Raw genomic sequence first — 262,500 nt, forward strand, 5'->3', positions numbered from 1 at the left:
ATGAAGTGATCCCCAAGTGAACTTTCACTGAGCTACAGCACGCTGAGACAAAAAAGACCTGCGTTTACAAACACAGTCCATTTGGAGTGTCGCCCAGCTCAAACCTGGCCACTTTGCCTTCAGGCGAAGCACTTTATTGCTCGTGTCGCCATAACAACAGAGACAGCTGGGCATATTGAGAGACACACTTTGAATTCATGTTCTGGCAATTTAGCGTCATTGAATTTCTCGTAATGAGGAACTCAAAAACTAAATGATAGCAATTGTAGCAAAGGATTTTTCAGTGGCATGACATGGTCATTTAAAATGTGTGCTTATACAATGAATTCACTAAACAGTATTTCAACACTAAAACCTGCATCTTATTCACTAAGAGTTTTTAATGTTAATACTATATATATTATATATACAGTATATTAACATATACTGTATACACTATATATGTTATACATATAACACTATATATATATATATATACACACTACATATATATATATACTCAATGTTGTATTTATTTGATCCAAAATACAGTAAAAAACGTAACATTGCAAAATATTATTACAATAAAAAATAAATAAATGTAGTCCTGTGATGGTAAAACAGAATTTTTAGCATCATTACTCCCGGCTTCAGTGTCACACGATCCATCAGAAATCATTCTAATATGCTGATTTACTGCTTAAGAAACATTTCCTATTATTATCAATGTTGAAAATTGTTGTGCTGCTTAAAATGCTGTGAAATGGAAACTGTGACTTTTTTTTCAAAAGAACATGTTTCAATAAGCACATATTTTTATTTAACTTTATAAATGTCTTCACAGTCACTTTTGAATAATTGAATGCATCCTAATTGCTGACCCCAAACTTTTATTGGAAAATTATTATATATTGAGCCTTATTCACAAAACATGGGAAACATGTCGTAAATGGAATTAGAAAAACTTGGAACAGGAAGTGGAATTGACAAGACAATTACAACACAGCATTATGTAAACAAATTATAAATTTCTAGGTGGCATTTCAAACTTGGTGGGCACGTGGGCACAGTTATGTTTTACATAATTACATTAAACCAGCGCATAAGTTACACTACCAGAGGCTGGTCTATGAAATTCTAAATGTTTGTGGTCTTGATGTACACATTATCATTTTTACATTTATTTTGTTTTCCACTGATCAAAGAGAACAGGTTAGGGAAATATATTCTTTCCATGTATGATATTTTTTTTTATGAATGGGTGTCTTTTTGAAGCAGTGTTGTACTGATGTGAGATCATGTTCTTCTTGTCTCTGGTCTTTGAGGGCTTGCACAGTCTAGGCTCTGGGGGGCTGCTGTGATGCTCACACCTGAAACTCTGCTACAAGTACAAGAAACTTTGAACTCTTGAGAAGGAGCTCTCCTTGGACCAGATCAAAATCCTACAATGTGTTGTGCCTCTCTTTGAGGTATTTGATGTTCTATGCTTTCTGAAAGGTATACCTGGTGATCCATTTTTTTTTTTTTCAAATGTGAAGTCTAGATTATGATTTTCCTTTCAGAGGCAAAATACGAACATGGTTATGAGAACAACGAGCGACGAAAAAACACTGATGGTCCCATTATTTGCACCTAAAAAAAAAAAAGTTATGTCATCATGTACACACCCTCATGTTGTTCCTCCTACTGTACACTCCAATTCTTAAACAATTTGTTGTGTGAACCGGATCAACCAATCCATTGAAAAGATCTGACTCAAAAGAACAACTCGCATGAATTGAATAACTTATTTACTGTACATATTTTGGTCTGTTCGTCACACGAAGCTATTGTATGACTTCAGATGTCCTGAAATATAGTTTATGGTCCACATTCATGATTCATTTAAAAGTTTCAGTATCCTTTTATTGTAATTGCATGAAAAAGAGCGATCAAGGCATTTGTTCAAAATAATTCCTTTTGTGTTTGATAGAATACTAATTTTCAGACTATTCCAAGGACGTATGCTTTTTTACATTTTCATCTTTCTTTAGTGTGTAATGTGGCTGTTTGAGCATGAAAAAGGTCTGCAAAGTTACAAAGCACAAAGTCACTCAAAAGGCAGTTATTCTCTGTATCAGTGTCTCTGTTTCTGAACTCCCTGAAACACCTCCATTGTGGTCTTGAGTTTTCTTCTGGGAACATACACGTCACAATATTCCTAATTTAAATAAATCCCGCCCAACGCATATGCAAAAAAAGGGGCGAGGCCTGGTTGAGTTGAGTTAGTATGTTTTGAAACTCGCAGTTTATATGATAAGGGGTGCGACATTTACGAAACACGTTCAAAGCTTTCGACCAATCATAACACACTGGTAAAGCCAACCAATCAGAGCACATTGTGCTTTTCAGGAGGAGGGGATTCATAGAGACAGGAACTAAACAGGGGTGGGTTTCCCAAAACCATCGTAAGCCAACTATGGTCGCAAGTCCCGTCGTTATCAGCATAGTTCAACGAGTCGGTGTTTCCCGAAACCATCGTTCTAACCAACATTCGCAAACAGCATCGCAAAGTTGTGTGGTTGAAACGACAGCTCTCGAGCTGTGGTTAGAAGCATAGTTTCTTGTTTGCATGACATGTGGACTTAATAAATCCTTATTTTGAGCCAAATAAGCAAGCTGACTTTTGGTTCAATCTATATCTTTTATTTAGAAAACATACAAATGTAATTTACGTCTTTTAGTTTAAGAGATTTAAAGCACTTTTGAAGAGTGCACATGTGCGAACGTGTGCTAGTACGTAAGAACGAGCCTATGATTGAATCTGGAAATAAAGCAAAATAACTGAGAAAAATAAGAGATAGTCCTCAGATGCCGTGTCCTATTTATAGCAAAACATCTAGCATTCATTTACGGAAGCCCTGAACTGCAACGTAAAAAAAAAAAAAAAAAAAATCTAGCATTTCGAGATTAAAGTTGAAATATTTTAATATAAATATTAAATTAATATTAAAACACACACACACTGTGAAACACTCGCTATGCACCATAATGAATGCCTGTGCATAGAATGTGAACACAATGTGAAACACACACGCAACTTCTACGGAAGACTGTATTCTCGTACTCGCGAAATATTTCGACTTTAATCTCGAAATGTTTCGACTTTATTCTCGAAATTTTCCGACTTTAATTTCGAAATATTTTGACTCTAATCTCGAAATATTTCGACTTTAATCTCGAAATGCTAGATTATTATTTAGTTTTTTACTTTGCGGTTCTGGGGCCTCATTTATAAAACTGTGCGTAGGATCCTTACTAAAAGTGTACGTCCGCCCGAAAGCCAACAATGGCGTACGCAAAAAAATATTCAGATTTATAAAACCGTGCGTACGCCAGAACCGGCGCAGAATTCACTTTATAAATCCCGATAAATCTCAGTCAGCGGAAGATTGTGCGCACACGCGTCTCCTCCCCGAAATAACCATATATGGAGCTTACAACGCCTAGATTTACTATGCATATCCTCATCTGCATATCATTTGCATATGATTATTCATCCACGTGATAACATGTTTAACGGTACAAGACATTAGGAAAATATGAAATAGCCTAATACGGATGTGCCGTCACATTAGCCTACATTAATAAAAATAATTTAGTAGCCTATCCTTGCCTTGTTTTTGAATAAATAAATCAAATAGTGTAAAATACATTTCAGAGAAAGTTTTCACAATCTTTTCCACTGACCAAATAGTATTTTTTATTGATTTATATTTTTAATGGAAACAGATAGACTGTTGTGCATTATTTGCACGAAACTATTTTCTCAGACAATCTGCTATTAGCAATTATCTCTTTAGTTAAAACATTAAAACACAGCATGCCAGAGGAAAAGTGTTCGAAAGCATTGCATCCACAACAAATATTTATATTTATTGAATATAAAAAATGTTGTAACTTCTCAGTAATGATTTCATGTTTAAGTGTTTAACTCCATCAATGACAATGGCATATTTAATCTAAATGTTTATATCAGAAGTAAAACAGTTTAAATCATTATTTTATTTATTTAAACTGTTATTGTGAACATGCACTGTTTTTATGATTAGGACTCTGTCGTTAGATAGGCGTTAGTTTCACTAAACGGCACAACGCGCTCGCTGGCGCGGACATTTAAGAAGGGATGAATATTTGCCTCAAGTGATATGTTTGGTGAGTGAAATTATATTTGTATTATCTTTCTGTATAGCCTATGTATAATTTTCTTTAGATTTTCTGTCTAAAAGTGACCAAAAAGACATTTAACTCCAGCTCACCATCGGTGTCGCCAAACTGCTCCATCTCCAAAACGTTCGTACGCATGGGTCAGAGTTTGCGTGCAGGTGCGCGCATTTTTCCGTCAAGTTTGTTTTAATAAATCACAACTTATGCGTCGGAAGTGGCGTACGCCTCTTTCATGGCCTGTTTTGTGCGTACGCAACGGTTATAAATGAGGCCCCAGGGCTTCCGTATTAATTGGATCTCAAACAGATTCATTTAAAGAATGTATTACTCCACCACCTGCATGACATCATTAACTGACGTAGTTGAACTACCAATTTGCGACAGTCGTGACTCGCTAGTTGGTTTCTTCAACGATGCATCGTACTATCGGAGTTAAGCAGCGAGTTACGTCGTTGTACGGAAAACGCACCCCAGAGCGTTACTGACAGACTGGGAAGAGGGGTAGAATACTGCAACAAGTAATTTTTTGAACATTCAAGCATGAAAACCTATTCTAGTAGACCCCAAAACAAAATCAAGAAGACTTTGTAAAAGGGCATGATATGGGCTCTTTAAATTTACACCAAGGATTTCAAACCAACAAGAGCTTTATATATTGACTTTGCGCATTTAACCAAAAAGTAAACACTCTCATGTACTTGTTTACAACTTTGCTTCACACAGGACGTGTTAGTATTCAGCCCAAGTGGACGCATCGGTAAATAAATGTAAATGTCATCCCAGTCTTCAGGTCTGCTTCTCAGCAAATTCACAACCAAAATTTGAGATGGCGTCAGATTCCAGACTCCACACCGGGTCCCCAGTCACAATCAATAGAAAGACAGACGGATAAAAAAATACAGACTGACGGTTTATCGACTCCTATTTGTTGGGCGCATTGCTTTGACAAAGCAGTTCGAACTGGATTCCCTTTTTGTTTGCGGACGAGTAGGAAGGAGGTGTGATATGAGGAGAGGTAGAAATCAGCAGAGGGAATCAGGAGAGCAGGTTATGACTCAAGACAAAGTGCTTTAATCACACACCGCAGCTCCGGCTAGGTGACTGCGTTTATCGTCGGAAAACATCTGAAAAACACGTAGACTTGGATCGTGGAGGTACGATTTATCACAGTGTGCTAGAGATCTACGTGGCTTTTTTGAGTGGCTACATTGACCTTGAGGAACACTTTGCAGATACAGTACATCTTCCCCTGGAGTGACAGGGGATGTCACAGGTATCTCTCATTTTTACATCCTGCAGAAAACAAGCAGTGGATAGATAGAAAAAAAAACACACAAAGGACCTATGTGTTTCATACTCTTTTGGTCATTTAAAGGTGATGTTACAGTAAAATAGCTCTTTCTCAGCTTAATACAGAAGCAACTTTAATTCAAGATCAACCAGTCGGGAGTATTTGGCCTGGGTTTATGGTTTATCTGCTTGTAATGTTCTTCAGAAACCCATTTAAAATTGTAGCAATTCTGTTTGGTAACACTAACTGTGCAGAAATTACACACTTCAGCTTGAAGTGTGAATTGAACAGAAATTAATAACAGCAGCCTATGGCCCAAAAAACAGTATTATTTCAATAAGAAATAACTAAAAATGGACTTTTGGAATAAAAAACAAACATCTTGCAGTGAGTGAATGAATGAATGAATGACGTTTAAAATAAATAGGTAATTTATTGATTTAAATTTTCATTGCACAAAATTTTTTGTTTGGTTTGAGTTTTAAGCATACATATTTTTGCTATTATAACTATATACAACCATTCAAAAAGTTGGGGTATAGGTGCAATTTTGTTTTTAAAATAAGTCTCTTATGCTCATACAGGCCTGCATTTATTTGATCAAAATACAGTAAAAACAGTTTTTTTCTGTTTTTTTTTTTTATATTTTTATTTTTTTTATATTTTTTGTATTTTAATATATTATAAAATCTCCTGTGATGCAAAGCTGAGTTTCCAGCATCATTACCCTAGTCTTCATTCTCACAAGATTGTTCAGAATTTTTTTTTCTGCTGAATTGATTTGCTGCTCAAGAAACATTCCTAATTATTATCAATGTTGAAAACTATGGAAGACTGTTTCCGCCACAGAATAAAAAATAAAAAGGGTTATTGCGACTTTTTATCTAACAATTCAGATTTTTTTTTCTCACAATTTGCGTGCTATAAAGTCAGAATTGCGTGATATAAAGTTGCAATTGTATGTTATAAAGTCAGAATTGTGAGATATAAATTCACAATATATAAATAAACTTGCAATTCTGACTTTATAATATGCAATTGCAAATTTATATCATGCAATTCTGACTATATCTCGCAATTCTGAGAAATAAAGTCAGAATTGTGAGATAAAAAGTCGCAATTATCTTTTAAAATGTTTTTATTCTGTGGCGGAAACAAGCTTCCATAGAAAACAGTTGTTTGATGAATAGAAAGCTGACCTCGTCTGTGTATCGAAAAACGTGAAGTGTATTCTTTCATAAATATCAGGTCAGGGCAAGTTGTCACATTTAAAAATATTGTTATATTATACAGTTGATTCATTTCAATTTATACTTTACATTGGCAAAACTATGGGTATATTAACTACACTGACAACATTTTTCCACACGTCTCCCTCTAATATGCATGTTTGGGTTAATGCTACCAAGCAACACAAACCAAAAAAGTGACCCATGTAAAAGCACTTTCAGAACAAGTAAAAAAAAAAAATCCTCCAGACAGCCCTATAACCTTAAAGAGCAAGCGTGGGCAGCAAGCTCTCGTTGGAAACGCAAGCACCGTGAAGTACTCCATGCATATCTGAAAAGATCAGACATCAGCTATCGGTAAGGAACAATTCTGATGGACATTAAAGTGAATCAGAGAGCGTGAGTATTCTTAAGTGTCTATAATCCCGTGTGCTTCTATTTGAACAGCACTTCAAATAATTACTGCAGGCAGCTCATCCACTGTCGTTGTGTTGGCCTTTACCTCTTCCCTAGCTTCAATTTCCTGCCTGGCTGCAGATGCTGCGAGAGATAGCCTGAGATAGCTGGACAATACCGCTTCATAATCAAAAATGATCACATTAGCTCATTTTCTAGGCTATATTACGTACGTAGCAGAAGCGGTGGGATGCATGGAGGTGACTGAGGAATCAAGGGTCAATAAGTTCTTTGCATAAAATCAATACGCATATAAAAACAAAAGCCATTTTGTTTTTTAAAAAGACAATGAATTATGTATTTTTTTCTCTCTCCACGTGTAAAGCTCTTCATATAAAAGTGCATTTTTAGTGTATAATAACATTTTTAGTAGCAATAAACATTTTATTTTATAGTGCAGCCATAATGCTGGTAGCCCAGTGATTACGCTGATCGTCTAATGGCTTGCAGGGCTTAATAAAACAGAAGCTGATGCTCTCTAGATAGAATGCACCATTATATTTAAACCTATAAACTAGTATGCGCTAGAGAAACAAGCGTGCAGCCATCTTTAGAAGTTTGGGTTTGAACTTGAACTTGTATATTTCAATGGCATCTCTGTCGAAGAGTAATTATGCTGAAGTGGATTTACTTATTGTAGAGTTAACGAAGGTTACCATGAGCATTGTAATGTTTGAAGCGGATGTCATAATAAATGTCAGTAGACCGGGAAGATTTTAAAACGAGCGGTTCATTCATAAATCCGAAAGGGCTTACCTTCATGCTGTGGAAATACAAACCGGAAGACAAAGGGGCTGGGGGCTACACAAGGTCTATAATATTGCAGTGATTATAATGTACAATGTATCAGTATATCAGATATGTACAAAAGCTTACTGATACCCTGGTGTGTTTATGATGGTATTAAAAATGCAATAGAAAAAATCTAAATGTGAAGAGCCAAAATGAATAAAGTAAAATGACAAACAAATAAAATACGTATTTATTAATTGAATTAATAAACAAAATATTTTATTTAATTGAATTAAAATGACAATACCATTAAATAATTCAAATAAATTAATAAAAAAAAATTATGAAATCAAAATAACTCTGAACTTGAAATCGTCACCTTCCTAAAATAATTGCCCAAGTCATTTTTTTCAGGTTTCTCAGAAAACAGAAAAAACTGAACCAATAAATGAATATATGAAATATATATTGATAATGTCACTCAAAAAGGTTAAGGTTATGACAGAAGATGACTATTGACATAAAATTGCCTAAGTCTCATTGTCTTTTGACTTAGGCCAAATAAAACGGCCTAAGTCACACTCTTGATAGGCCATTATACAACAGGGGTAGAATTGCATGATCTGTTCAACTGAGGATGTGGGCGATTTTACCAGAGGTGGCCAGCATCATGAGGAGATGACTTATGCAAAACAATAATTTTTGTCAAAAAATGACTTAGGCAATTATTTTAGGAAGGTCACGCAATGTAACTTCACCAATTTTCAACCCACTTTGTATTCTTATAATGTCAGTAGTCTATGTAAGTGAACAATATTTACTCGTTCTCTGTGTTACCTGGACCAAGAAATTCACATTTCTTTGACAGCTCCAGGGCTTTTGTGAAAATTACAGATTATACTTTAGCATTTTTGTATCCCCGCCCACCGACAGTTGGATCAACAGAGGGTTATTAACAGAACAGTTATTGTAAGGCTAGGTTATCACTTAAAACTGTATCGTACTTTGTCTATACTTAAAAAAACGTAGAAGGTAATAAATCTGTTGGCATGGTGTTCCTTTTTAATTTTGGAGGGGTTGAGTGGAACTGCAGTTTCTTTCAGGTTTTACCCTTCATTTGGCTTTTAAGCAATCTGTTTCTACTCATCCAGTTTAAAATTTTGACTACAATTAAAATGTTTCGTCGTACCATTCTCCCCATATTCTCCAATTCTTGCAACCTTTAGCCACTGCCTACAACAGTGAAATCCTTCATTGGAAACTGAAACTCACTCCTGCTGACCGTTCACTCTTTAAATTCTTGCACCTTCTTGAACAATACACGTCGACACCATTATAAGTGAAAGTTTGTTAAGATGTATTTCCTACTACAGCCAGTCGTTTCTTTGACTCTGGTGGGAATGGCCTTGGACGGCAACATACCCAGTGCATTAAGTGTTGAAGGTGTTGAGGTGTTCCTGTTTGGCTAAAGGGAAGACAACAGCCCTTTTATTGGTTTTCTTTAGCACAGATTTCAAAATGTTTTTCTTTAGCTTTTCTACTGCACAGGCAGCCAAGTTTTATTAAAAGCCCATTTTCCCAGCAGTCAAGTACCCCTTTAATGGCCTTTGCAGGCAATTATTGATTTTATTATATTTATCAGTTTCTTAATGGATTTTTTTTTTAATCATTCTGTAGCATTAAGGTAAGAATCACACAAATGTTTAATGTTGGGTTGTAACATCTTACGAGTAATTTCAAGCTGTGAGATAGACTGTAATTACGTGGTTAAATGATTACAGGGACAAACCAGCATCCTTTTGCTATTTCTTTGTCAGTCACTGGTGGTGACGTCTGAAGAGGAAATGTGAGTGGTGGCAGAAACTCCATTACGAATGAAAGAAGGGGTTTAGGAAATATTCTGCATATAATGATTCAGTGAAGTTAATTTTGAACTCCATAAAATGTGAAGTGATGTTCTGGTAAGCGTGCATATTAAAAGCGGTAATCTCTGAATGAACTTTAATTAAAGCAGTAATGGTCCACAGCTTAAAGAAAAGCAAATAGGCAAATTGGTTAATCTGTTTAAATTACTGAATTTACTGATTAATAATTAATTGAATATTACACAATTCAGCCGTTCACTAAATGATTCAACAGAGAGACAGAAGCAAATTTGCAGAGGATGATGAAGGACCACAGGACATGGTTACTGCAAAATGGATGGCAAATTTTTTTTTTACCCCTGAATTCACAAATGTACCCCAAATCTACAAAACATAATCATTTAATCTGTTGTAATGGCACAATGCCTACATGCTGAAATAAGCACAATTTAAACAAGCCTCTAAAATATGTTCAATATTTCTGATTTATTGTGTTGCACTTGACTAGCAAAATGAACACTTCCTTGTACCATGGGCGATGAGAAACGTCCTATTTGTTTACACGATTTCAATTCAGAGTAATCCATGACACATTTAATTCAGCACGTAAATAGCACATTTGTCTTCAGGAAACACATGTTGTTCCATAAAATATATTGAAGGAGACATAAATGGATCTGAGTAATACCCATGGCATGGAAATAGGAACTAATTATGATGAAAAGTCATGATTACATGTTTCATAAATCCACAGAGGCAATTCTTTCGCCGTGGCACTTTGCACCCACACATAGCACACGATTACTTCACATTAGTGTTTGAGCAGGGCATGAATCAAATACAGTATCTTAAATCAAATTACACAGCAAAGATCATCCGATCAGTACTGAATGTGTAAGCAACAATGAGAACTTGTGCGCATATGCAATGAGCTCTTCTTGTCTGTGTGACAGTGCAAGTCTCATATTGTGAAGGCTAGATATACAATAGTTTAACTGAGGATATTTCAGTGCTGTAATCAAAACTATTACGCTTATCCGCATGTTATATTCAAAGGTTGTCAGCTGCTATAAGGAAAAGCATGTCGAGAAATATTATTTATTATACTTTTCATTTTTTTATTGTTTTGAATTGTAGATTTATCCTTTGTTTTTTACACTTTTTGGCACATTCTGCATACCCCGTATTTGTGCCTCTGCTTAATTACAGTATTGAAATGACATGGTTGAATGTTTCCATACAAATTATGGTTCAAAAGTTTGGGGTCAGTAAGATTAAAAAAAATAAATAATAATAATTTTATTCTGCAAGGATGCATTAAATTGTCCGAAAGTGACAGTAAAAACATTCATGATGTTACAGAATATTTATTTTCATATAAATGCTGTTCTTTTGAACCATATTTAACAAAGAATCCTGAAAAAAAAGTGTCATGCTATCCACAATTTTAACAAGCACAACTGTTTTCAACATTGACAATAAGAAATGTTTCTTGAGCATCAAATCAGCATAATAATAATGACTTCTGAAGGATCATGACACTAAAGACTGGAGTAATGATGCTGAAAATTCAGCTTTGCATCACAGGAATAAATTACATTTTAAAGTAGATTAAAACAGAAAACAGTTATTTTAAACTGTGATAATATTACACAACAATAATGTCATGTAGCAGGCAGATTCAGACAAGGGGAGTTTGATCGTGTTGCAATATGGAGAAAGGCCATAACAGCTTTTGCATTAAACACAACTTCTTGACTCGAACGAGCCATGAGGCTATATGTATTTTAGTCACGCCAAAATAAAAGTCAGAAAATCAGCTTCCTTTCACAGTGTTTTTGTTGGATGTACTTCCAAATTTCAATATAAAACATTTGTGCGGGGGTCCAGTATGTTGAATTTTGTTTGATTGCCTGAAATGACTTTCCTCTTTTCCAGTTATGTTGAGCTTTGAACTTGGCTTGAGTCAGCCCCTTATCACCTTAAAGCCAGAGCTGCCATGTGCCTCAGTGTGCAGACAATGCCCCAAAGCGCTGTCCTCAGCCGCCAAGAACAAGATTACTATGCCAACCATTACATTACCCTGACTGCAAAATAAATTAGTGTCCAACCTACAACCGCCAGAAAGACAGGTACTAAGTTTATTGATAAAAGCATCCATATGGAACTAGTTTCTGAGAGCCAAGATAGCATCCAGAAACATCATAACATAAAATCAGAGATAATGTCTTTAAAGGAAAATGGACAAAAAAGAGATTCGGTGATCTGACAAATATGAAGATATAGCTCCACATAACCGCAAGTTATTTGTTACATATAAGAAGATATAGGCTTTTTTTTTGGTCACAATGCCCTGCCTGGATCATAAAGTTAATAGGAAAGGCTATTTTAAAAATGGAATAAAATCCATAAATGTACATGGTGATGGTAGAATATGATTTTTACCTGAATATTTTTCGGTAACACTTTAGTTTAGGGTCCCATTTTCACTATTAACTAGTTGCTTATTAGCATGCATATTACTAGGATATTGGTTGTTTATTAGTACTCATAAAGCACATATTAATGCCTTACTCTGCAATACCATATTCTACATCCCTTATACCAATACCTAAACTTAACAACTATCTTACTAACTATTAATAAGCAGTAATTATGAGTTTATTGAGGAAAAAGTCGTAATAGTTATTTAATAGTGAGAATTGGACCCTAAACTATTAATAATAATAGCTGTTGTTATTGTTATTATTATTAAATAAATGTTACAATTTTGCAAGACACTGTTAAAACATACTGTACACAAAACTTGTTTACATCAACGCATAATGATAATACTTCTGTGTACGATTATATAAATCCCACCAAATCAGTGTGCCATAATTTATACATCAGATGAGCTTAGGAAAAATTATGATTAAAAAATGATTTGTTGGAACACGCATCATTTAATGCAAAAAAAAAGTACCCAGGGTGACTGCAAGCAAAGGGCAACCTTTGCAGATATCAGAGCCACAAAAATGACTCGTATTTTCCCCAAACTGCACAGAAAACAAACAATTACATTCATGACTGCCTTTATTTGCTCCATGAATGAGCAGTGCCAGCCGACAGGAGCAGGCAGATTAATTAACTTGCGCCTCAAAACCTGTATTCTTACAGCACTGTCACATTGACGGATGGCTGATTAAAGTCAATCAGATAGCTATCAGTACACAACGGCCAACAAGTCAAAAGAGGCGCTTGAAAACATACAGATGCGCACCAAAAAAAAAAAACATTCCCGATGCTTAAATGAGCACACGCTATTGGAGGGCCAGAACCACGTTCTGATGGAAATGAAGAAACATTCTGAAAGGATGCCTGGTGAAAAGAGGCGGAGAAAGGTAGAACATCACAGCGGTTCCAGCTCAAATTGCTTGCTTCTGCCGACTTCTGATGAGATTTTTCATTAGAGGCCTATACAGTGCAAGCTTTGGAAATATTACTGGATTAATTAAAATGATAGGAGTGGGAAGCTTCAGCTGCCAGTGGAGAGAGAGAACCGGGCAGGCGCAATCATTGTTCTGATCAGAGGGCCATTGTCTTCGTGTGAAAGCTGGTGTTGACGATGGCCACGGGCTCGCAAGTGTTTATCTCTAATCCCGGGCCTGTTGCGTGTTTTAGAGGCCCGCCGTTGATTAGGCATTCAGCCTGCTCTCTCTGGAGAGGTTCAAAGGCTTCATTTACGTGCCAGTGCTTTGAACGCTCATCAAAACGTGTTTTCAGACACAACTCGATTCCTGTCTTTCAGGGCTTCAGCATCAGATTCACGAAATTCTGTCGGAAAACGAGTGTGAATGAATTTACAATGCCAAATGCCTGCGTGAATTTGATGACTAAAAATTATTTGAAAAGCACAAATTGTATTACTGATGTAAAACCCCGTTAAAATATTTAGAAGAAAAAAATAATCAGAAACAAAACAACCCCAAGTATTAAACAATTAGTTAACATTTTCAGCACTTTAACTCCAATACACACTCATTGTCAAAAGTTTGGAATCATTAAGATTTCCTAATGTTTTTGGCAGCATTTTATTTGATCATAAATACAGTAAAAAAAACAGTAATATGAAATATTATTATTACAATATAACATCTATGTTTTCAATTTTATCATTTAAATGTAATTTACTCCTTTGTGGAAATTAATACTTTTATTCAGCAAGGACACATTGAATTGTGCAAAAGTGACAGCAAAGACATTTATATTGTTATTAAATATTTATATTTCAAAATAAATGCTGTTCTTTTGAACTTTCTATTCATCAAATAATCCTGAAAAATCAATGTTTTCAACATTGACACTAATAAGACTATTGTCTCTTGAGCATTTTAAATTGTAATATTATTTCACAATATTACTGTTTCCTATACTGACCCTACACTGAACTTTTGAACGTAGTGTGTGTATATATAACTGACAGCAACGATGCCTTTCCAATATTTGCATATGAATTACGATTGGTTTTCTTTCTTGCATGTATTTGCATAATTAATTGTGATTGGTTTTCCCCTTGGGAAATGAAAATCTAGTTCTTGGTCATATTGTGCTGCTGAATAGTGAAGTACAGCTGCAATTTAGATGTAAGATAACTTAAGAAATTCATAAGTAAAACTAAAAATGAGATTCGAAAGTCTAGTGCCTGTGACGTCATCTCCACTGTGTTCCAGTTTTAAAAATATCTCTGTGTTGTGCCATTGAGAATTTTGTACATCTCATTGGGGCAGGACAGTAAACACCTCCCTCCATCTGTTCCATTATAAGAGAGATTTAACAGATTATAATTGCATTAACTGTGCTTATCGATTTCCAGCGTTTTCCACACTCCATGGAATCAACGCTTGTGAGTCGGGAACATGTCAAATATGATGAAATATACTCAAGTCATGTGCATGTGTTCTTTTTAAAGCATCATAGTGATGTCATCAGCAGTTGGGATTTGATAAGATGTATAAATGCATGAACACATGCGCACACGTTATGGTGCAAAATATATAATCAATATCAGACCTGCTAAAACACTCAAATTTGTTTTTTTAAGGGGATGCAGAGCACAGCAAAAATCCCAAACGAACAGGAAGGTTAGCGTGTTTTGGAAAAGACAATGTCCTGTCTGAAGAGGGCATTGCGTGACTCAGCACAGTTTCTCATGAGCCCAGGGGACTTCTACCAAATCAGATCATACTCTTAGAGAATGAGAGAGAGAAAGAATAGTCTCTCTTATTCCGAGAAGTCAAGGTCTGCAAAAAATCTCTTGCCATGAAGCTCTCAGCCCTCACCTAAATGCACTAAAAGATGGAAACTAAAGTTAAGGACAGCTTGAACTACGTTCATTTCATTTAAGTGAATGTGGGTCTCGGTTGTTGAGCAGCAAAAGGACAACAGTCATAGTCATATGACTTGTGCACTATATTGTGCACTATGTCTTATAATAGATTTGTGTAAGAAACATAAAGTAATTTATGTTTTTTTTATTATTATTATTTTTTTTACTCTGAGACTTTTTTTTCTTTTCTTTTTTAATTAAATAACAAAGCAAATACAAACAAATCAGGAACAATGTCAAATCTTACTACAAGCTTACAGTGTTCATCCTAGAAAAAGAAAAGGAAAAAACTTAAAAGAACAGAAGAACATGGAGCATGTTATGGCAAAAATGGCATTTACATATTCAAAAGAAAATAAATTAAAAGGGCAATCATTCAATAAGATTGTTTACAAAAGAAGCCAGTTTCTCAGCATTCTTGTTATTAATCAATACCAAAGAGGTATAAAAAAGTTTCAACTCATTTCTCCAATGAGTAATGTTAAGACAAATTGTTGTCTTGTAAAAACGACATTTATGAATGAAATGTTCAAAATTACACGGTTAATGCCAAAATCATTGTGATCATTACGAAAAATACAAAATTTGATATCATTAATTGTTAGATTCATCATCTGAAATCCTTTGGAGACGAACAATTGTTGAAGGTCCAGCCAAAACCTTTTTACAACTTCACACAAACAGAACAGATGATTAAAATCTTCGGGTTCAATTTCACAGAAGTTACAGTTTCCTACATCCATTTTAAATCTTAATAAATTTTAATAAATCTTTAGTTGGATAAATCCTATTTATAATTTTAAATTGCACTTCTTTCACCTTTGGCGGGAGTCATTTATGTTATTATTCAGTTTTAATCTTCCTGTCTGTCAGCTCTCATAATTCATATTTCTACAATATTCAAACTTGCTGCATCTTGACTGATTGCCAAATGCAAATGTCAATGACAAATTGGTCAAGATGCGATTGATGAGAGTGACATCAAACCTTTGCTTTTGAATGTGCTATAATTTGAATGGATGCAAAAATAAATATTTTCATTGAATAAAGTCTGAAATTTTGGTCTATTGATCACGCAAGGTTATGTTTGGACTTTAGAATACTGTGCACAAATCATACAATGCAAAAAAAAGAAAATGTTTGTCATTTTAAAAGTTCCTAATTTTGTTTTGGAGGTCTCCTACAATAGGTCTCCTACAATAGTAACAATGCTGTTTGTTTTACCGTATCAATTCAAGCCCGAGTCCTCATTCTTTGAAAGTGCATGCTAAGTGGATTTGCAATATTCGCAGCGCAGAAAACAGCATCTTCTCGACATGTAGACAACACAAACTAAACTCTTCCAGGCCTCAGCTACAACAGTGATGGAGGGCTGGTCAAAGTAGACATTATTCGTGGGCAGCCAATGAAGACCATAGACTGGCATTATGCTAATTTGTTACAAACCTACATTGGTTCGAGTAGGAAGTAAGACTAGAATTACTAAAGACTGATTACTGAAAATTTCAAGCAGTTCAGAATTGGTTCTTTCTTTTGGGAGACAATAACTTTGAAGTCCTTTTGCATCGCTTATGGCACCCAATAGGCCAACATGTAATACCTGAAACATTGTTAATGCATTTTTCACTTTCATTACATGGAAAAGAGCTGCCAGCATATTTGTCAACATTTCTCTTTTTGTGCTCCACAAATGAAAGTCATACAGATTTGGAATGACAAAGTTGAATAAATAATCACAGAATTATAAATTGTAGGTGAACAATTTCTTTAAATGACAAATGATCTACATATTATTGCTAGCCACAAATTTGGATCAGTAAATTGGAAATCTTCAGTTGTTACCACTAAACAATGAAACACAAGGTAGGTTGTTTCTAACTGCTGAGCAGGATATTAGAGCATGTAACTGAACATGAAAAGACATAGCGGGTGTCTCTGCCCTCCGCCGCTCTTTACCGCTGCTTCATAGCATGCTTTCTTTGAACACAAAGTGACAAATAGCTTTTTCCTGATGTTCTGACATGACAAAGAAATTTTCAAATTAAATAACTTGAGTTGTTTTTCTCTGTGTGAGTCAAAGTGTGTTTGAGCCATGCAAGTGTGCCTCAGTGTGTATGTGTGTGTGTGTAAAATGGAAACGCTCACTGTAGGACAGATAGAAAGCCACTGTGAGTAATTGTTTCACTCAGCCGTGGAGGCACATCCTGGTCCTTTGGAGATAAGCCGGAGTAAATCTCTCTGGATGTCCTGGAAGAGGCAGACGCTAGAGGAGAACAAACACCAGGCCACTGCCAAACGCTATTTGAACGCCCTCTTCAAGATGAGCAGGCCTGAAAAGGCCATCCTTTTATTAATAAGGAGGGAAAGCCCTATTCTAATGCTCTCAGCTGAGATTTTAGCCCATCACAGAGAAGTGCCACATATTCATCAGTGGGGAAAACTGGAGAGAGAGAGACAAAGCAAGGTGATATATACAGTAGATGACAAAGAGAAAGGAACAGTGAATCAAAGAAAGAGAAGGAGAGTAAGAGAAAGAAAGAGAGGTTTGTTCATCACACTGTCTGGCATCTATTAAACCAGACATGAAGGTCCTTACAAATAGACACGTTGTTAAATTGTGTTTAAGGTAATTAATAATGTTTGTTAATGCTAAATAAAGAATGATAAAGTCTTAGCAGCAATATCACCCTTTTACGGTTATGTTTTCTGTCACGCTGTAAAACACAACTGGAGAGTCATTGTGACTAAAACATTGTTTTTTGACGTTTTTATCCAGCGGTGGAAATGGTCCCTGAGAGACCTTCTGATAACATCAACAAGGATATTACATGTATCCGCCATCTTAAATGAAAAGGCATTGAGAGAGAGAGTGGAAAGAGTCAGAAAGAAAGGGAGAGTTTTGATGTATTATTCTATCTCTCCTGAGCTGTAAGACAGGTAAAGACCTTCTGTTATCAGGTCCAACCCACCTGCTAACAATGGGATGAAAATGTGGGTATATATGCGAGGGGATCAGTGCTGAGAGATTGCTCTTTGAAACCACAGGTCAGACACTGCTCCACTAAACATGTAACATTATGACCTGTGAAATCAACACATTAGTCTGTGTTCCCACTGAGAATCTCCATTTCTGAGGGTCAAATGCAACACTGAACATTCCAAGATTTATGCCATTTTAAAGGGTCACTTTCAAAGATAAAATTAATATTACTAAGCTAAAATGATTGAAATGATTCATTAAAATGAGATGAATATAACGAAAACAAAATGAATGACTAAGCGGTTTACCAATTTTCAAAACATTAAAATCAGCCAAAAATTACCTTTAAAGGGATCATTTACTTTCATGTCATTCCAAACATGTTTCTTTCTTCTGTGTAACATATACGAAGATATTTTTGAGATGTGTCTGTGTTTTTCCCCCCCATTCAATGGAAGTCAGTGGTCACCGAAACTCTTTGGTTACCAACATTCTTCAAGATATCTCAGTCACAGAGGTCATTGTGAAAACTGTTCACCCTAATGCAGTAGTCAAGAAGGGGTCACACAGAGTGCTATTAAACTCCACCTGACCTTTAGCATACAGGTGGAGACAGGAGCTGGAGCAAGATACTAACAGAATGGACAGACTTTGATGGCTGGAACCATTTCCTGTCACTGGTTATCATGCCAGCGAGTTTATTTGCTGCTCTGCATGGGCTGCCTGCAAGACAAAAGGCATCTGCCAGCATTCCTCTACAACCTGACTGAAATAACACCTTGCACTTTGAGGTCATAACCACAGACATAAGGCAGTCAAACAAAACTGTACATATGTTGTATGTGCATGCTAATAAGAAAACGAAAATAAAATTTATCATCAAATATGGCATCAAAAATGCATCGGTCTTTGATACAAATTTATGACTTGAATACCTTTTTAGGTAACACTTTATAATAACTGCACAGTATTAATCATTAGTTAAGCATTAGTAAACAGTTAATTCATCATTTATAAAGCATTAATAGACATTAATAAGCAGTTTATAAATACAGCTATAAATGCTTTATTCTTGATTTAAAAGCATATCTATAATGAGTTTAATAATTGTATTTTCATACTTTATTAATGATCAATTTATCATTTATAAATGAAGTATAACATTATTTACAAACCAGTTATTTAAGAGTTGTCAGTGATTCATAAGATCACTTAGAAAGTGTAAGTAAATGTAGTAAATTCAGGTAGTTATAAAGCATTTAGTAGTGGTCAGTTAACTATTTTGTGAGCTCATCTAAAGTGAGGACTAGTTATGCCTTATAAAGCATTTACAAAGGAGATTTAAAGGCTCATTTTTCTTCTAAACAGAAAAAGGAAACAAACACAACACAGTGATACAGAACATAGAAATGCTTTATAAGGCATAACTAGTCCTCACTTTAGATGAGCTCACAAAACAGTTAACTGAGCACTACTAAATGCTTTATAACTACCTGAATTAACCCTGAATTACAGTTGAAATACATGTTAATAAAGCATTTATTAACACACTAAGTAACTATTACTATATGTCGGAATAATAAGATGTATGAATGTAATTTAAATAGTTTATTAATCATTTACTTACACTTCCTAAGTGATCTTATGAACCACTGACAACTCTTAAATAACTGGTTTGTAAATAATGCAATACTTCATTTAGAAATGATAAATTGATCATTAATAAAGTATGAAAATACAATTATTAAACACATTACAGATATGCTTTTAAATCAAGAATAAAGCATTTATAGCTGTATTTATAACTGCTTATTAATGTCTATTAATGCTTTATAAATGATAAATTAACTGTTTACTAATGCTTAACTAATGGTTAATAGCGTGCAGTTATTATAAAGTGTTACCCATTTTTATGCACCACGAGTATGAGTAAGATATTAAATGGTATCAAAAATGGTTCACAGTGAAAGTATGAATGATAAGAAGTGCTTTTTGAGCACCAAATCAGAATATCAGAATGATTTCTGAAGGATCATGCGACATTAAAGACTAAATTCATAAATTCAGCTTTGCATCACAGGAATAAAATGACATTTCTAAATATACTACAAAAAAAAAACAGTCATTTTAAATTGTAGAAATATTTAACAATAGTACTGGTTTTACTTTGTTTTTAATCAAATAAATCCAGCCTTAGTGAGCATATGAAACATTGAAAAATATTTACAGATGCCAAATTTTGGAACAGTAGTGTTCACTGTGCTTTCTGAACACGCCTGAATCTACAAGTGACCCAGCCTCTACTGCAGAGATAAATGCATTTATTTTCTTACATTATGCAAAACAAGGTGATCCTAAGCTGGGCATGTTAATCCAAGATCACTTTTATTTTTTAATTAGCCATGTCGTAAACCGAACATTACATTTTATTACTTGCCATCATCTTCGGGGGGTCCACTCATAAGATCTGCCATGCATATCAAATTTAAACAAGCCATCACCAAGTTGATCAGCATACAAATGTACCCATGAGATGCCAAACAGAGCCTCCAGTTATTTTTAGACCTACAAAAAAGTGGTGCTTTGCTTTAAAGCAGGAAGACAAATGAGGACGAACTTGGCAGCAAATGCCGTGCCAAACTGACAAAGAGCCTCATCTCTGAATGACTGAATGATCAGCCCTTTTTTGGCAGTGAGTCTTTCATCCACGATATGAAAACCTAATCAGCTGGCCTGATTGCTGTGAGTGCCCTTTTGTGAAGTCTTTAATCCAGTGACTGTTTTAAGAAATGCATAATTGATATTCTGTCCAGAATGGTCGTCATTTACAGCTGTGTCGATAATGAGCAGTCATCTGGCCTCTGCTGGGGGTACACACGCCACCGTCTTAACCCCCAATGTGATGAACCCTTGATTGGTACAGGACAAAGCGCACTATTTTGACAAAACAGTCACGAGGGAGAGACTAACGGGTTTCTTTATTTAACTCCCATCCTCATTTCCTCTGGCCCTAATTAAATAATCAGACGGACTGAGTGCTTGTTAATGACGTCATTGTCATGCTAATTTTGCGTTCCTTGTTACTCCATATAAATATTTTAGGAAATTATATATATACACACATATATAGGGAAATTACATGGTCTTAACATGTCAATAAGGCCTTTGAAACCTTCAAACTTCAAGACTTTTTAAACCACTTCAAACAAGACCGTCAAGCCAACTATCAAAATGTGTCAAATTTAAATTCATTTTAACTTTTAACTTTGACCTCTTAAAATCTAATATCACTTCAAATCACTTGTAAATTGCACTCAAACCAAACCTGTGGACATGACAGAACTACAGTCAGTAAAACAAAAATCTTGCATGCCAGATATTCATCCAAATTCGTGGACAGAATGAACCATTAGAGCAACATTACACCAAAAAAACTGCAAATGCATTAGGTATGCCTAATTATTTGAATAAACAAAATGTTATGTAGATGCATCATTGATTCATGGGTGGAGTAAATATGTTCTTAATGAGAATAATTTAGCTCAGTGATTATCCATTAAATATTTTTCTGATGTTCCTTAAAATCAGGTATACAACTGGGTGGTTCCATGTCTCAGTCAGTATGCATTTTATAAAATTGAATATTACTAAAGGCATCTTTACATGAAAGCCACGACTCTACACTATGACTCCAAGAGCTGTGTAAGGACCTAGTAATGCCACAAAACAAAAAAAGCCATACTACAATATGGTGGAACCACAACAGAGCTGCCAAATTCACACCTAGTTTGAGCTTCTGCAGAATACAATGTAGATTTCAGTGTAGAAATGATTTGAGAAGCCAATTTTGAGGAGCAAAACCTGAAACAGCAAATCTTGTCCATGGCCCTGATATCATCTAAACCAAGATGGGTTAGTGAATTAGACTTAAACTGTAAGTATTATCTTGTACAATAAACACTTAGCTTGCTTCAGTGTATATAAGTAAGAGATTATGGTATGATTTCATGGCTTTAATAAATAAGCTTTATGTTATTGTATTTCATAACACAAAAGAGTTTATAGACCCTGATCATCTCAACAGCTAAAATATGAATGATATCTAAATGGACTTTTAAGGTAAAGCCAAAATAAAGTGAAAACCTCTTTCACTCTGGAAGTTTCAAAGGATTCACTCTTCGAAGCAAAAATGAGAGCTGGGGGTGTTAATTTCATGGGGTAAGTCTTAAATTGAGCTCCATAATTTTCTCCCTGAGTAGATTACAGAAAGGTCTCACTATCCTCAGGTAAGACAGACTAACCTTCCCCTCCCCCGTCGCTGAGAGTGGACCCATCCAGCCCGAGGACGATACCAATCACATCAGCGGAACGCTTTGAAAAATTGTCTCAGCTACAGCAGAGCTTGTTGACTGCTTTCAGCTGGGAGCACATACTGGAGATGAGCCATCCGTTTCCCCACGGGCCAGGCACCAGTTTTGACAAGCTGGGCTTCTCAGATCCACAAAATAAATCTCTGAGATGATATCTGTAAAAAGAAAAAGAAAAAAGAAACAGTCTGGATAAAAAAACAGTAAGGAATGTAAAGGTCCCAAGCAGTTTTGGGGGTAAAACATTACAAGTAATGCGAGTTACGTTACCTGATTACTTTTTTTTAAGTAACTAGAGTTACGTTTTCAAATAAGTAACGCAAGTTACTTTTGGCCTAATTTACTAAACTGGGCAAATTAGTGTGAGAGCACAATTCCAAAAAAAGAGCAATTCCAAAAATAATGGCACTAATACCTGTAAATTTTACAAGCGCAAACCTTAGTAAATCACCTTACGTGATTCATTTAAACACTCTCTTCCCATAAATTTTGCCTCTGAAAGGGAAACTCCATAGCCTGGTTAAAACCAGACCATTCTCAGTTGTAACTGAGTTATGGTCTGGCAAAGCGTCATAGACAAATCATTTCCAGAGGGGCGTCACCAACGGACGTCGCGGATAGACCTAAAACCAATCAGAGCGATGAAGGAGATGACGTATGCAGAGCGGAGGAGAAACATCTCTGAGTGTTGTTCTTTAACAAAAAGGAAACGTTTAAATCGCTTAAAACAGACGCGATAGCTGATTCGAACGAGTGATGTTCGACGGCGGCATCCATCTCTGTAATGTAGGCTACAAAATCTGCTTCAAAATCCCAGCGCTGTCGTCATCATGTAAAGCCCGCCCCAACGTTTCTGATTGGTGCCGCGATTTCGACGGATTGGAAATGGGCTTGAATGAGCTCTTTGCCAGACTAACTTTCAGAGCAAATCTAAATTTGCCGGAAGTTGTCTGGGTTTTCCCAGGCTAGAAACTCAAACAAATGCATATGCAATAAGGTCAGCCTCAAAAATAAACCTGTCCACGCATTTTCAGCAATAATCTTTCGCTGGCTGTTAGTAAATCTGGCCCTTAGTTTTCCCATTTATTGACTGACAGCTGTCCTGTCCCTATGTTGACAGAAATCGGGAGTAAGTGCAGAGGCGTTGTGTGTGCTTTGTAAACATGATGGTTATTGTAATCTAGACAAAATGTGTGGATGCATTAACTCATCTCACTTGCACAAAAACAGACTTATTTCTCAAAATGAATAAAAACAGTCAAGCGCAAACTCATAATATTAAACAAACCTGCAATAATGAAATGTAAAAAGACACCTGCGCGACGCACCAGTCTCGTATCTCTCACGGAGGAGCGGATACATAAAAGGAGGAGCGACGACGACAGTGGAGATCGAGAAACGGCAGGCGTGGATTTATGTTTCTGTTTTATTATGTGTGGCGGCAGTTGTCCCTGAGGGGCTGCCGTCTTTACTTTCGTTTTTGTATTTGTTTATTTATTTTATTAAAAGTTGTTGAATGTTCGCCGGTTCCCGCCTCCTTCTTCCCACAACATCTAACTCCTTACACAATCACACACCAATAAGCAAAAATGACTTTAGATAAACAATACATTTGCGCTTGCATTTATTTATTATTTGCTGCTGAAATAAGAGTGTTGAAATTTCTTCTCTTGCATTCTTCTGCAATCCAGAATGGCAGCACTGCTGAAAGGTTTGTTTGAGCTGCGCCCTCTACTGTACTGGCATGAATTTGCATTTCCTTCAGCCAGAAGCTTATTCACTAATTTATTTGTGTGAAATGGCATTTATTTTTCCCAAACAGAACATTTTGTTGTTGTTGTTGTTGTTGTTGTTGTCATTAAAAACAAGCAAGCCCCGCCCAGGTGAGAAAAAGTAACTCAAATTTCATGTAATACTTTTCATAAAAAGTAACTAAGTAATGCAATTAGTTACTTTTTAAAGGAATAACGCATTATTGTAAGGCATTCATTTTAAAAGCGACTTTCCCCAACACTGGTCCCAAGTACATACATACATTCTTATCAAAGTCAAGTTTTACAGAACAACTTCAAGCAAATATGACTTATTGAATAAGAAAGGAAGATTGGAACTGGAAGAAAAACAATCTCAGAGGTATAATCTTTTCAGAAAATAGACCATGAAAAAAAGTCAATGCAGCAGCGTTTCTCAGAAATCGCTTACTGCACCTTTAACTGAAATGTGCCATGTGACAAAATGGCAGGATACATGTAGTCTCAGCCTCAGACGTCACGCCCACGGAACGTTGGCTAAGCGTCTGATGAATATGGTACACTTAACTGGAAACACTTCAGGAATGTCGAAGTCGTCATCTGATTGGTTGAATTTTATCGGATTTCCGGGGGGCGCGAGTGTCGCGTTTATTTTCGGTCCGCCGGGAAACAAAGCGCAGACATGTGATTGCGGAAGAAAAACTGTTGTGTTTAATGAGCATTTATCAAGATCAGCTAAACGTAGGATTCTCAAAAGTATGCGAGGTTCACGGCATAGACTCTTGAAGTTTTCTTTTCCTTCTTTGATTTTCTATGCTGACTGACTTGTTGCACGCCGGTCTGTTGTTGTGGGGACATTTCCACGCCCCGAAACGTGACGCTGAACGAAACGAACTGTAATTGGTTGTTTGACATGTCGGTCAAACGGCCTTATGGGCGGGCCTTGGCCAAAGAAACCTGCTATGAATTCCAGACCTTCAGCCGTCAGTCTGAAGGTCTGGCTACGCGAGACTAGGATATATGTAACTATGTGACAGAGCAGTCCATTTAAGACAATTACGACGTGGTAGTCCCAAAACTTGCCTAGTCTTCTGGTATAGTATGTACTATTTCTTCACCCCCCCTAGGGCATATTATAAGTAGGCATATTAGGATCCAGCACAGGGATTACAGAAGTCATGTAGTTCAGTTTACCCCTACAGGCAGTTGTTGGGACGGCACCAACAAAGAACAAAAAGCATCTTTCTTCATTAACGACCAAGTTGCTTTGTGTTCTGAAAATTACAATTTCAGACGGAAACAAGAGTTTGTATCGCCATTGACTACCCAGATCGGAAGTAGTTCACCAGGTACACCTAAAGGCAACATTAACGTGCACATGAGCATCGCTTACACAAACATACACATCACGCTGGGTCTTGAGGAAAGCAGGGACAATTTTTGCAGTCTGCAAGCTCCTCAAGGGTTATAATTTCTAATTAAATTTTTTTTTTTTTTCATCTAAACCTCATTTGAAAGGTAGAGCTGAGGTCCCTGCATTATAATTGAATCTGAAATTGCCAACAACACAGTTAGGCTTTCTTCCCCTTTAAAAATGATGGCATCGTTTGTTTCACGTCCATTAGCACAAATGCACTTTTTTCCCTCTCTCCTTTATTTCATTTTATTTTATATTATTAATTTCTCATGTTCGTTTTCAGCATTCCTAATTAATTTGATTTTGTTTTCTCCCACTACAGAGGGCCCTGGAAATTAATGATGTGGAACCACAATGTTGTTGAGATGCTGATGGGCCTCGTCTTCATGTTGCGAAATTTCTGTCATTAGACAAAGCGCCTGGTGACTTGAAAGTTTGTGCTGCTGGTGTCGGGGTCTGTGCCCGGGGGTTACATTCTGTCTGCATAATTGATTAGACCACCAGAGGGTCGCCGAAGTGATAATGATAGCAACAAAAACCTTTTATTTGAATTTTTATGATTCATATTCTAACAGAAGTATCTTCTGAACACTGGCATGGAAACATGCACTTAGAATAAATATGCATGATGTCAGTGACATTGAAAAATTGAAGTTTTAAGCATGAAAATCGTTGTCATTTAGAAACCAGCATAACACAATGTGTGTTTAACGAGATTGATTAGATGGAGGGAAGGGGGTAGACATAGAGAATGAAAGACAAAGAGGAAAGGAGAGAAGAAAGAGACACAGAGAGCTCTATAATACTCCGTCGCACTCTGGAAATAAGTCTATGGGGGTGCGTCATATATTTGCACTTTAATAAGTTGTTACACTATGGGACTGTATAGAGTATTTGCAAGTTAATAAGCGGTTCTACGGTCTTTTCACAGCCCAATCTCTTAGTCTTTATTCCAGACACAAGAGCAGGGGGATACAGGGAGATTTCCTCACCTTATAATGCGCTTCACTTGTTTTATTTGACATGACATCCGTTCGAATCAGGTCTGTCACAATTCAATTCCCCCACTTATATTTATGCATTTGGCTCCGTAACTTCACACCGGCACAATATCTGTGCGCCTAATCAACATTTCAGCTTTATTACATCATCTGCCAGGCAGTCTTTCCACTCACCTGATTCATTTCTGTTATGGCTGTGGTGGAAGTTTGTAAATTATAATCTTGCGCCTTTCTTAAAGGTATAATTCAGTCAAAAATAATTTACTCATCATCACATGATTCCAAACCTGTATGTATTTCTTTTTAGATTTTGGGTCATAAACAAAAAAAAAATCTCAAGATGATACTGAAAATCTTTAAAAGACAACTTTAGATTTTTTTTTTTTTTTTTGTCTACCAAATCAAAATCATTTGGTCCACCCAACATGGAGAGAATACCCCCCACCCCAAACAAAAAAATTCATCATGCCTCCAAATAGCTTGAATGTTACTCTACACCCTTGCCTCATTTAGCCCCCCCAGTCAAACAAAAATTGCCTCATTTAGTATACGCGGTTCTATGAATATGCGAATTATCCCCGCCTCCACTCACTCACACCAGCTCAGAGATTCACTAGTTGTGTAGTTTGTGACGTCAGAAACAGCGATACCACGTTTTTGAGACTTTTTTCACTTCCGTTTTAAGGAGAAAATACCCTGCAATGGTGTTGACTTATGACTTTGCACATGTTTTTTTTTTTTTTAAAGCATATTAAAAACATATAAAAAAAACATTAAAATCTTGATATTCACCACAGGGGGAATTTAAGGTACAAAAGTTATTTTAAAAGTTTTTTGAAAATAATGGTCAAGATGAGTACTCGCATATATTCAAGGTGTAAGAAAAATATGATTTTTTTTACCCTAATGGTCAGACATAACATTTTTAGAGTCATTAATTCTAGCATTTCTTGAAAATGGGTTAGGTTTTCAAAACCATATGAAACTGTTGTATTTGTCACTGACCCAGGTATAAATAAACTGATGTAGCCCATGAAGAAGACTGTAATCAAATACTAGATCTTTATTGCTCTATGATAAACTCCCTCAATCTATACACACGCATCCAAACATCAATCAATACATAAATCATACTGCTCTGAGTCACAGACAGCACATCAAGAGATCAAATGATCTGGTCTGTGGTAAAGACAAACGTACAGGTGTTTATGACTGCCACACTCTCTTTCTCTCCCTCGGTCTTAAACACACACAAACAAACTCACTCCAGGAGGAAAGCGGACCACTTGGGTCCCAGTTCCCAGCTCTAATAGCCAGCGATGACGGATGGGCGTCATTTAACTGGATGTATCAGCGTGCTGCCTGCATGGCCCAGCTGTGAGACACTAAACCAATTAGAGGGGGGTAATTAATCTGGGCCAGGGAAGCACCCCTGCCACTGCAGAGTCATACACACAGAAAAGACCCACAGGAAAACTCCATGCGAGGCCTCCCGTGGGATCTCTCCACTTATTAAATCACATCTGAACACATATTGTAGGGTTAAGCAGACAGACAGTGAAAGGGAGAAAGAATGAAACACGTTTTACTATAAGTGCAACAGCTTTTGTCAAAAGCAATACATGATTTTTTTTTTCTTTAGAGATTTTTCATATAACATGCAAATTATATAATATATATATATATATATATATTAGGGGGGTAACGGTACACAGAAGTCACGGTTCAGTGCGTACCTCGGTTTTGGGGTCACGGTTCGATACGGTATGGTACATTTACATGTTTCCATGTTACAATGGCTTCACATTTCCAAGACACGCATATTTCATCAGTGGACTGTAGTAGTGAGACTTCCACGATTCACGACACAAATCGTAAAGGGTCTGTTTTTATTTGTGTACACTCACAATAAAAACAAATCATTGTGCTTTTGTAAAATAAAGAAAACAAACAGGATGCCGCGATCTGCTGTAGCCGGTTTCCTTTCCGTGAAGCTTGTGGAGCGCATCACAAACATGAATAGAAACTCAACAACATATAGGCTACTAGCCAGCTCTTGCGTGGCATCTGAACTCTTGATTTGGGTTGCTGCATAGATCGTCTCTTCTTCTTCTGCTCTTTTTCCTGTTGTTGTGGTTAGCAACAGCTCCCCCTTCTGGATTGGAATGTGGATCGCCTGTGACTGACTGTATTCGTCGTCTGACTGCATGCACCGAACCGTGACATCCGAACTGTAATGGTTTGGGACGAATACATGTACCATTAGGTAGTCGAGATACATATAACAAAAATATCATACACTTACTGGTCACTTTATTAGGTACACCTTACTAGTACCGGGTTGGACCCCCTTTTGCTATCAGAACTGCCTTAATTCTTCATGGCATAGATTCAACTAGGTGTTGAAACCATTGAGCTCTGGCATCAACAATGCATTTACGCCACAGAAAACCCTAGAGATGATTGCGTGTGAAAATCCCAGTAGATCAGCAATTTCTGAAATACTCAGACCAGCCTGTCTCCATTCCACATTCCACATACAACAATTCTACATTCAAAGTCACATAAATCACATTTCTTCCCCATTCTGATGCTCATTTTGAACTTCAGCGAATCCTCTTGACCATGTCTAAATGCATTGAGTTAACTGCCATGTGATTGGTGGATTCGATATTTGCGTTAACGCGCATTTGAAAAGGTGTCCTTAAAGTGGCTGGTGAATGTATATTTTGTTATATTGAAGTAGATATTTAGAAGGTGAACGTTTTTTGGAGGTCTTTAAAAAAAGTTCTTAAAAACACTCTCTCTGTGTTTGCGGCTGTGCGCGAATTAAGGGGGTAGGGTAGGCGATTTTCGGAGAAGCTAGCAATAGCCAGCTAGTTTTGAAAGCATAAGATTGAACCCTCCCTTCAGAGCGTCTCCAAAGCCACATGAACGCAAACAAAAGCGTCACGAGAGAGGTCCTACACCTTCCTCAAACTATATATACACTCACCTAAAGGATTATTAGGAACACCTGTTCAATTTCTCATTAATGCAATTATCTAATCAACCAATCACATGGCAGTTGCTTCAATGCATTTAGGGGTGTGGTCCTGGTCAAGACAATCTCCTGAACTCCAAACTGAATGTCAGAATGGGAAAGAAAGGTGATTTAAGCAATTTTGAGCGTGGCATGGTTGTTGGTGCCAGACGGGCCGGTCTGAGTATTTCACAATCTGCTCAGTTACTGGGATTTTCACGCACAACCATTTCTAGGGTTTACAAAGAATGGTGTGAAAAGGGAAAAACATCCAGTATGCGGCAGTCCTGTGGGCGAAAATGCCTTGTTGATGCTAGAGGTCAGAGGAGAATGGGCCGACTGATTCAAGCTGATAGTAGAGCAACTTTGACTGAAATAACCACTCGTTACAACCGAGGTATGCAGCAAAGCATTTGTGAAGCCAAAACACGCACAACCTTGAGGCGGATGGGCTACAACAGCAGAAGACCCCACCGGGTACCACTCATCTCCACTACAAATAGGAAAAAGAGGCTACAATTTGCAAGAGCTCACCAAAATTGCACAGTAGAAGACTGGAAAAATGTTGCCTGGTCTGATGAGTCTCGATTTCTGTTGAGACATTCAGATGGTAGAGTCAGAATTTGGCGTAAACAGAATGAGAACATGGATACATCATGCCTTGTTACCACTGTGCAGGCTGGTGGTGGTGGTGTAATGGTGTGGGGGATGTTTTCTTGGCACACTTTAGGCCCCTTAGTGCCAATTGGGCATCGTTTAAATGCCACGGCCTACCTGAGCATTGTTTCTGACCATGTCCATCCCTTTATGGCCACCATGTACCCATCCTCTGATGGCTACTTCCAGCAGGATAATGCACCATGTCACAAAGCTTGAATCATTTCAAATTGGCTTCTTGAACATGACAATGAGTTCACTGTACTAAAATGGCCCCCACAGTCACCAGATCTCAACCCAATAGAGCATCTTTGGGATGTGGTGGAACGGGAGCTTCGTGCCCTGGATGTGCATCCCACAAATCTCCATCAACTGCAAGACGCTATCCTATCAATATGGGCCAACATTTCTAAAGAATGCTTTCAGCACCTTGTTGAATCAATGTCACGTAGAATTAAGGCAGTTCCGAAGGCGAAAGGGGGTCAAACACAATATTAGTATGGTGTTCCTGATAATCCTTTAGGTGAGTGTATATATAGGCCTACATATTAATACATTTAGACTAGGGGTGTGCAAAGCAGCCGGTATTTGTATCTGTATTTGTATTTGTTGAGGGGGGAAAAGTATTCGTATTTGTATTCGTATTCGAGTAAAATTCAAAATAGGCCTAAAAATCTAGCTTTCATAACGCATACACGCAAGGTCTCTCGCTCTCTCCCTCTCTCTTCCGTGCGCGCGCTACACGGTTTGGAGCACAGTATGTTCTCTCTCGCATGCGCGTTAGATTCCGGGAGATTTGAACTAATTTTAGGGAGCCGCTATCAATAGAGACTTGGGATGTCTGCGTACCATATAACCCCCACAAGTGCATACAATTCGACACAACTACACAAGCATTTTTTAACCTTTTTAACCGAACGTTAACATTACTCTGTCAACAGCCTATTGTCTAAATTACCGAGCTAACAGAGCTACGTAAACAGAGCGATCATGAGAGCATCCGACTGCAGACGTCAATAATGCAGCGTAATGGAATAATCTCCCGTTTAAACTCCGCTTCCCGAAAGTTATAAACTGCCTCCGGAACCCAGTTAAGGTACAAAAATCTATTCAACAAAAATAGTGATGCAGTTAAGTGTTTTTTCGCTCAGCTGAGCCCTCTCTGTTGCTGTGTGGAGCAGCCTGTGTCAGTCACCTCTTCCTGAACGTCACTCACTCACTCACTCTAACTCACTCATCTGTGCATGCACTGCGGTCTCGTGAGGAAACGCAGCTTTTTGATATAAAGTTTTTCTTGTTCCCGAATACAAATATTTTTTCAAGTATTTGTTCGAAATAACTATTCGTAAAAAACACGTTATTTGTACCTTTCCGAATACCGTATTCGGGTTCGGCTCCACCCCTAATTTAGGACCAATTAACTTAGTTATTGCTATGAAGAGACTTTCAACCAGCATAACAAAAAAATGTTTCTGGAACAAATCACCTACCCTGCCTTTAAATTCTCTTTTGCCTCTTCTAGCGCTAGAATGGTTTAAAATATATTGAATGTGTAAAAATAATCCTTGAATCCTTGAACCGTGGGGCCTGGTTCGTACGGATCACGGATCACCCCTAGTGTCCTCAATCTGGCAACCCGTGTGAGCGTCGAGTCTGAGAAGGAGGGAGCAGGGGAAAAACTCTCTCCAATATTTTGAATAAGGACTGCAGTACCCAGTTCAACCGCTATTTGTCAATATTACAAAGTGCATCTTTAATCATTTTGCAGCCCCACAACCTGCATAATTTCGGGGAAGCTGTATGCACCAGCCTCCTTGAAATTTGATATGGGTGCTCTGAGTAATTTTTGTTTTTCTGTCAAAGAAATTCATGTCCCATAAAAAACACAGTTCGGAAGTCAACTTTTCTCCCTGAAGTGCGTGACAAGCTGGCATTTAGTATTAATAGGCAAACCAACTAACTACATACATCGTGCATCACACAAAGATAAATGGCAAAGGATGAACGCTGCTAAAGGAGCAGGCAGTGTAATGCCATTAGCGTTGGAGAGACATGGGCAGGGATCAGACGCGTGGCATGAGTTGTGGCACTGCTCGTCTTCTCCACCGGGTGCATTTGTCACATGTACCACTCCGCAGCACAGTGGATTAGATGTTCGCCTTGGATCATTAAGTTTAGCTCAAATCCTGACAGGACAGACAAGCGTTTCATCCTTGTCAAAGCACACTGATGCTGTAGAGGGTGAGTAAGGGTGGGGGGGAATCAGGAGGAGAGGCAGGGAAAGATAGAGAGAGGGCTGGAAGAGACCAATAAGGTCTACGATACCTGATGAAAACTATCAATTAGCATTCACATTTCAGCTCAATGGTGGTTGCTTGGCTGGCGCAGGACCACATGCGATTCGAAATCTGCAATCTTTGCTCATGGGAATTCAGTTCTAATGCAAGGTTGTTTTGAGACAATCACCAATGCCGTGAATGCCATGTGACTAATTTCCCCGGATCACAATATTGATTTACAGTAATATAGTCCATAACCCTTCACTAGACACCATCATGAGATGCTTAAAAAAAAAAAAAAAAAAAAAAAAAGTTAATTTAAGGGTGCTAAATAAATAAATAAATATCCAGTGTTTTTATTGTTAACTAAAACTATTACAAATAATTTTCATTGATGGAAATACAACTGAACTAAAATAAATATTAGATGAAATAAAAATGATTTTAAGTTAAAGTACTAAAATCACTAAAATAAAGTTAAATTGAAATATTTAAAAAAAAAATACTAAAACAAATTAAAGTTAAAATGAAAACAAAACAATATAAAATAAAAGGTAATTTAAAATATTATAAAATACCATAAAATAAAATAAATGTTAAATATATTCAATAACAATTTTTTTTGCCATAATAATTTAAAAGTCTGCAAAGAATGATTCTGTAAGAATATAGAGCCAATTTTGAATAAATGAAGGAGAAATATGCTTTTTTTCTCTCTCTTTTTTTTTTACAGACAGACAGATGTTGCAGTTACGCCATCCACCAGCAGGGGCAAACCAGCCAAACTCTAAACGGAATATAACAGGAAGAAGTTGTGTTTTTCTAACTCTGCAGAGAAGAGAATCATGGGATGTGAGAGCTGGGGCATCAGTGGCAATTAATGCAAGTGGAATCTCAGACAAGGAGGCTAATGAGTTTTAATATACATGCAGGTGAGGAAAAGGGGAGGCACTGAAGCCCTTAATGAACCCATGACAGCCTAATTAGCCACAATTTACAATTCCCGGATTCTAATCAGAGGCACTGAAATGCTGCAACAGATCTTTGTATGGAATGAGTCTTTTTAAACGCTCCAATCTGTTGCATGGTATTTGATTGATAATTGCTGTTTTTCCTCCCTTTTTTCCATTACTCTGGCTGTACTTCAGAGGCAAGTGCCCAGATCGGACTGTGAAATAATGGAAGATGTCTAGCTATTTATAAATCAACTCTGAATTTGTACTTTTACATTTGGTATATGAGTAATGCAGCATTGTTTTGAGAGTAGACATGCAGACAGGTGATCATTAAAATGACGATGACACGCAGATACGGTTAAACTCGGCCCTGCTCACAGTGTAACACTTGAAAGTTGAGTTTCAGAAATATAAAGACCCCATGAAATGACTTGATGAGCTTACTTGTTCCAGTGTTGACGTATTTCCAGTTGAAACAGACAGTTGGAACATATTAAAAAGCTTTCTTTCTTTCTTTCTTTCTTTCTTTCTTTCTTTCTTTCTTTCTTTCTTTCTTTCTTTCTTTCTTTCTTTCTTTCTTTCTTTCTTTCTTTCTTTCTTTAATAGCCAATAAGTTTTAGCTTTTGTTATGTTTTGTTATATCTGCTATTTTATAATGCTACATTTTGGATACACTTGTGAGTCTATTTTTGTTCCATTTTCCTGGAAGAGAAATATTGCACATTTTAAATTCATAGCCTATATCCATTTAAAGTTGATACAATTTTAGCTGTAAACTTGCAGCTGTTAAATATGGACAATGGGAGAATTTTTAAATGTTTCAAAGTGAGATGATAAAATAAAAGAATTGACATTATTCATGCATTCTAGTGTTCAGGGGTTTTGTGTTGACTGAATAGCCAAAGAGCAAACGAGAGCATCATGGGAATGAGTTCCCAAAGTACCAGACAAACAGAAACTTTGACCAACAGTGACTTTCTTCCAAGATGCAAACAGCCCATCCGTATGTGGGATCCATACTCAATATACATTTACCTGTGTGTGTGTGTGTGTGTGTGTGTGTGTGTGTGTGTGTGTGTGTGTGTGTGTGTGTGTGTGTGTGTGTGTGTGTGTGTGTGTGTGTGTGTGTGTGTGGGTGGTTCAGGTAAACCCTACATAATATCGGAAATCCTTGTCGGGACATTTTTGGTGCCCATAAGGAAAACGGCTATAAATCATATCAAACCTATAAATCATACTAAGTGATGTTTTTTGAAAATGTAAAAATTAAGAAAGTTTTCTGTTATGGGTTTGGGGGGTATGGGATAACCCATGGAAACCCAACAAAAAAAAGAAGAAAGTGTGTGTGTGTGTGTGTGTGTGTGTGTGTGTGTAATGCATTTTAAATACTTTAACTACTTTACATTATAATTAGCTTGTAGCTTGACAAGCTAGTTTCTAAATAACTTTTTCATAAAAGCAGCGCTTTTCAGACCAAATATTGAGTATTCTTGTTCCCATGTCTTTAATTCTGCAACCTTTGAAACATTATGCACAATTTGGATTAAATGTGAAAAGACTAATCTCATTACAAATTCACATGGCCGAAGTTTGTGGTATGATGTTTACACAATTGCATCAGTTCATCTTTGTTGCTTCATTAACTCTGACTTTACTCTCTCTCTCTCTCTCATTCAGAACAGTCTGCTGGTACATTTTATTCCCCACCAAATTGACCCAGGGCACATTTTTTTCTGAATGTAATTTAGGACAGACTTTTGAAGGGATGGTAACTCAAAGACTAACAAGACATGATCAAAGAACCTAGAGCACAAGCATGCGGCTCCTGGTTTCTACATCACTAGAACGCATGCATACAAGCAGGTCGTGGCCTAAAGACATCATAATTACTCAAGTAATTTGACTGCGAGAGTGGAAATTGCACATTAATCGCGAGGTGATAAATTGATCAGTGTACAATTAACCGTACATCATTTGGGACAGCGCTAGGATTGGGGCAGGAACTTACACGCTAACAAGATATGATCAAAGCCGAGAGGCTGGACACGAATGATAGCTCAAATCCACTGATTTAGTTGTTGGCCTTATGATGTGTATCAAATAATTTAACTGCAAAAGTAGAAATCATATCTTATATACCCATAGTCCTTGCAGAATTGTACAATAGGATGTACGCTTGTTTTTGACTGATTCTTTCTCCTATGTCTACCCAGATGTCTTGATTTATTTGTCATTAAGACACTGAAATATTTGTTTGGCTCCACTCCACATCTCTGGGCATATTTTGTTCCTTTAGTCATTTACAAAGCACCGTTCTGGCATCGCCACCAAAGCATGTGCAGTTTCACAGCACTGTTCTCCAATCTGTCCAAACAACGGATAAACCCTTTTTACACTATGAATCACTATTCCAGACGGTGACGTTTTTTTTTTTTTTTTTGGGTTCACCAACAGTCACCACAGATAATTGTTGAGGATTCCAATAGTTCAGATGTTTAATCGGGTCGGTTTTCATCACCGATCAGGGCCGCCTAAAATCTAATCTCATCAAGGAGATTAAACATGGCTATTTAAATCAAATCCATTCATATATGCTTGAGGATGATCTCAAACTTCAATCAAAGTTTGATGCTTTCTATCATCATCCTGCTCTCAATGGGATTTCAGATCCTTTACGTGGAGTTTGACAAGAGCCTCTCACCTGCCTCGGATGAGATAAGATTAATATGAGTCTATTTCAGTAGGATTTTAATAAGTCAATCTTAACCATCTTTACACAGAAAATGAAAGATAAAGGTCAGGGATTAGTGTGGAAACAGTGTAAAGGTCAAAGCTTTACGATCAGAAATAACCCGCCGACTGCCATATCTAAAATAATCTTTCTTGATGGCAGTAACAAAAACAAAAATAATTGAGTATAAGCACGTGGTTTGAGAAAACCAATTATGCAATGACATCACATGTTTGAAACAGGTATTTTGGGGGAATAATAATTGCCTACAGAAAACAACATTGCCTTCTGATTTATAGGACCTTTTTACCTTCACCGCCAAGTTGTATTATTGCAGAACTCAAAAACATCCTTTACAAATGACTGCTCTATGCTCTCTTGCATATCATTTTCTTCTCTAAAATAGAGGACCATGAAGGATGTCAAAAATGTTATAGCCCTACACATCAGCAAGTGAATTATTACTAATCACAACTCTTTTAAAAGGTATAATTAACACTATGCTAAATATTACTGTTTATATTATGTACTGAGCCAGTGCCTGATCAAGTCTACAAACAACAAAATAAATGCAGTTTGCTTGTAAGCTAGTACTTATTAAGTCTTTGTATGAAATTACATGACATTATAATTTAGTCACCCTATAATTTCAATGCAAAGGCCAAATTGCAGATATGAATTTTGTTGCCATAGCAGCAATAACCATGGGGACAGATTCTTTTGTGTGCCGAAGATTTATCTTAGCCATATCAGTGTGCAGTACTATTGTAAATTAATCATGAACCACAAAGCATCTATATAATCTCTGAATTATTATTATTAATATTATTTGTGATAATAATAAGTTATTTCTATCCATTTGGCAGATGCATTTATCCACAGTCCATTGAATGTATATAAATCAATATTCTTATGAAAATATTCCCAATTATTACTCCCATTATTAAACGTCTTTGTTAATTATATGTTGCCCCAAGAAAAAATTAATATGCAAATTAGAAACAGTGTATAGATGCATTGCAGAAAGGGAATGGCATGTATGGCCATTTTTAAACACAGTGCATAAAGTAAATTGGTATATCAAATAATTATGTTATGTATTTTGTAAAATAGTTGAGAATCATCTTTATACAAAGTTGTAAATGGGTCATAGCATAACATAAATAAAATACATTTAAAATTAAAATATATTTTTTTATCCCCATTTGCTTCTTATGCTCCAAACAATGTAATGACCTAAAACAAAATTCACTAAAAAAAATCCATGGTTCTCAGGAGGATGTATAGTTGCAATCGAAATTATTCAACACCCATTGCAAATCAGGTTTATTGGCAAAATTGACAGACTTTCAGCTGTTTGCAATGAACAAATCAAACAAAAGTAATAGAAATAGCTCAACACAACAAATGTTTCAAGTGGTTTCCCCAAATTTAACTGAAAATGCAACTTTTAATGACTTCTACAGTTTCAAAATTATTCAACCCCCTGAATAGAATCCCTCACAACAGCACAAATCTGCAAAAAAAGGTGTTATCTCAAGCACACCTGATGCAACTAATCAAGGGCTTCATTAGTTGCACCAGGTGTGCTTGAGCTAGAACACACGAAATATCTGAACTGGCTAGGTTTGTTGAATGTCACGTTTGACTGCAAGTTAGAAATATGGACAAGTCAAAAGAATGGTCCAAAAAAGTTAAGAAAAGGTTTCATCGCACTTCACAAACAAGGAACAGGATACAAAAAGATAGCAAAGGCAGTAAATGTTCCTAGAGACACCGTTGGGAACATAGTTCGCAAGTTCAAAGTTAAAGGAACAGTGGTTACACTACCTGAACGGGGCAGAAAAAGGCAGCTATCAACGGCTGCAACCAGATTTCTGAGAAGGCAGGTTTAGAAAAACCCTCGAGTGTCTGCAAAAGACCTGCAGCAAGACTTGGTGGCCACAGGCACTGAGGTTTCAGCTTGCACAATACGGTGCGTACTAAACGCATGCCAGAACTCCAAGACGTACACCACTACTGACCCAAAAGCACAAGAAAAGTCGGCACAAATTTGTTCAAAATCATATAAATAAGCCACAGAAGTTTTGGGATTCTGTTCTGTGGAGCGATGAAACAAAACTGGAACTTTTCGGCCCTCTGGATCAGCGGTATGTCTGGAGGAAGAAGATTGAAGCATATGCTGAAAAGAACACTCTGCCTACAGTTAAGCATGGTGGGGCTCGGTGATGCTCTTCGGCTGCTTTACATCCTCTGGCACTGGAAACGAGCAGCGTGTGGAAGGCCAGATGGATTTATTGAAGTATCAGAAAATCCTAGGAGAAATCGTCATCCCATCAGTGAGGAAGCTAAAGCTTGGGCAGCATTGGACCTTCCAACAGGACAATGATCCCAAGCATACCTCAAATTCCCTCAAGGCTTGGTTGCTGGAGAAGTCCTGGAAGATTCTACTGTGACCATCACAGTCACCTGACTTGAACCCCATAGAAAATCTCTGGTGGGATTTGAAGAAGTCTGTTGCAGCACGCAAACCCAAAAATATAACTGAACTGGAGGCCATTACTCATGAGGAATGGGCTAAAGATTCCTCAGAAACACTGCCAGAAGCTGGTGTCTGCTTATACATGTCGTTTGCAGCAGGTCATTACAGCAAAACGGTGTTCTACTAAGTACTAGATGATTACCATGAAGGGGTTGAATAATTTTGAGTCATTAAAAGTTGCATTTTCAGTTGAATTTGGGGAAACCACTTGAAACATTTGTTGTGTTGAGTTATTTTATTAATTTTGTTTGATTTGTTCATTGCAAACAGCTGAAAGTCTGTAAATTTAGATTTGCAATGCGGGTTGAATAATTTCGAGTGCAACTAATTATAATAATAATCATTATTATTATTATTGCATCATGTTCTACAAATTGACATTCTTACAGTTTCTTTACTTTTACAGTGAAGTGAGATAAATTATTTCAACACATCACAAATGCACAAATAGTTATTAAATAAACATCAAAAGTAAATCTGCGATTAATTAATTTTGCCTCCCTTTGGTCAAATATATTGGTTTAATAATTGAAAATATAACTAACATTTCGCCTAGCTATTTCAAATGAATTAAAATACAATAATGAATCACAAATGAATCGAATTGATTCATTCCTTCAGGAATGTGTACATCAATATAAACCAATTAATTCAAAAGGTTTTTGAGGCTTCTCGAAAGCCTAACTAAAAAATAAAATCCGCCAGGTTTTTGTTTCCACTACGATACCTGTTGAGGTTGGATGCGACTGTCGAGAGTGATAATTAGAGGCAGAGTTTCGACGCTGTCAGCGCGTGATTAAAGAGACGAGGCCTAAATTGCCATTGAACTTGTGCTGTTACCAGCTTGCTCGCCATGAAGGGCACACTGAACACCACACGTACACACCGCCATGATGTCAGACTTGTAATGTAATTACAAGCCCATCTGTCTCTCATCGCTTGACAAGCACAAAATGTCCAATTATGGTTTCATTTAAATTCTAATTAGTTCGGCCCAATTTCACAAGCTCCAGAGCGGGGGAGGGGGGGGGGGGGGGGGGGGTGCGGTTTGCAGCGCTAGTGTTGGAAAGATGCATGTTTGAGTCGGCGCTGGAGATCCAGGAAACTTTGTGCAAGTTAAGTGATGAACGAATCAGGACAAAATCAGCTGTGAAAAGGGGCATCATGCATCAATATTGATGATTTTTTTTGCCCACCCTCAATGTGACCCAAAAAAAGACTAACATTAAATATTATTTTAATTTATAAGTTCTACTAAACCTGCATGAACAGTGAGAAATATATTTTTCAACTTATTAACCTTTGTTAATGTTAGTTAATAAACATGCAATCGCAATTAGTTTACAGTGCATTAACTAATGTTAAAAAGGACTTATGTTTTTTTTTACATTTTCAACTTTGTAATGTTGCTTTTGAGTATGAAAAAGGTCTGCAAAGTTATAAAGCACAAAGTCACTCCAAAGGGAGTTATTATCTATATCAGTAAGCACCGTTTATAAACAATATTCCTTTTAAATAATTCCCGCCCAAGGTATAGGCTAGAAGGGGTGTGGCCTGGGTGAGTTGCATTAGTAGAGTGTTGAAACCATGCGGCAACCTTCCGGTGTCTCTCTTAAATACAACACGGAAGTGACTTAAACTGCAATTCATCGACTGGCTCCAAAAGAGAGTCAATCCCATAGACCCCCATGTTAAAATTCCCAACTTCACAGCAGAAATAAATATGTTTACAGCCTGGTACTAAAAGGGTTTTTGATCTATAGAGCTAATCTTGATTTTTGATTTTTTTTTTTATAACTCATCTGTTTAAATTATATTAAGCCTTAAAGTTATGCAAAGTTATGGGCGTGGCCACTTGAGTTACAGGTGGATTGCCGCTGCTGTCACTACTAGCCGTTTCTCTGTTGTCTGTTAGCCGTCACGTTGCCTCAGCTAATCTCGCCTCTTTGCCCATTTTTTGTTGTGATGAGCAGTGAAGCGCTGCCAAGATAGCCATCTCCGCCCACTTTGGGTTTCAAAAATGCTCTTCAGAAACCTACGGGTGACGTCACGGACACTACGTCCATTGTTTTATACAGTCTATGGTTGAAACTCGGAGTTGGTAAGGGGTGTGACATTTGTGAAACACGCTTGACCAATCACAACACACTGGTCCAGCCGACCAATCAGAGCAAATTGTGCTTTTCACAAGGAGGGGCTTCATAGAGACAGGAACTAAACAGAGCGTTACTGACAGACTGGGAAGAGAGGTGCTGCACATGTGAAAAATAATGGGGTTTTTTATGAACCTTCAAGCATGAAAACCTGTTCTAGTAGACCCCAACGACAAAGGGCATAATAGGTCCTATTTAACAGATACAATTTTGATTTTAAATATGTAGAAGCTAACATTAACTAAGATATATAAATACTTTATAAATACTTTAGTTTTAGAAATACTTTGTTAACTAACTAAAGCTAACAAATGGAACCTTATTGCAAAGTATTATCAATATCATTATAATAATATATTGCATTTAAAAAAAAACTCATAAATCTGAGGGGACATGTCCCATGTTCACACTCTATTTGAATGGGCAACGCTTCTGGCTGTGAATGATGGGCTTTATTTTTCTGCCAAATATGACTGGCAGCACTAACTGTTTGTCTGATGAGGCTGATTTCTTAAAAATCGGTCCAAAAGAGCACATATTTTTTAAAGAATAATTACAGCGTGCATTGCTGTATAACATATTATAAAAAAAAACCTCTTCATCATAAAGGATAAACAAATCAATGAAAAACAGAAGAAACGACCCTTGAAGAACTAAAATGGCATGACGTTCTTTATGTTTTACCTTGTGTTCAACTGTTTATCCTTGACTTCCTGTGTTTGCATTCGGATGCAAATCAGAACTCATCAGAGAGTAAATATTGTCTCTCTTTGAACGCCAGGGAAGCTCCTTAATACCCAATAGCTGTTGATTTCTCTCCCTCTCCCTCCATCTGTCTAGGCAGACCGTCACGTGTTAAGTGAAGACAGGGATGTAGGATCAGTGCTGCTAACTGTGGGCCCTGTGCTCTGTTTGGGCCATGATTAGCTCCTAATCAGCCAAGAACAAACTGATTATTAGCTTGGCGCCACTTGACAGTCTTCAGGGAATGTGTTCGCTCCCTTTCTTTCTCTCTCGTTCACTCTATCCATCGTTTCTCTAGCCTGATTACTAGACAAGTCGGACACTCCTTTATGTGCACAGTGGTTCTGGCGGAATGCTGAAGCCTCTTACGGTGCCAGCACTGCTCCTCTTCTCTCACCTCCTCTTAATGATTGGAACAGCATCTCCCCTGATTGCACCCTGGGTCTGATTAGTGGTGCCTCGCAGCTGGGCTGACTCACAAATGTCAATCTGAACATCCTTATTCTTTCTCTCCCTTTCTAGAGTCTTCTGATTCTTCGTAGCCAGGCCTTAATGGACTTTGTGAGCGCAGAACTCCACAAAGAGCTTCTGAATACTCTTGTTTGGTTTTGAAATCTCGTTAGCTAATTGATATGGATTTTTAAATTAAACTGAAATAATCTCCCAAAATAAGCATGGAAAAGCCAAGGAAAGCGCATAGATTTCGTCTGGGCCTTAAAGATAACTTAGCAATAAAACCCTAGGTTGTCTGAATTATTAAACCCTCAACCCAGCTAAACAAACAAAAATATATGATGAACATTTGGCTAATGTTCCCAACTGGCTATAATATTCTTGTCAGGATTATGTTTTATTCTGGTTTGGTTCTCTTCCTGTCATATTATAAAATCGCCCCTATACTTGTAAATAGGGCACTATTTAAGGTGACAGCCATTTGTAGTGGTGTGCGAAACCATAGTGGATGTTATCGAGTACACTCATTCAATCCCACAATGCACCGCAATAACGAACCGATGTACGCTCAACAGCTAGAATACCCATAATGATCTGTGACGGTCGCATCAAATTAATTTGCGTGTCTCGCAAGAAGACGGCTCCCGCAGCTGAATCATCCATACCTTTTCCAAACCGCTGGTCCAATGTGGGTACAGCGTAATATCATACAGGTTTAAATTCATTTTAATTGATTATTAAATTGTTTAATTACAGTTTATACATGATAGTTTCCATGACAGAGTTCAAAATAAATCGTTTCATTACTACTGGAGCTGCCTGTTTTTGCCAAGTTTCAAATGATTATTAAATAGCAAGCACAAACTATGCAAAAGCAGCAGCCCTTCTGGCGCACTCAGTGTCCGAAATCACTCACTCGTTTTCAATCACTACTTCCAGTGGACTATATCAGTGGAGGAATGTAGGGAATAGTGAATGACAGTTCTCTGAATGTTCAAAACTTTTTAAGATGTTTTAAATACATTTTTCTTGGTTATGTAAACGTTAAGGGAACATTCCATTTTATCATTTTGCAAATACTATTGGAACGTTACTTGTTACTTTTGGATATTCTTTGAACATTCTGAAACATTTTAAAAATGTATTAACGCTTTATTTTGAGGGTCCCTTTTGAACATTCTGTTGACTATAAGTAACTTTGCAACTACGTGTCAACTAACTGTCCATACAGTATTTGTAAACTGTCTGCTTAATATCTGCTAACACTTTATTTTGATGGTCCCCCAACAGATATTCTATAAGTAACTTTGCAACTCCACGTCAACTTATTCTAACCCTAACCTACCAGTCTACTGGTACTCTACTAACACTCTAATGAGAGTTAGTAGACATGTTGGTGCGATGTTACTTATAATCAACAGAATGCGTAAAAGGGACCATCAAAATAAAGTGAAACTAAAAAAGTTCTCTATGAGCGATGTATAAATAATGTTTTTTTTGCTAAAGTTTTGAAAAGATTGTTAAAGACTATAAAACTTTAAACAAGTGTTTTATTAACAGTGAAACAATGCCAGTGTGTTAGCCAAATTTCTGTGAACGCTCCCTGCAAGCTGGGAAAACACCAGGATTAAATGGTTTATAGTTTCTATTGCTCTTGTTAATGTGTGTTCAATAGACCTTAGCCTGATTAGACGGCATTAAAAACGAGGATGTGAAGGAGACTTCCAGTCTTTACAATGGCATGCGTTGTATAAAGTTCCTAGATCATGTAATATTCACAACTCACAACTTTCAAAACTGCTTTGTGAAGTTTTTGTTTACTTTTTTTTTTTTTGCTTGTTTTTTTGGAAAGACGTCATTGAACAGCAGTACAATCTGTTGATCACACTGCATTTCTATCTCTCACTGCATCGTTTTCATTTCTGTCAGAAATTAAATATGCCACAACCCTGACTAAGGTCTATATGAATAGCTAACAAGGAGAGAAGTGTGAACTGTTATCTAAATTAGATGTCATCTTCTTTAGTGAATGTCAGGCAAACTCAGTTGAGGATAGCAGGGATGTGCCTGAAGCTGAATATGCTATTCCGACACAAATAATGTATTTAGAACGAATGTCAAATTCTACCGAATGATAGCACAAATATTTGTTAGACTGATTATTCAACAAACACAGGTATAAAGCAATATTCCACTTTTAAATGTTCTGTGCGAGTTGTAGAGAGCATCTTGATGTTTTAGAAAACCTTTTAGTTAAAGAATCACACACACAAAAAAACAGGAACATTTTTAGATCTGCTTCTTGCAATTTGCAGAATGTTTAAACGCTCTTTCTTGAGTTTATTAGAACAGTAGATTTGTACATATGCAGATGTTTAAATTAAAGGATAATAGCTTGCCTTGGTCGTAGACTATCTCAGTGTGTGTTACAAATCAGTTGAGTGAATGAATCATTTTTGCACAAAATAACAGCATAAGTCACTTATCGCCTCCCACTGGCGAAATTATGTGATCTGTCAGAATTATGTCAGTCAATTTAATCCATATGAAGTGCATACATAAATAGGGTTTCCAATGTCATGGATAACTGAATATCTGGAAAATTTTAACAATTATTTTAAACCTTGGAAACAAAATAAACGTTATAGCGTAGCTTTAAAAAAGTGAAACCAAAAGTGTGGAAAACCCTGAATAAATAACAAATCTGGAGTGTTCCTCAACGGTATAAACAACCAAGCTGCACAGACTGTTTAAATACAGTGGCGTGTGAATGTACGGTCCACCAGAGGAATGGTGTTTTCAGTCAGGGTTTCGTTCTAAGCATAGCACTGAAACTGCCCTAGTGAGAGTAACTAATGATCTGTTAATGGCTGCTGATGGCGGGTTCTTATCTATTCTTGTTTCACTTGACTTGAGAGCAGCTTTCGACACAATATTCTCTTGAACCTTTTATCCAATATTGGTATCACAGGTATTCCTTATGTCTGGTTCACTTCATACCTTTCAAACCGTACACAGTATACAACAAAAAAAATGTTAGCTGTGGTGTCCCCCAAGGTTCTGTCCTAGGTCCCCTATTGTTCCTAATCTACCTTCTCCCACTCTGTAATATTTTTTCCAAATTCGGTATTAAATTCCACTGTTACGCTGATGATACACAGCTTTATATATTTATAAAGTTGGCCTGTCTTACCAACTGCCTTCACAAAATAAATGTCTTGTTTTCTGCCAACTTCCTCAAACTTAATGGCAGTAAGACTGAAGTACTCCTTATTGGCACTAATTCTACTCTCTGCAGTTTTTCTTTATCCATTGACAGTTCTTCCGTTTCTCCTTCCCGCCAGGTTAGGAACTTGGGGGTCATCTTCGACAGCACCCTTTCATTTGAAGCTCACATTAATAACATAACCAGGTCTTGTTATTTTCATCTCCGCAATATTGCTCGCCTCCGTCCATTTCTCACTCCCCGTAGTTCCGCTATTCTTGTTCATTTCCTTGTCACCTCCCGCATTGATTACTGTAATTCTCTTATCTGGTTTACCACACAAATCTCTTCATAAACTCCAGCTGATTCAGAATTCTGCAGCTCGTATCATAACCCAGACTCCATCTATTCAACATATTACCCCATCACTCCAACAGCTACATTGGCTTCCTATCAAATTCCAGATTGAATTTAAAATTCTCCACCTCACGTACAAATCTCTTCATACCCTCGCTCCACCTTACCTTTCAGATCTATTACAGCCCTACACCCGTTCTCGAACTCTCCATTCCTCTTCATTGGGTCTCCTCCATACACCTTCTGCTCGCCTATAGCCACCATGGGCCATAGGGCCTTTAGCTGTGCCGTCTTTGAAATTCTGTCAACATCCGTAAATTCAGACTCGTTAGCTCAATTAAAAGTCAAACTTAAAACTCATCTATTCACAATTGCTTATCTTCCATGACAATTTGTGCACTCAAATCTAGTACTTTTTTACTGCTATTTTTTTATTGCTATTGTTATTTACTGTTTTAATATTGTTATTGCTGCTACTTAATGTATGGTGACCTTGAGTGGTTTGAAAGGCGCCTTAAATAAAATGCATTATTATTATTATTATTATGTTCCTTTCAGGCACAGGTCTTTGAGGTAGGTCAACATCCTTATCGATCCATTCCACACAGTGGGCTGTTTTCTCAGAGGGTCTTCCATGCCTCACACACCTCGAATGATGCAGTATCAGACTTGTGCAGGCAGGTTGAGTCCAAAGGCACAGTTACCGTGGTGATTAATTAGGTGCTTGAATGGTGATGTAGAGTATGAAAGAACATGGTGTAACAGAAGGGGTCAATAAGCTGGTGTAGTACAAATGACCAAGTAAAGTCTGTTATGTAGTTCTATCTTTTAGATCCCTGTGTGATGGAATTCATCACATTTTTCAGTGTTTGCATTTATATTTGTCGTTCTGCAATGTGAGCTAAAAATGAGGATGAGATTCTTAAATAACTATGTGCGCCTCACCAGGAATACACTGGAAATAAAAAAAGCTTGTTTATTTTCCTGGAAGTTCATTTGAACATTTAATTAAGTTGAGAGGTCTAGCTATTTGCAATCGGAGAAAAAAAAACATCATTACATATACCTCCAAACTGAGGTTTGAAGCACACCTTTTTCTAATTAGAGAGAGGGATCAAGAAAATGAAATCTCAATCTCATAAAGGTTAAACTTTATTCTCTGTTTGGCAAAGAGATGAGAGACGTGAGTGAATCCTAATGTGCTCTTTCATTACCAGACAGATTGATCCACTGATGAGTCGAGTCGCAAAGATTAATCAGAAGGATACCCCAAAGCTAATATTCTCCAACTCAGGTAATGTATTAATGTTGAAGTCACAATTTAATTGGACTGAATGATTCAACTCTTTTGCCTGTTTAGGAAAAATGTAATAATATGCAAGAAATACAGTACATAAGCCAGTCGCTATTGCAAAATAAACCCCAATATATATATATATATATATATATATATATATATTTTTTTTTTTTTTTTATGACCCTACTCTAAAAAAAAATACTCTTTAAAGTTAAAGTTACTCAACTTAATTATGGACAGTGGTTCCACACAAGTAAATTACTTTATATTAACATTAATGGTTTTTTTTTAAATCTATGTAAGCTCCTTGTGTTGTGACAACACAACTGAATGAGAAAGAATCAATGTAAAATAGTAATGTCCAACCAAATCAATGGAATTGCTTCCCTGTAACTTAAACTGGTTAAGTTTAGTGAACATGCTTTATTTAAAACTGCACTGAAAGAATAAAGTGAGCTTAATTCACACGATTATTCAATTGAACTTCTAGAATTATGGAATAGCTATTCGCTAGTATAGCATTTAATAACATATTAAATGCTAAAATCTATATGCTCCTTCAGCCATATGAATTTAACTCATTTGAATCAGTCCACAACCTAACCACATGCTCCACTCTTCTCCACAATGGTGACCCACTGTAATTTAAATGGTTCTAATAATTCCAATGTAATTGAACATTAAACACAATTACACACTATAAAGTCTTCCTCTTTTCTCATTTTCTCAAAAACACATAAAATAACACTTAATTTCAACATTTATTCTCTCTTAATTCAGCTATATGCAAAGCATGCTGGGAACTAACAAGCACCGCCCAGTTTCAGTCACAACACAAATCTTTCATGTAATCCAACACAAATGGATTAAGTAAATTTAAATTGTACATATATTTAAGCAGATTGAACACAATCAAACTAAGTTTGGACAAAATGTATAGCAATTGTGTGAATTAAGAAATTTGAACAAGCAGCCAACATTTTTTTCTTCTTCTGTGCAATATAAAGGCATCCCAGAACAGACTTTACGAAATACTATAACAGAAATTAAAGACTTTGCCTTTAGATTAACTTTATATTTTCTTACCTGTCTGACTTCTAGCTCTGACACCATGCAACTTTCTACCTTCTTCGCACGCCATCTTGATCCAATATGTTGGAAATCAGCACATCGTTTTTTTGTTTTGTTTTTTGGATCGTGAAATTAAACCCTTTACATTAGTTTAACGATTGATAAATTAAGTATAGTCGAAAATTATAAAGGTTAAAGGTGCTCTAAGCGATGTCATGTGTTTTTTAGGCCAAAACATTTTTTGTCACATACAGCAAACATCTCCTCACTATCCGCTGGCTGCCTGTCCCCTGAACACACTGTAAAGAAACGCGATCTCTGTAGACAGCCCATGCTTCACAAACAGCACCAAAAACAAACTGCAGCGACCCGCTCCCCAAAACATAACAAACTGTTCCAGCCAATGACCGACAAGAAGGGTTTGGGGGGTTAGTGTGCGGATGAGGAGGAGGGAGGGTCTAGCTAGCCTCCGTTTTGTTTGACAATAGTTCGAACGTCAACAAGAAGTGACGTCACCCAGGATCGCTTAGAGAACCTTTAAGTTAATTAAACGCAATACAATAGTGTTTTGGAGGTAAAATAAATATATCTGTGTTACTTTACCATAAAATATTTGGGTAAAAAGAACAGTGCCACAAAAACATTTTTTGAGTAACCATCAAAATATGAGGAACATTTTTTAGATTTTTAAAATATTTTAAATATGTGGGAAGATCAAAACACTAAACTTGGTTGAGTTATTCATCTGACAAAAATTATTTGTCAAATTCTTTTTTATATACACATACACACACACACACACACACACACACACACACACACACACACACACACACACACACACATATATTTATATATATATATATATACACACATATAAATATAAATGCACATAAAACAAAATGCTCACAGGAAAAAATATACATTGACTAGAGCATAATAAGTTATTATTATTTTATTGGATCTCTCGTTTTTGCATGTGTTCATAATTTCTGTGTATTTTACATTGCAGTATCACAAATAAAATTATTGACTCCAAGCACAGCTACACAATATCTTTAACAAATCTATTTGAATAAAGGGTGAAGACATCTATTTGTATACATTACTTTTGGCTACATAATTATATATATATATATATATATATATATAAATGTATATACAGAAGTCTACAGATGGCAGCCATTCTGACATGGACAATGGTCAGATATACGGTACTGTAAAGTTTGTCATTATACAAAAAAAAATTGATTGACCAATCAGAATCAGGCATTTGAGAGCCATGCATGAAATAATCATTTGTAATTGTACTGCAATGTAACTGCCAAGTATTTAGCCATGCAAAAAATTAAAACCTATAAAATATAGCCACACAAAAATTATCTCATAATTAATTGCTTCAAACAACTGAAACACTGGTGAAAATCCAAATGTTGCTCATTCACCATCAGCGAATTATAATGAAGAGCCTGAAATATTTCAGCACTTGCAGAGGAACCAATGTCAGCCTGCCTTTGATAATCATTTAGCAACAGAATGTAATTATAATCTATTCATACAATGAGAGCTTTATTTGCTTTGTTTCTGGGCATCACATTACAGCATGGATTTTTCCAATATGTGTTAATTATGCAAAGAAACAGACTAAGAGCCGCCTGCAGCCAGAAATCAACGACTACTTAAAGCCGAACGCATTTTAATCTGTGGCACGTCTTGAATGGCGGGCTGATCCTCCTCAGCCTTGGTTTGCCTGCAGTCTCTGAGATCCTTGCAGGCTTCGGGCCCTGTTCCCTCTAAGTGACTTCCTGTGTCTCATTTCCTCCTGAAGCGAGAGTGGCTTTGGCAAACGCAAATACAATTAATCAGATGATGAGGATTTTCATTTCCTGTCATGCCAGTGTGCCCGCAGTACATGCCTCCATATTAATAGGCTCGAAGTGATGATTCAATATCTTAATTCCTGAGTAATAAAGTGAGAAAGTCCTCACATCTCTGTCCAGCATCTTAGACGATGTGTGTCTGTTATCTGCTGGTTCTAGCTCACGTTTCAGAGTATTTTAAAAGCACTGTGGTTTAACTGGACCATGAAAAGTTGATGTAATTTTGACCTAAAATATGATAAAACAACGTTTCAGCCATGTTCACGAGGCAAAAGCATGTAGAATATAACAGCTTCAATAAAGTGTGACCTGGTTTCAAACAGTAATTGTTCTTCAGATAAAACTCCCTTAAAAATGACTAATTATTAATTATAACAGAAATACACCCACCTAAGTGTAGGAACACCCTAATACTGTGTTTGACCCCCTTTCGCCTTCAGAACTGCCTTAATTCTACGTGGCATTGATTCAACAAGGTGCTGAAAGCATTCTTTAGAAATGTTGGCCCATATTGATAGGATAGCATCTTGCAGTTGATGGAGATTTGTGGGATGCACATCCAGGGCACGAAGCTCCCGTTCCACCACATCCCAAAGATGCTCTATTGGGTTGAGATCTGGTGACTGTGGGGGCAATTTTAGTACAGTGAACTCATTGTCATGTTCAAGAAACCAATTTGAAATGATTCGAGTTTTGTGACATGGTGCATTATCCTGCTGGAAGTAGCCTTCAGAGGATGGGTACATGGTGGCCATAAAGGGATGGACATGGTCAGAAACAATGCTCAGGTAGGCCGTGGCATTTAAACGATGCCCAATTGGCACTAAGGGGCCTAAAGTGTGCCAAGAAAACATCCCCCACACCATTACACCACCACCACCAGCCTGCACAGTGGTAACAAGGCATGATGGATCCATGTTCTCATTCTGTTTACGCCAAATTCTGACTCTACCATCTGAATGTCTCAACAGAAATCGAGACTCATCAGACCAGGCAACATTTTTCCAGTCTTCAACTGTCCAATTTTGGTGAGCTCTTGCAAACTGTAGCCTTTTTCCTATTTGTAGTGGAGATGAGTGGTACCCGGTGGGGTCTTCTGCTGTTGTAGCCCATCCGCCTCAAGGTTGTGCGTGTTGTGGCTTCACAAATGCTTTGCTGCATACCTCGGTTGTAACGAGTGGTTATTTCAGTCAAAGTTGCTCTTCTATCAGCTTGAATCAGTCGGCCCATTCTCCTCTGACCTCTAGCATCAACAAGGCAGTTTCACCCACAGGACTGCCGCATACTGGATGTTTTTCCCTTTTCACACCATTCTTTGTAAACCCTAGAAATGGTTGTGCGTGAAAATCCCAGTAACTGAGCAGATTGTGAAATACTCAGACCGGCCTGTCTGGCCCCAACAACCATGCCACGCTCAAAATTGCTTAAAGCTCCTGTAGGTAACTTTTGAAAACATGTATTTGCTAATACTGTCATTATGTCCTGACAGTAGAATATGAGACAGATAATCTGTGTAAAAATCAAGCTCCTCTGGCTCCTCCCAGTGGTCCTATTGCCATTTGCAAGAAATACACGCTCCCGGTCAGAAACAACCAATCAGAGCCAGGAGGAGTGTTTTAGCAGTGTCAATCACGCTCGTGTACGCGCTGATCACACCCCTCTCTTGCACAGCGCGAGCGCCGGAGCGCGAGCCGTCGTTCAAACTCAAGATTGCCGATGTGCTGCAGCTGTGGTTATGACGGAGAAACAACCTAAACTGCCAATTCTCGAGTGACACCTGCTCATAAAACAAAGAGGTAAAAGGAAAAAGACTGATGACGATAAACAAGCGAAAAAGAAAGAATTACACAGAGCCCATTGACTCGGTGTCAAAACTCTAGCCGCATAACATGTAGATAAAATGTCACGCACTCTGCTAAGCAACAATTGAAACCTGCTAATTCACTGGCTTGTCATGTTGCTGAAATAATGTACTACGCACCTTATCTAGCATTATATATCGCTAGAATAATTACTTTTATGCTGTAACGTTAGTTACCGTTATATTAACGTTATCTTACTAGCTATTTATAACTTATAGAAAGAGTGCAACGTTATAAAGTTACATGTGGGCTATTGGAAAATACATAATGATTTGAGGACCAAGTTTGTAGTCAAAGTATGGGCAGGCCATAGTCAATGTAAAGCATATTGTTGACGTTTAGTCCCTATTAGTGAATGTGCCATATAACTTTTTATCCGCTGTTATCGGTGGCCCTGTTTACTAGCCTGCGCGTTCACGACAGGCTCCGCTGTGGAGGACGAGCTGTGGAGGGAGGGCTGTAGCGCAGCAGAGAGCAAGGGGGTGGGACCTGTAAGTTGTGCTTGTTCAAATTTTCAGGCTAAGTTAACGTTTTCTCAAAACTCCCTACTGCAGCTTTAAATCACCTTTCTTTCCCATTCTGACATTCAGTTTGGAGTTCAGGAGATTGTCTTGACCAGGACCACACCCCTAAATGCATTGAAGCAACTGCCATGTGATTGGTTGATTAGATAATTGCATTAATGAGAAATTGAACGGGTGTTCCTAATAATCCTTTAGGTGAGTGTATATGACTACTGTATTCTATGGATGTAGACACGACCAGCTCTTATGCTAGATTCACAGTTCATATTTTCTTTAAATAAAGCCTGGCCAAAAATTATATCGGCACAATTTGGCATGTTTCATTGCGTTATCACAAATAAAACAATTGACTCAAAGCACAGCTACGCAATATGCTTACACAATCTTTTACATAAAGGGGAAGATGTCATATATATACACATATGATTTATGTAAAGTGAGCAGTGGCAGAGATGAAGATAATACATTGTTGGATAGTACTTTATTTTACAGCAGCTACTAGCAGCAAGAAGCAGGTGAACAAATAAGCAGTTCCTGTCTCTAAATCAGAGACAGGAGTGGAAAACATGCAATGAACCCACAGAAGAGAGGGAAAAAACAGATGCAAGGAAAACAGTATTCTCAGCAGGATCTGGCAGCATCCAGCTGTCTGTTTTCTGGATATAAATGGCTGAAATTATTAGTATCACTGCAGTGTCCACTGATAAATTGTTTTTTCACAGGACCTTCTAAGTATGTTAAAGGGGTGGTTAGGGATGTCACGGTACCAAAATTCCAGTAGTCGGTACCGATACCATTAAAATGCTACGGTTCTCGGTACCAATTTCGGTACCACAGCAAAATCAGTTTGAACTTTTTTTTTTATAATTTATTTAACTATTTGAAATATATATATATATATATATATATATATATATATTAAATTCAATGACTTTATTATTTATGATGGTAAATTTATGAAAGGATTGAAGGCTACATGCTGTTTAAACGAAAATATTGATGATATTGAGAAATATTGCTTATAAAAAAAGTCAAGTGAAAAATAAGCAACCTTCTATGCACACATTATTATTATTAGTAGTAGTATCTTTAATTAATGGAGACGTAGTTAAATCTATTGTACAGTAGTCTAATAAAATTATTTCTGTCAATTTCTTTAAGTTAAACCGAACTTTTATTTTGACGGGTTGCCGTGAAGACCTTTGAGTTTCTGTGCGTGTATGATATGACGATAGTTTTTCTCAAATGAAACGGTAAAATGCTCATGAAGTGACTCTCGGAGATGAATTGAATCATGAATCATGTCATTTCGTGAGGCAGCAGAGACTGAAAACAGCGCGAGCGTCACGTCGTGCTTCAGTGTGTGTGTGTGTGTGTGTGTGTGGTAACGTTTAATGAAACCGCGCGTCTGCGCCGTTCATTCGCACAAGCAGAAGATGAAGGGTTCATATTTAAATTGTCGTTTTGCAGTTTAATATACACAGACACCACATCAGCAGCGCCGCCGGTTGCCATGTCTCAGCGCTTTCATGAAGCGGACGCAACTTCACGCCCTTCGTGCATGCATGCGCATCCAGAACCGGGTTTGACTGGGTACTCGGTACCACCGGGACTTGGTACCGTGACGTTTAAATTTTTTTAGTACCGACTTGGTACCGAAGTACCGAATATTTTGACAACACTAGGGGTGGTATAAAGCCCTTTTCACAAGATGTAGAATAAGTCGTATGTCCCCGGAGTGTGTAAGTTTTAGCTCAAAATACCACACAGATATTTTTATATAGCATGTTAAAATGTCACTTTTTGAGGGTGAGCAAAAACGCACCGTTTTTGTGTCTGTCCCTTTAAATGCAAATGAGCTGCTGCTCCTGGCACACTGAAAATTTCAAAAACTTTTAGCCTTTTATGTTCAAACCGGAGTCAGACAAAGATGGAGAGACTCAAGAAGAAGTGGCAATGTAGAAAATATTTCTGAATGGTTAGTTGAATATGTAGTTGATGTGAATTTATCTTCTAGTCATTGATGAGCATAGTCGGTCATGATAATCTATAAATCGTGTCCCCGGGGGCGGGATTTATGTAAATTTTAGGGTTAGTGATGTCACTATCCCAGGAGGAAGCTTGTGTAGTCCCTACCAGCCGTTTGTTGTAGTCCTTAAAAAAGCTTTTAAAGAAAATATATCCCTTTTCTTTGAACTTTGAGCGTTGTAACTTTGCAGATGTTGTTTATACTCGAACAGCAACATTACATACTAACTAAAGTTAGAAAAGTGAAATCATAATCAACCACCCCTTTAAAAAAAAATATACAACAGAATAATGTTTGGGTGAATATTGCACTGCTTTGAGGAATCAGCACCATTATATTTCACTTTGCATTAAGAGAATTTCATTTAATATTTAGATTTAGATTAGCACCAAGCAACTGAACCATGTTTAAATCACATTTTATACCAATATGTGACACCTACACAATGAAGCGCTAAGTGATGGCTTTTGTATTCTGCTTTTATGTTACTGTAACACAATAATTATGTTTGCTTTATGTTGCTTGTGTGAGTCTGGTAAGGCAACAATACAATTTTTTTTTTGAGATTTTAATCTAAACTTTGTAGAAAAGTAAATAAATGCAGTTAGACCAGACCCACTTCAGAAATTGACATTTCAAATACTTTCCTATTTCTTATGCTAAGTTCTCAGCCCTGTCCAGTTTAAGGAGAGTGGCAAACATTTTACATTACATCTACATATACTAAATCCATTTACACTTACATTCAATTTGTCCAAAGCACCTCAAATGAGGAACACAACTAGGGATGCACCGAATCCAGGATTCGGATTCGGCCGAATATTGGGATTTTTAACGGGGTTCGGTTTCTGCCGAACCTCAGATTTTTTTTCCACCGAACGGAACCCTAGGCTTGCACTACGCGCGCTACGTCGAAGTCACCGATCAGTGAATGACATCAAAGTACCGCGTGAACGAATAGAGAGCAGACGGCTCCCATAGACAGTAAAAGAAATGGACAGAGCCATCTCATTGGAACTCAGTTGAGACAGTTGAAGCCCATTTTTAGCAATTTTTGAGCACTTCCGTTCCTGACGCGCAGACTCAAACCGACTCAAACTAAGCTTGATGACGTGAGCAACCTGTCTGACAGACGTTAATCTTCTAGTAGCTGTGCCAAGAGGAATCTGAATCATTCCCTTCCGAAACTTGCAGAGCCGGAGATCGTGAGTATTAGCTGTCCATGAGCTCGCAGCAGGAGCAGCTTTACAACTCTCTATGGGCTTCTCCCTTGACTTTATGCCTCGACGTCCCCCCGATTGCGCGCGAGTTTCTACTTCTGTCTATACGGTAATTTATGTACAGCGCGACAGAGAGTCGAGTGGTTATGACGCAATCGTTAGCCTATTTTTACTAAATCTGTTTCTACGGGGCCATAACGTAACATAGAAGGTAATGGAGCCTTTTATACATTGTCGTGTTTCTTTAGAAATAAATAATAGACAAATGGAGTCTTTAAACGCCTCAGATGTAAAGTTATTTGCTGTCAAAGTGACGCCAAAATGAATGGGAGTCAATGGAAATGCTAACGCAAGTGAAGTTCTGCTACAACATGGCGGCACCCGGCCGACTTCAACTTCCGGTCGATGGATTACCCCCTTGACGGCTCCTTATGCTTTTGAATTGCTCTCGCGGGACTTTGATGTCATAAACTCATCTGTCTGTGCAGCGCCGGTTCAAGTCGAACAAGCCTGTAGTGTAACGCGTTGTGTCAGGAAGAAAAATAGGGATAGCTCACAGCTAAAGTTATTGCAGAGGCCAGACAGACTCACGGAGGCGATTGGCATCTCACAACTCGCACTTTATTCCACAATCGAACTTGTGTAACTGTCTGTCACACGTTCTACCGTCCACAGCGTTACTTAACAAAATAAGGTAAAAATGAGCATCAAACAGAAATAACCCGCATACATGGGCATGTGTTCGAGGCGCACGGCACATACGGCGCGCAGTTCTTAAAGGGGTCACACCTTATTTCCACTCGTCGTTACAGTAGGTGGACCGTTCGAATGCAGTAGGCTGTGAGAAAGTGAAAATGGAACTCGTGAGCAGAAAAAGTGTTGTTTGGCAGTAGCCTACTTTCAGTGAAAGAAGGCAATTCAAGTCGAGCTACATGTTCAATTTGCAATGCCGATTTGTCTCATGGTGGCAAGGACTCTAAATAGGCTACACAACATCGCCGCTGTTAAAATGCATAATGTTGCTTATTTTTTTTAACAGTTATAAAAGTAAAAGTAGTGTTTATTATTTACAGTAATAAAATAAAATGAAAAATCCACTTTGTTTACTTCATTAATGTGTTTACTGTGTTAATGGACTGAGGATGAGTAGGATTCGGTATTCGGTTTCGGATTCGGCAGAATCTTAACCAGTGGATTCGGTATTCGGCCGAACCCCACAAATCTGGATTCGGTGCATCCCTAAACACAACAGCATAAGCAAACATGATTTGAGATAAACATAAAAAAAAAAATACAGGTGGATACGTGTCAAAATGTCAAATCAACCAAATTTCGGAATGTTCCCCAGCTCAAATTTTGAATTTTGTTCATATTTTTTTCTGAAGAAAGACAAACATTAATAGAGATGAAAGCCAAAATATTAAATTCCATGGGGAAATATTTAAAATTGTGAGTGACAATTTTCACCTAAGATTCGGAGCCAAATTACAGGTGGGTGAAAATGGCTTTAGAAAGATGGCAACATCATTATTATTTTTTTATACATAGATAGGTCGGCCTATCATTAAAATCCTTGTTGCATAATATGCCAACAGTGACAGTTAAAAAAAGGCACTTTTCATGTTTTTTCACCCAAAGTTTGCATGACTGTAACTTAAGAAATATTAAAGATATCTTAACATAGGTTTCGGTTTTGGTTCTCAACAAACCTTTCTTTTGGTATCTTCATATAAAGGCCCTATAGGGTTGATTCCGAGAGATATGAGAATCTCAATGTGGCTCCATGAGTAAATTGTTAAATTGTACACATTTTCAGTGGTAAAAAAAACCCAAATGCAAGTTTACATACAAGCTGATACTTTTTTTCTTTCAATGTACTGAAAATGCCAAGTTGAGGCACATTAACTTCCTTCCAGAGATTTGTAGAAGTACATTTCTGAAATACAAAAGTGAAAAAAGAACTGCACCAGCTGAATAGCCATGTTTTCCCTCATTCTTAAGTATATGATATACTGTAAACAGTATTTTTTGGACTCACAAAATTGTATGTGGATATATTTTAGAGTAGTCAATGTGCTGCTTGTATAGCAGTATATATTTACTGTCCTCTGAAAATAACTCAACATACAGCCATTATTGTCAAAATAGCTGATATACTAAAATGTTTGCTAAAATGTGAGGGGTTTACTCACTTTTGTGAGATACTGTATGTTTGTCTTTCTTCAGAAAAAAAAGAGAGACAGGGACCTCTTGATGAGTTGACAGAATGACCCCGGTATGCACAATTAACATGGAAACAACCAGCATTTACAATGACTCAAAATACTTTCAAAATGCAAGACACAACAAATTTCATAACAAAAGACTGACCTAAACTAAAAGACATGAAACACTAAGCGCCAATGGCCATTGTTGGTCAAGCAAGGATAAATAGCTGTAAAAATAGCTTCCTGATTACAATGCAGAACTTCTGTCTTTTTTTCCTGGAGTTTGCATTAGTGCATGAAACTCCTTTTTATATTTATTTATTTATAATTGCAATAAAGAGTTGGGCCTGCCAGTATCTTCCAATAATGTGCATATAAATTTAACGCATACATCTCAGAAAGAACATATCCAGATCATAATTCACCTCAAAATCCCAACAGAAAAAGATAATATTTTGGATAAGGTTTTTAAGCCAATTATAGGACTTTTTTTGTTGCACGGTTACATTATTTTTATGAAAATCATGGCACCAATAGACAGGCATTAGACAGAATCTGTGCCAGAGCACAAGAATGACAACATACATTCTATATTATAACGGTTGGTCCAGTTTAACCTTGTTGTACAAGCAATGGATATGAGCTGAAACGCACAATTATAGGACAAAGAGAGCTGAGAAAATATATGGAGTGAGAGTATAACACACTATGTGAGATGTCCAGAATATGCAATATTCATATTATACACAATGCACAATATGCTGTGAATTTACTACAGAAAAAAAAAAAAGATTTATCGCCTGTGCCTAGTCTCTGCTTGTTTTCCTTTGTTCCTGTCACTCTCTCTAATCACCACTCCTTCATCCTGTAACCTGCAGAGATGGATCCAAAGCCTGCTTTAGACCAGCGCTTGTCTTCAATCCTCCCGTCTGCAGCACAGCACACTGCCACCATGCACTAAACCGCTCTGCCACAATCACTTTGCCTTCATAATATCCAATTAACCACATCAAGCTTAGGAGGAAAAAAGCCTACAGTGTTCACATTTGCGAACAAGGCAGATGTGTGTGTGGACCACAGGCGGCTTTATATGCACAAGACCCTGTGACTACTCTGTGGCACTTCAGAACATCGTATTGCTTTTTGATGTGGATATGCAGGATAATATAGAATCAACAGCAGTAATATCAGTTAATGACTTCCAAGTTATCAATCTATGCAAATGAATGATACTCATACATAGCTTAAGGAGATAAGCACTATCCAGATGTGTAAAGATTTACTCATACAGGAACAAAAATCTGTAAATTAATTTTTAATCTTAAACTTGCAGTTCCTCTATAAGGAAACTATAGATAATTAGGATGTGTCTATTATAAAATGGATTGTATATTGTAAAATATACAATATTCTTAATGTCATATACAGTACACACACACACGCACGCAAGCGGTTGGACAATGAAACTGAAACACTGGCCAATAGTGTTGGAGGTTTCACATCTACATGTGTGACCTGGTGGCCAATTTTCACTGATTCTACATCCCAACAGTTAAGAGCAGGCTGTGAAGGTTGAATTAACAGAGCAATAGCTAAACACAAGAGACATACATTGTCAGAGTTCAAAAGAGGTCAAACTGTTGATGCGCGTCAAAGTCCTTTTAGGCAAGTCATGCCACTCGGCCGCCATCTTGGCAACGCCTCCGGGCAGCTATTTCGGACTAACAAGACCAGGCTCCTATCTAAATGAATGGGCAGAGTGTCAGTACTGCAGTTTCACTGGTCACCGGGACATAAAAACTGCATGTATAGAAACAGCAGTAAAATATGATAAAAATCGCTGAAAAAGTTTGATGACTTTGCCCCAAAATAAGGTTTAAAACGCCTTTTTCCCCACAGGTTATACTTTTACTCCCTCTGTCATGCGCGCGCTACACAGTTTGAAGCACAGTATGTGCGAGCTCTTGCTCGCTCGCTCTAGATTCCGGGAGATTTGAACTAATTTGCGGGCATCAGGGAGCCGCTATCAATCTGCGGGAGACTTCTGATGTCTGATATTTACTCAACTCACACATACACTGCATATCAAATCTGCCGCCTTTTCAAACAGTAATGTATTTTGCGCTGTCGCAAACCTCAACTGTGCGCATGCGTCAGTGGAACCAGACGATAGGCTTAAATGTTTCCCAGCTTGACTGTTAAAAGCAGACGATTGGCTTTCCAGCGGGAGGGGCGGGACATGTGCATACAACCGCCATCTTTGGCGTTACGGGTTTTCCCTATATAGTTGTATTAAGGATTGATGAAGTGGCATGTCTCTATATAAATAGTCTCTGTGCGCGTCTCTCTGGATCATCTGTGACCAGGACAGCAAGTCTTTGTGGTGTATCGAGAGCTATGGTATACAGGGTAATGTCGGCATACTACCATTTAGGAAGAACCACATCCAACAGCTGTAACTGTTGACGTATGAGGAAGCCGTCTGAAAGGGATGTCCGGGTACTAACTCGGATTGAATCCAAAAAAACTAAATCAGCTGCCCAACTAAATAGCTGCTAAACTAAAATACTCTCCTGTTTCCATCAAAACTGTTCATCTGGAGCTCCATAGGGTCAATAGTCTTGGTCAGGCTGCTATAGCTAAACCTTTGGTCACTCCTCGTGCCAGTGACAAACGTCGGTTTCAATGGTGCCAGCACTGCAAATGGGCTGTGGACATTGTGAAACGTATTGTTCTCTGATGAGTCCACCTTCACGGTCTTTCATCTGTGGGAGTTATGGTATGGAGAAGCCCCAGAGAGGCTTAACACCAGGACAGTTGCTGCCCAGAGTGAAGCATGGCGGTGGATCAGTGATGGTTTGAGCTGAATATCATGGCATGCCCTACTGTTCTTGATGGGCACAGGACTAACAAATAATTCTGGAGGACTATGTGCACCTAATGGTTTAAACATTTTACCCTGAAGGTCCAATACAAACAGCAAGACTTGAGACTGAATGGTTTGATGAACATGAAAGTGAAGTTAAGTAACCAGATTTAAATATTTTTGAGCCACTTTGGGACATTTTGGAGGAGCAAGTCAGGAAACGTTTTCCTCCACCATCAACACAAAGTGACCTGGCCACTGTTCAGGAAGAAGAATGGCTCAGAATCCCTCTGGCCACTGTGAAGGACTGTCGTTCCCAAGACTAATTGATGCTGTATTCGCCACAAAAGGAGATCCTGCACCATACTAACAAATTATTGTGGTCTAAAACTAGGTTTTGGTTTTCGTTTCATTGTCCAACCCCGGTATATAATTTATTTACATTTTATCGACTTATTTTTAAATTTACATCAAGAAATTAATATTTTTATTTAGCAAGGATGCATTAAATTGATCAAAATGAACAGTAAAGATTTCCACTGTTACAAAAAATTCTAATAGATTCGGGGCTTTTTCTTTCCGTACAGAACTGTATTTTTTTATAATTTAGGTTTCCACTAAATTATTAGGCAGCACAAATGTTTTCAACATTGATAATAATAAGAAATGTTTCTTGAGCAGCAAATCAGCATATTAGAATTATTTCTGAGGGATCATGTGACTGAAGACTGGAGTAATGATGCTGAAAATTCAGCTTTACTATCATAGGAATACATTACATTTTAAAATATATTCAAACAAAACATAGTTACTGGAAAATGTAATAATCTTTCAAACCATAACTGTATTTTTGATCAAATAATTTCTGCCTTGGTGACCATAACAGACCTCTTTTGGAAACAATACAACAATCCAACCAATCCCAAATGTTTAAATTGGATACTGGAAACAATATACAGTACATTACAAAGTCCAATTAAAGAAAATGAATTTTTATGTCAGATGGGTTATAGTTTCAGACATGCCATTACATTAAATTTACAGGGGAGCTGAGTTATAAATCCAGCACAAATATAAGTTAATTACTGTACCATTACTTCAGACTGTCCTTAACTGGAGAAATGAGGCTCAACTTCTATCACACTCCAAGTCAGTTTTCATTATTAGTCATAAATGAGAGTGAATGCAGAGCTGCCATTCCAGTGCTCATAACCTCAGACTGCTGATTAAGGCCTCGCTGACAACTGATGTGCTGCAGCTAGACGGAGCTAAACGCGCTGGGTGGTTTTTACACGGCAAAAACACAAGCTTTCTGGGTAAACCCCAACCCCCCCAGTATGACCTTTCATATGGTTTCTTCCAGCCCTAAGGAAGACATACAGTATAAGACACTAAGATAGGCTTAAACCAATCTGCCAGTGGTCCTCTCACTTTAATTACACTGCTCTCCAGCCAATTGCATTAATTTTCAGAAAGTATAAATTTCATTAATGTGAAACATCCCATAACCACAGAGACTGTGGAAGCTTAATGAACCTTTGGAATTACAACTGCTATGGCCATATAGTTACCTGGCCATACTGATATTACACACAGACTTCTGTCCCCTGTGAGACAGCTCAAGGAAAAGCAAAGCAGATGAAATGTTTTCATTATGCAAAAACGTCTCCTTCAGGCATAAATAGGTAGAAAGGCATTATATCGTTATCTGCTAAAAAAATGAAGCAGCGAAGCCATTACGGTGCCGCCAGTGGAGCAACATTTTAATAAACTAATGTTCTCCCTTCTGCTTTTCATTGGATTTTAATGTCCACAAGTCACTAGAATAATGAAATCTACCCCTGAAGTAACACAAATGCTGCCCCAAATAACAAAACAAGAAAAAATGGCATTACTGGGTCTGCATGCAAATCCATTTTTTGGAAAGAACTTAATGCCAGTTAACATTTAACAAGTGTTAACACTGCAAATCTGCAATATAATAACTACACAATGGCAATTCATTAAATATCAGCTGTTAAATGTTGTGTACTCTTCTAAAATGTCTTAACCTTCAGTGGTATGATGTTGCCTCTGCCAAAAAAAAAAACATTTTCTTTACTTTCCACGACTATGGTAAATAATAAAGGGATGACTTTGAATAAACTAATAGCTTTCTTTTGGTCACATTACAACATGGCAGTGTTTTTAACATCTTTTTGTGGCAAGGAGAATTTCCCTAAAAAATGATGCGCAGCATATAGAGTTTGTAGCTAATGCTAATGTTCAACTCCTGTCCCTGGTTGGGCATTTCTAAGTACATTATAAATAGATCCAAACAAATAGAAAACATTCACATTTCTTCAAACACACACACAACCAGAAAAATAACAATGGTTAAAAATGGTTACATTTTTGGTTCAGAAAGATCAGTCAAATTATTTGTATGTTATGAGCATTTTTTGTAACATTTTAACTTCCGAAATTTCCGAATTTTCGTGTGTTTACTGTTATACAGTAAATGAGCGCTATGACTCATCTTCTGAAAGAGGTCAGCATCTCCGAATCAAAACACAGGCGAAAAAGCAGCAGAAACAAGCAAGTAAGCAGATGCATATGTAAAATAAAACACCATATAAATCCAAACTGCTTAATGTTACCGAATGAAATGTCGACCCAAGACGAGGCATAGGACTGTGCAAGCTTTAGGAGTTGTAGCGATTGTACGCACGTATAAATATAATTAATTATTATTCATAACAGATTATGATCAATAATTAATAATTGAATTATTTTCAGAATTTACTGTAGCAAAATCAATAATATGATCAGTTTATCAGTTCATCCAATGAACGGAAAGCATAAACAATTATTAATTCTAGGAAATATAATATCTTCTTGGCCAAGAAAGACTAATTCCCAGCTAACAGCTAAATTAAGAAATAAATCAAGGGTCAAAGCATAGGTAACTTAGATCGAAGTTCAAGACAGTAAATCGGTAAGCACGTAACACAAGTAATGCTTCTCTTTTCAAATACAAACAATACTTTATTGATTATAAGCCTATGACTAACACACATAAAACTAATATAACACAAACACACGCACACGCATTCATACAAGTTGAAGAAAGACAGAGAGTGAGGAAGACTGAGTTTTAGGAGTTAGATGAGATCCCAAGTTTCTATATGCACTTAAAAGACATGACCTGAACGAACCATCAATAATTAATTTCACCCTTTTATCGTTTCTTAGGCGGGTAATTCAATTTGATATTAAAATGCACCTGTAGTTTCAGCTAAAAGTCTGGAGGTACTTGCTTGTCCTTGCGTTGCTTTTGGGGATTCCCTTTTGTCGGTGTAAAGGTGTTCCCCGGGTCCGTGGTTTGGCTGGCGGTCTCCTCGTGCTTGATATATCTTGGACAGCCAGTCACGTGGTGTGTTGGCACGGATGAATGAAAGTCTTTGAAGTTGAAAGCTGGTTTTGCAGTTGAAACATTAAAACGAAACTTTGCAGCAACACTTAACTTAGAACCGAGACTTTTAAAGGAAAAGAAAACAAACTAAGAAAAGAAAGAAAAGTGTGACGATGTGGCTTGAATTAAATCTGTTTTAACCCATATCTTGATTTGGGTCATTTGTCTCTGCGTCTAAATGGTTACTATAACCATCGTCGGCTCCACTCGGCTTGTTCTGCCGAAAGAGAGCATCACAAGAGAGCAGAGGGCAAGAGCACATCACAAGAGAGGATCACAAGAGAGAGTCACCAGAGCATCACCAGAGAGCAGAGGGCAAGAGCACATCACAAGAGAGCATCACAAGAGAGAGATTCTGTGTTCAGGTCTAAGATTTTAAACTCAAAATGTTTGTCCCGCCTCCTGGAGGAATTTGGAATTCGGACAATAAGATACTATATGGTTATTTGAGAAGGGAGTCTTTTCTATCCCCCCCCGTTTCTCTCATCGCGAATCATGTGTTATCTGTGGTCTGCTTACTCATCAGCTGAACAGAGGATTCAGTTTAGACATAATTTCCTTTTTTAAGAACATAAACATTTTTACACAGATTTCAATCAAGCCATCTTTTGAATTAAACACATACGAGCATAATGATAGGAAACACGACACTTTCATTCCAGTATCTCTAATATTCAAAACAATTACATGACTTAGATGTCATCTAAGCAGAATAGACACATACAGGGGTTGTAAACACAATATATAATTGTTATGTTACATGATTTTGATTCTGGGTCAGTCAAGAATTGTTCTGGGATGAGTTTTATTGGTATTGGAGAATTGGAGGAAAGTCCTTATGTGTGTGTGTGTGTGTGTGGGTGTCCTTATGGTCAGCATTTGTGCATCCGTGGTGTGTACCACGTGAGGGTTTAGTTTCGCAAATGGTTGTCTTCAAGACAAAGGGTATTTTTGTATGCAAGTCCACTTTTTCAGCCTTAAGGAGATGTAATAATTGATGAGGGGAAAACTAGCTCGGGACGCTGAATGGTTCAGTCTGTTTAGTCGCAGGGGTCAGGTGACTCCTTGTTAGGGCCTCTTGTTTCACCATTTCTGAACAGATCTGTTCTTGCCAAATTATAAAACATTGACAACGTCCTTCCTTTAGTTAAACAACACAAGGGTCTTTTGCCTCATAGCCTGGGGCTAATCTGGAATATGCAGTTTCTTGTGTTTGATTATGTACGAACGCTTCACTCGTGTGGGTTGCATTCTCGTTGTTGCTACAGAGTGTTGATGGACTCGATCTACTCCATGTTTTGATTATCGTTCTGAACCCAATCCAGAGGTAGTCTTTGACAACACCACATTTTTCTCAGCTTTTTGCTCAAAATGTTGCTTTATTGTATAAAACGTACCCACATTCAAGTGGAAATGATCAAAAATGCTGGCGGTGGCTGGCAACTTTTTAAAAACACACTGGCGGGGAAAGAGTTATCTTCAAAAAATTGGACTTAACTTCATTGTTGCTAAAAGAGGTGAGCTATAAATTGCGATGGATAACCAAATTATCACTAAATTAGAAAATAAAGAGGGCACAGAAGTTGAATCCACTGAAATCATCGGGGAAATCTTCTGCTCTAGTCATAACCTCTGATTCAGTAATTACAGCAGATCAATCTTTGACACAATTAAGTGTCAGAATCCAATAGAAAATGTTTCTAGATAGAGGAAATCAATCTTTGCGCAACTAACTGACACAGCTGACAGGCCATTTCCATCAAACACATTGTAAATAAAATGCCAAGTGAGAGGTGTGGATGATGTAACATGAAAAATATCCATTTTGGGGCCTCAGAAGTATTACCAAACATCTCCTCTCAGAGTTAACTGTCCCCTCATCGAACGACAGAGGGAGGCACAGAGAGAGAGAGGCGCTTTGATCGGTTGTCATAGAACAATGTGTCAACTCACGGCTGCTCTCCACTGATGCTAATTACAGGTGACAGGGCTAAGTACAAGGGTTTACACATGATAACGATGACTCTAGAGGAAGTTCTTCATGGTCTCCTTTACAGCCAGGCTGACAGCCGCCATTATGTATGCAGGGATTTTGTCGGGATTCACTGATGAAGCTGGCCACTCGATGAAAGAGAGGGGAAAAGGACATACTTACAGTATCGCCTGAGCTGCGCAGACACTGTATAGAGCCTGTCAGCTCTTCAGGGTACTGAAAAAGAAAGCTTCATTTAATATCACAATGTTAATATTACCATTTAGATTGATGTGTAAAATTAGATTAAAACATGCATTTCTTCATCACTGAGAATTGAACACTTGTGACACAATACTGTATCATTGCCACCTGGATTTAAATATCATTATCCATCAAGTAAAAATCAGATTAGAGATCTCTTTGATATATCATTTTTGTCATCCAAAACTGTGATTCAATTAACTAACAACACATCTACTATAATATAATCAAATATATTAGATTTATAGATTGATTGCAGCAATATTTGCTTGCATATTTCATTAAAATACCCCACCAATTTTGAATGAGCATCAATGGAACAATAAAATGAAATGATGCAAGTGCTTCTTTTTTTTTGCCTAAAACATAATTTACCACTTTATTTACAAAATATTACTTTCTGACGTACGTACACGCAACAACGACTGCTCTCGCGCCAACACAACACACACGCATCGTGGTGGAGATTCATATTTTGTAAAAAAAGAAAATTGTAAATTGTGTTTTTTTGCACAAACAAAGCACCTGCGTAGCTTCATAAAATTGAGGTTAAACCACTGGGCCCGTATTCATAAAGATTCTAAGAATCTTCCTAATTTAGCTTAAAAACTTTTACGTAGGAGTCTTAGCTTAAGAGCGATTCGGGACCGATCTGAGAGCAACTGAGTAAGGAAAAAACAAAAACTTTCACCTTAGTGAGGAGGCGGGGTTGACCCCGTTGCTATGTATGACACAACCTTTTGAAGACTGTGATTGGTTGGTTGTCCAAGGAGGGAAAAAAAGAGTGATTTTAACTAGAGGGTCTATTCTAAGCCTTCACTTTGAAATTACATGCATCATTTTTCCTATTTTACCACACACACACACACATTATATATGTATATATAAATCCTTTTTTTTTATTTACCATGCTGTTAATTTCCTATAAGGTGTTTGATTGGCTTAGAATGATAAAAATGGTTCCACTCTTTCCAATTACACTGATTGCTGGCATGTGTATTTAAGTGGTGGTTTGAATGTTGGCTTTAATGTAACAAACATGGAATCAAAACCAAGAAGGACGAGAAAGCCAGAGGGACAGAGGAACAGTGACTACGTTTACATGCAGCCAATAACCCGTTCAAAACCGGAATATTAGCAATAACCCGGTCGCGCACGGCCATGTAAACACCTGCAAAAACCCGAATATGCTTATATCCCGGATTTTAAAAACCGGGATATGATACCTGGGGTAACCCTTTTCTAACCCGAATTTTTGGTCATGTAAACGCGCATCGGCATATCCCCATAGTGATTAGTGTTCTGCGCATGTTCTATTCGCAAGGAATCTTGGTCTTTTGAGTAGAGGAACTTCTCGGCGCATACAAAAACCTGCGTGCAGTATACCGGAAGTAAACATGGCGAGACGCAGCACAGCATACTTTTGGAGCGAGGTCAGTACCAGCACCAAAGCGCAAACAAAGGCGATCGCTATCTGCCCCGAACTATTCATTATCCGCGTGCTGCTGCTGTTGTTGTCTTTGGATACAGGAAGAAGAATCGGAAATGACGCATATTGCGTCTTAAGGTTGTTCGTACGTCTTGACGCTAACCGTGCGTCGCCGTTTACATCGGGATATTGCAATTCCATGTATACAGGAGAAACTCTCTCTGCTCACGCATGTAAACGGGTTATTCCTAATGTTTCAGAAACCCGAATAGTGACCTTAACCCGACCATAACCCGAAAATTGGCTGCATGTAAACGTAGTCACCGTTTATTGTTAGCCCAGTCAGTGGATGAGCACAAGGCCATCCTTAAAGGAAAATTCGGGCCGGGTGTCAATCTATAGCGTCTTATTAACTCACTGTCATCCATTGTCTGCAACATTTCTTCTCCCTCTTCGTCTTTCTGCCATTTTCTCCTCTGCTAAAGAAACTCTTAAGCCTCTTAAAAGTCCTCGTCCGTGCTCCTAACAATTTTGACCTTAAGACCTCTTTTAAGGGTTAAGATACTTTCTCAATTACTGTTTTCTTTAATTTTAAGAGTAAGCGACCACATTTCTAAGAATTTTCTTCGAATTTTGTCACTAGGAGCTACTCTTTGCATTAAGATTCTTTATGAATACGGGCCCTGGAGTCACATGGATTTCTTTTATGATGTCTTTACTATCTTTCTGGGGCTTGAAAGTGGTAGTTGCGTAAGCTGTCAATGAAGGGACAGAAAGCTCTCAGATTTCATCAAATAGATCTTCATTTGTGTTCCAAAGATGAATGAAAGTCTTATGGGTTTGGGACGACATGAGGGTGAGTAATTTTTGGGTGAACTAACCCTTTAATATATCAACTGTTTCTTGCAATACAATTAAATAGACAGAAAAAAATAGACTTTTACAGATACCACAGTCATTTCAATGCGTCTCTTGTAGAGTTCCAGAAGAGATTTCAACGTCTCACACTATGCTCAAAATTTCCCAAATACCAAGATACTAATGTCTGCGCTCAAAAGTCCACTCAAAATTCAGTCTGAGCTCAAACATATGCTGTTCAGATTACTTTGAATCACCTCTATTCCCTATACAAAAAAGAAAATTGCTGCCTTTAATTTTTAAGCACAATCAACTTTGATGTTTGTCATTTCAACTTAAATTACTTTAAACTGACTTTAAAAAATGAGTTGAATCTCATGCAACTTAAGATGTCATTGAAGTAAGTTATGTTATCATACATATTTTGTCATGACTTTTTGATCATGTCATTTTTTAGTGTAAGAGCAGACTCCGCCACTGTAACTTGATTGTGTCGAGGCTTCCGGTCTTGTCCGCTTTCATTTATTTTAGCAGTACTAAAACTGTCTGTTATGCTTGATATTGCAAACTGTTACTTTTCATGTTCTTTCAATTTATTATTGTAATCATAAACACTGGTTTGTAGAGCATATTATTTGACCTTTTACAGCATTTTTTTTTTTTTATTCCTGTTGTTTCCCTACAGCAGCAAATGAATCGGAAGTCTCCACACATTCACAGAAAATAGCTTACTTCCACGTTAAAAAATAAAGTGATTACTCTTGCTGTATGTCAACAATGCATATTTTCATTTATCCTAAAGAATTTTAAGACATCTGAGACAAAGTTAATGCTCAGCAAATATCTCCATAAAGTCTCTATTTGCAACTTACGAAAGAACATACTCGGAGCAAAAGCTTCCCTAAATAAAAGTGCACTTTTAAATTAAAATTCGAATATTGCACCTCCTGTCCTGAGAGCAACCCACCCATCAAATGTTTTTTTCCTCTGAATTTTCAGTACAAATGACCAGACACACTTGTCTGAACTACTTCTAAACCTCCGTTGGTCATCTGATGTCAGACGTGGGTGATGCACCCGAGTTTTTCTCGCTGGTAACTGGAGCAGCGGTGACTGAAAGGCTGATAAAGTACAGCTACAGCATGTAGACCTGTGTGTTGCCTTATGTTTATTTGTGGCATGTTGCCTTTTGTTTTATATTGTAGCTTAGCCCATGTATGCGAACTATATTGCTTTGATACAGCATTATTTAATTGTTTTATGCACATGAAAGTAAAAAAAAGAGGCCTTTAAAGGGAACATTAATTAGATTGTATCTCATTATGTTATCAATGTTTATACCAAACATAACACATAATCTAGCTTAACTTAACTCAGGCAGAGATAATTCAGAAATTGCACTCTTTGTAGCACTATAATTAAAATTAGACAGCCAACAAATCCATTTATCTTTAATTGAATCTTAAGTGCACTGGTTCTTTTGCCTCTTGCCCCACTAGAAACGGCACAAGAAATTTGCGAAATTTCGGTTATGTCACCAAAAGAGTCGAAAGCAGCAGCCGGGAACACAGGGAGTATTAGCATTTATAGGGTTTGCTCAACACCTGCTCTAATAAGCAACTTATGCAGTTTCATTCTTTTTGTTTTTATTTGCGTATGATGGAGAAATTAGTTCCTGTCCATCAAACCCAATGGAGCTGTCACAACCAATGAAGTAGTCCATTTGTTAGTGGACATACTTGCACACTGCATTCTACAGCACTAGTAAAACAGGGGGGGTGAGGTGGGCCATAAATCAATATACATTGGACACAGTCCACTTCCCACCTCAGGAGTTGACTAGAGCTGTATTTTGTGAAATCAACGATGGGGAAAAAAGGCACAACAACCCCAAATAAGTTGCTGGACGCGTTTCAGCATGAGAAGGTCCATCATGTGTGATTACACTGAAATGATTGACAGGGCCTGGATCAGATTTAAAATGGAAACAAATATACTGTAGATAGTTAATATGGTTACGAATGTGTTCATAGCAGCTCAAAGAAATGCACATCTTCAGCCCTGCATTGATTCGGTCTGACTTATGATTGGAAAGTCTTCCCGGGAGAGATCACCTATGACAATCAGATCACCAGGAAAAGGCTGTCCTGTCATTTCCTCTCTTCAGCATCTTCCCCACCCAATCTCCTTCTCTTTTACTGTGGCTCTCTCAGTAATGCCTCTTTTACCTCTGAAATGCTGACTTAGACTAAGGTGAAAAATATAGAGCCATATTTCACCTCATTGAGTATCTTTTTCCCCCAGTCAAAAGACATCTAATTGCTAATCTATAATCCTTTTAATATGCTCTTGCCTTTTTTCGATTGATCCTCTGCCAGGCGGAACAGCATGGCTGGGGGCTACATTAATCTTATTAAGGGTGGTTTTAGGATGGTGCTGCAAATCCAAACAGTGCTTTTACCCATACTATACTGCACGCCCCCCTCACTCTTTCTTTCTTTACCTCTCCTCGATACATCTCAATGCCAGACTCACCTTGCTTTGATTATCAGTGACAAACTTGACAAGCCCAGGTACAAAAGGGCTTTGTTGAGTGATGTTTTTTCATTAATATTTATGTTTACTTACGGTGAGGGTGAATGATGATAACTAGCCGGTATATTTCTCTCTCTCCATCACACACACACTGTAATACATCATCATATTCTTTCTAAATAATTCAGACGGCCCTGCTCACTTAACTGTAATGTTGCGCTATACTTTCTAAGATGGACATAGAGGTCAAGTAACATTTTAGGTTATATTATTAAGGTGTATTCTTGGTTGTAAAGGTGTTTATTTGAGAATGTAGAGATTTTTGCTGAACGTTGAAGCTGCTTTGAAACTGTAGCTTTCCAAACTTTAAGATTTTGACAGTTTGACAAATAGCAGCATTTAATTAAATAGAAGTATAAAAAGTAAAGCTGAATGTCCAATTCAGTGTCAAAAACTTGTAGGAAAAAAGTGGCTTGTTACTGGAAAAACTATAACTGTTTTTGTTTTTAAATAGATCAGCTACTCTCACAGCTCTGCTACTATATCATGCTCAAATCCATAACATAATAAATGGGACATTTAATATAGCAAACAACATGTGCCCTTACATGCATTTCACACATGAAATATGATTCTATTGTGTGGACCTAAATTAATGTACTAGCATTATCTGTCTACCAGTATAAATAAGGTAATTTACTGTACATGATATTTTAAATTATATTACCGGATTTATCTTCAAAGATGTGCTACTCGGTTCACATAACCTTGTTTAATACAGATAGAGCTAAAAAATGTGAAATCTCCACAATTTCCTTTTTCGATCAGAGTGTAGTTTAGAGTGAAGTGGTCTTTTCCCCTATGGACCCCTTCATTAACTCTAATCCAGAGAACGAACTGAGAAAAAGACAAATGCAGCCATGTGGAAAACAGCCATTGTTCATTTCTGCATAAGGGATCAGCAATCCATGAAAACAATGTCCATGCACTTTTCAAGAGCTGAATTTCTCCCCTCAGTAATGATTTGTTTTACAGTAAGTTTTTGATGTGTGTAGACTTGTAAAAATGTCTGAGTTTCTTTGGAAAAGCTTTGACTAACTGTTCCTGGTCAATCACTAAAGGTGCTTTAAGTGACTTGACCAAACTTCCACTAAACTATTATGGTGCATTCAAGTCCTCCTAAAAAGTAACTTTGTATTTTTTACAAACCCAAATGCATCTGTACTTTAAAAATATGAAAAAATAAATGTATTACTATTCACTTTACAAACTTAATAGAGTGGTGCAGGTATGACATTAAAACCCAGAACACCACTGGTTCCCTTTGGATTTTCTAATGGGGTTTTCTTATGTGGGGGGGGGGGGGGGGGGATTTATAAAAGCGCCGCAATTTATAAGTAATAATGCCTGTGGTAAACACAACTTGACTAATACTTTGACGTTTTGTTCTACAATGTAAATTACAAAAAACACAAATTTTGAAGCAGTTATGTTTATATTTGAAAACATAAATGTAGGCCTATGTTTGAAATAAGACAGTTTAGGTTGTGAGTGAGTGCAGTGTAGCCTACATTGTACAAAACATCAAAGTATTGTCAGGTTTCTTTCGGGTTCTGACGTCATACCTGTACGGTATGATGTCACTTTGTAGGCCAACCGGCAGTTAGCGTCACACTAGTTCCCTCAACAAAAACCCAATAGGTTTATATTTTTCCATAGGGTTTTGGATTATCGCAAAAAAAAAAAAAAAAAACAGCTCTGTGATCAACAGAAGTTTGATGCTTACACATTTTGTCCATCAAGATAATTTCCACAGATGAACACAACTTTTATGAATTTTGAAGCCTAAATGCAGTCACCAGAAGTAAAAAGCTAAAGGTAGGCTATAAACGAACTAAACCACTATCCAGACTTGCAGTTTTTATCCAAAAAAAAAAATCCCAGAAAGATCTAGTTAGAATAGTTTATAAGAGCACAATTATAAGCATAACGATGCTGTAAAAGCGGACTGATCTTACCTGTTAGGCGTGATGATGTTTAATTTCCCCGACATCCTCTGTAGTCCCATTTAGCCACTTGTTACCAACCGCCTTTTACAAGAGGCGTAACAGCTTAGAAAAAAATCACAAGTGGTGTAATACCAAGGGGGTAATCCATCGACCGGAAGTTGAAGCCGGCCGGGTGCCGCCATGTTGTAGCAGAACTTCACTTGCGTTAGCATTTCCATTGACTCCCATTCATTTTGGCGTCACTTTGACAGCGAATAACTTTACATCTGAGGCGTTTAAAGACTCCATTTGTCCATTATTTATTTCTAAAGAAACACGACAATGTATAAAGGGCTCCATTACCTTCTATGTTACATTATGGCCCCGTAGAAACAGATTTTGTTAAAATAGGCTAACGATTGCGTCATAACCACTCGACTCTCTGTCGCGCTGTACAGAAATTACCGTACAGACAGGAGGAGAAGCTCGCAGGCAATCGGGGGGACGTCCCGTCAAGGGAGAAGCCCATAGATAATGAGTCCATAAAAGCAACGGAATACTTACTCCTGCTCACTCACGCCAAAGAACTCTTTGCTCAAGTTCCCCGTCTCTGCAAGATTAACGTTGGCAATTTTCACGCACAGCTACTAGAAGATTAATGTCTGTCAGACAGGTTGCTCACGTCATCAAGCTTAGTTTGAGTTGGTTTGAGTCTGCGCGTCAGGAACGGAAGTGCTCAAAAATCGCCTAAAATGGGCTTCAACTGTCTCAACTGAGTTCCAATGAGATGGCTCTGTCCACTTATTATACTGTCTATGGGTAATACTGATGTATTTTATGTTGTGGAATAAAACATGAAAGTGTCTTGAGCTTGTGTTGACCACAGACCTTATTTTAGCCATTTAACCAAAAACCCCATTGACTTCAGGACGACGGAACCGGAACTGCTAAAATGCTCGTGCGTTTTGGCCTACAAAGTGACGCCAACACTCTTTGTCTGTGATATTTCAAATCGACATGTCCCTTTCAAAGTCACAAATTGGCAACTGGTATCATCTATCTAGAATTCCGAGTTTCCCATTTGTAACTTCGCTTGGTCATTCATGTTCTTGGACCTCATAATTATGATTATTAAAACTCCACTTGAGTGGCAAAAAATCGATACCTGTTTCTTTAAAGATCTCTTCTCCATCCAGCGATGAAACGCTTGACCGTCTTGCACTATCATTTTTCTTCTATTTGGATCTGTCGCGTGCTGTTTGAACACGTCACGCTCTCAAAACTAGTAAAACTGCTTTAGCTTCTGGCACTTTCAGAGTGTGGTTGCCCATATATGGAGTGCCTTATACAGGGCACGCGCCTTTATTAAATCTTAAAGTTAACTCATATTTTGTTCATATTATCAGAAAAAAAATCCCCACCCTTTCCCCCCAAAACGATGCATTTAGTTGATAAAATGCTCCATAATGTAAAAAAAAAAAAAAAAAAAACCCAACCGTCTAAAATGTGACCAAAAAAAGCTTTCCTTTGACCACATGATATACTGTGAATGAGGATGTAATTTAACAATGGTTATGTGGAAAATCTGTAGTACATTCACAATTAAATGTTTTAGTCCTATTCTACAAGTTTCCCATAAACAATTAAAATGTTTAAATTTTAATGACATTTCTTTAGCGGCTAAAATAATAGTCCATGTATTAATTTGCACATTTACTGTAAATATCAAAGATAAAAGTAGGCCTATAGCTAAATCATAAGAGTAGCTTCGTTGTGAATAAAAAAGAGCAACTGATTCTGTGTTTTATTCATAAATGAGAAGTCCACACGTACCAGATGTGGGCTGGATCTGGGCCGACACGTTGGTGTCTGGGTTCTTACCTCTAAAATTGTATCATTTCATTCCATTAAAAGTATTTTAATCTGTTTTTCTGGAACTAAGTGCCCAGTATTATGTGTAAATGTAGGCCTGGATGTTGACATAATATAGACATTAATAATCTCTAATAGCCTACGTCATAAAGTAGCATGAAGTGCATAACAACTTGTTTCTGCAGACAAATTAGTAATAACCAATTTTTGTTTGGGTTTTCTGAAATGTAGGGCATAATATGAAATTTGTGCAGGTGAAATGTTTAAAAATTGAAGCATCCAATGAGATTCCACAAGAGAGCAAATTGCAAGCTAATTCAAAACCCTGGTTCACATGGTGCTGTGACATTGTCTGGTAATTAATTATCACTTTTATAGCTGTAGTACAATGTCCAGAGAAGCAGAAGGTGACTGAAACAAAGCTGGAAATATCAGTGGTGTTTGAAAATGTTGTATTGTGTCTCAAATGACACCTTCATGCATAATGCCTAATGTGGCGTGCTAACCTTCTGGCTGCTGGAGAGGGAGATGAATCCAGACAGCATGCAGAAATGGTAATGGAGGTGCTTTAGCAAAGGTTACCATCTCTCCACAGACCCAGCCCGGGCCGCTCCCTCACCTTCTTGTGCAAAAATCAAAGGAAATGTTACATCTGAATAAGCTGTAAATGCACAGAAAGTTCACATGATGACCCGCAGTGCTGCAATAAAAGCAAGGGATGCATTTTGGTAGAGAACCCTGAATGTGTTTTCAGCCACAAAATGTCTTTTGATTTCGTAATTAGGAGTGTGGAGACTCATAAATTGTGCTCAAAAATGTTTTACCCAGTAGAAAAAAGACTATTCATTTTTTTTTATGTAAGACATTCTTCTATCCTAATAGCCCGTTTTTCATGTTCTTTCCGAACATTTAATAAACAAAAATTCCAGCGCTGTCCTGAAATGCCCCCCTCTAGCCATTTAGAAGTCTGAGGTGTAAATGTGCCCACAGTTGTAGCAAACTTTCAGGAAATGATGAGTAACACTTTTAAGGAGGAGCAGTAATGGCGCGCTCGCTCTCACAGTAGCGGAGATTCAGGAGTGATTAATGAAAACAAATTTTTCATGGCAATTAAAATGATTAAAGCCGGAGGGCCTTTTTGCTGTTAGCCTGAATTGCTCTAGGAACAAGGCGGCAACAAAGCAACGAACCAAAATTGCATTAGTAGTGGAGGAGAACTGTATTAAAATGCAAATGTACAGCTGTTAATAGTTCTTCAAAAACCAATAATCCCCCACAGTCAGTCATGTGTCAGAATGGTTAATGGAAAAATATCCCAGAGGCACACAGGGTCCTTTTCCATTCCGCTTCTGATTAAAACAGAAATTCTGCAGAGGCAAAAGCAGAGCTCGGAGGAGTGGGATGGGATTGGCTGGGATGGCTTAATGTTGGGCAGGAGACCAAAACCCATTGTTGGGAATTTCCCTGACTTTAAGGCACATTTTGTCCCCCCTGGGATGGCTGTGAAGTGCTAAGCAGGGAAAGAAAGCTACTAAATCTGATCTGGAGGTATTAAAGCTATTTATCATGAAGGTGTTTAGCGTTTAATCTGTATTGAGCAACATCTGAGTTAAATACACACATGATAGTCAGGCCCCTCCATGCGGCGGAAACGGGCTCAGCCAAAGGAAGGGGCGGGTGCGGCTGTGGGCGTCATAATTCAATAAATACTGCGTTTGGTTATTCTGTCATTTAATTATGATTCTGCCGGAGGTTGTGTTATAGAGATCGAAGTGTTCTGACCCACCAGGGGGAGAAATGCTGTTCTGTCTCTCATTCCTGCGCAGGAGGGGAGCTACCAATGGACCAAACAAGTTGATTAAGAACATTATCATTTATTAGGTTTTGAGAAACCAGCCAAGCATATAATGATATATCAAATATATATATATATATGTGTGTGTTTAGTGAATAAGTGAATGTATGTATATTAGATAAGTCTAGTGGTTTTCAGTCACAGCAAAACAACTTATAAGGCCTGTAAAAAAAATCATAAAGCAGTATAAAAATACCATAAATATGTTTATTTGATGCACTGAAATACTGCTTTAATGCTTAACTTTGTATATTAAACAACATACAGCAAAGCTAAGGAAGGAAGTGAGGAAGGAAGGAGTAGACAGACAGACTATAGATAGGCAGACAGACAGACAGACAGACAGACAGACAGACAGATAGATAGATAGACAGATAGATAGATAGATAGATAGATAGATAGATAGATAGATAGATAGATAGATAGATAGATAGATAGATAGATAGATGCCCTAACAGTGCAAAACCTAATCTTTTAGGATAATTAGAAAGAGTAAATTTAAGGCAAACTTACTTTAGACAGCTCCAAAATGAGCCTGTCTGTAAAACCCCTGTAGACAGGCGATGAAGACATAAACCTAGCGCCCTCTTTAATTACTGATAAGTTGTGAGCCAGCTAAAGTCAGTGGATTGTTCCCGCCGGAGGCCCTAATCACTTTACAGCGGACCGCTGATCCTAACTGCTGCAATGGAGTGTTTTGTGGCAGTCCCTGCTCCTGAAACCCACACTATCGGTCTGCCGCTCTCACCATCTCCACTTCCTGCCACTCAGATATATTGGATCTGCAAATTAAAGATCTCCCTTCTCAGTAGACTACCAAACCGTGTGGCAACAAGGGTATAAAGTTCTTCTTTTGAGCTTGACAATTTCACAGTCATAACTTAAATTTCATTAGCGTACTGCTTTCCCAGTAAAAAAAAAAAAAGTATTTCAAAAGATGAAGGAAAATGTTATATGTCATTTGACCCCTTAAACTGCATATTACTTTTGACCAAGTTTTAGGACTAGTATTTCATGAAATTGTATGTACATTCAGTAATGGGGAACTTTTAAGGAAAGCATATAGACAAAAACATGATTTTCATAGAACATTCGGAGTAACACACAATAACAAAGACTTCACCTGATAAAACTTTCAGTATTTTATTCATTTGTACATCTCCATCCCCTTGTTCCCCCTGAAAGTAAACATGATCATACAGATGATAAGTACTTCTAATATATATTTTGACAGTTTTACAGCCCCTGTACAAGAGCATGGATTTCATGGAGTTCACATCTACATCAGCAACATCAGTTTCTTTGTCCGAGGAACCGAGAACAAGCATATATGGAATGGGGTTCTGTGAGAGAGAGAGAGAGAGAGAGAGAGAGAGAGAGAGAGAGAGAGAGAGAGAGAGAGAGAGAGAGAGAGAGAGAGAGAGAGAGAGAGAGAGAGAGAGAGAGAGAGAGAGAGAGAGAGAGAGAGAGAGAGAGAGAGAGAGGGGCTTTGGGTTAACAGACAATGAATGAAGGCATATACAGAAGCAGCTCCATCAGGATCAACTATGTACAATACAAACCAGTCATACAAATTAGGCTCTAGGATATAGAATTCATTACATTACAGTGTATTATAAGTGACAATGAGCAAGCCCTCCAACCATTCCTGGATCTTATTAAACTACAGGAGACAGCTTGGGCTGAACAATCCGCAATTTATATAGTACAGCTTCTTTGTAATAGGTAGAAAACATGCCTGTAGTTAAGGCCTGTTCATAACCAGCAGAACAAAGCCATTCTCCTCATCTTTGGGCCTTTGGGCTGGGAGGAATTACTCATGAACGTATAGGGACTCCAGGGGTGTTCAAAAGTTTGCAGGTGGAGGGAACATTGAGATTCTGGTCACGAATAATTCTCCAGCGACATCGCTTCTGAGGCGAACTACCATCTAAAAATAAAAGTCCTACTGTATCTACACCCTCGTGGCCTCATGGCAGTTCTAAGAAACATATATGTACTTGTACAAATTAACTAATTAAACAAATATTCTGAGAAACCAAACACTTACACATTTCTAAATTAAAACGGAACATTACAGGACAAAATCGTGAGTTTACATGGTCATACAAGCAACACCACAGTGGTCAAATGATATCCTAATAACATTAAAATATATAAACAATAAATTAATAATAATAAGTGCAGTAACTTAAAGGATACCAATTGATCAAACAAAAGCACTCAAATGAAAGTGCAAACAGCCAACTTCTTCTCTTGTCAAGTTGTTTTAATAGATCCGGGCCATGAAAGCATGGTATGGACGGTACGGGGAACATGTATTTGTTGTGGATGGGGAGAGAGCTCCATCCTTTGCCTCTCGTTGTCCTTCATGTAGGTGATGTCAGCAGCTACCTTCAGCCAGAGGGGAAGTAAGGAGTATCACTATGGTAGTTATAATCTGGGCAGACTTTCTGCACTAGCTTGTAGTCGGTGCTGTAGAAGGAGATGTAAATGCAAATGACTTTGAAGGGCTTCGAGCAGAGCCAGGACACGTGGCTTTGCGTCTGCTCCTGGTAACATGTCTTGGATGGGTCGAAGTTGCAGAGCGTGTTTTTGGAGCCCCTCTCCACCTTCTCGTACTCGATGCGGCAGTTGAAGGACTTGGAATCCTTGGCGTCGATGACCGACTGCTGGGCCGTCAAGTCAAACTCGACGATTTTGGTGGGCGGGACCAGGCTGACGGACACATTGCCCTGGCCCGTGGAGTTATGGCGGAAGTAGACGCTGAAGGTGCCGTTGCCGTGATCGACGATCTTGCCTGTGATCAAGAGGTTGAGCTTGACCGTTTTGATGTTAGAGTGGAAATCTCCCCAGCCGAACATTTTCTTGAACTTGCCCGTCTTGACCATCGGCCGCCGTTTGGCTCGAGGCCTAGAGTCCTGCGGGTCCGTGGTATTCCTCAGCCAGTCCCACAGGTCCTGCTCTGAGTAAGGCTCCGGAGTGTCATAGTGCAGGTCCAGGGCTGTTGCGTTTTCCTTCCCATGGAGAGTCTGTGATAGAAGTCGACTGATGGACAAGTCCTTACTGCTTTCTGTCCATATATGTTTTAGTGTCGACTTGGGGCTCCCTGATTTGAGCAGCTCCGACTTCCCCGGGATAGAACCGTGGGCAGTTGAAACCTAAGAAAGCAAGATGGAGAGGACATTATTGAGCCGTCTTAACCATAAAGAGCTACAGAAGACGTATAATGCAAAGCAAGTGAGCATTTCATCCCGTGCCGCTTGACAGGAAAAAGGAATTAAGTGGATATTACTCTTGATTCGGGAGATATTGACCCCCTCACCCCCACACAATCATGTAGTCTCCTACTCAACAGACAGATCAAATGGATTAGGATGAGGGGGGAAAAAAGATAATCGATCAGGCCCGCAAGCTTCAATTTGCAACGTTGTTAGCTGACAGGAGCCGTCTGGGAAATAGAACGGAGCGTGGCGAATGAGAAAAAAAAGAATACAGCGATCAAACTCGTCACATCGTGCGGGTGGGGGAGGGCATCTCCGCCGGCCCTCCCTGATAATACCGGTGACTATTCTTTGAGTAAAGAGCAGACTATTAACCAGCCAGTGCTCCTTGAATTGATGATTGATGAACCACTGGGTTCTCTCCATTTAGTGCAGATGAGTGGAATTAGGTCCATACAGGGCCTGGCGGAGCGCCGTGACATTGATTGCCTGATTTCTACTGTAAGACCTGACAGCAGATCCGTCTTGCGGTGGTTTTTGCATCTCGAGGGCTACCCCTGGGATCGATAGTTAGAAAATAAGGTCTCGCTACCAATCTGCCCGACCCTTCGGACAGAATGGCCTCACAGCACGTGTAAAGCATGAGGGCGATGCAGGTCCATTTTAAACACAGCGCAGGGTGGGAGCGAGGCCACGTGGCTCACTTAAGGATTTCACGTTGCGAACCTGAAAGGTAATCAATATGTGACTTGAAGGGTGGTTCAAAATGCAAATTAAGATAAGTTTAACTTAAAAACTTGGGAATTGCTTGATAGCCGTCTGCTCATGCTCAGTACTAACAAAAAATGTTAGTTTTTTTTTTTTTTATGAATAAAAACACACAACTCAACATTCACCTCACAAGCATCAAGACTATTGATGAAGAACCTTGGGAGGAGAGTTCAGATATGTTTCAAAGAAATTAAGGAACATTACTCTTCCTCGTAAGAGGCTTTGCCCTGTGCTAAAGGAGAGTAATATGTTTTGCACTCTGGGTGGATGATTAAAGACAGAGTTATTATTTATTAATGGTTGATTGCTGAAGGGGCAATACAAACATTCCAAGGCTGAACAAGTTTCAAGGAGCTATTTGTGTGAAGTTCAGTGCAGCCTGACTGACTGGGAGGGCACTTGCATTAATAAATGGATCTTTATTATAGAGATCATTTATGTATTCATCATCCAATGCATTATAAGCTATGTAACATACAGACAGGATACAGTCAGCTAGTTAAAAAAAATAATAATAATAATAATAAAAAAATATGATCTACTTAATTGGTTTTCAAATGTAATTATTTATAATTTATAATCAGTTTTTATTTTCTTCCACTTTTATATAATTATTTCTCATTTTTATTCTTTATTTTTTACTGTTAATACTATTCTGTGACACTCATTCAGTATGTTTTTTTGCAAAGTTTTACATACTGCGCCTTAACAAAATGATCACAATGTCTTGTACCACCCTGAAGGGATTTATTTGTTATAATGACTGATTAACCTGCTTAATACAAAGCTCTTACATTAATTTTAAAACAAAAAGCCAGTTAAATATTTTTTTATGAACACTTTTTGTTATGCTGGTTGAAACTCTCTTCACATCCTGATAGCAAATCAATGACAGAAATGGTCTATATATATATAAAAAAAAAATACATATATTGTTTTAGGAAGTCTCAGGACCAAAACATTTTCATCCAGTCATTACATTCGGTCCGAATGCAATGATTGGATGTCAAACCTGCCGGTCAGCGTATGTATTACCATACCACCGCGCACCCTGCTCACGCAGACATCATACGTCATCAGCGCATTCAATAAGGCTATGGAGAGTTGTAGACAGACAGTCACTGAGCGCCGCAAACAAACAGCAGCCGCTTTTTATAGTTCCTCCTCCTGAACCAAAACACGAGCTTATACTGCATTCATGCCATGTCGTGAATGTAATTTAGAGACGGCAACCTGTGACGTTCTACTCTGAGCTGTTCTCAGACCTCGGATGTATGCGTTTCTATTTTGACACTATCAAAGTCTAAATGAAACAGCAGCAGTCAGGTGGTACAAGTAAGAGCTCTGTTTACATTCATTATTATTGTAATGTTATGTCCTTTGAGACATGAGGTAATTTAACGCCATCTCTCGTGACGCGTGACGTGATCATCTGAATCTGCTCTGGCTGTGCACGTTCATGTGTTTTGGAGGAGGCATGGATTTGGAGACGGTCTGAAGGGAGGGTGCATGGGATCTCATTCTTTCAAATTGCCTAACCTACCTTTAAAAGGTAAATCTAAATACTTGCATTAAACAACTAAAAACAGGCCTGGTTTAAGTGTCCAACTCTTTGCCTATGGCTAGTCTGTGTCTGTCCACCTTTGGCGACCTTAAAAAGCTCACACGTGGACAGAACAAACAGCAAAACACTGGTCAGGAGTCAGTTCTCCGGGGCATAAAGCCTGCACACATAGCGGATGTCTGAATGCAAGCCTCGGTCTGTCCAGTCTGTCTTGCCATGATGGGCTTGGATCCAGCCCGACTGCTGGAGCTTTACAGAGCCAGCTGCAGTGCTCACCTGAGGCAACAGTGCATCTGGTAAACACATTCGAGGGGGAGTCACGGCCAAGCCCTTCCCACCTCACCCACTGACAGCCGGCCAGCCAGGCACAAACAGCTGGACTCCCCCAGGCACTGCACTGCATCAGGTCAGCAAGAGCAGCGTGTGTACATGAATCTGTGTGCCTTGTGTGAGTCTTAATGAGTCTGTCTGCTTTAAGAACTTCAAGTTAGACAGAATGGATCATACTGGCTACTTTATCCCAACAGCAAACCAAACAACATCAATCATTATAAAAATTAAAAGGCTTTTACAAATGCAAAACTTTTTCATTCAAACCATACAGGAGTCTAACTGGGGATGTGTAAAATGGCATTTTAAAAATCAACCACTTGGGTTGAGTGAATGGCTATTTTGGACACAGCATCTAAAAAACACAAAAGCCATGGTGGGACACTCAAACAAACAATGCAATATGTGATACAATAGCCAAGTATGTCCATCTGAATTGTAGTGCCGTTTTAAAGGGGATGAATTTATGATGTAATTTATGAATTAAGATGTAACGTTTCCAAGAGGGTTTTATTGTGCAAATATTCAGCAATACTCAGTGCAAATAACAGTTAAAGCACAGCATTTTGTCAGCATGCTCATTCAAGCACCAATACTAAAATCTATAATAAATAGAATATAATATTAGATTATTATTTTATATATAATTATAAAAAATGTAAAAGAAAAAAAAAATGCATGCTTACACCGAAAAATCACATGTTAGTAACTTGCCAAATATATATATTTTTAAATTATAAACAGTCGTGTACAGAATGGTGTGCCAAATTAGAAAAGAAAAAGTCTGAAGACTGAAAAACTTTAAATTTAGTGAGCAGTTTAACGCCACTGACCGTATTTAACCTTGAAATACATGCTCTATGACTGCACTGCAGTCCTAACAAACGCAGAGAAACAGACCCTGCTTGCCTAACATAAGCCCGAGCTTTACATTTGGTTGTAATTAATGATAGCAGATTAAATGGAATAATTATACAGGCTAATTCTGAAAATGCAATTATGTTATTGCCGCACATTTGTGTTTCATATGAATGTTAATTTGCACTAATAAAGGTATTAATATGCATCAATAAGTCAACTACAGTGTTAGCTAGCATATTATAGACACATTGATTACATCGCCAGGGCTGTTTTAATAAGTGAAACATTACAATGTGGTTGTTCCCAGCGTTATTGCAGGTGTCCACATTTTTAAAACTGCCGCATTAAAGGAGACCATTTAAATGATAACCTTTTTAAATCATAATCAGCCTCAGCTTCAGGGGGTGTCCTTTAATTTGAGGAAGAAGAAAAAAAACAGAAGAATGTGCTTTCAGTGAGTGTTATGATGAAGAAAGAAACTATAAAAAATATATTTTTAACATTTTTCATATATAAATAATTTAAAATGAGTATTACTATTATAGCAATATTATAATTCTAATAAGTACATAAGTATATATTTACTAATATTTACATTAGTGTGTGTGTAAATACATACTAAACCATTTCTGTATTATACATTTTATTGTAAATGTTTGCGTTAAGAGTTTTTCTTAGAACGGTGTCGTGTTAGCGGCCCCTAAGTTAATAACTAATGATCTTCGCAACGGAAGTGAATCATTTAAAACGAACTTTAGCTGGACAATAACTTTATCCTAATGCTGTTGTAAAGTCTAAACAATCTGTCACAGTAATTTCTATTATAACTGTAAAGCTGCTTTGAAACAATCCATACTGTTAAAAGCGCTTTATAAATTAAGGTGACTTGACATTCGATATCAATAATTTATAATATCCATAAGCATATCAATATTATAAATTTAAATTAAACATACTTTTCCAATAAAATTTAATTTTAGTTATATATATCCCAAGATAAATTTCCACACTTATACCTACATTATGGATAGTAAGTACACTTGCTGTGTGAGGTAACTTCCTTTCAGAGTCATACAATCTCTTTGATAGAGTTGACGTACAAAATATCCAGCCCATTCTCATCCTTTGGCGTCATACATGTGACGCTTTGGACATTTCGTCGAAATCTTACGCACATGGCATCCTTTAGCATCAATATGAGACGCAGAACCCAAGGCGTCATACAGGTGACGCTCGTCTAAATCCAACGCACATGGCATCGTTTAGCGTGAATATGAGACGCAGATCCCAAGGCGTCATAACCGTACCCTACCCCAGACCTAAACCTACCCATAACAGTGCGTGTTATATTGATGCTAAAGGATGCCATGTGCGTAAGATTTCGACGAAATGTCATATGGCGTCACCTTTATGACGCCAAAGGATGAGAATGCGTTGAAATATCAGGTGGACTAAAGGCCTGCCAATAATGGCAACAGTTATAACAGCTTTTGTAAAGTGTCAGCAGTAAAAGAATGAGCAGAGGAAGCAGATATAACCTAGCCTGGTCCTACCAGACTCTCGTACATTTCTGGCCACTCCCCATTGACATGTGTTGACTTCCTTGTAGGCGGGTACTCTGTTGAAGTTTAAAACTATTGGATCTGCCCAGAGCCACTCTGGATCTGCCATAACCAATCGCTAACGTTTGGACGTGACGTATATGTCTTTTCCCGAACCCCGTGGGAAGGAGGGCCACAACATCATGGCCACCAACAAAACTCAGCAAAGATTGTTCTTGCTCCGGCTTTAACTTCTGAATATTCGGCAGCATTGCCACAACGCTCGCATCCTTCTCCGCCGCCATTACTGAACTACAACTCAAACTAGCGCACGACCTCAACGTCATAATTCTCAGCCGCTCCATCTATTCACTGATTGGACCGGTAAAAAATTGGCCGGAGAAAACCCACGAATATACCGCAAACCCAGACGACGTACTGAAGGGAAAAAAAAATTGGGGGGGCATAGATTTAACCCTGAGTAGAGCAAGAACGCCCTCAGCTGTGACCCTGACTGCATTCCACCACTTACCTTTATGCTACAGAAATACAATAAACGTAGAGTGAAAGGAGAATTACAAAAAAATGAATAAAGGATCACAACGTCCACCTGAGATCAATGTTCCAGAGAAAACACGGTCCTTATCAATAAAACCGCTATGTCGAGGCCAAAACCTCCACTGTGCAAAACAATATGCCATAAAACTGTTCAGCGGATCATTCCGGTACCTCACTTTAACAATCTCCCAAACAACATTTACAGCCTAGCTGATGAGATAAAACAGTGCATATCTTCTTCCTCCTCAGCAATTCGCTGCCATCCACAACCTAGACACTTAAACAAGGCGCTTCACGCTGCGGCCGTCCTGAGAGAAATGAAAAGGAAAGGCAAAAATTAAGATGGATTTCAACTAAATCCACTTCTGCTAACAAAGCACTCGCAGGCTCTTCTAGCACCCCCCTTCCTTGCTGCCTGCTGCGTGCGTTTGGTTTGTAGGAGTACGAGGCAATGCACAGGCCCATTAGCGACATAACTAAGCACTGTGCTTTAGGAAGGGCCGCTGGGGCAGAGACACGCTTGCTGCAAGAGTTGGACAGCTGCTAAGCAGCCATGGAATATCAGACTGTGACCATGCACTAGAACTGCCTAATGGTGTCATAAGAAGGCCGTTAGACGCACCATTAAAGCAGGCTGTCACGCTCGTTGTGTGTAGCAGCCAGTGTGTGTTTGTAACAATGACCGTGGACTCCCCTGATACACTGCAGGTATTGCAACAGAAGTGTAACACAAAGACCGTACAGAAACTGTTAGTACGAGATGCATTCTCTGCATTTACAAATGTAGTTACAAAACAACCTAATGAGAATATTAAAATGCATGACAGAAACTCGTATATCTAACACACAGTCACGAAGCAGCAGAAAACATTCAGCAGTTCTTGTTCTTAGGTGCAGTTTACTCAAAATGTGTTCTCGTCTTTTTAAAAAGTAGAACTTCATTTAACTTTAAATGGCACAACAAAATATGACATGTTTTTAGTTTGATATGGTACAATAAAAACGCATCTCTCATGCTCGGGATGCTGAAAGAGCAGTGAGACACTGTGCAACAGTCAACAAAGTTCGTCTGGCATAGATTTACGTTGATAAAGTACTAAAAAGCAGTATAAACAAAATGTGTTCAGTGTGAACCCATCTCGATCTCATGAAATGCGTCTCTATAGCACGCAATGTATTTATTGTGCATTATACACGAAAATGAGTTTTTACAGTATGTGCATATGATACACACTGTAATAAAGTGGGTGTATCATATGCTATGCACGTGAAATCTGCGTATCATATGCACGTAAAAAAAAAATTCGCGTATAAATTGCATGATAAATACTACTATAGAGACGCATTTCATGAGATCAGGCTGGTGAACCGGCCTCCCGGTGTTTATTCACACAGAACGTGTTTTTGCCTTTAAAAGGCGAGACATTGCGCTGAGAAATGGAAAACGACACGTTTTCGAAAGATGAACTTCATTTCACTCGATATGGCGATATAAAAACAACAAAAGGGAAGCGAGACACTGCGCAATGCTCAACAACGTTCGTCTAGCGTGTATTAAGCATGGATGGTAAAAAACGAAAAACTTAAAAAGCTGCATAATGTGGTTTTTGCGTTTAATAGCATAGAGCAGCTGTCAAAAACGTCCGTCTAGTGCAGGTCTGCATAGAAAAACAATGGAAAAATAGCACAGTGGAATGCCATTTTCAGGATTCACAGTTGTGTTTTAGGTAAACTGTGTGAGCAGAACAGGTTTTAGATCCAGATGCTATCGCATGACTCATACGCTCAATGCTCCGTTGATTATCATTTGACATGAATATGACACAAGCCAGGGTTCGTAGACTTGTATCGTATCAACTGTGATAAGACTTTGTGTTACGGACGTTGCCATCTTTAATATGAACTTTAGTCATGTTCACTGGTTACAGGTGATATTTGCCTTTAGCAAGTGCGAAAAAAAAAAAAAAAAAAAAAAGAATTGACAGTGATCGTCCAGACAGCTGCGACTCGGTAAGCTGAACTAGAGACTTTGTGACTAGCACCCGTTTTTAAAATACAATCCCATACACTGATTGGGTGAACATAGTCATTTGCTGCTGCACATAACATACACGTTCTAACAACTGTTTATATTAAATATTATATTACTTACAGTCTATGAATCATTGTCATTTAGGAATAAGATTGTGTGGATGTTTGAATCGAGATTGCAATCTTTTAAGGATTAATCGTGCAGTTCTACTATGAACCAAAATGTACTAGCATTATACTCAATATGCAAAATGCTACAAAAGTATAGAACATTGTTACTTTAAAATAGCACCCCAAAATATAACAGTGAAAGTCTAACATCATCTCGATACTATTCCCACAGTTCTCTTCCTGAGCAATGCAGATTTTATTGAGCCAACTCCGTTGCTGAGCGCTGATATTTACTGTGGAAATCTTGAGACTAATGTGGCCTGAGGCTCCATAAATCAAAGCAGGCTTCCCTTTGTCAGCATCGCAGATGGCCCCGCCGCCCAATCACCCCAATTAAGAGCCGAGAAGGCGAGAGAGAAGAACACAGACGCAGCAAGACGCAGAGAGGAAAAGTGAGCGTGTGAGAAGAGAGCGAGAGGAAGAGAGGGCACCTGTCCCGCTGTCATATTCGGGGGGCCTCCTCTGATCAGTGATTCGGGGCCTTCCTCTTAGCCACTTCAGCGCAGAATTAATGATGGCAAACAAAAGCCAGCGCGTCGCTCCTCACAGCTATTTGTGGGAGACTTCTCTCTCTACTCTTTTTCCCTCTGAACTAATCCTCAATGTCACACTTAATGAGATTTTAGGCTGGAATAATAAACTGAAGCTGTGCTGCTCTTCTCCAAATGATTTCTTCTACTCCTGTTCTTTATTTATTTATTTTCCTTTTTGGCAGACCTGGATCTACACCGTGCCATTAGACACCTGTGCTAGCTACATCTACAGCAGAAAGACGGATTATATAGTGCATGATGGGAAGGGGCCGCTTACAAAGCATTTTTTTTTCTTTTCAGTACGTTATAGTTTGCAAAGTTTATGAATCTGTTCAAAGTAACTTATATAGTAATCAAAGCTATCGCATTTCAATTTAGTTTCAATTATTTGGGGTTAGGTTTCCTAGCCCAATTTGAATTTATTTAATACTAATATTAATTTAAATTAATACTGGGTCTAATCCAAAAAAGAAAAAAGGATGGGTACAGATTGAAATACGAAAGTTATTGGCAGTATGTTTATTAAAAGTTTTAGTCCAGTCCATTTTTTGTGTTAAATCTAGAACACACAATCCAGATTTTAGGGTTTCTTTACCTTCAAAAAAACAAACAGGTTAGACAAACATAGGTTAGTTAAAACATCTAAAATCAGAACATCTACTGTTATTAAAAGAGGTTATATTATTATGCTTTTTTTACATGTTCAACTTTCTTTAGTATGTAATGTTGCTGTTTGAGCGTGAAAAGGGTCTGCAAAGTTACAAAGACTAGCCAAATGGGAGTTATTCTTTATATCAGTGCGCACTGTTTCTGAAATCCTCAAATGCCTTGATTGCAGGTCTGAGTTTTATTCGGAACGAACACGTCACACTAAAAAAAAAAAACTTAAAAAAAAAGGGGGCGAGGCCTGTTTGAGTTGCGCTAGTAGTTTGTTGAAATTTGCCGTTATGTTATAGGGGTGTGACATTTCCTAAATGCAATCGAAGCGGTTGACCAATCACAACACACTTGTCCAGCCAACCAATCAGAGCACATTGTGCTTTTTGGGAGGAGGGGCTTCGTAGAGACAGGAACTAAACAGAGCGTTACTGGGAGATAACTGGTGCTGCAACAAGATGTGAAAAATAAGGTGTTATTTTGAACATTCAAGCATGAAAATCTGTTCTAGTAGACCCCCCCCCCCCCCCACCACCACCATAATATGGCCTCTTTAAAAGACATCACAAATTCATTAATGTAGATGCAAACACACACAGACAAACAAGCCCTACCTCTAAGCGGAACAAGAAAATGTGGGTTTTTTTTGTAGTGCCAAGAGTATTTATACGTGTGTGTTTTGTCCTTTTGGTTGAAGTGGTAGAAGGGTTCAAGAGTCAGGTAAAGAGGAATGCTCTCCAGGGAGGATGCCATTATAATGCACGCTCGTCGCTCAAAATCAAATTAAGCCTGTAATCCAATAAACTGCCATTTCTGCTGCAAGTGACCCCACAGGACCTCATTTCAAATCCGTGACAAGCTTTAATCAATATGATTTAGTGGTTGAGGACACAAATAATTCAGCCGAGGAGAAACGAAACGCTGTTCTGCGACTGTCTCTACACTGGAAATCTGCAGCTGAGTTTTATAGACGGCCTGTGGTGTGTTACAGTGCCGCATTGATTTGTGGATGCAATGTGAAACGGAGAGAGATGCGAGGGAAAAGACAGGAGCTGCTATCATGAGAAGCCCTCAAGGAGCATTTAACTGAAAGTCAGAGATCAATATGCTCATGTCCATCGGAGCGGGCCATTGACAGGGCTACTTACGGGTTACAGTATCTGCCATTGCCACTTTAACCTGACGACAGGCTCTTTGCTTCCTGATAAAAACAGCCCGGTTTCATCTCACGCTCATCTGTTTGGTGACAGGTAAACCAGAAGCAATCATATCTAGATAATGCTATACTGGCTTCGCTGATAGAAGGCTGATGCTTTATTTGCCCATGTAAACATTATGAATACACAATGCAATCATTGATGTTTGGGCTGGATTTGTATGATTTTCATTTTTTTTTGCTCTGAACAAAATGATTAAAATTGAAATGAAGAGCAAACAGCGGGATGCGCATTTGAGCCTGGATTCTCCTGTCACTTTGATTTGTGTTGTTTTGTGCACTGGATGCATACAATGAATGCAAAAAAAAAAAAATAAAAAAAAAAAGCCTTTATTTTTTTAAGCTGGAGTTTAAATATATGCTTAATCATAGAATTAACCGTATTTAACAATTAACAGTATTTGACAATTAAATGTAAAATAAACACTGATCAGGACCACGGCACTAAGCGGAGGGATCTTGTATCATCTTAATGGAGTTTTGTTTGCAATAATGACCCTCTGGCTGTGGATTATTACATGATTGCATACTGAGACACAGTGATGAAATTAAATAATTTGAGATGGGAAGAAAATTTGTATTTCAATGCACGTGGATGAAAGTTCTGAAACTCGCTCTTCTCCCTTTTCCCCACACATATCAGATAATGAAAGGCATTTATCTTCAATAAAAATGGAGAAAATATTCGAAAAGTGGAAATAAAGCTTCTCACGTGTGTTTAATATTAAAGTGTTTAGGGATAGGGGTACTGTAGGTGTAGGGAGGGCTTTATTATCCCAATAAGGCGACATCCATAATTTGAATAAATATAATAATTGACACGGTATGTTATTATTGCAAACTGTGTAATGTGCAACAACACTGAGGTGCAATTAGTAGCTGCCACTGTTTATAAGTATAAATAGCATCTAGTACTACTAATAATGCTATTTTTACATACTGTAGTGTAAATAAAATACATCGCTATTTTCACTTAGTGTAAATAGCATATCGCTAAGAAAATGCTGCTATTTTCACTTAGTGTAAAAAGAATCTATTGCTATTTAAACAGTGTAAAAAGCAGTTATTGCTATTTGTACTAAGTGTAAATAGCATGTACCGGTGTAGGAAATTGGTTTCCAGGGATAACGGTGAAATACACTGTTTAATGTTTATGAATTAAGGCCTGTTCACAAGAATACATAACTCTAAATACTATAAAGATAACTATTTTATTCCACATCAGCGCACAATAACGATATGTTTATTACGCATGACACCACAGTTATGTCATCTGCCGTTCATCAAGCTTTTTAAAGTTCAGGTGGATTCTGATTGGCTGTAAATGTTTAAATAATGTTTAAATGGTTAATGTTTAAATAAATTGTAGTGGACTATTTAAGTAAAAGTTTTAGAAGATTATACAATAAATCAAAAAAAAAAAAAAAAAAAAAAATTTTGTTTGTGACTTTTCAAAGCAATATTATCAGGGCTTCTAAAAGGCCAAATAGAAAAACAATAATAATAATTCATTATGCCAAAGCAGTCTCAGAAATGACATCAGCATATGACCAACATCTGCAAAGAGGAACACCTACCAATAATAGAGTTTCTGCCTTAAATTTTAAGTACAATCAACTCATTTGTATGACATTTAAGTCATTTAAACTTAAATTACATTAAACTGACTTAAAATTAGTTGAATCTTGTGTAACTTATTTTGATGAGTTAAAGCAATGCAAAAACATAGGTTGTGATAACTTATTTATCATATTCTTTTCTTAGAGTGTACTGGTATATATATGTAGCACAAATGTATTGCATTAGAAATGATTTCAGTGTCACTGTAACCCTGTCTGAAGTCTGGAAATGTCTTGGATCTAAGATCACAACAAGAAAACTTAAATGGCATTAGGAATCATCTTCCACGCTATTTTCTACATGCTTTCCTGCAGAGTTTACATCTGGAGAAATTCTACGGTTGCTTCAACCCACAACGTCTGCTGTCAGCTTGTAAAACATGGTGGGGGATCTGTAATGATACGAGCAACCATCTCACGACAGTGATTATATCCAAAGATTGCTGTGCATGCTCTTAAAACGCCTAAGGAATATAGGCAGTTTTATAGGGCCAGGTGCACCCTGTTGTGCAAACACCGTTTTCACAATCCCATATTCTAAGATGATAATACCCATATATTCTCATGAGCAGTCTTGTGAACACCGGGATCGAGTCAAATGCCTTGCCTTCCAATCACCAGATCTAAATATCAGTGAGCTTTCAAAGGAAATTCAAGAGCACAAAAATGCAGGATTCACTCCGACTCTCAGATAACTAACTTTTCTCATTGATTAACGACTCAATATCTCAGCGCATACTTCAGTACTTATATGATACCTCTACAAAGAAGACTGAAGCTGTCCTTAAGGCGAAAGCTGGACTTACTCCTTATTAGGTCCTTGATATTGATCGATTGCTCAGTGTCTCGGTTATTTTGTCTGTGGCCTGTGGTTACAACATGGAAATGAGGGCCGAGACACAGGACAACCTTCCTTTCACTTCAGATCAATTGTAAATACGCCAGTCACTGCGATTGTATAGAAGTTTTATACTGACTACATTTTATAATGTAATCAAAACAAGGTCCTTCAGAAATAATGCAGCTTTATTTAATTGCTCGCACTTGTAATTACCATCTATTTTAGTTCATTTGAACATAAAATAATATTTGAGTCCCTGGCACTTAATTTGTTCTTGAAAAGAGATGAGAGCGAATGTTCTCCAGAAAGCTGAATATTTAATATATAAAGGAAGGACTGGGGGTAGAAGCAAATATACAAGGTGCTTGGTTAAAGAGAAGCTAATAATCTAAAGGCATTAGAGATAGATATTCAACAATGTCTGGTAGACAACCCCCCCCCCCCCCCAAATAAAAACAAAAACAAAAAAAATTGCTAATGAAATTTAAGCAATGAATTCTGAGACAGCTGAGCTTATCACTTCCCTTCAATTACCCTTCACCAGATTGCTTTCCATTCAAGGCATGTTGCCCGATTGCACTTCTTTAAAAAGAGCACAGCCTAAAGTTCATTTTCAACAGCGTGAAGACAGACTCCAGAGTACCTGACTGCATATGAGCTCAGGTTCATTGACATAGAGAGCATGAAAAACTTCATCTTGAAGCGTCCTGAAATGCAAGACACATGAGAGGCTGCGGGCTAAACTAACTACACAAACATCCACGCATACACAAACTCCTGAATATCGTTCACGTACATTTCATGCGCAACTGCATCACGCACTTTTCTGAAAGGAAACTTGAAAGGAATTAACAGCTCATTAATGCGTTACCATTTGCCTTTTGTGTAAGTTTTGAGATTGGCAACCAGGGTTGTACGCCATTCAGAAATTTTTAGAAATTTTAGGGGAATTTAAATGAAAAGGTTCAAATCTCAGAAACAAAGCACAGGGAACTAGTCTCTCCATGACAGAGAAAGTGGTCAGTGGTGTGTTTCTTTGACCAATCTCTGATGATGCGATAAGAGATAAGAAGTGTCCACCAGTAGGAATTCAATCCATGGAAACCAACTCTCCATTTACTGTTACAGAGATGTTATGGTGAACCTGCAATGATCTGGATTTACAGTAATTCCACTGATTGATTTTATACTCGTTTATTAAATGAATAATCTAATGCATAAATTCTAATAATATAATATAATATAATATAAAATATAATATAATATAATATTAGGGTCCAATTCTCACTATTAACTAGTTGCTTATTAGCATGCCTATGGGATATTGGCTGTTTATTAGTACTTATAAACAGCCCATTCTCATCCCAAGGCGTCATCAAACTGACGCCTTGGGAATTATTTTGACCATGCTTCAATATTCGACGCTTTAGGCACCCTTTAGCGTCAGTTACATGACGCGATCCTAGGGCGTCATCTTACTGACGCTTTACCTTTAGCGTCATGTAACTGACGCTTCCTACCCCAGACCTAAACCTACCCGCGTCATCTAACTGACGCTTAGGTAAAGCGTCAGTAAGATGACGCCCTAGGATCGCGTCATGTAACTGACGCTAAAGGGTGCCTAAAGCGTCGAATATTGAAGCATGGTCAAAATTGTCATTTTAGTGACGCCTTGGGGTGAGAATGCGTTGTTATAAAGCACATATTAATGCCTTATTCTGCAATACCATATTCTACATTCTTAATCCTACCCAATACCTAAACTTAACAACTACCTTACTAACTATTAATAAGCAGTAATTAGGAGTTTCTTGAGGAAGAAGTCGTAGTTAATAGTTAGTTAATGGTGAGAATTTGACCCTAATCTAAAGTGTGACATAATATAATATAAAAGTAATTCCATAATTTTACATTACTATATGTAAAATAATTAATAATATTTATATTCCTATATATTTCACTTTGAGAGAGTTCACACTTTTGTGTAAGAAAGAAAGAAAGAAAGAAAGAAAGAAAGAAAGAAAGAAAGAAAGAAAGAAAGAAAGAAAGAAAGAAAGAAAGAAAGAAAGAAAGAAAGAAAGAAAGAAAAATTTTAGGAATTTTTACAATCACACTCAACAAGAGAGATTAACGGTAACACTTAATTTTAAGGTGACATAGTTACACGTTATTACTTACTATAGTAATAACAGTAAATGATGCATAATTACAAGTAACTAACCCTAAACCAAACCCTAACTCTAACCGTAATTCTACCTTAAGTACATCATATAATGACGTGACTGCACTTGATGGGAAGTGCTGGAAACAGAGATTTCCCATGATGCACCACAGGGTGAGGAATCCATAAATAGCCAGATGACTTTCTGGGGTATTTAGAGTTGTGTTTCTGGGATTCATGTTCTCTCTCTCTCACACACACAAACACAAACAGATGGATGTGGAGAAAGCGAGAGAGTGTGTGCATGCTTGTGTGTGTGTGATTGGGAATGCAGGAGAGAGAGGAAGCAGAAAAGATTAATTCAAAATGACTTGCTTTTGCGCTGGTGCAGGAAAGCAGCAGCATTACAAATGAAAGTGGATTTTGTATGCTAGATTTAACCTTAAATGGTTTCGCCACGCGCCGCTATCATTTCTGACAATTTCACAGGGAGGGTCAAGTCAACACCTAGTCTTCTTTTCTCCCAACAGGAAATGTTATTCTCCATACACAAATTTTGTACATGTCCTTAATAGCACTTAGCAGTGACCCTCAATCCTCACATACAATAACAGAGGGAAAATACATCAACCAGAGTAGATTGTGCATTTCAAGGGACAGTTGACACAAAAAATAGAAATTCTTTCAATATTTTTTTTCACCCTCATCATTCATCATTTATTTAATTGACTGGAAAAAAACAGACATTAAAATAATAATAATAATGATATAAATTAATACTAAAAGTCAATAGGGTCTAATGTTGTTTTGGACTTTGAATGCATGGACAAAAGTTGAAACTTGTTAATTTGTGTTCTGCAGTTGAAAGGCGGGCATACAGGTTTGGAACAACATGAACAACATGAAGGTGAGTTACAAAATTTAAATTTTGGGGTAAACTATTGTATGTAAACTATGCCTCGGATTCAGACGATACTGCACTGTTGCAACTACAGCACATTATAGCAGCATGTTAATATATTGAGGAGACACAACCTCAGAGAACATGACAGTGAAATAGAAAGGAGTTTTTTTTAAAGCATACCAGATAAGAAGTTTCTTTCTCCTATCTTAACATAAGGTAAAGCCTAACATTTTTTTTTTTTTTTGCTGAAGTTCGAGTTCCCTGTGGTGATTGCTACATTTTTACAAGCTCTTGGGATATTTTTTGAAGGAAGTGTGTGTGTGTGTGTCAAGTGGAGATTATGAGACTAATTTCAGAAACCTCCTTCTGGGTTATCCACTGCTCTGATTACTATGTATTACTTGCTGAGACTAACTGTCCCGTTGCTCTAATGCACTTTCACAGACTAATAACACATCAAAGTAAAGCCCTGAAGATACTCAGACACGTAGAGTGTGGCGTTCTCCATTTCCTATACCAGAGGACATCATCAGCTTCTCAGTGTATTTCATGTTTGTCTATAAGCTTGTACCTGCATTTATGATCAAACATATTTGGCAATTTGAAATAATGGAGTAAAAAAAACAAAAAGTCCATTTGTAATGTCCATGTTATAGTTAAACGTGCAAACACATTTATTTATCTAACAGATACATGCGCACACACACACACACACGCGCGCATACACTCTCACACACACACATGCACACACTTCCCATTGACTTCTGTTTTTATACAGACCTAAAGATGTTTCTATCCTCTACTATATATATATATACACTCACCGGCCACTTTATTAGGTACACCTGTCCAACTGCTCGTTAACACTTAATTTCTAAGCAGCCAATCACATGGCGGCAACTCAGTGCATTTAGGCATGTAGACATGGTCAAGACAATCTCCTGCAGTTCAAACCGAGCATCAGTATGGGGAAGAAAGTTGATTTGAGTGACTTTAAACGTGGCATGATTGTTGGTGCCAGAAGGGCTGGTCTGAGTATTTCAGAAACTGCTAATCTACTGGGATTTTCACGCACAACCATCTCTAGGGTTTACAGAGAATGGTCCGAAAAAGAAAAAACATCCAGTGAGCGGCAGTTCTGTGGGCGGAAATGCCTTGTTGATGCCAGAGGTCAGAGGAGAATGGCCAGACTGGTTCGAGCTGATAGAAGGGCAACAGTGACTGAAATAACCACTCGTTACAACCGAGGTATGCAGCAAAGCATTTGTGAAGCCACAACACGCACAACCTTGAGGCGGATGGGCTACAACAGCAGAAGACTCCACCGGGTACCACTCATCTCCACTACAAATAGGAAAAAGAGGCTACAATTTGCAAGAGCTCACCAAAATTGAACAGTTGAAGACTGGAAAAATGTTGCCTGGTCTGATGAGTCTCGATTTCTGTTGAGACATTCAGATGTTAGAGTCAGAATTTGGCGTAAACAGAATGAGAACATGGAACCATCATGCCTTGTTACCACTGTGCAGGCTGGTGGTGGTGGTGTAATGGTGTGGGGGATGTTTTCCTGGCACACTTTAGGCCCCTTAGTGCCAATTGGGCATCGTTTAAATGCCACGGCCTACCTGAGCATTGTTTCTGACCATGTCCATCCCTTTATGGCCACCATGTACCCATCCTCTGATGGCTACTTCCACCATGTCACAAAGCTCTAATCATTTCAAATTGGTTTCTTGAACATGACAATGAGTTCACTGTACTAAAATGGCCTCCACAGTCACCAGATCTCAACCCAATACAGCATCTTTGGGATGTGGTGGAACGGGAGATTCGCATCATGGATGTGCAGCCGACAAATCTGCGGCAACTGTGTGATGCCATCATGTCAATATGGACCAAACTCCCTGAGGAATGCTTCCAGCACCTTGTTGAATCTATGCCACGAAGAATTGAGGCAGTTCTGAAGGCAAAAGGGGGTCCAACCCGTTACTAGCATGGGGTACCTAATAAAGTGGCCGGTGAGTGTATATATATATATATATATGTGTGTGTTTTTATTTCCTGTGTTTGGCCCAAGTGGGCGTGAAGACTGCAAGTGTGTGTAGAACTTTTGATTAACAGATGGGACATGCTTATAGTGTTGTAAAAATGCAAGTGTTTACAGAGCTTTATTTTGATTTTCAAGAATTTGTGTAACCGGTCCAATTCCGGACCGGAATCTCCGGTGTAGGAGGCGGCCGCGCAAACGAGGAAGCTAAAGACCGCGGCCTCTAGCATCATTCGCTAGCGTGCTTCTTGAGGCCATGGGAGTGAGGTTTAAACGCACAGCTCTTACTGGCCTACATCTGTTACACTTGCATTTTAAAAATAAACTTCTAAATGTCTGTTCAGTAGTCTACAGTAACAGACAGCACAATTTAGTAATTGAGGTGCTTCTAATTAAGTGATAAAAAAACAGTTGCAAAGGCTGTACAAAATACACATAGGCCTACTCATCTTTGCACCAATAAAATGTGCAAAACTTTATGTTTTGCTACCAAATTACATGTAATATCGAATTAATTTAACTTACGTGGGAATATTTTCCTTGGCATCTCGCAATTTAATGGCATGCGAATTCCTGAACATGATGCATGATGGGATATGCTTAGGGTTACCATGATTTTAGCCAAGACATGTTCCTGAGTCAACATATTTAGTTGATCCTGGAACAACATTCCTCCCAGAAAATGTTGTCCTAACCCTATCTCTACCCTCAAACCCTAAATACACCTAAAATCAGAGGGAAATTATAGTAGAATAACACTATGTCAAGTTTAGGCTTACAATCAGGGTTAGGTGCTTCTACATCAAACTTTAAACTTGTCCCTCAATCTGATTGGTTGATTGGAATTTTGTTCCAGGATAAAAAATGTTGATCCAGGAACATGTTGTACTTGGTCACACTTTAGTGTGATGGTTATTAACTAACCATTAACTATGACTTTTGCCTCAATAAACTCCTAATTACTGCTTTTTAATAGTTAGTAAGGTAGTTGTTAAGTTTAGGTATTGGGTAGGATTAAGAATGTAGAATATGGTATATGCATAAGTACTAATAAACAGCTTCCTAGTAATATGAATGCTAATAAGCAACTAGTTAATGGTGAGAATTGGACCCTAAACTAAAGTGTAACCATGTTCACCATATGCTTAGATAGTGTGTGTTTAGTGTGCGTTAAGGGCACTGAGCTTTAGCCTTTTTAAGACCTGGGACAGTGTTGTACACACACCTCCTGTTGCTTGCACGTACTGTCAAGTGGCAAAGACTGCAAGTGTGGGTATTTGCACAGGCCCGGAGTCTCTGTAGAGAACGAAAGAGAGTCTCTCGGGATAAACGTCACACCATTTGATTTTACTGGCAAAAATATCCAGAGTTCTTCACATAAAAATCAGTCTATGGCTTTCAGAGACAAACCTAATTTCTTGTTTCGTTACAAGCTGTTCACACATTGGAAATAAAAAAGTGATTAATACATGTAATTTCTTACATTTAGTCCCTTTAACAGGTTATTTAAAAGAAAAATTCTGGTGATAAATTCTTTACAAGCTGTTCAATTCAATAAATATAATCTAAATAAAAAAATGAAAATAAAACAAGATAATTTATTAAAACTTAATTCATAAAATGATCTCTTGATTGGAACCCCTAAAATGTATATAGAACCGTTTCTTCTAACAATGTAAAGTATACTGGATTTGAAAAATGTATTGTCTATTTTTCTGCTATATTTCAGAAAACTAGGAGTCCTAAAACAATGCAAAGAGAATTGAAAAATTCACTGAGCCTCAAATGATCCCAAAACTAATTTAAACAACTGTCTGAAATTTGATTTCGCATCACACCATGTGGTCTCGAAACCCTGTCAGAGAAACAATTACATTTTACAGAGACTACCGTCATCTACATCTGAAGAAATAATGCCTTTTCCAGTAGAATCAAATTAAATCAAACTGAATAGAATTGAATGACACTGAACGAAATTCAGCCGAGACAAAGGAGTAACACATATCATAACACGCTGCCCGTTCAGGTGCTGTCAGTCAGGACTCACTCACACACACACACACACACACACACCTGCTCCCACAGGAGCAGCGTTAGGAGAATGGTGCTCACCTGTCTGTCTGTGGCTGAGTGGCTGCTGCTATGGGCCAGGCTAATGTTTTAAGTAATGGCTTTTGAGAGCTGACAGATCGGTGGTGTTCGGGCTGCTCTGGGAGAACAGAGCACATCCATCACCTCGCCATAATTCATCCACCCTTCAGTCTCTATCACATGCACCGCTATCAGCTTCACAAAACCAGGGGAAATACTTTGACATGAATGACACTCTCACATGTCAATCCATTACAAGGATTTTTCTCTGTCGAATTAAGACGCAAGGATTAGAGACGTGAGAATTAAAGGTGGATCTTTACAGATCAGCAAAGTGTGTTGGATCGTAAGGAAAATAACTAGAGAAAGTCAGAATCAGAAAACTTGCTGAGTAAAAAAAAAAAGCTGAATAAAAGGTGTTGATAACAAATAAAACATTCATATGAATTCACTGATTGCCATTGTTTTCTTCCTTTTCTTTTTCATGTTTTTATTGCTGTTGAATTTGTAAATTTGGGCCTTTTAATTTTCTTTTGTATTTTTAAATAAATAAATAAAAATAATAGAAGTAAATAATAGAATATAATAGTATTAATGATAAAAGTACATAATATATATTACATAATGCTAATTATTAACAACAGCAACCACAAAGGTTAATAAATGCATTAAAAACCATTCTGAAAATAAGAAAAAATAAAAATAAATGTGATTAAATAATAATTAGTAGAATATAATAATAAATACATTTTCACCATTGTAAATAAATAAATAATCAAGCAAACAAACATTGTTTGATTGGGAAATTATGATTTTTATACTGTTCAAACTGTATAATCTATTCCCTATCTCTAAACCTACCCATCACTAGAGAACTGAACCACACACACACACACACACACACACACACACACACACACACACACACACACACACACACACACACACACACACACACACACACACACACACACACACACACACACACACACACACACACACACACACACACACACACACACACACACACACACACACACACACACACACACAGTCAGAACAGCCAGTAGAATGAAAGTAGCAGAATGAAAAAGTAATGAGGAGTGAGATTAAGGGTGATGATACACAGGGCAACTTTTTGAGCAATGTTGTGATTTTCGATTGTTGTTGAGCACTTTCCCATTGAAAATGGCCAATACATTTCTATCTGGATACTTTAGATCAGTCGTGGGCCCTGTGTCTCACCTGGTTGCCTGTTGACGACAACATTGCCCGGCAACATTGCTCAAAAAGTTGCCTTGTGTATCATCACCTTAAGACAATAAAACAGAATAAACTGGATTGTTCTTCCTTAAAAACAGATGATGCTAATGAATCTCCGAATGACAGAATCAATCTCAGCTTATTGACACTGGTTGTAAGCTGTCAGTCAAGAGACATCAGTCCCTCAATCTATTCTACTGTATTGCTTCCATGCTCAAAATCTTCAGCATGTCCTCCTTTTTACCATCCAATGATTTTTCTCGACACCTCGTGTTGGCTGCATGCCCACACAGGCTGAGGAATAATTGTGATTCTGAAAATCAATAGAAGTGAAATCCAGCCGGCCCCAGCCATGTAATGCAATACTGTCATTCACTGGATGAGGAGTGATAGGCGCTCCGATTGGTCTGTTCCTCTGGTTAGCAGTCATGAAGCGTTCTCATGCACTTGCCACACGCATGCCATCTCATCTTGCTTTTTTTCTTTTACTTTCACTCACCATCTAATTCTACAGGAGTGACGTGTATTACTTATTGACTGATCGCCTCGAGATAAGTAAAACTGATTTTGAGAGAAGAAATGTAACTGGGGTTCTGTCAAATAAACTTGATTGACACTGACACACACACACTGCAGTTAGTTAGCACATGCAGTGGAGTGGTGAGCCACCTAATGCAGCTGAACGGGACACAGAGAGTAGCTTTGTGTCGAGTTTATGGGATTTATGTCTATGTAGTACAGAAACCACATCCACATGCCAGCTAATTAACTTTATTAATTGCACAAAGACGACATAAGCAACTGTAATGTCCACGTCTACCATGGCTAAATCTCCTGCATTCAGCCTAAGCTGTAGAAATGCAGATCTTTCCTCACAATGTGTTGTGATTGTGCTGACAGGTGTTGAACATAAGTTCAGATCTTCTGATCCCACAGTGGTAGATTAAAGATGTATGGACGACATAGAGGAGCATTGGACCTTTCAAACAGTCCACATAGATACTTGGATGTGGACATTCAGTGGTTTAAGAAGTACACACTGTTCAAAAGTTATTTTTTCTTATCTTATGCTGATCAAATCTGCATTTATTTGATCAAAAATAGTTAAAAACAAAAAAAAAATTCTATTTAATCTATTTTAAAATAGATGTGATGGCAAAGCTGAATTTCCAGCATGATTACTCCAGTCTTCAGTGTTGCATGATCGTTCAGAAATCATTCTAATATGATGATTTGATGCATTACATTTAATAATTTAGCAGAAGCTTTTATCTAAATCAACTTACAAACGAGGAGAGCAATATAAGATTTGCAAGTACTGATGGCATATTCATATCTTACTAGATTGCAAAGTTTTTTTATTATTATTATTTAAATAGTAAATATTCTGATGCCTGCATTCAACTTCCTCACCAAGTGGAACAACTAGGAGCAAATCTGAATTAAAACTAAGGAGAAATGCAGCAAATACCATGCGATAACATATTCAGTATGCATGAATGAAAAGCAACACAAACCCCCGGATATGTCAATAAAATGCTCAGTATTTACAATATTTGCACTCACACAAAAGCATCTTGAACAAGTGACAGTGCTCCACCTATAGGCAAAGACAGGTAAATCCTTTGAAGACAGTAATTGTCCATTGAAGCAACCAGTAGATAATGAAGCACGGGTTGTCATCTTACAACAAAACCGGTTATTTTATTATCTGATATGCAATAACAGGAGGAGAAAGAGAGCTGTTGTTCCTGCACCCTGGCCCATAAAACAGCCACCCCAGACAGACTCAACATGCTTTTATATATAATACATTAACGGCTCATGCTTCAATTCAGCGGCACGACTAGGAATCTGCTTCTCGTTTCTTTGAGGAAACGACTGCAGACGTGCATCCAAACAGTCTGGAAGTGTTTTCCTTGTAATCCATGTCTATTGTTGTCTGACTGACGTTTATGGTTCAGAGATTTCTCTTTCATCTCTCTAATTCCAGCCTCTTTAATGCATGAAAGAAACTTCAGAGTCCCACAGCATTTTCAGATAGAAGGGAGGTAGGCTGGGGTTATCTGGTCCTGCCTGCCTCTCCGCAGGCTTTGCATGGAGTAGTTAGAAATGTTTCTTTCACCAGACCACACAGCTCCGCGGGGATGCGATTGGGGAGGATGCTTCTATATATAGTGAGACGGGAAAAAAACAGCCCATTGAGGTTCAGGTCAGTCTGGGGTATAATTTTCCAGATCCATTGCCCTTCTCGGGGGTTGAGTTCAATGCTGACCTCTGACCTGGGTAGGTGACTGAAATTCAGGAGCGGTTTGTGGAAAGAAGAATGGAGACTGTGGTAATAAATCAAAGCAACCTTGTCCTGTCTCCACCCCGTGATGTGTCCTTAGCTTGACACTGAGTGTACGTGTGTGGAGGGTCAGAAGAGGAACTAGTTTAAAAATGAAATGTGGGAAAGCCCGTGCAGGGCCATAAACAGGTCAGGATACACACGTAAAGGACACGTCCGTGGGCAAATGAAGAGCACACTAATGCGAATTAACTTTTGCATTAACAAAAACATGAACGGAGGTCAATGGAGCTGCAGAATTCCGAATAAACTGCTTTTGTGAGGAAACAGATGATCAAATAATGAATCGCGTGATTCAATCAATGAACATATTTGCTATTAAACATTACTTTTTTAATACCAAAAACTGAGAATTCACAGACAATGTTGCAACAGTTAGGCATTTCACATTCATCATTATGTATCTGCAAACACGGACTCTTCAAATTCAATAACATCAAGGCTATAAAGTGATTGGCTATCAAGACACATGTGATCCAAGGCAATTTACGACTTCATGTTTAGACTGTTACGCTTTCTCCATGAGCCACAGATTTATATATATATATATATATATATAATAGATATATAACTTTTCTTAAATATATACATGCATGTGTGTGTATTTATATATACAAAATAATTAATTACCGGTAATTAATCGGTGCACAGCACTAATATATATATATATATATACGTATATATATATATATATATATATATATATATATATATATATACACACACACACACACAGAGAGATCTATAGATAGATCATCATCTTAATAGATTTAATGTTAATATAAAATGGATTTAAAAAATGCATTTAAAACCCAATTCGACTTACTTTATGTGGCCAACTGAATTTAAGTTCCCATGAATGAATTTAAAATATATATTTGATATTACAATCATTTATATACTATATGAATACTACTTCTATACTAACAATCTGTAAAAACAAGGTCAATTATGCTTCAAAAACAATAAAACAGCCTCCTCTACAGTACAGTTTCAACTTACTCTTGCCTCTTGAAGTCATTCTGATAAGCTTTTCCTTTCATTCACGTTAAAAAGCGAGCTCATCACAGTAAATAAGATGTAGTTTGTGTTGTGGTGCTTGTTGTAAGAAAGCATTAGGCTGAGAGCAACGCCCTTGGCATAGGTTTAAGCCACTTGCTGAATTAAGGTCACCTTCAGAAGTCAATCCCACTCCATCAAGCCACTACATCATTGCCCGGACCCACGCTGCTATCAGCACACACACACAGGCATACACACCAAAGCTCAGCATCTCTCTCAAGGGTCAAAGGTCAGTCCAAATCAGGTCTCCCAAAAGGGTCAAGGATGCAGCGTTTGTTGCATTTCGTGGTGTGTTCGGCTCATCTCAGCAGTGATTACTGCACAACGTCTTCTGAAAATCCTGTTTCTCCAATTATCTGGTGCAGAACTGCTGATGGTACCATTTACCTACAGACGTGCATTAACATAATGCAGATGTCCTTAACTGCAATACGGAGGCACTTCATGAAACTCATAGAGTTGGGATAAATGGACTGTGGCACTGATGTGAACACAAGTCTATTAAACAGCGGATATGAGTGTGTGCGCCATGGGAGGAGGGCAGATTACATTGCTTTGCACACTAACTATACAGCCCTGGGCTCTCTCTCTCTCTCTCTCCCCGCTCTCTCACAGACCCCACCACTCCTCTTCATCTCTTCAGAGCTTAACATCACTCAGCCATAACACACTTCATTGACACTAAATCACCACCCAAAATCAAAGCCTATCCTGAAGGGGAAACATTGACAAAAATATATATCAAAACAGACATTCAGATTCAACCGAGAACCCGATTTGAATGCATTTTAACGGGACAGGTCGCCACTTCAGTCAAATGCTGACCTATGTTCTATCATAACAGGGCAATCTTGATTGTATCACTTAAGTTCTTATTAATTTAAGGACCTCGAGAGGGTGATTAAAGGGCATTTGTGTTTAACTCATTTAAAGAGACTGACAGCCAGCATGTCAAAATGTCTCCGTCGGGACCCGGGTCAGGTGACTTACGGGTGGTTTCTGAAGCGTAGGTGAGGTTTAATGGACTAAGGGCTGATGATTTTTACTTGAACCATTTCACACCATCTCTCCGCCAATCATTAGACACAAGAGGGTTAGTTCAGACCTTGAGCATATATCTTTCCACCGGAGTCTTAAATGGAGTGGATGTAGCTGGCTGAGCAACACACTCATCGGGGTTAAAAACAGCTGAGCAGACTGAGGATCGTTCCATCCTCAAGTGCATTAATAATAAGGTACATCTGTGTGGCTTGTGAGGATAATGAATCTGTGCATCCATACAGTTCCAGGGCATATTGTTTATATGCAGTTGTCCTGGAAACGTAGAAGAGCACGTCTGGATGATTCAGTATTACACTTAAGTTATGTAATCTAAAAAAAAAAAAATGTAAAAATGCTAAACCAAAACCTGGTTAATTAATTAACTGTATGCAAGTTGCTTTACCATATATATTTTTAAGAAAATACATTCTGTTTTAAAAGACAATAAATGCAATTTTACGGCAATTTCTTATTTTTAAAAGTTGTAAAATAAATATGAATAACCTTATCTTTTGCAGTAGTACAGGAGTCCTTATTGTTGTTCTCAGTTATGTACACTGGAGTGGATAATGTAGTTTAGTTAATATCCTTTGCTATTTAGGGTCGTGTTTGTAGCTCTGATGGGGTTTCATGTTTGTGTTGGGCAAACTGTGCTATGTGATATCACAGTTGCTGTTATCACGTGACCTTACCGTATGTCCATCTTTATTATTACCAGTAGAGTAGCAAACGGACTGTAATGGGTTTTACCTTTTTAAACGCACCTGTACACAGCTAATACCTTTAAAATGTGTATTTTCTACAATAAAGGTCCACGATAAAGCAAACTTTTTTCCTTTTTACCGTGAATGCATTCATTCATTTATGTTACCGTGCAATAAACAAATTATTATTTTTTTCTTTTCTTTTTTACAAAGAAAAAAAATCAGAAGCATAGCGAAAAATACTAGCTTAATAAAGAAATGTGTTTATATATAAGAAGACGCGTTCGTTTAATTGCCTGTTGTCGCACAGCTCATGCTCCGCTGTTATCAGGGTCAGGACGAGCTGACACACACAAGAGGCTTAAACATGAAATACAGCAGCTAAGTTCAACTCGAACACTCAAAGGTGCGGACAGGCCTCGTAGCCACGGAAATCCGCAGCCACAGGCTTCAATCTTCTCATTAACGGTCACATTCTGGTAATCCAGTGATTATGTCGATTGTTTTAAGATAATTATTTAAATATTTTGTAATAGAAAAAGGACAACTGAACGATTTCAGATGGGTAAAAGTGATGGTGATGAAACCATTGCGCCATTCTCGCACACGCGTAGTCTATATGAACATTATTTAAAAATATATTATGTGTGTGGTCTGTGGTATGTTTTTATGTTTTGAAGACATAAGGAAAAGCTAAACCTTACTGATGTGGTATCCTGTACCAACCACTCAGAGATAGTGATCAATATCTAAAGTGGATCAAATAAAATTAAACAAATTGAAGATGTATAAGATAAATAAAAAGGCCATATGTAGATATATAGCAGTGTTTGGCAGAGGTCGGGTTGCGCTGTCCGTGGTCCTGAACTGCATTATGAACACGAGGGGACACGCTCTTCAGAAAATCCAGTGTGTTTTGGCCTCTATAAAATACAATACGCGAGCAAGTATAACCAAAAACACATGGAGACGATCTACTGTCATTTAATCGGTGAATGGACACAGTTTGATAATAATGAAAAATAAATGCGCCCGAATCAATCGATCAAACATTCAGACAAATGAAATTAAAATGACATGGATTTTGTTCAAATGTTAACTGCACTGTAATAGCTGGACACACTGAGATTGAGATTCAGGTCTTGTAACCAACTTCAAAATTACTCAAATTTAAAGTAGCCTACACTGACCAGGAGGAAAGTTGGAGGAAATTACGAGGAGTTTATGTGAAAAAATTACAGTTCATTTATTATTAAAAAATGATTTAAAACCATTCTTTTGTGTTAAGCAGGCCATTTAGTCGAATAAAATTGCTTAAATCAGAGCAGGACCTCGTACAGGTATAAATCATTTTTAAAAACATGTTTATGTGTAAACGCAAACATTACGATATGTCCTTAGTTTAAATAGGTAACAACTTTCATTTTTTTTTATTTCAGTGTGTGTCCGCGCACGGCATCTCTAACACTCTTAAAATGTGAAGAAAAAAATCATCATGACAATATTAGCCTAATGTTAATTACAGGCATAGTTTGATCAAAAAAGAAGATACAAATAATAATTAAAAAAACATTCTCACATTATTAAACAAATCCAATAGTAAAACGTAAAGCATACAATTGACGTTCTGCGATTTTCATTTATTTGCATATTTAAAATGTATGCTAATTTGCTATTTCATTACATTTAATTATGTGGTCACGGTAAGTTAATTAGAAGTCGTAGTCTATTTCCTTTTCTTGATTTATTTTCAATAAAGTGATTAGTCAGAGTGTAAAATGTAATTTGTTGCAGACATGGCTTGAGTGTGGATTGAGTAGTGGAAATCAAAGAGACTCTCATCACCAGGGTGCAGGACTGTCACTGCTGCTTCATTCGCGCAGGGATTTTCATTTGTTTTGGCGCCCCCGTGAGGCCGAACACTGAAACACAACTCTCGCAACTGGATGTCGAGACCAGAAACAGCGGAAGGTTTTGTCCGCATGAAACGCGCTTTTAGAAATAATAATTAAATATATATATATATATATATATATATATAAAACATATATTTTGATTTAGTAAGCTATGAGAGCACAGTTTGGAGTAGACTATTTCATACACAATTTGCAACGCAGATGCGGTTAAAAGTCTCACTATTACAAAAATGAGGGCATAAGTTATTTGTATAACCTGGAAAGCATAATTATAAAGTGAAAAGCATCGCGTAATCCTACAGCATTGCTGTCGTTCCGAAGTGCCACAATTTCATGAGTATATTCTAGACTATATGTAAACGCGTGACTCAGGTTAAAAAAAGAAGAAAAGAAAAGAAAAGAGATACTCTTACCAGGTAGACAGCCGGAGTGAGGAGAAAGACGGCACACCAACACGTCGCCCGCATCCTCCCTTATCTCAAACTTCCACTAATTTCCCTGCGCTGTTTCTTTTGTCTGTAAGGAACATAGATCCACTTGGTATCCGCTTTAGACCTTTAGCCTAGGCAACAATGACATTATAGACCCCATGACCACAGAATAGGCTTTAAACTTGGACACAGATAAGGGAGGGAGAGCAAATGAACGGTTACATAGGCATTAATCCAGTCAAGGAGTGAAGCTCAGTCATATTTCATTAAGATGTCATGGGAAATGTTCGCCGGTCTTGCCGCCTGGAGTGACTGCGGAGTAAGTCCTCTTAGAAACAAGGACAGAGGCTTTTCACGCGCGCGCTGTCACTCAGCGGTGGCTTTATATCGCGCGCTGAGAGCCACGCGCGCACTACTACATCCGGAGAGAGGCTCAGAGGGGGTGGGACGAGAGGAGAGTGGGGAGAAAAAGATTAAACAACCGGACGAGATTGGTCCAAGAGACGACGGGATCACACGATTGCGACGACTTAAAAGAGACTCTCAGCCCACCAGAGAAGCTTTTTTTTTTTTCGTGCGCGCGAGACGACGTGTCGCGGTGTTCCAGATGCACGCCACAACTCGCTACGGATATTGTGCGCTACTGCCATATAAGAACTGAACGCATTCTAAACCTGTGAGTTAAATTTTACTCACATTGACTGACAACCATTAAAAATGCAGGTATTCCTTAACACAGTTTAATGGGTTTTTAAAAAAGTGTTGGCTATTGTTATTGAATTTTTAAAAAATATTTATAAAGAAACAATTTGTGTAAAAAAAAGATATGTAAAAGAAAAATACAACTTAAAATTTCCGGGTTCATTTCAATCACACACACACACAATGTTGTGTTTTCATGTTTTATGGGGACTTTCCTTAGACATAGTGATTTTTATCCTGTACAAACTGTATATTCTATCCCCTTACACCAACCCTACCCCTAAACCTACCAATTACAGAAAACTTTCTGCATTTTTACATTTTCAAAAAAACATAATTTAGTATGATTCATTAACTGTTTTCCTCATGGGGGCCAAAAAAAAGTCCCCACAAGGACAAGGATTTGGGATTTTGCCATCTTTGTGGGGACATAATGTAGGGTTTACCTGAACCACACACACATTTCTATACATTTACTAAAACTTTACAATGATACATAAGTTGCTGAAAGATCAAAGGTGAAAGGTTATGAATAGCTGATCTGATAAACATCACAGATGGTTATTTTTTTAATATATATAAAAAAAACAATAATAATTCACAAGGCCTGGTTCCAATTACAAAACTAGGTATTTGTAGTGTACCAAAAAAACACACAAAAAAACTCAAAATTAGAGAACAAAATTAAATTGTTGCTCATTTTTGGAGATCGCTCAAGATTCAGTTATATATTATAAGGATGTTTAGGTTAAAGACGGGATCTAGACAAATTATGGACCAGCAAATGCTGACAGTGTGGATTTTCACACAGCTGTCTTTGTGCATGCATGTAAAAAGAAGAAAACCAGGAGAGAAAAAAAAAGCAGCAGGGGTCTGACTCCATAAATCTGTTGTGGTCTCACTGCTACAGCACGGCGGCAGTCGGAGGTGTCACATTTAGGCAGTAACTCAGACAGCGGCTGAGATGGGATGAGCCTGTGAATGGCCGCGGTGGCCTTCAGAGTCCTAGCATGCAGCAAATGGGCCTGTAGGGATGGATCATCCAGGCCTGGCACAGCTCTAGAGATGCAGGACGGGGGCATGGGTGAGGGGACATTGCTCACAACCAGCTTTTGGAGCAGAATGCAGAGCATATGGCCTATTGATGTTAAAACCCAGGGTTAATAACTTCAAATAACCCGAGAACGCTGAAGGCCACATTGCTGAGGCCAGGGAAAGACCTGCAGTATGTACTTGACCTCTCTGCTCAGTCAAGTCCCATGGACCAGTAATTAATGACTAGAGGGTTCGTTCAACGCTATGTTCATTTTCTTCCTCATCATCCTTGGCCACTTAGAACATTTGTAATTTTATCCTTTGTTAAAGTCTTTTCTTTCCTATTCATATCTTTTATCAGATGTGAAGGCCCATTTACACATCAGAGTATAAAAAACAAAAAAAAGGTATTTGTGACCTTGCATCTTACAAATGCGACTTTATTTTTCATAATCGAGACTTCATGTCTCACAAATGTAATTTTATGTAATACAAATGCTACTTTATATCATACAAATGCGACTTTACTTATCACTAATGCAACTTTATGTATCAAATGTATTTTTTGTGACTATATCTTGCAAATGCAACTTCATATTTGGCATTTTTGAATTTATATCATACAAATGTGACTACTACTCACTATAGCTTATACACACAGCTTAACTGCAGCATTATATCACATTATTGCAACTTCATATCTCACAGTTGTGACTATATCTTCAGAATTGCAACTTTACATCTCACAAATTTAATTTTATATCTTGCAATTGCTACTTTATATCATACAAATGCAACTTTTTATTAATGTAACTGTAATGCAAATGTGAGTAACAACTCACAATTGCAATTTTATCTCATAACTGCAACGTCATATCTCACAATTGGCATTCTATATCTCATAATTGCAACTTTATATTTTGCAAATGCAACACCATAGATGAAAACTGCGACTTCATATTTTGCAAATCCGTCTTTACATCTCACAAATGCAGCTTTATATCTAACAAACATGACAACTCACAAGTGCTATCATCTCATAATTGCGACTTCATATCTCACAGTTGACTTTAGATTTTGCAAAGTGACTTAAAATCTTGCAAATGCGACTTTACATCTCACATTTGCGACTTAACTCATCATTTTATGTCTCATAATTGCGGTTTTATATAGTGCAAATGCAACTATATCTCACAAATGCAACTTTACATCTCACAATTGGAATTGTTATACCTCACAATAGCAACTTTATATTTTATAAATGCGATTCGATAACAACTTTATAGCTCCCAATTGCAATGTTATATCTTTGTCGTGACTCGTGACTTATCATGCAAATGCAACTTCATCATATCATACAATTGCGACTTATCATAACTGCAATTCTCAGAATATGACTTCATATCATAATGCACCTTTATATTTGAAAAGTTATCTTACAATTACCGGTTTTATTTCGTATTCTGAGGTGGAAACAAGGCTTTCAAGGTCGGGTTATCCCAACACAACGATACACACAATATCTGAAGTCTTAAGTTTCGTACATACAGAGAGGTTAACTTACGAGCGTGTTATATGCTCAAATCTGTCAGAGAGGACACCTGCTCACAATACACACTCTCTCTTCCTCCTAATCACTAGGTCAAGTGGGTTTAATTTAACACAGCCTACCTTTGGTCCTCTCTCACTCTCATTCACATTCACTCAAACCATGTAATCTACCGCAGAGAACAGCAGATTATAGGGTAGAGGCTTCCATTTCCGAACGGTTCAGTGGAAGAGAAGCGAGGGATAAAGACTGATAAAGAAAAGGAGGAAGAGGAAGATTGAGCCAGCTGAGTGACGCTGGCACTACACTGCTGTGGCATGGCTCAGCTGGCATGGCTGAATGCCTGATTGTGTGGGCAGATGTTGCAGAGAGAAGGGAGCAGACCCCATAGGGGCTGTGGTGACACAATAGGAAGGCTTTCAATTAGGCCAAACTCAGGCGCTCGTACGCCAGGTGCCAGCGGCCAGGTGTTATCTCACGCCACAAACCGTCGCTCGTGCCTTCTTATACATTACGAACAAACATATTCACCCCGAAAGCTGCAGTGCTCACTGATTTAAAGGTTGAGTGTGTCTGTTTGTGAGAGAGAGAGAGAGAGAGAGAGAGAGAGAGAGAGAGAGAGAGAGAGAGAGAGAGAGAGAGAGAGAGAGAGAGAGAGAGAGAGAGAGAGAGAGAGAGAGACTTTTGATGTGGAGATAAGTTGGTGCAGGCTGGTGGTGGCTGCCAGCATGGCTCATATGAGTGCTGGAGCGGGCGGACCCCGAAGGCTCTGACAGAGACAAATGCGGGATCAGAGCACCGGTCGCAGGATGCAGCTGGCGCGCATCAAGTGCTTCCGCATGGCAATTAAACTGACGGCTGGACTCGGAGAAACGGCCAGACTGATACTCGCACACAAAGTCCACTGCATCTGCCTCTCAGAGAACTTCAGAATGACGCACACATTCGGGAGGGTTAATGACTCCGATTATGGTGAATTACAAACTCGACTCTTTAAACAATAAGGCATGTCTTACTGCGGCAGACGGACATTTTGATTTTTCGATCTCTCAAGTTTTTCCATTTCATCTGCAGAGCCTTTCGATGGAGTTGCAGCAACTTTCATGAGAAAAATACAAGCGTTTGGGTCTCTGACGTTTTTCTTAAAGGGATAGTTCACCACCTAAAAATATTCGAATATGCTTACTTCCATATATTACGGTGGCCGAGAGAGCTCAACGCGCTGCAACTGAAGAAAACACATGCAAATAGAAAAACACCCACAAATTAAAAAAAACATCTTCATCAGTTTTACAACACATGTGTGCTCCAAATACCCACAACACAACCAAATACAGAAACGCACTGCAAATAGAACAGAACAGAACACAACGGAAACGTTTCCAGAGGACCCCAATAAGTGACGAACCCGTTTCTAAACACTAACATAGTTTTTCTCCAAAACAAATGTTTCTGAAAAATGGTACTTTCGCCCCCGCTCTCCCCTACCTATCGTACAGTATGCAATTTTGGACGCAGCTTTTGTCATCATGTATTCACCTTCATGTTGTCCCAACCTGTTTTGACCTCTTTTCCTTCTGAAGAACAGAAAAGAACTACCGAGCACCTGTGAGATAAAAAAAAAAAAAAAAAAAATCATATTTCAATGCTTTCGTGATAAAGTATTGCGTTCCCCTTAGAAACTTTGCGTTCTCTCGCAAAATATTGTTAACACTTTACAATAAGGTTCATTAGTTAATGTATTGACTAACATGAAATAAATCTTTGGTAATGTTAGTTATTAAAAATACAGCTGTTCATTGTTAGTTCACAGTGCATTAACTAATGTTAACACGAATTTAATAAAGTATTATTAAATGTTGAAATTAACATTAACAAAGATTAATAAATGCTGTATACATAAAGTTCATTATTAGTTCAAGTTAACTAATGTCGTTAACTAATGTTAACTAACGAACCTTATTGTAAAGTGTTGACAAAATATGTGCGCTTTTTTTCTTCATAAAACTTTTGCGTTGCCCCAAGAAAGTTTAAATAACCAAAATAACATTAGGTCCTCCTGTACAGACAATAGACAATGAGAGATTCTTCAAAATATTAGTCATTCAAGTTTGTATGACGTGAGGTTTTGGAAAGAAACATTGTTTTTTTGGGGGGTGATCTGTCTCTTTAAGCTTTAACCCCAGGATTTGAACATTTGGCACAGAGATCACAGCATCCTCAAATCAATCAAAAGCTGTTGTTTTAGGACTCCCTAAAGTGCAATTTAATGGTGTAATGGAGTCAGAGCTTGATTTATCTGCTCAAGATTATCAAAGTTCCTCAATGCTGGACCAAAAGCCAACTTACTTTCTTCTCTTTGGAGTCGATGTTCCAGGAATCCTTTCGTGTACGCGATGTCGGTTCTGCTTAATCACATTTTGGCTCCATCATGATAACTCAGAGGTTGGGACAAAGTCATCGGATTGAAGTAGCCTTGCGCTGGGACTTAATTGATTAGGTCAGTCTGTAAGGCTTCCTTCTCTTAGCTGTGGAATTCAATTGGAATGAGGGCCAAGAGACATGATTGTGATAATTACTGATTGGGTAATGAGGACTGAAGACTCCCAGAGGCCTCAAGCCATGATTATAATCATAGGAGCATTGTGACCCTGTTGATTAAAGCCAGATATGACTTTAACAAGCTGAGGGCAGCCGAATGACTCTACTATTAAAATAAAAGAACATCTTACACTGTAGGCACTGTCACTTTATGTCCAACTCTATATGGGACGACCTCCAATGACGTTCTTCTGAATCGTTCCTCTATGCTGTGTTTGTGATCAGTGTGGGGAAACATCTTGTGTTTAAGAAAGCATGTATACGTATTTTAATTCATAGTTAGATTCGATTAGTTCTGAAGTACTTTAATTTATTACTAAACATTTCTGGTTAAATCAAATCTGCTCGTCAGACATTGAAACTATTCAGACACTGTGTTGTAGCGACATCTAGTGGTGTAAATCAACAAGGATCAAACCATGAAGAGGCTACATTTAATGGTAACACTTTACAAAAAGGTCTCATTTGTTAGCAGTATAGTTAATGCATTAACTAACACGACAATTAACAATATATTCTTACAGCATTCATTAACATTTGTTAATGTTAGTTAATAAAAATGTTCATGTTAGTTCGCAGTGCATTTACCAATGTTAACAGATTAATCTGTAGAAGTATTGTTCATTGTTAGTTCATGTACAATCTTAATGAAAAGTGTTGCCCATTTAATGATAATTATACTCTCATGGATATTAAATAATCCCCTTGATACCAACAATACTTTTTTTTACAGTGTATTTACAGTAAATCAACAGAATAACTCTCGCAGAGCATAACATCTACTCACCTGAACTCCATCCTCCACTCATTCATTCCGGCAAATTCATATATGACCGTAAGTTTCACATATTTTGAGAAAGTTAATTAATTAGGATTTCATTGGATTTCAAATTTTAAAGTTTAGTGCCACACTAGCACGTTTGATGACGCAGTGAAGCGATACTGAATGCTGATTGGCTTGAGTTGGTCTCACTGATAATTATTGGTTATATGCGGCAAGAGGCGAATTTTACGACGTTGCGTCATTTGAGTATTCATTTTGATTGGTGTATGATGAGCAACAGGGATTTATATTTATATAATAAAAACAAATAAAATAAATGTATTTGATCAAAAATGCAGTAGAAACAGCAATATTGTGAAATAAAATTACACTTTAAAAAACAGTTTTCTATTGAAATATATTTTAAATGTAATTTCTTCCTAAAACAGAAAACTTCTATAACTTTATAGGCCTAAATGTCTTTACACTTTCGATATATATATATTTCAGACATTAACAGTAACTGTGGCACTAAAGCATGTTGTATATTAGATGATATGGCATTTTCATGTGACATACCCAAGAAACCTCTTAAACATTCATGTTGAGTGACTCCATGTACTGTGGGTTTCACCATAAACTTGCTGCAGTTTTTGTGCCAATTTCATTATTGTCAGTTTTCTCATGTCACACTGAGTGAATCTGTACCCACTCAAAAACAGTGAGATAATCTTAAAAATCTACAGGAAATCAATTACAATCAACCTGCATTATCTTCCCAGGCATATTAATGTGCATTTCTCTGATGCCGAAAATGCAACAACAGGAGGTTCAATTAAAATGAATACCGAAACAAGTCACATGTACAGCAAAGTTTTTTTCTGGTTTATTATCAGCAATTCATCAGACACATATAAACAACCTGTAGGAAAAGAAGAAAGCAATATTTTCACACAGTAACCTGGATCGCCCCAGCGAAGATCAGTAACAATAGACTCTCTCTCTCTCTCACGCACACACACTCACACACATACTCTCAGACACACTTCGAGAGGTTTGTACTAAACACTTTGTGTAGTAAAAAAAGAAATGAACAAATGTATATATAATAAAGAAATCATTATTAAATAAAAGATCATTCATGTATTTACAAATTAACAAAACAAGTAATATTAACATAAGTAAACATTCCTTTCACCCGTCGTATTTGAAAGCAAATTTAATGATATGCCTTTAGAGATCAATAGCGCCCATAGTTCATTCACTGTAGATATGGTTTTTGAAAAACTGGCCCTAACCTACTTATTTGTGCTTTTCTACCCAATTTTTAGATGGTCGGTGACAGTGATGACCATTTCAGTCATATCTGAATCCACATAACATCTAATTCCGTCTATATGCATATGACAAATATAACTTGCACCCTTGCACAGTATAAATAAAAAGGGAAAAAAAGTGTTTTTTTCTATACTTTTCCTTTGAAAACTGAACAGTAGGAAACACTCCTTACACAGCTCTCTGGAATACTGGATTCTGGTCAACCATCAATGCGATGCTGTGTATCAGACTGGCACTACGCAACTGGCGCCATCTTGTGTCTCAGTTAACCAACGTGTTGAAGCTAATATTCATCTTGTTGCTGGCCTGACTGGTCTCTATATTGTAGCTGACTTTTTTTCCCTTTCCTGGCAGAAGCTTTATGATGATATGGAGCCCCTTACTGGTGATGGAAAATATATAAGATATGGAAGGAAAAAATATATTTCAATGCCTTTGCATTCCCCCAAACAAGTTTGTGTCTTCCTCCCATCTCATATTTTGATGATATACAGGTAAAATGATAAAAATTGTATTTAATTTAACCTTAAATCTATGTTTGACATTTATTTGGCAAGTAACTGTGTAATAAGCGGGATAGTGTACAGTCAACCGCTCATTATCACCAGTATTATTAATATTATAATATTTATTCACATTTTGCTTTTCATTTTAGTTTGTCCGTTTCCATTTTAGCTGCTGCCATTTTGCAACGATTGTTTTGTACACTGTAATGGATTATAAGATAACAAACAGATACGATTTTAAAACGGTTTCATCTCGAATTAATATATCTATTACTAATTTACTAAATTAATGTATATATTACTATTGACGTGGCGGACTGTTGTTTAATAAGTGGTATGACTGTACCGTATCCCTAAAATGTCCGTCTAGTTTGAACTCGCCGCTTGCTAGCAACTGCTTTCTTCTCGGAAGCTTTGCGTTTGAAGACCTAATAAATATTTAACTCACGGCAATATAATATCGGTGTACTTATGTGGCAAGTAGCCGTGTAATAAGCAGGATAATGTTTGTTATCGCAGAATAAACCCCTTCAGGCTGACGCGAGACCTGATCACCCTGTCAGGGTTTATTCTGAGATAACAACCGGCTGGATGTACGTGATCCCTTACATAATAACCGGCTGTACATCGTCCCTTTTCTAAAGTGCCAGCACAAAACACAGTATTTTTGGATTATTACTTATTGAGCTGAGTTTTTTTCAACCTCAAATCAGAGCTAAAAATGCCAAACGAATGTTGTCCAAACTGATCAGAGCATTGGTTTTTCCAAATCTAGCTGATATGAAATTGCATGTCGTTATTGTGTTAGCTAGCCGTGGTATATAAACTGCGAAACAGAACAGGTTCCCACAGACACAGTAGAATCAGTAAATCAAACATCATACTGATAAAAGCGCTCGGATTATGAACACGGAGCCCTTTGGAATCAGAGAAGACTGAAAGACATGGAAACCTTCACCGACCTGGATCTCTAAGGTGAAAAGAACCACTGAATCACACACGAGTCAATCAGGCAAAGAAAGCAAGCGCATGGCTGGTTGCGACTGTACATACAACAGGACGGGGTTTGTGGAGCCCACAAAAAAAAAATCTTTTCAACTGCCCCGTTATCACAAACAAGAGGAAACCAGTAAACAAGTATGTATAAACAAACATCGGTGAGTTCCATTAGAAGGAAAAAGGGCTACTTTTGTTCTCTCTCGCTCTTTTTTTTTCCGTCAAGCACAAGACTGTACGTCATCTTGTTTTGCGAGAGTCAGTTTTCTATGGCAATGCTATAAGTAAATGTTCATGCTGCACTAATATAGTGCAAAATGGAGCCTGAATAGAGAAAGGGGGAAAGGCAGGCCAGAGTTTCTATAGGGGGCGCTAGTGAGCTGCAGTCTTTTACCCTTCTGATCGACGCAGAGGAGGGTCCGGCAGAACATTTCAGCGCTCAAAATGCTTCTAAATTGTGTATTTTGGTTCTCTAAACATGGCACGTCCCAACAGCCACTGACACGTTGCAGGAGCTGACAAGAAGTGCGAGTTTGCTAAACAGGAGACGGGCGTATTTTTGTGCTTCTCAGCAAAAACCTCCCAATTTAATAAGGGTCCTGCAACTTTCCTCCCGAAAGACAAGTCTATGTTACAGAAAGATGTCAATGGCAGAGAGGTGAAGGCAGACTTCCTGAAGAAGATTTTTGAAGAGTTTGTGAAGGCTCTCGTGAAATAAAGTAAAAAAACTCGAACGTAAAAAAAGGAGGGGGGAGAAACGTTATATAAACATGGATCGAGTCTCTCTCTGAGGTTCCATTAGCGGTCTTATAAAAAGCAGTCGGTGAGCTTGCGCGAGTCTCCTTGTTTGAGGCTTGTACCGATGGCCGACTGTGGAAAGAGGCGAGTATCTGGAGTGCGTAGTGAACGTGGTTAGGCTACATGTCAGCGTCGCCGTCGTAAGCCAGAGTCAGAGGCTTGAGTCTGTTGTTCATCTGTCTTCTCTGGGGCTTCTTTGGCTTTTTGCTGTGGAAAAATAAAACAGCTGTTAATACAAAGCAATATCATTTTTGCTTCACAGATGCAAAAAGATAGCAAGATTGGTTACCTGCACATATTGAATCAACTTTGAAGAGATCCGACCTTCTAGAACATCTTATGGCACTGCTTTAAATCTGTGACCTTTATATCTATTGCATCTGTTTGTTCAAGTGTTTTATCAGTTTGCATCATTGAAATGCCTTGCGTTTGTGTTTTGGGGGGTATTTTGTGTTGTTAGATGTCCATGCACTGCTGCTGCTTGCCATGCTTTAGTAAAATACCTTTTTTTATCATGCAGTAGATGAAATTTAGTGTAGCTTATACAACTATAACATTACACACTGCACCAAAGTTATTTCATGATTTATTGAGATAATATTTTAAATTATTTTATTGTTTTTTTAAGTTTTAGAAATTTTGTTGTGCCTTTTCATTATTAGTTTTATATATGTATATATATATGTTTATATAGATTTAAAAAATAATAATATATATTTTTTGTGTTATTTTAGTACGTCAGGTTAAATTAAATGAAAATGAGAAATGTTTCATTGGCAACAATAGCTGTATAATATATCACACACACACACACACACACACACACACACATACACACACACACACACACATATATATATATATAGTATATCAGCTAGTTGCCAATAAAACATTTATAAACATTATTATATTTTTAATGTTTACAGAAAAACAGTCATATTTTGAAAAAAAAAAAATTACAATTTCAAATAATGGTTTTCTATTTTAAGATTCTTTAAAATATTATTTATTTCTGTGATGCAAAGCTGTATTTTCAGCATCATCACTCCAATCTTCAGTGTCACATGATCCTTCAGAAATGATTCTAATGCTGATTTGATACTGTTATTATTATCAGTTGTGCTGCTTAATATTTTTTTTTTGGAACCTCTGATACTTTTTTCAGAATTCATTGATGAATAAAAAGATAAAAAGAACAGCATTTATTCAAAATATAAATCTTTTCTAACAATATAAATCTTCACTATCACTTTTTATTAATTAAGCACATCCTTGGGGAATAACAATATTTATTTATTTAAAAAAAAAAATAATAAAAAAAAAAATAACTGACCCCAAACTTTTGAACCGTAGTATATATTGTTACGGAAGATTTATATTTGAAATGCTGCTCTTTTTTTTTTTTTTTTACTTTTTACTGATCAAAGGATCCTGAAAAAAATATCACAGGTTATAAAAAAGTACATCAGTATTCAATATTGATAATAAATCAGCATAATTTCTGAAGGATCATGTGACGCTGAAGACTGAAGTAATGATGCTGAAAATTCAGCTTTGCATCACATAAATTAATTATATTTTAAAGTATATTAAAATAGAAAACTGGAATAATAGTTCACAATATTACTGTTTATCAAATAAATGGCTTGATAAGCATAAGAGACTTCTTTCAAAAACATTAAAAATGGTAATGTTTCTAAACTTTTGACTAAATGTTAAGTGAAATATATTTTATTTTAAGTAATTAAATTATTTATATAATAACTCAGCACTGCACATTTAAGTGTGCAATGTATTATTTTGCAGCTTTTAAAAGAGAAGTTTCTGCAAAGACATAGGTTAGCGATTATTAATTATGATAAGTAATTAGCTGCCATGCTAACTTTTACAGGAAGCATATGCTTTAGCACTGGAAGGAACAGGGAAGTAGCCAGCAGCACATTCCAGCCCGCTTAACTCTACAAACCAAACTTACCTTAGCGAGTACTATGACACAGAGATAGGGACACATGTCAACACCACATCTTCTAAACCTCAGCGTCACCAATTTAGCTTAAAAGTCATTCTAGCATCAGAAAAACTTTTCTGAACATAGGTTCAACTATCAACATTTATATGTGACCTTCAAGAAACATTATTTTGCATCATTTAATAATAAAAATAATGTGTAAGAAAATGATGAGTATTCATTGATGATGATGGGTGTCAGACCTGACCATCAGGGAGCAGTGTGGGTACAAAAACTGGCTAAAATATTGGCCAAATGGCCAAGTTCTTTATTAGTCATCTTTAGATTTGTATGGATACACTGCAAAAAATCCTATTCTTAATGAGTAGTCGAGTCCTATTTTCCCAGTTTCAACATCTAAAAATTCTTGAAACAAGATAAATTTACTTGAGAAGCAACAGTGCATTATGGAGTGATTTAACAGACGAAATTATATAAATAGATATATAATTAAATTATTAAACATGTCATGGAATGCTGGAATGTATTTGTTGGTGTATTCAATTTTGCATAGTTAAAAATGTATTTTATGGCGCATGTCAGGTGGCATTGCATGTTCAGGCAAATAAATAAAAAAAAAGCATTTCATGCCTATTAACTTACGCTTACATTACAGTATTTTTATTTATAACAACATTCCACGACAAACTTAGTAATTTCATTACGTATTTATTTGATTTGATCTGGTAAAATCACACCATACAGATTTTTATAGAGAATGTGTCTTGCATTTTGCAGGTTATTTCCACTTGTTGTAAGTATAAACAACTTAAAAACAAATTATTTCTTCTCAGATTTATATAGGTTTTTTATTATCTAAAAAAAAAGTAAAGTAGTGTACTATTATATAAAGCTACACGATTGATCTTCATTCTGTTTCTAGCGGTTGAACTACCAGCTCACCTCCTCCAAACAGCTCCTTGTGATTGGTCAGAAAGGCACATGTGACAGTGAGAAGGCATAGGTGATGGACATGATTGGCCACAGGGCAAGGCCATGAGAGATGAGACTGAGCTGAGAGCTCTAGTGGAACTGAGTCTCAATGTGCTGACAGTCAGGACAGGTATATATCAGCTCTTGGTCGTTGGGTCCGACCCAAACCACAGAGGAAAGGGAAGGGTCCGGGCTCGGAGGAGAGCGCCGGGCCAGCATACAAAAACTGATAGGTATGAAGGGGTTAGGGAGACAAATGAAGAAGTGAGAAAAATGGAAAAAGAATGACAATTGAAAAAAAAGAAGCTTTTTTAAAATCAGTATTTTTGTCTTGTTTTCAGTTCAAACATAAGCATATACTTGACTTATATAAAATATATTTTGATTTAAGTTTCTTACCCCATGGGTGATGATTTTTCTTATCTACAGCATACATTTAACAGGATTTAGTGAGGTTTATTCTTACAAAACAGGAAAAATAATAATAATATTTTATAATATATTCCCTGAAAGTACAGTTGTATTATTAACGTTTTAACTAGGATGTTTTAGTGGAAAACTAGACAAAAATATTGATTAGGAAAATGTAAAAGTAGTGTAAATGTAAAAGGATTTTTGCAGTGCAGGGCAAAGTAACTTAGATGTAACTAAAGATGAATAGAATAAAGCAGATGATTTATGAAAGGATCAAAATGTCTAGTTTGATGTTATATCAAATGTTCTTACCAGGCTAAATAAGTCATGGAGACGATGAACACTAGCAGTACAAAAGCTCCAGCTGCCACACCATACACCCAGGTCTTCAGTTTGCCATCTGTGCAGATACACACACACACACACACACATCAACACAATGATACAGCTGCATCTCAGCTGCTTATAACAAAGACAACAGACAAAAACTAGTCAGAGCCATTCTCCCCTACCTGCTGGGAACACCCTTCCTTTTTTGGACCTTCATATGTTATTGTGGCCTCAAAAATGATTTGGACACTTAAAGAGGACATATTATGCCCTTTTTTGCAGCGGTAAAAAACAAACACCTTATTTTAAAAAAATGTTTTACATTGTTGCAGCACCTCTTTTCTCAGTCTGTCAGTAACGCTCTGTTTAGTTCCTATCTCCATGAAGCCCCTCCTTCCGAAAAGCACAATGTGCTCTGATTGGTCAGCTGGACCAGTGTGTTGTGATTGGTCAACAGCTTTGAGCGTGTTTCGGAAATGTCACGTCTCTTAACATAACCGCAAGTTTCAACGCGCTACTAACGCAACCCAAATAAGCCTCAGCCCTTTTTTTCCCCCCGTATGTCTTGGCCGGGAATTATCTAAAATGAGGAATATTGTGACGTGTATGTTCCCGGAAGAAAACTCAAGACCACAACGGAGGCGTTTCAGGGAGTTCAGAAACTGCGCACTGATATAGAGAATAATTCCCTTTGGAGTGACTTTGTGCTTTGTAACTTTGCAGGCCTTTTAATGCTCAAACAGCAACATTGCACACTAAAGAAAGCTCAAAATGTCAAAAAGAATAATAGATCCCTTTGAATAAAATCTGAATTTCATTGCATTGATGCCAAAATACCAAACCAAGTGGCATATGCAAACAAATCATGCATCATTTTTCAATTAACCTTCAATCTATGGGCCACATGGTGTAGTTCGCATGGATATATTCCGTTTAATTTGAAGACAAGAAAGTGAAACTGTGAAAATATGTGAAAATATGAGTCTTTGCACCCATTCAGAGCTTTGTTCTCCCCAAACTCACCAGGTCCGAAGGGCTGCAGGAACCAGGTGCGTCCTGCACGACCGGGCATGTTGGCGGTGGGCTGAGTGGGGCTGAGAGCTCTGATCGTCTTCACGTCAGCTTTACTGTCTCCTGCGGTGGGGATCTCAAGCACTGGTATGAGCGTACACTGGTCCAACACTCCATCAGACGTCATCACCTCAGTGTAACCCTCCTCGCAGCCGCAGAAACCAGCCTGCAGGGGGAGACATCACACCAGTTACACACGTGGAGCTGTTTACATCAGACAAGCTGCATGCACTATAAAACAATGGAAAACAAAAGTTGTTCAAAAGTTTTAAAAACAATATCTTTATTCAGCAAAGATGCATTCTATTGATCAAACGTGACAGTGAACACATTTATAATGTAGTTAAAAAATCCATTTAAAAAAATGCTGTTCGTTTGCATGTTCTATTCATCAAAGAATCCTGAAACAAATCAAGGTTTCCACAAAAATATTAACTCTTTTCAACACTATTAATAATAAGAAGTGTTTCTTGAGCACCAAAATCAGCATGTTAAAATGATTTCTGAAGGATCATGTGACACTGAAGACTGGAGTAATGATGCACTTTGCCATCATAGGAATAGATTACAATTTAAAAAAAAAAATCAAATAGAAAACAGTGAGTTTCAATTGTAAAAAATGTTTCACAATATTACTGTTTGTACTGTATTTCTGATCAAATAAATGCAGCCTTGGTCAGCATCATACCAAACACAAACAGTTGTGAATGTCTAAATTAACCAGTACTACATTTTATAAATAGACATCAGGTCTGAAACAATTTATTACATTTTATTACACAACGATTTTTTGCAATTTTTATTAGTTTTTTTTATTTATATATATAACGCTTTGTGGAGACAGCATTATTTTGTTATTGTTATAGAATCTTTTTATATTGGGTACTACAACAGAAAAAGACAAGGCATTTCAATATGGATTCATCATTTTTCTCTGACTATATCAAAATTAGCCACTATTAGCATTTTTGGTTTATTGGATATAAGAAGCACAATATAATTTTTCCCCCAAATTCAAACAGCAATCTTTCATGCAAATGTTTTGTCTTTTCTATTGTAAATTAAAATGTTTCAACATCTACTTTTACCTGAAGCATGTAGTCATTTCTAGGTTAGAATAAGATAAGCTGCGATGTGGACCAGACTTGATGCTGTCAGTTCAAAGTATGGCTATGTGAGACTGAATAAAATGGGTCCAGAAAACCATTGATACCTGTTGTTAAAAACACTGACATCTTTCTATTTGTGGCATTCCCCCGGCCTCTAAACTGCCTCTAATTGAATTCACTTTCCGTCTCCTGCGACCATCGCTTAACTTCCTCTGTATTAGTGTCACGTTGTTCTTTCTTCCAGCTAACAGCTACTAAAAATATTTCTGCAGCGTCTAGCTGTGATTTCAAAGATACTGTGCTAGTGCTATTTTAGTGCTTTCCTTGTTCCGAAAAACATCCGGATTGCGTGAATCCTGAAGGCTCTCCATGGCTACGAGTGCATGTTCGAGTGTGGGTGTTGACCAGATACGTCCCAGCACGCGTTCTTCCACTGACAAGCCATTTGGGTCTCCACGAGCATCATCGTTCTGCAGGCCTGAGTGCTTGTGTGCAAATATATGTGGAGAAACCCCCAGGTTCCTGTGGTCTGCAGGGGGTCTCTTATTCCCACTGCAATCTTGGGAGGATATTCGCCCCACACGCAAACACAAGCCTTCGGATCGGCCCGTTCACGGAAGCACCGGGGGCTTTTGCATCTCTGCAGACGGGCGCAAGAGAGCAGGTCCAGATGTAGCAGAAGAATCTGATATAAATACAGTCAGATTCTACTCACAGTAGAGGGATTCTCTTCACACCGGGAGACACGGTTTAGATACACTCACAATCATATCGATTTCACACAACATGTAGTTCATATGCAATGGGGGTGAAAAAATTCGCACGCTGGAGGAGATATGTAGTAGCTCACAATGAATGTGTGCATCTAGGATTATCTTCAAAGGAACAAGTTGAATATAGGGGGGAGTGGGGTAAATTGAGCCACCCTGTTTCCAGGGAACTGTACATATTTTTTTGGCTGTCAGACCGATGCTGAATGCCAAAATGTATAGTGCATCATTGGGGAGAGACAACTATATGTTTACGTGAACAAGCCAGTGTTTGATTGGTTCTGTAGACTAGATTTAGATTTTTTTTATTGCTATTAAGGTAAGTTTAACTGTTTTGTCAATGATGTTTTGAAGAGTCCTAGAAGAGTCATTTTAAAGAAATGAAAGAAAACAATTTAGAACGCTGCAAAAGAATACAATATCGAATACATGACAATAATAAAATAAAAGTTAGCTCTATTCATTTGAATTGTAATTAGTGTTGTCGAATCGATTAATTGAAATGAATCGCATCTAACATATATAACATTATATATATATATATATATATATATATATATTAGGGCTGTCAAATGATTAATCACGATTAAATTAATCACATCCAAAATAAAAGTTTTTTTTCATAATATATGTGGGTGCACTGTGTATAATTATTTTGTATATATATATAAATACACACACATGCATGTATATTTAAGAAAAAAGTATTATTTATATATAAAATATTTATATATAATATAAATTATATATAAATCTATATACAGTATATACATGAAAATATTTCTTAAATATATACAAGCATGTGTGTGTATTTATATATATAAAATAATTATGCACAGTGCACCCACATATATTATGTAAAAAAACCTTTTATTTTGGATGTGATTAATCACGATTAATCATTTGACAGCCCTAATATATATATATATATATATATATATATATATATATATATATATATATATGTGTAAATGTGCGTGTGTGCATATATAAATATATTTATACGTTTATTTCATTACAACTAATTTGTTCTATTAATTGTTCCAGTTCTATTTATTACATGTTCTGTGGATAATGTTTGGAAATTACAGTACGACCTAAAAGAGTAAGACATTTTAACCAAATTAAATTAAAGAAAACTATTAAAAACGTTGCAAATGACATTATTAAAATAAAATATAATAAAATATTGAAATAAAATATATATATATTAAAGAAATTGCAACATCTTACCACGCTCTGCCCAACTGTATATGTCCATAAACACATTAATAATTTATTTAGAGGATCTTACAGTCAAATCAAAGGCATAAGCAAGCATAAAAACCTTCAAACACACCAACCACTCCAAAACAGCCATCCAGAATAATATAAGCTTTCAACTGATAGTGCCATATCTTCCCTAAGGTGTTTTATTTGGCCTGCACTGATCTCTACTGCAGTATAAGTGTGACTGATTCTAATGCCGTCTGACATTGGTCACAGTGCTTGAGAAAGCCCATGCAAAGGGCTAACACTGTTATTTTTTATCAGCAAAAGACTGAACAGTAAATAGGGTTTGATAGTGTCCATCTAAAGTTATTAAGATGGTAGCTGTTGATAAGCGGATATCAAATCTTCCAATTACAACCGGTGCAGTTGGTCCTCATGTTTCATCATTTCCCATTATACATTCCAGCACTAACTCTCCTGAAGGAAGTCGAATCCTGCTGTATTGAATATCCATAAAGCCTGTTTGCAGTCTGCCTGCATCCCAGCATCACACCTCAGGAGACATAAACATGATGCACACATACTAACCTCAGTGCAGATTGAGCGAGGTTTGTCGCAGGCTGGGTCACATGACCTGTCTGACACCGGCTCGCTTGTCAATGGGCATCCACCTGCAGGGAAAGAGTTCAAAGTTTTATATTGTTTAATGACAGTGACACACGCACACACAAAGAAGCACATGCCCATTTTCAGCCAGTGTATTTTCCTGGAGGCAGGAGGCATCAAAGACTCTCTATTCTGTTGCTCTCCCACATTCATCCCCCCCCCCCCCCCCCCCTCCCCCTCCCCCTCCCCCCTCTCTCTGGAAATGCAAAACACAGCCAAGCACACTTCACTCCAATTTAATCCATGCTTAAATCCTCTCGTGTTATGATATTACTGATGTGTTAACTGATATGCATGAGGCAGTAAAGAAAATGTGAGTGGTGCTTGGCCGTGCAAAACTCAATGTCAATATGGGCGGACTATCTTTCGAGGGTAGTAGTAGTATAGACTTGTAATGCCATGTCAGCAGATGAGACTAGAGTTACAAAATATACAAGTGTTGCATAAATACAATACAAATAAAAGACAAACAAAAAGAAAGAAAGAAAAATACAGCAGGTAAGATTATACGAGATGTTTCACATTTACATATTATACAAATTCTGGTAAAATCTTACTAAAGTCTTTAAGTGAGCTTAAAATCATTCAAATGTTTCATTAAAAATTACATTAAAATGTTGTCTACTTGCATTAAAAGCAAGACAGTCCAATACAATGTTTCCCCTTTCTGAGGGACCTCTCCCTAAATTATATATTGTTGATATATATATATAAAAATGTGCATGCATATATAAAATATAATGTGGATTCTATAAAAAAAAAAAAAAAAAAAAAAAGTGTACTTATTTTCTTCCCACCATTAGTACTGTTAGACATGGAAACCCATTTCCGCCACATTATAATAATAAAAAAATAAAAACGTAATTTTTAAAAGTCTTAATGTCTACTTCCTATGTCAACTCAAGATCTTTTTATCTCATAATTTTTACTTTTTGTCAAATTCAACATTATTGTTGAATAGCTCACAATTGACTTTTTATCTCATAATGTCAACATTTTATCTCATAATGTCAACATTTTATCTCATAATTTTGACGTTATCTCATTGACATAGCATCTTATAATTTCAACTTTTTATCTCATAATCATGACTTATGTCATAATAATTATGATTTACAAAATTTGAGATTTTTTTCTTATTTAGCAGATATGAGCTTCCATAATTAGGTGTATAAACAAAAGAAAAACATAAAACTGGCGGTCAATAGACTAAAATAATTAGAGTTAAGATTTAAAGCAGAATTATTATTATATTATTATGATATATTATTATTATATAACATTGATTTAATAGATTTGTATTCATTAAATAAAATATTGAATTATTTTGTATTCATTAAATTAAATATTATTTATATATTTGTTTATTATATAAAAAAATATATTTCCTTTATAATTTTATATTATTTTCTCCAAACCTTTTTAGAGGCCCAGAAGTGCACCTTTGTGGCCCAGTGTTTTCTAGAGCATTACTAGGATGTTCTCGGTGGTTGCTAAGGTGTTCTGAGGGGTTACTCATTTCCTACCATTCTCAGTCTCTATTATATTCTGCTCCCTAGATATTCATGCGTGGGCTACTCCGTCAATGTACGTCTATGGGATTTTGGCCCATTTTATCATCAGCCAACGCAATTAAAAATGATCCTCTTCTTGGCTCGCCTATGTGTACGATCTCAACATCCTTTCGCTCACCTCTCTACAAATCGCAGCCTGTGGGAATCAACTGGATCTATAAAAGCACTGAAATAGGCAGCCGACGGCCAGTGCACTGGTGTTATTTTCTCTAAGCTGGGATGAATCAATACATCCAATCAACAATGGGAGCAGTGAAATAGAACTGCTCCTCGATTCCGGAACAACTCTAGATTGCTGCTGCCAGGTAAAATGACAATTGTAAAGTCCTCAACCAGCACCGGAGAGCTGGTTACAAGGTGATGCTTGTAAAACGTAAAAAAAAAAAGAATTTAACGTTTTTTTTTTTCTCTCTCTTAGTGTACAATTTCATCATTAGCAATAAGATAAAGCTATTGGCGTGTTAAAAGATCTCAGTTTTAAAGGTGCAGCATAAACTGTAAGCATCTGCAGAAACATGTTTACCAATTAGCAGCTTGTATGAATATTCATACCGCTGCACACCTTAATGTAACTCATGAATATGCATAAACGGGGACCTGGTTGCTGTAGAGGGATTGGTTACAGCCTTAGAAGTTCTGCTGCCCTGTTCTGCCAATCAAAAGTGACCGGACTCATGTGTGCCATCTGGAACGAGGTCAGTTTGGACGGCTCAACACAGAGGACAAATAAACATTTGAAAATCATAGGGATTGAATCCAAGCCTCTATTTGGCATAACTATGGCATTACAAAGCTCAGCAGAAAATGAAATCTCATTTGTAAATGTATTTATAATGTCCTTCTGCAGAGTGTGAGGGACATGGGCATACTTCTGTTCTCATGTATTTCCACGTCTGCACCAACAGAGAGAGAGAGAGACGGAGAAATACACACACAGACACATTAACACGGGAGGACAGCTGGCATGATGGTGAATGGGATTAAATGTGAGTGTCACATTGTCATGGATTAAAAGCATATTTCCATTAAGTATATACAGATGAATAAGAGGAGACATCGTACACTTCAGCCTTCATGACAGGAAATGACAGCACGGGACGTCAACTTTATCTCAAACCCCGGTCTGTCATCAAACACTCTCTGGGGAAAGATTATTGATGCTTCTGTCAAAGTAATGGTTTCATTTTTTCTCTAAATATCGAAAGAGATACAGGGTGGTTTATCTCTACTTCTACAATTTGTGCACCTTGGGCTGCAACTCTGTTTTCTTCTGTCCTTTATTTTTTTTAAAGAACATGATTATAATTATTTTTTTATTAATTTCAAACACACACCTGTGACGTTTAATCCATCAGAGCGCTGGCACCAGACTTGACGAGATGAGCCTTTCCATGGACCGTTCATCCATTTGTATTCATAACATTGGCCATCTTAAAATGCATAAAACAGTATTAACAGTGACACATGGAGAAAAATTATTTCAAAACCTTAACCCCTTAAGTTGCACCATAGACATTACATATTTAAAACAGTAATATCCTATACTAAACTAATATTGACAAACTATATATCATTTGAAAGCTTACAATCTGTAGTTTTGCATATTTGGTGATTGATTTTCAAAATAAATTACAGAAGAGCCGTAATCTATCAATTTGCAACAAGAATATGTTCATACTCCTAAGGCGTGTTTTAAGACCTAGTGATGAACATGAAAATCATGAAAGAATGGTAGAAACCTCAGTTTGTTTTCATGCCAATAGTTCAAAAGATAACATCCATTCATTTTTTTTTATTTTTAAAAAGGTCTGAAAGTTTTAAATATAAAGAAAAAAATTATAGATTCACCATTTGTGATGCGGCAGCGAGCTATAACGCACATGCATGTTATTTTTATGTGATTATTGAGGTTGAATTCATATCAAAATTTGCCAAACTTCCCCTACTACTTCTGAATAGGATCCCTACTTCATAAATTGTATGAAAATTGTGGAAATAATGGTTCATATCACTCATAACACATATGGAAATGGAGGCGCCCTTATATGGGCAGTAATGGAGTCTGGTTGTCATCTAATGAAAAAGTTTGGTATTGCACCCAAACAAAATCGCACTGAAAGCTCATTTTTTGAGATATCAACCTACAGTTTGAAACACAACTTGTTCAGAGTTTTGGCTTTGATTTTCTTGCAGTTTTAGAGTTCACCAGGTTTTGAAAAAATATATTTTATATAAAATATGAATAATTAAATGTTTACATTTTACATTTTCATAACTCTTTTTCTGTTTCACTTTCTTAATTTATTTAACTTCTACAAAAATCTGCCAAATGTCTTCTTTAAAACAAGACCAATCTTACATCTACATTCCAAAGCATTCTTGAATTACAACCATTTAAGTTCGGATTGTGCATTTTCATGTTTATTCAAAAAAGGGGGCACGACACTTAAGAGGTTAAAACATTATGGTATCTATCTGCATTTTCAGCCCTAAATGCCTTGGTTTTGACTCACCTGTACATGGTCTGGCTTCCCATTCCTGTTCTGGGCACTGAAGAAGGTTCTCGGGTTCCTGAGCTAGAACGGCACGAGAACGCACCTGCACCGAACCGAAGCCCAGATCATCCCCGCTGATACAGCTCAGCTGACACGGGCTCCACACAGTCCAGTCTGTCAGGTAACACTCACCTGGCCAACACATCAACATCTCTGTTAGAAAATTATTGGGTGATTGATATGACTGCCATAGTTACTTGGATAGATTAAAGCAAGCTTTTCTTTCATGATTCACAATAAATACTTTTTGTTTTGTTGCAATCTTTTTTATATTTTTTAAAAGGATCTATAATGGCCTTTTTCAAAGTCTTGATTTTGTTTTGGGGTCCACTAGAATAGGTTTTCATGCTTGAATTTTCAAAACCAGCTTATGTTTCACATATTTTACATTGTTGCAGCACCTCTCTTCCCAGCCTGTCAGTAACGCTCTGTTTAGTTCCTGTCTCTATGAAGCCCCTCCTTCTGAAAAGCGCAATGTGCTCTGATTGGTCGGCTGGACCAGTTTGTTGTGATTGGTCAACCGCTTGGAGCATGTTTCAGAAATGCCACGCCCCTTACCATAACCGTGAGTTTCAACGCGCTACTAACGCAACTCGACCAGGGCTCGCCCCTTTTATTTTACGGATGCATTTTATTTTGCGGATTTCCAAAGCGGAAATTATTTCAATTAGGAATATTGTGACGTGTTTGTTCCCAGAAGAAAACTACATTCGAGGCATTTCAGGGAGTTCAGAAACAATGTGAAGTGTGCACTGATATGTACTTTGCAGACCTTTTTCATGCTCAAACAGCAACATTACACACTAAAGAAAGATGAAAATGTAAAAAATAACCCCTTTAAATTTAAACTGTGTGACAGCTATAAGCATGAATTTTGCTGAAAAATTATTTAAATGGTGCTGAGAGTTCTAGAGTATTATTGGTAGCTGAAGGCATAATTCAAATTCACCAAAATATTTAATAAACAAATAAACTTTGCAGAAGACAAGCGTTTCAAATCTACAGAAGTCCATAGGGATTTCCGAGGAGCTCCGCGGGCACAGATTCTGTGTGGGCCTAGTGATTCATTAAGAGATTTCAATCTAAAACCCTAAAGAACGAAAAAGTTTCCGCATTATCAACCTACTGGGTCTAAAACTAACAAATTCCGCTTGTGGGCTTTCTTTTTAATATTAAGGATATTAAGATAATATACCTAAAACTCCACTTTCACGTTTTTTTTTAAGCGTGTGTGATCTCAGGGTGTTTTTTCAACAGAAGTAGGTCAGTCTGTCCTGTTGTCATAGCAGTGCTGATTTGTGAATATTTCCCCGAGTATTAATTATTCATAACGTTGTCCTTCCATGAATCCCTAATCCTATGATCGTGATTATCAGAGCACGTGCGCAGCGGAAAGCCAGAGGCAGATGTGACACCTGAGTTCACAGAGTACACTCTAATATGTGTGTGAATAGCTGATGAGGTTTCACAACAGAGGGATGAATATTCACATGTGAAGCTGGGCATCATCAAGAAACATTTGTGTGAAAAGAGAAAAGAACGAGAGAGATCGTAATAGAACAAAACAGAGGGAAGACACAGAGGGAGCGCAGCAGTAGGTCACAGCTGGAGTTTTATAGATGGGGGCGAGACGGGATGTGTACCAGGGAGCTACACTTCAAGATCGAAGAATGATGGGGTCAAAGGTCAATGCGGGTGAAGGACTATGCGACTTTCTAAAGAAAGCTTCACGTAACTTACCCTAACACAACACAAATCTGCACTGACACGCTGGTGTGACGTCACCGTTACTGTCCCCTTGTACAAATCTCAATCCTACGGGGCCCCTAAAGGGACATGTTGAAGGAAAAAATATGATATGAGATGGGGAAAAATTTGATATCAATCAATGCTTTTGCGTTCTCTTGAAAATAATTGGCGTTCCCCTAAATGTTTGCGTTTCCATGAGAAACTTTGTGTTCGCTCACAAAGGATACAAAAGTTTTGCAAGCAAAAGCAAAGTTTCCTGTAGGAACTCAAAAGCATTGAAGTATATTTCATCTCATTTTTTTTTCCATCACCATGTGCCTTTAGGCACTCCGTACAATCCAACCCTCTACTTCTGCCACAAAGGACATGTCAAAATTTTGTCTTACTATCTGTCACTCAAACTCGCTTGCTGAAACGAAATGCTTTAAAAATAATGTCTGAGCAGAAATCTTTGTTTCCATCCTTTTTCTGTGAAATAACAATGGCCATGAAGCCATGAAGTTTAATTCTCCATTTTGAATGAGGTAATATCGCAAGGTATATGAGAGTGTTGAATTGCAGCAGTGTGATGACTCATAAAAGCAGCCTCGTTAATATGACATTTTAGTTCTGACTGATTTATAAAAGTGAGCTGCTAGACAGAGGAATGCGAGATTGCAAGTTTTCTTTAACGCACTCCTATAGACCAGGGTGCAAAAATATAAAGGCAGCTACATATTTTCAAGTATAAAAACCCATTTATACTGACGGAGATAAATATTAAGCATGGTATTTTCCCACTAAACTACATAATAGGCTTTAATCAAATTGTCATTACATCAAATAAAACTGTTATTTTTAATTGTAATAATATTTCACAATATTATTGTTTTTACTGTATTTTTGATCAAACAAAAGCAGCCTTGGGGGGCATAAGAAACTTGTTTCAGAAACATTTAAAAACATCTAACTGACCTGGTAAAGGTAAATTAATAATGTAACAGGAATATCATTTTAACATATTTGCAGGATTTAATGTTACTGATTTGTTTTGCAAATCTGATTTGTAAAGACTGGTAGGAAATCATGAGATTAATATTGATAATTTAATCCTATTAACAGCCCACATTTTTTTTATTAATATTTAAGATTTTATATATAAAATATTTAATTTGATATTTTAATACATTTTAAATTTAATTTATTAAGTGGCAACAGTTGTGCTGCTTAATATTTTTTTTTGTCAAAAACAAAACATTTTTTTGTATCTTTTTTTTGTGTGTTTTTTTTTTTTGTGGTTTCATTAACCTAATTTTGAAAATCCCTGCCCTTGATGTGTGATGCTTAAACTATGTAAACTGAGGTAAACTTTGACTGTGTTCTTTATATATATATATATATTGTCATTTAATTTGGATGTTGTCAGTTCATTCCAGATTTGAAGTTGCTGAACCCAAGCTTCACATCAACATGGCACTTCATTTTCAGTGCTTGCATCAGCAGCATGTTGGCACAGATGAGGCATTAGTTGTTACCTGGGCAGGGCACAGTGCAGGACTCCTGCAGGATGATCTGTTTGTCTCCATCCACTGTCTGCTCCAGGTCTCCACACAGTTCCTCATCCACCATACTGCCCGGATCCTTCCCCGAGCCGTCAGACACGAAGCAGGACACATTCCTAAAGCGCAGGCCTTCTCCACAACGTGCACCCTGAAGAAACACAGAGTTTTGACATTAACAACTACAATTGGACACCAGCTGTGGTGAAAAACAACTTTTTGTAGTCCTAAAGGAGATTGAGGATGGATTCTACACAGAAATGCAGCTTCTTTGGAGCTCTAGACCTGGAAAGGGCAAAACTTCTCATGGTGATACAAAATAAGGGAATAAGAAATCCCAGCATTGTTTTTCAGTCCTTATGTTTCGCACTGTCAGCTACCGGCATTATTTTTTCATAGCTGCTGAAAATCTCTGAAAACATGAGGCACAAGTGCTGGAGACTGCTGAGGGCTGTCAGAAGACACTTTAGAGACAGGCAGCCGAGAACAAAGGCCATAGTCAATATTCTCTCACAGCCTGCACTGTGACGGGAGCATGAGGTATGGGGGGAAGGAGGAAGAGAGAGACAGGAAAAAAGGAGCGGAGAGAGAGGCTGTCTTCTGTCTGTTGTCTTTAATTAAACCCCCTGTTGGGCCCTGAAAGCCAGACTGATGACAGGAGGAAGACGACAGCAGAAATACTGTGGAAAGGCCAAAGCAGGAAAGGATTGGGGAATATTCTACATATCTAAACACTGACGCAGATAACATGAAGTGCTGGTGGTTTGTTATACGGAAGAGTGCCAACCTTATAACAATACTATATCATACACGCTAAGTAATGTGTACTTAATCAGGTTAATTTGCTAGACATTACTTTGTAAATTTAACATCTGCAATGCCTTTTCAAATAAATAATGTGCGTTCATTTTTCCATTTATTTAATGACAATTTATTATTTTGTTTATTTATTCCCAATGACAATTTTCCATTAGTCCAGTCTTCAGTGTCACATGATCCTTCAGAAATCCTTCTAATATGCTGATTTTATGCTCAGGAAATATTTCTTATTATTATAAATGCTGAAAACAGATGAGGTGCCTAATATTTTTTTGCGGAAACCACGATACATTTTTCAGGATCCTCATTAACAGATTAATAGAAAGTTCAAAAGAACAGCATTTAACTGAAATAGAAATATATTGTAACATTAATATTCTAAATGTCTATACTGTCATTTTCATTTAAAGCATCTTTTCTGAAAATAATATATCCCCCCCTCCCCATCCTAAAAAAATAAAATGTATGTGTCTGATATACTGTTTCACATGATCCTGGTTTATAAATATAAAGTTACATATAGTCAAGGATCGACATCTACTACAAAAGTTTCTTAAATATTTAATTCAGCTTTTAGTCCCAGCTGAGCGAATCATGAGCAAACTCACCTCAGATTTGCATGGAGACCAGGCGCTGTACCTCCAGCTGTAGCAGGGTCTAACAGGACAGGGCTTCCACTGTTCCAGCTGTGAGGAACACGGCCGTCCATCTCCCTGAGAGGCCTGGATCACAGTTCTCCTCCTCCACAGCTTCCCTACAAGAAAGATTGAAGAAAAGAGATATTTTTGAGATGCTGTATTGCAATATTGTTAAAACCCTTAGGCCTGGGCTTAGATTAAGCCAGGATTAGGCCTTAGTTCAATTAGGACATTCAAGAAATTTTTATAAACATGCCTTAAAAAAAAAAAAAAACAATGGCACTGATTTGAGAAAAACTACCGTCAGATACCTACTGAAACTGAAGTTGATTTACTTAAGGCAAGGTTGTTTCCTCACTTTTTCCTTACTTTTTCTAAGTAAGTCAACTGATCACTGATTATACAGTGTAGCTACTCTGTGGACAGAGGTGTAAAGTCCAGGGGTCAGAAAGTAAAAGTCCTGCCATATGTTTATTCCACCCATGAACTCAGCCAGCTGATTTCACTAATTAGTACTATCTCCTGACTGAAAAACTGTGCTAATTATCAAATCCAGGTGATTGGATCAAAATAGGAGGACTTTTACTTTCTGAACCTGGATTTAACACCTCTGTCTGTGGAATTTAATAGTGAACAAACATGTTTACATTCATTCTCAAGGTCTAACAAATATGTGTAAAGCATTTTCTTCCCCATAAATGGTAAATGGATATTGTGATAAATATTGATATAATATGATATGGAAAACAATATTGTAAAGAATATTTTTGGCCATATCGCCCAGCCCTAGTTTGAGCTCTGTCGTGGTAGCAATATAACACTTTTATACGACATGACCGATGTTATTTCAAATTCACTCTCACACAAGAAGTACAACGCCCTAGTTTTCCTGATGCTCACCGACGAAGATCATATTCATCATCTTATGCTTTAACCTCAAGAAAGTGACTCCTCGGATGAAATAAAGGCTTTTACTGTAAGTGAATCATCTTATGTTACACACACTAATCTCAGGTAACTCAATCTCTCTCCAATGGAATGCCAAAAACGATATGTAACCTGAAAGTCTTTATTTCTGTGTTGTAATGTTCCTTCCTTTCTGTGAATAACTTAATCTGCCAAGCATTTTTCAAGCCTAATTCCAGTCCCTGAAACCACTCTGAATATTCATCTCCCCCCCTCTTGATTTTCTTAAATGGATTCCAGAGGGCTGAGGAGAGGGATGGGGAGAAATGGAGTGTAGACTCTTTCAGGCAGAATGCATCCTGCTGTTTAAAAGTGAAGCCCAGGGGAAGCTTGCAATAAAACTCCACAAGAGCCATTATTTTGCATGGTAGGTGGTAACACAAAGAACTCAATAACAAAACCTTCAAAAACCTTCAAAATGTGTATTATTTAAATTACTAGATGATCCTAGCAAGCACTTAAAGGTATGGATGTATTCTCCAACATTATTTTATTGAGCAAACGAATCAGCATAATACCACTTCTAGAGATCTAATCCTAACTCATAATCATCTTTCTTCGTGGATGGAATTTGAGGTTGGTAAGATTTTTTTAAAAAGTTTTTGAAAGTCTCTACCAAGGCTGCATTTATTTGTCAAAAATAAAGTAAAAACAATAATATTGTAAAATATTATTACAGTTCAACTGTTTTCGATTTTTTTATATATATATATTTCAATATCTAATTTATTCCTGAGATGGCAAAGCTTTAGTGTCACATTTAATGTCATTCAGAAATCATTCTAATATGCTGATTTGCTGCTTAAGTCACATTTCGTATTATTATCAATGTTGATATCAGTTGTTCTGCCTAATATTTTTTTTCCCAGGATACTTTGATGAATACAAAATTCAAAAGAAAATCATTTATTTGAAATCAAATGTTTTTGTAACAATGTAAAAGTCTTTACCGTCACTTTTGGTTCATATAATGCAATCCTTTCAATAAATAAATTAATAAAATAAGGACACAAAAACAAGCACAAAAGTGAAAGCCTATGGTTTGTGAATAAGATACCAGTTTTGGCACTGAAATATATTTCATAGCAAAAGGTCATCAGGCCAAGCAGATTCTGGGCTGGGGTTGGGTAAGACTGTGTCTAATACTAACTTCTTTGCAGTTAGTTTTATTTTGGCTGGATGTACACAACCTCGAAGGGCACCGCTAGGAACTTCGTAATGTTAAACATGATCACAGCCCAGTCCCCGGCTGACACGTTGCCCTAAAGCAAGTTGTACCAGATGCAATTCATCTTCACCGCAGCCTGCCATGATGGACCATCCCTGCGGAGAATCCTCTCTCTCTGAAGCTCTCTGCTTTCCAGCAGCCACAAACCAAATCAACTGCCAGTGCCTTGCATCCTCTTTTTATATGCTGTGTTCAGTTGGGAAAACTATACATACACAAGTGCTTGTGTGCTTTTGTGAGAGTTTTTAGCTGTAGGGATCGCTTATTTTCTCAGTTTTCTCTCTCCCTGTCTCTACTGGTGGCCGAAACGCCAGGTTTAGGGCAAACAGTATAAGCAGCGAGCCATAGGAAAGCCAACGCAAGCTCTTTCGCTCATGGCTCCACTCACAACTGAGTTTTTTGCTTTGAACTACAGTTACTGTTAGATACTGTTTGTCGCACCTAACACTTTAATTTACCTTTACTGACAAAAACAAACACAAAAATTCATGCCTAATTTCATTATGTACAGGTGTGCCAAGTGGGTCAATCACCAGGAATATTAATGTCTAGCACTATTAATCTATAGGAAAATACATAAAAAAAACAATTCCTATAAAGACTATATGCCTCTTCTATGTTGATTTCTGAATTAAAATGAATTTGAATATAATTTGTAGTAGTAAAAAAAAAAAAATGTCAGGGTAATACAACTATGGAAGCCTGTTTCCGTCACGGAATAAAACATTTTAAAAGATAATTGCGACTATTCTGACGTTTTTTTCTCCCAATTCTGACTTTATAACTCACAATTGCGAGTGTATATCATTCAATTCTGAGAAATAAAGTCAGAATTGTGAGATAAAACTCAAAGAAGACTCTGACAGTGCACAGGCACCTGACTGATGAATAGCCATATTGATTGAAAGAAAGAAAGAAAGAAAAATTATTTCATTGCCAAGACATACATACTGGAATAGAGCAGTGTAAATATTGCATAAGGCCATCCTCAACCTTACAGTAGGCTACTTATGACACTCCATGTGACATGATTTCTGTTCAGCAATCAACGATTGTTGTTATGCACTGGGCTAACGTTTGGAGTTTTAATTTGCGGGTAGTTAACGGTACAGTTACTGTGCTGTAACTTTGGCTATTCACTGCATATTCCACAAATGAACGTGCCATAACGGACATGCAATACTAACATGACATTATCACACCAAGTACTCTCATTCACTTAGCCAGCGAATTCCTAGCTAGCAGTTACTAGCGTAAACAAATCGGCGCTAACGTGTACAGAAGGCTTCAGTTGGCTTACTTGAAAAGTCTATGACTTAACGTTTCATGTGACTCGAGAGAGCAGACTCGCCCATTGTGAAAAGCAGCACGTCTTGTTTGCAGACTTTACAAGAGGCAACTCGTGGGGTTTGTCCCCGTTTAATCCATATTTTTTATTTTTCATCTTCGAGCCAACGTTCATTGAGGGTGCTTTGCTTTCACACTGGGAGTTTAGTTCGGAACGGGGCACGGTTCGCATGAAAAATCGGTAATGTGAACGCTGTCATGGGACCCGAGTGCGCACTGGGGTACCGAACCCGAGACTACCTGGAGGAGGTGGCCTGAGTTCGGTTGCTCCCGAACCGTACCGCGGTTCGCGTGAATGTGAAAGCAACACGGACTCGGGTGCGCACTTGTTCAGGAAGTAAAGTGACCTGCGCATGCGTTTTAGCTTATTGTGATGTATTCAGTTAAATAAAACACTTGTTAGGGATGATAGTGTTGATGATTTTACCTTGGATTGAGTGAGCCTGCAGTGTATTCGTGCATTGCGCGTGAAATCAGGGCACCTGATTTGGAAATCCACTGTCTCCTCAAAAGAGTCTGTTTGCAAGCAGAAGGCCACCCTATGTGAGACACGCACAGTAAACCTGTATTGTTCACTCAAATGCGCATAATAGCAGCGAATTAATAAAAAACACAATATTGACCCGCGTTCTGTTTTCTAATAGGGCCGTGCACATTTGCGATGACGTAATATGCATAGAATCAAGTTGAGTGTGAAACCAGACCAACGCTGCGGTGGGGGGTGGGGGGGATGGGCGCCGGGAACAAACGCTCCCGGGCTCGGACCATAGCAAACGAGCCCAGTGTAAAAGCCCCCTCACACTGGGAGTTTAGTTCGGAACGGGGCACGGTTCGCATGCAAAGTCGCTAATGTGAACGCTGTCATGCGGACCTGGCTGCGCACTGGGGTACCGAACCCGAGACTACCTGGAGGAGGTGGTCTGAGTTCTGTTGCATTCGAACCGTACCGCGGTTCGCGTGATTGTGAAAGCAACACGGACTCAGGTGCGCACTTTTTCAGGAAGTAAAGTAACTTGCGCATGCGTTTTAGCTGATTATGATGTATTTAGTTAAATAAAACACATGCAAGGGATGACAGTGTTGATGATTTACCTTGGATGCGAGCGAGAGTGAGTATGCAGTGTATTGAGGCATAGCAAGTGGAATCAGGGCAACAAATGAATGGAAAACCACTGTCTCCTCAAGAGTGCGTTTGCAATCAGCAGAAAGCCAACCCCAACACACAGTAAACCTGTGTTGTTCACTCAGCTGCGCATAATAGCACCAAATTAATAAAAAAAAAACATATTGAACCGTGTTCTGTGTTCTATCATGCGCCGTGCACGTTTGCGATGACGTAAGATGCACGCAAACGCACCAGGAACAATCGTTAACGATTGCCGAACAATGGCGCTCGGGCTCGGACCGCAGCAAACGAGCCCAGTGTGAAAGCACCCTGAAACGACAACCTCCCGGCATAGTGTAGTGGTTTCATGGGGGCGGAGTCACACATGGAAATAGACTGGCACATCGCAGTCACACATGCACAAGCGAGCAGGTTTCATTTTAGACTCTCCAACATTTTATTTCTCCATTTAATAAACAAACTATTCAGTCAGATAGGTATTTGTTGTGAAAGAAATACAGTTACAATTTCAAGCATTTGATCAAAAATGTAAGCTCTTTTCAAACCTTGAAAACGCAACATCAAAATTCAAGCATTTTCAAGGATTTCAAGCACCCGTACGAACCCTTGTGAGGACTTCTCTGTTTCTGTGAAAGGCTACAGATCACCTGCTGATTCTTTGTCTTTGAGGGAATCCTCCAGCCTGGGGACAGATTAAAGATGCTACAATGAACTAAGCCAGCACAGGTTTCAAACAGTGGCAGGGTTTGCTCTTGCTGTTGCTGGTCATTGACTCTCAAAGACCACGTGTAGTGGAACGGTCTCTTAGGCCCCAAGCACACAAACATAATGGGCCCCTAATCAATCGTCAGAGCAGATGGAATTACACTCAAGGACATCATTATCCTCCTCTCAAATGCTGCTGCAGGGTGATACTAACACAATTGTTCTCACACCATCATTTTTTTTGTGGTTTCAGCCAACGCTTTGGTAATTCTAAGACCGCAGAGAGCTCAGTATAATGCCCTAAAACCTGCCATTTGAGGAACCAGTCATGTTAGCTCACATCAAAGACTAGCGTTTTGGACCACAAGACACAAAGACCCTCCTGACGCTTTTGATTTAGTCTGAAACAGACTGTTAGACTGCTGAGAGTGTGAATTAACCAAGCCATGCAAATTTAATAATATCACAAAAACGGATTTTTTTTATGTGTGTATTCTGGCAGATATACAACTTCAAATCGAGGTGTTCAATTCAAGGTGTTGGCCTACCTGCAAGACCACAGGTGTGAGAGCATTCAGACCAAGACGACCAATCAGACAGCTGGCAGTTGACAGGGCACTCGACCACACAGGAAGCGTTCATCTGCCATTTTTTATCGAGACCAAGCTAAAAGACCAGAGATCAATTTATTCAGGTGGATTTTCAAAAGAAGCATCAGTTGTAAACAATGTCTTGTGAACTGAAAAGTACCTCCTCGCAAAACTTCAGGTCCACGGACTTGGCATCACTGCGAACACAGTCCAGCATGCGTGTCTTGAATCCAACCCCGCACACGGCTCGCTTACTCAGCTGACATGTGCTCCAGTCTGGATGGGAAATATAGATACAAAACAAAATTCTTCTAGTCTGAACCTGATCAATTATTTTGAATTATCCTCGTTCCCTTTATCATGTGAAAATTCATACCTGGGACCTCAGTGTTGTTATTGAAAACTAAAACTAAAACTAAAACCAACAATCATTGTCATTAATTGCAATAAAGTTGAAATAATATTAGATGAAAAACTTAACCTTAAAAAATAAATAAATTGGGAATGTTGCCTGAAACTGTAATAAAATAAGTGTATGTTAAAGTACTAAAATGACTGAAACTGAAATAAAATATTAAAAATAAAAAACAAAATGAATAAAAATGAACAAATCACATAGCACATAAATGATTAAAACTTAAACTAAAATGAAAAAATATAAAAATAAAAGTTAATTCAAAATATTATACTATAATAGTATATAAATAATACTAAAATAACACTGGTGTGCAAAATAATAATAACAAAATTATTAATAAAGGAAAAAAAATAAAGTAAAATAAAATGTTTATGTTTTTATCAATATAATAATATTTTAAAGCAGAGGCATTACGTTTATGTATTTGCCAAATGATTTTATCCAAAGCAACTTAAAATGCATTCAAGGTATTCGTTTTCTCATTTCAGACGCATGACCTTGGTGTTGTGAGCAAATGTTACAATATTTGAAAAAAAAAAAAATTAATATTATGTTGAGATTAGTTTATAATCAGTATTGGGAAAAGTAAAGAGAATTCCAACTGACACTTAATTATTTCTTCAATCAATTAAAATGAACCTGAACAGAATATGAAGGTCATGGCAGATGATAGCCCTAATCGGCAAATCAAAACAGTTATTTTTAGTGCTGTCAAATCGATTTATCACGATTTGACAGCACTGTTTTTTAGTCTTTGCATGGATCTGGTAGCTAACAAATGTTCTAGAAAAGATGCAGTCAATATTTACCTGTGATATTATAGGAGTAATGGAAGCAGTTGGTGTTCAGAGTGCATGCTTCTTTCTCTGTAGTGGAAGGACACTGTTTCCCTTCACCAGGCTGACGTATAGGGCTGGCGGTCCTCTGCCTTGTACTGTTCACATTGCATGGCTTCAAAAACAAAATAAACAAAGCTTTCAATGAACAAATAATGATCAATAAACAACACAAAACCAAAAGAGAAGGCTTTTTGAAATATTCAACATATGTGCAGCGGATTAATTTGGCTTTCAATATTCTCCTTGCTATTTCTGAGGGGAATAAATTCCTCTCAGTAGTCATGCATAAGATGTTTTAAGCCTTCCCGCATTTTAACCACAGGGACAGTCTCAGTATCCATGACATTTAGCAACCCTTGCAGTTTGGTGGCAGCGTGCCTGGGAATCACACTGAGACAGACATGAGTAACCCCTCCCCCCCTGAGAGAATCCTCAATAATGCCTATACACACACGTTTGCCACTGCAAACGGTTTCATGTGTGAGCGACCAAACCCCGCCATACACAAAACCTTCCTCGGGATTTATTATTATGTATTTACTGACCGCTGGTGCACAGCTGACCAAAAATGCTCGACTGGGGTTGAGTTGCTCTGAAGAACATGGTGCATCTCAAATCCTCCTCAACAGGAGATGGACACATAGGTTCAAGCATGGCCAATCAGCATGCATGCATTTAACTTACCTATCAGACAAAGGTTGGGCTAGGGGACGTGTGCATTGAAAAGTGTTGAGCTCAGCTTCATCATACACACCACGCAGCAAGGAATGTTGAGCTTGGGCCAATTAATTACACCGCCCTGCATCACAATTGTTTCTAACTGATTTTGGGGAGCTGATTCCAAAAATTGTGCTTGTTTTGCTCTAGCATGTCACACTCAAAATATGGTGAGGTAAAGTGAAGAAGTCTTGTATTATCCCTTAATCACCGGAAAAACTGCCACAGAGACATGGTTCCTATCTTCTTCTGAGCCAAGTTACAACTATTCATTCAATTCTCAGTGTGTGATTATGCACATGTATGATATTAGTTTATGTCTAATCCAGATTTCAAGGTTATGGCCAGTGACATGACCCAGATGTTTTGTGTTACATTTGTGGGTGTTTTACTACATCCAAACTGACAGAAAAATAAATTATAAACTTGTGTTTATGTAACGTTCTTTGACATTAAATTTAGTATTTGAGCATACGTTAAGTATACTGTACACACACACACACACACACACACACACACACACACATATATATATATATATGTATATATATATATATATATATATATATATATATATATATATATACACACACACAACTTTATTACATAAACACAAACTTTTATGTTAATGCGATTAATCGCGATTAATCAATTTGACAGCACTAATATATATATATATATATATATATATATAATTCTTATTTTTGTGGAAAAAAACTGTATGTGATTTTCATCAAATCATCAAAAAGTTTCATAATCATCAAATTAGGTAGTATTAGGCCTTTTTTTTGGAAATCAGCAGATATTCTTTTTCAAGATTCAGGCCTGTGTTATCCATCACAAAATGATAGTGGGAAATATGATTTTGTGCTATATCGAACATTAGACATGCTCTTGATCAATGTCTCCACTCACCAGTGGGCATCGACTCCAAGAGCCCCAGTCAGTCAGAACGCAGTCCTCGGGACAAGGCAGTTTGCTCTCTCTGGCTCCAAGAGGCATCTCTTCCGGATCACAGAGATAGTCTTCTACAGGGTCTGAAGGTCCATCAACAGTGTTTTGCATGCACCTTCATGAAATGAAACATTTGTTAGGACTATCATGAACTTAGCAGGACTTTCTAAAAAGGTGCATTACTAGTGATAATGTTGCTTATGCTGTTGTTGTTGTTCAGTCATACCTAACTTTCCTCGTCTGTACACCTTCCCCACAGTTCTCTTTCAGATCAACATTGCTGACCTTCCAGACACTCCACGGCTCAGCCACCCAGACATACTGACTGCAGTCGCTCAGACATGGCACCACTTCATACACCTGAGGAGACACCACAGAGCTTTCAGCTGGGCATTAGAAAACTCCCTTTTTTGTCACTGCTCACCAACGTTTTTGTGGAATAATAAGCTTTTATGTAAAAGCTTTATTGGTGAGAGTTTACAATGAGATTTAATTCAATCAACCTCAGTTAATTCTTTAGTTATCATGAACTAACATGAACGTTCAGATATTTACAGCATTTATAAATAAGGTTACTAATAATTTATAAATATATTATGGTTCCTTGTAAACTCATACCTGTTCGTATACTACAAATGTTTGGGGTTAGAAAGATTTTTTTTTTTTAAATTTTTTTTTTTTTATTCTTTTATTCAGCAAGGATGCAATAAATCAACCAAAAGTGACAGTAAAGGCATTTATAATTTTGCAAAAGATTTTCATTTCAAATAAATGCTGTTCTTTTGAACTTTCAATTCATTAAATTATCCTGAAAAAAAAGTAAGCAGCACAGCTGTTTTCCACATTGATAATAATAAGAAATATTTCTTGAGCAGAGAACCAAATCATCATATTAGAATTATTTCTGTGACACTAAAAATTAAACTTTGCCATCAGAGGATTAAATTACATTTTATAATATTTTAAACTAGAAAACAGTTATTGTAAATAGTAATATTTCACAATATGACTGTTTTTTACTGTATTTTTTTATCAAATAAATACAGCGTTGGAGAGCATAAGAGATATATTTAAAAAACATAAAAAACTCTGACCAACACTAAACTTTGGAACAGTAGAGTAATACATGACCTAATATCAATTAATAAACTAAAATGAACTTATGCTAATTAAAATATCTCAGTAAACATAAAAATTTAAATTAACAGATTAATAAATGCTGTAAAAAAATATTTGCATTCGACAGTAGCGCTCATTTTCCTTTCAGTTACATCACCCACTTAATATTCATGAGCCAATCTAGCCAGGTTTATAATGTGTCCTGACACTTTTAAGATAATTCCTTCGCCCTTTGTGCCTCAAAGTCATACATTTATCAAGATCTTGAATTAATAATTGATCAAAAAATGATTATTATCCAAAGATTATCATTATCATTCAAAAAGAGAACTGGTTAACAAGATGTTCAGCATCATCAATCATTTAAAATGTGATTTTTTAATTTATTTTTACCTGAGCCTGTTGCAGGATTCCCGCCATGATAAGAGAGAGAGAAGATGAAAGAGGGAATGTGGAAAACAGAGAAGTTGTTACATGCCACGTATTAGCCACTTCCAAAACCAATTAATGATGTGTAAATACACACAGTTTCAGCCTAGAGAATTTTAATGATCTAAATCTATGATGCACAAACAGTTTCCCATGAGTATATGAACATATTAGTAAACCCTATTGCTGTGCATTAAAGAAACATGCTATTCCGTTTGGTCCTTTGATCAAACATTTACAGCACCCCGGTAATTAATCATTAAAACAAGACAAGCACATACAGTATAACAGGGTCCCTGCATACCTGATTAACATGGTCCAATTTGGGGCACGGCCTGCCACCATTATAAGGTTTCTCTCGAAGCCACTTGGACCGTACTTTGACACCACTGCCGCAGGACTTGCTGCAACGGGACCAGTTTGACCACTCGCTGAGCTTACAGTCAGATGGACAGGGGATGATACACGCTTCCTCTATGTAACCTATGAGAGGTAAGAGAGAGTTGAATAGCGAGTCAAACAAACATGATGCAGTTTTGACGCTGGTTACTGGAGTTGGTCTAATACATTGTGACAGGTGACACAGCATCGAGTGTCTATGTTAAAGCAGAGTTAAGGTCAAGCGTATGGCATTTGCACTGATATGGTCTGCTGAAGTTTCATTTTACATCACAACTTGCAAAGGTCATGGTTCCATTCTGGAAATTCTTGATGGGAAAGCTGCATGAAACGGCTCAAGTCTTGGAAAATGTCAGAGGATTATTCAAAAAGCAGGTTTTAAGCATTCCACGTCAAGTGGTCCATAACACTTTGCTTCTTCAAATATATAATATAATATTTAATACATAATATAATATATAATAATTATATTATTACATTACATTGCTGAAAAAAATGTTCAAATAAAGATTATTTAAAAACATTGTTGAGGTAGAGTAAATCATTTTAAACAGAACTTGACTTCTAAAGGCTTTAGAAATCCATGCGATTCAAAGATTGAATTTCTGCCATATATTATAAAAAAGATAACTTTTTATGTCACAATTCTGGCTGTATTATGTTTTATTATGCTTACTCAGAATTCTAAGGAAAGAAAAGTCTGAATTGTGAGATGTTAACTTAAAAATCAAAACTCTGAACTGTGAGAAATTAAGTCAAAATCGTGTGTTATGAACTCGGAATTCTGAGAAAGTGAATGAATTGTGAGATATAAACTCAATTATGATCAATAAAATCAGAATTCTGAGACTGTGGCAGAAAGAGGCTTCTACATGAATTTCTCAGATTGTGAGAAATCTTAATTTTAGATAGTTTGTAATTGTGCATTTTAATTAGATGTCATTTTAAAAGTCAAATTAATAAAATGAAATGTCATTTTAATATATTAAATTAGCTTAAATGAACGCAAATAACAGTATGTATTATAGTGGCACAAAATTCAAGTCAAGTCACCTTTATTTGTATATAAATAAACGTGTAGTGCTTTATAAACCAAAGCAAATTAATAGTTAATGTTAAATTATTCAATTAAAATATTTGTTAATTACCTTAGTATTGGTAAAAACTCCTTATACACTCTCATGCACAGTTTTTGTGTTACGCAGTCTGTGTTTTAAAAATAAAGAAATCATTTATATGCAATCATGAATATATAAAAAAGTCTAGATATCTGTAACACTTTTGAACCAGAATCCCTAATAAAGAAACTTCATAGTTGGATTAAACACCCTCCACCCGACACAAATCGCCTTGGGCAACATGTCAATCTGACAGCCTCACAAAATGGCAACCACGCTTCAAATGGTGAGGGGTATGGGGTCTGATTGGAGCGAGGGATGTCTCAGAAGCAGCGAGAGAGAGAGAGAGAGAGAGAGAGAGAGAGAGAGAGAGAGAAACACCCTGCCTCCGTCAGCACATCTTCACTCTAGGGATGCCGAGTCTTTGAGCCACTCACGGGCCTCCAGCTGAGAGCGTACAATCCCTACCAGAGGATTGTGACTCATAAAGAGAGAGGCCTTAACGTCACAGAGCTCCTGCATTGCCCACAACATTTCACATGCATTGATCTAATGCTGTAGTTTGCCACAGTCTAATCTCGGGCTCAGAGGAGAGGATTGCCAAATGCTCGTTGTTTCTGAGCTCCTTGCTCCAGGAGGTGGTGAAAGGTGCCCAAAACGGAATTAGACAAACACAAGCGCATTTTCCAACAAGACAAGCTCTTTGCTTTCTTTACTTGAGATGGGCTAACTAAAAGAAAGGATTTTGGCAGACGAGATAAACATATTCGGAAAAATCCCAAAACACTCACTGCTTTTTGTGTATTTCAGGCCTATTTTTTGTTCGACGCATGCAATTGAAGGGTATTATATACATATAGTTCAGTCATGAAACTCTAGATGGCGCAGGCTGATAGGTCCTTTACGTGCAAACTGCAAGCAATCACATCATTAGCATATGGCACAAGCTGATTGGCCTCTGCTGATTCGGCAGCCAATGAGATTGCTTGATCAACATTTACATAGTCTGATTCAGTGTTTGCTGTAAGCTAGTCCTGCAGCGCTCTATCAGAGTTCCTCTGAAACCCTCCACCTCCCCCAGCTCCCCCTGTTACGGGATTTATGTATGTCTATCTATGCAGCAGAGTGTGTCTGTGTATCTATTAGCAGTAACAAATCCATACTTGCTCTGCAACAGCAACAGAAATGACATGTCATCTTTTTCTTCACCCACCGTGACTGTTGCAGCGTGACGTCTCCACGAGCCGGTTATCCTGGTCATAACACACCATGGCTTGAAACCGGTAACCCTGCCCACACTCCTTGATATCCCCTTGCACTTTCATACCCAACAGGCCCTCTACACGTCCACCCTCGGGAAGGATGCAGTCGGACCAGTTCCCAACAGGCTGGGCGTTGTACTTGTTGCAGGGGCAGTACTGGGTTTCGCTCAGAGGATACATCTGTGTGTTTTTACATTGCTCTCTCTTTTTGCTTTTACCTGTGTCCAAACAAACAAAAACAATCACACAAACATACAATAGTTAGATCAAAAGTTATGCACAGACATGATCCTGTAATGGTATTTAGCTCCTTTGGTCAAAACACACTGATCTGGTAATCATGAGTAAGCAGACTCATCCAAATTGAAAGACCTATGGCACTAATCTCATGTAATCCCTTTCGCAAAGTTGCTTGACTTACAGCAGGTCTTCCAAAGGCCAAATAGGTCTTTGGCACGCACCCTGTATTTTGTTAAACTCTAAGTAACTGGCTAAGCTTCTCATGGCACTTTATACTAAAGGTTAAAACACATTTCTGGTTCAGGTGAAGTTCAGGCATGTGCATCTAACAGAGAGCATTTTTGTAAAACTATTTGTAACACAAAGGGTTTTCCTCAGGTTAATCAATCGTCCTCATGACTCACTGGACAGATTTTCTTGACTTTTAAAGAATACACACATAGACAATACAAATCTATTGAGAAAACCAATAAAGGCAGGGGTTTTCAAACTGGGTCGCAGAAAGATAAGGATGAAATTTTTCAAATTCATAATACATTTTTTTTGTATTTAAAGTCTTACATACATACATGCATGCATTTAAAAATAGTATTCAAAAGTAGTGTGCTTTCATTTTAATAAATACAAAAATTGCATGATTTTTAGTACAATGATAATATGAAAGCCATTTTTTCTTTATAATATATACACTTTTATAATATACACACATATTTCCCAACATTACTGTTTCTATTGGATCTTTTAAGATACGTTGCTCATTAATGCTTAACATTAAAGAAATCTTACCTACTGCAAAATGTAATATATTTATAATTATGCAAAGGACAAAAATGCATCTGAAAGAATTTTGCATCAAATGTTGTGTATTATACAGGAATCTAGTTCTGTTGAAAGCGACGTGGGTGAGAAAAGCCCGTTTGAGGACTTTGAATCAGGAAGTTATCATTAGACCTGCTTATCCAGCACTTACCAACAAGAGTCCTTTTCCTGGTTCGGACGCCCACACAATCAGCGGCGCAGGATGAGAATTTGGACCAGGTGGTGAGCTGGCAGTCATCCTGGCATGGAAGCTGGCAGGATTGAGTGAGTTGAGGCATAGGACCCGCAAACTTGAGACAGGCTGCAACGTCTGCAGGTCCACCATCCAACTTCTTACATGAGACGGCTGGGGCAGAAAAGAAGAAAAGAGATCATATGTTGATAGACAGAATGCCAGACAAAGAAAAACATAACAAAAAAAGGACAAAAAAAATGCAGTTCTCTGGGTTAACACTGATAAATATCAGCCCAGTCTCAGCTATAAAGCCACACATACTGAATAAAGATAAGCATCTTATGATGGATTACACGAGAAGGCGGTTAAATGCCTATTGACTTGAGTAGCCGGACGGATCCAGATTTATATCATTGAATGAGGGTGAAAGCTGTTGTATTGGATTGCTTCTTCAGTCATCCTGGCGTATCGAGGGATACTGTTACGGGTAATGGTTGTTAATGTAAGCAGTGCTGAGACGTTGATAACCAAAGAAGCTTTTACCATTTAAGAACTTTCAAAGACCAAAATATGCTAACATCATCCATTTGTATAAGCAAGATACTTCACTTTTCTTTTAATATTGTCTTAAATTTGAACACAAAATTTAAAAGTAGCCACATAAAAATTCCTTTTATGTCAGTAGAACCTTCCATATGTGGGTAAATGCATCTCTATCAGAGAAATCACATGCTTAAATAGTAGCAAAATCCACTGTCTCGGGGCGTTTATAACATACGACTCTCATCTTTTCAAATATGTTTTTCAATCGCACCACAGTAATGGCCTGCATTTGAACCCTGAGAGGGTTTACTGGTGAGAGTCAGAGCGAAGGGTTGAGCTTCTGACTGCTTCAGAGAGCTTCCCGAACCTCTTAAAGAGCATTTCGTTTAAATCCAGAAGAGTTTGCACAAACCTTTGATGCTAAACACTCAGTCACAGATCAAATTATTACCAATCTCATGCATTTAGCATGCATTTAACTATCTCCCCAGCTACAAAGTAAAGCACTGCTACAAGCACCCACACGGTTATACTAAAATTGAAAGATGTTGCATCTCAGTAGCCAGTTTTAAGTTGATAATGAGGGTTTTTTTCTGTACCTCTAGCCTGTAGTCCTGGTCCACATGTCTCCTGTGCTCCAGGACTGTCCTGCCGAATGGTCCAGGGCACCAACTGACACCTGCGCCACTTGTGTGTTTTCCACCTATAGCACAGATATATACATATAAGGCAGTTTAGATTTTTGTGTATATATTTTTTAACTGTATATATACGTGTATAGATCCTATATCCTATATATATATGTCCTATATATATATATATATATATATATATAGGATAAAAAACTGTCAAAACATTAATATTGTAAAATATTATTACAATTTAAATACATTTAAATTTAAGATGTAATTCATTCCTGTGAAGCAAAGCTGAATTTTGGGGTCAGTAAGATTTGTTTTTGTAAGAAGTCTGTTGATTGATGTTCACCAAGGCTGCATGTATTTGATTTAAAAATACAGTAAAATCAGTAATATTGTAAAACATTATTACAATTTAAAATAACTGTTTTGTAATTTATTCCTGTGATGCAAAGCTGAATTTTCAGCTTCATTACTCAAGTCTTCAGTGTCACATGATCCTTCAGAAATCATCATAATATGCTGATTTGATGCTCAAGAAACATTTATTATTATTATCAATGTTGAAAACAGTTGTGCTGCTTCATATTTGCGCTTCATAAACCCTGATAGATTTTTTTTTCTCAGGATTCTTTGATTAATAAAACATTTGAAAGGGCTAGGAAGTTTTTGCAAGATTATAAAAGACTTTACCATCACTTTACAGTCACTGTTCAATTGAATCAATGAATCCATAATAAATAAAACTATTAAATTATTTTGGAAAAAAATCTTTCTGACCCTAAACTTTAATTTTAAATAATTGTAGTACAAAAATTTCATAAAATCAGTTACAAAATGTAAATATAATATATATTTTATATTTGTATTCATTTTTTTACATTTCTATACTAAAATTACAAATTATATATAATAAACATAATACATAATAATAAAGTTATATGGTGGTAAAGTAATAATATAGTAAGTTTAGTCATTTATTAAGTTATTAAGGAATAAATAATTGCAAATTCTTTTTAATTTTTAATTTGTTTTTTGAAATTTATGTACTAAAATTGCAACCAGAGGTATTGTGTTCACCTGTAGCCTGGACAAACAGACGAGGCTTCGCATTCCTTCTCCTGGAAGAGCAGTTCCGGACAGTCTTGGCCCCCGTTAGCCGGAAGCTGAATGATAATGCGTTTCCTTGATTGCTTCCTTTTGATGTTACCACCTGGATATACACAAGAGGATGGACAGAAAGTATAAAATTGTCACAAATAAATATAGAAAATCTTGCAAAAACAACATCCCACTATTAAGTCTAATTGGTTCAGTAGTCTCTCTACGAATGTGTTGCATTTAACAAGGCTTTCAGCCAACCTTAGCTTTAATACCTCTAAAAATGTTAATGTTAATATATATTTATTCCAACTACCATCTGCTTTTTGGTTTAATGACTTCAATATAAAGTGCCTTTGAGAAATGAAATGATCTCAGCTTTTTTTCTTTAATAATTTGGGTGAAGTCATCTATAAATATGGCCAACGAATGGTAACAAAGAATCTGTTTCTTAATAAAAGACAACTTCAGCCTTTGAGAATCATTTTTCTATTCTTCTTTAGTTCAAGAGATGCATCAGAAGTACATGTCAGTTATATAAGTGTGTGTTAAAAAGCAGAGGCAGAGCAGCACCTGTCTGGCAGGTGGAAGGGCAGGGTGTCCAATCACTGTACGGCGTGACCATACAGTCTCTCTTGCAGGGCAGAAGACACGGTCTTACAGTCTCGGGACGCAGACTCTCTGGACACCTACATATAAACACATTCAATCAGGATGAACAGATGCTCTTAAGCACACAACCTGTAAAAGTGTAAAATCTCATCTTAAGATGCTCAGTTTTGATACAAACTTGTTCATGAAGCTTGGGTGCGGCTGTCATTAAAGCAAAATGAAAACAAACCAAATATTAAGACATTATGAAATCAATGGTATTTTCTAATGTTCAACTTTTCACACAGTTAGTATTAGTATTGCAAAATAACATTGCAAGTGTTAAAGAGTGTCTCAGAATTGTGAATATATTTACTTTAGTTTTGAACATAAATCATCAGTAATTATATTTTTTTTGACAGAAATTAATAATTGACAATGATGCATTAAATTGATCAAAAGTAACAGTAAAGGCATTTATAATGTATTGTAATTCATAATCAAAACAATTCTATTTCAAATAAATGCTATTGATTTCTATTTATCAAAAACTGTATGGTGGTATCCACAAAAATATTAAGCAGCTCTTTTCAAAACTGATAATAAGAAATGTCTTGTGTTTGTCTTTAAATGTCATTTATTTTAAATTGTAATAATATTTCACAATATTACAGTTTTTACTTTATTTTAAATCAAATAAATGCAGCCTTAGAGAGCCTTAAAACATTAAAAATATTACTGACCACAAACTTTTGGTAGGTAAAGTATATACATAGCATAATATAAATAATGTGATTTCAACCTAATATTGCATTGTTATATGTTTTGGTATATACAACACTTCTTTCTCAATCCCCTTCCCCATCCCTTCATTACACCAATATCCCTGCTCCTTTCACATGAAATCCCATAACGATCAGCATGCGGCTCACGTGTGTATATGAATGTGTAGATCGGTGGGTAAAGCCCAGCACATGAATAACCCCGGGAAGAAAGCGGGACTCATTTCCATTACCAGCATGGGGTCCCTGAGCTACACACCCTGTTTCCACAGCCACTGACAGAATAATGCTGTTATTAAACTGAATAAATAAACAGATCATTTATTTTCCCAGTAGACGCCTTCAGTGAAAGACCAGATCCAGATGCTTAAAACTACAGACTGAGAGCTCATCAACTTAAAGTCTCTATCCGTCAATAAAAGATCAAGCAGAGGACCTCAAGATTGAGCTTTATAAACGGAATACATGTTATATACATCTAACAATACATGTTTATAAACCTAATCTGCTTCAATATCTGCTCCGACAAATGACAATAATAAAATAAATGAATAAATCAATTGGGCTGTCTGTGACCCACATGAGGACACATATTGTTTAGACAGTAAATAAAGGTAATTGGTAAAACACGTATGAGGATCTAATTATAGTTTAACACTGTAACACTGTTTAATAATTAGGAGAAAATCATACGCAATTAGTGAGCTCTTTGTTACATTTTGTAAAGATCAAAATATGAATGAAATCATATGATATAATATGATATAATTTATCGGCTAAAACTCCATTCTGTGATACAATAACAGTATTATTTGTAAAATTGTAGTGGATTTGCATCTCCACCATTGACGCTCGCTGTGAGAAATGCTGCCAGTATAGATCCAGCAGAAAGTGAAATAGAGTTATATAAATTGTGAAATGTTTTCAATGTGATATTAGTAGAATATTGCATGGCTAGAAAAGGCTCTCAGCCAGTAAGATTCGAGAATATAATATATACAACAGAAATAAATCTTTTAGCACAATTTAAGTAGCTCACTGTACTTTTCCATTGAACAACAATACAGACCAATGGATGTAATAAAATGACATTCATATACAGTATCTATTTGTCATAGCATTTGTTTGCCATAAATGAAACGCATGACATTTATAAAAACACATACTTTTTAGGAGGCACCTGTCCCACATTGACCCGGACACAAATGACTTTGCGCGTCTGCATGCCGACCGAGCAGAACGCCTCATTAGTGGCGACTCCTGCTCCGGCGCGGCTGAGCGAGCTGTTGGCAGACGGGACGGAGGTGTCCTCTATGCACTGACCCCAGGGTCCCGTCTGCCAGTGGTACACAGTGCAGGGATGATCATTGCAGTTGCGCACCTCCTGCAAGGCACTGCTATTGGGGCACTGACTCCCACCTAGAAGATAAAAAGGGTCAGGTGTTACAATACTGGCTAAATCATAAACCCAAACTGTAAAAATACATATGTACATTGTATTTTTTATTTTTTATTTTTTACAGTTGTAGCTATCCTTAAAGCAAAAATCTATATAATGCACAGGGAATTTGAGTCTATAACAAATATTACAAATTGGATAGTTACTCAATGTATTACTCCTATGGAAAAACTATTTCCTATCTATTTCAGCTTCTCAATATCTATCTTCTATCTATCTATTTATCATCTATCTATCTATCTATCTATCTATCTATCTATCTATCTATCTATCTATCTATCTATCTATCTATCTATCTATCTATCTATCTATCTATCTATCTATCTATCTATCTATCTATCTATCTATCCATCCATCCATCCATCCATCTATCTAAGCTCATGGTCTAAAGTGCACGGCGCAAGTGCACTTCGGCCGTGTCAATCTATCTATCTATCTATCTATCTATCTATCTATCTATCTATCTATCTATCTATCTATCTATCTATCTATCTATCTATCTATCTATCTATCTACATCCATCCATCCATCCATCCATCCATCCATCCATCTATCTATCTATCTATCTATCTATCTATCTATCTATCTATCTATCTATCTATCTATCTATCTATCTATCTATCTATCTATCTATCTATCTATCTATCTATCTATCTATCTATCTATCTATCTATCTCCATCCATCCATCCATCCATCCATCTATCTAAGCTCATGGTCTAAAGTGCACGGCGCAAGTGCACTTCGGCCGTGTCCGAATCCACTTTTGTTAGTTTAACGACAGGAAAAATGGTCTGCGCACCCGCCGCATGGTCTAAAAGGGTTGTCCCTATTCTCTTAATGAGTAATGTGTGTGTTTTGGGTGTAATGTGCAATAAATCAATCAAAGTCTCATCTCCTATTCCTTTAAAAGCCAGTTGCGCTCACGCCATGGTGGATTCGCTATTTACATGGCGGAATTTGCAAGCGGAAAAACGGAATGCTTCTCTAGCGAGGAAACGGATCTGCTCGTGCGCGAGGTTAAAGCCTTGAGCAGACCATCTACGGGACAAAGTGTACGCACGTTGTGGACCCGCTTATAGGAAGATATTACCAACGCGCTCTTTAAATAAAACATTATAATATTGCGCCATTGACTTTAGACCAGGTTTCAGTTGGTCAATGGTGCAGTCTATTTCAGTTGCCTCAAAATAGCAATGCGCCAACAATGCGCCTGAACACACCTGGTTTTCAGATCAGCAGCCCACGGGCGCACAAATGGGCGCAAATGCATTTGCTATTTAAAAAACGTGACACAGGGCGTGAAAATGATAACGTAGTCGGGCTGAAACTAGCAAAAAACACTTTGGTCGCGCCTGGCACTGCATTGTGTATGATAGGGCCCAAAGTGAGATGCTACCACAACCATTTCTGTCAGGATGAGCGCTGCTCCCAAATTTATTTACCAGGCATTGCATGGTTTTCTTTACAAGCTGAAGTCACGCAAAGCACCAGAATCCCTACGGAGTGGTCAGACATTACCTCAATGGTGCGTATTAACAACCGCACACCGATCAATGGGAAAATGGTAAACCAGTGAATGAGAAAAATGGACAAACCATGTACCAAGCAGTGCTCAAAGAGCACCAAAAATAATGAATAATTGACTCATCCTTTGTAGCAATACAGAACACAGTCTTTCAATAGCTCGTTTATAAAAAGGTTATCGACTATTATCACACACTTCATTAGACATGTGAGAACCATTAGAAAACACTTGCCGTGAGCAGCTAGGCACGGCCACCATAATGGCCCAGAGTTAAAAAAGGAGGGTTATTTGACTTCCAAAACATCTCATAGTGGTTCAGGGCATGCCAGGGCAGTGCATTAGCAGAGCTTCAAAAAGCTGCACCAGAATCACATTGTTTCAAATGGGGATTAACACTCCCTCCGGTTGTTTATTGACCTGTGACTCAGATGAAGACTAATCCTTTGTACAATTACAAAAGTGAGTCTGTGCACAGCTCAGAGTAATTGCATGTTCTTGGTCCATCTCTGCACCATTAAGAGCAGCAGTTCATATTGCAGCTCCAGCCATCCACATTGCATTTTGTGTTAATCTTCATTTGATGTAGGACGCAGTGAAGCCTACATGACATCCTCAAGACGTGGCGCATTTGAAATAGTCAAACCCTTCACTTAGAAAGAGCAAATATGTGTTACATATGTAACCGTGCATTAAAATGCATAATCATAAATATTTTAAAGTTCCATTAAAATTTTATCCTTTTGATATACACTAGGCTGTCACTGGTGAGAGAACTTTTCCAGGACACTGAACAAGGGTCAGGGACGTGCAACTGAAACGGTGCAACTGCTCAGTCTGTGATCTGTGAACCGCTCTCCTAACAGACACATCGTGTCGCCACTGAACTTGAAAACTGAATGATGTAACTGCAAGTTATGTACAAACTGCCCAAAAATACATCTTACAAATTTGAGACATCATTATGCCTCAACTGGTTGCAACAATTATACTTGCAAGTTATAACTGACAAATTGTTTACAAATAATTTAACACATTAAAAAACAATGTTATAATTGTCACAGTCAGATGAAGAACATAAAATGGATCTAGCCACGTCATATCTTAAATATTTTCCATATCAGCTGTATACTACTGTTCAAAAGATTGAAAGTTGAAATATCAAATTCTGTAAATTTGTTAACAACATTACATCAAACATTACATTTATTTTAATAATATTAACAATGATTTTAAATTAAAATAATATGAATCAAATTAAAGGGATGGTTCACCCAAAATTTTTAATTCTGTCATTAATTACTAACCCGGAGGTCGTTCCAAACCCGTAAGATTTCGTTCATCTTCAGAAACACAAATGAAGATCTTTTTTGATGAAATCTGAGAGCTTTCTGTCCCTCCATTGACAGCTACGCAACTACCACATTGACGCTTCAAAAAGTTCAGAAAGAGATTGTAAAACTACGGTAATCCATATAAATAGAGTGGTTTAGTTCAAATTTCGCTTTATATGATGAACAAATTTAATTGAGGCTTTTATTCACATATAAACATTCATCAACTCACACATCAGTTGTGGTAAACGGAAGCTCAAGCATGTTTAAGTAGGTGTTCCTCCTGTTCATTCTTCATGCACAACACGGACAGCAAAATGACCATTGCTTCATGCCATTCTCGCCATCATCTCACACAGAGGCAGATGGCAAGCAGAACAGGATCTACTAAACTTCATGCTACTGTCAGCACACATCTGCTTTCTCAGACGCTTGTCATCAATTCGGTGCACCGTCTCCTGCATCGTTTGAAGGCTAATAGAGTACCACAGCAAGTAGCACAATTCGCCACAGGGCAGAACGCATCATTGTGCATATGTGGCCATATATTTGTGCTAAAACTGTAATATATAAAGCAATCCCACTCCACAGATGCACCAAACACACTGCAAACCAAGCCGATTTGCTCTCAGTCAGCAGTGTAAGTCCTGTTCCCTCAAGCTCCATATTTGTGGAAATGGATTTCTGGGCCGGTGAGTGGTAGAGGGAAGGAAGAGGTTTTATCCCAAAGCAACCACTTATCCATCAGTCTATTACACATCAGATACACACTTACAGCCTGAGCTCACCTGAGGTTTGAATCACTTAACACTCAGAGACCCTTATTACCTTGTTATGGGCGGCGATTTTAGCCCGCTCACATGGAAGAAAGATAAACTAACATAAGGGAGGTATATGCGGTAAGATATTCATAATCTGCTCATGTCTACTTTGAACATCTGCATGAATACAAATCCACAACCGTAGAAAATAACGGTAGTGATTATATCTAAGGAAGCAGAAATCTTTGGAGAGACCTTAGCAAAACAGTCTAGTTTTGCACCTCATCTAGATGATCCAATACTTCATTCAAATATTAATCATAGAAAGGGCCATAATGTTAAACACTTTTTTTTTCAGCCGGATGCTCTGAGGAAAAGAAAGCTAATGTTGCACATAGAGCAGCAATGCTTTATGGTAAAATAGGAAAATTTGAAGATGCAGGTTAGAAAAACCGCCTCCACTCCAGCCCCTGTGACCTGCTGTCAAAATTGCTGAATACAAATGGCACATATGTTTTCAGTACAACTCTCTGGTTCTAAAATAAAATATTATTTACAAGCATCATATATGAATCGATGCTTATGAATTTGAAAACTTCTTAAAAGGGTCATATAATGGTACATGCACTTTTACAAGTTGATTGTACTGAATTGTGTGTTGGCAGTGCCTGTACACAACCATCATAAAATGATAAAAATCCATCCAGTGTTTTTGTTTTAATCTCCATATGTTTTCCCCTGTCTCAAATCGAGCCGTTCGACCGTGTGACGTCACACGGTCGGAAGCCCCTCCCACGATTGTTGATTGACAGGAGCGTTTCAACACAGACCCGCCCTCGCTCGTGAGCGAGCTGTCAATCATAGTCTGCGCAGACTGGCGCGGTCATTGTTGATATACTGGAGCACTGTCTATGAGCAGAATGGCGTCTAAGCGATTGTGGTGTTCTGTTCTTGGGTGTAATAATGAACACAGCAGTCATTTTAATGTTCCTAAATCCGAACCGCTGAAGACGCAGTGGCTGTGTTTGTTTTCGAAGGGAATATTCCCCACAAGCAACGTCAATGTTTTCATGTTTGCGCGAATCATTTCTCACACCAGACTGCTTTATAAACGAGGGTCAGTATAAAGCTGGTTTTGCTAAGAAGCTGCTCATGAAAAAAGGATCGGTACCAGCTAATCGTGTTCCTGCTGAACCTCTGTCTAGAACAACTGAAGTGAGTGTAACCTTTTATTAAACTTTATATTAATATTTATATTAATCTTTGCAAATCGCTAGCTGCACGCTTCACAATGAATGCGTCTAAGGTTTACACTCAGGGTACATTACGGCATGTTTTCTATGTATGTTTTTGAGATATGTACGTTTATACTGAACAACGCGTTATGGTTAATGTGTTATTGTGTTACAAATGGTGTACGCATAGAACAGAGAGGCGGGGTGAGCAAAGCTCATTATCATTTAAAGTCATATGCACTGAAACGGCCTGCTGAAAACAGAGCTGTTTTTGACCAAGTAAAATAAGTGTTTTCTTACAATACTAATGAGAATTTTCAATTAAAGTATATTACAAACTTTTAATTTAGACCCTAAAGAATCATACTAGCTTGTACAAAAATGGCATTATATGACCCCTTTAAATGTTGCACCAAAAGAAGTTTGGGTTGGCATAAAGATGCCAAAAATGCTAAAATAGAAAAAGTTTGGGGTTATAAGATTTTTTTTTAAAGAAATTAAGGATACATTAAATTGACCAAAAGTAAATACTTACCTTATAATAATTGACTAAAAATATATATTTTTTCAAATAAATGCTGTTCTTTGAAACTTTCTATTCATCAAATAATCAAAACAAATATCACAGTTTCCACAAACTGTTTTCAACACCGATAATAGTAATAAATGTTTTTGATGAGCAAACCAGCCTATTATAATGATTTCTGATGGATCATGTTGACACTGAAGACTGGAGTAATGATACTGAAAATTCAGCTTTGCCAACACAGAAATAAATCAGATTTTAAATATAGTTAATTTAAATAGTAAGAATACTTTACAATATTACTGTATTTTACTGTATTTTTTAACAAAAAAAATGGAGCCTTGTTGAGCACAATAAACTTTTCTTAAAAAAATCTTACCTGACCATACATTTTTAACCATAAAATATTATTCCCAATGTTTGAACTGATTAATATAATAATAACTTTATTCATTTTAACTGTTGCATCAAAAGAAGCCTGTGATATCATATAGATGTGCAATTAAACTGCTTCCATGTTAAAATGTGTTTTTATACTCTTAAGTCTCATAAACAATAACTGCAATGTGCATTCTATGCAGTAACATACTAAGGTTAAGGTACATCATTGTTCGGTCCAGTGGAAATCTAGTTCTAAGAGACGTTCACAAATCTCCTGTCCGAGCACCAGCTCTTACACAAGAATCTGCACCATTTTGGTGGAAACGGGGTATATGTGTTTCGATAATGGTAAAAACCCTACCGTCCCCTGAGTCGTAGGCCAGAATGGAGCGTGCTCTGGTCTGCTTGCCCTCGGTGTTCTTCCCAGAGCAGGTGTTGGAACACAGAGACCAGGAAGTCCAGGGACTGAGCACACAGTCTTTGGGGCAGGACACCTCACACAGGACAGGCATGGGAAGGATGGCATCCCGGCACAGCTGCCGGTCCACGTATTCACCTGGAAACAGCAAAACACAGGGCTTGTTATAATCTCATATCCTAAATAAGGATCCCAATGGACTAGCAAACCTTATGTGTAAGCTGATATGGAACCAAATGAATATGACAGGTCACACTGTAACAAATTAGAAACCATAATGATAGGGCAAAGTGTAACAAATTTTGTATCCTCAAAAAAAATACACCAACAGGTTTCATAAAGGGAAACTTCACTCATTTGATGCGGTGTTAAATTGTGTGAACATTAATACACGTCACTGTGCATAAATCTAACCACACAAAGAATTCATACTGTGCATGTGATCCACAGCCAAGTGCTGTCTCTATCCCAGACTGTGCACAAAAACACTAAGAAAAAAAAAAAAACACACTCACATTTACTCACACTTACTCAATTACACATTAACACTCTGCATAAACAGTAGTATATGTATGCACAAACAGGACAGTTGATCAAATTCAAAGGAACCAAGACTACATTTATAAGGCTGGGCACATCCTTAATGTCCCTTATTTTGCAACAAAAAAGTAAGCTTTTTTTTAAGTGTGAGATTTCTGATTCTATTCATTAGCATATAGGTAAATAATTAAGAATAACAAAGTGCCATAAGTGGTAAAACTATTTGTGCCACACACCGGTGTGTTTATGATTATGATAATAAAATTAAAATAATATGATCATAATTAAAAGTTTGCAATATAAAGCAGTATAACAGACGAATAAAGCAAAATAACTATAAGCGAATGAGAGAAAGAGATGATCCTGAGATGTTTGCAATAACATGAAATTATCGCCAAATTAGGCACTGCAACTATGTAACATTAACATTCTGACATGCTCGTATTTGTACCTGAGATGATTGAGATATGTTTCATTAATTAAACGAACACAACAAAAAACATCAAAACAATAAAGAAACTAAGTAAAACAAAGCAAAAGCAAAATCTAACCAAATCAGAAAAAAAAACAAATACAAACAAAGCTAACAAAAATCTCATAAAACAAAAAACAAAGCAATGCAAAACAAACATAAAAAAGCACAACCAAACAAAAAACAAAGCAATGATAATTGATAATAACATCATAATAAAAGAAAACAATCAAAAGAAAACAAACAAAACAACAAAGTAAACCAAACAAAAAACAAAACCTAGCGAAAACATAATTTGCTCATAGAGGTCATCTGAAAGACCTAGTTTTGGACACCAGCCCCTAAATCGATCGGTGAACCCCACCCCTGAAAAAGAGCCCAAAGTGACAGAAAACCCACTGAGTCAGATGACACTGCATGACCCCATGGGACACAACAGATCTATTCTCATCAGCACCAGACAACAGGAATCAATAATTGAGAGAAGAGGGGAGGCACTAGGGAACAATGAGGAGTGAGCGTAGAGACTGGGGGTGGGAAAGAGTTACACTTCCTCACACTGCTGGCATTGATACACACAACCAAGAGGAAGCATTTCACACCAGGAAAAAATCATTACAGTCCATTACAGACATTCATTTGCTTTTAGAGGTTAAATTAGAAAAAAAACAAGACAAAGTAGATCTTAATACAATAAAAAATATAAAGAAATATATTCACAACCACATCCTGTATTTATAGAGCATAAAATAACTTTAGTTGATAGCTGAGTTTTGGAACAAAGAAACCAGTCTAAGCTGATGGTCACAAAAAAAAAAAAAAAAAAACTTGCACATAAGGCACTCCTCACAAATCCTTCAGACTTGAGGAAAAACAAATCAACTGTCCTCATGAATAACTCAATGAGTACATGCTGGGGGAAACATAATATCAGCTGTACGTCTAGCCCTTATACATCTCAGATGTGTTAAACCTCACCTGCGTCTGACTGTCCCCTGATGGAAAAGAACCAGACAGCATCTGACATTTCGTCTATTGAGCGCTGTCACATTGTGATGAGGCTGCACGCTACTCTTCTCAAAGTTAATGAGGGAGAGAGGGAGTTTAGCTAAATGCAGACTGACTCAGAGGGACTAACAGAGTTAATTTCATTTATACAGGCGCCTCTGCGCCGGTGCCAGAACAACATATTCACCATCTACCCGTCTGCGAGGCAGGACAAAGATAGAGGTGACTTTGAACAAATCATATTATTCCTCACTAGAGCAAGGTATCTGGACTTAAATGGGTCAACGTGTTGCAGCAAGCCTGTGGCTAGGGAGGAACAGAGTAATGGCCATTGTTTTTTTTCAGTTTTTGGATTCTGCACCCTCTATAGTGCATTCAAATACTATTAATTCATTCGGGTGTAAGGATATGTAAGGATATAATTAGATGAAAATGGATACTTTCATATTTAACAGATCATGTGATCTAACAGTATTTCTGTCTATTTAACATTAAAATGTATTACATTAAAACTCTTACATTGTATATGTTAAATTTATTGGTCATTTATTGTTATAAATGTACAGTAATGGCAGAGAATAGGCGATATTAAAGAGTCCGGCCAATTTTTCAGCGGCATTGGTTCCAGAAGTATTTTTTCCATTGATTTCTCCCATAGGGATTTGTATATATACTGTACATAATGCATGTTTTGCTCGTTTCGACTCTCTGATTGGTGGAATTTTCTGAACAGCATCATGGGTAATGTAGTTTTTCACCACAAATTCCACTGTTAAACACAACTGTTATAAAACTAAGTTGAAATAATGCGGGCTGACGCTTTTAACAGCAGCAAATAACGTTGATTATCCTCGTAAGGTTATATTTAGGGTTTATAAGTTCCCATGGACAAAATTAGGCTAATTAAATTTTTACTTCCGGAACCCGACTGTTGTGCCTCAAAATTTCTAAAAAACTTATTTTTCAAAATGAAAATTCTCAAATAATTTATTCAGCCTTATGTCATTCCAAACCTATATGACTTTCTTCATTTTGTGAAACACAGAAGAAGATATTTAGATTTTTTTTAACCATATAATGGAAGTCAATGGGGTCCGGTGTTGTTTTGTAAAGTAGAAACATCCTTCAAAATGTCTTCTTTTTTTTTTTTCATTTACAGAAGAAAGAAAGTCATACAGGTTTGGAATGACATATTTAGTATGTTAATTAAGGCATTTGGGTCCCCAGACAAAATCTGACCCACAAACGGCAGCCCAAATCATTAAATTACCATATCAATGACAAAATCAGCAGTGCTTTGCCTCATATTTATACATTGCCGGACCACTTTGACCCACATATACAGTATATTTAAGAGGAGAAAAGTTAGCTATGCATTTTAGGGTTAATACAGGGTGATCAGTTTCTTCAGTTAATAAATGAATCATCGAACTGTTTAATTAATATACAGGCAGCTACAGCTATAGAATCAGACCGCTATTCTGTATAAAGCACAGTAGTTTCACATGGAAGGGTAAGGAAGGTCTCAGGGTAACTGTCTAGGAGATGATGTTCGTATGAGGGCTTGGGGGGCGGCAGTCATCGCCATGGTGACAGCTGATGCACAGACAGTATGACACCTTCAGTTGGTGTGAATGGGATGCTTGATTATGAGCCTTGCAAAACTGATTGAGTTACACACACACACACACTGCCTCTCACTCTCTCTCTCCCCCGAGTCCTCATTAGCGATTTGAATGCTGAGGTTCTGGAATGTCGCAGTAATTGCCATGTCCGCACACTGAAATTTACTGGAACAAGGAGCGAAATGTGAGGAAGTAAAATACAATTACAGTGCGCGCTCATAATTGATTAATTAATGCAATCTGAGTCGTGTCGCACCTCCAGACAAGACATTAACAATAAGGAAAGAAGTCAGAGTTGCCGGTTATTTTAAATAGTGAATATTCTACTTGTCCCTCATATCCACATTAATTTAAGGTTAATTATTTTTGATAAGCTCACTGAATGAACCTATTTTACTTCCACATGTTGGAGACAGGCTTTCCACTTCGTTCCTTAAAATATTTCACTCAGCTATGCTCTAGTCTCTATTATATGAAATGAATTAGATCGGATGAATCAGGTTTGCGGCACTGAATTTTGCTCCCTCATCAACCCGAGAGAAGTGTTCATCCATAAAATCCCATTAAAAAGAAATTGTTAGTACAACATAGCTGGGTCATTTCACTTCTCAAATATCTAGGAAGTTATAGGCTTTATAAATAACATAGATCAAAACCAAGACAACCGAGAGGTTTTCCAGCTCTACATAATTAGATAGCTTCTCAAACAATATAATAACTCTCAAGCCAACCTTAAAGGAACACTTCACCCATTTCAACATTAATCTTTATTGAAAGTGGGTCATATATGTAGTCGACATGTAAAAGAAATTTTGAATTTGGTGCCCTCTTGACCGAGAAAAGACAGAAAATAACTTTAGGGCGCATTTGTATGAAAGACAACAACTCCCACAATGCACCACATTGCACAGCTCCGCAAGCCACTCCCACTACTCCAGAACAGCGCAAACATCAGATAAATCACTCGTCTACAAGGCTAACGTGAGCTGCCACCAGAGTTAGAAATTCATTTCACACAAAATGTATAGTTAGTTGGCTGTGGCGAGCAGGACGAGGGACGTGAGAGCGGCGCGAGGCCGGTGGCGTGAGTGATAATGATGACATCTGTAAGACGCACCGGTCTCTCTCGCGTCTCTCACCGAGGAGCGGACGCATAAAACGAGGAGCGACGACAGTCCAGATCGAGAGAGGAACAGGCCTGATTTTATGGTGTGTTTTGTTTCTGTTGTGTGTGGCCAGCAGTGAGGGGCTGCTGGCTTATACTTTTGTTTTGTATTTGTTTATTTTACTATTAAAATGTTTAAATGTTCGCCGATTCCCGTCTCATTCTTCCCACAACAACGAACCCCGTTACATTGGCAAACTCATTAGCGAATTACTCCTCGTTTGTATTTCTTTCTATATGGTGAATTATTGCATGATACCTGTATGTTCCAGTCAGAACAAATGCGGTGCGACACTAGGATTGTTCACATCACAACACAAACGTCCGTGTGCTCGTCTGATCCAGAGATTTCGTCCAGGAGAAATTGCGATCGTTGAAATTCTCTGCAGCAGATGGACTCTGTCCGTAGCGCACAGCGAGAGCACACGCACCAGCAGCCCGCCTCAGCTCGAGCCAGTCCGGGCTCCTCGTCCGCTTCAGTCCGCCTCAGCGCGAGCCAGTCCGGGCTCCTGTGCTCCTCCTCAGCCTCAGCTGCTCTTCACTATACTGCAGCTCGTAAAGATAGCCACGAACACCGGATTCGAGCAGCAGAATTTCAAAATCCTCTTCTTCCATATCATGTTTAGTTTCTTCCGTCATTGTCGTAACTTCCTATCTCCACAGCGCTTGTCAGCTTAGCTTCCAAACAAGATGGCTGATATTGCTTTCTGTATCTGCAAGTGAAGTCCCACCCACTGATCTGTAATAGGTCTGTAGCGTGAGTGAGTCCCACGCCCTGAATAAATGATGAGCTTGTGTTTGTAGTCTCTACACTTTTCAATGAAATGGGACTTCCTGCTTTTTATGACGCAAAATGACGATTTTTACGTCATAAAAAGCAGGAAGTAAAACACTTAAATCCTTATTTCTCCCATCTCAGGGAAAAATAAAGGAAAAATCCACGATCATTACAATATATGACTGGGTTTCTAACAATACAAAGCTTAATGCAAATGGGTGAAGTGTTCCTTTAAGCAATATTAGGTTATTTGTGCTTTATGTTCTTCATGTTTGTTTGTGTATGCTACCATTCCAAAGTCTGGGGTCGGTACAATTTTTTATTGTTTTAAAAAATAAATCTTCAGAAATCATTCTAATATGCTGATTTGATGCTCCAGAAACATTTCTTATTATTATCAATGTTCTGTGGAAACTGTGTTACATTTTTTCAGGGTTCTTGAATAGAAAGTTTAAAAACAACAGCATTTATTTGAATTAGAAATGTTTCGTAACATTATCAATGTTTTTACTGTCTGTTTTGATCAATTTAATGTCAAAAAAAAAAAAAAAATCTTACTAACCCAAACTTTTAAACGGTAGTGTATTTATTTAAAAAATGTACTTGTTTGTTGTTGTAGAATAAAATGTTCACGTTCTTTTTCATTAAAATTTAAGAACATTTTCATTAAAATTAAAATAAAATGGTATGGAGATGGTGGAGGATTTTATGGGGGTTGGTATAAAAATATTTTTGAACAAGTAAATTTTATTAAAGTGCTTTTTCGAATATTATCTTTCATGTAGTGTGTAATATAGATGTTTGTGAAAGTAAAAGGTCAGCAAAAATTTTAAAGATCAAAGTGCACACCAAATACATACAGTCATTGTATCCTAAAATAATGAACTGATTCTGAACTGCCGAAATATACAGTCGCTAATTCCAGTCTTACTTCCTACATGGGCCATCTGACCAATCAGAGCAGAGCATGCTCTCGGAAAGGAGGGGTTAAAAGAGACTTAATTATTTATTGAAGTGTTTCAGACACTGTGAGAAAAGAAGTGATGCTTCAATGTATATTATCACAAAATGAAAGTGTTTTTTGACCTTGGATGCATGTAAACCTATTGCATGAGACCTCCAAAACAAAATTAGGAACCTTTAAAATAGTATAATAGGGGCACTTTAACAAAATGCACATTATAAACAGATGTCCAAAAAACAGACGTTAAAGCAAAAAACGTTTTACAAGTATCCCCGGTGTCCTCTCTTTCAGTATATTGAGGCATCAGTGTCAGCTATTGGTCACAGATCCAGGCATGTGCTTGTCCCCAGGTAAACGGTATTTTTCTCTGATCTCACAGATGGTGCTGGTGTTGGTTTCCCTAGCTTCTTTGTACGCAGTCAAGCCAGTAACATCCAAAAGCTATTGGATAGTTTCGTGCCTTTGGGATGGTTTGACGGTAGACCGCCCAGGCACATGTGGCTTTGTGTTTAGAAGACTAAAAGGCAGAAGTGCCACTTCTGATTGCTCTGAATTTCCCCTCTGGCCACTCTAACAATAGAGAAGTCCACCCAGCCGCCTGTGCAAAAACAGCAATTACGGCATTGGGCATGAGTCCAGAACATAAGCCCTATGGAAAGAGTTCAAGATTGGACCCAGCTGTACGAGAACAAAACAATCTGGGTTTGTTGCTGCATTCGACACAGTGCACGCCTGGACATGACCCTTAAATAGAAAATCTATTCAGGCAAAGATTTTTAATTAGCTTGAATAATTATGAAGGATGGAATCAGTACCATGAAGGTGTGCGTATCACTTACCGTCACTGTTGATACACTGTACTTGTGGGTTCTGGGTTCCCGGTCCGCATTCTTTGTCATTGTCAGGCACACACTCCTCCAGCTTCACCAGCAGCCAATCATAGCAACTGGGTTCCTCACAGGGAATTGCCTCAGTCAGGTGGGGGCAATTCCCTGTTCCACCTGTGGGCTCATTTATGATTCTCCTTTTCCTCAGTTTGAAACCTGTTGAACAACACAGATGAGACTCAAAGTCATTCTTGAATAAGTTGACTTGACATGATTTAGTGAACAGTGTAAGTAATTAATTTGTAGATGTTTATCAATTCAAATGACTCATAATATGCAGTTTGCTTGCTGTTGTTTCTTGCAAATTCAACAAGCTTTCGCCTTCACATAATTCCAAATATATTTGCCATTACAGGTAATTATAAAAGACAATATTATATAGAACAATTTATACATGACCATTAAAAAATATGGTGTCAGAAAAAAAAAAAAAATTGTATATACTTTTATTCAGCAAGGGCGCATTAAATTGTACGAAAGTGGCAGTAAAGGCATTTACAATATTACTAAAGTATTCTATTTGTGATGAATGGTGTTTTGAACTTTCGATTCATCAAAGAATCCTGGCGAATTATGGTTTCCACAAAAATAGAAGCAGCACAACTGTTTTCAACATTGATAATAAGAAATGTTTCTTGAGCATCAAATCAGCATATTAGAATGATTTCTGGAGGATCATGAGACACCGACGACTGGAGTAATGATGCTGAAAATTCAGCTTTGCCATCACAGGAATAAATGACAAATTTTTTTTTATAATGTTTTACAATATTACTGTTTTTACTGTATTTTTAAATCAAATAAATGCAGCCCTCGTGAACATCAATCAACAGACCAAAATTTTTGAATGGTAGTATATATAATATATAATTTTTTATAACAATCTTTATGGAAAATTAAATGAAATAATATAAACTGGGGTGCAATTTGTGGACCGAGGAAATCTGCTAGTCGACACCAACCCACCACTTCAACCCAACTAATCAACTAGTTGATGCAACCCCTTGTGTTAGCCCTCTTAACGGTCACAGTGTGTTATTGCAAAATCACCCTAATATTACATATTATTATTACCCAATATTATATATCGGCCCATTAAGTGCGCAAGATGACATAAATTACTGGAGCAGCTTATCATAATGAATATTATTATTCTTCCCGTCATTATGATTGCTTTTCACCAAAGGGACTAATGCATTCAGCAATCCATTAATACAGAAGAAGCTTTGACGCCAGGGGTATTCCCATTCAAGGGCAAGGAAAGGGCTCCAGAGAAATAAAAAAAAGGGGGGTGGGAGTGGGTACTGGACTCATGACCAGCGCAAGGTCACCTACATGTCCCATGCCATCACCCTCCCCTCTCTGTTGGCCTATGGTTTAATCCACATTGCTGTCTGGGGCCGATAAGGTAATATGGGAGAGGGGGGCCTTTAGGAGAAAGCTGGAGATGCCAGTGTTGTCCCTTCCTCTGATTACTTCTGTCCCGCTCTCTCCTTCTGGCTTTATTTAATCAGAAGGTCAGTGTAGAGCTCATTGATGATGTGTAAGAGGATTGTATCACATTCTGTCAGTCAGCCCGGAGGTGTCTGATGGCGTATGCTGCCTCTGTCTCTTTATCAGACAAAAGCAGGATACTGAGTTTCATATGAGCCCCTGGCAATCAAAAAAAGACAAAAGCCACAGCCATACAAAAAAAACGCATGGGTCATCATCACCTCTAATGTGTACACTGACATATTATTTGGGGCTTTAGGTTGAGATGTCACGGGTAATTCATACTTTATCTCCCATCAGGCTTATTTTTGCAACTTGTTCAGGCTATAACAAAGATTATAGATATTTTAAAAAAGAAACAGTCCCACGGTTATAATAGCATCAATCAACATTCGTCACTTTGTAAAAGGCAAGACAGCTGTGGATTTGGTTGTTGTGCGACATCATACCAAAGAATTTGGTTCAAATTTAATTCCAAAATGTGATTTGACAATATTTTAAATAATGTTATATTATGCTTTATACTTTATTTTGTAGAGAAGCAAACAGAAAACAATGATATTAAACCTGAATTAAACCCTATTTCTGTATCAGACAAGTGATATTAAAACTAAGTATAGATAGATGAAATGTAATCTATATTGTAAAAATAAAAGATTGTTATAATGTTTGAGAAATAATATATATATAACCACACACACACACACACACACACACACACACACACACACACACACACACACTTATATCTGTGCCCTAATCTCCCTGAATAATGAGGGCCCACATACTGTAAAGTGTGTACAAAACGTGCAGAAGCCTGCCATTACAGCTATATGGCATGAAGTATGAACTGTGGGCATTTGAAAAGAGTGAGTGGAACACAGATTCAGAGAATTCATCATTAAGATGCATGGTGGAGAATTTCCTCCCATCCTATCCTTTTGAGCCGCTTCATTAGGGAAGAGTCAATATGCATTAGTCATGGCACGGGTCGCTGTCCCAGCCATAATTAACGAGAAAAGCAGCCAGCATGCCAGCACCTTTGCTACACCAGTAACATTCGCTAAACCGCCATCCTGCAAATCTAGCAGATTTGGTTCTTTCTAAAGACCATTTGAAGCTTGTGTTAGTCTCTTTGAAGACATCTAACCCTTGATTTGTTTCTCTCTTTTTCATGACATGTTTTCTTTTTTCGTGGGTTCCTTTTGTTTGCCGTTCCCTCTACAATGCTCCTGGTTCATAAACCTCGGAGACAATGAATCTTCTGCCCCAGTAGGCGGTGATAAGTTTATGGCCCGGATGCTGATGGCGCAGATAGAGGTGAGAGGTGGGGCGGTGTGAGTTATATGTTGAAAGGGTTCCCGTACACAATTCATGTGATTTACAATGAAAGAGGACGTTTTATTGAACTGTTCTGTTTTAGTGAGATGGGTGAAATGACTGCTACCCATACAAAACTGTAAAAGATGGAGTGGTCCAATAGTTCAAACTAAGATTGTGCTCACCTTTCTTTGTGGACTGATCCTGGCAGTTTTCAAAGGTGCAGGGCCCCCATGCGCTCCAGGAGGACACCTCACACTCCACAGGACAGGGAATTTGGCAGAGCTGGGTGGTGTTAGGAGAAACGCCCAAACACAGGTCACTGTTCACTGGCCGCGAGGCTGAAGAGACACATAGACACACATTATACAGAGTCCGTACAAAAATACAGTAGATGTACCTCATGTGGGAGAAGAATATGCAATATACACACAAGTGTATTATTTCAACGGCTTGACATTTCAGCAGTGGCGAATAACAGTCACTCCTACTAGACAATTTGGTGGGTTGAATTTTATATAGAATATATACATTTTTCAGTTGTAATCTTTTAAAAAGACATCTGAGATAATAAACTGTGCAATGTAGTGTTGTAAAAAAAGAAATATATATATATATATAGATTTATTTGATACATATCTATTCTGAAATATCTGAAACACTTCCAACTCCTCACATTTTCAGCAGAATACATTAGCAATACCAGCTGCGCTTTCTTGCATAATTTTACTCATTCCCGCAGATTTTGTGCTCACACCCAAAGTGTGCGTACATAAAGCCACATCTCAGTACTAAATTGAGTTATTTTTTGCTACTTATTGTGCTTAAACTGTCAAACACACACAAAATAATGTCAAAATGCCGGTCTTGGCGAGTGTTCACGCAAACACAGTCAGTAACACAAAGTGCTAGGTGGCTAGTAACTTTGGAAAACCACTAGCCACAGTGGGTAGTGAGCAATAAAACTTTTGTTACTGTACTTTTTGATCAATTTAATGTGTCTTTGCTGAATCAATTTGATGTGCCGCGGTTATAACAGTATGATCAAATATATTCCTGTTATACTTTTTTAATATTATTTTCTTTACAATAAAGCATAAATTATCATTTAGTGTAATATAATGTAAAAAGGATGGGGGAATGGGTTCGGGAAATTATGCAAGCTGGACTCAAAGTTGTTTTGCCCACAAAAGTAACTAAAAAGGTAATGTGAAGTATTTCAGGCAATATAGACACACGTCCTCTTCCTGGCAGATTCGTGACATCTATAGTTGATTGGAACTTAATTATTGCCCTGGTGGTCAAAATCGGGATTTTCAATCCTTTAGCTATTTTTCTTACAGCCACTTTCTATTTTTTGATGCTCAACAATCTTTTGATGCACATCAGAACTATATTCTTTGGTTTTACTCATTGTGATTAAGGGGATTTGGCCTTTGTGTTTCCTCATATTTAAACTCCTGTGAAACAAGAAGTCATGGCTGGACAATTTCATGTTCCTAGTCACCCTGGTATGCTAAAAAAGGTAAACATTAATGGAAATATACTTCAGAGATATTTTACTCATAAACAATTCTAGGGGTACCAATAATTATGGTCAACGTGTTTTGGAGAAAAACATTTATTTCATAAGGTGATTTCCCCCCCACTTTCAATTCTTTTACTTCAATGAAAGGTTAAATTTTTGCCAATTTTTTTAATAAAAGATCAAAAGGATAAACGATGCAGATTTATTTTTTACAGCCAGTTTTGATCATATTTACCAGGGGTGCCATTAATTCTGAGCACGACTGTAAGTGTATCTAATTGTACATGTTTTGCAAGACATCTCCCAAGACCCCTTTTGTCCTTGTTTTCTTTTTATCTGTAACAAGCACTCAGTGTAAGTGTGTGTGCAGCTCACAGCAATAAGTGACTTTCTGCAAGGTCAGTGCATGAACACATCTGCCGTCGATACCCTGCTTTGACGGATATTCTCTTCATTCACATGCAAATTGCTTCGTGTCCAAAAGGTGTTCGCTGTGCGCTTTGAGCCATTTCTAAAATCATTTGGTTAATACATGTGTGTATGTAGGTTTTCAGTGTAAGCTAAGTGATTGATTGCATGGCCAGTTGTGGAGTCATTAATGATTTATACGAGCTTGTTTTAAACAGAAATTAAAAAGGTTTTGCGAAGTGCTCCACTGGGACAAACATCCTTTGAAACGCTCAATTTAGCAAGCGGAATTTACTTCCAAAAGTGACACGTCAAAAAAAAAAAAAGTAGTAGCTGTCAAATTGACAAAATTGATTGGCAAAAAAATGTCAAATTGACTTGCAAATGCAAGTTCCCTTATTCCCACAAACACACTTGTCTCTATGCTCTCTGTATTTGTTATTAGGATGTGATTGTGCTGTTGAGGTATTGAGGTGGGCGAAAACCTGTCTGACTTCCAGTCCCTGTTAACCTAGTCTGATTAATGACCCTCTCCTTGTAGGTTGACCTTGTTCAGGTGGCACAATGCTCACTTGGAGGCCAGATGGTCTGCTGTTTGCCCACCCAGGGTTTCCACGGCCTAATTATGGCACCAGTATCCCATCAGTCCCTCTGTCCGTCTGAAAGCCGCCAACACATTCACCTGTTTGCATCACCACCATCATCATCATCATCATCAATAACTCGGGCCTGCCTGCAGGGCAGTGCTGCATGGATGCTCTGTGAGAAAACCAAGGCGTTGAATATCTCATAAAGATCCACGACGGGGTGCGACATTGATTATATTCCGTAGAGCGACAGGGCCGAGCCGAAACGAATGAACACTGTTGTTGTGTTCTGCTCTCTGTGACTGAGATGTGTTAATGGATAAAGATTGCGACAGCAGCTGCTTTCCACTGTTTTCTAAATGTCTGAAGCCACCCGCGGGGAGAGGAAATCAAGCACAGCTTCCCCAGGCCCGAGCAGCCGAGCAGGAAGCCGGATGGGAGAGAGGAAGACAACAAGCTGCTTTTTGATATGTAAAATGCATACTTTGTGCTCATTCTGGCATTCATTACATGGGTTTAGGAATCCATAATCCCAAAATGATTGAAAATGAATTCGGAACGCAAACAATGCTTACATATTCATGGGGACAATATATTTCACCGATTCTTCACAACTGACTACTGGCAAAACAAAACATGAAAATGGAAAATAACAGGTTAGGAGGGATTGATATGAACTCAGAGATGTATAGGTGTATCTCCTGCTTTCATTTCTTCATCCTTAAATTCCGTTTAATATCTGTTAGCACCATCAGACACAAAAATAATGTGAAATAATCATTATTAATACAAACAAATCTAATGTTCATATTAAAATGCATTTTCAAACTGTTTAGACCCACATTAAATGAAGGAATCTATCTAACAATCCTGAATAATTCCTCTATAATTTGTGATTTAGTTGAAAAACTTAAATACAAATATCTAAAAAAAATCTTATTTATAAAAAACTTCTTAATTAAAAAATATGATTTAAAAATCTATACACACACATATATATATATATATATATATACATAGAAATAAATACTACAATAAACTGACCAGGGATACGCTTCCCATAGAACAACACAACTTGCACAATTTTATCTATTCTAAATGTCTCTTGATTTCTTTTTGTCCCATTATTTTTTACTCATTTTAATGTTCTTGTCAACATGGAAAAGTGGATCGGCTTGCTGTGCGCAAATTTTTTTTATTGAAAACAACATTGGCATATATTGTGTTCAATTTCACACTAACATTCTCACTTGGAGAAAATAATCTCTCACACAATGTAACACTGTCCATCAATAAAAGGAAATAAATGAAATAAGTGAAAGAAATACTGACGAGGTCCTGATATTGACGAGGGGGCGGAGAATTCGCATCAGCTGTGTGTGTGTGTGCTTGGCCATCATCAAGTGGTATTTCAGACTGGACGTGCTGCGATGATGATAGCTCAGTTCACAACACCAAAACACACAGATCACTTTGGTCTTGTCAATGGAACCATTTGGCAACTTTTTAAAAGTTATCTTTCCATTCAGAATCTTATTGGCATCCATTTCGGCGTCTCGCGCTCGTCATCCACTCAAAACATAACGTTAACCAACTATTTGGCCGGCTCGCAAGCCCAAACAAGTGTGAGCGGCGTGCCTGTTGTTTTGTTTCAGGTCTAGCTAGATCCGCTTGCGCTTTGGTCGACGAAGCAACAAAACGTCCTCGCGTGGCACAAGCCATTGAAATGAATGGGTTTCATAGCGCAGCGCCGCGCATGCCGCGTCCTGTTGCAAAAGCATGTGAAAAAAAACTACAAAGTTTGCTAGGCCAAAAAGACCGTTAATCGCGCGATAAAAAAATGACGCCGTTAAAATGGGTTTGCGTTAACGCCGTTAATAACACGTTTAACCGACAGCCCTAATATATATATATATATATATATTTTTTTTTTATCTATATAAATTAAGGGGGAGTAAGTGATATTGTGAGGTAATTTTTTTATAAAATAATAAATCAAATTCCTCATTGTAAATTTCTGTAAACAAACATGATGAGTAATTTCAAAGTGGACATGTTGCTGCTTTAAAAACTAATGGCAGGTAAAGTTGTGGGACATGGCTCTATTAAAGGTTCCTATGTACTGGCATCACATATGGCACTGGAATAGCCAGGGTCCAGGCAAACATGGTTGTCCGATTTCTACACAGGATTTAGCTATGATCCCTGGAACTGAATGACCAGATTAAATCTGCTTAAAGCACAGAGTGTCTGTCCTTGAGTAAACCACCACTCCTGATGCTCTCATTGTCTGGAATTAATGTATATAAATACCTGTGAACTATTTCAATGGCCCAGTGGCAAATCAGTAGGAAATGTCCAATCATGTGGAGCTTGAAATTAAATCCTTTCAAATCTGTCTGCAACTCCCAGAGGGAAAAGTGCCTGATTGATTCTTCATTGATTAAAAGGAAACCAGGTAAATGATTAAATAAAGTAGGGCAGACAATCAATTAAAATATAAACTAAATTAATGATGTGATACGCAGATTAATAATCAAATTAATTGCAATTAATTGCATATAACAATATTTGCTGAGAGGGATGATGTGTAAAACAAAGAAAAGTGCATGAGGCAGACCTGGCCACGGTGTGGAAGAGCTTGAAGGGTGTATGTGTGTGTAATGGTATTGTGTATGTGTGAGAGGCAGTGCAGATGTTCTTGCACTGTTCCTTTTCTTTCTCTCACACAGTTCTTCCATCTGTCACCGTGTTCCTCGTCAGCGCGCCAGGCCTGTCACCTCCCCCAGGAAGCAGCAGTCAGTGCCATGTGCCTCTCTAAAGGCCACTTTACGGATGGGATTCCAGCACTGTCTGGAAAAACCTCCTCGCGGGCAGGAGGGCTGGAAATCATAGGTCCTGATTCACCAAGATCCACAACAAAAGATCTAATGCAATCTAATGAATTGCTTGAGCACTTTCTGGAAAAAATTAACAAATAGCCTCAAGTGCGAAAATAAGTAAATAGCCCCAAGTGTTAATAGGTTAATCAGATCTATATTTAAAAATCTAATTTTGCATGTTGTAACAATGCGGTTCACTTGCTGTTCTTACTAATGTGGTGATTTATACGTATACACTACCGTTCTAAAGTTTAGGGTCAGTAAGATTTTTTTTAAACATAATAATGCTGTTGTTTAGCAAGGATTAATTAAAGTTATAATTTCAAGACTTTTACATTGTTACAAAATAATTTGATGCTGTTCTGGGGAAAAAAAGTATCATGGTTTCAAAAAATTTAAGCCGCACAACTGTTTTCAACATTGATAATAATAAGAAATGTTTCTTGCGCAGCAAATTAGAATAGATTTAGAATGATTTCTGAAGGATCATGTGACACTTTAAGACTGGAGTAATGATGCTGAAAATTCAGCTTTGCAATCACAGGAATAAATTACATTTTAAAATACACTCACCGGCCACTTTATTAGGTACCCCATGCTAGTAACGGGTTGGACCCCCTTTTGCCTTCAGAACTGCCTCAATTCTTCGTGGCATAGATTCAACAAGGTGCTGGAAGCATTCCTCAGGGAGTTTGGTCCATATTGACATGATGGCATCACACAGTTGCCGCAGATTTGTCGGCTGCACATCCATGATGCGAATCTCCCGTTCCACCACATCCCAAAGATGCTCTATTGGGTTGAGATCTGGTGACTGTGGAGGCCATTTTAGTACAGTGAACTCATTGTCATGTTCAAGAAACCAATTTGAAATGATTAGAGCTTTGTGACATGGTGGAAGTAGCCATCAGAGGATGGGTACATGGTGGCCATAAAGGGATGGACATGGTCAGAAACAATGCTCAGGTAGGCCGTGGCGTTTAAACGATGCCCAATTGGCACTAAGGGGCCTAAAGTGTGCCAGGAAAACATCCCCCACACCATTACACCACCACCACCAGCCTGCACAGTGGTAACAAGGCATGATGGTTCCATGTTCTCATTCTGTTTACGCCAAATTCTGACTCTAACATCTGAATGTCTCAACAGAAATCGAGACTCATCAGACCAGGCAACATTTTTCCAGTCTTCAACTGTTCAATTTTGGTGAGCTCTTGCAAATTGTAGCCTCTTTTTCCTATTTGTAGTGGAGATGAGTGGTACCCGGTGGAGTCTTCTGCTGTTGTAGCCCATCCGCCTCAAGGTTGTGCGTGTTGTGGCTTCACAAATGCTTTGCTGCATACCTCGGTTGTAACGAGTGGTTATTTCAGTCACTGTTGCCCTTCTATCAGCTCGAACCAGTCTGGCCATTCTCCTCTGACCTCTGGCATCAACAAGGCATTTCCGCCCACAGAACTGCCGCTCACTGGATGTTTTTTCTTTTTCGGACCATTCTCTGTAAACCCTAGAGATGGTTGTGCGTGAAAATCCCAGTAGATTAGCAGTTTCTGAAATACTCAGACCAGCCCTTCTGGCACCAACAATCATGCCACGTTCAAAGTCACTCAAATCACCTTTCTTCCCCATACTGATGCTCGGTTTGAACTGCAGGAGATTGTCTTGACCATGTCTACATGCCTAAATGCACTGAGTTGCCGCCATGTGATTGGCTGCTTAGAAATTAAGTGTTAACGAGCAGTTGGACAGGTGTACCTAATAAAGTGGCCGGTGAGTGTATATTAGATATATTATGTTATTTTAAATTGTGATAATATTTCACTGTTTAGTTCTGGTCTCTATGAAGCCCCTCCTTCTGAAAAGCACAATGTGCTCTGATTGGTCGGCTGAATCAGTGTGCTGTTATCCGTCAGCCGCTTTGAGTGTGTTTCAGAAATGTCATGCCCCTTACCATAACTGCGAGTTTCAACACACTACTAACACAACTCAACAAGGCATCGCCCTCTTTTTTTGCGTATGCCTCGGGCAGACGTTATTTAAAGGAACACTCCGACTTTTTGGGACTTTAGCCTATTCACCTTATCCCCCAGAGTTAGATAAGTCCATACATACCTTTTTCATCTCCCTGCGTGCTATAAGTCTGTTTGACGCACCCACCGCTAGCCTAGCTTAGCACAAAGACTGGATGTAAATGGTTGCAGCTAGCATACTAATCCAAATAAGTGACAAAATAGCACAAACATTTTCCTATTTACATGTTGTGATTTGTATAGTCACAGAGTGTACAAAAAACAAAGTCACATGAGACACAGACATATTTTAACCGTATAAATACTGGGAACTATATTCTCTGAAGGCGAAGCACTGCTACTTGGGCGGAGTGATAACCGCAGCACCTGAGACGTGCCGTGGTGAGGAGCAGAGAGTTCGTTCAGAGTTTGGGTACGGTACGTCTCAGGTGCTGCGGTTATCACTCCGCCCAAGTAGCAGTGCTTCGCCTTCAGAGAATATAGTTCCCAGTATTTATACGGTTAAAATATGTCTGTGTCTCATGTGACTTTGTTTTTTGTACACTCTGTGACTATACAAATCACAACATAAAAATAGGAAAATGTTTGCGCTATTTTGTCACTTATTTGGATTAGTATGCTAGCTGCAACCATTTACATCCAGTCTTTGTGCTAAGCTAGGCTAGCGGTGGGTGCGTCCAACAGACTTATAGCACGCACGGAGATGAAAAAGGTATGTATGGACTTATCTAACTCTGGGGGATAAGGTGAATAGGCTAAAGTCCCAAAAAGTCAGAGTGTTCCTTTAAATGAGGAATATTGTGACGTATTCATTCCCGGAAGAAAACCCAAGACTACAATGGAGGGAGTTCAGAAACAGTGACACTGATATAGAGAATAACTCACTTTGTGCTTTGTACATTTGTAAACCTTTTTCATGCTCAAACAGCAACATTACAAACTAAAGAAAGTTAAAAATGTAAAAAAGTAAATTAGGTCATCTTTAAGATCAAAAGTTACAATTAGTTAATGTATTGTGAACTAACATTAACATGATCATTTTTATTAACTAACATTAACAAAAGTTAATGAATGCTGCAAAAAAAATATATTGCTCAAATATCTAGTTCATGTTAGTTAATACATTGACTAGCTTTAACAAATGAGACCTTATTGTAAAGTGTTACCTCAAAAACTGACTACACAGACTATAAGATGCCTATTTTGCTCATTTGTAATACACAATCTATTAGTAGATATAGCTTGGACATTTTTTTTTTCAAGTTTGCACATGTAAACTTTAGTAAAATCACGGATTAACTGTTAAATACACTATTGTGAATTGTAGCCCATATTTAAATGTCTAATTTCAAAAGGCAAGCTGCTTTCTGTGTGCTTTGTCTTCATGTCTGTAGTGTGACCAAGCCATACCAGCCAATGCCTGCTTGAGGACAGCTGTGGACATTTGAATATGTTCCCTGAGAGGTCGGCGGTTCATCTCTCAGAGCAGATGGCAGGGGAGTTTCTGTGTCAGTCCGAGAGTGAGCGCGGGCCCGGCACCAGCATTGGCGCACGGCATGAGGTGCTGGCATCTCTCTGTTTCTGTCATATTACTCTAGAGAGAATCTGTGTTTGGGTGTATCTGCACCTGTGTGTATGTGTGTGACGGCATTAGCATTTAAATTCCACAGTAGCTGCCTCATTAATTTGTATGGCTCTGCCTTCTTTATTCCTTAATTTCCCCCTAGTGATCTAATTTCAGCCTTTTAAAAAGCAATCCAATTATATGTTGGCTTGAGTTGTACCACAGTGCAAACATCAACTGATCTTTGTCTAACAGCTCGCTTACAGGCGCAAGTCTTTACATGGGCTGTGGAGCCAAAACAGGAAGGGGATTTACCAAACATAACTTCATTCATGTTTATCATCTTAAATCAATACATGTTAACAAGGTACCATCTGTACCACCAATTACATTACCAACTGCAGACTGAAGCTATGAAGTCTACGAGGTGGAGATGTGTCTACCATCATACCTTTGATTTGAAAATGTATTCTTCAAATAGATACCCCAAGGGCCCCATTTTAATGATCCAAGCACATGGTCTAAGGTGTGCGTAAGGTGCAATAAACCAATCAGAGTCTCATCTCCCATTCCCTTTAAAAGCCAGTTGCACTCACGCAATGATGGATTCGCTATTTACATGGCGGAATTTGCAAGCAAAAAAACTGAACGCTTCTCTAGCTAGGAAAGGGATCTGCTCGTGCGCGAGGTTAAAGCCCGCGAGCAGACCATCTACGGGACAAAGTGTACGCGCGCTGTGGACCCACCCATAGGCGGATATTACTAACGCGCTCTTTAAATAACAAAAAAAATTCATTGCGCCATTGACTTTAGACCAGGTTTCAGTTGATCAATGGTGCAGTCTATTTCAGTTGCCTCAAAATAGCAATGCGCCAACAATGCGCCTGAACACACCTCGTTTTCAGACCAGCAGCCCATGGGCGCACAAATGGGCGCAAATGCATTTGCTATTTAAACAACGTGGCGCAGGACGTAAAAAATTATTGCGTCGCACCTGGCGCCGCATCGCGCTGGGTGTATGATAGGGCCCTAAGCCTCAGTGAAACAGGGGGTGAATTTGCTAGTTTTGTTACCGTCTTTGTTCTTGAGGGAGCTGAGGTTAGACGAGGTTTCGGTGGGGGCTTGAACGCAGTAGACCTCTCTGGTTTGAACCCCGCCTCCACAGAGCCCTGTCTGGTTGCTCCGTCGACGGTCCTGTTGGCTGAGCAGCACGTCCACCCTGCAGTCGCTCCACTCTGTGGCTCTCCAATTATACCTGTGGAGAAAGAGAAAGTGTTTAATGTCCTCTGACGGATAGAGAATTGGAAACAGAGTGAAGCTTGTGCTTATTCCTTTCACATAAAAATAAACTGTACTTTGGTCTGTCCTTTTGGAGTTATAAATACAGATGATTTTAAATAGACCAATCAGAAGCCGTGTCAGTCAGAATGTGCACTAAGGTCATGGCTTTATTGAGCTTCATTGAGTTTGATGGCTTGGCTGCTACTTTCTGATTTATGTTAGCAAAAGAACATCAGTGAAAAAGCATCAAAAGCTGAGCTATGGATGGAAATGTTGCAGCATTAGAGAACAACCATTAAAAAAAAATAATGACACACCCAGTACTAACTTGAATGCTTCATTTTATTTTTCCCGTCCTGATGAGACATCCATTTTGAAATATTATCATTCATGAGTGCATTTGGATATTAGCTTTCATTAGATTATCAGAGAGAAAAGTAGACCAATACATTATAAAAAATAAATGTCTATATTGAATGTAAAAAAGCATTTGCTGTGTTTTGAATGCTGGTCCATGGCATGGGTTGCTTCTTAAATTCGAAGTTAAACAGAAGTTGCGATAGTTTTCTTCCCTATTGTGACGTATATCCAAGTGAAAAGGCTTCTCAAACAAGAACAAATCTAGGTCCCGCCCTTGCGCCAGTAAACAGAGATGGAGATGAGAAGAACTGTTGATGCAAGAGGGAGGGAAGGGAATATATATATATATACACACATATACATATATCTCTTAAGTAAGCTAAAGCACACACACACAGACACACATATAAATATATGTACTAATTAAATGATATGATGCATAAATTAGGGGCAAGTTTAGTGTTGGCTAAAAAGGAAAGAACTTCCTCTTTATGTTTGATGTTTGATCACCATTTCTTTTCCACATGTGTCTCGCTGATCAAAGCCCGAGGGCACGCTTTGGGGGAAGTGCTGGTTGTGTGTGTGTATGTGTGTGTGTGTTTGTGCATGCGTGTGCGCATTTGTGTGCCGTTGTGTTTAAATGTCAAGTGACCTTCAGTATAACAAGTCCTGCTTTCAGCTTTCAAAAGAGTTCAAATAAGGAGAGAAAAAAGAAAGGAGAATTAAAAAAATAATAATCTTGACCATGAACATGCACTCTAGACTAAGAAGTAAATGGTCCCTTTCTTAGCTTATGTAATGTAAATGAAAGATTATGAAACATTCATTTCAGTTTTTGAATACGACGAGTCTGATTTTAAAACCAATAGAGAATTACTGTTGACTTTCCATGGTAATGGCTCTCAACCTTTTTTCCCAGATTCAAAATGAAGTCCATTTGACCTCACAAATACAAAGCTCCATATTCATGAGCTGTGAGTCAGTGTGTATTTAAGTGTGCTTCTGACAAGACTGCATTCAATATTTTGTTTTGAGGGCCTCACTTTCCATTTATGCACCATACTTGAGCTACATGTAATGTGCGAAATTAGAAAGGTTTCTTTTTTAGGATTCTCTTTTTGGATCCTAGAATGAGTAATGCACTGCAAAACAAATGTTAATGCACCATGGCAAAGGAGTATATATATATATATATATATATATATATATGATTGGAAATCAGGGTTATTCCACCAAATATTGATTTCTGAACTCCTCCTAAGTTAAAACATTTGTTTTGTGTTGTTTAAAAATAAATATAAACTTTTTTTGGTCTGAAAACATGACATATTTTGTTGATATTTTGACTAGTTATAATTTCTTGCAAATACACTTACAGGCCATTTAGTCAGGAACACATTGCTAGTAAAGGCCTGGAGCCCCCTTTGCCTTCAGCACTGCCTTAACTTTTTGTGGCATTGACTTAACAAGGTGCTGGAAACATAGATTTTGGTTCATATTGACATGGAAGCATCACGCAGTTGCTGCAGATTTTTCAGCCATCAGAAGATGATACACTGAGGTCATAAAGAGATGGACATGGTCAGCAACAATACTCAGGTAGGCTGTGGCGTTTAAACGATGCTCAATTGGTACTAAGGAGCCCAAAGTGTGCCAAGAATTGATGTGCTACACCATTACACCACCAGCAGAAGCCTGAACCATTGATACAAGGCAGGATGGATTCATACTTTCATGTGGTTTCTGCCAAATTCTGACCCTACCATCTGTTTGTTGCAGCAGAAATCAAGACTAATAAGATTAGGCAACGTTTTTCCAATCTTCGATGAGCCACCGGTGTGATCTTCTTCTGCTGTTGCCCATGTGCTTTAAGGTTGGACATGTTGTGCGTTCAGAGATGCTCTTCTGCAGACCTCGGTTGTAACAAGCGTTATTTGAGTTACTGTTGCCTTTCTACCGGCTATTAGCCTACAGAGTCACTTAAATCACCTTTCTTCCCCATGCTGATGCTCAGTTTGAAATTCAGCAAATTGTCTTGATATGTCTACATGTCTAAATTCACTGAGTTACTGCCATGAGATTGGCGGATTAGATATTTGCGTTAACGAGCAGTTGAACAGGTGTACCAAATAAAGTGGACAGTGAGTGTAAATGCTCTAAATTATTTTATTTATTTTTTAATTTAGAAGAAATGTTGTCAGTAGTTTACAGAGTAAAATTACTTCAATGCATACATATAAGTTTTTTTCCTAGAGCTGTATATATTTAGCAAAAAAATAAATAAATAGTAGCTTGAATTTAATTGGAGCTACATGACAATTTTGCTATAGCTTTCCCAACACTGATTCATACGGAATCATACAACATGATAGTGAGTAAATGATACAGAATGAATTATCCCTTTAAGAGATTTACGAGATGCTTAACAGTGGGTGAATATTAAATTTTAATAGTTACAAGCCACTTGGCCACCTAGATCTCACTCTGGGGGGACGTCTGGGTCATAAACCCCTGCTGTAAAGGATTCTCAGTGACAGCAGTGAAAGCACAAGTGGGGTTTGGTGAGAGGCACGGCAGGCACACACTGGGTCAGCGCTACAGGAGCATCATTCACCTCCATCAAATACACCTCCACTCTGGTGAGATCCAGTGCAGCGAGGTGATGAGTGATGGGGAATGGACCGGCCCATCTGTAGGGAAGATCAGATTAGACAGCGTGTGGTCTGTCCTCTCAGACATTCACTATTCATCAGCTCACCTCCTCCAGGGTGGCGCTGTGCCAAACCAACAACCTGCTACCATCTCTCCATCTTGCCCAGCAGGACCCACCCTCACTCCCCCCTTCACTCCTCCATCTGTGTTTTAACAAATTCATGCTATACGAAAGCCATCAACAGATGATGTCCATACAGGGAGACTCCTTTAAAGGTAGGGTAGGCAATTTCAGTGAGGCTAGCAATAGAGAGCTAGCTTTTAAAGCATAATATCCCATCCTCCCTTTAGAGCGCCTCTAGAGCAAAACCACGCCTCCTCCAAAACACATGAGCTCGAACAGCACACAGCAAAGCGTCACGAGAGATATAACGAAGAGTATAACGTCACAGGCTTCAATCTCTCACAAATTACGGTAGTTATGGCGTGAAGCGCGGCATAAGCTCGTTGTTTTGGAAGAGGAACTGTAAAAGCTGGCTGCTGTTTTGGCGGCGGTGCTCAGTGACCGACGTATGTCTGTTTATAGAACCTTTTCTTCTAAAAGTGGAGTCATTGACAGTAAATGCTTAATTTGAGATATTAGATCTAATATAAATTTCATGATCCAAGCACTGAAGCAGAATGGATGAAGCACTTACACTACACATGGTGGGATTTCTTCTCCTTGAGGTGAACACTGCTCGCTCTCCTCCAGCTCCGTGCACTCGGCTCCTCCACCCACGGGGAACTGCTGCACCTGACGTGTGCGTGTGCGCTGTCCCTTACGCCCATTCAGATCGTAGCACTCCTTTGAGCAGACAGACCAGTCCGACCACTCGGTCACTTCACAGTCCTTAGGGATGACACAGGCTTGATATGTCACAGGAAGAGTCTGCTGGTTACACTGGCTGTGGGATCAAAGAAAAAACAAGTCTGTTATTGATCCAAGAATCCAATCTTTAATAAAACTAAGCTGCACATTCATGACATCTAAAAGATGAATGTATTTAACATCAAGTTAAATCTAAACAGCAGAGGAAAGAGATACTATTATTTATAGAGATGCACCAATACTAAATTTCTCCACCGATACCGATAGCCAATTATTCAGAATGACATTTGCCGATAACGGCTGTAAAATGCTGTAACTAATTATACAGGTAACCCTGTAGTTTGGTACATTGATATAATAATAGAGGTTACAATTAAAAACAGAGTCAAAACTATTATATTCCAACTGCTTTTATTTTCAGATATAATAATGACACTTTTTTGTATAAAACGCAGTTGCACATAAGGTAGTTTTCATAAACACTTGTCTTCATGACAAATTTATTGAAACATACATACATAATTAACAGTAAATAAGCTCCTCTCTAGTGTTTTCATAGCTAACTAACAAACTGTAAGCATTACTTTCCTGAGGTAAATGCGACGTTGTTTTACAAAATTCTGTATCAAAATGTATAGGCAAGACAAGTAGTTTGTTTAGGCATGGGTTGTATGGAATTACAAACCTGCGCACATATTTTCAAAAGCACATAACTATAGAATCAATTCTGAATGTGCATGTGAACGCCGTCAGCGTTAATCACAGGTTCGCGTTTAAAGTCTGATCATTTCGACGGAGGTAAATCAAAATTAACTTCAGCTGGAAATAACATTATTCAAGAACCGCTATAAAACCAAAACAATCTCTGTTACCTTAAATTGTATGTTTATCTCTGTAAAGCTGCTTTGAAACAATCCATTGTTAAAAGCGCTATATAAATGAAGATGACTTGACTTGACTTTTATTGACGTCTTTCTGTGGGTGAAACACTGATTGAGCAGTTTCATTTACATTTCGGTAAGTTGTACTGCTTCTTTAACAAGTTATATCATGAAGTTACAAGCTATATCCTTTTAATGTTCATGCATGTTTTTAACTTGTATTAAAGTGGAAGAAAAGACTCGGGCTCCGAGCTGCCGCTTGAACTGAGGCGCTACAGCGATGTCACGTCAAGCTTAAGAGCGTTAAAATGCAATTTATTGCTTGCATTTTTGTGATAAAATGGACATACTTTGAAAGCTGAGACTTTGTTTCTTATCAGAAGTAACAAAGCACACAGCTCTTGGACAGAATGCGCACAACAAAGAGCCTGCTTTAACGTCGCTATTTTTTTAAATGTTAATGTGCTGCCGCGTTAACATAAGACCATTCTTGGATAAGGAGGATGCCAATTATGTTGTTATCTTTGAAAAAAGAAAGAAAAATTATAGTCTTAAGCCTGACCAAGTTGCATTCAATTAATCCCATCCAGTTATTGTAAAACACTATAGATAGGCTACATGCAAAATGCCATAAAGATAATAATCTTAATACTGCTTACACTTTGACACAGCATCTCACCGGGAGTTTTCTTCATCCCTGTCCTTTCATTTATATTTCACTGCAGTCACTATAGATTGTGATTCAATTTAGATATGTATACAACTATGACTTCAATGGATTTTAATTAAGAGGCATCAAAAGCATGCGACGGCTTGGCTTTGGGGGTTGTTATGATTGAGACTGTGGCCCTCACTAGAGCTCCTACATGACAAGTAAGCTCGATCTCATTTGTCTTAATCAGTCAGATGAAGAAATCAGAGGCTTGGATGGTTCACAGATCACAGCATTGGTGTCAAAGGCTGTTGAATTAATACCAGGCAGAGGCCATTAAAGTACCTGTAAACTAAACTAAACTAAAACCAAACCTTTAAGACTCTATTTTAAGTTTTAGCCTATATTTATTTTATTGCCGCAGGGTGTTACTTCAACACCGTGCACTTTTGTGCTCTAGGGATGATGTTTATTAAAACTAACATATTTTAATTTGGCACTTTCTTTTTGTTATATATTTTAAACATTTTACCATGCCTTCATAATTATTTTTTTTTAAATACCTTAAAAGACTGGCATTAAAGCCAAAACATAATTTGAGATTATGTGCCCATGAAAAAAAAAAACAACAACAGCAGCATTATGCTACATTTTCCCAAAGCACAAATCAAGTCACTAATAATTTTGGTTGACTGACATTTGCCACGGAATGAGGTCTGATTTTGCTTTTCTTGTTCCTGACCTTGCTATTCCATACATTTGATCTGAGGTAGAACGCTGCATTAATGCGGTCATCAGAATCAGCTAAGCCTCTTTGGGGATTTCAGCCATCTGTGAAGTCAATGAGTAGCTCTAATGTACTGATCTGCCTGGGACAGTGTGCATCTCTCTCCCATCTTCCCGTGCTAATCCCATATACCAACAAAAACAGGCAGATATGACATGTCCCCGTTCTGACTCTAGAAGGGGAACCTAAGGTGAGCATGACAGAGAATGGTTTGCTTCTGAAAGCCTGTTCACAAAAAGTGGGTGATGAAGGACATGTTGCTTTGCTGAAATTCACTCAGAAAGTCTAAAGTTGCTTGTAGTGATATTCAAATGTCACTTGACAATACCTCTTCAACTATAGCAGATTAAAAGTTTCACCATGTGAGACAGAATGAGGACATGCATTGGAGATCTGTGAGATTTCTCAATCAAACGGAACTTCAATAAAACGTTCTCAATGACAGGCTGAGCAAACATAATGGAAACCACTTGCCGCAAAAAGGCCATATTATAGGTTGCATAAAATTACTTGTATTGCTTAAAAATGATAGGAAAATGATGAGGGACATTTCTGAAGGAAAATGACCATTAAATCTTTGGTTTATGATGATGCAATTACATTCCGGGCAGGCAGTTAGTACAAGGGTGATGGAATGATGGGAAGGCAATGGGCTTGGGCCATGATATTGACATGAGAGGGATGCTCCATAAATGAGATTTCTCTCTCTAGTTAGCCTATTACTGACTGAATCTCAGAAACTTCCTCAAGGGAAACTCCACTGCAAGAACTGTTTAAAATTCCATTTATCATACTCCACAAACCCCAACAGAGAGGGAAATAATAACATAGGGAGTCAGTCTTGGCCTAATGGTTAGAGAGTCTGACTGGTAACCTGAGGGTTGCGGGTTCGATTCTCAATACTTGCTTTGCTCAAGGGCACCTCAGTCATTTTCTGCATCTAACCCCCAAAACGCTGCCCGGCCGGCACCACAGCAAAAATTACTGCCCACTGCTCCGGGTGTGTGGGTTCACTACTCCTAATGTGTGTGCACTAACTTGGATGCATTAAATGCAGAGGACAAATTTTGAGTATGAGTTACCATACTTGACCTTCACATGTCACTTTCACTTTTACTTAGATTAAATGAGCGTTACAATTCAGATTGCTGGCATGTAGTGCATTCGCTGGAGTCTATGACTAAACAACATAAAAGCTAGGAATACATTTTAAGAAACATGCCACAGTTTAATATTAATAGGCCAAGGGATCTATAAGTTACTACATGTTTTTCTATGAAGCACCCTGTTAACTTTGCTAAAGCTGTAATGTGGAGAATATCAACAGATATCAACAAATAACTCGAGAGCATGTGTTAAAAATTAAGTATACATGTGCGGTGGTCTCTTGTTTTTTAAATGAAGTCTTGTTTGTACTTTTGCCTTGTGTGTATATGTGTGTAAAAAAGCATATTGGATGTCATGGAGTATGTGTTGGTGAATGCGGGCTTGACATATCCCTGTGGTCTAAAACAAGACATTAGTGTCGCCTCTGTGCTCTCTTCTACTTTCTCACACATGCACAGGGACAGAAGACGGAGCAGCTTTCACACGATGAGGAGAGAAGAGCAGAAACACTGGAGGTGGGAAAGAGGCAGTGTTGACATAATATCACCAAGTTGATAAGGTCAGTGAATCTGTACTTATGCTCTCCCTTAAAAAAACAATAAAATGAAAAGAAATAAAAGATCACAGTTCTCTTCCCTCTGTTGATATATTTCTGTTAGGTCTAGGTAAAAACATAGATTTTCTGTTTAATCTCGACCTTCACAATATTACTGTTTTTACTGTATTATTGATCAAATAAATGTAGCCTATGTGAATATAAGAGACTTTTTACATAAACAAACATTCATGACCCCAAACTTCTGAACAGCAGTGTATACATTTTTACAGGATTAGCCGAGATAATTTCTTTTATACATTAAGCAAAGTTGACAATGTTTATCACTGTGAAGCGCTTTGATACAATCTGTATTGTAAAAAGCGCTATATAAATAAAGGTGACTTGACTTGACAATGCAACTAAACGATACCCAAATGAACTGAAATTAAGTAAAATCTAAATGCATCAAAAGTTTGTGAATCAGAACCGAATTAAAAAAATAAATATCGGTACCCAAGCCTTAGATCCTGTTAATATCTAACTGCCATTTAATTTATAAACAATTGATCAAATGTTGATTGCAATAGCTTCTACTACACTGCAAAAGTAAATCAGCAAACCTAAGCCAATTCCCTGCACAGAATGAAGCCTCTAAAATAATAACTTCATAACCAAACCAAACTGTGCATGAAGACAAGAGATGAAGAAGAAGAGGCTGACCTGAACTCCGCCGTGCTTCCGCTTCGGTGCACACACGTCACCTCCCGGGTCTGATAGCCCACCTGCAGGTCCCAGAACTTCAACCCCTGGCGGTTCTGACGATTCCTCGTCCTCTTATTTTTGATGAGCTCCCGGGTCTCAGGGTCCCTCATCTTCCCCTTTGCCCTCGCCCTGTCCCTCACACGTTCTCCTTTGTTTTCCTTCACCTCCTTTTTCTCTTTGTTCTTGCGTCGCTTGCCCTGGCGCTCCTGCCTGGCTTGCCGGTCCCGTTTTGCTTTCCGTTCTCGTTTCGGCTCTCGGGCTCCTTGGGTTTCCCGTGCCTGTCGTATAGGTGAGGTGGTACAGGGGCCCCAAGGTCCCACCCTCAGGCTGTGCAGGCTTTCCTCGCCCTCACATTGGCCTGGCTGGCAGGTGCTGAACTCTGTGAGGTTGGGGCAAGCCGAACCGCCAAAAAGGGGCGGGGCTAGAACCAAACGCAAACGGTTCTGCAAGCCCATCCCACAACTCTTGGAGCAGGACGTCCATGGGGAGAACTCGGACACCACACAGTCGCGTGGGCACGGGATAAGGCAGGCCTGCTCTAACCGTGGCTTGGGCTCAAAATACTCGCAGATGGCATCTTCCGCAGACACGCCATCCGATTTGTGCACGCAGCCCACTTCCCGCGTCTGGATGCCCTCTTCGCCCCGAGTGCATACCGCTGGCCTTGGCACGCCTGCACTACGCATAGACACCGGCACACACTGGTTCCAGGCCCCTAGCTGCCAGTCGTACAGCTCTTTGTGCCAATCGCAAACCCGGAAGCAGCTCTGTTGGTTGCTGGGCCGCTCTGACTGCTGGCAGTTGGTGTGTAACGTGGTCCAGCCCTCGGAGTGGGCACACCATACTGCTCGGCTTTGACTTCCTCCCGGACCACACTCGTTCCCCATGCATCTACCCCATGGCCCTAAAAGAGAGATGAAGATGAAAGAGACAACTTTATAATTTAGCATAGCGATAGAGTCAGTAGTCTTGAACAGATGTCTTGATTGGCACTCATGTTCAATATCCTGATCGCATCCTCTTACACTTCCTTTGCAAGTCATAATTAATGTCTGCAGCCTACATGCACTTAAGACATTAAATATAGCTAAAAACAGGACATGAGCAGGAGGAGTCAAATACCCATTGCCTGAATCAATATTCCGGTATTCCCAGGGACTATAATTCAAAACACTCTAGGGAAGTGCAGTAGTGAAGACAAGCTGATTTTACTGATGGATTTCACAGCATGCAAGAAACATCTTTGTGGTCACAGGGAGAAGAAAGAAAGAAAAAGAGATATTTAAAAATAAATATTTTTCATGAAATATTAAAAATGTGAATATTGATAAGAATATTTATAAAAAAAAAAATACATTAATAATAATAATGAGTGCACAAAATGTACCTTTATAAGTACCTTAGCTTGTAACGGGCAGTATTCTTAAAGGGACAACTTTGTACATTATCTACCCATAAAAGGTGCATATTAGTACCGTAGAGTAGTAATAAGTACCCACATTTAAGTAAGCATGGCTATTTTTTTAATACTGAAATTCAGTTTGACAATTTGCTGAGGTTACGGATATGAAGGAATATATATATATATATATATATATATATATATATATATATATATACCAAGTGATGAAATGTTATATTGCATCTCTATTTTCATATTTTTAATTTCCATGATCTTTTGTAACCGTCCCCTGAGGTCATTTCATTTGATCTTCTCACAAAGAATATTTTTTTAAAAGCTCTCTGACTACATTATTTCATTGTATGTTCTGGTATCTTTCTTATAAAGTGCCTGGGTGGGCACTTTATAAGACAGGGTAAAGGAGTGATTTATTTCAGGGAAATGAAGGCCATTTGAAGCCCTGCTTTATGACTCCACTTGATAAAGACAAGATAGTACGATGTAAATGTCAACGGAAGAAGCAGTGTGCTGAATTAGCCTACAGCTGCAACCACAAGGACCAGGTCAATACAGATCGATACCGACCACAAGAACCACTTCGGATACAATAGACAGAGCCACCATAAACTGAATGACCTCAAATGCCAGAAAAATATATTTATACACCGCATGTATTCACATGTGCTCTTTTTTTCCCCACCGTTCCAAATACAAGCTTCTGATTTAATAAAAAACTAGCGGTGAGTAGATTTCTGACTTATTCCACATGCAGTTTGTCACATGGTTAGCCACTGTAAACTCCAATTTTCTGGGGAAATCAAGAGCAATTTGATTTTGAAAGCAAGAAGGAAGATTAAAATTCCAAACAAGTGAACAAGTCTGCAGGTAACACTCAAAATACAATCACTGGCTTAAGTTAAATCAAGCATCTGAATCATAATATTGAATACAAATAAAAGTTTACAATGTTTAACTCTCTATTTTTCACAAAGGGCATCCAAAGTAAAAAACAAAAAAACAAAAAAAACATACATTTTCTCATAATATACATTGCACCATCACCATTTTTTCTCACAGTCTGAAATGGTTAGATCAAGGATGAGTCTCTCCAAGCCCCTTTCCGAGAGCCTACTCTGCTCTGATTGGTCAGATGGCTAAGTCTGTTGTGATTGGTCTACCCCTTACAGCATGTGTAGGGAACGAAACCCCCATTAGCATATCTGAATTTCAGCTCCGGAGGCTTCCTCAGCAATTGATACAAAGTGATACAAACAGTAACGTTTGTGTTGGTTTTACCGAATCAATTCGACCATAAAACAAAAAACAAAAACATAAATCTGGGTTACAGGGAGGGATTTACAATGAAAGTGAATGGAGCCAATCAAAAAACATGAAATAGTCATTGTTTCAATAGTATAGTCACAAGGCGTAAACAATATGCATGTTAACATATTCATATTATTTCATATTTCTTATTTTAAATCCTCCATAAATTCACCACCTTTACTTCCATTGTAAGTGCCTAAGTTCCCAACCCGTGTTCGTTCCGCACATTTCCACTGCAGAAAAGGGGGACATGTGGAGAACTGCTGTCGCTGTCTATGGCAGTCTTGTTGAGAAATGTAATAACATTATAATAACATTGTTCTTTGTATATACATATATAAAACTGTGAGTGAGTGAGTGATTCAATGGTTGTAGATTCTATATAAAGGACAGATGAGAGTCCCGGAGTTTATGCAAGCTGCCGGTTCGCTAGAATCACTTTTGGTACTGTGAACAGCAAAACAGAAGTGACACACTGCCTGCAAAAACACTGGGACATGCACTTTTTGATTTTAGACTGGTTATAGTAAGATAAACAACACATAGCAGCGTTATGTCACTGTTCATTCCTCAAGTCTGTGGAAACACGCGGTCGGTTCATGACAAGCTCCAGTTTGCCTGGCCGAGAACAAGTTCTGGCTCCAGAACGTGAGCCGTAATGGTGGAATAGGGGTAAGCGTAAACTCTTTTTTTTTTTTTGAGAGAGAGAGAAAACATTATTTATTACTTTTTTTTTTTTGTGGTAATCAACATCATGCCACATATACTGCATATTGAGAATGTACTGTTGTATTGAACTTGGAGTACTCCTTTAACCAGAGCTACTATCTCACAAACAACTGCAAGTGTTTGTTGGGGAGGCATAATGGACCTCCCCAGAGAGAGCAGACAAGAGCTTCTTCATTCACAACGCCTGAAGCTGCAGGTGCTCAGAATAATTTATGAGCGTGTCACAGGGTGATGTGGTCATCTACAGGCCAGGGGACACCAGGGGAACTCACAGCAGAACACCATGCTGGAATAGGCGGCACATCACAGAAGCATGACAGAGTCATGCCCGCAAATTTTAGAAACGACGGAAGATGGCAAATTCATTTCCATCCGTAAAGGTTACCGTGGATGTGGTATATTTAATGAAAAGAGATGGAAAAGGCAGGGGTGTGGGAGTGAAAAAAGGAAAAGTAAATGGGCAAAAAGCAGAAAAGATAAAAGAGGGAGATGGAAAGAGGTTTATTGTAGATAAGACTCCTTTGTTTGTAGGCCACAGCTCCAGCTGTTAGATTTACAGCCGCAGGGCATCAGTAAAAGAGCTCATCAATTTCCCTGTCCGTTCATCCACCTGCCACTCGCTGACGTTTATCTGCTATCACACACACGACACCTACACAATCCAAATATACGCACAAATACCCAAATATTGCTCAACAACTGGCGTTAACAGATGTAAAAACCTTTCAGTTAAACGCATCTATACATTTCTGAAAATTCATAAAGCGGTTTAACTAAACAATATCATGCGAGCAAGAGAGTCGTTGTTCTGAATATAGGCTGCCGCAGATAATTTAAGCCATGCTGATATCAAACAGCGTGATTGCGATTGTGACTTTGCTTTTCACAACAATTCAATAAAATGGGTAACTTAAAATTTAGCCAGATATTGCCATTTACTTTTTTCAACTTGCATTTGTTTTTGCTCCGCCCGTCCGCCAACAAAGATAGTTCTGAAATAAGCCAACGAATGTACATCTCTGAGCAACACATTAGCGGCTTTACTGAATGAATCAGTCTTGGATGAACTGAACGAGTTGGTTTTAATGAAAGATGCAATGAATCAATCATAAAGACAGGTTTCGTTCCTGAGTGAATTAGAATTTTTGACTAAATCTGTAGAGTGAATGATTCAACAATTCACTCATAAAGACACGTTTCATTCTTGAATGAATATGTGTATTTGACTGAATTGATAGAGTGAATGATTGAGTGATTGATTCATAAAGACGCGTTTCGTTCCTGAATAAATCAGTTTTGGATGATTAATAAGCTTTTTTTCATAGAAATTACATTTCCTACAAAAATTTTCCCATGTGAGCAAGAAATCCATTATACAATAAATGTAGGTTTTAATTTTTACTCAATCGCAGATTCTCTAAGGCCTTCTTAGTTCAGTGGAAGCAAGTGATTAAAGGTTCAAGGTAAAGGCTGAAGGTTAAGAGACATGTTTCTCACAGATGTGATTATGTACAGTAGTCAACTGTTTGAGGATGAGAAGTTGGAGGAGAATACGAGAAAGATTGATGGAGAGAGAGACTGCTCGTTTGTAAAATAACTTCTCTTTTGCATCCTCTCCCCATTCCCAATTTGGTACTTCCTGTGGTGCCAGGTGGGCAAGCTAAAGCTGGCATTTACCAGGGAAATGTAAAACAGCATGAAATGTTGCTCCATACCAGCTTGGCTGGATACAGAGGCTTTGGAAAATGGAAGCATGCTGGGAAGATACTTGGCATTCATACGCTTCAGACACCCACATGATGAAGAACCAGGAAAAGCCCGGGAAAAGGTCACGCATTTCAACCGCTGACTATTGTTTAGATCCGCAAGATTACAAAGCCAAAATGTTATTCCATTAAATTGCATGATATTTGCTGTCAGAAGGGAAAAAAGACATAATTCTCTTCAGTATTTTATCAGACTCAGTCTTAGTCAACGGGGAGAATCACTGTCGAATGAGGACAGGAGGTTTTATCTACAACCCACAGAGAAATATTGAAGTTGCTGATAACTAATAATATCATGAACAGCTCACACGCTCACCTACACATTCAATATCAATATATCCGCTACACCCGAGACAACCATAGGAGTCATAAATCTTTTATCCCTTTTTCTTATTCATGTCAAATTACTTTTTTGATCACAGTAGACACACTAATGCTTTTCCAGAGCTTGCTGCAGCTTCTGTTGGCCACAAATCCCTTTACAGAGTCTTCTGGATTTGCCTGTTTTTTGGTTGTAGAGTGATACAATGTCATTCACAGGGATGTCACTGATTTTACAATGTTGCTAGCAGACACATGCTAATGGGATGCTAAAGTAAGGAATAAGGAGTGAAGACGTTTGAAAGGCAATAATCTCAAACTCAAATTTTTCCCATTAAAGGAACAAAGTGACCCAGAAGAAACATTTTATTGCTCAGAGGTTGCTCTTTTATATCTCAGGAGACTTAATATAATTATCATTGTTGTTTCTCGTAGGTACAAATTTTGTCCTGGATGTTTCCCATACAATTCCAGATAAAAGTACACAGATTAGACCATTTTTACATACAGTAAGAGTGGTAACCATGTGGTAACTAACTGGTTCCACTCAAGAAATTAAATAATAATAATAATAATAAATATAGGTGCAAGCAGCAATTATCGGGGCCAAGCACAACAGAAGCAAACAAGGAAGCTAGCAGCAGACCAACTGCAAAACAAATGTAAATAAAGACATTTGGAGACAGTTTTAAGCAAAAAGGTTTGATTACCTATAAACATATTGAGTTGTAATAAGTTGTAATAATTGTTTATAATATCATTTCATTAAAATTTTTGACCACAAGAGGGAACTGCCCTGTAACTTTTTGAGTACCTTCAGGGCACGGTGCCAAAGACACATACTGAGTTTTGTAATGATATGTTAGATATGCTTTTAGCATTCGTAAAAATACCAATATGCAACACCATTGCAGTTACAGATTTGGATCTTTTTTGTAATTTTGTAATTAAAATGACGCCCATGTTTTTCAAGGTACACTAATGTCATAATGGACTATGATAGCAACTGACACCGCATGCCAATTTTGAAGTCAATCTGACCAACCAGATCTCACGGCAATTCGTACGAATTTTACGAGGTGGCTAATTCGTACTAATTCATACGACCTCACTCGTACAAATTCGTACGATTGTTGCTAATTCGTACATATTTTACGAATTACCAAATTCGTATGAATTCGTACGAATGACCTACCCCTGACCCCGCCCCTAAACCTACCCATCCCCGTGGGTTTAGACAAATCGTACAAATTCGTACGAGTGAGGTCGTATGAATTAGTACGAATTAGCCACCTTTTAATCACTCGTACGAATTCGTCCGAATTGGTCGTGAGATAGCGTTGGACCAACGGTACTGTAGTTAGAGCCAATTTCATGTTTTGTTCAATAATAGTGCCCCCAAGTGGAGTAGTCCAACCACTTTTTTTGTGTGTGTCCTCAGAGTGGCCTCATATATAAGTGTGTCAAATTTAGTGAAAATATCTCATTTCAATTAAGAGTTATAGACAATTATATATACAGTATAGAGTAGATAGACATTTTTCAATATATATATTTTTTTTTTGCCACTTACTATTATTATTGTTTTTACTTTTGGGCATTAGCATATAGGCAACAACCTATGTTTTCGATTTTCCTATGGTGGTTTCATCTCGATCAGACTAACGGTTTCGAAGATATTCTCAAAAGTTGTTTAAACGCTAAATCCCAACGTTGCGCAAATCATAAGGCGAAAACTAGCATGTTTGGTACCGTTGGACTCTGCAAGGATTCAGGAATCTAAGGTGATGACTCAAGTGAAAATAAGTAAACCGATGGGCTCTATGCACGGGGGTATTTCCGGTGAAGGTCTAAGGATGCTGGATTACTTCCGCCGATCGTAGAGTCCAATGCTATACCGAGAATTTATATTGGTTTTTATACTCTATTGCTATACTAAAGAAACGTTAGTCACAAAAACAGATAAAACAGACACCCCTCATTTTGTTTATGCTTCTTTGTTTATTATATTAAATAAACATAACTTTATATAAAATTACATCTAAACGTATTAAAGTTTTGTTTCAAAGACGAGAGGACAGTAAATTTTGAAGACTCTGCCATAATCCCGTTTTCCTCGGTTTTCCTCTGCTTTAAATCTCCCCAACCGGAAACTGAAAAGCATCCTTGCGTCAAACGCGGAACTTATGCGTGCATATAGCCTATTCCAAAGTCATAAGCATGTGAATATTTGATTCTACCACTAGGTGGCACTGGTTTGAAACTTTTCAGGCTTCTTCAGGGGATCGAATCAAATTCTAAATTCAAAATGGCCGACGCCCAAAATGGCCAATATATACACTTAAATTATATACTTAAAATATATAATGTATTATAAATATAATTATTTCATTGCACCTGACTACATTAAGTTGCACCATACAAATATTTGTTTAACGTTTAGATCATGCAGAGCCGAGGGAAAAAGTTATTTGAGCCATTGTCCTCTTGGCAAATCTCAACACAGAGTGAGACTTTGTTGACACACAAATCTCAATCATTTTTGTATAGGTATTTAATAGATCTCATCTTTGATATTTATTTCCTACAGTGATTTGTGTCTTTCTCAACGGTGTCATTCATAGACTCTTCCTTCTTCAGCTGTAGGAATCCAAAATCGCTGGGTTTGATTAATCATGCAAATTCACTTAGAGTTTAACCATTGAAGCCCAGCTGCTTTATCTATCTGCTTTTATCTATTCTCCAATTGCAAAACTAAATGCTCAACAACCAACTCCAAAACGTTTAAATACGGGATGCAACAAAAATCCAATGAAAATTTATTCTGTTATTCCAGTTATTCTCACAATTTGTTAAGAGTAAGATAAGCAATATTAGTCATTTAAAATGACTCATGCTTCTTTCATAAAAGCTCTCTGAGCAGTAGGTGCTTTGCTATTAGTATGAAACATTATATGCTTAATTTAGGATGTCGTGCAACATTGCATAGAGCCTGTGAAAGCTCATACTGAGTACATACTATTGAGAATATGGTATTTTCAGCATCATCAACTGCACTAATGTTTGAGCGAACTATCCTTTTAAACCCAACTTTGAGCTGTGCTGTTGTTTCTTTATACCCCAGTAAACTACATCTACTTGTGTACACACTACACACACCCTTATGCTCACCAAAAAACAACTTTTCACTCTATTCTAAGGGTCAGAAATAATGGTTCAGCTTGAAAAAGCTGAATCATCACTAGAAAATGGGTATGAGCTTCACAATATCAAGAACATGTACTCTCATAAATCATTGTAAGGAGGCAGAAAAAAATACAATAGCTGAATTTCGAAGGGTTGCATGAGTGAATCTAAGCAGTGTATTCAGTCTCTGGAAAATATGCCCACCTCACTCAGAGATGGGATTCCTACCCCCTGCTGAATGTCATCTAACACACACACTTCCACACATTTATCATCCACCACTGAGCATGTGTGTGTATTTATGTGACAAGGAAGAATTGTGTCCATATAACCTCACACAGAGAGGTGGTATGACCACCTGCTTGAACTGCCAGTGAAGGGCTATTGGCTACCTTTCAAAAATGAGGTGTGTAAAACAAAGTTCTTATAGGCTTTTGTCAATCAAAAATCCACGGATAGTTCACCCAAACCTTCTGTCATCATGTGGGCTACTCACTCCATGTCGTTCCAAACCTGTTTGATTTTCTTCTGCAGAAAACAAAAGTAACCAAATGGTTACATTTGAGACATCGAGACATTTCTCAAAATATGTTCCAGATTTTTTGGGTGAACTATCCCTTTAAGAAATATAAGATACACATTGACATTACTACTGAAAGGATGTAATTGTTGAGTATGAAGTACTATTAGCATACTATGGAAGTTTGTCGCGACAACATAATAATAATAACAATAATTCAGAAAATGTCATAGAAACTTTTTTTTGAATTTCACACAATTCACTTCTTTCTCAGAATATTCAGTTCATATCGCAATTTGTAGACTTTATAACTCACGTCTGATGTTCATTCATGTTGTTTCCGTGCTATAACTGCTTCTGCCTCTTGGTCTGATATTTTTTTATTTAATGCTATTCATTCTAAAGTGTGGCTTAAGTGTCTAAATATTTAGTGAGGCCACTTCGAATTAAATGTAAATTACTCCACCAAACATGCACACAAACAGATCCAAACAAACCGTCTCAGAGCTCTCGGTACAATTCCCCTGCCATATTAGTTCCACATTGTTATTCTGCAATAACACAAACCCCCAGAAGAACTCTGCTCTCCAGCCATGAGTCAGCCAGAGACAGCCACAGAGAGGCCGGTGAGACACACAACTGACACCAGATCAGTCCGGCTCGGGTGGAGGTCTGTGCCCGTCAGCTGTAGGGAACTGGCCACATCCTCCCTTTGTTCCTGAAAGAACAGTGGCATTCTGTATACTGTGGACTCACAACAGAGAAGCACCTAAATCTGGACGGGTGTGACGGCGTGCCTGGTCAGGGCTTCAGCTGCCTACGCACAAAAATACATGGCACAAAGGATCCTTTTTTGGCTCTTCTATCCAAACGCGCCCACAGACAAACGCTGCAAAACATTTAATGTTTTGGATTCAGTATGTGTTTTTATGTTTTCTGTATAACAAATCTAGTCCTAGATCAAGATACATTAAGTCAGTTTTTTTTATTTAAATGATTTGCCCAAAACTCGGGAACCCTGTTTCAGCCTGAGTTCAGTAAAAAAAAAAAAACATTCTTCTTTGTTCTTTACGTGCTCTCCATTTAAAGTCAGGTCCCAAGCGACACAGTGTTCATTACAAACAGCTGCTGTTATCTAATTCTAACAGAAGAATAATCAAATCTTGGATTGGTAATTAAGAAGAGGCTTGCTGCAAGACGATCACGAGGCAGTTGGGCTCTTGAGGAGACAACACTTTAGCTGCTCTACCGAGGCATGATTTATTTGCGATCATATGTTGAGTACCTTCTGAGATGATCTTGTATGTACATCAACGCCTGTGTACACTGAACCTGTGGCAGGTTCAAACAAAGATTTGTCAAACGAAGCTTTTACAAAAAAAATTATTTTGCAAAAAAAAAAAAAAAAAATCTTCCAGTTTTTTATCTTAAGACCTCATAGTGAGATGTGAAACAATATCTTTTTTTTTTTTTTAAATGATCATGCACTTTATTTTATTCCATCTTGTAGCATTCGGAGGTCATTTCAAGATACAGTGGGTTTCAAAGATCTGAGCCAGTCAATGATGTTAAACATCACAACACAGAGTAAAATATTTATTGGGCGGCTGCGAATAGTAGCCTTATCAAAGCAGACATGTATACACTATGACGGGAGGAAAAGCAAGAGAAGGAGTACCGCAAATAAATACGGACAGACATGCAGAGCAAACGAAAGGGAAGTGTAAAGGAAATCTTTCAGGATGTATGCGCTTCAGATTAATGACATTAGTCAGAGTACAGGGCAGGGGGCGGAGGGGTTTACATGATTGGATTTGGCTCTGATAAAAACGAGAGAGGAAAAAGAACGATGGAGACCGCAGGGGTCACGCCTGCCAGCATGTGGCCGTGTGGAGGGGGTAGAGTCAGAGGGTTTGTGGGCACCACAACACTGCTTTGATTAACATCATGTTCACGTCACATTAACATACACTGTAATCCACCCTTGGAAATAAACCCTCCTTTTCATCTTCATCCCCTGCTTCAGTCTGAATGAGGGAAACAAAAGGGGAAAATTGAGTCGAATCAACTTAATTGCGTAATTAAACAATAAATTAAACAATTCTCCTTCTAAGACAACGAAACAACAAAAGTTATGCCCTTTTACAAAGTCTTGATTTTGTTATTGGGGTCTACTAGAAGAGGTTTCCATGCTTGAATGTTCAAAAACCTTATTTTTCAAATATTTCACATTGTTGCAGCACCTCTCTTCCCAGTCTGTCAGTAACGCTCTGTTTAGTTCCTGTCTCTATGAAGCCCCTCCTTCCAAAAAGCGCAATGTGCTCTGATTGGTCGGCTGGATCAGCGTGTTGGTCAACGGCTTTGAGCGTGTTTCGGAACTGCCACACCCCTTACCATAACCGCGTTAAATACGGGAGGAAAATACAGTATCTCTTGAACATAGGGACAACACACTACTAACGCAACTCAACCAGGCCGCGCCCCGTCTATTTTGTGCATGCCTCGGGCGGGAATCATTTAAATGAGGAATATTTTGTGACGTGTTCATTCCTGGAAAATACAATTCAGAAACAGTGCTTACTAATATAGAGAATAACTCCCTTTGGAGACAAAAAAACCTAACTAAATAAAGTTGAAAACATATGCCCTTCCTAACACGAGGAAGTTCTTGTCCAGGCCCTTGTCATTTCTAGACTGCAATACTCTTCTGGCTGGACTTCCATCGTGTGCAATCAAACCTCTACGATCCAGAAAGCAGCAGGAAGACCAGTCTTCAATGAGCCCAAGGGAACCCACGTCACACCTCTGTTTCTCTCTCTGCACTGGCTATCATTTACGGATCACACCAAGTTCAATACATTGATGCTTGCATAGAACAGCCACGGGCTCAGCACCCTTCCACCTCCACCTGCTTTTATGAGTCTATATCCACTCCAGAAGCCTGAGGTCGGTAAGTGAGCAACGCCTCGTGTCACCTTCACTGAGAGGCAGAAAATCAATTTCCAGAAGATTTGTGTTAACTGTTCCTTGATGGTGGAATGATCTTTCCAACCCTATCCGGAACGCACGAGTCTCAGACAATTTTCAAGAAACAGCTTAAAAACTCATCGCTTCTGTCAGCACAGAAAATTATGATAAATTGCTTGTATTCCTCATTTGTAAGTCGCTTTGGATAAAAACATCTGCTAAATGTATAAATGTAAATGTAAAAAAGAACAATAGGTCGTCTTTTATTCCGGGCCTTGTTCTCTTTGGCTGTGGCAAATTCATTAGTCCATTAGAGTTTATTGTTTGGATTGCGGATTTGTGTTGGGCAAATACTAGTATTGCAATAGTATTTTTGCTGTATGTGTGTGTGTATTGCAGGCTATTAAGTCTGCAGCACACACAGTTGGTGTGTGGGAAAGACACCAGGTTCAAACACAGTTTTGCAGAGCCCTTAGAGGCTATACAAGGTGTCTGAGCTTAAGATCACACCGCTGGAGATCGGCACACACTCGCCTGCTTAATTCAGCTTAATGCGCAGGCTAAAGCAAAACTTTGTCTTCCTGCAAGTGAACATTTAATTTGAAACCCGAGGTTTCAACCTTGATTCTTTGGCAAGGACATTGAGGACAAATTGACGCACTTTTAATTTACTCACCTTGTTGACGTTTCTTTCTTCTATGGAGCACAAAAGAAGAAATGATGTGTAGAATCTCTCAGTCATCGACCAGACAAAGACAAAAAGTGTTTTTCAATTTCTCTAAATATTTTCTTTTGTGTACTGCATAAGTCAAACAGGCCCGGGTTTCCCGATAACGATGTATCTTAGCTCTTAAGAGCGCTCTCTACGTGCAAGGTTACGAACGCTCGCCGCAATTCCACGCGCGTTTCCCATGATATATATAACCTTATATGGAATCGTATTCTGAACGTTTAACCTAATAATCGTCATTTGTTGTGGATTAGAAATCAAGACAAGTCTATATAGATATAAAGCACCTATACACTCTGACAAAATGGCTGAACAAAAACAAAAAAACAAGAGAAGATACCTTTCAAAAAGATAAAATTAATGTCCTTTTAGAGGAGATAGAGGGAAACAAAGATTTTATTTTTAACAGATTTAAAGAACACCATACAAATAAGGAAAAACAAAACATCTAGGAGGACCTTGCAAACTAACTGCAACCGTGTTTAAAGATCAGGGAAATAGGTCCGTAAGAAATGCCCAATACATGGCTTGTTCATTTATTCATTTAAACAAAACACGAGTACAACAAAGTGTACAATAAAGTACAATCAAAACCTAATATTATACTCACGTTGCAGTGTAATCTGTTAAATCTAGATAAAAAGTGTTGTCCTGCGGGTGACCTCATAACTCTGTCTTCTTACAATGCACTTGGGGATTTACGATTCCAGAGCACTCGTAGATCTACGAAGATTTTCAAGTGCTACTTAAGTTACGATGCTTTTGGGAAACAGACCATAATATTAATATCCGTCGTACGATCGTTTTTACGATCAACTTAGGCTTACGATGATTTTGGGAAACGCAGCCCAGGTTTGTAACGACATAAGGGTGAATAATGTAATTTTTGTGTGAGCATTACGATTTAAGAGAATTGATTACATTTATGTGACTTAAAGTGGATTCAATATATTTTATTATTTCTGTGGCCCTAGATAATTAAACCTTTGTGCTGCCATGCTTTACCCATTGCGCTACATGTTTTGCTCCATCTGGAACTGCAATGTGTTTATGTTTGGGAGTACATACATTTGGATGTATGTTATTGTGAAAAATTACAGTGAAATTACTGTAGTAGGTTGCTAATTTCTATTGTTCATTATGGCGACGATGTTGATGGCAATTATGACATTGACAGTGATGATGATGGTAGCAGTAATGAGAATGACATTGGCAGTGATGATGATGTTAATGACAATTTTACAAAAAGCAGCTGTGTTCTGAGATGATTAATAAATCAGACAAATCTTAAGATGGATCACTTTTATACAAGTGTGTTAGCTAGGATAGTGAGTGAAAGTTTTTTGTCGTGCCAGTATATTTGGCTATTTTCTATCGCAGAAACCATGATTAACATTACATTTTAAACAAACTAAATACAAAAAACCTTTCATTGAAAAACTTTTACCTTGATTTAAAATCTTTTCTAGTATCAACAGAATAAAACAATTTTCTCAGAAGAGTAGATTAGAATCCAATAAAATATGTTTGACAGATAATGAGCTCTGATATGTACATATGGGAGGGTTTTAGTAAGATTAGCAAAGACAAGCAAGCATAAAAACAGGCACAAGGAGAACTGGGAACAGTGGAGAGACAAGGCTGCCAGCAGATTATTGTTTGAACATATTGGAGAGGATTTAGTGAAATAAGGGAAGCAGAATAGATAAATAGTGTGCTAAAGAACAGCTCACGTTGGAACTCAACCTCTCAGTTAGGCAAACAGTCATGGTGCCGATGTGAAGCGCCAGCAAATATCTGCAGTTGGATTCATGAAACATTCTTATGAATAAAATTTATATTTTTCTTAACTGCTATTTTCTAAATTAAAGGGGCTATAATTTAAGAATTTTCATTTATTAATTGCTTTTTATTGGCAATGTGTCAACAGCTTGTAACAAAAATTAAAAAACGAAACCTTCCCTGACTTCCTAGGTTGTCTATGAAAGCCTGTAGACTGATTTTTATGTGAAGGACATAAAAATCTTTTTTGCCAGGAATCCGGCCCCAGCATGGTGATATCGACAGTTGGCGGGAGTGTTACAACTTATAAAAGGTCACTTTATTGTGGGAATGTGTTTTTATTAATAATTTAAAGATAAATCAAACTCATCCAGTTGTTTAAAGGTTAAAATACAGTATACTTTTACTGAAAAGTAAAAAGGTCAAACAAATAAACAAACAAACGTCTTGAGAAAATCTGGGATTCAAAATTGTATTTAAAAAAATAGTATTAAAGCTTTAGGTCTTGAAAAAATAAAACAAACAAAAGTTGTGACTAATTAAATTAGCACATTTGTGCTGCCGACTAAATTTTTTTTTTTATTAAAAAACAACAACAAATCTAAACAGAAGCATTTAAACTAAGTCTCAGACATTCACTTTAGGTCCAATCAGAAGACTGAAAACTTAAAGATTAACTCCTGAGAAGTAATTCAGTCATTGCTGCATTTAATGCAGTACCAACCATCTGGCCAAGTTCAATATGTCAAAGGCAACAACCACCAAAGGGATTTAATTATTGCCTTTAGTTGTAATGGAGGAACAGAAAAGAGAGAGGGAGAGAGAGAGAGAGAGAAAGACATGGCAAGAGATGATGTTTTTATAGGGATCTCTGGTCACTCTAAGCTGTTGATGCCCAAAAACTGACCCACTAATAACAAAGTGAAGAGAATGTAACAAACACTAACTTACAACCTCAAACCAAGCAAACCAATGTGTTTATTTTCAGCTGTACTAAGTCATGTTTGATAGACATAAGACAGAAGCAGAACAAGAGCGAGAGTCACACACCAGCTAAATATAAAGTCGGCATGAAATGAAAATGAAAAACTATTTTCTAAATGCATGTTATTGATCTTATTGTGAGTAGTTCATCCATAGATGTCGTTAATTTCGATCTTCCATTGAAATGACAGACTTCTCTCTGGTGACATCAGTCTCCAATAATTAAGTCTGCTTAAACTTCGCCCCTTTCTCACAATCAACGGCAAGTTCGCATTCACATCTGCCTACATCCGATTAACAACCAATGGATAAAACCAAGTCCAGCCCTTTTTTACTTTTTCGATAATCACTAACAGATGTATGTCACAATACGGAAGATTTGATGCTCCATCTGTTTCATTGGATGGTTGTGGTTTGCTATTGGTCGATCTCGTGAGTGACAGCTAGTCCCGCCCTCGAGCCAGTAAACACATCATCAGTGAAGAGATGTCATTGCAAGAGGGAGGGAAAGTTATTTTGATTAAAGATTACAAGTAGATAAAAAAAAAAAAAAAAGATGTGCATGGATAAATAAGTTATGTCATGAAACTCTAGATGGCGAAGGCTGATGGGTCCTTAACGTATCCTGCTGAGACCATGGGCCCTTTTTTAACGATCTGAAACGCAAGTATCAAGCGCAAAGCGCAAGTAACTTTGTGGGCAGGTCTTGGGCGCTGTTGCCATTTTACCGGCGGGATAAATGACTCTTGCGCCCGACGCAAGTTTAAAAGGGGTTGGTCTGAAATAGCTTCATTATTCATAGGTGTGGTTTGGGCGTAACGTGAAATAAACCAATCAGAGCGTCATCCAACATAACCTTTAAGAGCAGGTGCGCATGTTGCATGGCGGATTGTTATTATTATGGCGGATTTACCAGGCGTGCGCCAGGAGCGGTTCACAGCCGAGGAGACCGACGTTCTTGTCAGGGCAGTGAAAGACAGAAGTGACGTTGTATGGGGATGGGAGTTTTTTTGTTTTCCTGGTTCTTGACGGGCAAACCAATTTGTCAGATGTCCTTATATAGCCTACATATGTGTCTTGCCACTATTGGGCAAACAGGTCTGATCCATCATTACTACAATTAGCCTGAAAAATGTGGGTAAACGTGTAAGCTAGATTTAGGCCTACATTTTTTTACATCTTCATGGACACCACAATGATTTCCCTCATGTGTTAATATTTTTCCTTGTTATAATGTATGATTTGCAAAAATAAAAACTGCTGCATCTGTGTTGTTGAGAGAATCAAAGTGTATGCGCGTTGTGCACCCGCTACATTTTGGCCAAGCATGCGCGCTTAAAATAGCATTATGAACAACGCGCAACGCGCCATTGACTTTAGACTAGGTTTTTTTCTGGTCAGTGGCGGAATTGTTTTCTGGAACTGCAAAATAGCACTAGGGAATGTTTGCGCCGAAACACGCCTCCTTTTTGCGCCGACCCGCCCAGGGAGCGCAAGTTCATTCCCTAGTTTAGGCAAGGCAAGGCAAGGCCGGGTGCAAGATAGGGCCCATTGAGTTTGCTGCTCAACATTTAAATAGTTGGCCAATGTTAACTGTAGCTGTTTGCAGTGCGCTTTCAGAGTTCCCCTGAAACTCTCCACCTCCCCCAGCTCCACCTGAATAGATTTGCTAAGGGTAATTTCATATATGCTATTTGTGTAGCAGCAGCAGCATATCTTACATGCTCACAGCAGCGTCTGTGTATATATTGGCAGTAGCGAATCTCTGTACTTGCTCTGCAGCAGCAGCAATAATCAACAGCAGCAGTAATATCAGCGGCAGCGTAGCAGATCTATTCTGCCAAGACTGAACACATTAACTTTGTCATATCCATTGCCATGCTCAACTCTTCCAAGAGTTGTCATGATAGAAATGATTTATAATAAACACTGTCTGCAATATTCCATAAAAACTAGAATTGTCCATTTTGATTTCATGGTTATTTTAAAGTGTGGTTCTAAAGAGGATGGATTAAGTTAAAGTATAAGCAAAAAGCAAGTTTCCATTACTCGCACTAATATTAGTTGAGTTTGCCCGTTTATGTGTGTGCGGATTCAAAACTGTACGAGTCATGAAAGCTTAGTGAAGATTACAGCGTGATTGCACTAGATAGGAATCAAATACAAAAGGATTGAAGTGGATTGAAATGTAGCTGCATTTGGCTACATTTTTTAGACAACAGGTTGACTGGAGTGTATGTCAGTTTTTCATCCACAAAGATGGGCAAGATCTGGAGTAGGAAAGATACGTTCACTGTGATATGCGGCTGAAGATCTCAAAGATCAGTGTGTGAGGCTGGTGGGCTCCATCTGTGTGTTTGCTATGAAGTGATTAGAATGACCTTTGATGGTCCGATTCATTTCCTGTAGGTCTGCATGTCACTGTTAAGCAAGGGTTGGCTTACGCTTGTGGCTCTTGGTAATATTATACCAGATATAACAGTCCATTCCGGCTCAAACCAGCCCACATTGTATATATTAGAGATGTGATGTACAGCACATAGTAATTGCATTTAATTGGAAATGGGACCATTGGGATACAATCATGGAATTGACCTTTAAGGTCATTATAGTGTCCTTAGTTCTTCCTATATTTAACTGGTGTATGATCCCGTAATGCAGGAAGAGGTTTGTTTATTTAGGTAAAACCTAAACTTTTGAATGATAGTGTATATCAATCAATTCTGTAAAAGCTTTTTCATTGTTGTTCATGATAGTAAAATTAGCTGTCACAAAGAATGTGTGTATTTCCAACAGCTTAAAACGTGGCTCATCAGATCGGAATTTATATTATGGACAAATCATTTTGTAAATATATTTTTGGTGGAATACAATACATTTCAAGTTCACCTTCCAAAGCACACCCAACCATCACACTTATCTGCTTTTCTCAAGAACATCAAAGAAGAAAAACAAGAACATCAGGGGCTGACCTTAAACACATGGTGAAGTAATCGCATTAGAAACTGAGACCATTACTACTAACTGGAGCACAGAAGCGTGGATAAGACCCTTACTCCCATTACTTTGGCACATTTAACCAATTTGTTAAGTGCTCAACTGTGTTCACCTAAGTCAAACACAATAAAGATCCAACAGATGATGGTGCAGAATCATATCTAAAGATATAAATATAATATATCAAATGATATCACTTTTATCTAGCTTCTTTCACCCTGTGTTAAGCCAGCCAACAGTATTATGTGAACTCAAACACAGCATTTTCTCCACAGCTTATTTTAAATCAGTGCCCATAGAAGGTCACTCGAGGTCTTCTTGCCATTTAAAGTGAAAAAAATCCATAAGGATTATTACTCAAAACACAACTAACTTGCATTTGGCGTGAACCAGAGTCCACTTGATTTTAGAGTTTGGTTTGTTTTGGTCAAACTCAGGTTTGGACCAGCAAACCACACCGAGTGCATGAAAAGATGGTCTGGGGTATGACTTTTTGGTTAAGTTGATCAGAAAAAAAACCCATCATAAATTGTGAAAGTGAACTGCTGTTAATGACACATTGAAACGCAAGTACCATTATGTGCATGTGACATTTTAGTGGTCAATGTAAAACGACAAAAACGTGAATAAACAAGCTGGCATCATATCATTATATCTAATTGCAGCGATAAACGGTAAAACGGGCACAACGCTAAAACTTATCCTGAACTAAAATGGATTGAAGATACTACAAATTAATGGGTATAGATGGCTAAAATTTGTTTAAAATATTTAACAGCTTATCTTAATGCCTCATAGGTACTGTAAATTGCTTAAATAAACTTATGCTCAAGATATTTGTTAATTTATTTAATTAAGTTAATGGACTCCATGCACAATCGCTTCTGCGTTTTAGCCACAGTGGCCAGTGCAATGTATGGAAATTATTATCATTTTTTTAATATAATATGCTAACATTTTTGGTCACACTTTATATTAGGTGTCTTTAACTACTATGCACTTACATAAAATGTACTTATTGTGTTCGTGTTGTATCACAAAACACTTGTGCTGCTATATAAAAATATATAAACTGGCATGGGGAGGGGCAGAGCATCCTTGATTAGTCTCTCTTTATAGAATGCTTTCAATCATCGGCTAATGACCGTAAAGCTAATCAAGATTCCTTCCTCCCTCGTACCCTTGTACTCTAGGCCCAAAGGTATAGAGCGTTTCCAGTGTAGGGCAGGGACACACTCAATAACAGCTCTACTTTATGCAAATGCATGCTAACCTACAATGGCTTCTGTGAGACAACAAACGGGCAAATGCACACACACACACACACACACACTCTCAAATAAGAGAATAAGGTACCATCACTGTCAAATTCAAACAAAATACAAGATTTTAAATTTTGTTAACTTTATTTCTCTGCATCTGGTTAAGCTGATTTTCAAATGTTTGAATGATGTTGCTCCACTACCGCTTTGCAAAATAATAATAAGACGACAAAGCACTAGACCGACCAGATCCGCTTTTAAAGTCACTTGTAATATCCCTTTTTGTAGAACATCATTTGCTCAGGCTTCTGTTTCAGTGAAAGGGGCAAAATTGTGGAATTCTCTGCCAGATCATCTGAAATGCATCCCGACATTAGATATCTTTAAAAAACAAACCAAATTGTGGTTAATTCAGGAACAGTGTTGTTCACATATTTAGTCCTTGTTGACTCTGCTCCTTTTGTATTATTTATATATATATATTTTTTTTTTTTTTTTTTGTGCTACTATTCTTATCCTGGTATTGCATTTATCAAAAAGCCCATATCTTATCGCATTGTTTACATATTGTATTGCATGTATTACATTTTACCAAAAAGCCCTTCTAGGGACAAATGTTGTAAATTAGCTTTGGCTAAAAACATTGATACATGCATCAGATCACTGTTAAAGTGTACCTATGTTATTTGTACCTGTCCCTATCTAAATAAAAGCTTAATAATAATAAATGCCCTGCAGCAATGCTAGCGCGCTGCTCAATATCAGGGCCAGTGTGTCAGCAAGGCAGCGTGAAGAAAAAGCACACTCAACATTGCAGAAATCAATCACGCCAGCCCCGTGCTAAAAAACGCTAACACTTTACCTGTTTAGCAGCCTCCAGGTCTGTTTTTCTAAAGAGCATACAGCGTGCCCCTACTATGTCCTTTTCAAAAAACCATGAAGCGGCTTAAAGGCCATATTGTGTGGCAGCCATTTAGCAGAACAAAACACACCATCAAGGAGACAAAGTTTAGCAGTTGTGGTTATATTTTGCAAATGCTGGTCAAACTTCCTAGCAGTTGATTAAATGTTGATATCATGATAAGCTACATAGCATATGAATAATGAAACCATCTTTCCATTTACAATCATGGCTAATAGTAGGGGTGAGCGGTATGAATGAAATCTTGCACCCTCTCATGGCATTTAAGTAAAACAAATTATGACTAACTTTCAAACTTTCAATATTCAACTATTTAAATCCTTCATATATACATTACAGGTCAAAAGTGAGTAGTCAGTAAACATTAAATTGATCAAAAGTGAAATTTAGGCATTAATAAGACAATGTCAAGTCAAGTCATCTTCATTTATATAGCGCTTTTAACAATGGAGATTGTTTCAAAGCAGCTTTACAGAGATAAACATACAATTTACGGTAACAGAGATTGTTTTGGCTTTATAGCGATTTTGAATAATGTTATTTCCGGCTAAAGTTGGTTTTGATTGATTCACTTCCAGCTAAATTATCATTTGTTATTACATTTGGGGCCACTAAGACGACGGCGTTCTCTCTAAACAGACTTTAAACGCGAACCTGTGACCTGATGGCGTTCACATGCGCATTACAAATTTATTCTATAGTTATATTCGTTTGAATATGTGTGCGCAGGTTTGTAATTTCCCTACAAACCATGCCTAAACAAACTACTTGTCTTGCCTAAACTACAATGCTACAAAAGATTTCCATTTCAAATAAATGCTGTTCTTTTGAATTTTCTATTCATTATAATCTAAAAAAGAAAAGCATGGTTTCCACAAAAAAAGTATATATATATATATATTAGTGCTGTCAAACGATTAAAATATTTAATTGCGATTAATCACATTAATGTCATAGTTAACTCGCGATTAATCGCGATTAATCACACATTTTTATCTATTCTAAATGTCTCTTGATTTATTTTTGTCCCATTATTTTTTCTCATTTTAATGCTCTAATCAACATGGAAAAGTAGATCGGCTTGCTTTGTGCAAATGTTTTTTTATTGAAAACAAAATTGGCATATACTTTGTTCAATTTCACACAAACATTCTCACTTGGAGCAAATAATCTCTCACACAATGTAACACTGTCCATCAATAAAAGGGTGAAAGAAATACTGACGAGGTCCTGATATTGACGAGGGGGCGGATAATTCGCATCAGCTGTGTGTGTGTGTGTGTGTGTGTGCTTGGCCATCAAGTGGTATTTTAGACTGGACATGCTGCGATGATGATAGCTCAGTTCACAACGACAAAACACACAGATCACTTTGGTCTTGTCAATGGAACCATTTGGCAACTTTTTAAAAGTAAACTTTCAATTCAGAATCTTATTGGCATCCATTTCGGCGTCTCGCGCTCGTCATCCACTCAAAACGTAACGTTAACCAACTATTTGGCCGGCTTGCAACAAGTGTGAGCGGCGTGCCTGTTGTTTTGTTTCCGGTCTAGCTAGATCCGCTTGCGCTTTGGTCGACGAAGCAACAAAACGTCCTCGCGCGTCGCAAGCCATTGAAATGAATGGGTTTCATAGCGCAGCGCCGCGCATGCCGCGTCCTGTTGCAAAAGCATGTGAAAAAAAACTACAAAGTTTGCTTGGCCAAAAAGACTGTTAATCGCGCGATAAAAAAATTAACGCCGTTAAAATGGGTTTGCGTTAACGCCGTTAATAACGCGTTTAACTGACAGCCCTATTATATATACAATGCTTGATTAAAAAAGTGTGATGCTACAGTATAGTGGTAAATTAGAATCAATCTACTATTACATGCTATACTGACATACCGCGCAGCCATAAGATACTGCAATGCCATTGTCTGTCTTTAAATGACAAATCATAAGGTTTCCCAAGTTAAGCAGCCAGTATATTGATGGTAGATGGACAGATATGGTAACAATTTGAGAGCCTGATCGTGATGTTACGCACCAGTGATGACGTTCTCACTGGCAGATTTGCACACATGGAGGGCACCTTGAACTCTGCGGTCATAAAATGACATGGCATCAATTTACAAAGGTTGGGAAGAGGGCTTCACTCCCACAGTAATCAGCTCATGTTCCAATCAATAGGTGGGAGTCCGCCTGCTGAATAATTCAGCACAATCGCTCTCTCAAAAGAAGAGAGCAAAGAAGCAGTAAAAATTATATAAACCACAGTACTACTATAATAGAGGACATTTAATTTAATGGTCAAACCATTAGATGAAATTTGCTTGAGCTCAAATCTATTTCAGAGGGCTTTAGCAACTTTTTGCGGTCTCTTTATTCATTGTGTTTCCTGAATTGAATAGTATGCGGGAACATTGCATACGTTTGTTTGTGTATTGCATACTGTGCGTGTGTATGTACCATTAAAGTGCCCGTTTTATGCTATTTTAAAGATTCCTAATTTTGTATTGGATTCCTACAATATATTTACATGCATCAAAGGTTAATTTTCATATTGCACATCACCTCCTTTCTCAGAGTCTGGAAACAGTTTGTTTGAAGATTCAGTCTCTCTAAACCTCTAAAGGAAGAGAATACTCTGCTCTGATTGGTCAGCTGGCTCAGTCTGTTATGATTGGTCTATCGTTTGCAGCGCATGTGGGAAACGAAACACCCATTACCCAATCTGAATTTCAGCTCCGGAGGCTTCCTCAGCACTTGATACACAATGATCCGAACAGTAATGATGGCATCGTTTTTTTCTGGATCAATTCCAGTAGACATGTTATATAAGCAGCACTCTTTCTTTCACCTGTGATGCGAATGTTTAAAAGCTATTATATACTATATAATATGGAGTATAAACGGATGCAAAAATAGAAATGTCCCATTCCGTGGCATATGGCCTGGTATGGCGCCTGACACGGTGGCCGTATGGTTGAACAGCGCTGTGAGATGGTGCCATTTTTTTCACACCTCAGATGGGGCGAAGCAGACACCTCTCTCTGGCAAACCCACAGGGCATCATTTACACCGCCGAATAATGTGGGAAGAGGGGGAAGGTTTGTCATTCACAGAGTCACATGCACAAACTAAGACTATCACAATTAAACAAACCTAGCAAGTGTCACAGCACAGGCACTCTGTAAACAACCACCGCTAATGAGCACCTTGCACAACCCTTAAATAAATGCTAAACGTAAATGTGTGAGAGCTTCACATATGTGATATGCATATAAAAAGGTATTAGCACCAACATTGGAATATGTGTATAATGAGTTGTTGGTCTGCATATTGTGGACCTGTATTAAGTTAGCATGCATGTGTGTGCACTACAAAGGAATTGCTAAAGCTGAAAACAGACCCATTGTCACTAGGGACTCTTTGATGCCTCTACATGCCTTATTCCCATTCATGCTAATAAGGCTAAACACAGCAGATGGGAGAACGGTGGCACATTAGAAGAAAGGAAAGGGAAAGGATGTATAGGTGATAAAGAGTGTGCAGAAAAAAGAGAGACTGAAAGTGAGTGTGTGTGTCACTTACACTGTGCATTGTAAATTGTCCAACCACTAGCTTAATAAACCTACTAAATAATGTCTTGATAGAAATGTAAAAGTGCAGATAAATTTGTGTGAGGTACAGTTATTTTAATATCATTAAGATACTATTATAGTTTTCATTCATATTTTGAATCCGTTTTATTTTTATATTTTAGTTAGTTTTAGCAATTTTGTTGTGTGTTTTTGACATTTTAATAGTTTTTTAATGTCTATACATTCTTTTTCATTTTTATTTCAATTAAATTGTTTTGTTATTTTAGTTTATTAAAATAAGAAATGGTGCCTTGGCAAATTGCTGAAATATAGCTGGGGGAAAAATAACTGGAAAAAAAAGTTTAAGTTTTTTTTTTATATTTTATTTTATTTCAGGTAACTTTAGTTTATTTCAAGTAACAAAACGTTCTGCCTTTCAGTTAAAAAATAACCTTTTTGATTGAGTTTGATGGAGTTTATTCGCTCTATATACAAATTAGCTGAACCAACCTGAAAAACAAATTCTTTTAAGAGTTGTTTGAGCTCAATAAGCTACATTTATAATGCCATATGGCATTGTTGTCAGATTCTGTTGTCAAAACTTAATCTTGAGAAACAGATTCCCTGTTTACAGAAAACTGCCAGGTCTGGTTACCGATATGTCCGCCAAGTGAACTGGATTGCCTTATATAAGGATATTTGATAGAAGTAAACAAAGTCCCCACCAAGATAGAACAACAAACATGATTTGTGCGTGTGTTTTATGGCAGGTGTTAAGTTGAAATGGGATTGTGTGTGCGTGTTTGTCCCTATATTGTGTGTGTTTATTGTGGACTGTTGATTGTGTGTTGATTGCCTGAAGCAGAACTGTGCCAACCTTGTTTTTCTACCCTTTATCTGGGTGATAACATACAGTTTTGGAGGTTCTCAAGAATATCTAAGTGTAGGCTACATGATTATAAAGAACATGCCAGATGCGACATATTATAGGCAAATTGATGTTAGTGTATATTTATTCCAGTTGTCAACAGCATTGATATATAGACTGGCAAAAAGTATGACAGATTAGTCCTATCTTTTACTTAAAATTGCATGTAACGATATAAATAGATAGCAGGTTCCCTTTTTTATTATGCATGTACAGTGGGGTCAAAACCTGAAACATTTTGGATTAAAATTATAATTCAAACCCTGATAATTTTAGAATATATCAAATGATAAATGACTTTTAGACTCCACAGTATGTGTTTGTAATTGACTGTGTACATCCCATTACCAAGGGAATGTGCCTAATATTACTCTCAGTTGCCTCTTATTTTTTGTGATTTGTTTTTCTGCCATGTTTATTATTGCTCATGTGTGCATCTCATAAAATGTCGAAATGTCCCATGCCGCTGTCTGCAGAATATTAAAACAAAGAAAGAGTCTTTATTGAAATATGCATGAACACAGTTGTGCCAGGCTTAATGATATGTCTGAATTAGCAAGTTGCGGGTGTCATGCAGAAAAGGCGGATCTGATGGGCCGGGTGAAGAAGACAGCACGAATGTAAATGAAGGGCGTGGAAGACGAAAGAAGAAACAGCCTTTGTATAAAAAGACTTCATATTGTTTTATAAAACATTTGATGTTATTGTATATCAGCAGGCCTCAGATAATAATGACCAGTCGCACACTATGATTATCTGACTGAATAACAAAACAAAATCATCAAACTGGAAACTGAGATAAACAGTTATGTTTGACATTATACGATTGTTAGAAATGCATTTTACTATGAACCATATTAACATCTCTAAAATAACATACCTCTCAGCACACAGCGAGATGACGAGTTTCCTGCACAGCACTGATGCTATAATCCATAAACACTTCATGAGAGCTTAAATGTGTGTTAGTGAAGGCAGAAGTCAGCACCAGATTGGATTATAGAAGGGTTTTGCCTGCAGGTTCATTGCGTTTTTCCCTCCACTGATGACCTACTTTCCCCTGCCTTACGCATGAATCTTTGTTTATTAGGTATTCGCCTGAGGGGGGAAATATATATCCTGACTTATTTTAACAGCCCAAACCATTAAATAACCCATGGTAAAGGTATGTAACTGAATGTTTACATCTTGTCTAGACAGTGAGCAAAGAACCCAATCAGTATTCAAATAAAGCTATTAACATAAATGCAACAGTACATACTTGAGTGAGCAATCTCATAATTACCATGAATGCTTTAGGAAATGGTTCTATCTTTTTTTCTGTTTTCCTAAAAGTAATTAAAATGTATTTATTTATTATTAATTATTTTGGAAATCTAACTTCATAAAAATGACCTTGGGTTTTAGAAAGACACTATAAAATAAAATAATAATAATTGTTATTATTAGAAGTAGTAGTAGTAGTAGTAGTAGGAGTATTAGTAGTGGTAGAAGTAGTAACAATAATAGTGGTGGCAGTAGTACTAGTAGAAGTAGTAGTAGTAGCAGCAGTAGTATTAGAAATAGTAATCGTTATAGTAGTAGAATTTGTTGTCGTCGTCGTAGTAATATTTGTTCTTCAATATTGTTAAAGGTACACTATTATTATTATTATTATTAGTAGTAGTAGTAGTAGTAGTAGTAGTAGTAGAAGTAGTAGTAGTGGTCGTGGTAGGAGTGGTGGTGGTAGTAGTCGTAGTAGTAGCAGCGATAGTAGTAGTAATAGTACTAGTAGCAGCAGCAGCAGCAGCGGTAGTAGTAATAGTAGTAGCAGTGGTGGTAGTAGTAGTAGTAGTAACAGCAGCAACAATGGTAGTAGTAGTAGCAGCAGCAGCAGTAGTGGTAATCGTAGTAGTAGCAGTGGTGGTAGTAGTAGTAGTAGCAGCATCAGCAGCAGTAGTAGCAGTGGTGGTAGTAATAGTAGTAGTAGTAGTAGTAGTAGCAGAAGCAGCAGCAGCGGTAGTAGCAATAGTAGTAGTAGTAGCAGTGGTGGTGGTAGTGGTAGTAGTAGTAGTAGCAGCAGCAGCAGCGGTAATAATAATAGTAGTAGTAGCAGTGGTGGTGGTAGTAGTAGTAGCAGTAGAAGTAGTAATAGTAGTAGCAGCATCAGCAGCGGTAGTAGTAGTAGCAGCAGTTGTGGTAGTAGTAGTAGTAGCAGCAGCAGTGGTAGTAGTAGTAGTAGTAGGAGCAGGAGCAGCAGAAGTAGTAGTAGTAGTAATAGTAGGAGCAGCAGCAGCAGTGGTAGTAGTAGTAGTAGTAGGAGCAGCAGCAGCAGCAGTGGTAGTAGTAGTAGTAGTAGGAGCAGCAGCAGTGGTAGTAGTAGTAGTAGTAGGAGCAGCAGCAGCAGCAGTGGTAGTAGTAGTAGTAGTAGGAGCAGCAGCAGTGGTAGTAGTAGTAGTAGTAGGAGCAGCAGCAGCAGCAGTGGTAGTAGTAGTAGTAGTAGGAGCAGCAGCAGCAGCAGTGGTAGTAGTAGTAGTAGTAGGAGCAGCAGCAGTGGTAGTAGTAGTAGTAGTAGGAGCAGCAGCAGTGGTAGTAGTAGTAGTAGTAGGAGCAGCAGCAGCAGCAGTGGTAGTAGTAGTAGTAGTAGGAGCAGCAGCAGTGGTAGTAGTAGTAGTAGTAGGAGCAGCAGCAGTAGTAGTAGTAGTAGTAGTAGGAGCAGGAGCAGCAGCAGTAGTAGTAGTAGTAGTAGTCAGTGCTTTAAGTGGGCCGGTACGCACCGGTACTCAGTACCGCCACTTCCAAATATAGCTCTTGAGCGTACCGCCACCTCTCCGTGCGCCCAGAACGTGCTTTTAGCGTACCGGTAAACTCATTTGCACATCTGTTTTAATCCTTTGGCTGCGCTGCCGCTTTTCAGAGCTCCCTTCACAATGCACGCCTCCTAATTCGTCCCACCGAGAGCAGAGACTACATTACCCATACACCCTTGAGTTTTACAAGTGAAAAGCGCATGCGTCGCTTTTGCCGCTGTCAGTGTTGTTAGCTGCTCGGTTAAAATACAAATAGAGCATTACAGTGCGTGCCGTGTCTGGTTAAACCCCGCGAAGGTCCGTGAAGACTGAAGATCGTGTAATGACGTAGGGCTAGCTCATTGGTCGCACGTCAGAGGCGCCGGCGCCATTGGATGTGCAGTTGCCGCAGTACAGCCTATGAGCGAGCCAGATGGTCAATGTGTTTTACATATAAGCTTCATTAAATCAGAAAAGGAGTTTCCCTGCACATTCACTATATAAAATTCACTGGAGGAAAAAGTTCGCATGGCCGTCGTCAGATTTGGAAGTCGCTCAAAAGGCTCTTTCGCGGTTGTGGCTTCAGTCGACTTCAGTGAGGCGCGGTGGTTTATGGGATGAGTAGTTCCTTCGCTCGGAAATGAAAATATGTACACAGTCTTGTACCTTTGATTTTATTTGGATTTTATCTTCGTTTTTTCACTCGAAATTATATGTTGTATGCTTATGAGTTGAGCCGTAGCTGGTTATCCTCAGACATGCTCTAAAACTCTTTAGATAAGTTTTTTCCAAAACGTCAATAGGAGAAATTAATGGGAAATTTACTTCCGGCACCGAAGCTCTCTCGGGCTGTGGGCGGGACTGTGATCCCCAGACAATAACATTTAATTTTGTAACAGAATAAAAGTTTTTTTTTTTTTTTTTACAAATGTAATTTTACTCTGTTTATTAGTGTTTTTTACTCAACATTTGTGCAGTTTTTGGAGGGTTTATGATATCTTTTAAAATTCTATAAATAAATAAATGTTTATTTAAATAGGCTTTTTACGGAAAAAAAAAAACAGCATTTTATGTCAAATTCACTTTATAAAAGACCCAGATTTCTAACTTTCATTCATGGAGATAACATGGATAATTTTATATGGTTTAATGTTTAATGGTTTAAGATTTGTGGCCATTTTTTGGAAAATGCCGTTTTAAAATTAAATAAAAATCACTTTAACACTAGATGGCTATAGACCTTCACTACATTTGCTATTTGACTAATCAAAATATATATTTTCACAAGTTTTTCCAGTTGGATTCATATCCACATTTTGTACATTTTATTTATGTTCAGTAGCTCTTTCTACTGTAGCTCTTTCTAAGGGTATTTTTTCAATACTATTTTGCACATTTTATTTATGTTCAGTAGTTCTTTCTAGCTAAGCAAATCCACAAACTAATAAAAGGATTTATTATTTTTTATAAGGTCGTCTGTTGACTGCTGTTTATATAAAACCCCTTCAATATAGTTGTTGTTACCTCAGGGGAGGAGGGGAGTCAGCAAAAAAAAAAAAATAAATAATAATAGAGTACCGCCACCTCTTTTGGGCCACGTAAAGCACTGGTAGTAGTAGTAGTAGGAGCAGCAGTAGTAGTAGTAGTAGTAGTAGTAGTAGTAGTAGGAGCAGCAGCAGTGGTAGTAGTAGTAGTAGTAGTAGGGGCAGCAGCAGTGGTAGTAGTAGTAGTAGTAGTAGGAGCAGCAGCAGGAGTGGTAGTAGTAGTAGTAGGAGCAGCAGCAGTGGTAGTAGTAGTAGTAGTAGGAGCAGCAGTAGTGGTAGTAGTAGTAGTAGTAGTAGTAGTAGGAGCAGCAGCAGCAGTGGTAGTAGTAGTAGTAGGAGCAGCAGCAGTGGTAGTAGTAGTAGGAGCAGCAGCAGTGGTAGTAGTAAAAAGGTCAAATCCTTGAAAAGGTTGTTGCTTCTCAATTACGCTCTTATTTGGATATGAATGGTCTTTTTGAACCTTTTCAGTCGGGTTTTCGCCCATCTCACAGCACTGAAACTGCTCTTCTGCGTGTGGTAAACGACATTCTCTCATCGATGGATTCAGGGTTAATAAACATCTTGATGCTCCTTGATCTAAGCGCCGCTTTTGACACAGTCTGCCATGAATTGCTTATTTCTCGGCTTTCTGATATTGGTATCACTGGTTCCGCTCTTTCCTGGCTTATTTCCTATATCACTGACAGAATGTATTATATCACCATACAAGGTCATAATTCTGCCACCAATTTACTTACACGGGGCGTTCCTCAAGGTTCGGTTCTTGGTCCACTCTTGTTTATCATCTACATACACCCACTTGGTAGCATCATACGCAGGCATGGACTACAATTCCATTGCTATGCAGATGACATCCAAATTTACCTCACCACCAGCTCCGATAGACCATCCCTGCCTGACTCACTCACTGCATGCATCCGGGACATAAAGCATTGGATGTCCCTTAACTTCCTCAAATTAAATGATAATAAAACTGAGATATTAGTGATTGGTTCTCCAGCCTCAGTCAAAAGGATGGACCAGTCCTTCTATTTTGATGGTTTCCATATAAAGCCTTCATCACTGACTCGCAACCTCGGTGTCTTATTTGACTCAACTCTGTCTTTTGGCTCTCATATTTCTTCCATTGTTAAAAACTCTTTCTTTCATCTTCGAAATATTGCTCGTCTAAGACCATCTCTCACTTTAGCTGACGCCGAACTCTTAATTCATGCATCAATCACATCACGTCTGGATTATTGCAATGCTTTATTTCTTGGCCTTCCCAAAAAACTTATTGCAAGATTGCAGTACGTCCAAAACTCAGCAGCAAGAGTTCTCACCTCCACCAGGCGTTCTGCTCACATTACTCCGGTGCTTCATAACCTTCACTGGTTACCTGTTTCATCACGTATCCACTTTAAGGTATTGCTTTTAACATAAGGCATTAAACGGTCTTGCACCCCCATATTTGTCTGATCTACTTTTCACCTACCGTCCTGCACGCTCTCTCAGATCAACTGAACTTGGTTTACTGTCCATCCCTAGTTTTCGATTATCTACAGTAGGTGGAAGGTCATTCAGTGTTAATGCGCCAACATTATGGAATTCACTGCCCCTTTTACTTCGAAATATCTCATCAGTGACTGCTTTCAAGACACAGTTAAAAACATATCTGTTTAACATGTACTTCGTCTAAATGTGATTATATATGTCCTTTGTGATTGTAAAGTTGTGCGTCAGTGTTAAATGTATTATAAAGGTACCATGTAAAGCGACCTTGAGCTTTGGAAAGGCGCTATATAAATAAAACTTCTTCTTCTTCTTCTTAGTAGTAGTAGTAGTAGGAGCAGCAGCAGTGGTAGTAGTAGTAGTAGTAGTAGTAGTAGTAGTAGTAGGAGCAGCAGCAATGGTGGTAGCAATGGTGGTAGTAGTAATAATATTTGTTCGTCAATTTTGTAGGGTTTTTTGTAACAATTTTGTAATTTTGTAAGGTACACTATGTAACTTGTCTTTTTTTTGTTCAAAATTTACAAAAAAGTATATAATGAGCGAGTACAACCATCTTCCAAAATGTGTTTTTCTCTCTATGTGTTTTTTTCTCACTATAGTACGCCTATACTAAGTGTATATATTCAGACTATTTGAGACCAAGCAGGACGAGAACCGCTGTGGAGTAGCCCAGTATGTGTGGCTTATATACATAAACACACAGAAGGAGATCCGGCTACAGTGTTCTTCCACAAGACGCGTGCAGTTTTGAGCCAAACGTTACACAGTGTACCTTTAAATTATTTGATTATAAAGGGAAACAAAACAAAAATAAAAAGATGATGATGATTATTTGTCATCCCTAAAATACAACACTCTAATTATTGCATCTCACAAAATGCAATAATTAGAGTGAAAAAACTCTAAAAGGAAAATATTTACTTTACACTTCTGCTACCAGACTATAAGACAGTATTTGATTTGTTGTAACTGTCTCATGGTCAGTAACCCGTTTTTGGAAGAATGGTGCAGCAGATGTCCACCAACTCCTCATGATGATTTGTCTACCTCTCATAATAGTTGTTTGGATACATTCATGATTTTTTCCCTGAATGACACAAAAGTGAATGTTTAAATAAAAAATGAGCAAAGCACGTATTTTCAGCAGTAAATATTCAAATAAACCAGGCAGAGACTGAGAAGCCATTATTCAATGAGTATAATATGTTTAAAATGATAAGAATCAGTAACAAAAGCAAACTGGAGATAATTTACATTGCAAACAGCTGCCAAGAAATCCATGACATTTCCTCCGTCTACTGGAAGATGGACACTGTTCTTATTAAAGGACTGTTTGAATAGCAATAATGTAAAAACTGTCAAGCATGACAAGTCAAATGCTTTTTTTCCATCGGATTATCTTATCTCTTCTCACAATGAATGCATAACGGATGGCCTGCTATCTCTATAGGGGCGAGAGTGGGTTTCCAAGACGTCTTTTTTGCATTCAGAGGTTGTTTTTTTTGACATTATCAGGATTCAATAACAAACTCATGCTCTGACAAATTGGTTTTAAAGGGGCCATTGTCACAGTCAGAAAATAACCAACGTTAATATTTAATGCTGGAGTGTCATTTCATGTCCTGAAGAGGGAAATAGCTTCTGTGGCCTCAAGTTACAATGGTTCACTGACCCTAATGGAAGTGGCAGACAGGGCAATAAAACAAAGAATTTCAAAATGAATAGTCAAGATCACGTTTCAGTATCTCCTGGTGAAGCATACAATCTCAAATGAATAAATAAATACATGCGTACTGTATACATTCACCTTTTTCACAGACAATCCGCTGTGCTGGATCCTTTTAGCATTTTAAAACATACAATAGCATGTCCTCAATATGCAAATGAGTTTCTCATAATCACCTTGTTTTTGTCTCTCTCTCAATCACTGCTATTCTGCGTTCCTGTTTCTATCTAATTAACATCCACGGGTGCACCGTGCAATTATATGGCATTTAATTGCTTAAGACCAGACAGAAAGACAATGAACGGACAAAAGTATGTACTTGTTAGACATTTAATTTCAAAACCATTGGCATCAATTTATCCTTTGTTGCCGGAACAACTAACACTCTTCCGAGAAAAAAAAAAAACATTCCACTTGATGTTGGAACATGGATGCAGGGATTTGCTCCCATTCATACATAAGAGTGTCAGTGAGGCACTGATGCTGGGCGATGGGGCAGGTCAATGTTCCAGTTCCCAAAGGTGTTCAGTCAGGTCTCTATATTTCTGTCTATATAAAGTACCTATATCTATATCGATTTTAACTATTTATTTTAATAATATGTTTTAATCATTTAAATTTTATGTACATGTGTCACAGTGGTGGGTACTATCTAGATAGACAGAACGATTAAATATTAGAACAAATGATTGAATGAAATGTCAGACGACAGACAGATACAGTAGACTGGCACATTTCTGGTATAAGCCTCAATGAGATGTGTTCAACTATATGGCATACTAAGATCAGAGAATTGAGAGAGAGAGAGAGAGAGAGAGAGAGAGAGAGAGAGAGAGAGAGAGAGAGAGAGAGAGAGAGAGAGAGAGAGAGAGAGAGAGAGAGAGAGAGAGAGAGAGAGAGAGAGAGAGAGAGAGAGAGAGAGAGAGAGAGAGAGAGAGAGAGAGAGAGAGAGAGAGAGAATCCCAGCTCTCCTCTGAGGTTTTAAATGCACTCGGAGTACAGTGAGTTGTGTACATATGGTCACTCAGAAGGTGCTAACTGGGTGATAATTCAATTCTAGTGATGTATTTTTCATTGCTGTTGGGAACTTGTGGGGTCCGTACTTAGATTGCACTTGAGACCACATATGCTAGAGCACAACAAGACATTCAAATTAGTCGTCTTATCACAAGCAGAGCATAAGCAAAACCCTGCAAATGTCACAGTTTGAAGTTCTACGACTTTGTGAGATTGGATGGTACTGTACATTTCACCACTGGAGAAATGGAGAGGAGGTGGTGCACTGTCATGAACATGTCGGAATTGCTGTGACTGGATGCAATTCATGGTATATTTTTACAAAATATATTTTTGTCATTGAACATAGTTTTGGGTAACCATTTCTAAAAACAACAACTCTTAAAATCATGATGGCTAAAGAACCACAATAACCGAGCACATTCTCAGTTTACATAAACCGAGATGGTTTTAGCAAACCTCAAACCACACTATGTTTGGCTATTTCCAGGTCAGTACCTAATTATCATGGCAAACCAGAATTGCCCACAATGCATTAAGTGCTCGTCAGAGATGATGGTCATGGTTAGATGTGGTTGGATACAGCTGGTGGTTTAATTTCAGCCAGAGATGAATGACGGCTAAAACCATTCTCAGCAAGTTCACACCCACCCACCCCCAATAGCCCATTCACATGTGGAGACTGTGAGATGGTTATATTAAATTTAACACACACTTTCCAACTCTCCATGCAACATTTCAGTTCAAAATCTTAATGTGATAATCATTTATATTACTATATTCTGCAATCAAAACAGTATGCTAACCGATTTTAAATTCGCTTTCCTTTAGGACATAGTAGAAGCTTTCTCACACACTGCTGACATTTCCTTTGACCTCTCAGAGCAAAGCCACGTGGGTATACAGCGGATGAACGGGGGACAAATAAGGGAAGCCAAACACTAAATAACAGCACAATACCTCAGCAAAAGGATATAAATTATAAGTCAAACGGAAAAGCTTTTGTTACCATTCATGCAGCTGCTTAACTGGACAAGAGTAAAATGTATTTTTCAGGCTTAAAGAAATGCAATCAACAACTAATGAATCAGACACTTCAGTTATAAATCTGAAGGAGATAAGAGGAGGGCAGCAAGTAGGGCAGCATTTTAAGTGAAGTACTTTGTATAAATCCAATAAAAAAAACACAGGAAATAATAGGCACTATAGAGCCAGCTGTGTAACTATAACAAACACAAATACCCCATTCACAATCATTTAAAATTAGACAAGAAGTAGGAAAGAAAAGAGTGGTACGGTAAGAAACAACAACAACAAAATGCTATTTGTCAACAGATTTTAAATCTACATTATAATACACTAAGTCTTGTTTTCATTATGACTAAGAGTATGGTTGGTTGCACTATTTATTAGCACCATTTTGGTTTAATTTCTTATAATAAAAAAAGGTAGCTACAAGAAGCTTTGTTGATGTCACTTTGAAAAACACAGTAAAGATCAAACATCTATCTTGTAAAATAGTTATCACTCAAATCCATTATTATGGATTTATTATGACTCTATTAAACATGCAACCTCGAAGGCTTATTTTTTCTAAATTCACAAGTATTTGTCTAGAGCAGAAATAGAATATACACTCACCGGCCACTTTATTAGGTACCCCATGCTAGTAACGGGTTGGACCCCCTTTTGCCTTCAGAACTGCCTCAATTCTTCGTGGCATAGATTCAACAAGGTGCTGGAAGCATTCCTCAGGGAGTTTGGTCCATATTGACATGATGGCATCACACAGTTGCCGCGGATTTGTCGGCTGCACATCCATGATGCGAATCTCCCGTTCCACCACATCCCAAAGATGCTCTATTGGGTTGAGATCTGGTGACTGTGGAGGCCATTTTAGTACAGTGAACTCATTGTCATGTTCAAGAAACCAATTTGAAATGATTAGAGCTTTGTGACATGGTGGAAGTAGCCATCAGAGGATGGGTACATGGTGGCCATAAAGGGATGGACATGGTCAGAAACAATGCTCAGGTAGGCCGTGGCATTTAAACGATGCCCAATTGGCACTAAGGGGCCTAAAGTGTGCCAGGAAAACATCCCCCACACCATTACACCACCACCACCAGCCTGCACAGTGGTAACAAGGCATGATGGTTCCATGTTCTCATTCTGTTTACGCCAAATTCTGACTCTAACATCTGAATGTCTCAACAGAAATCGAGACTCATCAGACCAGGCAACATTTTTCCAGTCTTCAACTGTTCAATTTTGGTGAGCTCTTGCAAATTGTAGCCTCTTTTTCCTATTTGTAGTGGAGATGAGTGGTACCCGGTGGAGTCTTCTGCTGTTGTAGCCCATCCGCCTCAAGGTTGTGCGTGTTGTGGCTTCACAAATGCTTTGCTGCATACCTCGGTTGTAACGAGTGGTTATTTCAGTCACTGTTGCCCTTCTATCAGCTCGAACCAGTCTGGCCATTCTCCTCTGACCTCTAGCATCAACAAGGCATTTCCGCCCACAGAACTGCCGCTCACTGGATGTTTTTTCTTTTTCGGACCATTCTCTGTAAACCCTAGAGATGGTTGTGCGTGAAAATCCCAGTAGATTAGCAGTTTCTGAAATACTCAGACCAGCCCTTCTGGCACCAACAATCATGCCACGTTCAAAGTCACTCAAATCAACTTTCTTCCCCATACTGATGCTCGGTTTGAACTGCAGGAGATTGTCTTGACCATGTCTACATGCCTAAATGCACTGAGTTGCCGCCATGTGATTGGCTGCTTAGAAATTAAGTGTTAACGAGCAGTTGGACAGGTGTACCTAATAAAGTGGCCGGTGAGTGTATTTATAAATGGTGATGCTGAAATTCAGTTGTTTTCATCCATCTGTATATCAGTGCATTCCAGAGACCTAAGACAATAAATGCTGCTTAGAATAAAAAGACAATCAATGGTACACAAATTAAATGTGGTTCAACACTCAAATAAACGAAAAAAGAAGAAAAAAAAGTCATTGCTGGGGAAGGAAAGGGCTTGGCTTTAACAGGAAACCCTGAGAATAACATTTATATCTGGTTAGAGTTGCACAGAATTGACTGTGCCATTCATCAAAAGAAAGATCTAAAGAGCCAGTGATCCTTGTTACACAGATCATTCCAACACAGCAACCACAGACTTTCACCTACACACACATTAAAGGTAGGGTAGGCAATTTCGGACTGGCTAGCAATAGCAAGCTAGCTTTGAAAGCATTAGATCCCATGCACCCTCCCTTCAGAGCGTCTTCAACGCCACGCCTCCTCCAAAACACATGAACGCACACGGCCAGAGCAGAGTCTGCAAAGCATCACGAGAGATGGCGTTAAATTACCTCCTGTCTCAAAGCACATAACATTACAATAATAATGACCGTAAACAACTTACAGAGCTCTTACTTGTACCACCCGACTGCTGCAGATTCATTTCGGCGTCTATATTGTTGACATAGAAATGATAAGTGTTGACATAGAAATGAATAAATCTGAGGAGTAAAAAAAGCTCCAGGTAGAATGTCACGGGTTCCCATCTCATAATTATGGTTACGACATGGCGTGAACGCAGTATAAGCTCATTGTTTTGGTTCAGGAGGAACTGTAAATGGTGGCTGCTGTTTGTTTGCGGCGCTCAGTGACTGTCTGTCTACAACTCTCCATAGCCTCATGAAACGTGCTGATGATGTGTGATGTCTGCACGAACAGGGTGCGCGGAGGTATGCAAATCCATATGTTCACAGCAGGTAGGACATCCTATCATTGCAATTGAATCGAATGCAATGATTGGACAAACCTGTTTTTGTCCTGAGACTTCCACAGAAGATACATGTAATTTTGTTGATATGTAGACCACTCTTTTATTGATTGACTTGGATGTGAAGAGAGTTTCAACTAGTATAACAAAAAGTGTTTATAAAACAAATTGCCTACCCTACATTTAAATGAAAACTCCCAACTGAATCTGGTCCAGTCAGACTATGGGATGGTGGATTGTGAATGGGAAGAAACAGGGTTCACCTTCTCTCTGCCTGCGAGTTCTGCTGATGCTGCACAGTTTGTTCCCCTGGCTCATTTAGTTTATTTCCCTTTTTAATGAGGCTGAACTTCAAAGGAAAGAAAGGGATGGCTGATTGAGCTAAGGTTGTCTACTTGTTTGTTTCAAGCTTGTTTGATTTTTTCTTTAGATTCTGCATGGGCTGCTTTCACAATGAGAAATCTGATGAAGTATGTAGACTTCATTTTTATTGGGCTCTCCGTGCCATTCCATTAAAATGAAGGACAGCTGAAATTGCAGTCGGTGGCATGGAGAGAACCGAAGGCAAAAAGAAAGACTGTGTTATTGTGTCCCACTGTAATGAGAGTGTGAGAGTGGCAAACACTTTATCATTCACGCTCAAACTCTCCCGCCACACTGGATGATGGGTGTTTAGTGAGCACGCTCCACTTCTCTCTACTGATTGCTCGCTCTATGTACAAAACATTTATAACAAGCATTTTTATTATTTTGTCCATGTTCTGTCGTGAAGTGGTCTGACTAAAATAGCGTTACAATCCACATAACTGCTAATTCAACCATCTGTATTACACTGCGATGTTCTTTTCCAACAAGTGTGTCTATGACTTGTTTCGAAGTGCTTCTGTTTTTTCAATAATTTGTTTTGCAAAATCATGAGCAAACAAAAAAACAACACCACAAAGAGCGTTGTAGTCAAGACCACCTAAGCCGAGACCAAGTCGAGACAAAGACAAGTGTGTTGAGACCAAGACAAGACCAAGAGTTTGTGGGGTTGAGACCAAGACAAGAGTAAGACTTTGTGGGGTTGGGACCAAGACAAGACCAAGTCACGGCAAGACCAAGTCAAGACCAAGACTCCTCAAAATCATCTAAAATATCCTTATCTACTGTCTGAGAAATGTCTTATTATTCAAATTGTATTTATTGATTAAATATAAGACACTATATAGAGCGGTTACCAATCAAATCATTAACAATAAAATTCATCTTTGTGTTGCAAAAACTTGTCTAAAAATATGTCTAAAATGTAAGTCACTTAATATTAACTTCTTGTTTATTGAACATTTATATAAAATCAATATCACGTTTGCAATCATACTCATATTCGTGAAAACAGCTCTCTTGCTCTTGTGATATTGCTTAATTATATCCTATGCTATCCTGTAAAAAACAAGATCTCATACAAGTACTTTTTAGCAATCATATCTTGAATTTGTTGGCATTTGTATGTTTTTTGTTCATTTTACTTTTTTGAGACAATCCTGCATTGATTTTGAACCCGGCACCACAGTAACAAAGGAAATCGCATTAGAAATACGTTACTGATTGCATTTTAAGCAGTAAGTTTGACATCAAATCACATTAATGATGTTAACAAATAAATCAGACAATGCACCAGGTATATAGAGATCCTCGTAGTTGTGGTCTTGACCGGTTTTGAGATAAAATTCCGAGTCCTCTTAGTCTGAGACCGAGACAAGAGAACGAGACAAGACCAAGGCCTTCAAAAAAAGACCGGTCTCAAGTACTACAACACTACAAAGAGCAATTAGAAACAAGCAAAGTATCTCATCATAATTAGGCCAAAAGCAAAACGCAAATATGCGTAAATTAAATTAAAGTAAATCACAAAATGCAAAACAAACAGAGTAAAAAACAATAACCATAACTCCTAATAGTAGTTTACTCTCTATGGCACCTGTCTGCTGGTCTACCATTTGTCAAAAACAAGATGATGGCTTTGTCAAAGTAATGCTGTACAGAATGACAAAGGGGGGTTGTGAGTGTCTCAGTCTTTTGAACTCACAGTACCACCATCACAAATCTACAAATCCACAAAACAGCAACTCCACCTCAAGTGTGCAAATCTGGGACAAGAACCTACAGACAAAAAAATAATAATAATAAAAACAACAACAACAACAAATGCTGTCAGACAAATAACTGGTGTCTTTTCCAGATAGAATAGAAGGTCTCCTCATTAAAAAGTTTGCCCTCTAACACAATTAATTGTATTGAATAGCACTGTTTTATTTAAAATGTGTTATTGTGTAATAATATATCATGTTACATTGATATGTTAAAGCTGCAGTCTGGCGTTTTTCCTCTTTGTCGCCATCTCTGTTCGAAATCTGCAATTGCAGTCATTCGCGGAATTATCAACTTAACGCGAGTTGTAGTTCAACACCCTCGACACGGCACAGCGGAGGAACACAATGTTTGAGGAGACTGTGAGGCAGTCAGTCACCGCGCCGATGTGGATACTGTCATTCAGAATCACAGATTATTCTTTTTGGAAGTATGACCAACATAATAATTTTCACCGGAAAATGTCATCTGAACTAATAAGAAACATCCACTTTTGTTCTGGTTCTGACATTGCAGTCAATCGCGCTGATTAAATCTAACAATCGCTTATAAGTTATCATATCACGCAAAACCGTGCAAATGATACTTTGTTCTCAAATTGTTAATGTTAACAACGTCAGCAAGCATTGCGTGACTACATGTAATGTCTTTCCGATATGTATCCTTGTTTTCGCATGGGTCCGGTTGCAGTCTCTTTTTTTTTGAAAGTTAGCCACTCCGAAGTCCGAACGAAGTCTTTTGCATTTTACAGCGGGTGAATCTGTTGTCACTGGTGATCGTCGTTTTAACCCTTTCTGGATCCGCCATCAAATTGATAAGTTTAATTATATCAAGTGCAGTGAGAAAAGGATAAATCTCCACCTCCAACATCCTCACACGCAATATAGCCTACTAGCCGAGACTCCTTCTTTGTGTGTACAGATGTGACGTAATGACGCAAAGACATACTCGAATCTCCCGCGGAAATCCACGAGTACCACTGGAATTAAAAACATTATTACAAGCTTACCGCTTTGAATTGAGCTACGGCAAGCAGATAGTGTTGAACACTGGCTGGTTATGTATTTTCTCAAATATGTATTTTGGATCATTTTTAACCCCACAAAAGCTACGGACTGCAGCTTTAAACTCATATCAGTCCTGCTTTCTTTATCATAAGGTTGCCACATTTGGGGCTGAAAATCCCAACTCACAAACTCGTACCCCCTTTTACTATTAGACCCTTTAACTCACAGAATAAATCAATCATAGCTCACAAAAAAATGGCACTTGGCATAGGTATCCAAAAAATATTAGCCAACCAAAAACCAAAAACCAAATAATAACCAAAGCCAAGAGGACTGTCATGTCGACTAGCACAGCATTAATACATTCACACTTCTCTTTTTGAGAGATTGTGTGACTCTTCAAAACTGTTACTGTGTAATGTGGCTTAAATCTACCGGTAATCACAGAAACACTTCTTGAATGCTGATGATCAGATCTGGAGAGGCTCATCCGGTGGAAGTGTGGAGGGAGTAGAACACACAGTTGAGCAATCAAGCTCTTGAATGGAGTGAAGACAACTCGCTGCATGCATGACTGATTTTACTCTCGGGAAAAAGAGCTTGATAACAAATTTCATTCAACAAATGTAATTCAGTTATAAAAATGCCTGACATTTCAGTGTGTACAGTGATAAATCTCACTGACTGATCTGCTAAAGAACACAAACCCCAAATGACATCTGATTGCTCTTTTGTTCAAAGAGCATAAGAGAAAATAATGCAAAACGATTACCTTTGTCATGTTTGCCTACTATAGGACATTCAGTAACAAACCACAGCACTTTGAAGACAGAGGCACTGTATAGCCCATGGTGACTTTCCATTTCCCAGTCCTGACCGTAAAACAATCAACTGGGCAGTAAAACTGTACAACTAGAATGAATCACCTTGGCAGAGGGGCGTCAACCTCCATTCGTACACCACACGTATACCCTGCATTTCTATATTAAGACCGGTGGTGTCAGAAGAACATCAGCTTTCATTAAACCCGTTCCATCAACTCGTTGACAACTGACACAGAAACATGTCTCAGATCAGTAGTTTCTTGGAAACTTCGCCAGACAACATCTGCAGGAAAACAACATCCAATATGGAATAGGGGGTGATTGCAGAAGGACGGGTGGGGAAATGGAGTGGAAAGGCAGATGTCTGCAGAGGACAGCAAAAAAGAAGGGGATGAATGAAACAGATGGAGAAGGTGTATGGCGCTGCCCTACGACGGCAGTAGCTACACTTTTGAATGAGTTATTAGCAAAATCGTGTCTCTTAGACTAATAATACAGTCCTGTCAGATTAAAAGAAAATGTGTTAAAATGTATACAAAATAAATTGAAATTCAATAAGTATATAAAATCAATATTTTTTTTTATTTTTAGTTAGGAGTTACGTTGCGCCTTACAGTTTGGTACAGGTGTCGGAAATGACTCCTTTACACATTTTATAAACTCTTCATAAGCTGGAATCATCAGCTAGTAAAAATACCATCATATGTACGCACATGTGTTTGGTCATTGGCAGTGCAGTTTTAAAAGGAAAATTTCACCATCAAAACATTGCTGTTGTGTAGTAATTTCATCAACCCTCTGAAATCTTTAGATATCACATTTGGAGAAATACAGTGAATATAATTTAATTTGAATGATATAAAACCACAATATGCAGAGATATGTTGTTCATTGGAGAAAGATGCTGGCTAGCCTGTTAGCAATGTAGCAGGGAACCTTTCTCCAGGCTAGCTTTCAAATCTCATTCAAGCTTGTGTTTGATGGCAATGCCACAAATGCAATTTAAGAACTGGCAGACTAGAGAAATGTGCCCTGCTATGTGCTTGACGGGACATAGTGGATTGTGTGATTAGTTAACAGTAGAAACAAAAACAACAACAACATTTTTTTTTTTGCTGGTAGATTTTTAGAGGCACTATAAAATGGTATGTAAACACTCCAGTAAAGCATATTTAACAGAAAAATGATGATCATGAATCATCAATGGGCGGGTCTGTGTGCTGCCACAGCTGTGGATGAGGCATTGGACATTGTAAACAATCCCAAATAGCATCATACACAATGCTCTATAACTAGATTATGAGAATATTATGGAAATATCCATGCATGCCTTATGGGAAAATGCTAAATTACACACTGACTCCTCTTATAGACATGACCGTTTTCAGTAATATTAAATGCATAGTGATATGCACTGCAAACGGAGTATTCATTAAGGGCATGGTTCAATAGGCTATAATTTACAAATCTTCTTAGGATGCACTAAATAATGTTTTTTATTTTATTTATTTTTATATAAAGTCTAATCTATAATCCATCAAGCATCCACATACAGTATGGGTAAATCTAAGCCTTGCCATTTAGATTACTGTAAACAGTCTCTTTTTCTCTGTCACATTTCCTTCATCTCCTGCACTTTAAATATGAAATATTTTAAATTCTTTAGAGATTTAATATTATATTTAATATCCAATTTAAACATTTTATCCACACAAGAGCAGTGTGTGTGTGTATGAAAGCATTGGCACGACATACATAAAGAACAGGACTTGGTTGGATTACTGTGAAATCTCAATAAATTAATCATTTCGAAACAATAACAGACATTTTCAGCCAATTTTCCAGCAAATTTACTTGTCAAGACTCATACACATACACATACACTGACTGCATTACATGGAGAATCTTGCATAGTCAATCTGACTGAAGCAATATCATTCTCAGTGAAGTATTCTGAACACAATTGCAGTCTCAAGATCCTCAAGTTGTACTCAAGTATCTTGTTTGAAGCTGACAGCCTCACACAATCATAACACTGGTCTCATGAATCATTTTACATAATTTCACATTAGAGAGATTCACTTTCCACCACTGAATACAAAACAAGCAATGAAGCAAACGAGGTACAGACACTGTGTAATGGTGCATTGTGGGAAAACGGAAGTCGGGGGGCAGTTCCATCAGGGAGTATGGCTGAGTGCTCGGCGTAACTATGATGAATTGAGGGTCCCTGGTAACTCACTTACAGTAAGCCCTGCAGACCTGGCCATGAAAAATGACATGGATAAAATGTTCTCTCCCTTTTCGCCAATGTTTGTCTTCTCTCTTTCATTTCCCAGAAATGATCTATTTTAAGCTCCCAACAGAAGAGCAAACAGACGAATCTCCACTGGATTATTAAAACATCACAACTAAAAAGAAAAAAAAAAGTAGATTCCACAATATTCAGACGGAGATCCACCTGTAAGCATTTCTTAAATTTCAACCGCAGAATTGTATTAGGAGACATTCATTGACCAGCTCTTAACTACCAAATGTGAGTATATGGGGTTCCAGAATGTAATTCACTCTAATATAATATAATATAACTTACTTTTTTTAACCCAAATTACAGCTGAATGCCAATGGATGTATATTATGAATAAGGATACCTTTGTTTACATTTTGTTTTGTGATGGCTGTGGAAGAAAAAATAGAGTGAACTGGGTATGTGTTTGTTTGTACGTGAAAACACTGCAACTTTCTACCACTGATAAAAAAAACTGCACACATTACTGAGAAACCCAACAAATGAAAATGCTTCTTTTGTGTCACTGTTGCAAGCAATTTCATAAAGTAGTGGGGACAAAATTGGCCTTGATAAAAAGTGAAGGCATTGGGACATGTCCCACCTACCACCACTATAAATGACAGCTGTGCATGTTAAGCAAAGGAGGTGAAAATAAGAATGGAAGTGTGTGGATGTGAAAATAAGTGTTGAGTGGGCGGCAGAATAAATGGATATTTGACAAGTTGCCATTTGAGAGATGCTAACCTTTCCACATCAACATACTGCTACTTCTGCCAATGTGTCTTGCATTTGATTTTTTTTATTCTTCTTTTATAAATTCTGAAGACTTGATTGCAGTTGGAAAAAAAAAGTTGTAATAATGCAAGCCTTCACAAATGTCCCACAATTCTAGAATGATCAGTCAGTTTAGGTAGAATTTGGTTCACTTCACATTCAAGGGATGCTGAGGCTTTTGAGATAGATATGGCTCTTCAACACTCACAATTTCCATATAGATACTGTAGCTAGCTATATACTTATCCTGAACATCCTTCAACTTGGCATTTGATCTCAATGCTTCTTGGGTTCAAAAAGGTCAAGTCAGATTACGGCTAGCTGATTAGACAGAGGAAATCCCCACACTTATGCCCAAACTAACTTATTACATTCAGCTTTCAGATCAGACTCCCAATGTCGAACCAGGCAGAAACATACTTCTGCTAATTACAAATATGGATGCAAGACCACAGGATCAAAATGTATATAATGCAGTTGAGAACATGATTATGGATTATATTGTGGATGTGTTGATTCATCGTAAATGGGTGTGTAAGTATTGTTAATGAAGAAATTATCATTCATCCATATGATTTTTTTTTTGCTGCTATAATCAGACTAAACCTATCAGAGAGGCATTATTTAGCTTATGCTACAGTGCCAAATTGTGCCAGCCATGCCAAAATACGCAGGTGTTTCATTGTGTGCGAGACAGCAATCCTCTGCGCAAATGCATTTACCCAAGCGCAGTGAAAATTTAGAGAACCACTGAAGAATCAACTAAGATGACAAACAGTCTATTTGTTCTTGTTTATTCTCCATCTTTCACTCCCACCTCCTCCAGGTTCTCTCCCATTAGTGTCTGTAGCATGTATCTAGAGCTGGAGCTCAGCTGCTGCCTGGCTCAACCTGTCTGCTATTTATATCTCCATCACAATAGTCGCTACGCAATAAAGTATGGCACTGCTCGGCTCAGCTCCTCACAGACAAGCTTGGCACTCAAGTGTGTGTCTACGACATAACAGAAAAGACAAAGAGAAAAAAGTAAGGGATGGAAGTGGCATTCACACTGTAACCACAACCTCACAATCTCAAACTTTTCTCAATAGGAAATATTTTCATAGTGCAAATGTGTATTTGACATCATGGGTGGGAGAATAAAGACACAAATCGGCTCTTTTTGTAAAATTATTCGTAGAAAGGCCTTCTAGGTGGCAGTGTATGACTCAGGTGTTGATATAAAGCGGTTTAGCATAATGAGCGCAATCCCTTTACACGTTTGCACGTTTCAGGAAAGCTAAGCAGCCTTCTTGCAGGAACGTGAGCTGTAGTGATTGAGAGAGGGGGAAAGCATCAGAAACACATTGTGATGCATTTAGTACTGTCATCAGTTACAAGCTTATCTGACTGTACTCTGAAATCAAAGTTCTTAAGCTAATTTTTGAAATCATCAATTTCTTTGGTGTTACAGACTATCTAAATAAATGCAATGTCTGAGGAATACAAATTTGTCTGTGAAAAAAAAAGCAGAAGCTGCCTTCTCAGCATCTTCTGTCAGAAAGCTGCCTTTAGATGTGAAAAAAAAGGGTTTGGGCCACACACCCAGGTAATTACAACCGTTCCCCCACGCACAGGCAGGCGGCAATCCATTCTTAGCAAACTAATGAGGTGCGCAAGTGCATGCGTGCATGTGTGAGCAAAAGAAAAGGAAAAGAGAGAAGGGGGCAAGTGGAACAAATCATGCTGTCAGTCTGTCTTTTGTCATCTTTTGGCGAGCATTCATCAAGAATCTCCCCTTGGTTTTCAGGACGAAAGAAAAAGAAAGGAGCGAGGGAGCACACAGATGCTAACCTAAGAGCAACAAACGGCAGAGGGAGGAGGTGACCTAGCGCAAACCAGTAAGGCTGAGAACTTTGACAAACAATTAAAGAAGGGAAGCGTTGAAAATGATGACACAAAAAACTAAGAGACAGCTAAAACGGCTGTGACGAGGCTCTTGTGTGAGACTATTCCGTGTGGGCGGCACTTTGCCAACAGGCAGGTTGTTGTGAGCAGCTGGACCATACTCAAGTAAAGTACCCAGACAAGCAGCAGCAATTTGGCACTTGATGAATCCGAAAGAAAAATCCAATTCATCCCTTCTCATAATGGTTGCGTCTAACTCTGGCTTCACGGCAAAATTCAGGCTGATGGATGGGCATAATTACAGCTTGATCACCTAGGGAATGTTTGCACACTTCCATATGTTTTTCCTCCTCTATTTTCTCCATGATTAGCCATTTTGGAGCACACTGAGGAAGCACATGGATGCGTTTTCCCTGGGATCCAGAATCTAAAGAGAGTCTTGTTGTGCAGTCCTCAGGTGGTATCTTTGGAATTGAAGTCTGGCTGAGCGAAAATGTTTGAATTAACCGCTTGACACTTGGCCTCTTGCCACCAATAGATCCCCTATGTTCTCCCACACTGACATGCCCCCGTAAGACCCTTTTAACCACAGGGTCAAAGGCCGACCTAAAGAAAAGGATGCTGAAGGGAAAGGTGAAAGGTGCTAAAAGATGGAAACAGAAGGGTGGACATTAGTGAATGGGTCCGTAAAGGCATATTCACACTTTTAGAGGGAATAAAAGGCATCTCATCTGCTGGACTGGGTGGGCGGGGTAAAAGGGGGAAGGGTCCTGCCAGACTCAATAGCTTCCTCCCACATGTACACCACCACCAAGCACAATGCTGACCAGGGAGAGAGTTCAGCCCTGTCGATTAAGATCAGTGTGTATGTGTTATATCAGGCAGCTGTAGGGCAGGGAATGGCCCACATAGAGGCCCTGGAGAGTGACGGTCATACAGAGGTAAACCCCTGGAAGTGAAAGCAACATAGTTAAATGAAACACTATACAGAACAGCACAGAAACTCGAGACTGTTTGCAATAAACTCTACAAAATGTCAAGATCCCAAAATGCCCCTCACAAATGCAATGGTGTTAAAAAAGGGTACTGTTTACAGTGTAAAATTGGAAGATACACGGCAATAAACTGGGCCAGACGCTTCCCTAGAGCCTTCAAATACAGCCTCACAGCCCTGAAAACAGGGACATGTAAAAACAAACTGACTGTCAAATCTTTCAGGACTGAAATAAATTATAGCTTATTGACAGCCTGCAGGTTTTATTCAACTCTAATAGTCTAAAATGAGAGTATCTTGATGTTGTGCCTTTTAGAAATGCTTCATTGCATGTGAAATGAGCAGCCCTGCTGGCCAACCAATAGGTTATTGATGTTGAAACATAGATGGCCATGATTAGTGTTTGTGTATTAATTTACATGGAAAAAAAAAACTTGGGAAACTTCAGAACAAGTCACTTTTGTCGAGAGGACGTTTTGAGAACTGAAAGTTACTTTGAGTTGTCATAACACTGTATGTATCAAGGTGTTTATCTCAAATTAGGAAAACATTATTTAATCTAATTAAATAAGAAATGTTGTTCTGCATAATGATAAAGGTGTCAAAAGTACTGTCAGCGAACAAATTCAGTCTTCTCCTACCTTTCTCCATCCAGATTCATCCAAGGGGAACTATGGGAAATGTTCTACAATAAACTATCTGCTGACTGGTGAGCATCAGCCTCTGTACTGATGCGTACTGCCAGGGCTCTATCAAAAAAATGATTTGTTCCCATATGAGCCCTGCAGATTGGCTTACACTGTTGTACTAGTCTCTTGCTTTGGCCTCATGTTCCCACAGATAAAAACACTAAAATACTGAATGAATCACAGGAAAACAACCACACCTGGAAGAGATGGATTTGCCTGTTTCCACGAAAGCTTGAGGTTTGCTTAACTGGCCTTGCTTGAGGTTCTGAGGTTAAGTGCTTACCAAACACTTGGGTTTACTTCTAGGACTTACTATGTGTGTATTTATGGGAAATCCAAAAGCGAGGCTCTGCTGTATGTAGGTTAACTTGCTTCAGCCAATCTGCTTGTCCTCCCTCACCCCATGTTTAATCTCCTGCACTCAGTGACAGTAGTGGGGGCAGGATATTGTACCACACTACCACAATATTCCCGGCACCTCTACAGCCATTATACACTAACAAAAGTCAAGCAATGTAAAGATGCAGTATAAGAAAAGAAACAGTCACTATGCCAGACAGAACAACATTAAATGTACCAACTCTCCTTGAACCCTCACATCATTTGACTTGTCAAATAAACAGTAGATGTTTTATAGTCTGCTCATAAAATAACTTGCACCCATTTCTTGGAACCACTGATCACTGATCCATTGACCACCTAGTTCTCCAGATTTGCACCACACACATTAAGCAGGCTCCTTCTGAGTTAGACCAGAGAGTTCAGAATTCACCATTGATCCTGCAGGATTCAAAACCTGTCCAGCCATGAAGCTGTGCATTGATCAACTCCAGCAGGACACCAGTGGCCCCATTGCACCCTCTTCATTGATTCAGAGCATCCATTCTTGCCTGAGACCCTGGCCAAATGACCCATTGATCTGTGGCCAGTCCAGAGGAACCATTTCAGCATCCCAGTAAGCCCTACCCCTCCCCATCCAAACATGCACCCGAAACAGACTCACCCCCTTCAGCTTATTCCATCCCCCCACTTCCACTGCCGGTGATGTCCCATACATGGCAAATTAGCACCCCTGATAGGTGTAGAGACACCACCCTAAAACCAGACAACACTCACATTATTTACTAGACAACTGCTTTAAATTCCACCAAACACATATCTAAACCAGAGCATGACTCTACAGGTACTTATACAGGTACTTATAATATCTCCAATATTCACCTACTAAGGACTGTTCTTGGGGCATCACAGTCATTTCACACATTTTTGACCATGCTGCTTTTGGAAAGCACGTGCTTAATTATTGTACAATCATACTAATCAAGTCCAAGTTTTCTTTAAAGAATCAACCATGCCTCTTATCTTTCAGGGTGCACTATGGGGGCTACACATCTCGTAAAAGTGTGTTGGAGGGTTACTAGTGAATCGAAGACCATCCCACTCATTCTGAAAATATCAAGCACTCTTCAGCAACAGTACAGACTTAAATATTCTCACAACTCTTACAAGAACCAAGTGCCAGAACATACAGATACAATGTCTTTAAACTAAATGCACACTGAAATATACTGTCGCCTAATACAAGTAACCTCCAATTAATGTATGTTCACTGGGACATCTAATTTCGACTCTGGCATGAAGTCAGCATCTATGTATCCTCACAAACCTGTCTCTGAACAAAACTAAACAAACTAACCAATGTTAAAAAATGTAGGCATAGACTTGTGCTTAGATAAAAAAGCCATACCTGTTTGCCAGATGTAAGTGGGTTTTGTGTTGGTGACTGTTTGCGTCTGGACATCCCAAATTCCCAAAAAGAGCAGAGCTACTCTGAAGAGGGAAGCAAGAGCCCCTGCTGAAGTGACCCCTCTCCCTGTCGCCCTGCTGGCCAGCCCCATGGCTTCAGCCCGGCCAGATAGATCCACACGGCTCAAGTCTGGCCAAACAGACCTGCACGATACACACACACACACTCAGCAGGAGATGTATGCACAAGAAGATGCGGCACAGGGGAAAGTGTGCCTGCTATTGTCCCTCTCACTCTTCTGCACGCGGTCCCTCCAGGAAAGGGTAATCCACTTGTCTCTATCTTTCTCTTCTAACTCCTCTATTTCCCCTCCTTTGCTTTCTTCTTCACTGTGTTCTCTGGGTCAGTGGAGAAGAATGAGGTCTGAGTGAAGGAGAAAAAATAAAAAAGCCAGAGGAACAATAGACCCCTCAGCTCAGCGCGCTGCTTGTGCGGCAACTGCGTCCTGGCTCAGCCTGGCTGATACAGCACCTCCCATTCCCCCCTCCTCTCTCTTTTTCTCCCTTGCTTGCACTCACTCATACAGTCTCGCTCTCCTTTACTAATCCAGAATCCACCTGCAATCACTCTCTCTTATCACATTGCCCCACTATCAAGGGTTGCACTATTCTTCACACAAAAGAGAACTGGGGTAGGTGCAGGGGTTTGAGGTAAGAAGCACATGCATTATTGTGGTGTGTGTTGATTTAGGATTGGTTGCTAGAAGCAGATACACCAGTCACTTGCACCAGCTGGGACCAAAAGCTATAAAGAGATGCAAAGCAAAGATATCACTGTGAGTGTGAAAGTGAAGTGAGAAAAAGGGAAAAGGTGAAGGGAGGGGGTCTGAATCTGATGGGAGGGATAGTGAGAGTGAGAGAGAAAGAGAGAGGATAGCAAAAAAACAACCGAATGAGTGTATTAAAACCCCTCATGAATAATTAATATGAGCTCACTCTGACCTTGATGATATTCAAACAGAAGGGGTGCTGTGTTATGAGTGTTATGAGATACTGTCTCCACAGTCATTACAAAAACAGACTAGGGAATCACACCTTTCCATAAATGTTAGGAGTCTAGGTCGTCAATCTACGATGACCAAATTTAGGGAACTGTTAAACAGTATTATAGAGAGATTTAAAAAGCATCTGAACCCTGCATCTGAATATGCCTACTTTATTATTAACACACAGTAACAATGAAATGATAGGCGTGAAATACAATGGTAAGCTTTCCATAACTGTGTAATTATCCCACACAAATGTGCACTTACACATCATACATGAGAAACAAAATACAACAAAATTGTGTTGGCACACATGACATTTTGAAATCATTAGATTTTTCTCAGTTTTGACATTGAAACATAAACCAACATGAATTTAGCACCACACTGAATATGCTGCCAGTGAAGTGTGAATGACAGTAAAAAGTGTTTACAATGCTAATGAGAAAAAATATGAATAGGCCAGTTGGTTAACAATGTTTACATGAGGATACATTTTTAGCTTAGTAAACATTAGTGTTAAATTGAGTAAATATAAAAGGCTAGATATTATCTTATTTAAGCTTATAATAAATGTTCTACAATGCAAGCAAAAAATTATTATTTAGGTAGACCTCTCTTTCTTTCTCAACAGCAGTTCCTAATGTGTGATATGCACTCCTCCTTATATTCAGGCCTGGATAATGTCCGTTGGAGTCATTTCACAGTGATTAGGGTAATGATGAAGGACAATGCTCATCCCCTGCTAACCACCAACACAGAGAGCAAACCATGGAACAAATTAGCCAAGCTGTAGTATTAACAGACAGCAAGCACTCTGACCAGCTCCTGCCCAACACCCCACCCCACACACACACATTCAATAACCTGGCATGGGGCCAAAATGAAAGCCTATCATGTCAACTTCATATACACTCACAAATGCATCAAAAAAAGATGTGAGGGAATGACTGCGCAGAATACCTGACCATTAAAATAACAAATGCGCACTATGCATATCTGAAATCAAGTACAAATAAGGTGTGTTTGTTAGGTAATGAGACAATTATTAAAACTTTTTATTTTTTTTCTTATTTGTTAAACTATTGATAATAATAATAATAAGTTATTTAAGAACGCAAAATGCAAAATGTATTTCCACTATAGGCCTCATCTTGTTGTGTAGTATATGCATTGATTTGTTTTAAAGTTCTACCTTAATTTACAACCTTTAAAAAAAAAATCCTCAAGGTATATAAGAGTTCTGAAACATGAAAGTGCAGCCTATAATAATGTAAAAGAGGTGGCGTCTCAAAACCCTATTTATCAACATAAATCATATGACAAAGCTTAGTTCTGAAGGTCAGTTGGGCTGCAGGGGTTAGTAGTGGCTAAGCTTAAGGTGGCCAGAAGCCAGCGCTGATGTACCTGGACCAGATCCAGATACTATAAATACTCAGTTAATTTGTAGGGACAACATGACACCACTATGGTTGGATTTGTCATTTAGCAGGCCCGTTTCTTTCAAAGCATTTTAGAATATAGTTGAATGCCTTGTTTAAGTGCACAATGACACATTCTGTTCTTTACGTAACTAATAGTAAATCCTTTTAAATCATCAACCTTAGTGTTGCAGGTCACAATAGCAGCACTATCTCAAAGTAAAGTTAATTGTCCAATCCATCCTTTTCTACAATTTATGTGAGATATATTGGCAAGCAATGCCAAGATGGAGAGAGAAAGACAACACTGATTAGTGACAATCAGCTGTGTGGGATTACAGATTCAGCTGGCCTCCTTAAAGAGTGAAAACAGACAGTTCTTAACTCAGTGATAAAGCCTTGCTGTCTCAACCATGGATACAAATACACGTGCAAACATGACCACACACACACACACACACACACACACACACACACATCTAAAGCCCAGCATGGGAGACACCGATACCACTGCTCTACCTTAATACCAGAGCTCAGCTAAAGAGAGGAGGAGGAGGGGGGTAAACGGGGGTGGGGAGGAACAGATTGAGAGGAACAAAGCAAAGCTTTTGAGGGCAAAAGAGTGTGGCAGAAACAGGGATAGAAAAGAAACAGACCAGGGAACGAGACAGATGGGCAGAAAAAAAAACAGAGGGAAATTGAGAATGAAAAAGTGTGTAGGAGAGGCCATGTTTTTTGTTGTTTTTTTTGCTTTTGTAGAGACGGCGCTTTATAATGAGGAGCGATGTGAGCGGTGTGTGGGGCGTGATGAATGGCAGTACAGGCATACGGTCTGCCACAGCACTTCCCTCTGATCGTACCTGATTATTGTGTGTGTAAGAACACGTTCCAATGAGCGTGTGCGTTATGCGGAAGATATTTCAACAGCAGGCCTGCACAATTAAGCAAACAAAAGCAAAACACGTTATCATGAAACAGGTGCTTATGCAGAACATGCTTATGGCGCGAATGATGTGTGAGAACTGCACACCACAATTAGCCTACCTCAGCACAATTACACTCCACGTGGAAACATGGAAAGATTAACAGAGAATTACAACATAAAATAGATGGTGCTTTCCAGGGACGCACCGATATGGAGAATTTTGCAAATAAATACCAATAATTATTATTGAAGCAGATAATCAATACCTTAACAAATATCGATCGACATTTTGACTGATTTAAAAAAGAAAATCTGATCAACTTTCACAAATATAATGAATAAAGAAACAAATATAAACAATTGAATAAATATTATTTATTTATTAATATATATATATATATATATATATATATATATAAGATATACAATATTAAAAATATATATAATATAATATATCTGGGGTCAGTAAGTTTTTTGTTTTTTTTCAAAGAAGTTAAAGGGATAGTTCACTTTGAAATTAATGTTTGGTATGCTTTAGCTTACCTCAAGGGCATCCAAGATGTAGGTGTCTTTGTTTCCGCAGAAGTTTCAATTGTGATATTTTTAGGTCAAACCGTTCTTGTCTGTCAGTCATATAATGCAGGTCTATGGGGTCCACCTCAAAGAGCATGCACAGAGAAGTCCAAATTAAACATGATTTAATGACTCGTAAATGTAAGTACACATTGATGGCCTAAGACACGAAACGAGCGGTTTGTGTGAGAAAACGAACAGTATTTATATCGTTTTTACCTCTTGTAACGCACAGACCGAAGCGCCCGCACCCTCAGATCACTTGGACGTGGCTGTGTTTACAAGAGGTAAAAACGATATAAATACTGTTCGTTTTCTCACACAAACCGCTCGTTTCGTGTCTTAGGCCATCAATGAGTACTTACATTTACGAGTCATTAAATCATGTTTAATTTGGACTTCTCTGTGCATGCTCTTTGAGGTGGTGACCATAGACCTGCATTATATGACTGACAGACAAGAACGGTTTGACCTAAAAATATCACAATTGAAACTACTGCGGAAACAAAGACACCTACATCTTGGATGCCCTTGAGGTAAGCTAAAACGTATCAAAAATTAATTTCAAAGTGAACTATCCCTTTAATATCATGGTTTCCAAGAATTCCAAGAAATGTTTCTTGAGCTCTAAATCAGCATATTAGAATGATTTCTGAAGGATCATGTGACACTGAAGACTGGAGTAATGACGCTGAAAATTCAGCTTTGCCATCACAGGAATAAATTACATATTAAAATATAATCAAATTGAAATGTTCAATTGTAATAATATTTCACAATATTACTGTTTTTACTGTATTTTTGATTAAATAAATGCAATCTTGGGGAGCATAAGACACTCCTTTAAAAAACAAAAAAATCTTACCGATCCCAAACGTTTTAATAGTAGTATACAGTAGTTCATATTTAAATATGAAATATAAGAATAAAATGCACCGTGGATAAAAAAAAAAAAAATCCTACAGGCTAATAGTAAAAACTGAAATATACTGCTGATAGGGCAAATAGAAATAATAGGGGGTCCTTTGGTCATTTGACTATAATTTATCAGCTTAAATATATTGGCCAATTCAGTTATCGGATCAATAACATTACAAAGTCATTAATTGGCAGAAAATTATATGACCACCAATATATTAATCCTAGGCTAATCCCAACTCACATTTCCGACTGGATGAGTAACAATCAAAGCCATTGCAAAATGAGGATAAACACAATAGACCCGTTACAAAACACCGTAAATATTAAAATATTTAAATTAGAAAATATAGCGCCGTAAATATTTGAGGACCCGCCTCAAATCCACCTTTTCTTAAGTTAATTATTTACCAGTAAATGTTGTTAATTCAGAAAGTTAACTCAAATTTAAACAACTTAACTGGATCATACTATAATTAGGTCAGGGGCCTCTTTGCTCTTCGGGGACTGTGGGGGTGTCCTGTACGCTAGCGTCTTCATTAATGTGCCAAGTTTCTACAGTTAAGCCTATGAACCATATTACTTGGCTGAAGAATTGTTTACTCTGATTAATATTAATAAATGTAATGATTTATTGAGCACTGGTGACTTTAATAATATTGCTATTGCCACTGTTTTCTAAAAGCATGTTATTTCAGCATGAAGAAAATGGCACTTTGTTCTGTACGACTTCATGCAGTAATCATACACATCATAGCTCAGAACTCCTGTGTGTACACAACTTTGTTAAAAATCTATTCAAAACATTAAATACACAGCAATTTGCAGTTAGTAAGTTCCCTGAAGCAATGGAGTAATGGAGCGATAGCTCTCTGTGCACCTGGCAGCACTGCCCTGGGCAGCAGTCAGCGAGCAGTCACGTGGATGAGCGAGCAGAATAATCGACAACACTAGTCTGCAGTGAAGCCTCATTAAGAGAGAGGACAAAAGAAGTGGCGGCGTACTAGTCAGGTGTGAACTATCTCCCACAGGACTCTAATGGCCGTGTCTTTTCTTCAAGAAGTGAACAGACAGACGCTCTGTGACTGACTAACACCATACCCTTCACAACTTCATTTATTGTATAAAAATTGTCCACAATAAATACTCTCCCTTTGTCATTTCACTGTTTATCTCCAGATGAGGCAGGTTATCAAATGAATGGCCACTCAGGTGGCGTCATAAGGCTGCAGGATTGAGTAATGTAGGAAACCGTACCCGTAAATGGGCCTGACAAAACCAATATTCCTCATTCTGAGAGAAAAGCATTTTGTGGAAAACGGTTGCTGCAATAAACAGAAGTGTTTGCACGTTATGCCTCCAGACTGCACATTCCTAATGGATGCATTTGCTGCTGATGGTTGTGTTTTTTTCAATGACCACTAGGTAAGAGCCAGGTTAACAGCAAGCATAAGCAACATTAAGCAATGCAGATGAAAAAAAAAACAGTCATTTTGTTCATTAACTAAAGAGATCTCCACATTGTGACATGCTGAGAGCGTAATGATCAATACATCTATTAGGAATGTACAATACATCGGTACTATATCGGTTAAGTTCTTTTACACAGCTTTTGTTAAACAGCATCAATCTGGATTTATATTTTTACATTCGTCTTCATCTAAAGCACATTTAAAGTTAATATTAAAAAACACAACGACAAAAATGGTGTAGGATTAATTACTTTAAAGCAATGTTCACTTAGAAATAAATGGTAAGTAACACATTGAAGTAAATGTGAAATTTTTGTTAAGTAAAAAGTAGTATTTTCTTGAAAAAGTACTCCAAAAATCTTAATTTACAACTTTAAAAAATACTGTTTTAACAGTGGACTAATAATTAACACTGTTAAATGTAATCTTTAGAAAATCTCAAAATGAATATTCATTTTTATACTGTATATTACAAAGCCTAAATTATCAATGAGGCCTAAATTCACTTGTAGCATCTAAAATGAATGATTTGTATTTATTATTTATTTAATGAAAATACAGTAGTATATCATTTTAATATCAGCCATTGTTATTGGCCATAACACACAAATAATCATAAATTTATCGTATCGGCTAGAATTTAAATATCAGTGCATCCCTAATATCTATTCATCCATAATCACACAAATTTGTGCCTGTACATGTGAAGTAATTTGGCTGAAGTAATTTGGCTTGAAGTCTGCCGCATCCAAATTGAAGTGGAGCTGACAGGTTTGGCGCAGTAGACAACAGACCCTATCCAGTGTTTTTGTTTTGGGGAAAGAGCTCAATGTCTGACTCATTTTTCAAACCTTCCAGAACAGCTGGAGGAGGGAAGAGGGGTGGGGGACCAACCAAGTGAAGTGGGAGGGGCATGCCTAGCCAAGCTGATCCAATTTAAATATGCAAATGTTCTCAGAGTTGGAAGAGGAAATTGGAAGACAACTGAAGAACACAAATGCGAGAACAAAAAGAACAATATCTAATGCAATTAAACGTTTAGCATTGTTTAGCCTTCAATTAAGGAGATAATTATACAGCTCTACACTTTGGCCAAGCTACAAAACACATAACAGGGATCTGTTAATTCGCTTCTCAAATCATCCGTCTCCATTTAAAAGGTACCTGAGGGAATTTGCCCTAACAAAAAAAATGTGCAAATCACAGCAGTAGTCAGCAAATAAAGATGTTAGGTGCAAAGCATAGCTGAAAAAATCGAAAATTCTGTCATTGTTTACTCGCACTCGCATGTCGTTCCAAACCTGTATGATCTGCTTTATTCTGGTGAACACAAAAGAAGCATTTTTGTCTTTACAATGAAAGTCCAAAACAACTCTGGACCCCACTGAATGAAACTTTCATTGTATGGGCGATGACAATCAGGTTTGAAACAACAAAAGTGTGTGGCAACTATTTAGACATTAAGTGAGCGGCTCTATTAAACCTGAGCTCCAAATTTGAGCACACCATCTGTTTTTTACATCAATACCTGTCAGGTCACAAGTCATGCGTCCCAATCTATAAAGCTTTAAACAGATTGTTCTGAGCACTTCCTTGATAATAGACCTAAAATCTCCCATAAATGCTAATTCAAGCAGCTCATATCTGTCAGGGCAAATCAAGCCTGAAATGAGTTCAGTCAGGCACACCCCTGGTTTCCTCAGAACCGGAGTCGAGCTGAGCCCACCACGCTCCCATTGTCTTCCGCCTCACTGAGTCCAAGCATATAACCAGGCTGGGAACAAAAGCATCAGGGGAGAAGCCCCCAAAACCCCACTTTTCCTCGAATAGAAATGGCGAGGGCGAGGGCGGGGGTGGGGGAGGGGGGGGTTAGATGGGGCAAAGCCATCAAACGGGTTTTCTACCCGTTCATCTTTCGAGAGCATAAGGCTGGCCCCTCAGGGAGGTGAAACTAAACAAATAAAGGGGCGACTCCTTCAAACCGCTCACCCCTGCAAGCACCGATGTGCATTTTACACAATCAGCTGCAGCTCACGCACCTAATTAAATATTTTCGGCCCACCGACATACAATGAAATCTCCATGGAGATTGGTTTTCTTTTCGAAAAATCATCAGGCAGTAAAATGATTATCGGGCATGTGCCAGGTTAATTTCAAATGAGTTTTCGGCTCAAATTGGATGGATATGTAAATTACCGAGGTTAGATATTGACCAGCATGAGACACAACAGAATGTGACTTCTGAGGTTTAGTATTTGTTCGTTTAACAAGTCGGGCCGGGCTCCATTTATGTGTGTGTGTGTGTCAGACTGTGTGTGTTCAATTGATTTGTTCTTTAATGACCTTGTCTACATGATGTAGTGCAGTAGAGTGACTATCTGTTTGGATCAACTGGAGGGTGGGGACAGGTGTCTGGACCGACTACTGGGATTGAGGGGCACCGCAATGGGAGGGGAGGGTCACAGGTACTGTCCCCATGGTGAAGGTATGGGGTCTGGACTGTCAGGATGGGACAAGAGTGCCGTCACAGGAGAGGTGGAGTCTGAACATCTGGTGGTGCTGCCACAGACACGTTGAGGATCACACATGAAGGTGATTTACTATTAAAGGGGGGTGTCTTGACACAAGCAAAATACCCTATCTACAGCATTATTTATCACTTAATATAACTGCAAATTGAATAATCTTTTTTGGAGGTCATCCATGACCAATTACAGCAGTGTAATCAATACAATATGTTCTAGACTAGTAACTTCTCCGATGATTAATGCATCATAATGATATACTGTATAGGGGAGGCTGGGGATGGATGTTGCACTTTTGCACCACTGAATATTCCCCAGGGTAGTTTATTTGTGAAAGTCAATTTCTCTACAGACACATACCTTAGTAGCAGCTACAAAAAAAAAAAACACTTTTGATTTATTTCCAATATTTTTGCCTCAAAACAAAGAAAAAGTTCACTGTACACAATATAGTGGGGATTTGTCAAAATGGAACCTGCCACTTAGCCTATTAAACACGTTTTGTGCATACATGTGCTGAAATTTATCAAAATAATAAATTGCATTTCAAAATATTTTATTGTAATAATAGTTTTCAATATTACTGTTTTTATGTATTTTTAATTTAAATAAATACACCCTTGGTAAGCAACTATCAAAAACACTAAAAAACAAATCTTAGTAACCTTCAATTTTTAAATGCTAGTCTACTTAACAAAGTAAAACTCGTGTGACAACTAGCCCCAAGCTCTTCTATTTAATAGCAAATGACACTGCTGGGTACAAAATGCATGCTAAGGGCCATTCACAGCACATATAAACCACAACAAACATGTTTGTTGGGTTTTGTCAGATCCTGTAGGTGTCTGTTGTGCGTTGGTCTGGGTTTGTTTTCACCTGATTGACCATGTTCAATCAGCGCTTGTCTGTGTCTGGTGGGGCAATGTGAAACATGAAGTTATTTTTCATAAAATTCAAAATTGAACAGCCAACTTGTTTGTTGCTATTTGTTGGCGTTTGTCTGTGCAGTGTGAATTGGCCTTTAAGGAATGTGATAGTCCAGCTAAAATCAGGCTGATGCTAGGTTTTGACTGAATAAAACCCGCTGGTAAAAATGACTCCTGTGTCTTTGTGATGAATTGCACATCCGATTGAGAAGGTCAGTGATTCAGACCCAGAGTAAATGTTCCGTACAGAGGTAAAGACATCAGTGACAATGGCCATTTTACTGGTTCTGAAGAAGTGGTTTAATAATGCAGTATGTGTTCATTGAATGAGGTGAGTTATTCAGGTGGAGTCACATATTCATCTCTGTCATCTCTGACAGGCACATGTGGGCTGACTGCCGCCCATTAAAAAAAAAAAAAAAAAAACAGCAGAGCTCCAGGCAATGGGGATGGGACACCTCTGCCATAACAGCTGGAGAAAGTGTACTTGATGCAAAACAGGACATGATCCTCCTTTCAGTGACACACAGCTAAAGTGTGACAAAAAATAAGACTCACACACCTGCACACACACAACAATTTGAAGGACATGCACATGACTGAAAATAGTCCATCATCATTTACTCAAATAAATACATCAAAATAAAACCGAAAACGTGATGTGGCTTAGTGTGGTTATCGAATTATGGAGGCTGTGATTTAATTCAATAAATGTGTGTGCTACGTGTTTCAGAGTGAAGCGCGACACTGTGTTCATTTACACACATGGGGTCTCATTCATGAAACATTCGTAAATATACGAGTAAATATGCGAGTGATTTGCGCGTAAAGAGACCTTCCCGAAAACTCTTCTCCTGATTCACAAATACTTCGTAAACGTCAGATGTGATAGTGAAATGTGTGTGTGTGTTAATGAATTCCAATCAGTCGTAAATGGGATGCGCGTGCACGTTCATTCTCAATTACCATAAATCCCGCCCATTAAATCCGACGGACAACTATATATGGGCATCATATTATGACATGAATGCGAATGAAAAAAAAATTCTCAGATGCAGAAATTGAAGTTTTATTATCAGAAGTTCATTCAAAACGCCACATTTTATTTTCAAGCGTACATAGTGGCGTATCGGGTCCTAAAAAAAAAGAAAGCTTGGCAGCATATTACAGATGCAGGTAATGGAGTTTCATCTGTTAATCGAACATTCCCAGAAGTGAGAAGAAAATGGTTCGACATTAAGCTTGAGAGCAAAAAACGAATTAGTTCACTTCGGAAAAATAGTATTCAAACTGGAGAAGGACCACCATCGCAGATGCTATTACTGGCTCTCATAATAAGAAAAACCGTATGTAATTACTATATATAATATTTTTTCAAAATGCTGTGCAAATATGTACCCGATTAAGGCGAATTAAAAATGCAGCCTTATTAATGAGCAAAACGTTCGGGTGTTAAGCGCACTATTTACGTGGGCTGGGAGCAGGTGTAGATTTCTTGTGTACCAACTAACATTTGAAAAATACGAACATTTTAATGAATCCGAAAATTTACGCCAGAACCACTTTACACACGATTTACAAAAAAATTCGTTCAGCTCGTGTTTCATGAATGAGACCCATGGAGTTTATGCTAGATGGTTTCAGCATCTTAGAGCGGCTCAGTTAACAGTAAATGCTGCTCTACACAAACTCCATCTCTGCATGTGCTATCCACCAAAATAATAGCTTGCCTTGATGGTTTAACGTTTCAAATATAAGAAATCCATAGTAAAGAGTATATCAAGTGTGAACACCTTTTTTTTTCAAAGTTTGTCCCAAATCATTATTTTTGCTGCTTTAAAAAAACATTTGCATTGTCTATACAGATGTACTCCTCTACAAACTAAAATCAATCATTCTAAAATTATAGATTTTTCCCAAATTAGAATTAACATTCCAGTATTCTTTTTTTAATTTTAACTTGTAATGGAATTTGTAATTTGAACTCATAATTTTTTGAGAGCTATGACTTGTACCATGTGGCCGCTGTACCACCTGACCACTGACTGACCACATTTTAGTTATGTTCGACTTGAAGTGGTGCTGTGCAGAACGGTCAGTGTATGTAGGCCTGTCGCGATAGTCAATAAATCAATTAATCGCACGATAAAAAAAATTAGCTGGATAATTTTTCCGGCTGCGATAATTTCCATTTGCATGCTGGTTTGTTTTCCTCGTCTCTCTCTCTCTCTACCAAAGAGACTGGATGACAACACTCAGTTCCTTAGCGTAGGAGGAGTGAACTAGAGCTTAGATTCTCTACCCGAGCCCGAACTTGACGAATCTGACGATTCGATATTGATTTCTTGAACGCAATGGCCAATCAGAAGCATTTAAGATAGACTCCCTTCACCGCTCAAAACGAACTTTTTGTTCAGTGCTGAATTCTGTATGCTGGCAAATCCTTTAATTATAACAAACAAAGTGTGGATATTATGAAATTTCCATTTTGTAGTCAGCTTCATTGATAATAACAGAGATGTGTGAGATCACGATGAACTGTCAGCTTTTTAGGAATTATTAAGGGTCGCACTTTGGATATTTAAAATGTTTTCCATTTTCAGTGTTAAATAGTCTTTAGAAATAAAAGTTTCTTGATCTTTGAAAAGGTGTACCTGCATTATTATGCCATTATCATTATTTTAGATGTAAATGGTCTCAGAACGACAATATTATCGTTTATCGCAATAATTTCTTGGACAATTTATCGTCCAGCAAAATTTGTTATCGTGATTCGTGACAGGCCTAAGTGTATGACATCAAAGTAACATGAGAGTGATTCAAAATCATACAGATCTTTATTTATGGTTATAACGACGTGAACACAGAATAGCACACTGTATGGAGTCTGGCCAGCTTTTATGCTATTTCATATTTAGTTTTTCGAGCTTGACAGATGCAGTCAGTCACTACTGTCATTAAATGGAAAAGAGCTGTGTTAAGAAAGAACCAGTTGACAGGATGAGTAAAGACAAGAGTGGACGAACTTTACCATGTGTACTGGCTATGCATGGCGTTACACCCCCCCAAAGATGTATGCTCTGTCTATATTAAAATGTGCACTAGGAGGTCTTCAATTGCTTTATCTCATCTCATTTCTCCACACACTGATTGATTAATTTTTAATTTAATAAGCAGCAATATTAAAAAGTGGCCTGGCGGAACCCTCTGCCCTGGACAAATGGCACTCGGCACGCCTCAGCGCTCCAGCACGGACAGACCACTTCCTGCTAATTCAATTCCCTCCCACCAAATTAATATTATTAGTGGGCATTTTGGCAACTAAACACGATGGCCAGCATCCGGTCAGTCAATCCCCCGTGGGATTCGGTTGACGTTGATTTACACCGACCGCTCTGTATCAGGGGCACAAATCAACAGCTGTGAAATCTCTCCTTTCAACGGCAATCACAGAGAGCTCATTGATTACTGATATGGATCAATGGGATGATGGCGGAAGAGCTGCTAGTAAGCAATTGCTTTTTACAGACGGGTCTAAAGATTGTTAGCCCCGCTTCTGCTTTATGATATTTGAGACGGAGCTGAGGTAGGCAAATAAACTGACAATCGCTGCCTCAGGAGAAACCCCGTGAGGTGTGCTTGGATGTAGATAGCAGCTCAAAAAAAAAGAAAGAAAGAAAAAGAACAAACTGAAGATGTTGTGTTATTTAAAGTCTTGGCTATGCTTGAGTGTTTCTTGACTATATATTCTGCACTGTGTGCATTTCAAGTTCACAACTTTTGCTTATTAGTATGTGAGGGTTCTAAGTCTTGAAGTGCTGCGTTTCCTAGCAACAGATTCCTGGCTCACCCGAATCGCTGTCAACTGCAAGACTACATGGCCTCTGACAGATGACCCGACTTCACAACACAAAACTCTGAGTTTGTTGAATGTTCTCCAAGTTTTTTTCTTCCTTATTTCAATCTCCTCTATTATATTTTTTGTAAAGAAAATGTATTTATTGAGCGAGAGCTCATGTGTGATTAATGTAGCCCTGATATGTGAGAATAAAAATTAGGAACACAGCTAACTAGATCAATGCACAGCATGCTAGAGGATTGATATGGAGGCAGGAAACCAGTTGAAAGAATTCAATTCTCATTAATAATTTTGTTTGTGATTGAGAGATCATCAAATGTAGCTATATAACTGAACTGCTGTGAATCTAAAGAGTACAGTAAACCATAAATTTATGTTTACTTACACATAAAATTAAATACACAAACACATAAACATAAACTTGTTTACTTTCAATTTTTCATAGGAGTGGTTTTCAACTGATTTTGCTTCACGACCCAGATTTTACCTTGATTAGCAAGTGGCAAACCAACACACACAAAAGTATACATACATGTCTCTAAAATGTATTAATATTACTATGGCCTTTGCATACTTTAGGCCCAACAACATGCAACATGATTAACATGACACTCAATTGAAACAATTTCATTAATACACAAACTTTAAAGGGACATTGTGTACTTTTTTATGTATTTTATTATTTAAAATCAATATTTTTATTCATAAATATGTCCTCAATGGTGTACAAATACCTCTGCCAATTATTTGACTTATCCTGGTAAACGAAGAATTTATTATCTTTATATACATGGGACGGGTGGGTCCACGGAGGCTTCCATGTAGTTCCGCCATCTTGAAAAACTATAATAGCAGAGAGGGACAAAAAGTACTAGGCCAACGCGTTTCCACAGCGCGTTTTCGTTCAGAGCGAGCGTGACGTAACTGAAAGTAGCAGAAACGGAGGAGCAGAGCAGTGAGAGGCGCTTGTCACTGCCCCGGCAAGTTTAAAAGGCTGCATTGCAAATCCTCGTTGCCAGAAAAGTCCAAAAATAGATCGTAAAAGGAAACGTGACCGGAGATTACAAAAAACACGAGTTAATGTCGGAATAGCTTTTTCCAGGTGGATAGAGCTAATGCAGGAGAACGATTTCAAAAGAGACGCTGAAGTTGCCTGCTTTCTTCTCGACAGGTAAGACAATGTTACAGTCTTAAAGGAGAACTCCGGCGCAAAATGAACCTTTGGTCTAATTACACATTGTCAGGGCTGGACTGGCCATCGGGCATACCGGGCATTTGCCCGGTGGGCCGACGTGCTTTGTGGGCCGATACATCTCATACTTAATTTATTTATTTATTTATTTTTGTCTGAACGGCCCATAAAACTCGTACATCGGCGGCTTATTGCGTTTAGTTTTGTTTAATTGGCGGCTCTGATCTTTTTGCCGGTGTAATGCATTGGACAAAAAAGTCAGCGTAGGTTTTTCTTTTTCTCACAGACCGGCGCATGATGAAACGCGTAAATCAGCAGCCCATTGGTTATTTTCTTGATTGACAGTGGGCTGGTCCAATCACATCTTTAAACTCCTCCCCCTTTGAACTCTGAGTGAGCGAGCAGTGTCAGTGTGTATCTGTCAAAATAGTCGGAGCGATGGAGAAGAAACGCAAGGAATGTGCAGAGAAATAGCGTGAAAAAGAAACTTCAAAGGCCCTTAAAGTGTCTGATGAGGATAGCGAGGAGGATAAGGAGAGAGATGAGTGAGTGTAGAGAACTGTGGTAAGCAGAACTAGGCTACTGTCACAACACTTATGGTGTGTTCACACCGAACGCGAATAGAGCGTCAAATACGCGTCTATCGCGTTTAGTTAGACGCTTGAACATTCGCTCCAGTTCAAATTTTTCAACTTGCGCGGAGGACATTCGCGGCAAACGCGTCGCCCAATTCGCGTCATTCGCAACCCCGGCGCGAATGATGCGTCTATTCGCGTCGTTGCATTGACTTTGTATGTAATCTACTCGCCCAAATAATTAAATTCGCGTTCGGTGTGAACACACCATTAGGCTATAGGAACCCACTACCCAGTTACGCATTATTTACACATCTGCATATTTGACGATTACGCATTTTATTAGAATTGTAATGAGACAATAATGAGTAATGAGTTTGTAAACCATATTTTTCTTCAAAATAAAAGCTCGATGCCGTTTCCGTCAAAATAAAAGATCATGTGCTTATCTCTGTATAGAAATTAGTACGAAACTAATTATGAAAGTTGCTTTTATTTTTCAGTGCATTTGTTTTACAACATATGGCTATTACTGCCATGGGATTAATATTATAACTATTATTATGTAGTAGTGTAATGTAGACAGACACTATATCACAACTAAAAGAGTTTTGAGTTTTTCTTTGTTCAATTTGCACACTGAATATGGGTTGGAGCTCTTTATTTTTAACTCTCAAAGTGCACCAGATTGATGAATTTAACATTAAAAAGCACAAAATTTTCTTACGGGGGAGCATGCCCCCAAACCCCCCTAGAGGGACAGAGGTGCACTTACCACAGATTTGCCAAAATCCTGTGGGAAAAAACTGTATTGCTATCCCAGCTTATAGCTTTCTTTAGGATTCATCACTGTGGAGTGTAGTTCAACTTAGTAGATATTTCATCGGTTAACTCTTACTCACTCCTATTCACTTATGGCATTAGTGGTTTTAATAGGAGTTGGTATACATATTCAAGGGCGTGCAAAGTTCGGTTGTGATATATAGTGGGCCAGCCTGGGCCAAAATGCCCGGGCCGATTTTTTGTCCCAGTCCAGCCCTGCACATTGTTACCTAGTCAACCGTTATCTGAGATTTGTTTTCATGATTATCGAATGTAAATAGTTTTATCTCTACAAACAGTTTAGCCTATAAAGCTAGTATAACGCTAGTATATTGGGCATAGAGTAATGACAAATAAAAATCGCTTGTTAATACCACTAACAAGGCTCAAAATAGCCCCACACTAGCACGGTAGCATAATGAGGGTCCCTACCTTCAAACCGAAGCATTGAGAACTTTGTAAGTGTACAGACAGTTTAATAAGAAGATATTTAATACATACAGTCAACTTCGCGTATACAAGCAGGAGCCATCTTTGAAATACAGTCTTTACCAGTCGATCTACGAACGCCGATCCAAGCCTGCTGTTCGCGCTCACCTTATCACAACTTATAGCTCGTTCACATCTCACCAGCGCACTTGGATCGGCGTTCGTAGATCGACTGGTAAAGGCTGTATTTCAAAGATGGCTTCTGCCTGTATACGCGAAGTTGACTGGATGTTTAAAATATCTTCTTATTAAACTGTCTGTACACTTACAAAGTTCTCAATGCTTCGGTTTAAAGGTAGGGACCCCTTATTATGCTACCGTGTTAGTGTGGGTCTATTTTCAGCCTTGTTAGTGGTATTAACAAGCGATTTTTATTTGTATACGGTGCACTTTCAGATTTAAAACTTTGCAGGATGTTTTCATTCACTTAGAGCTATGTTACACAATACATGAAAGGTCATTTTCAAAAATCCATAATAGGGACACTTTAAGTGAACGCAAACAGTTGAGAAAGAAATCGGATGTGTATCATTATATTGGATCCGTGCCTTAGCTGTTAAAGTGACAGCAGCCTATAAATACCTGCTGCTGTTTATGTTATTAATGTTAATCAAACAGCAAAAGACAGCTTTAACAAAGATTAATCTATATTTAAAATATACAGTGAACACTGTGCAGTGTTATTTTACATTTAATTATTACATTTCTGTACCTGAATCCTACTGTTAGACCTTACTTTATTTGTAACTTTGTTATATTGTACTTATCTATGCTTGTATAGTCCATTTGCTGATCCGAAAAATTATCCGATCCGTGAATCAAAAACTGTAATATGATCAAATATTGAATTAGCATTAGCAATATAACCAAATGGCAGATGAATCTGCGCCAAACTACAGAGTTTGATAAGCGTGCAGGCAGCCTTTGACATCAACAACAAAAGATAAGTAAAAAAAAAATCCTAAATTAAAAGATTTCTATTTTTCTACCCAAACGTGCAGTTTTACGATGCAGTTATACGATGCTAACAGAACAGACCTGAGGCACACCAGTAGAGAACCACTGGTGCATGCTATCTGGTTTGAAAATACAAATGAACTTGAGTTGAACAAACTCAACAAGGGAAGCTGTAGAAGAGCATTGATTCCCACACATTTGACTGAATCTGACCGATCCTGCTCTGTGAGCAGATAGTAACATTTACCAAAGCATTAGAACTAATAGAATCAATAGATTTATTAGCTCTATTTACTGTTGTTGATACCATTTTGTTGTACATTGGTTATTTTGAAGTCAATAGGGCAATTACTGATCATTTTGGTAAAGTTGGTGTTCTTGCTCATTTATTTCATGATTTACATGTTCATATACGCAACTATGCGGTAGTACATGTACATGATTAATGTGAAAACACAATGATGTCCAATGTCCAGCCAAACTCCAGCTAAAGAACATAAGTTGGTGTTTACAAAAATATACAGCTACTGGCCAATGGAGAGTATTATTAAAAAAGTTGTTGTTACTGAAACTCCCCTTTCTTTCGTTTCCCCCATGTAATTTCTGCATTTCCTTAGCCTGGGAAAACCCAGACAACTTCTGGCAAATTTAGATTTGCTCTGAAAGTTAGTCTGGCAAAGAGTTCATTCAAGCCCATTTCCAATCCGTCGAAATCGCGGCACCAATCAGAAACGTTGGGGCGGGCTTTACATGATGACGACAGCGCTGGGATTTTGAAGCAGATTTTGTAGCCTACATTACAAAGATGGATGCCGCCGTCGAACATCACTCGTTCGAATCAGCTATCGCGTCTGTTTTAAGCGATTTAAACGTTTCCTTTTAGTTAAAAACCGAGCAAAGAACAACACTCGGAGATGTTTCTGCCGCTCTGCATACGTCATCTCCTTCATCACTCTGATTGGGTTTAGGTCTATCCGCGACGTCCGTTGGTGACGCCCCTCTGGAAATGATTTGTCTATGACGCTTTGCAAGACCATAACTCAGTTACAACTGAGAATGGTCTGGTTTTAACCAGGCTAGCATTTCCTACTTGTAATACAAAAATATTATATGTAAATGAGAGCATAAGTAGTGCACTAGCTTCACTCTGGAAATACGTTGCTTCCCCTTCCCCCATATTTTTGCACCCCCCCGCCCCGTTACCCCCCGGAATCTTCCTCAAGTCTGCCAATGAGAGCGCATTGGCAGCATTTTTTCCTAGAGACAGTGTGCTCCATGTCTGGGGTGGTTCCCCTCCTCTGCTCAGTCTCGGAGTTCAACACCAATCAGACGCCAGGCCACAATGATTCCGCATCGCAGCCTTTCCTGTTTGACAAAGCGCAATATGGGGTTTTCAGGCTTGTTATCCTCCAGGCATGAGGGGTGCCATGTGACGGCATGCATACTCCAAGACAATGGAGATTACAACCTGACACACGCATATTAAAAACAGATTCCAGCTAGGTGGGGGGCGGCTACTGAGCTACAGTCTATTGAGGATTTCGGACTATTTCTATTATACACAGTTTTGTCTCTAACTTGCACCTGATTTTTTGAAGCATACTGCAAAAGTAATGGATCCACAATACATTTGAACTCTTCTCTTTCTTAAGGTGTTTACAACTGAATCCATCTTCTGTGCACAACGATCTTTGAGAGAGATCTCTTTATTTATATGGATCTAATATTCTCATCTTGGCTGGAACATTGTTTTTAGACAGAGAGTTACCGTCCGAGCTCAAGGACGAATGTGATCAATAGCACAGCTCTCCAGGCTTTCTCATATTACAGAGCACATGCTACTGATACTGTGAGATGTCTCTAATTCTAAATGGATCAGGATTAACTGAAAATCGCCTCTGCACTGTCAACCGGTGATCCCTAGAAGCTCCACAAGAAGGCACATCCACCTCATTCCAAAACCGCTTAAGAGTGGCTAAATCCAAAATTCAAATTGTGTGTGTAATGCATGTTACCATTAAATAAAATATAAAAAAAAGAGAAATTACACAAATTAAGAATTATTATGCATATTAATAAATGCAAATGTCAATGCATTTCCTACATATAATTTCTCCCAACTCTGTTGCCGCCTCATGCAGTTGAAGAACAAGTGAAAAAGACTCCTGCTACGACACATCAGTGTCAGGCCTGCCATGATCTCAAGCCACACGTGGAAGTGCCCCTAATTCAGAAATAAAGTGACTTGAGTGGGGCAAACACAATTTCACTCTACAGCAAATTCAAGCTGAATGGTTTTGACCTTTTTATGATGACTGGGCCATACAGATGAGACACCAGACCCTTTGGTAAAGAACCCCCCTCTTTGTGGGGCACGGGCTTAAGAGACAGAATTGCCTCTCAATAAGAGGAAGTTTTAAAAAATAGAAGGGTTTTGGCAGCTGACTGGAGACCGCCAGGGTTAATAGAAGCTGGTTATTCCTCATTGCAGTGAAACAGGGGAAATTGATGTGCTCAGTCATTGGATTAGAACACATTTCACACTCTAAACAGCTTACGGTGAAAGATACACAGTGGGAGAGACCCACAAAGTGATAGTTGGATGGCGGCTACTCCAGAAACTACATATACTCAAAGCTCTTGTTCATCTGGAAGGATGCTCAGTGCGCTGGTTCCTGTTGTTTTTTTAACATTGAAGATCTGCATCAAACCTTGGCATCGCTGAAATGTGGGTCATGCAGCTACCCATGTTCTGCATAGCAACCAATGAGCAGCAGTGGTGAGGGACCAGCCTCCATATACAAGTGCACACATACACAAACAAGTAGGAGTGAGCCTATTACAAAAAGATACATGCTCAAAACCGATTTAAAAGCAAGCAGAAAACCTTGAATGTAATACATCTGCTACTCAAGAGCTCACAAAACATATTTATTAGATATTAGTGCAGAAGGTTACGGCCACTGTATGGTTGTAGGAGATACAATAAAGAAGGAAAGCTTTGATTGAAAGAGAAGCTATCTGGCTATAAAATTATATTAACATTGAAATATTTGCATTCATTAACTAAATTATTATTAATTTACTAATTGTTCTAAGCAAATGATTAATATTATAAATTGTATGGGAAAACTTTATTTTTATGGTCCATTCTGCTGACTATAAGTAACTTTGCAACTACATGTCTACTTATTCTACTAAGCTGAACCCTAACCTAACAGTCTACAAATACTCTAATGAGAGTTATCTAGTTGCAAATTAATAAGAGTTAGATAACATTTAGTTGCTACAAACAATGTCTAAAGTGGACTATCAAAACAAAATGCAACCAAGATTTATATACAATATTATTATAATTTGCATTATAAATTAT

The 262,500-nt window shown here is 38.0% G+C and overlaps 2 protein-coding genes across 2 annotated transcripts; both read right to left on the reverse strand.

Moving 5' to 3' along the window:
- Window positions 1–78,324: 78,324 nt before the first annotated feature.
- On the reverse strand, window positions 78,325–109,217 carry nxph1 (neurexophilin 1). The gene is made up of 2 exons (XM_056257588.1): window positions 108,794–109,217; window positions 78,325–80,085 (listed from the first exon to the last, which is right to left on the reverse strand). Exons 1-2 carry the CDS (start codon window positions 108,845–108,847, stop codon window positions 79,321–79,323), a joined length of 819 nt encoding a protein of 272 aa, XP_056113563.1. The 5' UTR covers window positions 108,848–109,217; the 3' UTR covers window positions 78,325–79,320.
- An 8,551-nt stretch (window positions 109,218–117,768) lies between these two features.
- Window positions 117,769–241,956, reverse strand: thsd7aa (thrombospondin, type I, domain containing 7Aa). The gene is made up of 27 exons (XM_056257589.1): window positions 241,429–241,956; window positions 191,327–192,272; window positions 186,469–186,717; window positions 182,551–182,732; window positions 172,667–172,822; window positions 169,620–169,823; window positions 162,172–162,366; window positions 155,758–156,010; window positions 153,792–153,907; window positions 153,198–153,330; window positions 152,079–152,182; window positions 150,913–151,107; window positions 149,654–149,920; window positions 147,227–147,406; window positions 145,602–145,740; window positions 145,337–145,490; window positions 143,675–143,816; window positions 142,608–142,723; window positions 142,406–142,523; window positions 136,456–136,601; window positions 135,005–135,179; window positions 131,700–131,873; window positions 130,521–130,616; window positions 127,535–127,617; window positions 123,808–124,021; window positions 122,767–122,854; window positions 117,769–119,306 (listed from the first exon to the last, which is right to left on the reverse strand). Exons 1-27 carry the CDS (start codon window positions 241,577–241,579, stop codon window positions 119,219–119,221), a joined length of 5,064 nt encoding a protein of 1,687 aa, XP_056113564.1. The 5' UTR covers window positions 241,580–241,956; the 3' UTR covers window positions 117,769–119,218.
- Window positions 241,957–262,500: the final 20,544 nt, after the last annotated feature.

This window comes from Rhinichthys klamathensis, unplaced genomic scaffold (assembly GCF_029890125.1).
Source record: "Rhinichthys klamathensis goyatoka isolate OS25496 unplaced genomic scaffold, OSU_Roscu_1.1 h1tg000140l_1, whole genome shotgun sequence".
Taxonomy (NCBI): domain Eukaryota; kingdom Metazoa; phylum Chordata; class Actinopteri; order Cypriniformes; family Leuciscidae; genus Rhinichthys; species Rhinichthys klamathensis.

Coding starts and splice junctions, on each gene's coding strand:
- nxph1 (XM_056257588.1), bottom strand. CDS start 108,847: ATGCGGGCGACGTGTTGGTGTGCCGTCTTTCTCCTCACTCCGGCTGTC. Junction 80,086..108,793: donor TCACTCCGGCTGTCTACCTG/GTAAGAGTATCT, acceptor TTGCTTTCTTAG/GTTTCAACTGCCCACGGTTC.
- thsd7aa (XM_056257589.1), bottom strand. CDS start 241,579: ATGGGGCTGGCCAGCAGGGCGACAGGGAGAGGGGTCACTTCAGCAGGG. Junction 192,273..241,428: donor CACTTACATCTGGCAAACAG/GTATGGCTTTTT, acceptor TCTCTCTTTTAG/GGCCATGGGGTAGATGCATG. Junction 169,824..172,666: donor GGATCAGTCCACAAAGAAAG/GTGAGCACAATC, acceptor GTTGTTCAACAG/GTTTCAAACTGAGGAAAAGG.